At 42.1% G+C, this 288,358-nt stretch overlaps 5 protein-coding genes across 6 annotated transcripts in view; 3 read left to right on the forward strand and 2 right to left on the reverse strand.

Moving 5' to 3' along the window:
- Nucleotides 1–9,394: 9,394 nt before the first annotated feature.
- IGF2R (insulin like growth factor 2 receptor) lies at nt 9,395–100,544 on the forward strand. Its single transcript, XM_065588914.1, has 49 exons — nt 9,395–9,712; nt 10,232–10,714; nt 18,568–18,701; nt 27,503–27,627; nt 29,906–30,004; nt 30,584–30,710; nt 33,249–33,369; nt 37,028–37,142; nt 39,701–39,863; nt 40,061–40,241; nt 41,790–41,893; nt 42,419–42,583; nt 42,961–43,101; nt 43,568–43,714; nt 44,871–45,005; nt 45,571–45,721; nt 46,543–46,720; nt 47,480–47,595; nt 50,970–51,132; nt 53,498–53,677; nt 54,915–55,016; nt 55,949–56,050; nt 56,668–56,845; nt 58,773–58,940; nt 60,749–60,892; nt 62,269–62,447; nt 62,920–63,007; nt 64,579–64,791; nt 65,727–65,857; nt 67,375–67,472; nt 68,688–68,824; nt 71,030–71,220; nt 71,600–71,726; nt 72,288–72,413; nt 75,466–75,728; nt 76,856–77,068; nt 80,648–80,797; nt 84,272–84,433; nt 85,300–85,507; nt 86,003–86,149; nt 86,710–86,944; nt 88,075–88,211; nt 89,165–89,279; nt 91,933–92,079; nt 94,704–94,888; nt 95,916–96,102; nt 97,398–97,550; nt 98,209–98,278; nt 98,799–100,544. Exons 2-49 carry the CDS (start codon nt 10,566–10,568, stop codon nt 99,213–99,215), a joined length of 7,467 nt encoding a protein of 2,488 aa, XP_065444986.1. The 5' UTR covers nt 9,395–9,712; nt 10,232–10,565; the 3' UTR covers nt 99,216–100,544.
- Nucleotides 100,545–101,994: 1,450 nt separating this feature from the next.
- Nucleotides 101,995–128,978, forward strand: LOC101945044 (solute carrier family 22 member 2-like). The gene is made up of 12 exons (XM_008163994.4): nt 101,995–102,255; nt 102,729–103,964; nt 115,161–115,264; nt 116,500–116,654; nt 119,217–119,385; nt 120,453–120,567; nt 121,205–121,311; nt 122,943–123,157; nt 123,656–123,764; nt 125,642–125,754; nt 126,795–126,894; nt 128,862–128,978. The coding sequence occupies exons 2-12, from the start codon at nt 103,548–103,550 to the stop codon at nt 128,950–128,952; spliced, it is 1,695 nt and encodes a 564-aa protein (XP_008162216.3). The 5' UTR covers nt 101,995–102,255; nt 102,729–103,547; the 3' UTR covers nt 128,953–128,978.
- A 3,283-nt stretch (nt 128,979–132,261) lies between these two features.
- SLC22A2 (solute carrier family 22 member 2) lies at nt 132,262–162,146 on the reverse strand. Its single transcript, XM_005305767.4, has 11 exons — nt 161,661–162,146; nt 153,335–153,438; nt 151,034–151,188; nt 149,244–149,412; nt 145,558–145,672; nt 144,889–144,995; nt 144,496–144,710; nt 143,292–143,400; nt 141,180–141,292; nt 139,243–139,342; nt 132,262–135,036 (listed from the first exon to the last, which is right to left on the reverse strand). Exons 1-11 carry the CDS (start codon nt 162,075–162,077, stop codon nt 134,970–134,972), a joined length of 1,671 nt encoding a protein of 556 aa, XP_005305824.2. The 5' UTR covers nt 162,078–162,146; the 3' UTR covers nt 132,262–134,969.
- Nucleotides 162,147–201,630: 39,484 nt separating this feature from the next.
- SLC22A3 (solute carrier family 22 member 3) lies at nt 201,631–243,470 on the forward strand. Of its 2 annotated transcripts, XM_005305719.4 has the most exons (11): nt 201,631–202,320; nt 216,661–216,764; nt 219,108–219,262; nt 223,499–223,667; nt 225,433–225,550; nt 234,695–234,792; nt 234,915–235,129; nt 238,929–239,037; nt 241,120–241,232; nt 242,962–243,061; nt 243,202–243,470. In XM_005305719.4, the coding sequence occupies exons 1-11, from the start codon at nt 201,904–201,906 to the stop codon at nt 243,254–243,256; spliced, it is 1,653 nt and encodes a 550-aa protein (XP_005305776.2). In that variant the 5' UTR covers nt 201,631–201,903; the 3' UTR covers nt 243,257–243,470. The 2 variants fall into 2 exon arrangements, with proteins under 2 accessions (XP_005305776.2, XP_042696968.2); XM_042841034.2 differs by lacking the exons at nt 216,661–216,764; nt 225,433–225,550 and having other exon boundaries at nt 201,768–202,320.
- Nucleotides 243,471–247,909: 4,439 nt separating this feature from the next.
- Nucleotides 247,910–288,358, reverse strand: part of PLG (plasminogen) — a 64,148-nt gene continuing 23,699 nt past the window's right edge. Inside the window, exons 5-19 of the mRNA XM_008163991.4 lie at nt 288,180–288,319; nt 285,828–285,948; nt 283,144–283,262; nt 281,032–281,194; nt 279,897–280,024; nt 278,487–278,652; nt 271,051–271,238; nt 270,114–270,268; nt 267,061–267,154; nt 263,350–263,470; nt 260,462–260,536; nt 256,495–256,635; nt 252,723–252,829; nt 251,100–251,245; nt 247,910–248,397 (exon numbers count right to left, since the gene is read on the reverse strand). Coding sequence (XP_008162213.3) covers nt 248,236–248,397; nt 251,100–251,245; nt 252,723–252,829; nt 256,495–256,635; nt 260,462–260,536; nt 263,350–263,470; nt 267,061–267,154; nt 270,114–270,268; nt 271,051–271,238; nt 278,487–278,652; nt 279,897–280,024; nt 281,032–281,194; nt 283,144–283,262; nt 285,828–285,948; nt 288,180–288,319 — 2,026 coding nt within the window. The 3' untranslated portion in view covers nt 247,910–248,235. The remainder of the gene's footprint in view (nt 248,398–251,099; nt 251,246–252,722; nt 252,830–256,494; nt 256,636–260,461; nt 260,537–263,349; nt 263,471–267,060; nt 267,155–270,113; nt 270,269–271,050; nt 271,239–278,486; nt 278,653–279,896; nt 280,025–281,031; nt 281,195–283,143; nt 283,263–285,827; nt 285,949–288,179; nt 288,320–288,358) is intronic.

Raw genomic sequence — 288,358 nt, forward strand, 5'->3', positions numbered from 1 at the left:
AGAGTTATGTAAATTTTGGATAACTGTGGTCCTCTCCTCCCTAGCCTTTGTTGAGAATAGTCCTCTGTTTTTTTCTGTTCTCAGATGAGGGTGAACCCCTTAATTGTCTACATCACTTACCTGTGTATTGTTGACATAATTGTACTTATTGCTACGTTTTTTCTCTTGCTTGTTGAGTCCTTGCTTATGAACAGTCTGTTGCATCAGTTGTTGCTCTGAGAACAGTATATATGATATCTCTTTTTTGGATACAACATTATATCTTCTAGCAGCCATTATTGTTGAGAAGTGTCTCTCTGTTCTTAACCTGGTCTGGTACTGATGCTACCATCCAAAGTTAGTATTTGTGTCTTTCTGTGGGTTCTTTCATGCCTGATAAATGCAGCAGATTATTTTATCCCTATCGATATGTATGCAAGGAATATCCATTATGTCTCCAAGAGAAAGTGCTTGGCAATGATAATTTCTATATACAGCCTCATTTTCCTAGGGTTCACACTCCTCTTAGTTTGGTCCAACCTGCTTCTTGTTTTTAAGTCCTATCGAAAGTCTTGGAGTGTAGTCATAAGCTTAGTCATCATATTCCGTGTTTTTGCTCTGCCGTTGAGTCACATGTATCTCATATGATATCTGCATCAATCAGTGTTATTGAATGATCTGGTTATATTGTTCTCCACCACCACAGTACTGCCAACCCATTTATTTACTTCTCTGTGGGGAGCAGCAGAAAGAAGAGGTTCAGAGATTCCCATGAGGTACTCAGTAGCCTTCATGGATGGAGGAAGGATAGATCCCAGAGAGAGAGGGAGAATATTTCCAACATGGAGATAGCAGAGGCAACTTGCAAGAAATCAGTTGTGTTTGAGACTAAAGTTCCCAGACTAGTTTATGATAAGGAAATATGTTGGAAGGGATGTGTATTCAGAATATAAACATTCAAAAGCTAATCAAATATATACCAGGGTGAGACAGATCTAGACAGCAAGGGCCTGAGCCAAAGCCTATTGAAGTCAGTGGGCATCTTTCTGTTGAGTTCAGTGAGAGTTGGATCAGGCCCCAGCTGTGCAAGATCCAAGGTTTTAAATGAACATTAAAATAAAGGAAATTGTTTTTATTATAGTACAGATGTCTACCCTTGGGTCTAAGAATAATTCCCTTCACTGTAGGTATCCCCGGGTGAGAGTCTGTGGCCTGTGTTATGCAGAAAGTCAGACTAGGTGATGCATAGATTCCACAGCCAGAAGGGACCAGTCTGATAATCAAATCTGATTTGCTGTATAACACATGCCATAGAACTCCCCCAAAATAATTCCTTTTGAACTAGAGCATATCATAGTGGTCCTTTCTGGCCTTAAATTTACAGAGACTAGTAAAAATCACTCCAATAACAGCAAATGAGCTTTTTTTTCTTATTAAGACCAGATCAAAGGATTGATTGATTCCTATAAAGTGACCATACGAAAGGCTAAGTATTCTCACACAGGTGCCTATGACTCCCAAGGAGGTTATAAAGCTATCTTCTGAGGAGTATAACATTTTCTTTCATATCTAAGATATCTTTAAAATAATTATTTTTCCAGACATCTGATTGTGAGAACAACCTTCCAAAGGTAAGTCACAGCAATAATTACGTTTATAAAATACTGGGAAATATGCAATTAATACATATTTCTAGTATAAAATATTATTTTTATATTGGTAGAACATGAACTTATAAAATGTATATGAATATAATGTAATATCTATTTTGTCAATATATGGCACAGTTTTTTTAAATTAAATTATTATATTTGGATATTACAACATTTTAATTTCTCAAATTTGTTGAAACAATGCAAAAAATTATGGGAGGTGGAAATTACATGAGAAAAAAGGTGGGTGGTTTGGGTGTCATGGAAAGAAAAAGTTAAAATGCCCTCTAATAGTAAACAAACTTGTTATTATTAATCTATTAATGAATACTGAGGGAATATCAGTAACTTCACTGCTGACCACTGCTGAGAATTAGCAAATATATTTAGCAAGAAAGAGTCATTCATTAAATATGTATTTTTAATCAATACCAAGGGATCATGTTTGTGGCCAGCAGTTTGGAGTTATCAAAGGATATAACTTTTTCATCTTAAAGATTTGTTTAATTTAAAATCTTATAGCAGTTCTCTTTAGAAATACCTTAGCACACCACCAGCTAATCTGAAACTGTTAAAGTATAACAGAAAGTATTCAGATAACATGGTACAGAGAAAAATGCCAGCATTTTAAAAATTGTGTCAGAGCTACAAAAAATCTTTCCCCAGAGGAAATAACAATAAAGAAGAAAATGAATACTGGCAATGAAGATAGTTTCAGTCCATTAGCAATTTGTTTATTTTTATACAATAAGCTACATTGTTAGCTCTGCTAAGGATGCCAGGGGGATTTGTGTTACATGGACTTATTGAAGCACTGTGTAAATAACAGATATTATAGTGATGGGCACCCATAAACATGAGAGATATGATTAGACAAGAATGTATTTTCAAGGCACACAGGGTGGTGCAATTGAAGACAAATACTCATGAGTAAAACTGTACAAAAAATGTGGACCTAGACAATTTCCATCCCCCAGAGACTAATAAACAATGGAATACCAATTGCAGGCAAAATACTCTCCTTTTATTTCTGGTATACAGTATGCAGGGGAGAATCCGAAAAATAAAACATACTGTCTTCATAGATTTGATGTAATACTGTCACCTTGTGGCAATACCACGATATCAGATTTGTGCTATGTCTATATAGCTTTGCTTATAGCAGTGGTTCTCAAACTGTGAGTCACGATCTCAAAGTAGGACCCCTGGGGTCGCCAGGGCTGGTGTTAGACTTGCAGGGGCCCGGGGCTGAAGCCTGAGCCCCACCGCCCAGAGCCAAAGCCTGAGTCCTTGGGCTTCAGCCCTGGGTGGCAGGTGGGGTTCAGGTACAGTCACCCCGCCTGGGGCTGAAGGCCTTGGGCTTCGGCTTTGGCCCCACTCCCAGGGTCGTGTAGCAATTTTTGTTGTCAGATAGGGTCGCGGTGCAATTAAGTTTGAGAAACCTTGGTAGGGTACTCCACAAAGGAGCCCTTGATCTTTGAGAAAAGCTAGGCAGTCTTAAATGACGAGTCACAGAATAAGTTACAGACCACAGATGCACCTAATTGGTTTGGGGTTTGTTTTTTGTTTTGTTGTTACTGTTATATTGTGTTATTTTGATTTCTTTTATTTTTACTTGGTCACCAGGAAAACAATTTTCTGAGTAACTGGTAACAACAAATTAATCTGGATTGGTCTTGCTGGGTCCAGTGAGGTTTGTCTGTGTCCAGGGGGGTACACAGGAAGCTAGACGGCTTTGATCTATAGCGTTGACTCTTTACTGTAGCTGGTGCTGGTTGCTTTGGGGAAGGAGTCCTGAGGATATGTCTTATCTAGCCAATCAAATTGAGGAGAGGATTCAGAAAGGATATCAATCTCTCAGATGGGATGAGTAATTCTGATCTGCCTTAGGAGGAGGACAGTGTAGGGGCTAACATGGCATTAATTCCCAGGATACTTGTGCAGCCAGGCTCTGCAGTATAAGCAGTTGTCACAAATTCAGAAGATGGAGAATGTTGGAGATAATTAGAGCTGAATGAAAAGTGGAAAAACGGTTGCAAAAAAGGTAGAAATTTTGAAGTTGTTTCTGTTTTGCAAGGTTCAAAATGGAAAAAAAATATTTTAAAAATTTTTTGTTAAATATTCCCCCCTCAAATTTTTTAATTTTATGTTTTCAATTGTCCCTCTTTCACCCCTTTCTCCCTCCTTTCCCCTCCTTTTGCTGCTGAGTGCAATAAAATGAATGATGGTCAGGTTTTTGTCTTGTCATTCATTTAAAAAAAAATTTCCTTTTGCATCCTTCAGAACGTCTCCAACTTTAGAACAGTTACTGAGTGGCAAATGGAAAAAGTATACTTTAACTCTGCCATGTGGTAACTTTTCACAACATCAACATGTTTGGAAAAGTTGTCTTCTTCTTTCTTCTTCATTTTTTCCAAAGCCCAGAGCGTTTTGAAAAGTTACATGGTAGTTAAAACAAATGAAAAATTAGAAAAGTGAACCTCTTCCCTCAAACCCTAGCATCATTCATTCTATGGGATTCAGTGGCTAAAAGGAATAACACATAGAATGGGGTGAAAGGTGAAACCCTCCCCAAAAAAACTTCCATTGACTTCCAGGGGTCCAAGATTTCACTCAGTAATGCTGTACTCATAGCTGAGAGCCCGTGCTGTCTCACGGATATGGCAGTTGGCCAGGTAATCCACCATCCATGTAGTCTCCCTCATACAACCAAAGGAATGCAAAATTGTGTTACTTCCACTATCACAATGGTCTAGGAGTCTTGGCATGGCATAAATAGATCACATGGGTGTAATGCATAGAGTAAAAATGTCTGAGCTCTTAAAAACTGGACAGTAACAGATCATGAGTCCCAGTGATGACTGATCCTGGTGATATTCTGAACAAAAAGAGCTCCCAGACATGCTTGTAGATGTTTCCATGGCTTCACACTGACTCAACAGACATTTTAGGCTTCAGAATGACCCACAGACAAGTGACAATAATAATCTTATTATATAGAGATTCCTTTTGGTCTCCACACTTTTCTTATTTTGTGGCCCAGTTATACCCAACTCACTATGTTGAAAAGCTGGGTACATTGTGGCAGGTAGTCTTGAAGAGATACCTGGAGAGCTAATTTCTGACAACTCATGCAGAGGAAAGAGGAGAGATTCCTGCAACAGCTGCCACAAAGAACTTGGAGCCTCTTTTGGCTTTGGTGGGCATCAAGAAGAATCATTTCTACGATGACCTAAAGGCTTAGAGAATGGACCTCAGGACATCAATAATACCTAGTACTATCTCCTGGCACAGAATGCAAAACAGCACCCTTGTCAGCAATGTACACAAAGTGCAGTATGTAAGAATTTGTCCTGCATCAGGGCATGGGGTTAAATTCAGCAAATTTAGAAAAAGTTGATTTTACATTAGAGTTTCATTGAGCAATCCCAGCTGGATTTGGAAACGCCATGCTATCCTTGTAAAGGCATTGAGAAGCCTAAACCAAGGCCTGTGAAACAAGGTCATCAGACCCTGTTTGCATTCTTGTACTAATCTTGTTTTAAACTAGTATAAAGTAGACTAAGTGGGCATGACTGGGGAGGTACCCTTATCAGAGGTTTAGCCTTTGAAAAATACCATTACCAGGAGCAATAGAAAAGCAAAGAAGGAGAAGCAAAGTCAAAGGAAAAGTAAAAGTAAGATAAGACTAAAGGGAGAAAGAGACTAGAGAGGGGAGAGTGAGAAAGGAGAGAGTGAGTGAGCAAAAGAAAGTGAGAGATACTGTAACAGTGACAATTGGTAGGTAGAGAGGGTGAGATTCTGTGAACGGTGACAGTGAACAATGGCATATGTGATTTTTAGAGACTAGGAGTGGCCAGAGAGGAATCCTATGAAGAGTTCTGTGCCTTAGAAAGGCTGGAAATAATTATTTTACTATTGTAAACTGTTGAGAAAATTAGTGACTAAGTGTCCTAACCTCACCTGAGAAGAAACTTTCCTGAGCCATGGAGGATTTACAGTAAAAATGCCCCTTGAGACAGAGAGGGGTTTTGCTTCCTGATTTTTGAAAAGCCACAGACCAGATGTAACTGTCATGGGGAACTGAGACATCATTTTGGAAGAAAACACTTAAAAAGCAAACTATACCTGAGAGCGCCTTCACACAAGGACCTATGAAGCATGATGAGCTTGATATTGGCCATAACATCTGAGACCAGACCAGACCTGAGGAAGGACCCCAAAGGACTTGTCATCCATAATCTATGATATCCTGTCTCCTAGGAATCAGCCACAGCCCCAGGTTTTCAAGCCTGAGCCTAAGATGCTAGAGACAGATTAAAATCAAACTTAACCCATGCATGCCATGTCTCAGCTGCTGAAGAGGAAAAGGCGACTATTAGATTAAGTTTATGGAATATTTTTAATGTGTTACCATTTCTGTAGTTTCTGACTTACTGAGAGACAGCTGAAGTGCCAATTTCATGAGAGGTAAATGCTTTAATTATTATTTATACAAATGTATTTATAATGAATTATTCCATTTAATAGGGTGCCCCAAAATGATTTAAGATAGATTTCAATGGGAGTATTGAATGATCCATGTGCTTAAAATTAAGCATATGTGTATTTGTTTGCAGGCTCAGCACCTATATCCATAGGATTCCAGCCAGCTGAAGTCAGTTATACCTTTTAATTTGATTTTAAAGGTATCAGCAATTTCAATGTATATTTAAATACTTATTTATACTATACTTTAAATACTATTTTATAACTACCTTGCTATATTTTAACCTTGATTTGCTGGTAGGCTGATGATGCGCATAACTGCACTGCACATACAGGCACAATTTTTTTGTTTTTCTAGGAAGGGCCAGATCTTGCAAGCTGCTCTTCATGGACTTCTGTGTCTGCCAGGAGCACCACTGAAGTCATTAGGGCGTTGTGCAAGTGCAGGGGTCGGTGTATGTGAAACAGCTTGCAGGATTGGGAACTAGATAAGGATAAACTTCTTAATTCCTTTATCGGAAAACAGCTTTGGGTTTGGCCTTTTCAGATAACATAACCTAATTGAATTGTGATAAATTCCTAGACCCTGAGCCTCCAAAGATTTACACGTGCTTAAAAGTTAACTAAGCGAATAGTCACATTGATTTCAATGGAGCTAGTCACGTGCTTAATGTTAAGCACGTGACTAGCTCCACTGAAGTCAGTTAAGCATATGCATAAGTCTTTTCAGGTACAAGGCCCTACTCAACTTTATAATTTAAATAGTTAAACTGATCATTCAAATTAGAAGTTACAGTATGTCTGTCTGCACTGCTATTAATTCTGGCATGACTATTTGTTTTGGTAAATAAACGAAGAATTTATTGATAGGTGATAACAAGTCTGCACTGCTTTGTTTAGCGTGCGAGATGTGGTAGTAAGAGTGGCTTTTTTATTTTATTTATTTATTTATTTATTTTCTGTTGTGGTGAATTCAGCATAGCAGATGCATAACTTTGCCAAAAATCTTTAAGTAAAACTCAGTATTACCTAATCATTAAAAAATCATGAGTCAGAACCTCCCCATCCCCATGAGATTTATTAAAAATAAAAGGTTCTGGATTTTTTTTTCTCTTCTGAGCCAGTGGGTTCATGTTTCCAATCTTTTCTCCACAACCATGCTGGCTGCAAACTTGTTTAAAAAACAAAACAAACAAACAAACAAAAAACCCCAATCAAACAAACAGACAAAAACACCCAACCAACGAGCTGATATTCCCACATAATCACAAAGCGCCAGAACTGGGGCTTTAACAAAAACACCAAAAATCACAAGACTCACAATAAAATCATGAGAGTTGTTAACCCTGAATCTTATAATAAGAGAAAACTGTCAAGGAAGATAACATTTAAAGTCTGACAGCTTTTAGTATGCCCCTTTAATTTTATCACAGATCCTGACCAGATATACGCAGAATGCTGTTTCATGCCTCAGTTTCTCCCTCCAGTAGTGGGACCAGAGGTGGGTGCCTTTAATCTCCCAATCCTGTCTTCATCAGTTTAGGACTCTGCTCTTGGGCTAGATTGTGATATTCTTTCTCATGTTAAATAGTGCCTCATACCATGAGTAGTACCGGTAGGACTGCTTGTGGAGTAATGCATTATTCAATATGAGCTAGGTTATTATAATCTTGCCCCTTGTTTGGAGTCCCACTGGTCAAAAGGATGCAGGATACTAGGAAGTAGGGTGGGAGGAAAAGAGAAAACACTTTCAGCGATGTGTCTTATACATTTTATATTTCTGTTTGTTTAAATTCCTACTGGAGAGTGCTGATAACTACTGGGCAGAATTTCTTTCCATAAATGCCAGCTGTCACTATTTGGGAGGGATAAGTTTGTTTCCATTTTCTGGCTGTCGCTCCAGAATGCTCTCCATCTAAAGTGTAGTTCAATAGAGTTATAAGGTATGTCCCTATTTTTTTTTCTTGTGTCCCTATTTATAACATATGCCTGGTAGTAACCGATTGTGCAAGTTCAGAGTCTACTGGCTCTGCTGAGATAAACTGAGTGGAGGTGGCAATGGGGGATGTCTCTTCTACTTCCCTATGAGAAAAATGCCACCATGTGCAAGCCTCCACTCCCTCCCAAAGTCTGAAACAAGGTATTGTTTCTACATCATCTTGGCTTTCCTGCTGTAGTAATAATCGTTGCATCTGTCATTTAACCACAGACCTGCTGGCAGGTCTCACCCATATGGGATTAGCTTTCAGTCTCTCCCAGTGCTGAAGAATTTTGCTATGTGTGAATTGTTTTTAATCTTTTTATTTATTTATTTAGGAAGTTTTAACAGGTTTGCAAACTGTTGCCATTTAAATATAAAAGACAAAATGATAATCATGACAACAATGAGGTTTTTGTTTACAGAAACATTATACAGGAATAAATGAGTCATTAAAAATCTCACTTAACATTTTTTAAAAATTTCCATCGTTCAACGTCTCATAGCTGATCTCAATGTGTTTGGTATGTGTATGCATACAGTTTGGGTTGTGTATATGAGGGAATGCACATGTGTTTGTGTATAGATATGATGTGGGTTTGTTGGGGATGTTTGTGAGGGGAGGTGTTCGGGGATTGTGGGATGAGTTTATGTGTAGTTGGTTGTTGGGGTGTTGTAAGTAGCAGATGAGTATGTGGGATGTTTAAAGAACAGAGTGTGAGTAAAGGCAAGGGTGTTATGGTGTGTGCATGTGTGTGAGGGACTGAGTATGTATGTGAGGGGCTGTTGGGGTATATGGGTAGCCTTGTGGTGGCACAATAGGTGAGGTGTGTGTAGGATTGGGAGATGCTGGGTGTGTGTGTGTGTGTGCCTGTGTGGGGACCAAGGGCATGTGATTGGCGGCATGTAGGGCAGTGTAGAGGTTGAGTGTGTTACTGAGGTGTGGGAGCTGAGTGTGAGGTGTTATTAGGGAGTATGGGGGCTGAATGCTCATGTTAGGTGTCACTGGGGTGTTCGAGAGGGCTGAGTGTCTGGGTGAGGTGTCACTGGGGTGCATGGGGAGATGAAGTGTCTGTGGGGTACATGGGGCCTGAGTGCCTGGGTGAAGTGTCAGTGGGGTGTATGGGAGGTGAAGTGTCACTAGGCTGAATGGAGGGCTCAGTGCCTGGGTGAGTTGGGTGCATGGAGGGGGGGCTGAGTGCCCAGGTGAGGTGTCAGTGGTGTGTGTGTGGGGTGAGTGCCTGGGAGAGATGTCAGTGGGGTGCAAGGGTGTGTGTGAATGCCCGGGGGAGGAGTCATTGCAGTGCGGGGGGAGGCGGGTGAGTGTCTGGGGAGGTGTCAGTGGGGTGCGTGCCCGGGGGAGGTGTCAGTTGGGTGTGGGGGGGTGAGTGCCCGGAGGAGGTGTCAGTGTGGTGCGGGGGGGGGGAGGGGGTGAGTGCCCGGAGGTGTCCGAGGGGTGAGTGCCCGGGTTAGGTGTCAGTTGGGTTGGGGGGGGGTGAGTGCCCGGAGGAGGTGTCAGTGGGGTGCGGGGGGGGTGAGTGCCCGGAGGTGTCCGGTGGGTGAGTGCCCGGGGGCGGTGTCAGTGGGGTGTGTGTGGGGGTGACTGTTCGGGGAGGTGTCAGGGGGGTGCGGGGGCTGGTGAGTGCCCGGGGGCGGTGTCAGTGGGGTGTGTGTGGGGGTGACTGTTCGGGGGAGGTGTCAGGGGAGGTGCGGGGGCTGGTGAGTGCCCGGGGGCGGTGTCAGCGGGGTGTGTGGGGGGGTGACTGTTCGGGGGAGGTGTCGGGGGGTGCGGGGGCTGGTGAGTGCCCGGGGGAGGTGTCAGTGGGGTGTGTGGGGGGGTGACTGTTCGGGGGAGGTGTCAGGGGGGTGCGGGGGCTGGTGAGTGCCCGGGGGAGGTGTCAGTGGGGTGTGTGGGGGGTGACTGTTCGGGGGAGGTGTCAGGGGGGTGCGGGGGCTGGTGAGTGCCCGGGGGAGGTGTCAGTGGGGTGTGTGGGGGGGTGACTGTTCGGGGGAGGTGTCAGGGGGGTGCGGGGGCTGGTGAGTGCCCGGGGGAGGTGTCAGTGGGGTGTGTGGGGGGGTGACTGTTCGGGGGAGGTGTCAGGGGGGTGCGGGGGCTGGTGAGTGCCCGGGGGAGGTGTCAGGGGGGTGCGTGCCTGGGGGAGGGGAGGTGTCACTGGGGGAACGTGCCTGGCTGGCCGGGGCTGACGCTCGTCCGGCGGCGTAGGGGTCTGTGAGGGGTCTCGGGGCCGGGGCGGAGTCAGACACAGCCCCCCTCACACCTCCCTTCGCCGGGCACCAGCGCTGCCGCGGCCGAGCCGGGTCCTCACATGACTGGTCACATGACCCGGGAGTCACATGAGCAGGCCGGGGGTGGGGATCACATGACCCCCCCAGTTCCTCTCTACATGTCCCAGGGGCAGCGCCGCCTGCTAGTTCCGGCTCCGCTCTGAGGCCCCCGCGCTGCACCCATGAGACGCGCCGGCCGCGGCCCGGGGTCTGCTCCGCGATGGTTCCCCGCGCCCCGCCTCCCGGCCTGGCTGCTCCTGCTCCTGCTCCTGCTCTCGGGGCTGCGGGGAGGCGGCGAGGCCCAGAGCCTGGACTACGAGCCGCTGTGCAGGTGGGTTCCCTCCGCCGGGGCTGCCGCTGCAGGGAGGGGGCTGGGGGCGGCTGCGGGAAGGGGGCTGCGGGCTGTGGGGCTGCTGCCGCTGCGGGGAGGGGGCTGCGGGCTGGAGCCCCCTGCAAGGCCCGTGGCGTTAAAGGGACAATCTCTGAGGAGATCCTCCGCCCCCCATCCCTCACTGAGCTGCAAACGCCTCTAAAAATGTGGCAGCGGACTGGGGGGCGAACGGGTGCCCGGAGCTGCTGTCTCCCTGCTTGTCAGATGAGGTCCTTGCCTCCCATGCTTGGTTATTTGTGTGCCCCTCCGCCCGTACCATTTGTGGTGTTGTGGCCAAGCTCTTTCTTGTGCAATTGCCTTTTGCTTCCTTAGGGCCAGTCCTCAGGGGTACAGCCTTTATTGCCTTCACCATCTGCCTTGTGTTGTGCCATTAAATAGCCCTGCATTTCAGCTCCGGTGGCTGCATGATGGGGGGCTTGACCCTTATGTGCAGTTTGTGACTTTTCTAGTAGAGTGCTTTGGGATCCTCCCTAATTGGTTTCTAAGAAGATTGCCGCTATGGTATATACCTGTGGAGAAAGAGTGGGTAATGTTTGAGGCTGCAAGGTGCTTGGTCTCCTTTTATTACCCTTTGTTTATGTCGTGCTGAAGTAGGTAAAGGGGGAGGGGGGAGGGAATGCCCAAGTCACTAAATGACTTAGGCGTCTAAGTCCCATTTTCAAAAGTGACTTGAAAATTTCACCCAAATTGTTAGGGTTTGTGTTCTCTCAGAGGAGAACCTTAAATATGAGTAGTTGGCTCTGCTTTTGTGTCAGTGATCCCATTGTGCTTATTAAGTTTGGTTTTGTACTGGTATATTTGATTAGTTTTCCTCCTCCCCATGCCCCTGTTGCCCAATGCCTAGGCCATGGCCTGGCTGCTGCCCTCCTCCCTGGAGGTGACTGCTTTCTACTAGTGTCAAATATATCTAAATTCATTAAGTGTGCTTGGAATGTTTGGGATCAAAGGAACTGTGTTAACATAATATGACTTCTGCATGCATAAATTGTCTCTGAGTCAACTCAAGCAAGTTGTTCCAGTTGCCAATTTCAGTGGGTGTCAGGCTAAACAGTGGTGAGAAAAAATAAAACTTATACTGGCCCTAGCTTAGTGTGTAGCAGCTGTTTGTGAGCTAGCTTTTCCCCCCTCTGGGTTAGAGATCCAGAAGTTGAAATTGATAGGTGTCTTTGAGTCACAAATGCTTTCCAGGTGCCAGGGATGCTGGAACTAGGAGCACTGGGAGTATGGCAGCAACCTCTGATTTGCAGTAGGCTTCCATCATATACAGGGTTTATGGTTTTGTTCAGTGTCTTTCAGCATCCCCACTGTAAACATTATTCCAGTGCCCCTGCCTGATGCTCTGGGTGGGGGTGGAGGGACAATGCGGCTATACACTTTTAGTTGATACAAGGATGAATGTAAAGGCTCGTGCTAACCCAGAGTGTACAGTAGTATTATATTAGTATATTGGCCCTCTCTTCTATGTACTTTCATCACAAATATAGTTTCAATGAACAATGTAGGTAATCGGCTTCTCTGCTAGAAGTTTTGAAGGTTTGTCCTGTTAACATATCTATCATAAAACAGTTGGTCTCAGATATTTCAGAAGAAGACAGATTATATATAAATATATATTTATGTATACAGCTTCTCCTGTTTAAACAAGTTAGAAATACACTTAGAAATCAAAGTAATTTTAGGTGTGAAGGAGGGGTGAGTTAAAATATAGTTCTACTCTGAAAATCAAAACTCTAAAAATGGCACCTTCTTACTCTTAAGCCTGTTTCTGTTGTGTGCTGTCATATTTTATTTTAGTAAGGCAAACAAGTTTACTCCTTTATTTTATTCCTGTAAGTCCTACAGTGCAAACACAGCTAAGAAGGAGCTGTATCCGCCTCCTCCTTGTGCATAGTCACAATGTGACAGTTCAATTGATTTTTGCAGAGTTGGCAGGTAGAAAAAATTCTTCTTGTAAACTGAACACATTTGTTCTGATATTGAGACATAATAAACATGGAACCCACTATTGGAGCTGCTTCTGGAGTAAGTCTTCAGAGCCTTAAAGTGTGATTGTACTCCATCCAGTTTATAAATATTGTTGGCATTTAACTGTTTTAGTATTGACTAATTCTATGGCTTAATATAAGAGTTGCACAAAAAAAATAACTGTAGGAATGAATTAAAATATGTTGTAGATATGAGTCTTTTAAGACGGTCAGCAAGTACACCAACTCTGCACAAGATTACCTACTATGGGCATGTATACAATGGATTTCTCCTTCTCAGGTGATTACTATATCTGTTCAAAAGTGCTATGGGCTTTCTTCTGCTCTAGTCAATAATACATCTTATTAGATTATTTTCTTGCATTACAGTAGTGCCTAGGGTCCTCAATCATAACAGGAGTTTGAGTCACACTAGGTACTGTACAAAGACATAACACAGACAATACCTGCTCCAAAGAGCTTACAGTCTAACTACAAATGTACCTTTTCAAAGCTATATTTCTAGGAGGAATATGGTCCAGGATTGCTTGGCTTTCATGTTATTTCAGCTCTGAATGAATAATTCCGCTACCATCACTCACAAAACAGAACACTCAGAAAATGAATACACCTCATTCTCTTGAAGCACACGTGAACATCTTCATTTGTGTAAGATCTCCAGTAAAAGTTAAATATTTTCTTCAGCATTGGAGGGGTTATCCAGTGCTCCTGTCTTTCCCCATTGGGGATGTAGCTCTATCTGCAGGAGCAGGGTCCAGCTGGCCCTACATGCACCTGGCACCAGTGGAAACAGCAGGGGATCCTAAGAGCCTTTAAAGGGTCTGGGCCCTGCTGCTCCAGCCACTTTCCTGCCTCCTCCCAGTGGGACTTTTGGTCACTTTTCATTTTTCAGATAACTTCTTTCAATTTTTAAAAGGTGAAAGTGAGGCCGTGACTCCTCCCTTAAGTCAATAACCACCACCAGGAACAAGGCCACCTTTGGGCTCTGTCCTTTTATAAGAAAGAAGCCCCTGGCCCCAGCTCTGCTCCTCCAGGCTACTCTGCCATCTGCTGGTGAGGAAACCACATTTCAGCTCTTATTTTTTAGTCTTGTCTGAGTAAGTACTATTCTCTTCCTCACTCTTCTGCACCTCCCTCCCAAATCAGATAAGAGCAACAGGGGTGTCATGACAACCGACAGATTATTTAAAGGAAACTGACGTATGATACCAATGACACTTCCTCTTACTCGGCTCAGCCCTATCTATTATTGTTGTCATTTATTACGGTTTCCACTGGTGTTATGCCATAATGCTTCCAGAGCATCCACCACTATTCCAAGAACACACTGCTTCAGCTCTGCCCATTCCCAGGACTCAGCTAGGTTAGAGCTCCAAAAGATATATTCAACGGACCTGCCTTTCCCATGACATCTTGGAAATCAGACCACCATTCCTCCACTTGGTACATCCCTTGGCAACATCTGCTACTTCTCCTATCACAGTTTGAATTGGGAGGAGCTGTCCAAGGAAACAAAAGCAGAAATAAGAAACCAGATTCTACACATCTGACACCTAAATACTGCACTGGTCCATTACCTAGGCATGGGTCAGAAGCAGGCAACACAAACCATCATGAATTAAAATTGATGCTGATAACAATATATGACCTCCATCAGTGATGCATCACATGAGAGTGCCTGCAGCACAGAGAGTGGCTGGATGATTAAATCTTAATTAAAACTTAAATCTGCATGATTGTCACAAAACTTACCAGTTAAACCATTAAGGCTACTATAATGCAAACAAGTAGAGGAAAGAGAGCCTCTCCATACCTTCAGTTTATCTTGTGTATCTGACTGCACTCTGGATACAGTTCAAATTCTTCCCCAGTTTGTTTGCATCTTTCGCACAGCAACAAGAGGAGAGACAAATCCTTTTTAAGGAAAATTATTGTGAAGTCACAAAATAAACTGGGGACAGATTTAGTATTGAAAACTACTTCTAAGTCATGTCTGCAAAACTATTGAATTTCAAATCGATGTTTCTATACAACAAATACTTTCAGGGCAATTTTGAAAGAAAACTATCCCTCCCTTTCCTTCCCTCCCCCCCGCCCCCCATTGCAAAACAACTTCTTCCTGGACTTTAACTGTTTCTGCACTGTTGTACGTTCTTGCCCCTTTCCACCTTCATATTTTCCCCTCTGCCTTCCTCCTTTCTGATGGACCTTGCCTAGACAAAACAAGTGTGGCTTGATGAAGAGCAAGTGGCTTCTTCTGCAGCAGTAGGATGAGTCAATGTAGTTTTCATACGCTAGCTCAACCAGTATTGTGGTAACATGCAGAGAGGTGTTACTGAGCAGCTGCTCTTGCGTATATTTAAAGTAAACCTCAGGCAAAGATTCACTAAGGTGGAGCAAAAGTTGTAAACCCATTGCAGTGTCACTAGCTTTAGGGGAAAAAAATTAGTAGAATATTAATAGACTGTTGCAGTGTTTCAAATACTTGTAGTTTTGTTTTAAAGTTAGGAAATTCAAAATTGTTGCAGCTTAAATCCGACTCCAACAACCTTAACTCTTTCCTCATAATCTCATCGCCCATGCGCTTCCAATCATAACTCTATACTATTATTCTTTCAGCCTCTTAATCACAGTACACTGTACCATAATTGACATAATAATGTGTGTCAGGTCCACACCCAACACATATGCCACTGACAGAACCAGAGAACGGCCTCCAGTTCACCCTCTTTTGAGGAGGTGCATGCTGGGAATGGGGAAACCTGATGATCTGTTCCTGGCTCTGTCACAACCGTGCCTTGTGACCTTGGGCAAATTCAGATAAATTAGCAGGTTTCTAAAGTGTGCTGAAATATTTAAGTAGGAGGTGCCACATGAATGCAAGATATTATTCTACATATGCAAACCAGACTGATCCAAATCCCATCTCGCTTTGTTAATAACATGCTTCCCTCATATCAGATCCCTTTTTACTGTTGCTTTAACCCTTTTCTGTTTGCAGTGATTGAGCTCCATTCAGCTGCAGGCACTTTAAAATTGGTTCATCCTTGTAATTGGCTTGCATGTATTCTGCTCCATAAGCCAGTGGATGTGTCCTAAGATGTATGTAGCCCCAAGTGAAATGTCAAAGCATAGGGGTGAGGGTTAAGATTTCCTGGCCAAATCAGTAAGTTATATAGGTTTGACATATGACATAGCTGTAGGATTTGTCAAAAGGACATACTTACCATCAATGTTTGTTGAACAAAGTGACTGGCATACAAGAGCAGAGGGTGAGATTGTTTGGGGTACATTAACTGCATTCTTTCCAGTGTGGCTTTTTAAAATTTGACCGTAACTTTGCATTTCCTGCTGTTCAGATTTTTATGCTTCTAGGAAGGCTATGGCTAGATGTAGTGATCAGTTTTTGTTGCTCTTAGGTTTGTATCATAAATACAAATCAATCTCTAAGGTTTTTGTCAGGAATGATTCATCTTTAAGTTTTTTCAATTTAAAGACAACTTTTAAAAGTTTAAAAAAAACCTGATTCTTGTAAACATGATGTTTAACAACTGAATGGGTTCTTCACAAACCATGAAAACAAAACTTCAGTCTTATGATCTTTGCTGTTGACTACATAGACACTTGTGGATTAACTTTACAATTCTTTTTAAAGCTTACTGATGTGGAACTCTTGCAGAATTTTGAGCACATCAAAAAGGAGAGGCTGGTGTGGTTTGGTAGCTAGCAAGGCAATGAATACCACTTGTGATGGGCCTCTACGATTGCATGGGAGTAGATGCGTGTCTGACTTTCCAGTAGTCGTCTGTTACCACTGAGTTGTAGAGAACCAGTAGGTCATGTTATTCAGAGCAAATTCACACAGAATATTAACCAACCAGGTTCCTTCTGCTTTACCAGAACTGGTGACTGGCATTTTCAAGTTTTATTATTAGGTGGCTTACAGCCTAAACTTGAGAAGACAGATCTTGGACTGACTTTCACCTTCTTGTAACCCCACTGGTCCACCTGTTGACATGGCACGGTCTATACCAGGGGTTAGGTTGGTATAACTACATGGCTCGGGGGGGGGGGGGGGGGGATTTTCACACCCCTGAGTGACCTAGATATACTGATGTAAATTTGTAGTGTAGACCTGGCCTATAAAAAGTGCGCTTTCCTCCTACTTAACTCAGGATTAGTGACTTTCTGTCAATGCATGTTACTTGCTGTATGAAAATCTTGACACATGGAATGATTTAATAGACTGATAAGTTAAGTCTTGGCTTAGGATGTCAGTTTCAAATGTAACTTGAAATTAGGTGTGCATGGGTTTTTTTATAAACATATTAAATTTAACTTAGAAATCTGATTTAAATAACCTTTTTAGAAAAAAATCAATCTACACTAGGTGAGACTGACACAATTTTGTAAACACATTTTTGATTTCAATGGAACTGCATTTTCCAATGGAAAACTGTTCTAAGTTTTTTCCAACCAGCTGTAGTCTTTTCTTTTCCTGCCCCCATGGTAACTGAAGGTTAAGTCAATTTCTTCAGGTGAGGTTTTTTTTTTTTTTTTTTTTTAACTTTACTACCTCTTCACTCTTTTACTTAGTCTTGCTCTGGCATTGTCTAACTCCTTTCCCTTCTTCCATTTCTTGTATTTTTACATTAACTTCTATTCTTTGCTGCTTTTGCTTGGAGCTCTTTCTCTCCCTCAATAACTAATTTGTGAAATGTACCTGTGCATATGGGGCTAAAGATTAGACTGTATACAGGAAAAGGGAAATGCCTATGGAGTAGATATTGAATTCCTTTTACCCATCTTCCATTGGTTTGCTAATGACACCAACTTTTCCTACTTGGTGTTTAGTAACTAAAAGGTGATCTACTCTAAGGCTTGGAGGGAAGAAAACAGGTCATGTTTGGAAAGTTGTCTAACACTCTCTTTAAGTTTGCAGATGGCTCTGATGCCTCTACACCAACCTATAACTTTTTTTTCCCAAGCAGCAGCAGAGTGAAGTTAAGAAAACTGGTCAACTTCTTTGCTGCTGCACAGACCCTGTGGGCAGTGGTGAAATTGACACACTGCTTATCAAGTTTATTTGTGTTGCTGCCTCTCGGGAAAGCGAGAACTCAGAGCCTGTCTATATAGCTAGTTAGTATACTGCAAGCTAGATGTAAATCTACAGTGCTTCTCCATGCCATGCCCTAACAGTCTGTGTGGACGCTGCTGTGGTGCACCAAAAATTCCCTAGTAAACTTTGACCTGCTCTTTCAAACAGTAATGCAACCAGGCACTGGAGATCTTCATAGACAAAGCTGATTCAAAAACCAGCCTGAGAGTGGGACAGAGTAGCAGAACTGCTCCTCTTCTCTCTTCCTGGTCCCAGCAGTCAGCCTTCAATGTGGACCAAAAGAGTATCTTTGCGTTCTAGCCGTTTGTGGGTTGGGGAATGGTGGCTTCAAATGATCAAAACTCCTGCCAGCTAGGGATTGGTACAGAAGATGAGGCCCTCAAGCAGAGTCCATGGATTGCACCCTGGTTTCAGTCAGTGGTAAAGTGGCTAAATTTCTTCCCCTGTGTGTGTGTGTGTTTTCCCCCCTCCTCCCGGGCCCATACACCTAAATAACATGAAGGAATTATTATACTGCATCAGAGACAAACTTCAGAATTGGGATTCCAATGTTATGGAGACTGTGGCATTATTTTATGCTTGGCGTTGGTTAGATCTGATATTTCATGGATGGGTTTTTGGGCTTGAGTAAATGGTTGCGAAGGTATGTATTAACTGACAGGCTATTTTTTGTTTTTTTTTTCTTTCAGTTATACATGGGAAGCAATTGATGTAGATAAACATGTGCGTTATAAAATAAATCCCTGCGGTGGCATTGAAGACTGTGACGGATCAAGTGCAGTCTGTGCATATGACCTGAATAAAAAGGTCTATCTGTCAGTAGGTAAGTTAATGTTTTGTTTCTTACCATGTCAACATTCCAAAATATAGAGAACTTTGCTGTTTGCTGTAGCTTCTCTCCAGGTTTCCTAATGTATGTTAGCCACAACAATATTTCTTAAATTACAGAATAAAATTGTAATCTAAGATTTCTACCCCGCCTTCTTTTTCTTATGCTGGTTAACTTTTACCCAGTTTACAAGAGCTTGTAGCTGTTACTCATAGCTTCCAACGTCAGAAAGGATCACGGTCATCATCTAGTCTGACCTCCTGCATGATACAGGTCCTAGAACTTTTCTAAAATTCCTTTTGAACTAGAGCAATATCTTTTTTTTTTTTTTTTAATTTAAATCCAATCTTCGTCTCTTAAAATCCTCCTCTAAACAGGAGTAGTAACAGTATGTATTACACTGTAGTTGTTGGTATATCTACTTATAGCACAATGTACATTGCATACATGCTTGTTGGTTGAAGTGTGGTTTTTATGTAGAAAACTAATGCTTGGATTAGATCAGGGTTTCTCAAAAGGGGTCGCTGCTTGTGTAGGGAAAGCCCCAGGCGGGCCGGGCTGGTTTGTTTACCTGCCCCGTCCACAGGTCCGGCAGATCGCGGCTCCCACTGGCCGCGGATTGCTGCTCCGGGCCAATGGGGGCTGCTGGAAGCAGCGGCCAGTAAGTCCCTCGGCCCGCACCACTTCCAGCAATCCTCATTGGCCCTGAGTAGCGATCCGCAGCCAGCTTCAAATGTCTTTTTCATTGACTTGATGTTAGTGTGGTAAAGGAATTACACAACAAGTTGAACCAATTAAAAATTCCCTTTTAAAGCCTTGTTTGTGATGTAATTCTGAACTATATCTTAAAATATCACTTTATGACTAAGGTAAAAATTTTATAATTCAAGTAATGCAGTTAAAAAAACCCTCCGTATGCAAAATCAAGGTTGCCTAATTAAAAAGCCAAGGAATGCAGAAGCAAAGGTTTCATTGTCAATGCTAACTTGACCAAATTCCACATGGCTAATACTCTTATTCCTCTTTTATTGTGTGGCTTAAGATAATTGTCAAAGGCATGCAATAAAAAAACAGAGGATGTGCAATGTGGTTGAGTAAAGGAACTTGAACTTCTGAATTTCCTGACTACTTGTGACTCTTTAACAGTGTGTTTAAGAAAAATGTCAAGCTAAGTTATTTTGCCTCCACTATGATTTGTTAAAATCAGATGGTGCCTATAAGTGTTCGGAAACAAAATACAGATTTTGTTTCGTTGGGTGTCCGAACCCCACTCCTAGTTGGGTTAAATGGGGCTTAAGTAAAAGGTGTGATTCATCAAGGTGCTTAAGCCATGTGCCTAACTTTAAGCTTGTGAGTAGACCCATTTCAGCAGGAATACTCACATGGTTAAAGTTACGCTTCTGGTTTAAGTACATTGATGAATCAGAGCCAAAATTCTACTACACAAGCTCTGCAAAATGAAAAGCTTTGTATAGTATAGTGTTCATCAAATCACTTGTACGGTGGTCAGTTAGAATAGATACACAGAGGGCTGGTCCACACTAACCCCCCACTTCGAACTAAGATACGCAACTTCAGCTACGTGAATAACGTAGCTGAAGTCGAAGTATCTTAGTTTGAACTTACCGCGGGTTCACACGCGGCAGGCAGGCTCCCCCGTCGACTCCGCGTACTCCTCTCACGGAGCAGGAGTACCGGCATCGACGGCGAGCACTTCCGGGATCGATTGCTTACCGCCGGACCCGGAGGTAAGTATAGACGTACCCAGAAAGAAAGCTTTGAAAGCAAATTGTTCCTTTCAGTTAATCGTTGGCTATTGTCTTTATTGCACAGGCCCAGGACTAGGTCTATCTGTGGATTCTAATTTTAGTAAATCAGTTTTATTTATATTGCATCGTTTTAACTTGACTGTGATCCGACGCTTGCAAAGTATAGGTTAAATATACAATCCTTGAATTTCAAAAAACTTGAAAACCTTATTCTTGGTTTTGTGAGCACCATATGCTTACGCGCTCACCAGTAACACACAAATTAGTTGGAGTAGCATTAGAACAGGGGTTCTCAAACTGGGGGTTGGGACCCCTCGGGGGTCGTGAGGTCATTATATGGGGGGGGGTCGCGAGCTGTCAACCTCCACCCCAAACCCTGCTTGCCTCCAGCATTTATAATGGTGTTTAAATTAAACACACTTCTTAATATATTTATTAGGGGGGTCGCACTCAGAGGCTTGCAATGTGAAAGGGGTCACCAGTAAAAAACAGTTTGAGACCCACTGCATTAGAAGTCTGTAGGCTTTCAGTGAACAAAAAGGAAGAATTCAGCTAAGGCTGAAACTTCATCTTAATCTGGCCTGCTTGACCTGAGTGCTCAAACACGCTCAATGTGTGTGCATTGTTTGAGCACTAGGGCTGTTTGGTGCTAGCCAGGTGCAGTGGGAGGATTGAAGACACAATTTCAGCCTTAATTCTGAACTTCCTTCTCTCTCTCTTTTTAATCTGGTGGGTTTCAAGCGGAATATTAATATTAAACTGGGGTTTCTTCTACAGAACAGAAAAGGAAAAATTTGCAATATCCCATTGTACATGTTTTGTATCAATATGTAGACATGACTAACCTACTACATTGCGCTAAATATATAGTAAAGGGGTACAATTTATCCAAATAACTTAGAGTAGCAGCCTTCCAGGATAGGCACCTAAGTGCATGAGCTCTGCACAGCACAGTTTAATGAGACTCTAATAGGCCTCTATTCCTCTAGAGAAGATGCATATCTGAACCTAGGGAGAAATTTGGGTCATCTTTTGAGTAGATGGGGATTGGGGGGAGTTTGTGTCCACTGATGAGGATCCTGTTCAAGGCATGTATGTGATTGCCTCCCCCACCTCTCTCCAGTTAATTGTGGGTAAAGTTGACAGAGAATTTTGCAGTGTGAGGAAAGGGAAGGTGTATAGGAGGCACATGGAGATGATATAAGCTGATGCGGAGTTGTGCCAAGGTTTTAAGGTGAGGAAAAGCTACTGAGGATTTTTAGCTTTAGATTTTTAAGGATGTTAACTTCTGTATTATGTATAGGCTCTTGGGAAATGGCACACAAGAAGGAAATATGAGACACTGACTCTAGCACAGGATTTCTCAACCTGTGGGTTGAGTCCCAAAATTGGATTGCCAGAATGGTAGCTCCTGTCCCACAGGGCTGGTTGGGTTCCCTGCTCCAGGCACTGTAACCTCTGGGGTCCCAGCGCCACTCAGGTTTGGTCCAGCCGTCCTGATGACTGGAGTCTGGGTAGGCCAAATTTGTGTGAATGGCACTGCAACCTCATGAGCCAGATCACAACTCCACTCCCACAAATTTGGCCCTGCCCCTCTGATTGGCCCAATCAGAGGGGCAGGGCCAAACCTGACAGGTGCTGCAACCCCAGAGATCGCAATGTCCCAAGCGGCGAGCCAAGCCCAGCCAGCCCCACAGCACAGGAGCCGCCACCGTGCGGTGAGTGCCTGGCAGGATCCGACCGAAACAACCTCAGGGCAGGGATGTACCAAGACAGAGTGAGAAGGGCAGCTGCCCAGGGTGTAAAGTATGGGGGCGGCTTGGGGCTGCAGGGCTCGGGAGGGAGTGCCACCTCCACCTCCTGATTCACCTCAGCAGGCCATCCAGCCTGTCGGAATTGGGGGAGTGCAACCAAAAAATCTGCGTGGGGATGTTACCCCCCCCCCCCCGGACACATTACCTCTGGTAGGGGCACAAATATGTTTGCTCACCCCAGCTGCTAAAATGCCTAGTTATGGCTCTGCCCCAGAGCCTCCACCCCTAGACTATTTACTGTGTCACGGCAGGCCTTAAACCGGGGTAGTCCATTATTTTTTTTTGTCAAAATCCAAATGTCTTGGTCAACGGGGGGGATGTTGGGGTCCGTTCAAAAGCATCTGACATTCTGGATTTGGCCCGCGTCTGCCTATTGACTACTCCTGCTGTAAACATTTACAGATGGGTCCTGAGACCAAAAAGGTTGAGGACCACTGCTCTAGCATATAGCTGTCTTCTTGAGAAAATTGGTTTAATCTAGATATTTAGGGCTAGTCTACTCTAGAGTCGCCACAGCAGTGCAGCTGTACCAATGTAGCTGCACCTCTGTAGTGCTGCTAGCGCAGATGCTGCATGCTGACAGGAGAGAGGTCTCTTGTCAGCATCATTGTTCCACCTCCCCAAGTGGCGGTAGCTATGTGGGCAGGAGAGCTTTTCCTGCTGACATAGCGCCATCCACATTGATGCTTAGATTGGTGTAATTTACGTCACGCAGGGTGGTGGCTTTTCCACACCCCGGAGTGACATACATTTTATGCTGAAGTAAGCGCTAGTGTGTACAATCCCATATTCCTGAATTAAAATGAATTTGCATCCAAACCCATTTTGGGATTTAAGTGAAAACAAACATATAAGGAGGTCCTGAAACTTTATCTGACAACTGTTAGCCTGAGAAGTAAGTATAGTAGCCAGGGTAAAGAAATACTGTACTGCCACATCTCACTAGCAAGTCAAAAGAATGAAATATGTATACAACTTTTTCCCTTCAAACTGTATTAGTTTATTTGTCTTGCTACACTATCCTTTCTTCCTGACTTCACTGCAGTCTTTTTCTTACTGTAGATTGTGATGTACCTCATTCTGCATTGTTTTCAGTCCCTTTCCCTTATTTACTATATATTCTGTCCTATCCAATATATTGTCTCAAATGTTTGTTCCCTTGCAACTATCTACACATTACCATCTTCTGACCTTTCCCATCTCTCTCCCGCCATATACCAACTACCTGAACCCCAAATAAGCACATCCATTTCCATTGTAGATAGGTCTTAAAGTTTACCAGACACCTAATAACAGGAGGACTAAACTCAGGCCAGCGGTCCTGCTATTCATGGCAATACCCCGGGGTGAAGCCAGGTGTGCGGAGAGTGTACCAAGGTGCTGTCTCTGGATCCTGCTTAGAAACTCTTGTAGTTTTGACTAGCAGGAGATAAACTTGAAGACCACACCCCCATCCCTTGCTGCTGGAGGAAAGAATTGCCTGTTTTCTGTTCCCTATTTCAGAATCTCTTGGCAGCAGCAAAAGGAGTGATGGTTGGCTTCAATGCTGCAATATAACATTTCTTGTTCTCTGTTTTGAGTCCTCCAGTACCTGTTTCTCTAGCTGTCCAGAGCTTTCCCAAACTGCTGCAGAATGAAACAGACATAAATTGTCAGCATTTTGTTGCGGCATAGCAACAAAACCTGGCAAGACTCTGATTAGTGTTCTGTTTGCAGCATGGGCAAAGTTCTGGGAAGCAACAGTGGTGTTCAGTTGCATGTCTGCAGATATGAGTAGAGCCGGGCATCGGCGTCTGCCTTGAGAAAGTTCTCTTCTCAGTGAGGGTTAGAATGTTTGGGTGTAATTCTGTGCTGCCATGTCCAGCTCGTAGTTTATTGAGGAGTGAGTGCGAAAAGGTGCTTTTTCTGACTTCTGCTGCTTTGCACCATTGTATGTGATAGTACAACATCAGGGCAGTGAAGGAGGAAAAAAAACTAGAAATGGCTCTCAGCCATTGCTGGCACTCAGCCACGAAAGCTTCTTACTGCAGGTGTGAATAGTGTTTTTTTTTTTTAAGCACTGAATAAAAATGTGATTTTTATTATGAAGAAAACCGAGCATTCTCAACACAACTTGACCAAGTTTTCATATGCTCTCCAGCATATCTGTAACACTGCAGAATTGTGTAGAAATTGCGCGTTTCTACAAAACATGTTTATTGTCTTTGATAAAAAGGGTGTTGCCGTGCCTGCCTCATTGTGTAGCACATACTGACTCATCCAGAGCTGGCATTTGTGTGAGAATTCAGACTGTATTTGCAATATGTCAGCTGAGGAAACCACAGCGGTAGTAATAGAAATGATTGTAAAAGTAGAGTTACTTTAAACTGGAGAGACATTCATACCATGCATCCTCGTGTATCCTGTCATTTTATTTTTGTTTGCTTTCCTCTCATGTCAACGTTAACTGTGCATTGTAACCCTGCCTCTAGCGGGTTACAGATGATGATTAATTGAATACTTCTGTAGGTCGCTCCTCACCACAGTATGTGGGTTCTCTGAATAGCTTTTAGGGTGTTAATGTCCTAAAATGTGTCCCTGTAGCTAAATTAGCATACAATTTTAGCTCTTCTTGTAATAGAAGTAAGGAAAAGAGAGGCCCTAAAATAGTGAATGTAATGTATTAGCCGGTAAGTTTCCATTGTGATTCACACCCATTAGTTTCCATCTGTAAGGTTTGTAACCAACGTAGGTTTCCTCTTCAGAGTTGTCAAGTGTGCTGGCTATACAGCTCATCATGATAGAGCTTGCTGGTATCTGCGTCACAAATTCCATCCCAGCTTATCTGCAGGCCTGGACAAAAGGGCAGAGTATCTGCGAGCCTGGTGGTAATGCCTTCCTGCTGACACTGTGATTTGGGGGCGGGGAGGGAAGTAGGGGAGAGCATTGGCAGTGGGCACTGTGTCTCAAATTCTGATGCCTGGCGTTCCTGTAATGTCACGGTTCCCTTTATCAATGTTAACACTCTTTTTTTTCTCTTTCCCCATCTTGTCCAAGTCTTCTACAAATATTCAGAAGTTTCCACTTGCTCCCAAAATACATTCCTATTTGGGTCTCCTCACTTAGCTCTGTTGCTTGCCCACAGGTAGGTCTGGAGTAGGGGAAATATGTTAGGGGAAGCCTAGCTAACTTGAACCACAACCAAGTAGCCTGTTTTTAAAGGTATCAGACTACATTTATATGAGATGGAAAATCATTGACTGGCATGTGTTCAAACATAATCTGTTTTCCTAGTTCCGCCAGGGCCTAGAAGCAGAGGGAAATAGAAAGGGAGGAGGAAGTATCATGCTGGCATTTAAAGAGCACTTGCTCCAGTGTTATAAAATTGTGCCAGGCAGGCTTTGTTTCCTAGCTGTACAAAATTAGTGTTGGATGGGAGCAGGAGGACATGCAGTCAGTGTAGTAGATGTGGATTTTAGTGTAACATTTTATTCTTTTCTTAAAATTAACAGAAATATTAAAATAGGTCTGTACTGGAACATTTGTGTGGACTGAAAACTGGCACTAAGATAATTGAGTAATGATAAACAACTGTGTAGACAGCTAGTGAAGAGGTGTCTAGTGGGGTATGGTGTGTTGGGTCAGGTCTTAATATCATCACTAATCTGGAAGAGGGGGGCAAACAACATAGTGAATAAATCTTTCATACTGGGCTGAGTTGCAAACAGTACTTTGGTTGGAGAAATAATAAAGAAATGTGGACAGAAAATAACAAAGTGAGATGCAGCTTGAGGGAGGAAAACTCATGTTAATAGACTCTGTGAAGAAAATAATCCAAGATGCCCACACTCAGTGGATGGGAGAAACTCTGGAGGCTGTAAGGCTGAAAGAGACCTTGAGGTGGACAACCAGTTAGCTAGGATTACTGAGAGACATGTTTGTATTGGCCCTTTTTGCAGCCACCGAGGCATGGTGTAGAGGGAGAGAGGCCTTTCTGTGTGGCTGTGGTGCATCTGTATGTGGAGCATCACGTTCCGTTCTGAGCACGGCATTGCCATGCTGACATACCCTGGAGGCTGGTTTAAGGACGGCAAATGTGGTCATGTGGGGTAGAGACTGATACGGGGAATGAGCCAAGCTCCCTTAAGCAGCTGCTTAGGGGGAGGAGAAATGTAAATCTTAAAATATTTGAGGGGTGCAAACATCAAAGGAGGAGAGGAATTATTTATTCTGATACAGAAGCATAACTTGAGGTGTTACGGTAAAAATAAGAGGGTGAGTTTAGACTTAATATCAGGAAGTAGCTCCTGATAGTGAGTGAGAGAAAGAGAGAGAGAAAAGATGCTGGAATAGTCTCCCAAGAGGTGTGATGGAAGCTCAGTCACATGAGGTGCTTTAAAATTAGCATCTTGAGCAAAGCTGCATGGACAGATCGACTGGATGATTGATAGATTCCACCCCACACCCCCACCTTCTTATGGTGTCCCCATTCACATTCATTGTAGGCACTTGAGCCTAGCTCTTCAAAGGTATTGTAGTGCCTAACTCCTAAATACCTTTGAGGATCTGAGTCTTGGCTGGTAGTGGGGTGTTAAGTTATACTGATGCAGTGCCTAGAGGTCTCAGGTAAGCCAGGCCTCCCTTGTGTACAGGTGTCTAGCACACAGAGTAAATAACAGTCCCTTCCCCAAAGAACCTACAGTCTAAAACGCAAACAAGGAGATGGTGATAGGGAGAAGGGAGCATGGGTAACAAATAAGATGGTTTAGCACTGGCTAGCTGTAAGTACAATTCTTAGCCAAAAGGTTGTAGCTGTATAACAAAAGATCGCCCCTAATCAAAATGCATACTGCCTTTAAACAAACTGAATACACTGCAGCAATATTGCATTAATAAATACTACTCACAATTGCTCCAGCTGGAAAAACAAGAGGATGAATTTTAGTTTGAAAAGCGTGAGGGTAAAACTTTCAAAAGTGCCTAAGTTGCTCTTGAAAAAGAGATTTAAGTTTATAAATCACTTAAGCACTTTTGATAATTTGTTCCCTGGGTCTGTCTTAATGACTTAATTTATTATTCTTTGTTTTAAAATTGCCATTACATGGGTTTGTATGTTGTCTTGCGTAGTACTTAAGCTTAACAACAACATAGGATATTCATGATGTACAAAGTCTTTTGTTGTTTTTGTTTGTTTAAAGTACTGTATTATTGCAGCTCTTATCTCTTCGTTTAGGTGACTCATCTTTGAAAAGAAGTTCTGAATCACTTCTTGAGTTCAACACTACAAAACCCTGTTCGCAGCAAGGCGCTCAACATGTTGTACAAAGCAACATTAACTTCCTTTGTGGGAAGACTCTGGTTAGTCTGTCATTTTTGTTTCCTTATGTCCTTTGTGTAAGTAACTTCCAGTGATCGGAAGAAGAGCTCTGTGTAAGCTCAAAAGCTTGTCTCTCACCACAGAAGTTGGTCCAATAAAAGATATTGTCTCACCCACCTAGTCTCTTTAACTCCCATTTAGTCAGCATAGCTTGTGATTTTTTTCTAAACTTGCTTTTTGGAGAAATCTGAAATACCCCAGTTTGTGACACTACAGATGTGATTACACCAGTTCTTTGAAACTCCCATGACAACCCATACTCTCCAAGAATGTGTATTGATCTCAGATCGTGGGACATGCAAGCCGTGCGTGATGATGATATTAAATGAACAGCTATCTTGATTCATGTGTTTTGCTAGGTCTAGTCAATGACTTTTTTTCCCCCCCTGGTTCTTTAATGCTTTCAAATGGATTTCAGTATAGTATTTTCACAAATTATGTAATAAAATAAATTTATAAAAGTCAGCAGTATACAGAACACCTGAAAGCTCTTATTTAAGTGTCAGCTTGAGTAAACTGTGGACTTAAAATAGATGTAATAGAACAGTATCAAAGACTGTGACCAACTTCCATTCTTACGAGCTAATATATGGCTTTCAAGCCAGTGTTTAGGTTTGTAAAGTCCTTTTATTTTAATGTAGTGTCTTCTGATAATTGTTAGAAGTCAGAAATAAATATTGCATTGGTCAGAAAACAAACCTAGGCCTCTGACTCATTCCTCTTTTTGGGACAGCTTCATGTAAGTGTTTTTAAAACTTTAGTACAAATGTAAAATTCTAGTTTAAAAGGTTTTAGTTTGATACTTGATGTCTCTAGACTCAAACCTCCCAAACTCTTACTAGCTGAAGCGATCAGAGCTTGGACTTCTGTAAATACTTCTACCTAGGACCCAAACACTTTAGGAAGTGATGCTGTTGGCAATGATAACGTTATTACACACCTTTTTGGAAAGCAGGGTAACTTAGACCATTACGTGAAGTGCCCGTACATCAAAGTTTTTTTTAAAAGTTTCACATGCCCCATGTGACACGATTGAAGAGAGAGGATGCAGATGGAAGCTCAGAGATCCTTTTGCCCTTTCTACATTAGTTTCCCAGTGACAAGAAAATCTTCTACAAACTGTTATTGGTAAACTATAAAAGCCAGTATGGCCAGGGCGTGACTTTGCTAGAACTAGTTAAACAGTTCACATGATTAGGACACCGCCAACTCTTCTCGGTCTTTAACAAAATGATCTCTTATTGGTATTGGCTGGCACAACCTTTTTTAAAAAACGCTTCTTGCCAAGGATGTGTGTATTTACTAGAGTCTGGTTGGGACTAATGTAAACAGGGCATAGAGATCTTTTACCACTTCCTTTCCATCCTTCATCTGGAAATGGAAAGCTTGCTCTGCCTGTGATATTCATAGGTAAATAGATTTAGTTTCCATGGCTGTCCAGCCCTGTCCATGTTAAGCACTCCTTAAAGTACTAGACTGACTTAACAATAAGCTATGGTTCTTGCACTGTTAAACTGATGGTGTGTTTGGGCATGAAAAGCTTGAATCTGAACCAGGCCTATCAAAACTAGTTTTTCCTTTACAGGAGAGATCCCTTGTTGGTATATGGTTGGAGATGAGATTAGTTTCTCTGGCCTTAATTGGTAATTGGCTTGTGGGATAAATGGCAGGCAAAAAATACCTACCTATGGACGCTAAGGTATGGAGTCGTACATTAAAAATGCGTTGTCTTGCTAAAACATAAATCATGGGGACCAGAGACCTGCTTTTCACAATTGCTGAGACCTGTTGTCCCTACTGACTTCAGCTGAAGTTGTGGGCACTCAGCCTTTCTGAAAAGAAAGTCCCTAGTTTTGGCCTGTAAAATGTAGCACAAATTGTACACATTGAAAAATGAGGTATTACTTTTGAGGGCTCATGCATACACTGTGGTATATGTCATATCTGAAAGGACAACTAGGACTTTCCTGTGGGGTGTGTGTGGTGGCTTTTTTTGGCAGTATGCCTCTGTGCTTTCTAACAGCTTTCCTTAGTAATAACTAAACTTGCCATTCATTTACTGGGGCATGTCATCGTTTCTGAGTGCTATCCATGCCATTCTTATTGTCAAGGAAGAATTTGGATGATTGCTTCCTTTTTAAAAAAATCACTTCTGTTTTGTTGGTACTGACTTCTTAAACTCATTTATTTTGGATTTCTTATAATTTTATAGCTATAAACTGAAAGCTAACTATTGATTTCATGATCTTTTTTAAATAGGGAACCCCAGAACTTGTCACCGCAACTGAGTGTGTGCACTATTTTGAATGGAGGACTTCTATTGCTTGCAAAAAAGATTCATTTAAAGCCAAGAAAGAGGTAATATTCATAATCATGCGTGCATAAAGTGACATCACCAATTTTGCACTGTTCAGTTAGAAGGAATGGAATAGTAGGTCAGATAGTACTCTTGGTTTTTTACAGCATACCTTCAGTTATATATTAAGACTGAACAATGGTTTTCTAACAACTTTGGCACAAGTAGCTATTTAAACTTCACAAAAACTTTGTCAACTTTTTTGAAATGAAAATCCACCTTTCAAAACTTATGAATATCCTGTTAAAACAAATTCTTTGTTAATAGCTTAAGTTAACAAAGATGAGAATTTTAAGTAACTCTTCAGCACTTGTGACTTGCTTTCGGCACCTCTGCACAGCAAAACTAGAGTGAAGGGTTTTCTCTGTTGCTTGTGCAGTAGCCAACATTGTCAACGTTTTGCCTTCAGTGGGGAGCCCAGTGTTTTTTATGGAATTATTTTGACTTCTGGGCAAACCTTTCCACTGCTAGATTTTATAAAAATCAGTTCTCTTTGGAAAAAGTATTTCATGTCCTATGATGTCTCTAACTAGTGTGGTATGGCCTTTACATGGAACTAACTAACCTGTTTAACTTTCTAGGTACCATGCTACGTTTTTGATGATTTGAAGAAACATGACTTGAATCCGCTGATCAAGACTTCAGGAGGCTACTTGGTGGATGACTCGGATGACTATTCCTTGTATATCAACGTCTGTAGAGACATAGGTCTGAACCTCTGTGTACACTATATGTGTCTATGTTGTATGAATTGTGGAAGTACTTACTAATGCCGCTAGTAAAGGCTGCCTGGTTTTATTTCCCGTTAAAGCCTGGTTTTAGGAGTTTATAACTCTATTGTTTTAATCCATCTTTGATTTGAAATGTGGCTTTGAAGGCAGCTTCCCTAGAGCAGTCTTCCAGAACTGTTGAGCTATTTAAAGAACATTGTCCTTTTGGATAGCAAAATGGTTGTCTTAAAATAGTACAATGCAATCTGAGGCTCCTCTGCTGAGACTGGCAACAAAGGTGTCAGTTGTAGTTGGTCTCTTGTTGCTGTCATCTGTCCAGTGGGATTCATGTTTCTTATGCTAGAGTTATAACTAGCGATTATAGCTCAATGTGGGCTCCAATTCAGCCAAGCTCTTGACTGTACTTAACTTTAAGCACGAGTAGTCCTATTGGAAATAATGTGCCTAAAGCAGGGGTAGGCAAAGTACAACCCGTGGGCCGGATCTGGCCTGCAGGATTGCCATGCCTGTGGCGCCACGGGCCCTGCGCCACTCCCGGAAGCGGCCGGCACCACGTCCCTGTGGCTCCTGGGGGTGGGGAAGCAGAGGGCTCCATGCGCTGCCCTTGCCTGCAGGGACCGTCCCCCACAGCTCCCATTGGCCGGGAATGGGAAACCACAGCCAACGGGAGCTTCGGGGGAGGTACCCGCAGGCAAGGGCAGCGCACGGAGCCATAACACCCCCCACCCACCCCCGGGCTGCAGGGATGTGGTGCCGGCTGCTTCCGGGAGCACGGGGCCAGGGCAGGCAGGGAGCAGCTCTTAGCCCCACTGTGCGCCGCTGCCACCCCAGAGCCGCTCCAGGTAAGTGGCACTGGGCCGGAGCCTGCACCCTAACCCCCTGCCGCACCCTGCACCCCTTCTGCACCCCAACCCCTTGCCCGAGCCCCCAGCCCTCTTCCTTGAGCTCCCTGCCATACCCCTCCTGCACCCCAACCTCTTGCCCTGAGCTCCTTCCTGCACTCCCTCCCACACCCCAACCTCCTGCCCCAGCCCTACATTCATGGCCCTGCATGCAATTTCCCCACCCAGATGTGGCCCTCGGGCCAAAAAGTTTGCCCACCCCGGCGTAAAGTTTAAATATTTAAGTGCTTTGCTGGTTTGATACTTATTTTGGCCAATTGTGGGGAGAATGGAGACAATATAAGCAGTTGTGACAGCAGAGAAAATTCTTGACAGGCTGAATTTTATACATATTAGGTAACTTTAACAACAAATTAGTTTTTCTACACTGCATCGCTGTTGCATTTTTAACCATATATATTCACTGGTCTTTGTTTCTTCAGTAAGAAGCATGTATGAACTTTGCTCACAGAACAAACTCAGTCTATGATTTTGTTTCAAATCCTATTGGCCTGAAACTTAGTGTTGGAAGTTGCATCTTTATTTAATATCAACAGCACATCAAAACAAAATGGTCTGCAGGTTTCTATAAAATATTGCTAGCCAAAACTCTCAGGATTTGCATTTGTTTTAATAGTGTTGCTTATCACCATGGTATCTGAGTGGTTCTCCCTAGAACAACGTTTCTCAACAGTCTGTGCACTGGCACTGGTCCCTAAGATCTCCCCAACACAGTTTAGGAAGGCAGCAACCTGGTCTCTAATACCAAAAAGGTTGAGAAACACTGACCTAGAACATTCAGTTGAGATTAATGCCTGCAAATTGTCAAATTCCCCATTTCTTTTTATCCCTGCTGTGTAAGGTGAATACCCATACCTGAGTATTGCACACATACTAGGAAGAGCCTTAAAAACCTAGAATAACTCCTCTCCAAAATTCCATATAATTGGACATGTACAAGAGATGCCTTCAAATCTTTGTAAACTTTGGGTTTTTTTAATGTAATACTTGAGGGTTGTATTATTCCTGTTTGTTTCCATCAGTATGCAAAAATCTTTATATGTATGGAAGTTTATATTAGTTGTAGTTATTACTATAGTAGTTGAATCACTTTAGCATGTAGTCTTGACTGGAACTACAGCTAGTGTTCTAACCCCAGTTGCTTTGAAGTAACCTATAAAATAGACTAGGTGAACATACTGTCTAAAATTCCATAATTGGATTTTCTTCACATCTAGAATACTGCTCAGTGGTGGAAAGAAAAAGCTATTAGAATGAGAAATTGAAGTTTCTAGCTTCTAGCTTTTTGTTTTTTGTTTTTAGTTAGATGAAATCTTTTCAGCTAGAAATAGTGGAAGTGTGCATTTTATCTCTTTCATGGCTTCAGCAATCTTTTTTTGCTAATTTTAGCTTGCCAAAAATAAAACCATTTGAGTTCAAACTGCACTTTTGAAAACTTTAGTGCAAGACTTTTAAACCCTCCCTCATACTTATGAGCTGTAAAGGGGTTTAGAATGAAAACTGCTTCAGTCTAATGTAACTAAATTGTACCTAAGCTGGCCCTAGATTATACTTGTTCTTAGCGCTGCAACAAAAAGTTCATTTGGGTGATATATCTGGTATTCTCTTAACAGGAAGCTCAAGTAGCGAAACCAGAAGTTGCCCTGTGGGTAGTGCTGCATGCTTGTTAAGTGGAGGCCATGCTTTTGATGTTGGCAGTCCTCAAGAACAGCTGAAACTGCATGACAAAGACAGGTACTCTTAAATGTCTGAATCTCATGTATATATTTATAAGGGCTCCCTCTTGTGTTTCTGGACAAAACATTGTTCATTATTTGGCTGATATATATACCTGCGTTTCATGGTAATGAGTATTGTATATATTTCAAACATTTAATTACCAAAAGAAAGATAAAATTGGAAGGTGGCATCTGTTTTGTAGACAGGCATGAGGAGACTAGGTTTTTAATCTGTTGTCATTGCCCTAGTGTAAATTTCTAATTTTTTTTTAAACCCCATGGGCACTCTTTTACATATGAAAAGTTCTGGAGGATGAGGCAACTACTGAGGTGTGTGTGGTTTTTTTTTTTTTTTTTTTTTTTAAGAATAAGTTGAAATTATTGGTGTCACTCTCTGGTGGCATGGGATGGTCATTGGACGGGATGCCCCAAACAAAGGACTGAGTTCTAATTCCAGCTGTTCCGGTGACCTGCTGCATACCCCTGGGAAAATCATTTGGCCTCTGTTTCACTTTACTTATCTGTTTAAAAACAAAACTTTATCTCACACGAGTATTACAAGGGTTAGAGTTGAATGCTGCCATTATGCATTTGTGTTAGCTGCCTCTTGGCTTCTGGGTATAGTAGAAGGTGTTGGCTGTGATGCTAAGTTGTCTAGTATCTGCCAATCTGAGACCCCCTTCTCTCCTTGTGTGACACTGCCACAGCTGAATTAGTAGAGACTCTAAGCTTCCTTGGTATTCAATAGAGAGAAGTCCCAGGAAGACGTTCTCCAAGGGGGCCTCTCAACTTTGGAATTAATTGGGTTGGTCTGAAACAGCCCAATTTTGGTGGAGGGGAGAGTCAGATGAGTGTATAGATTTTTATTTGGATGGGGTTGGTATTGATTTTTTTTTTTTTTTTTTTTGTGGCAACACAAGGGATGGCATTTTGTTTTTGAGCACTAGCTTCTTTTATGGCCCCTTTTTGAGCTGATTCTTCTCTTGTTGCCTATGGGGAGCACTATTTACCCATCCATTCTTACAACACTAGCTCCTTGATTGATACCCTGCCAGATGCATGTTGCTAGTGGGACTGCAGAGCAAACTAGGTTACTGTGAATGAAACCAAGGGTTGGGACCCAGATTATATGGAAGCCAGTTAAAATAAGTCAGGTAGTGACATTGATTGGCCTTAATGACTAGCTTGAATAAATTCATTTTGGCTTTGCTGCACAGGATGACAATTCGAAATATTGTTGCCAGAAATATTAACATAGGCCTCTTAGACTGAGAATTAAGAACGTCTGCCTGTACTAGTTTTCCTGTTAACTGGAAAGTTCCTGCCACAAGATTGATATACATGAAATAAAACAGTATTCTCATCTTTCTGATTGCAAGCTTGTGCGTGTTACAAGTACAAATATATCCACATAGCTGAAAGAATATGGTGACCTACAAAAGATTTTAAGCTGGGCTCGTGACCCTTTATGCTTTGTGATGTATACAGAATGGCTAAAAGGTGGCTTTCCCTGCTTTTGTTGGAGGACTTGCTGGGTCTTTGGGATGTTTATTGGCACTTGCACCTTAAATCAAGGGCCTGGGAACAGGGTTGTTGAATTTTTAGTGAAGCCTTCCTCCAAAAGATTATCTAATTAACATCAATGACTTGTTTAAAGACGCACACAATACAGAGTTTTAAACTGACTAAAATCCATTCCTTTCATCCATTCCCTTTCACTGTACTGGCTCTTGTGATTTCACTGTTTCCCTAGTTATTAGTATACTCTAGGCTAGGGAGAATCTACATTTCTAATGTATATATTTAACGCAAACTACATTACAAAAATATTAAGGTTGCAGTTTCAGGAACTTAAAAGTTAGGAAGTGGCGGAATAAGGTTGCCTCTGCAACCTTAATTCAGTCTCCTTATGGATATGTCTTACCATACAGTCTTTAATAACGTGCTCATAGCCTGTCTTTTTCCTTAGGGCCCTTACCTCATTCTTGTATAGGCTGGATCTGCTCAGGAAGTGAATCAGGGTTGTGCAATGAATGAAGCATTTGTAGGACCCCTGCTTCCTTTGTTGCAGACTTTGGAAGGTGTGTAGTGAAATGAGGCAGGGGATTGCAAGAAGATGGTTAAAGTAGTGGAATGCTGCCCTGGAAAACTGGATTCTATCCCTGCCTCTGCCACAGAGTTCCTATGTGATGCTAGGCAAGTCTCTTAAACCAAACTTTTTGCAGGTGGTCACTTACAGTGTGGTGCACACTTTCTGGATGCCTAGCTGGAGACCTTGAAGTCTGATTTGCAGAAGTGCTGAGCGCTCACAGCTGCAGCTAAAGTCAATGGGAGCTGTGCTTTGGGCACAGTACTAAATAATGCTAAGTATTCTGAAAAATCAGGTCCTGGGTGCCCACTTTGAGACTCCTAAAATTAGTGGACACTCTTTTAACTTTTTAATTTCTCAATGCCTCAGCTGTAAATTTGGGATAATAGTCCCTCACCTCACAGGAGCTTTGTGAAGATAAATTTGTGGAACACTTGTTCTATAGTGATAAGCACCTAGAAAAACCCACGAGGAAATGAATAATTTTGTATTCAGAGCATGATTTGAGCAGTGATCAGTAAATAAAATAACCTGGGGCCACACATCAGACAAGGAAGAAAAAAAGGAGTAGCTCCTCATTAAGTGAGCACCATCCATTCTGCGCACTGAATGAAGCAGGGGTTCTCTGGAAAAAATAGTATGTGAATGTGTGATTAAAGACGGTATAATAATGTGTACACAGAAGGGGACAGATGAATTAAGATTGGCCCGCACTAGAGGGGGATGAGACCCACACTTTAAGTGGTTTTCTCGGAGGTTTACTGACAACAGAAGAATGGTGAGACCAGGGAATGTTGGGTTCCATTCCAGCAGACTCAGAAGGGAAGTGAGCTCTAGTGGGCACAGACCCCTCCTGTCACTGTCCTGTCTTCCCCACCCCGACTTCTCATCCCAATCCTACTATCCCCGTCCAGATCCCAGCCTTCCTTACCCTCAACTCCTCACCCAGTCAGCCTTCCCTCTCCACTACTTCCCAGTCTTCTCCTCCCCCGCCCCCCGGACTTTTTGTCCAGTCTGTTTTGCCCCTCCCTGCCTGTCTTCCTCCTTGCACAGTCTCCTCCCCTGTGCCTTTTTATATTTGAGTCTGGCACCTTCCTCCTCCATGCTGCCTGGGCACTTGCAGGGTCACTGGGAGCACCTGACATTTTTCTGTTCTCCGTTCTGGTGCAGACCGAATTGTTAAAATTTGGCAAAGTTATAAGCAACTGAAAATGGGGTGTGCAATGGGAAATGTCAAGCTACTTAAATAAGTAGTGCTGTCAGTTCTACCTGTCGTAGTTTTGGGACAAGGGGGAAAATAAGGCTGAAGATTCTTATTGTAACTAAGCTAAAAAGGCAGAATCTCTTCTCTCTCGCTCACTCCCCCTCCCCCCGCCTTTGTAAGTCCTCTTTTAAAGATAGAATTTAATATTTTTCAAATGCCTCTCCCAGGGTCTCTGGGTAAATTGCAAGTATCCCACTCTTGATATTTGCTAGTTAGCTTTACTGTGTAGTACACTTTGTATTTATTTATAGTTAAAAAAATTTTCTGGCTTCCCATTTGTTGGTTGTTTGATTTTTATTTATTTATTTATTTTATTGTTAGGCTTGTACTGAGTTATGAGAAAACATACAGTGAAGAAGAGAAGCCCATTTTCTGTCTTGGCCATAATCCAGCAGTGACTATTACTTTTGTGTGCCCATCAAAGAGAAGAGGAGAGGTAATTGATCATTTATGCAGTCTAAAAAAGTTTATTCTCAGTTAAATTTTCTGCTTCAGCCTCCACTTTACTGTGAGCAGAAACCTAGTATGTGCTTTTCTGTTGGGGTCATGAAGCTTATTAATGTTTGAGATCCTCAGGTGCAAAGTGTTAATACTCACTACAGTATTAGTGGTTGTGTTTTTTTAATAGAATTAAAAAAAAATTCAGAGTTAAAACAACTGTAACTAGGACTACAAATTAGAGAAAAGGTGGGTGAGCTCCCAGCTCTGTGTAGCTTGAAAGCTTCTCTCTCACCAACAGAATTTGGTCCAATAAAAGATATTACTTCGCCTGTGTTGTCTCTCTAATATCTTGGGACTAATATGGCTACAACAACACTGCAAAAAAATCATAGGAATACAAATGTCTTGAGGCTCTCTTAAAGAATCTCTTCTTACTTTGCATGACAACTGCTCTCTTCTGAATTTCAAATTGTGTTGAGATCCTTAGAGCCTAGCATTGGGGTGGAAATGGATATTCCTCTCTAGAGTAGATCATTATTCCTAGGCAAGAAGTTCTGCTTGCTAATAAGTGCCGTTCTGCAACCTGATTTGTGTGACATGCTTCAAGTCTTTGTTCTGTGTAATTTGGTTCCATTTAAATCTGACCGTTTGTCTTACATCTATTATTGCACCATGCCTTTAGTCCGCAAAATAAGTGTCATGTGCTTTCTTTAAATTATCTCTGATTAATTTTTAAAGCAGAATCATCCTTGTGCGTTAGATGTCCTATCTGACATAATTGAATGTTATGGAAGAACTGAGAACTTTAACTTATCTAGCAACATCCATTTGTTCCAGCTCACATAATGGCATGTGATCTTGGCAGCAAGACACTCTTTTAAAACCAGGCTGAAATTAACATTGCTGACACTTTCTCTGCATAACCTGTCACGTTTACATGTTTTGGACAGATCTTGTTCTAGCCTATTGTCCCTTTCCTGACCTAGATAGCTGTCTACACTTCAGCCAGATTACTCTTTAAAACTGATTTGAATAAAGATTTTTTTCCCCATTCATTTTAAAATACTCTGCATTTACATAGAGGCCATGATACAGGTAGATTTACTAATTCCACCTTTGTCTTCCCAATCTTCCCATGCCTGGCCAGTGTGTTTGTACACTTGAACATTACTTGGGAAGCAAAAATATTAAATAGGAGTACTTGTGGCACCTTAGAGACTAACAAATTTGTTAGTCTCTAAGGTGCCACAAGTACTCCTGTTCTTTTTGCGGATACAGACTAACACGGCTGCTACTCTGAAAAATATTAAATGCAGACTTATGAATGAAAATATTTCTTATAAGCTTTCTTTCCACTAAAGCACATTCAGAATTTAAAGTGGTCTGTTCTAACCACATTTTCCTTCTGATTATTAAGTCATTATAAGGATTTAAGTCTGTCAATTATTGAATTAACGTCATCTTCATCAGGACATACTGATATTCTGATACAGTAAATAAGTTTCCCAGAAGTTTTAACCAGAGGGCAACTTGGGGGGAGGGAGGCAAATTGGGGGGAGGGAGGCAAGAGGCGAGAAGTCTATATAGTAAAAATCATTTACCAAAGTCCTTTTTTGGGGGGTGGGAGGAGGAGAGGGGGTGAATCCGGTGTAACTCAGTGTCTTATTCAGAGAAGTGTCCCCATCCTTTTATTCTTTTGAACTCTTGTCCCCTGTTAACAAGTAGAGAGTAGTGTGAGCATGAGATTTGCAATTATAATTCTGGCTCTGATACAATCTCATGTTGGGCAAGCCATAGTCTATTAGTTGGAATTGCTTTATCCAAAAAAGGGTGTGAGAACTCTGTTTTTCTCCGACACCAGACTCTCAAGGGTGGTAATGATTAGTGCTTCTAAAGTGCTTTGAAGAAGAAAACGGTTATGAAGTGTTTTTTTTTTTTTTTTAAAGCTGTAGATAATGTAGCTAACATTGGTAAAAGACTAAGTCAAATCTTAATAGTGATGATTAATTTGCTATACCATTAATAACCTTTCAAGAGTTTAGTCTTGTGTGGTACCTTTATTTTAGACACAAAAAAGACCAACAATTTGGAATCTAGTGCTTAAGGTATGTACCAAGGATCATTGTTGGGCATCTAAATAGCAACTAGATCGATAATTACCCTAATGTAAGCACTGGATTTGAAAAGATTGGTCACTTTGTTCTTCACCCAAAAAAAAACAAAACTGCACACACATCTTATATAGATTAAATATACAAATCAAGATGACAAACTTGCATAATATGTGGAGTCTTTATTCTTTAATTTCTTCTTTAGTCTTCCTTTTAAAAAAAATTTGCTCTTACATTTCCAAAAGCATGGTCTCACTTTGCTGGAAACTTGACTTTCACATAAATAGATGAGGGGTGGAATGGTGAGAAGGGGTGTTAGGTATACCTATCTTCCATCTGAGGTTTTTGTGTCAAATAAAAAAAACTTTTTTTTTTTTTTTTTAATAGAACGCTTTGGTCTTATTTTTATTTACAACTTTAATCATGTTCATTTCCACATCAGCGCACGGGTCCCAAACTCACTGCCAAGCTCAACTGCCGGTATGAAATTGAATGGGTCACTGATTATGCCTGTCACAGGGATTACTTGGAAAGTAGAAACTGTAGTCTGACCAGTGAACAGCATGATGTCTCCATTGACTTGACACCACTCACTCAACAACCAAGTAAGTTCCTTATTTTTCTTTAACAGAGAACTGGAGCTTGGGATAGCATCCTGTATAGAGTGTTTGGGACTGAAATTCAGTGACACAAATGCTTCTAGTCTTTTATTCCAGTACCTGTTCAGGGTTGTTGCTTTTCTTTGAACCCTTTTAAAGAAAAAGGCTGCCACCTTAATAATTTTCTTTCCCTGTTTCCTTAGGCTATGTCACACCGTACATGGCTAAAGATGAAAAAGAAGAGTATTACTATTACTTAAATATTTGTGGGAAAACCAGTGCCGGCAGCTGCAAGGATGACACTGGATATGTTTCATCTTGCCAAGTAAAGTCTCAGAGTAACCAGGAAAAAGTGGCAGGAAAATTTAAGAACCAAACCCTCAGGTTTGTAAAGGCATCTGAACTACGCCTTCAGATAGGTCACTGAAAGAGAGAAGGGATAAACATATGATAGAAACTCTCTGAGACTTGCATATAGAAACTGTTTTTGTTTTGTAAAAGGTACAGAATACGGTAGGAGGATGAATAATTAAAACAGTCTCTAACAAATCCATTTGGATTTTGTGAGTTAAAAATCATGGTAATGCTTTGGCAGAGCCACGCTTGCAAGCACCATGGTAGCTGTGCAGCACCAGGGGTGCTAAGATGGTCCACAATAGGCGGGAGTACTAAAAAGTACTTATCTCCTGTTGATGTCTAGACTTTCTAGCTGCTGCTCTTGAGTTGCCTTACTGAGTTTTGCTGGTAACATTACATCAGAATCCTGTTGGAGCCAGGCCATATAGAGTAATGAACCTGCTAGGGTTTCTTACTACACCTCTACCCCGATATAACGCTGTCCTCGGGAGCCAAAAAATCTTACCACGTTCTAGGTGAAACCGCATTATATCTAACTTGCTTTGATCTGCCGGAGTGCGCAGCCCCGCCCCCCCGGAGCACTGCTTTACTGCATTATATCTGAATTCGTGTTATATCGGGTCGCGTTATATCAGGGTAGAGGTGTATATTGCATGCTTTTGCCAAGTTAAACATATTGTACTTTCGTCATGTACAATTTGCATTGTTTAGAGTTGCAAACCCATACAGTGAAGCAAGATCTCTACATCAGCATATTCCTTACTGAGGCACCTCTAAGCTAGTCTGGACGCTAGTATTTGCAAAACGGCACTCTTTAGATGATTTGATATATAGTGGGTGCCTCTTAGCCTTGTTGTTCAGAACATACCCTCATAGCATCTTGACTTTTTCTGGGTGGGACACTCTGAGGAATGACTCTCTCCCCATTCAAGAACAGAAATGCAAATTAACTTTTGCCTGAAAATATTTTCATGCCAGCTAGATTAAAAAGTGAAGCTATGTTCTTCCAATAAATGGAATATTGGACACAGAGGAGATCCTAAATGAAAACCATGATAGTCTTAGAAAAATTTAATTTCTAGTAGAAACATCCAAGAAAAACATTCAGATTTTGTTTAGAAAATATGTAATTGATGCAAGATGAAATCCCTGTGCCATGTAGATTGATGAAGAGAAAAGTTAGGGCCTGAGTTTCCACTTATCTGCGCTTCATGTAGTCCTTTATACCTGTGAAAACTGGTTGTAAAACACTACAAATCAGAAAGGTGTAAATGCACAAGGTGCAAAGCTCAAGGTGGCGAATTGGGCCTTAGTGTTTAATCTTAATTGGGAAGGTGCATACAACAGAATTTCTCAATTATGGTTGACAAATCCCAGGGAAAAAGCAATTAGAATATTCTCAATTTGATGGAAAACTCAGTTGCTATGCTGAGTAACAATTTCTTTCCCTGGAAGGAATGAAGCAGTTATCAATTGCATGAATTGGGCCTCCATTAAGTGGGACAAATAACATGGTCATGCCTGGTAGTAATGTTTTTCAAAGGTTAACTTAAAGCATTGGGATTTTTTAATCAGGTACTCTGATGGGGATCTCACGCTAATATACCCAGATGGAGATGCATGCAGCTCTGGCTTTCAACGAATGACTGTCATAAATTTTGAGTGCAATGAGACTGCAGGTGAGCATATGGGTTACAATTACTTTACAGGGCTTTTGTAGCCTCTGTATATGCTTTTGCTATTGAACTAGTGGAACTACTCCCTTGTGTCCAAGAGCCAAGTGGTTATGAGCCAGCATGGTTGTTTCTAATTTCTTATCTGTTGGTTAGGGGTAATTCTCTAGTTTAAGTACTTTGGCATCATAGACTACCTTCTGTTGAGAATAATTGCAATGTTGTTCTTGACTAATATGGTAGATGCTAAAGAAATTTTCGACCAGCTAGAGGGCACTTATCTTTGATTTTATAGCACTAACTTTATTTTTAATGTTCAGTCACCAAAGGGTCTGTTTCTTCATTATTATTTTCATGGTCTGCAGTTAATTCTGTGGCTGATGCTTCAGTACATCTCGCTGCCCTGGAATCACAGCTTTGTAATGTTTCTGCTGTGACGTGGATGCGAAAGGCACAAATGCCATTACCAGAATTCCCCTGTACCCCTTAACTTGAAATCCAATTGTCTTCCTGGCTTTCTAACCCTACAAGGTAATGAAGGAAAAGGGGCCCCAGTATTCACTGGGGAGGTGGACTGCACATATTTCTTCACCTGGGATACTAAATACGCCTGTGTTCAGGAGAAGGAAGATCTCCTTTGCAGAGTTGCTGATAAGAAGAAACGATATGATTTGTCACCTCTGATTCGCAGTTCAGGTACAGCAGCAGAAATAAACAACTGTTTTTCTACAAACTATTTTCAATTTATTGTGAAACCATGTGCTATTTTCTTAATTGCCACTTCTCCATTGTGAGCCTCTTCTTAGCCTCATCTTAGCTTTTTCATAGGTTCTTAATCTTCTCGTTTGTGTGTGTGATATTAGCGTTCAATTTCCTTTTTTATGAAAAAAATCTCTGTAATAAAGAATTGAATGCCTTCTAAAGGAGCAGCCTCTATCAGTCTCCACTCAAGGTCACTTTATTTGTAGCTGTGGTTTTTAAACAGCTGTTCATATTCTGGATGTGTTTGGGATCGTAGGTAGTTAGACAAGACTGTGTGTGTTATATCTAAAATTAAAATCTCTTGTTCCCAGAGTCAGCGCAGAATTGGGAAGCTGTGGACAGCAGTCCTGTCAAAGCAGACAAGAAACACTTTTTCATCAATGTCTGTCATAAAGTACTTCAGAAAGGAGCAGCTGTTGTCTGCTCAGAGGATGCAGCTGTTTGCTCTGTTGGTGAGTGCACAATTTTGAAACAAGTGTGGGTGTGGAATATTGCCTATAATGATAGGCAACACTTTGAGACTGATTTTGTAATATTTCAGAGGGTCACAAAAGATGGGTGTGCATGGGGCTGGAGGAGAAAATGGGGATAAAGTGGTGCCTTGTGCCCAAAAAAAAGGCCTAGGAAAAACAGCATAAACATACTTGGATTTCTAGTTAAAGAGAAATTGTTCTTGGCTAATATTGTACATTTCACTTTGTTTCCAGGCCTTGTGACAATGCTTTAAGGTGTAAAACAGCAAAATTGCCGTAAAATAATCATGCAAAACAGAAATTTCTCAGATCTGGTTTTACCCCCTCCTCCTTGTAATATTTAGATACTGGCTTCAGCTTTTTTCCAGCTCAGGGAAATCACAAAATAGTCATTACTTAAAGTAAGCTTACTTTTTTTCTCTTCTCTCCCTCCTCCTCACCCCAGATAAAAATAACAAGCCTAAAAATCTAGGAACGTTCATGTCTTCTCTCAAAAAAGTTGGAGAGAGGATTCAGCTTACTTATTCGAATGGAGACAGCTGTGGGAATAACAAGATGATCAAAACTGTCATAACCCTTGTGTGCAAGCCAGGTGAGAATGTTGACACCCATTTGTTTTCTAAGCTTTTTATAATGAAAGATAAAAGTGGAAATGGTTTAAAAACCATTAAAGCCCTTTGGCAAAACCTTTTCTAAAATGCAACTTTTAATGAAATTTGGCAACTTCCGCTAGATCTAGTGACAAAACTGCTAAATTGGCAACACTGGATGGAAGACAGATGTGAGGAGGTGGGAGCTGCAGGGGTGGGGAAGGAATCGGATTAACTGTGGGAACGAGGAAGATGCCAAGGGGAACTGGGGTTAAGCAGGGAGGAGGGCAAGGGAGAGAACAAGTGGGCATTGGGGTAGGGAGAGTAGGGGAGACTTTGGGGATGAGGGCAGAGGGATATTGGGGCTAGGGTCATGGTCGGGACTGAGGGCACAGGGATACTGGTTGTCAAGGAAGAATAGGTAACTGGTGGTAGGAGGGCTCCGGGAGTTGTGGTCAGCAGGAGGAGTGGCAGTGGAGGGAGCCCGGACAGCAGGCAAGTGGGCTCCGTGCAGGTTGGCTGAAGGGTCCCTGCTCCCTCAGAGGGGATCTGTGTAGCTCTTCCGGTGGGGAGGTAGCGCTGGGCTTTCTGTATCTGGAGGGGCAGATCTTGGTGTGAGGGGCTCAGGCGGTCTGGAAGGTGCCTAGTGAGAGTCAAAGGAGAGATGGAGGCTGAGCAGGGTCTGAACTCTGGGGTGGGAGGGGTCCTCCTGACCCCAGAAGTTCTAAGGCCCAGGCAGAGGGGTTGCAGAGTGAATGTCCCACCCCCTGCAGTGGTGGCACCCTTTATACACACAGCTTTGACTCTTACTACTTTTCCCTATAACAGACTTGTATCATGTCCATGTATCCTAGATTTAGCAAAGGAGAAATAGGATTACAACTTAAAACAAGTTATGTGGGGGAGAATCTTTAATCCAGTGTTTTTTTTGAAGAGGTGTTGTAAGTCATGGGGATATATTGTCAAAAAAAAGTACCCTTTTTAATTTGCCAGCTTCTGTATTCAATGGGAATAGGGAACTGATAGCTCAGCCATCTGAGGTTTGTCTGTTTCAGGCTATTTGCTACAAAGCTTGGCAGAAGGGGCTTGAAAACCAATAACAATTCAGCTCCATACTGTCCCTCTTTTTTTTGTTTTTGTTTTTTTTTTTAATGCCAGGTGACCTAGAAAGTGCCCCTGTCTTTAACTTGGAGAGTGATGAGTGTTTGTATGTGTTTGAGTGGTATACAGCTGCTGCCTGTGTCCTGTCTAAAACTGAAGGAGACAACTGCAGAGTCTCTGATGCTCAGGCAGGTATGTACCCAACTCCCACAGAGGATGGATTTGAGGGTTTTGTTAGTGGAGAAATCTCAAGCTTATGTGGACTTTCATATTTGACAACCTATTCCACATTTAATCATGTGTTGTTTTAAAATACATAAAATGATTATCTGAGGTATGTATAGTCACTCTTGCATTTGAAGCTTGAGCTACGAAACGAGTCATGTGGAAATGGCTGTTAGGTGCATGACTAGCTATATGCATCTGCAAATGCTCCACTTGCTTTTGCAATCATACATTTAATTTAGCCAGGCATCTTCATTCTTGAAGGTAGTAAAATGTACTTGACAGTTGTGCAAAAGCAATAACAAGAGTTCTTAACAGTATTTAGATTAGATTAGATTAAAAGACCTGTAAAATGTAAAAGCATCTGCTTTAGTCAAATGACACCTGTATTTATCTATTTGGTTTAGAAAATAAAGTATAGTTGTCTTGATGATGGGCCAAGAGCTTTCAGAAAGATGAGAAAAGGAAAAAAATTGAAAACAAATCTGAATATACTGAACAAGTGTGGTGTTTTTCATTTGCTTCTCACTAGGGTTTTCTTTTGACTTGTCACCTTTAACCAAGAAAAGCGGCAGCTATGTCGTTAACACAACCGATTATGATTTCTACATAAATATTTGTAGCAGTGTGCCAGAGGACCGTTGTCAGCCAAAATCAGCAGCAGCATGTCAAGTAGCAAAAAGGCAAGTATCGTCAGTCTCATGTAATCTCTAGTACTTGGTCAGTTGTTGTACATAGTGCATTAGGTGCCTGTCTCTAGATGTGGTCATGCAGTAACTAGCTTGCTGAAGTTAACTATGAAGTCCTGTAATTTTTTCAAACTTACTGGTAAAGGAGCTCTAAGCAATATGTAAAAATGTCTCCTTTCACAGCTCCCACTTGATGGCAGGGGGTGGGGGGAGAGAACCCTTGGAGATTTTAGTTATGAGAGTTATACTTTAATTTCACTTAAAGAGCAGTTCTGTTCTGAAAAGTGATTGTAAAAATAGCATTTTATTGTTCAATAACTGTTTCAATGGACCAAATTCTGTCCTCACTGAAAATGGCTAGGTTGGATAGGTGTGACCGAGGCCAGAATTTGGCTTGTAGAGTGGTTATGTATGTGTTTTTGTGAGAGCCCAGTTATGCTACTAGACTCCAGGTTCAGTTTGCAGGGCTAAAAGTTGGATAAAATCATCCCCCTCTACTTGTAAATGGAGAGGAGTTGCTCTGGAAGCCATAAAGCTACAATAAACCTGGATCCCCTCCTCCCATGTCATATATAGTCACTTTCAAAGAAGAACTTCACTTCAAAGAATAAGAGTATTACTCTCTATATACTAATGGTAATGTGGCTCAGAACTAGCATTTTGAAAACTTGGTTTCCCTCCAAGGCTTCTTAAATTTACATCAGTTATTTACTCTGTGTGGGTGCACACGCCCTAGCTTTTAAGTGGTGTCTTATGAGTTCAGTTAGCATTTGATTTAAATAAATTTTTTTCAAGCTGTGTGTTTGCCTTTTTAGCAAGGATCATACCTGGAGTCTAGGAGAACCCAGTTCCAAACTTTCCTATTACGATGGAATGATTCAGTTGACCTACAAAAATGGTACAACCTACAACAATGAGAAGAAAACACAGCGATCTACCCTTATAACTTTCCTTTGTGATTATGAAGCTGGAATAGGTCAGCCTGAATACCAGGTAAGAACTTCCAAATGACCAAGAGGGCGTGGGCAGAAACCCCTAAATTTCAAGGATCTCAGATTCTCAGCTGCATTGTGTCTGTGTGAAACCTGTGTAAAACAAAGGAGAGTCCAAACTCCCAGCAGCTGCAGCGGGGATTCTGATAAAAGGCATTTTGAATTATTATTGCAGAGCATCTGCCTCTGGTTACAGTCATAACTTCAAGAGCGGCAAAAGCTGTGTTTGGCATTCTGAGCAACAGCAGGGTGTTTGCCCTGATCTGGCTAACTTCCAGCTTGAATAATTACGTTCTGCTTCTGTGCCAAACAACTGTGGTTATTGGAGCCGCACCCATACCTTATATTCTTCTGTAGTTTTCTTTGGATAAAAGTATAGTTGGCCATTGTGCAGCTGAGGAGGCTGCATCCCAGTGACTGAAGCTACATGCAGGAGTAACTTGTTAAAGTGCTGTGGAATCCTGTGGCGTGAAAGATGCTAGATGAATGAAGAGATCAAGTTTTGATAACTGAACTGGGGAAAAATACACAATTGAGAGGATGACAACAGACAGGAGAGCTACAGAAATCAGCAAGCTGTGGATCCCGAATTTTTGCATCCTAAGAGAGCATAGGTTGGCTATTCCCCATGTATAAGGGAACAGGCCCATTTTACCCAAGTTAAAAGGCATATCAGTTCATAATATTCTTAGAAGCCATACTTTTGTGACCTATTCTGCAGTCTGTTTGTGACTGTCTTCCTATGATTCTGGTAACTTAGGTAGAAGACAATTACACATACAACTTTAAATGGTACACTAAATATGCCTGTCCAGAGATGCCATTGGAATGTGTTGTGACTGATCCCAACACCATGGAACAATATGATTTATCAAGGTAAGAGAAAAGTAAATAGATTCATAACTGCAGAACAAAACCTGCATGTAAAAACAAATGTTCTATCTAGCAAAGTCTCACTGTAAATTAATTTGGTGTCTGCTGCATAGACAATGTTGGAAACCAACGATCATTCTTGACAATCTTGACAATCTTGAATTGTAAAGGACTAGCAAAAATGAAGGAAAAAGCATATCCCTTTTTTTAGGAGGTACACTGCTGTGCCTGTCAGAGTTGTAAATTGATTAGTGTCCTGCATTGTTTTGTTTGGCTGGCTTTGATAGCGAAAATGGTTGTGCAATCAGAACCTTAGTATCAGAGGGGTAGCCATGATAGTCTGGATCTGTAAAAAGCAACAGAGTCCTGTGGCTCCTTAGAGACTAACAGATGTATTGGAGCATAAGCTTTCGTGGGTGAATACCCACTGCATCTGACGCATGTAATGGAAATTTCCAGAGGCAAGTATAAATATGCAGGCAAGAATCAGTGTGGAGATAACGAGGTTAATTCCATCAGGGAGGGTGAGGTCCTCTGTTAGCAGTTGAGGTGTGAACACCACCAAGGGAGGCGAAACTGCTTTTGTAGTTGGCTAGCCATTCACAGTCTTTGTTTAATCCTGATCTGATGGTGTCAAATTTGCAGATGAACTGAAGCTCAGCAGTTTCTCTTGGGAGTCTGGTCCTGAAGTTGTTTTGCTGTAAGATGGCTACCTTTACATCTGCTATTGTGTGGCCAGGGAGGTTGAAGTGTTCTCCTACAGGTTTTTGTATATTGCCATTCCTGATATCTGACTTGTGTCCATTTATCCTTTTACGTAGCGACTGTCCAGTTTGGCCAATGTATATAGCAGAGGGGCATTGCTGGCACATGATGGCATATATAACATTGGTGGACGTGCAGGTGAATGAACCAGTGATGTTGTAGCTGATCTGGTTAGGTCCTGTGATGGTGTTGCTGGTGTCGATATGTGGGCAGAGCTGGCATTGAGGTTTGTTGCATGGATTGGTTTCTGAGTTAGAGTTATGGTGCGGTATGTGGTTGCTGGTGAGAATATGTTTAAGGTTGGCAGGTTGTCTGTGGGTGAGGACTGGCCAGCCTCCCACGGTCTGTGAAAATGAGGGATCATTGTCCAGGTTGTAGATCACTGATGATGCGTTGGAGAGGTTTAAGCTGAGGACTATAGGTGACGGCCAGTGGAGTTCTGTTGGTTTCTTTCTTGGGCTTGTCTTGTAGCAGGAGACTTCTTGGTACATGTCTGGCTCTGTTGATTTGTTTCCTTATTTCCTTGTCTGGATATCATAGTTTTGAGAATGCTTGGTGAAAATCTTGTAGGTGTTGGCCTCTGTCTGAGGGGTTGGAGCAGATGCGGTTGTACCTCAGCGCTTGGCTGTAGACGATGGATCGTGTGATGTGTCCGGGGTGGAAGCTGGAGGCATGAAGGTAGGCATAGCGGTCGGTGGGTTTTCAGTATAGGGTGTTGTTAACGTGACCATCACTTATTTGTACTGTGGTGTCTAGGAAGTGGACCTCCCATGTAGATTGGTCCAGGCTGAGGTTGATGGTGGGGTGGAAGCTGTTGAAATCGTGGTGGAATCCTTCCAGAGTCTCCTTCTCATGGGTCCAGATGATGAAGATGTCATCAATGTAGCGTAGGTAGAGAAGGGGCGTGAGTGGACGAAAGCTGAGGAAGCGTTGTTCCAGGTCAGCCATAAAAATGTTGGCATATTGTGGGGCCATGCGGGTGCCCATGGCGGTGCCACTGGTCTGGAGGTATATATTGTCACCAAACTTGAAATAATTGTGCGTGAGGATAAAGTCTCAGAGCTCAGCAACAAGTTGTGTGTGTCATCATCAGGGATACTGTTCCTGACAGCTTGTATTCCATCTGTGTTTGGGATGTTTGTTTAAAGAGCCTCCGCATCCATGGGGCTACGATGGTGTTTTCTGGGAGATCACCAATGCATTGCAGTTTTCTCAGGAAATCAGTGGTGTCACGGAGATAGCTGGGAGTGCTGGTGGCATAGGGTCTGAGCAGAGAGTCCACATATCCGGATAGTCCGTCAGTGAGTGTGCCAATTCCAGAGATGATGGGGCATCCAGGATTTCCAGGTTTGTGGATCTTGGATAGTAGATAGAGCCCCGACCGGGGTTATTCTAAGGGTATGCTGATTTGTTCCTGTGTTAGTGTAGGGAGTGTCCTGAGTAGACGGTACAGTTTCTTAGTATATTCCTCAGTGGGATCTGAGGAAAGTGGCCTGTAGAATTTGGTATTGGAGAGCTGTCTGGCAGCCGCCTTCTGGTAGTCAGACCTGTTCATGATGACAACAGCACCTCTTTTGTCAGCCTCTTTGATGATAATGTCAGGGTTGTTTCTGAGGCTGTGGATGGCATTGCGTTCTGCAAGACTTAAGTTATGAGGCAAGCGATGTTGTGTTGCCATAATTTCTGCCTGTGCACATCGGCGGAAGCATTCTATGTATAGGTCCAAACTGTCATTTCGACCCTCAGGAGGAGTCCATGTGGAGTTTTTTCCTGTGTTGGTGGGAGGGTATCTGTATCAGTGCACTGTTCAGTGTTACCTTGAAAGTATTCTTTGAGTCGGAGGCGGCAAAAGTAGGCTTCCAGATCATCGCAGAACTGTAGCCTGTTCACGTGGGTGCTGGGGCAAAAAGAGTCCCTGAGATAGGACAGACTCTTCTGCTGGGTTAAGTGTGTAGCTGGATAAATTGACAATATTGCTGGGTGAGTTAGGGGTACCACTGTTGTGGCCCCATGTGGCAGGTAGGATTTTAGACAGCTTACAGTCCTTCTTCCTTTGTAAAGAGGTGAAGTGTGTAATGTAGATCTCCTGTCTTATTTTAGTAAAGTCCATTTGTGTGGAGGGTTGGTTATTTATGAAAGTCTCCAGGTTGGAGAGCTCTTTTTTGATGTTTTCCTGTTTGCTGTATAGGATGCTGATCAGGTTGTTCCTCAGTTTCTTTGATAGTGTATTGCATAATCTCTCACTGTGGTCTGTGCAGTATGTAGATAGCAATGGATTTTTCACCTTCAGTCCATTTGGTATGAAATCCGAACTTTGTCTCTTTGTTTTGTAGTCTGCAAACAAACACAGAAAGTGCAGTTAACTTTTAAGAAACATTCTGCAGCCAAACATTTACAACTTTAGTACTTTGTTTACTTCTGATTGTTACAATGATAATAGCAAATAAGGGAGAAGCCTGTATTTGCTGCTTCTGAAATAGCTGTTGCGTGGGTTTTTGAAGAATGGATTTTGCTTGCCTCTTCACAAATTATAATTGCTCTAGTTCTCTCCATTTCTAAGAGGAATGTGTATTGTAATTTAAGAATATAAATATTTCATTTTGGCAATTCAGTTTATCAAAATCCGAAGACAGAGGTGAAAACTGGTATGCCATGGACAACTCTGAACCAAATGAGCGCAGAAAGTATTACATAAATGTCTGCCGCCCTCTGGTTCCTGTTCCAGGGTGTGATCGATATGCTTCAGGCTGTCAGATGAAGTTTGAAAAAGATCATGTGAGTATCACTTCCACCCCAGCACCAAAAGTTAGTGCATCAAATGTTGTATATAGATCAAAGATCATTTTAAGTGCCTTCTGACTGTAGGAGGGTAAAAATAATGGCCTGTGGGTCCATAAGCATTAGCACAATCACTAGCAGGTCTTTCAGTAGAACTCTGATTTGTAGTTTAGTAGCTCTAGTAGTTAAGAGTCAAACTTGCCCTCACAAGTTTGTAATGCCAGATTTACTCAAGAGCAAAATTCTACCTTCCTTTAAACCACACAGTCACCTGAGGCTGGCATACTATAACTGTCTGTCTCCCATTCCTGTCACTCCTCAGTCACTTACCTTTCCTTGTGCACCTTATTGATTTGCAGCCAAAATCTACAATACATATTGTGGGGGTGGATAGCCTTATGCCTTAAACAAAGGGCATACAAGTAGGTCAAGAAACTCTGGCCTCTTTCTTCCTCTTCCCTGGGGGCAGAATCTCAAAATTCCCCCCCATAATCTAAATCTCACAGGCTTTTGTAAGTAGGAGCCTATGAGATTTTGGTCCACTCTTAAACGCTTCAGTTTATTTAACCAAATAATAATAGTAAAAAAAAAAAAAAAAAGGATGGGGAGCCTGGTGCTGGTGTGGAGACAGTGCAGCCAGTGTCACAGACAAGTCTCCTGAGCGTGTGTACCTGCAATCCACCGCAGGAACAAACGGCAACAGCAGGAACATACCAGGAAAAGTGAGGGGAGGTCCCCATCCACAAATTTGTCAATCACCCTCCTGCTTCCTGTTAAACTGTCAAATTTAACAGATTTCTGCTTCACATCTGCATTGTGAAGCAATTAACATGCCACAGAGCTTATACCCACTCTGGTGCAAGTTCTCCTACACAAACTGAGAGCCTCTTAAAATACTTTAACATGCTATTCACTCATCCACATCCTCTGGTCTTATTTTGTACATTACAGTGAACTGTGGTAGAGAAGGGTGTGAGAGTAAAAGCAAACAACAGCCTCTCCCTCTGAGCAGTTTCCTGGTGACCTGGGCTCTGATACTGCTGGTTTGTTTTTTGTGTGTGTTTTTGTTTGTTTCTTTGTTAGCTTTTTCCTGGGTAGACATACCTTAGTCTCTCTGTGCCTCAGTTCCCCACCTGGGAATGGGGAGAACTTCCTAAGTCCCGGGGGTGTAGACAATAAAATCCGTGACTGATTGTGAGGTGCTCAAATCTGATGGTGATGAGGGCAATATAAGTACCTAGATTGAGTGGGGAAAGATTTTGTTTAGCTGTAAATCTGGAAAAATTAATGTTTCAGCAGTGTTTCTCTGCAAGACCCTGTCTATGACTGATGGAGACAGATGGAATTCCTTTTGTGATCTCATGACTTAAAAACTACTTTCTCACAAGAGCTGCATTAGTTCTCTGTAGTTCTAAGAGTAAGAAATGGACACTGTCAGCTAAATCAGTAATCTATCCATTTCCAGAGCCTCACATTTGGATTTGCCTTGGTTTGCAAATGGAAATGAGTTTTTGGTAGTTACTGCCCCCTGATTGGTGGATAATTGTTCCCATCAGTCATCATACACAATTGGCAATCTCTATGCGGTGTGAGTCGGTTAGTAGAAACACCCTTGCTGCTTTGCGTCAAGATGGAGATACAGTAAGGAAACCTGCATCATAATCCATTGTCATCAGCCATTCACTTCCCTGGACATCAGAACTGCAGAGGATTGTTATTGTTGGCCCTGATGTCATATTGCATACCCAAAAATCTACTTTGGCTCTATCCTATGGAAACGTAGTGTGTCACTTGTTGGAAATGCCCTAATGTCCATGACTGCTTGGTCTCTCACAAGAGCAGTACAAACTGCAGAAGCATCAAATGTGAGATGAACGCTTTTACAAACTCTCTCTAAATCAGTGGCACCCAAATTCTGAGTCATGTACAATCCTTCTTAAAAGCTTGTTCAGTCTATTTACTTCACCACATCAAGTTCATGTGTGACAAGTGGTACACGTACCACAGTTTGAGAACCCCCCTGCTCTAAATCTTTTTGCTGAGCTGTAGTTAGCTGACAAACGGAGTGTTGCCTCTAAAGGTTTTGGGTAGCTTCTTCGACACCTTCCTGTAAACCAATATTATAGATAGAATTGATCTTGCTTTGATGGGATAATTTGAGGGATGGGGGAAGGTAGATTTCTTAACCTCTCAGTTGCTGTTTCACAATTAACTGCATCTTTAAGAAAAGGATATTACGGAATGTCACTTTGGCACAGCAAAGAACTCTGGGTATAGCTGAAAAGAGGAAGCTTGATTTTAGTTTGTTTATTTTTGAGAAGCAAGCGCTATTTCATTGACATCCTCTTTTCCTTCATTATAGGGTTCCTTTTCTGAAACCACTTCCATTAGTAACCTGGGGATTGCTAGCAAAGGCCTAGTAATTGAAGGATTTGGTCGAGTCCTCCTAACCTACACAAATGGTTCTGTGTGCATCAATGCTGATGGGAAGAGGACCTCCTATACAACCATAATCCATTTTACCTGCTCCAAGGGCACTCTTGTAAGGATGGAAACGCTTTTAGTAGTCTGCTCATTGTATTAATGTTCTCTGAGGCTTCGTATGGGGTGCAGAAGCAGTGTCCTACTGGAGACCTGTTGAAGACTGAATAGTGATTTTTCCCCCCCCCCTCCCTCCACCAATCACTGTAGTGCTTCAGAGATGTATCTAGAGCTGACTTACAATAAGTCTTGTTTGTTAACCAATTAAAAAAAAAAAAGACTAACAATTGAGAAGTTAATGGTCTGATCTGGAGGCCATATTTAAGACTGGCTCTCATACGACCCTAAAACGCATGAGAATTTACACACTTAACTCTACTGGTCTTAAATTATATATACATATTGCAAGTTCTCTAATGTGACCATAAGGAGAGGATAGATCCAAAATGTGGAAACTTATGTACTTTATAAGGCAACCAGATTTAACAGTTTCACTGTCTCTCTATGCTTTGTCATAAATGTATAACTGTTTCCCATTTGTTTATATCAAAGCTACAATTACCTAACTCCACATAAGCAAGGGAATTCAGATTTAAGGTAGAAAGCCCGGAATAATACTTGTTCTAGGTTTGTTCTTGCTGCACCCTAGGTGTTTGAAATATTGCATGACTCTGAGATCAGTGCATAACATTATCATGCTCAGAATCTTAGTACAAAGAACATATTTGTGTGGATTTTAGCACTTACTCTGCACTGCTTTGCTTTTGTGGGTAAGGTTGGACCTATAACACTCGATCACAGTAAACTTCTGAATATTTCTTATCTGAAATAGTTAAACTAACCCTCTAGTGCTTCATGGCCCTATTTACTCAATATTCCATAACAGTAACTGCTTGCTTACCATAATGGACTATGTGCCAAGTCCTGAAATTTATGAAACACAATTTTAATTGGCTTAGATAAGTGTATAAGTAGGACCTTTTTGTTAATGCAGGTCTTTAATACAATTAACTATTCAGTCTAAGCTGTTTGTTTGGTGTAGGCACCCTACATACTGAAAGTCTTGAACTCTTGGCAGGGGAAAAAGTACCACAAAGTGCATGTGCAGTAACGTTTTTCGTTTTTCTTCTTCTTTCCTTTTGAGCCAGATTCTCAATAAACTGAGAATTTGCCCCTGAACTCTTCTTGGCAATTTGCTATTTTAATAATTAGTAGTTTTGACATAAGATGAAACACAGATGCACTTGAAATTAGTCTTTTTAATTTTATGTTGTTCTCTTTGCAATTTGAATTTTCAGAATAGCAGCCCCAGGTTTATTGATAATCGAGAATGTGTTGTCACCTTTCTGTGGGAAACGGAAGCTGCTTGTCCAGTCACAACAACAAAAGATGAAACTCAGGTGAGAGTGGGGAGGGCTATTTTGTAGCCATTAAAAATTGTTCTTTGTGCTCTGTGCTTCTTGTTGTCCCTTTCCCTCACATTGTCTCCTGCAAAACTAGTTTTAGCAAAGTAGTTTTTAAAATTGATCCAGAGCTACTGAAAGGGGCCAGACTTAGAATACTCAAGAGTGAAGTCCTCTGTTAAGTGATCAATAGAGCAGGTAATCATGAGAAGCAGTAAGGCAATTTTCCCAAATGGCCCTACTAATATACTAGAATGTCGACTTATAAAAACCACTTACTTGCTATGATCATTGAATTGTTTGCTCCCCTACGGAGACCACCAACTGTATTGTATCTGTCTAGGGATTTATGCTCAGCTCATCACAGCTGCATCTGGATTTGTAAATACCTGTAGGGAGATCAGACTGATTTCACACTGGCAATTGAATAACCCTCAGATTTTTATGCACATCCTGGATTGGATCTAAATTAATGGCCATGTTGCAAAACATCTGCATGTCCTTCTATAATTTCATTGATGCGTTCTCTTCTCCCTCATTTAGTTCTCCTTAGTTGACTTTTCAGACTTGCTTTATAGAGCATTATGTTCAGTTGTACCAATATACCAGTGGTGCATGCTTTCTTGGGTAGCTTCACAAACAGTAAACGGGGATCTGTTCTTGCACCGCACTAAAGAATACAAATGTGTTATTGCTACTAGTCAGTCTAAATTAAATCTCAGTAAGCCCTTGCCCAAATTATGTTGTGCCCATCCTGGTCATTAAACATATTTTGTAAAGGTTAAATTTTTTTAAAGCTAAGTATGTAACTTCTCTTTAAAATAAATAAACTTTTTTTATATTTTATTTTATTTATCTATCTGCAGGTCCCTTCTTAAAATAACTAACCTCTTTCTTCCCCTCTCAACCCCACCTACTTTTTTTTTCAGTCCTGCTCTGTAAGAGATCCAAACAGTGGCTTTTTGTTCAACATGCAACCACTATCTTCAGAAAAAGGCTATATAACCAGTGGAATTGGGAAGAAATTTATGGTACTTCTTAATTTTTTATTTATTTATATATATATTTTTAAACGTACAAACTGCAGCTAGCCAAAGCTGTGTTCATGCCTTCTGGTCTTAGTTGGTAAAGTGGAAAGTTTGACTACTGATCCTATACTTTGTGCCAGTATCCTTATGAGTCAGCCAGGCAATGCCCTACTTTGGGAGAGGAGTTGAAGGCAGTTAAAATTTCTTCTCACCAGCCACTGAAGAAACTACTTGAGGAAAGAGTCAAACTGGCAATTGGTACACCTCGAAAGTAACTTTAAAATCATCTTTCTGATGCTGACAAAATTATAACACAAGTGTAGTTTTTGCTGGGTTTCTGGCTTTACTCCATTGTATGCTCCATTGTTTCTTTTGGATGGTGGTGGGGTGGTCAGAAACTGAGAAACTACCCTCTCTGTACTGATGTCAACATACATAAAGGAAGTAAGCAAGAACTAGGGTGAGTGCAGAAATGGGGAATTTAATTATCCTGTATAGATAGCCTCCGCTGCTTCTGGCCCACAGGAGGACTATGTTCTGACGTTGCTTTTATGTGGGAATGATTCTCGACGTTAATTCTTCAGGCAAGTTAACATTTTTCACATTTTAATTTTTTTTAGCTAAATATTTGTGGACCAGCACCAGATTGTGGTGGTGGTGGTCATGGAAAACCAGCTGGTGGATGTGAAGTAGAAGATCTAAAATCAGTGAGGATAGTAGGATTGGACAAAACCCTCTCTCTGTCCCCGGAAGGATTTCTAACTCTTACATATAGAGGCAATTTTGAGGTAAAATCAGGTGAGTTCAAAATCCTGTGGTACAGTTTCGATGAATTGGCGTTTGCTTTAGCTCTATGGTAGTGTTTTCATTCCCAGGCCCTGCTATTTGTGCACAAAATCTATCTGATAAATTCAGTGTTTAAAGCTGACTGAAAAACCCAAATTAATTTCTACAAAAACTTCAAAGGAAATGAGAATTTTTCATTCTGCAGAAAAGCTGAGTTAAGACTCTCAATTTTTTTGTGCAACAAATGTGTCAACATTTTCATAGTTTCTTTAAACCAAATGTTTTGGATTTAAGTTTACTTTCTTCTCAGTGTTTTTAACTTAATAAAAATCTGAAGAAACATCCCCTCCTCTCTGCCCCCTTCCCTCTTTCCCCCTCCTTCTCCCCCCCCCCCCCCCCGCCACACACACTGGAAGAGTGGGAAGGGGGATGGGGAAAACCGAAATGAAATAGTTTCAGTTTAAAACTAAAATCAAGTTATGATCTCTTTGGGCTTTTTTTTTTTTTTTTTTTTTTGCAAAACTGTGGCTGACCTGAATTATCCACAAGTTTTCAATTTGTTTGACAAACAACTTTTCAAACACTATGATCAGTAACTTTTAGCTCTAGGTGGCATACTGTCTTGAATGACTGCTCCTATTTCTTATGAAGACTAACTTTCTGAAGCTGAAACATGCTAAGGAAACTATTCACTTGTATGTCTGAACGTACTCAGTTTCTGGGTTCCGAGCTGGGAGACATGGAGTTTATTGGGAAGGGAATGTGGCTGTTTGAGAAAGGAGCACTGGGCAGGAAGGGTCGATGTACAGTCTTAAAACTAAGCATAATGCTTAAGTGATACTCCATAGATAGGTGAAGATCTGTCACCATGACAGTTGGCAACAAACATTATTGTTGCTGGGTGCCATATAAAATGGACAGCCTGCAATTATGAAGAGTAACTGGAAAGTTGATATCTGACATCATAATGTCAGAAATACTAAGTAAAGTTCAAGCTTCTTGGCACTGCTTCTTAAGGCCCTATGTAACTTAGGTTCTCTCTATTTGTCTGTTTTAGTGTGTCTTCTGTTCTCCTTTCACACCCAACCTACTGCACTCAGCAATGCCAGTATGGAGACTCCATTTGTCCTGTTTTTGCTTGGAAGTTACTCCATTGGAATAGGCCAAAAGAGTGCTGCAGTTTCTGATGCTGTAATTGTTTCCTTAATGTCTGAGCCAAGATCCTTGACTTTGCCTAGAAATCAGAGCTCACTTTTTCATGGATAACCTGTCAGCAACCATGGCAACAATATCTGATGCCTGAATAGTGATGGGGCATGTATATGTATGGACTGCTTTTTTTGTGGTCAGGGGTTCAAGGAGCACAGTTCTCACTGGGCATACACCTCTACCTCGATATAACGCTGTCCTCGGGAGCCAAAAAAATCTTACCGTGTTATAGGTGAAACCGCGTTATATCGAACTTGCTTTGATCCGCCAGAGTGCACAGCCCCGCCCCCTCAGAGCACTGCTTTACCGCGTTATATCAGAATTCGTGTTTTATATCAGGTCGCGTTATATTGGGGTAGAGGTGTACTTGTTTCTGAAATCCGCCTCAGCGGCCCATGATTTGATATGCTTCCTATGACAAGTCTGTTTAAACTGGGGTGTTTTTTGTTTTGTTTTTTACTCTAATTGGCAGTTGAATAATTCTGGCCCAGATCCTCTAAACGCTCCCTGTTTGGGAGTTTTGATTTGTAGTTCTAAACACTGCAGACCACAAGGTAGAATTTTTCTGACCGATTTTTAAGGTTTGCAGTTTGATTTAATGCAACAAATGGATATGTTGAGTTAGTAGAGTGACTGTTATTCTTAGAGTGCTCACTTTTCTTTAATCTGAGATTAGAAAACAAATTTCATTTGCACCCAACAGTAGAACATTTGCTATATCTTCACACAGGAGCATCCGACACTTTTACAGTGACTTTCATCTGCAATGACTCGTACCCTGGAGAACTTAAATTTGTGGATGAAGAAATAAACAGTGCACTGGGCATCCATAATACTTTCTTTGAGTTTCATACAGCCTTAGCCTGTGCCCCTGCTCCAGTAGACTGCCAGGTTACTGGTAAGTACACTGTTACTGTGGGGGTGTTCCATGAAATGCATATCAGGGAGGTGAGGGTAATTGAACGAAAGGTAAAGCTTTCTATGGAGATGGGTGAAAGTTTGAGTTAGGGTCAAAAATGTTTAAGAACTCGTCTTCAGGATAAGCGTCTAGATGAACTTTTCTAACCCTTATCAAAGGGGTAGCCGTGTTAGTCTGGATCTGTAAAAGCAACAGAGTCCTGTGGCACCCTATAGACCAACAGACATAGGAGCATGAGCTTTCGTGGATGAATACCCACTCAGTCAGAAGCGGCTCTCTTCACAACTGTTAATCCCATTAGAAGCCTAAAAATGGAAGGTTCCTCTGTTGCATGCCAGTGGTGTCTCATGTTCCTAGGGTACTAGACTTTCCCTCTTCTTAGACTGCATAGAAGCCTTAGTTTTAGGAGAAAGCTAGGAACTAATTGAGTTTGCAAATAGATGTATATGAAATTTTGACCCTACCAAGCTTGATAGCTGTCTTTTGACAACCACTCTATTTTTTAGTCTGCACTGGAAAGAGTCAGCTGTATGGTCACTTGCATGTGTCTGTATGTCATGCAGCTAGGTCTGAATAATAATATTCGTCACCCCGAACTAGAGGATGTCGACAACCTGTTTGTATTGATGGGGCCATAGTATGGCTCCAAAGACCAGTTGGGGAAGAATGACACTTACTGCACTAACCACAGGGCCATTTGCCTGATTGTGCTGGTTGAACTGCACGTTATTGCTGTAGCTGGCGAGCTGCTTCCCACTATGCAACGTGGTTCTTCTCAAAGTCGTGGACCCCCACCCTTATGGCCTGGCACCATGCAATATGGTCAGTTGCCAGTCTCTCGAAGATTCTGTCTGAAATACTCACTTTGTGCAGACTCTGTTTCAGCTTCTTTTGAAGCATTTCATCCACCCTCCACTTAGTTATCAGAGCTTAATTCAGAAAACAGAATTTGTTTTGATTGATGGGTCTCAGGCATACAACTTACATAACCAGTCCATCAGAGTGTCCATATCAGTTGGATGCAAAGCAAATAACTCTTGATACCAACTGAACCAGCTTTTGACAAGACTTCCATGTTGGATGCTGGACCTGCCATTTGATGCATAGCTGTCATTGTAGGTGTTGCAAATAGAAACTGTCAAGATTTTTAACGTGCTGTTCATAATAGGTCCATGTTTCACACCCGTAGAGCATTAATCCTTATACCCATAGAGCTGTGAGAACAACAGCATTATGCCCTTTGATTTGTCTGTAGACAGATTCTATGTTGCTTCCAGATTCAGTGATAAAAGCGACCACATGCGGCAGTATTAAGTCTATATACTGTTCATTTGGAAGGCTATGCCAAGGGAAAAAATTTGCTTGGGGAGAGAGACAAGCTTTCCAGCTTACACAAAGATGACCTGAAGAAGAGCTCTGTGTAAGCTGGAAAGCTTGTGTGTCTCACCAACAGAAGTTGGTCCACTAAAAGATATTACCTCACACACTTTTGTCTCTCATATGTCCTGGGACCAACATGGCTACAGCAATACTGCATGCAGTTTGGTATAACCGAGCCAGTGTTTTTGGCTGGCCAGCTAGCTTTTCATGAACCTTCTGCAGGGTTCCTATGGATCAGTTTGTGAACTGCTGCCTTAATTAATAAATTCATATTGGTAATGAGACTTAGTATGTATTGAGGAGCCATCTAACCTTGTAACAAGAACATGACAAAGAAGGTCAGGGTTTTTAATATACAATACCATATATATCCCCTCAATTTATTGTACATCCCAAATACATTTCAGACTCAGCTGGCAATGAGTATGATCTAAGTGACTTGAGCAAAGAGGGAGAGCCCTGGATCGCTGTAGATACTTCAAAAGATGCAAAAACAAGAACTTTCTATTTGAATGTTTGCAAGCCTCTACCTTATGTGCCCGGATGCCCTGGTAAGCTGATAGTGGTGCATTAAAATGCTCTCTTCCTAGCTTGTGGTTTATGACTTAACTACTGATTTAAGTAATTTTTATGAAGTAAAGAATTGATATTTATCTCTTTGTTATGTTTATTTTAGGATTGAACCAGTTTCCTGTTAGTACATGCTATAGCAAAGGCGGTAGCCATAAATATATTAAAAAAAACAAAAAAAAAAGCCCCTTCTGTTTATCTTAATGTGGTAAGACAACTTGCTGGAAACACAATCATGAATAAATAAACTTAGCAAGGTGCATTTTCAGTCTACTTTGTTTTGTTAGACAATAAAGTTCTGAATAAAATGTGCTGTCTGTTTCAGATGAACTGGTGACTCTTTTTATATAGTTGATCCCTGACCAGTTCACTCTTTGATATGAGCTGCTGCATTTTTTGACCCACTCCTTTTAAAAAAAAAAAAAAATTACCATATATACTCGATCATAAGCCGGTTCGTTTATAAGCGGACCCCCCCAAGATGGAGAAGTAAAAATGGAAAATTTGTATAACCCGTTGATAAGCCGACCCTATAATTCAGGGGTCAGCAAACTTTGGCTCCCGGGCCATCAGGATAAGCCACTGGTGGGCCGAGATGGTTTGTTTATCTTGAGCGTCCACAGGCACGGAGGTAAACCTAAGTAAACAAAGTGTCCCAGCACGCCAGCTGCTTATCCTGACGGACTGGGACAGCAACTGGTGGGGAATTTTTTTTTGTGGGGGGGGGGGGGAGAGAAGCTGGGAGTCAGGGGAGTAACCCCTGTGACCACCCCCCACATGACCCCACCCCTAGCCAGGGACCCTCACACTCTCCCCATACCATCCCTTCCTACCTTATCTGGGGAGGGCCAGGGGAGGATGTCTCTGGCCTGGCTGGCATGGCCGCAGCCTGCTCCAGCAGGCCAGACCAGGCAGCGCGGCCGCAGAATGTTCCAGCGGGCTGGGCTGGAGAGCGTGGCCGCAGTGTGTTCTGGCACCCAGGCGGCATGGCTACTGCCTGCTCTGGGGGCCAGGGCCAAGCGGCACGGCTGCAGCCTACGAGCCCCGGGCTGCAGCTGCTTCGGAGACTGCAGGGGAGAGCAGCGTGGCAAGAAGTGGAGAGACTCTGGCCCCGCCTCTTCCCTTCTGGCTCTGCTGTCTGGGCTGCCTCTCCTTGCTCCCTCTGTTGGGAGAAGGGGCTGTGTCCCACCTCTCCCTCTCTATACCCGTTCATAAGCCGACCCCCGTCTCTGGTGCTTCCCTTTTTTACTAAAAAAAAATTGGGCCTATGAACAAGTATATATGGTATGTCTACATAAGTGGAGTTTTCTGTAATGAAAATGCAACATGCTTGACATAAAATTTCCTATTCCTGCAGGTGGTGCAATAGGATCTTGTGTGAAATCTGCTGATAAAGGCCAGAACCTTGGTGTTATTCAGATAAGTCCTCAAGCTGCTACTGATGGGTCTCTTAGTATTATTTACTTGAATGGTGACACATGCAAAGATAAACAGCGCTATTCTACACGTATCCTCTTTGAGTGTGATCAAACCCTAGTAAGTGTGTGTGTGTGTATTGATTTTATATAAAATTCAAATCCTAGTAATAGGTCAGTCTTATGGCATGTAACAAAATGTATTTTATTTCTCCATTCCAGAAAAAAAAAACATAATTGGGGCCTCTAAATTTTGCTTACGGTTAGGGTTTTAGCAATGTTTTTCAGTATACTCTAATAACCAGAAAAGGGAAAATAACATTTTCATCGGCTTTTATTGAATAAAGTTTTATGCTGTGCAATACTAGACTCCCCATTATTACTCAATAAAAGTGGCTTTGTTCAGGGACCTGATTCGTAGGATTAAAAGTACTGGCATTAGATGCGAGTCTGCTTGAATTCAATCTCCATGAGTTAGAAATATACTTTGATTTTGTTTGTTTATAAAATGCATTTATCTTCTCCCCTCTCACTGCTTACCCAGAAAGAGAAACCTTAAATATTCGAATAATCCCCATGTGTTTGTATTGTAGGGATCACCTGTGTTTCAGCATGAGGATGGTTGTGAATTTGTGTTTATCTGGAGAACGTTGGCAGCCTGTCCTGTCCACAGAGCAGAAGGTAAAAAAAAGTCTCTAAACTGGAATTAAATATGAAATGTAATCTTATTCCTTACTATTACAACAGTTTTGTACACAATGCTTTTGTGAAAATAGTTATGTAATTGCTCCTTCATACTCAATCTCAGCGCACTAAAGGCTCATCTTGGTTATGAAGAGAGAACTTTTAGTATCTGAAAAATCCACTGACCTGTGATGGTGACAAAGAAACAAGTGGTGTACTTTTATGGTACACTGTGCTTCATGAAAGGCACAAAGTGTAACCCTGGGGTAGGGTGTGGCAGCACAGGTTTCTGACCCAGGCTCGTAAGCTTAGCTGTCATACTAGTGGGGGCTGGGTACATTTTTATTTCAAGCTCTAATGTTAAATGTCCTGGCTTCCAAAGAAGCCGTCTGGTAACTTCTGTGTGCCATTGCGATCCTGAACTCTTAGTTTTTCTCTGTTTTAAATTGCCAGTGATGTATAAGGAAAAATCAGAAGTTTTGTTATAAAAGTACTCTGAACCATTATTATTACTCTTGATAATGCCGTAGGATCAGTACTGCTGCAAAGGCCAATCTCATTAAATTTACCTTTATTTGGGCCCTAGTAAGCTTGGTGGTGTGTGGCGGGAATAGCTCGAAATATACGGTGATGATTGTCAACACACAGGTGTCTTGGTTTGATTAAAATCTGTGTTTAAAAATGTGGCACTAGAACCTTAGCTGGTGTAAATCAGTGTAGTTCCATCCATTGAAGGCAGTGAAGCTACACTGATCTTACACCAGCTTAAGGTTTGGCTCTTCAAGTTGCAGTTTAACTCACAACTACTCTAGTTCTTACATTTAAGTAAAGCTGTGATGTACAGATAAAATATGTAAGTGTACATTGTGCTGTCTGAACATAGGTCTGATCTGCAGTGGCAATTCCTGAGTTGTCTTAGTCCAGTATTGTCACCCGATGCTTAGAGAAAGGTGCAAGAGCTCTGCACTAGGCAGCAGTGGGTTAAGGTGCCCATCCAAAACTGCTCTTCTCCTTGCTATCTCACTACTCATTCTCTATTTGCAGATCATTAATAAATAAAGGTCCTGGACCTGGCACTCCTCCGCTTTTAACCTTTTGGCATGATGAAAGTTGACTATTTAATCCTGCTCTATCCTGCTTCCTAGACAGTTTTTGATCCATGGCCATATTTTGCCTCATGAGTCTATTTTTGAATATTGCTTTAAAACAGTGAATATTATAAGTTTTTATCTAACAATTTTAAGAGGTTATTAAAAATTGTTGAGTTTTTCCTCTTAATTGTCATTAAAAGCTAAATAAGAGTGGATCTCTTAAGAGGCTTCTCATGTGATCAACAGAAATGAGTTGCTTTAACTGAAGTGGCCTTCCAATAAAGTTTGGAGCAAAATTTACTCTAGGGTTCTTAGGAGTGATGGGCAGGAGGCTGCCTAATAAGGACTGTCCTTTGTGCAGGTTTGACTCTGCAGCTGTGAGTATGTATAACTCTCTCGGAGTGTATATTGCAAAGCTTGTGTTTAGCTGTGTTAATTTATTTGCAATTTAAGCCTTCTGTTAACTTTGATTTAAAGGAGAGAACTGTCAAGTGAAAGATCCAAGGTACGGTTTTGTGTATGATCTGAGGCCTCTTTCTGGGATGGAGAAGAAAGTGAGTACAGATGAATATGACTACTATTTCAGAGTCTGTGAGAGAATAACGGAAGACTGCCCTCAGCCGAATCATCAGAGCAATGTGTCATCATGCCAAGTAAAGAAGCAAGACCAGTCTCTTAGAAAAGTAGCAGGTATAGTAGTTGTTGGATTTAGTGAGAGGAGTTGGGAGGGGGTTGCTGTGTCACTCTGGAAGTGAGTGCAGCTTTTCAGTGCTTTGTGCTTTACTGTGCATCTCCCAGAGGTAAAGAACCACTGCCAAGCAGATATAAAGTAGTAAAACATCATTTAAGGAGCAGCTCCTACTTCTGTGTTCCCTAAAATGGCTTCTGTATAACTAGAAGCTGTCCTTACCATCTCTCTTTCTGACTCTAGTCAATGATGCCCCAAATCCAGTTGTCAGCTTTGAATAAGTCCTGTACTGCCACTCAACTGTAGGGTACAGACCTCAGTGAATCAGTAGCTCGGGTTGGGAGCGACTGAGAGCACTGCATCTGCTGGAGCGGCTTTCTATGAATCTTCATTGGCTAATGCACAAGTGTCAATGACCGACTGTGGGGGAGCAGAGTCCCTTCTCTTACTGGAGGCTGTTTTTAATGTGGTGCTTTGAGGGGGGTTAAGGGGCAGATGAGGTGGCTACATCGGCTGGCAAATGGAGAACTGTGGCTTCAGTGAAAATGTCAGGATGATTTCAGAGTAGAGAGAAGAACCTGTGCACATTCTGTCATCTAACTGGCAATGGTGGTAAAGACATTGCAGAAGAGCACACGAGGCCTCCAACTATGGCAGTCTTTCTGCATAGAAATTTTCTTTCACAGCTAAGATTGAGTTATTCGATGTAGCTAAAAAACCTAATATCACCAGAAACCTGTAACTTCTCTGTCGTGATCTGAGACCATATTAGCAGAAATGTATCCTTTTTTAAATTACTGCCCCTTACCTAGTCCTTGTGGCCTGCTGGCAGAAGTATTGACTAGAACTGTGCAAATGTACTGGATTAGCTTTCTGTAGTTGGATTCAAGTAGTAATTTGCTTCTATTTCAGCTGTTTTTTCTATCTAATTTAAAAGGTTTGTATACTGAGAAGCTGACCTTTGAAAATGGATTAATAAAAATCAACTATACCAGTGGAGAGAGATGCCACAAAATATATGAACGCTCAACTGCCATATTTTTTTACTGTGATCATCACACTCTGGAGGTTAGTCTATCTTTTGTACACTGAGAAAAGTCTTCGGGAGCTGCAGAAAAAATAGTTTCTGAAATTCTCCTCATGAGTTACCATACTCAGAGGGCTGGGGAGACGAGTATAAGGAAAACTATGCATCTTGTTGTTAAAGGAGGATTACATGTTTCTTGAAATACCTCTCACTGCTTCCTTCCCCCGCCCCCGCCCCCGCCCCGACTGAGTTAAATTATTTTGTTCTCCTCCTTAGTTTTGGGATAATGTAGCTAGATAGAAAATGCATCAGCAACTAAATGAAGGGCACCCTGATGTGGCATCTGGATGTCTGCCTGGCATGATGTGGGGACCTCAGGGAAATCTCCAGCACCATTCCTCTTACTGGAGAATTACTATGACTACAGTAGCTGAATCATGAGCCCTGAACTGGCTTTTAAAGGAGACTGGGAAAAGATCTTTCCTTATTTGAATAATTTGATTTTTTTGAAAGTGTAAAACGCATGGCGTGAGGATGAGTAGCTTGTCCTACAGAAGAACAGGGCATTCTTTTTATTCTTTTGTTACACGTTAAGCGAGATTATATTTTTTTATAACAAACATACCTTATAAGTGAATTATTAGAATTCTGGGAAATGTGTTCCTCTTGATCATGCTAATCTTGCCCCCACAGACAGTGGTAGATTCCACCTTTTTAAGGCTGCCTGACGTTTAGTAAGAGTGTGCTTGAAACCAAGTTGAAACAAATGCTTCCAGAAGAGCTGCATTGCAGAGCATGAATGACTTCCTGGAATGCACTCGCCTGAGGATTAAGCCTCTTAGTTTGGAAGAAATATATTGCTGCAGTGCCATGTTCCTAAAAGCCCCAACTTTCCAAAGCCAGGACTGCTTTATTTTTTTATGGCCATGTTGCCACTTCCAGTTCTGCCATCCCCGAATGAACCAAATCTGTCCACTCATAAATGCAATTAATTTACATCTTCACAGGGCTGTTTCTGTAGCCCTCAATATCACCTTGAAGGTGCAGGTGGCCCTCCTCCTCCTGATCCCTCTGCTCCTTTTTCCCTAGCCCATACTCTGAAAGGACCAGTGGCTATGGGGTTGCTCTGCTTGCCTACTCCCATTTTGGAGGGAACTGGGCAGAAGCTAGCAGTTCTATCCACTCCGATCCCTCTATTTTTCCCTTTTCCTTCCTGGTTAAAGAAACAGTGGCCCTTACACTGCTCTGCTGCTACTCCTCCCTCCCTACAATCCTCTAGAAGAGCCAGTGGTTCTTGACCCTTTCCTGTGGGTAACATTTTTACATGCCCTTGATGAATGGCTTTTTTCTGAGCTCTAGTCATGTATACACAACTTTAGGACTAGTAACATGTGAAGGTATCCTCTGCATTCAGCTGTATAATGTTAGATCTCTGATTGGTGTCTTGTCTAACTGCACTAATGTTTGAAAGCCAAATGAAGTAGGGGAAATTTTTGTTCACCGCTATATTTAGAGATGTGAAATATAAACTTCTCTGGTTCTATTTTTTTTTTTTCAGCCAGTGTTTCTAAAAGAAACTCCTGATTGCACCTACCTGTTTGAATGGCACACCCAATATGCCTGTCCAGCCTTCCGATCTATAGAATGCTCCTACAAGTAAGCTGTGCTTCCCTCTGACCTAAACTGGTGGTGATGTGCTGGTGGTGACATGTGCCCATTCAGGAGCCATTGTATTCAGCATGAACGGCTATGATCACAGCCATTATTTTCTCTCGTTGATAAAGTGATCCAGTGTGAATTTGCGATGGGTTAAATTGTAACGCGTATCACCAATGCACAAGTGCAAATGTAATTCTTGGGGATGGGGGAAAACAAACTTAAGCTTATGAACTAATTTTGTATATAGGAATAGACTGTTTTTGGGAAGTAGGGGGAGGTTTTACAGTTTAGTGCCAGAACAGACATTGTTAGACTGGGTGGGGGAGGGAGCAGAAAGAGGCCAGAGATAAAATGAAGCTGTTGGTGTTGGGTTTTTGAACCATTGAAAAGGAGGGGTATGTATGATGGAAACTGGAACCTAATGTTTGAGTTTGCTGTCTGTGTGTGTTGAAATATAGTTAACCACCAGCGCGTGCTCTCTCTGACCCTCATAGAAGCAAGATGACTTGTGAGGCTTTCCCAGTAAAACATTTTTGAATAGTTCTCTAGGCCATAGTTTCACAGAGATATTAAGGCCAGAAGAGACCAGAATTCAGACTAAAGGATCTAATTAATGTATATCAGGATTCATGAAGTTCCATCCAGATACACCTAGAGTAAGCCCAGAGACTTGAATTAGACTAAAGCATTTAATCCTCAGAAGACTAAATTGCGTGCCACAGGCAGGGAACAGGGGAGACTGAGGTCCCCAAGGGCCAGAGGTCTCTGCAGTGTCAGGGAATTGATGAGGTGAGAGAGACCCAGCTGGTCCTAGCACGTTAACCACACCCTGTGCTTCTGAGGAAGGGAGGGAAAAAATCCCTAGTGCCCCAGCCCATCTGACCTGGGGGGATAACTCCTTCCTGACCCCAAATCTGGCAATCACTGTGCTTTGAGTAAGACATGCCAGCTAGGGACCTAGATAGAGGATTCTCTGTAATATCTCATAGTATTGGTCCACCCTATCTAATGGTTGGTCTTGGCAAACCTAAGGGGTGTGAGACCTGGCTGGGATGCTGCTAATAGAAACCTACTGTTGATGCAGGATATCCAGACGCTTCCTGCATGTAGCATTTCCCCCTGAATCAGTGCAGAATTGTTGATCCAGCGTGGTGGTCTGCTTTTGGAGGTGGCTTTGATTCATCTAAATGTAAAACTGTTTGTTTAATGCAGAGACAACAAAGGAAATTCATTTGATCTTTCACCTCTGACACGGCATAGAGAAAACTGGGAAGCTATTCCAATGTCTGGCTCAACACAAAAATACTATATTAATGTCTGCCAGTCCTTAGTGCTACATGCAGGGGCAGGTAAGAGCAAGAGAAATACATATTTAAATGCCATTGGTAGTTATGGGATGAAAATAGGAAGAGAGACAGCCTTGTCTCCTCTCCACACCGTGCCAACAGCAAAGCAAAAGATCACCAGGCGCAGAGTAGACACAGGCACAGCTGTGGCTTGTGGGCAGCAGAGCGAAGGCCAAGGCTTAGGGTCAGTTTCATCATAACCAATGGTGGAGTTCCTTAGCAGCTCTTTTCTTTACCCCCACCCCTCCACAGCCTCAGCCTTGCTTCATTACTCTCTAGCTCTTCCCCCTTTATTCTAAATTGGCCATAGATCTTGGGGGTGGGCGAGATGGCACAGAAGAGCATCACTGGAGGAGGGTGACCTTTTGAGGAGGTTGCTTCTCTCTAGCCCCACCGAGCTGATCCTAGATTCTTGGCCAGGTGTCTAGGGCAGGGGTCGGCAACCTTTTAGAAGAGGTCTGACGAGTCTTCATTTATTCACTTTAATTTAAGGTTTTGCGTGCCGGTAATACAATTTTTAATGTTTTTTAGAAGGTCTCTGTCTAAAAGTCTATATGTTATATAACTATTTTTGTATTGTAAAATGAACAAGGTTTTCAAAATGTTTAAGAAGCTTCATTTGAAATTAAATTAAAACGTTGATCTTACGCTGCCGGCCCGCTGCTCGTCTGGGGTTCTATTCACCTAAGCCGGCAGCGGGCTGAGCAGGGCCTGCTTCCGGGACCCAGGCTGGCAAGGGTCTGGCAGCCAGAACCCCAGACTGGTAGCGGACTGTGCGGGGCTCAGCCCGCTGCCGCTCAGGGGTTCCATCTGCCGGCTCCTGCCAACCGGGATCCCGGCTGCCGGATCCGCTCAGCCCGCTGCCGGTCTGGGGTCCTAGCCCTGCCCACATATAGTGGGTACCTACCTTCTCCCTGGCTTTGGCTCATTCTCTTCTCCCCCCCTCCCCCTGCACTGAGCTGAGGGTGGGAGTGCACTGAGCATAGGGCTGGGGGTGAAAGAGCAGGTTGGGGTGTATGGTCCGGCCAGGAGCTAGAATGAGGGAAGGGGCTCAGGGTTGGGGTAGGAGGTTTGGGTGTGGAGCACTTACCTGGGCAGCTCCCATTTGGTGCGAGGGGTGCAGGTAGGAATGTGGGGGGGGCGTGCAGGAGCTCCCATTTGGTGCTCAGGGTAGGGGTGGGTATGTGGGGGGCGCAAGAGTCAGGATGTGGGGGGGTGCATGGGGGCGGGGGGGCTGGGTATGTATGGGGGTGCTAGAGTCAGGGCTGGGGTTGTGGGGGGGTGAAGGAGTCAAGCAGAGGGCTGAGTATGTGTGAGGGGGTACAGGGCTCAGGGCAGGGACCTAGGGGGTGTGCAGGGCTCAGGGCAGGGGTCTGAGGGGTGTGTGGGGCACAGGGCTCAAGGCAGAGGGCTGGGTGTGTGTGAGGGGGGGGCTCAGGGGATGGGTCTGGGGGGTGTGCAGGGCTCAGGGCAGAGGGCTGAGTGTGTGTTTGGGGGGGTCAGGGCAGGGTGCTGGAGGCGATATGCCTCCATTCTACCCCCCCTTCCCCAAGGTCCTGCTTCCGCTTCTACTCTGCCTCCGACCTGCTCCTTCCTGACCCCCCCCCTCGCAAGGGCCATCAGCTGATCGGCCTCAAGGAGGGAGGGACAGAGAGCCGGAGGAGGGGCAGGAACCCAGCACACTGCTGGAAGAGGTAGGAGAGCCGGCAGGACCCAGCTTCTGCCCCCTGTCCCTTGCCCCTGCCGGGGGGGCAGACGAGCAGTCTGGGCAGGATTTTTAATGGCACGCTTTTGGCACGCGTGCCATACGTTGCCGACCCCTGGTCTAGGGGCAGGTATTCTGGCAGCTGAGCTGTGCAGTAGCAAACCTCCCTTCTAGCAGCTACAGCTGTGGCTGGTTCCTCCTGCTGCTGCATGACCGTGTGAGTGGGAGGTGAAGCTGTATAAAGGAAGCAAAGTGTCCCAAGTGACTAAGTGTCCAAAATTAACATAATCAGTTCTTTTCGAGACTGAGGTCAACCATTTAAAGTGATGGTCAAGCTAAGCATTTCTTTTAAAGTGGTGTTGGTGAGTAGCATAGCACTTTGCCGCTAGTGTACATGTGGAAGAATCCCTTGTTTCGTAAACATGCATCCTAAAGTGTTGGGACAGCTGGTGATGGAGTCACAGAGAGCAAACGTCACATTTCTGCATTTGTCTCTTATCTAGGGTCTTGTCCGTCAGATGCGGCTGCCTGCTTAGTGGATGGTTCCAAATATATAAATCTAGGTGAGGTTGCTGATGGACCACGATGGGAAAATGGCATTTCTATTCTAAAGTACGTAAATGGGGAGCCATGTCCGGACAAAATTCGCAACAGGACAACAATATTACGCCTCAAGTGTGATGAAAGCAGAGTTGTAAGTATGGTACTGCCAGTAGGGTTTTATCTTGCTGTGACGTATCCACTTTTCCGTGAAGGAAAAATATTCACCACTATTTTGGGGTGGGGCAAAAACCCTTTTGGTGCAATTGGATTGGAACTAGCTGTGGGAGCTAAGTAAGGAGTTGAGCTCCTGATCTGAGACTCCTAGAATTTGAGAGACTGACCAGAAAGGTCTTTCATGTCTAATATGCCTGCTAGTGCAGAGTTATTCTCTCTAGTACATAGTCCAACATTTTCTCTAGCTTTCAGATATACCCAGCAGTGGAGTTTCCATTACTTGCTGTCACATTTAAATGTTTGCTGTACTTTTGAAGATACTTTGATTTTTCTCTCTCAAATCTTCTGTGTTTCAGGAGTCTAAACCAGAATTAGTAACTGCTATTGAAGAATGTGAATATACTTTCTTATGGTTCACTGCTGCTGCATGTCCTCTGAAAAGAAATGTGCAAAATGACTGCAGAGTAACCAACCCTGCTACAGGTTAGGGACACATGACAACTTTATGCACATGGCATCAATGTGTTCCAGATGTGTTAGAGGAGTTGGAAACCGTATTGCATTTGTACTCTGATAGCTGTAATTGCCAGTAACAATGAATGAGGAGAATTGGAGGTCCCTGAACCCTGGTCGGCTTGCCCTCGTTCTGCCAGATGTGGCGTGAGAACTCTCAAGTGCTGGGAGATGAGGGTTGTTGTCACTAACCTTCTCCAGAGGGGAACTGTTTTGAGGCGGGCTGGAGAAATATTGTGTAAAGGAACTACTCTCTCAGCCTCTTGGAGATGCTTGGTCTATCATGAATGCTACTGGCAGACCCTGAACAGATTGTTGCCTCAGAAAATTCCAGCATTGGATTCCTCTTAAGTAACTTAAAAGGCAAATAATTGTCAAAACTGGTTGGTGCCTATCGGGCATCCTGTGGAGTCGGGGGAGTGCTGGGCTATGATTCTTAAGCATCTCTTTAAAAAGCCATTGTTTGTTTGACTCTATTTTATTTATTTTGATTCTGCAAAAGGAATAAATTCTTCCTTGTTTTCCCTGCAGGCCATCTCTTTGACCTGAATTCTTTAAAGAGAGAGTCTGGCTACACTATCTATGACATCAAGAGAAGAAGAAGGCTTCAGTTGAATGTTTGTAATGAAGCTAAAAGCCCATGTGGTAGTGGGGTTGGTAAGTTTGTTTTGTTTGCTTTTTTCTGAATTTGCCTTCTGTGCTTGTAAATAGTATGCGACATCACTAACAGTAGATCAGTCAGTGAAACTCTCTGCCTAAAGAAAAACCTATTTTTCCTCACAGTATTAAACACCAAAACATACAAGTGGGGAAGAGATAATGGAATATAATGCACTGATACGTGAGGAGATAGAGGTAGCCTGGTTGGGACTCACTGGTGCAAAATACTTTAAAATCATAAGAAATGTAACATGTTAGGAATGGAGTTAGAAATGGACAACATTTGCCTTGGAGAAGTGAGTGTTATTCCGGAGTCCCTGTTTGAACAGAAGCCCTTCTCTCTGGACCATGGAGACAGGCCCGTAGATCTGGCTGCAAGCAGGGAATAGGACTAGTCCTTTGTTGAATTCTCCAGAATTCTCAGCCTCTGGACATGTGCAGGCAGTATGCTATGGGTCTCTGCTTTTGGGCAAGACTTGGGAATTCGCACTAAGCACTCTGTCTAAAAAAAAACAAAAAACAAAACACTTGGCACTTGGAATAAAAATCAGGGTAAGATATGGTTCCCAGAAGATGGAAATCTGTTTCTTTTTAAGAAAACTAAACTTTCCCTCATCCCTATCACTTATAAACAGCTGATTGCAAAACTGACCAAAAATACTGCAAATAACAAGCAGCAGAAACTCCATTAAACTGTTCTAAGTTGTGGAGTGACATGTGACAGTTTATTCAGCCAAACTATTTAAGGAGCAGCTGTGACTCCTTCATTTCAATTCAGTGAGACTTTATTGACACGATAAGTTATACAAGTGCTGCCAAACTGTAAGAAAGAGACCCCTTAGATATGTATTGTGACCCTTCTTCCAACAACCTCAAACTGCACTCAAATTTAAGGAAATAAATGTGAGTTCAGACCTGTATGTTAGGAACCCAGTTACAAGGCATAGTGGCTATCATTAGACTGAAGAGCACTTCTGCTAGTGCATTTAGTTATGCCTGGGGGAATTCTGTGTCAAAAATTTAAAAATTCTGCGCACAATATTTTCAAATTCTACAAAATTCAACATACTTTTTGTCAAAATAACACAATATAATCACACCAGTTTCAATTATTTTTGTTCATTTATTTCAACATACCTGTCAGCAAGTATGTCTGTAACAATACAGATGACAAAAATTCAGGAAATAGATTCCTTACTAGACATATTACTACAGAACTCTGAGTAATAATTGATTTATCCTACAATACAGAACCGTATTTCCTGCACCCCTCAGAAGCAGTGCAAAGGCTTGGGGGCCTCAGGGGTAACGGAGGAGCTGAGGGAGAGTGGAAGTAAATTGCTGGGAAGGCGCCTGGGTGTGAATTTAGAGGGTTGTTTGGTATGGGGAAAGGTATGGAACAGTTTTTTGAGAGGGACGGGGAGGATTGTTAGGGAGCTTCCCCCATGCAGACTCTGGCTGGCCCCCTAGACTCTCCCATTCAGTCAGGCACATCTGCCCCTGTCCCCTTGTGTCTGTGCCCTCACCCAGCTGCTCCACCTCTCCCCCATCACCATGTGTCTCTGCACCTCTCTCCCCCCGTGGCCCTGTGCCTCCACTCCCATTCAGCCTCTGCCCCAGTCTGTCCTCCCCCACTAGCCCTTATGAGCCCCTGTCTGACACTCCCCCCTCCAGCACTCCACAGACCCTGTCTCCTGACCTGGCCTGACAAGTGCTGGGAAGGCAGCTTTCTCTACCCTTGCTGCTGGGAGCTGCAACTGTTGCCACAGTACCCTCTGGTGGGGAAAATTCGGGACTGCTTCAACATTTTGACAGAAGCTTTTTTTTGCATGAAAAAATAGAAATCTGCAGGGTTCATTAAATATGCGCACACGCAGTAGTGCAGAATTCCCTCAGGAGTAATTTAGTGCGTTTAGTATAAATGTAGTCTACACTAGGTACTAATCCCATCCCTAAATCAGACTTCCAGTGGTGACCTATTAAGAGGATGTTTAATAAATCTTTATGTAGCAGATTAATCTGGTCTAGAAGACTGACAGTGTTCTTCTCCCATATTAAGTGTCACCTACAGTAGTAGGTAAGGCGTTATCTGCCATGTAGTAAAACGGAACCTACTAACAGGCCTTGGAAGCCCATGGCAGGCAACATTTAAGATTTAGTGTAGAAACACTTGCACTGTTAATGCAACGAAGCTGTGGGATTCTAGCTGGGGCGAAGGAATTAGAACTCTCCTCTCCCAAACAATCTTTAGTCGATGACACACAAACCGCTCTTTTAGAATCGAAAAGAGAGCCAACGCTGATGGTCCACACTTCACTGATCCATTTATGGCTAAGTATCACAGCGTGTCTGGTATGATGTGCTCTGCTACTCTGTGTGGCCCCATATTCTGATCCATAGTGGCTGCAGTAGTACCTCTGTCAGAGTTCTTGCAGTCTACCAGATAAATGTGTAATTCCACAAAGGACAACAGTTAACACCATCACTTACTTCAAATGTTGTCTGCCTGTAACTGCTTTGAGTAATTTATAGTGATCGCTCTAATATAAAGAGATATTAATATCCAAAGGGCTTAACACCCATCAAATGGGCAAGTAACCTACCTTATTTCATCTTAGACAAAAAGTCTGTTTCTAGTTTTTCAGTGGCTAATGTTCTTTGCACCCTTATAATTTAAAAGAAGCAAATGGCTAGTTCTGAATGGAGATGAGGAATGGGTGGCCGGGACTAGGAGTAGCTATACTAAAACTTTGCCTGTTACCTTTCATCTTGACTGAATGTTCTACAGCCACCACTCCCTTTTTATGCTTGTAAAATGTTGATATTTAATCATAGTGGTGCAAGTAGTAGATACCATATTGAGAGGTGTTTATTTTTTTTTTTAATTGTTTAGGGGAAAAGTAATAATTCAAAATGCTTTTAGTCCTAGTTTAAGACCACCATAGGATTTAAGGAACAATTGTAATCTACCATACAATTACACAGTACAATCAGATTATTCATTTTCTTTCCTAGCCAATAACTTTTGTCCCCATTTTACTTGATTTAGGTGCCTGCATCATTGGTGATCAGAAGCCAATTAGTGCTGGAAGGCTGAGCAAAATGTTGATTTATGAGGATCAGCTGTTGAAGCTTGTCTACTCAGGGGGAGATCCCTGTCCTGCAAACGCTGAATTGAAACACACAAGCTATTTTAGCTTTGTGTGCAAGTCTGATGCTGGAGCTAGTAGCCAACCTGTGCTTTTGTCCTTTGATGAGCAGACATGCACCCATTACTTTTCTTGGCATACTACTTTAGCCTGTGAGGAGGAGGTAAGAGAATCAACAAGCCTCTCTTTCTGAAACAGAAACCACAGACACAGTACAATGGAAAAAACATTCTGTTTCTTGTTAGCGTCGTTCTGGTGTGGCAAAAGTGTTGTTCTTTAAATTCTACATTTCAAGGGAAAGGTCTCATCTTGTATAGTACCCTAACTTATAAAGAAATTCATAGCAGAAGTGTCTTTTTTTTTTTTTTTTTTTTTTTTTTTTTAGCAGTGAGTATAATTTGTTACAGTAAAAAGTGCAAGTCTGCTACCAGTTAATACTTGTAACCAAAGGATTTCTAGTTTCGGTACTTATTGACCAATCTGAGAGTACTCTTAAAAAGAACAGAAAAGGCATTTTCAGATGTTCACCTCTGAGTTAATGTGACACGCTTTGATAGCTTGTAAGATAACTCATTTCACTATTGAGTATCTTTGTCTTGAAAGATATGCCATAACTGAAATAGAAAATATTGGCCTGATGCAGGAATTTCATGGTGAGGCTCTGTGGCCTGTTACGCAGATCAGGTTAGATGATCATAATGGTCCCTTCTGGCATTAGAAGTCTGACATATTTTGCAATTGCTTTTTTCCTAGCTACCATTCAAAAACCCAAAACTTTCATATGATTTATGAGAAATGTAGACACTTTCAGATTCTCTTGGTGCCAGAAAGTATAAACATGATGAGAACAAGTGTACTTGATTGTACAGTCGGGGAAAAAAAATTACTGGATTGTAATTAAATGGCTTAAATGCTGTACTTGAAGTGTACTCCCATGACTGATTTCGAGATTGCTACTGAGTTTGCTGACCCTTTGAGACATTTTTATGGCTATCTACACTAAGAAATTACACACCAATGCTTCATTTCTCTCTTCCTTAGTGGCGAACCTGGGCCCTAAATCATAAACATTAAATAAGAAAATCCCATTTCCTCTATCAAATATAAATTATGTAGATTACCGTCAGTAGCTAAGCAAAGAGCAACAAATGCAGTTTTACTTAAAGGCTCTCCAAATTGAATTTGAAATTTAATCCCACTTGAAATTCCCTCTCTGGCCAGAGGGAGAAAGGGAAGTATCATTGCATAATAGACAGTTCCCATAAAGGCATCACATTTGTTTTTTAACAGGTGAAGTGCTCAGTGCTGAATGGAAGCTCAGTTATTGACCTCTCCCCTCTGATCCATCGAACTGGTTATTATGAGGCATTTGATGATGATGATTTAACTGACGTCACTCCAGATTTCTATATTAACATCTGTGAGCCTCTGAATCCAATCCCAGATGTCAACTGCCCACCTGGAGCGGCTGTCTGCATGGTTCCTGTTACTGGATCCCCCATAGTAAGTACCGTGTAACTATCAGCACTGAAATATTTTGAGATCCTGTAACTCTGACAACTCCTTCTTTGAATAACACCTCTTACCCCAATGAAACTGGTCTGATTACACTGGTCTACAATTTTTGAGAAGTCATCTGCTTCAGAGATAAAATGTGCTATTTATTATGTATTTTGATGTGCTGAATTCAAATATGACAATTAAAACAACTGATTGGCTACTGTTTCTAAGATATTTAAGTTTTTACATTTTATGTCTATGTATATTGTGTAGATAGTAGAGTTTTAATCATAAATTGTAAACCTAGGTCTTCATGTGTTTATGGTTGCTTTACATGATATTTCACCTGTCCTGTTTATGTAACACTTTAAAAATCAGCAAAAGGGTTATATAAATAAAATGTATTATGAAACAAAAGGCAAACTATTCTGTACATAGTTTGGTCCTATTCAGTGTCTACTCGGCGCTTCTTGACTTGTCTCTTGTATTCATTAAATGGAGCATCTCTTGTCACAGGCCAGCAATAGTCTGCAAGCATTGATGGGCTCCATTTGCCCTGATAGCGTTTCTCCATTGTTGCAATGTCCTGGTGAAATCGCTCGCCGTGCTCGTCGCTCACTGCTCCGCAGTTTGGTGGGAAAAAAATCTAGATGAGTGTGCAAAAAATGTATCTTTAGTGACATGTTGCAACCAAGGCTTTTGTATGCCTTGAGGAGGTTTTCCACCAACAACCTGTAGTTGTCTGCCTTGTTCTTTCCGAGAAAATTTATTGCCACTAACTGGAAGGCTTTCCATGCCGTCTTTTCCTTGCCACGCAGTGCATGGTCAAATGCATCATCTCGAAGAAGTTCACGAATCTGAGGACCAACAAAGACACCTTCCTTTATCTTAGCTTCACTTAACCTTGGAAATTTTCCACGCAGGTACTTGAAAGCTGCTTGTGTTTTGTCAATGGCCTTGACAAAGTTCTTCATCAGACCCAGCTTGATGTGTAAGGGTGGTAACAAAATCTTCCTTGATTCAACAAGTGGTGGATGCTGAACACCTTTTCCTCCCAGGCTCCAATGACTGTCGGAGTGGCCAATCTTTCTTGATGTAGTGGGAATCTCTTGCACGACTATCCCATTCGCAGAGAAAACAGCAGTACTTTGTGTATCCCGTCTGCAGACCAAGCAAGAGAGCAACAACCTTCAAATCGCCACAAAGCTGCCACGGATGTTGGTCATAGTTTATGCACCTTAAAAGTTGTTTCATGTTGTCATAGGTTTCCTTCATATGGACTGCATGACCAACTGGAATTGATGGCAAAACATTGCCATTATGCAGTAAAACAGCTTTAAGACTCGTCTTTGATGAATCAATGAACAGTCTCCACTCATCTGGATCGTGAACGATGTTGAGGGCTGCCATCACACGATCGATGTTGTTGCAGGCTACAAGATCACCTTCCATGAAGAAGAATGGGACAAGATCCTTTTGACGGTCACGGAACATGGAAACCCTAACATCACCTGCCAGGAGATTCCACTGCTGTAGTCTGGAGCCCAACAGCTCTGCCTTACTCTTGGGTAGTTCCAAATCCCTGACAAGGTCATTCAGTTCACCTTGTGTTACGAGGTGTGGTTCAGAGGAGGAGGATGGGAGAAAATGTGGGTCCTGTGACATTGATGGTTCAGAACCAGAAGTTTCATCCTCTTCCTCTTCCTCGTCTGACTCAAGTGAGAATGATTCTGGTGCATGAGGAACCGGCAGCCCTTCTCTGGGGGGTACTGGGAGTATAGCTGATAGAATGTTTGGATAATGCACAGTCCACTTTTTCTTCTTTGACACACTTTTCCCAACTGGAGGCACCATGCAGAAGTAACAATTGTTGATATGATCTGTTGGCTCTCTCCAAATCATTGGCGAAGATTTGTTGCACAAGTGTTGCAGCATATGTGTGGGGCCCACCTCTTGTCCTGATCTCCAGTTTTGCAGCCAAAATAAAGGTGATAGGCTTTCTTAACCATAGTGGTTATGCTGCGCTTTTGTGATGCAAAAGTCACTTCAGCACAAACATAGCAGAAGTTATCTGCACTGTTCACACAAGTACGAGGCATCTCTGCTCACTTTGGCTAAACAGAAATGTGTCCCTTTGCAAAATCAAACACTGACAAATAAGAGAGCAGGACACCATGATTTCTAGAGCTGATCTAGGGCAATTTGTTCAGCAGAGTGATGTAAGCTTCGTTATGATTGCATCATCCATGACTTCTAGGAATAACATGATGCAATTCATATCATGTATGACGCAATACCAGCTTCAGATTGCATCATTCATTGTTTTGCCTAAAAAGCAAGTACTGTCCAAACCCAGTCATAGATTTATTCATAGATCCAGTCAAAGATGTATTTTTTAGTCATTTCTGGTTTAAATTGAGATCCCTTTCCTTTATAACTCACTTATCCTCCGCCATTCCCAAGTCAAGGGTTGTATATACTGACCCAATAGCATATCTTGAAAACTAGAGCCAATCAACAATTTTAAGCATCATTTTCGTTCTCAGTGACTCAGAATTAGTAAAGTTTGACTACATTTATTTCAGAAGCATTTTGGCTGTAGAGCAGTGTTATGAGTTTTGGGGGGAAAAGTTGATTAAAACTACATCTGTAAAATCCTGCCCCATCACACCATTTGTCACTTCTCTCCAAACTGTGTCCACGTCTTACATCACCATGGCTATCCTCTGAGGTGGAAAGATCCACTGGCATTGCAGACTTCTGTCTCCTGTGATATATACTGGCAGCTCTCACTGGGATAGACCCAAAACATTAGCCAAACATGTCTCATTCATGGTTTATATTTAGCAGTACCTACTAGGTGTTTGGATTGGTGAGCAGAAAGCTTTTAAGTAGTTACCTGTATATGGAGAAAAGATGATAGCCATAAAATTAATACAGTGTCCTAAATATGTATGTGTCCCAGTGTGTAGTGAAATGTAATTACAGGTGAATTATCTCCAAAACCTTATGTGAACACTTGATTACCAGATATCATGGTTTGCAAAGCAATAGTTGAAGGTGAAATCGGATTTGAAGGTGATGGTAACTCACCACCATAAGGAAGGTTGCTAGGGATGTTGACGTTTTCTCTTGCTGAAGATTAACTTACTGATTCTTGATGCGCATTTTTGCAAAGGCTGTGAGCAAGTGAAACTAGTATTTTAAATGACAACATTTCTTTATACTTGACTTTGGATGCTTCCATGTTGGCTAATAAGAAACCCGTTTGTTACTTGAAAACAGCACTCTTTCTTGGACTAATGACACATCTTGCACACAAGATGTGAATTTTTGTTGGTTTATTATGTGCTGTTTTTTCAAGCTTACCCATCATTTATCATAGTGAGTGGTCATCTTCTATTTTAAGATCTAATCAGAGTACATCCAAGGAGAGCAGTTGTTATAGGGCATGATTTTCAGAGGTGTTCAGTACCTCTGTTCTCACTTAAGCCAAGTAGCTGCATCTTCCATTGACGTATCTGAAAACTGGGGCTGTAGTATTTAATATGCCATTATTAATCAATGTTTTTGCTCGTTTAGGATATTGGTCGCATCACTGAACCTCCAAAAATAAATCCTGCAGTAAATGAAGTTTATATCACTTTTAACAGTACAACCCCTTGTGAAGCAGACAAAATGTACAGCTACAACTCTCTTATTGTATTCCATTGTAAAAGAGGAACAAGTCTGGTAAGAAACTTTTTTTTAAACATTTTACAGTGAAAATACAGATGTGTGTAGTGTAGAAAAAGGAACAATACGAAGTGTATTGAAAAATGGGAAGTAACCAATGTGATAGTGTAAACTTTGCTCGTCCATAGTGAATTTCTATTTTTAAACTGCAACCAAACCTAGTAAGGAAAAAATTGAGTAGTTCATGGGAAGACAGCAAGCATGTTTTGCTTCAGAAGAGTGTTTCCATTTTATGGCCTGAAAGAGAATTAGTCCTTTGTTCAGTTATTTTAAGATGTGTAATTTGCCTGCCTGCCTAAAAATATGTAAGTTGCAAGCTATCTGAGACTTTGCTGAGTTAATTAGTTTAGTGGTAGCTTATTGTTAACATTAAACTTCCTCTTAATACTGTCACTGATCAGCCTTAGCCCTGTACCAAAAGGAAGGAGTAGAATTCTTTTGCCTCGTGGAGGAAAACATTAGAATTTATTTGAATGTTTCCTTCGTACACTGTGTGCCATTTTCCCCAATTTAAAGACCAAAGATATCTTGTTACGAAATGTTAAAGCTGACTGGTTAAGCACTCAAGACAGGAAATGTAATAAATCTTAAATGTTCTTCTAATGTAGGTGTTTGGTTACATTTAAAAATACACATTTTATATAAATACCAGGGCTGTCAATCACGCGAGTTAACTGCAATTAACTCAAAAAAATTAATCGCGATTAATCGCACTTAGAACAATAGAATACCAATTTGAAATTTAGTAAATATTTTTGCATGTCTTTCTACATTTTCAATATTGATTTGAATTATAACACAGAATACAAAGTGCACAGTGCTCACTTTATATAATTATATTTGATTGCAAATATATGCACTGTAAAAATGATAAACAAAAGAAATAGTAATTTTCAATTCACCTCATACAAGTACTGAAGTGGAATCTCTTTATCGTGAAAGTGTAACTTACAAATGCAGATTTTATTTTTTTTGTTACATAACTGCACTCCAAAACAAAAGTGTAAACTTTAGACCCTACAAGTCCACTCAGTCCTACTTCTTCTGCCAGTCACTAAGACAAACAAGTTTGTTTACATTCACAGGAATTACTGCTGCCTGCTTCTTATTTACAATGTCACCTGAAAGTGAGAACAGGCGTTTGCATGGCACTTTTGTAGCCGGTGTTGCAAGGTGTTTTACATGCCAGATATGCTAAACATTTGTATGACCCTTCATGCTTCAGCCACCATTCCAGAGGACATGCTTCCATGATGTATTATTTTTTTAACAAGCATCATCAGCAATTAAATTTGTGACTGTACTCCTTGTGGGGGGAATTATGTCTCTTGCTCTGTTTTACCCGCATTCTGCATATATTTCATGTTTATAGCAGTCTCGGATGATGACCCAGCATGTTTGTTTTAAGAACTTTCACAGCAGATTTGACAAAATGCAAAGAAGGTACCAATGTGAGATTTCTAAAAATAGCTACAGCACTCGACCCAAGGTTTAAGAATCTGAAGTGCCATCCAAAATCTGAGAGGGATGAGATGTGGAGCATGCTTTCAAAAGTCTTTAAAAGAGCAACGCAAACCACCAAAAAAGAAAATCAACCTTCTGCTGGTGTCCTCTGACTCGGATAATGAAAAGAACATGAATCAGTCTGCACTGCTTTGGATCATTCTCAAGCAGAACCCATCAGCATGGAAGCTTGTCCTCTGGAATGGTGGATGAAGCATGAAGGGACATATGAATCTTTAGTGCATCTGACACGTCAATATCTTGTGACACCAGCTACAACAGTGCCATGCGAATGCCTGTTCTCACTTTCTGGTGACATTGTAAACAAGAAGCAGGCAGCATTACCTCCTGCAAATTATAACCAACCTTGTTTGTCTGGGTGATTGGCTGGCCAAGAAGTAGGACTGAATGGACTTGTAGGCTCTAAAGTTTTACATTTGTTTTATTTTTGAATGCAGGTTTTTTAACATAATTCTACATTTGTAAGTTCAACTTTCATGATAGATAGTGCACTACAGTACTTGTATGAGGTGAATTGAAAAATTCTGTTTTTTACAGTGCAAATATTTGTAACCAAAAATGAATATAAAGTGAGCACTGTACACTTTGTATTCTGTGTTGTAATTGAAATTAATATGTTTGAAAATGTAGTAAACATTCAAAAATCATTTAAAATAAATGGTATTCAATTGTTTAACAGCGCGATTAATCGCAGTTAATTTTTTTAATCGCTTGACAGCACTAATAAAGACTAAAGCTGGTCAGAAAAACATTGACGGAGATATTTTTCTGTCAAAATGCTTTTTTGAAACGTTCTCCAAAATTTTGTTTAGGAGCAAAAGTGAAAAGTTCCAAAAATGTCAAAATGAGACATTTCAGCATTATCAGAACACTTCAATTTTTTGTTTTGAAACTACTTTCTCTTACATTATATTAATAAATAGTTTATTAGAATATAAAACAAATTATGGCAATTAGAAAACAAGAGGAAGTGGTAAAAATCAAACTCAAACAACAAGTGGGAATATGTGTACCTTGGACTAGTATTGAAAAATCGGAATTGTGAAGATGCCATAAAATAATCAGACTTGCCACTACAGTGTTCAGAAAACTCTAGCCTTGCAGATCTTGCAAAAACATTTCAATAAATACAAAAATCAGTGTACATGAGAACTATCATGCTGATACTGCTGTAGAGGTCGAAATGCTGGAGTATGAAGAAAGCTGATGAAAGATTTTGACTGCAGAAATGAACTGGCTGACGGAAATTCTGAGAGGTTCAAGGGAGTGGAAAACAAATAAATGATTAGGGCAAGAAATAACGCTGTTACAGACAAGTCAAGAAAAAAAACTACGATGATTTGGACGCAAGTCAAAAATAGACCCGGAAAGGATGCAATGCACGGCTATCCTCACTAGAGTGCAAGGAACCAAGAAGGCGCTGGATAGATACAGTGAAGAATGGTATAGAACAGAAAGGTTCTGAACAAAGTTGTGAAGCTAGTACACGACAGAGTGGTGGAAAGACTTCATTCAGCCTATTGTTGCTGTTGAGGTGACAGGTAGGAATTGAAGAATATAAAACAAAAGTCAAAGTCTAAACAAAACTTAAACTTAAAATAACCCACCCTGAATCTTCCTTTGGAGAATTTTGTGATTTTCCATTTTTGTTCTGATATGAAACGAAGCCAAAATTTGGAATCTCAAAATACTTTGCAAAACAGCATTTCTGTCTTCCACACAGCTCTAGAAAGACATGAAAATGGGTGATATGATGGAATAATTTGTTGCTAGTGACTGGCATCTTACCATTTTGTACTGGTTAGAGTCCTGAGCCAAGGAGTTAGTAAAAACAACCCTGCCATCAGGAGTCTCCTTTTTACCTCTTCCCCCCCAATCCCCTGATCTCTAGAAATAATCAAACCCACACAGAGTTCATTGTAATGCTTTTGCTGTGTTTTGTAACAGGGCAAGCCAAAGATGACACGAAAATCTGACTGCAGTTTTGTGTTTGAGTGGGGCACTCCTCTAGTGTGTCCCGACAAAGTGAACATGCTGGGCTGCTCTGTGACTGATGAGCAGTTAAACTACACTTTTAACTTGTCCAGCCTTTCTAGAAGCTCGTATAAGGTAATGTTAACACAGTGTTGGGGCTATTATTGTTCTCAGTAGTGGGGGAATAGCATGCGTTGAAACCAAAGCAGTAAATATTCATTTGAATAAGCCATGTGAGCTGAGGAAATCAAGGTGAAGAGGCATGTGCATTACTTTTTTGTGCCATCTCCAAGAGCCACTTCTATTAAGTTGTGTTGCTGTTCCAGACTGCAGCCCTATGGTGGAGACAAAACGACATACTGGTAGCTCTAGTCCTTCTCTCATAAAATGCTTATACTAGACTTGCAACATTCTACTCCATGTCTGGAGTATTTTTTCCCCCCAGTGAGGAAGCATTGTTAACTTTTCTGTTATTAGGCATTGTAATATTAAAAAAAGGATGAATGGATGCTTGTGCACAAGCCAATCAATTTTCATAAAAGCTCCTGGGTGCTACAGTAATATTTATTGAGTTTTGCAAGACTGACCTATTAATATGGTTCAGTACGATAAAACTTTAAATTGTAGGGTATATTTCTTCCCTATGGTCTTAAATGATTTTCTGTAAAATAATGTCCAATCCCTGTCATCTAAACTTTTTACAAGACTTCAAGTACACCTCTACCTCGAAATAACGCTGTCCTCGGGAGCCAAAAAATCTTACCGTGTTATAGGTGAAACCGCGTTATATCGAACTTGCTTTGATCCACCGGAGTGCACAGCCCCGCTCCCACGGAGCACTGCGTTACCGCGTTATATCCGAATTCGTGTTATATCGGGTCACGTTATATCGGGGTAGAGGTATATATAAAGGACTTGGGTAATTCTCATAGAGTATTGACTGTTGGCTATAGAGTGTTTTATCTTTGAGACATATGATTCCCTTTTGGATGCCTCTACAGGTATCTTCTGGATCCAACAGTTACCATATTGGGGTGTGTGCTGAAGTAGCAGATGTGCCCCAGGGAAAATGCATAGATGGGGCAGTGTGCCTGGTCTCTGAAAACAGTGCTGCTTCATTTGGAATCATACAAGGAATGAAAATGGATTACAGGCATCAGGATGAAACTGTCATTCTGCAGTATACCGGGGGTGATCGGTGCCCTCCAGGTGAGATCCTGTAACTAGCTATAGGTAACTTACATAAAAAATGGTCTGGTCCCATTAGGACACAGAGCAGCCGAAAAACTGCCAGGAAAAAAACAGTTTAGCAATAGGAAGATGTAATCCTGGCTCTTGTATAATTAATCACTTTAAAAACATAATGTTGATTTATATTTATGATCTATTGCTGACCTCTGCAAAGAAGTTATTTACCTATGCTCAATACAGCCTTTGCTACATATGTCAGTTTGAAGTGGCTCAATGAAGGCCCTAGCTGTTTGCCCAGAAAATTAAACTGTGTATCTCTTTGCAATGTCCTCTTTGATTGCATTTAGACTTGATGTTTCTGTATTTGTTCCTGAATGCTGGGGTGATGGATTTTTTTGAAAAGTACAGAGAGTAATATATAAGAGAACTATAAACTGCTTTTGATTTATTGCCTGTCATTACACGTGGTAACTACAGAGCATGTGTCTCAAGGGGTATCACCTCCATTTACAGTGACTGAAAAAGGTGAGCTTTGCGTATTCCCCTTCAAATACAATGGCAAGAGCTATGAGGATTGTATTGTGGACAAAGGAAAACCGCGATGGTGTGCCACCACTAATGACTATGACAAAGATGGAAAACGGGGATTTTGTGGAAATGGTTAGTAAGAACTTCATTTACCAGAGATATGAAATGATGCACATGTCCATTGGGCCTGATTCTCAGTTAAACCAAGGCTCTTTTTACATGGCTCGTGCACTATAAGGATGATAGTGTGTGGTTTTCCCTCCCTCCCCCTCCAGTACTGCTGTTGTGTGGGTAAAAGTCCTTTCTGAGGAGAAACTGTAACATGAGCAAACAGTATGCAATTTAAAAAAAAACACCCTAATGTCATAAAATGGTGAAAACTATTTTACCTAATAAAAGTTGATTTTCCCATTAAGCTGGAGATAAAGTTTAAAAAAAAAAAGAGTAGAATTTAATCAGCCTAATGTACTAAAGTAATGGTACGTCAAAGTCATTGTGTTCTGCCTATTACGTGAATCTAACTAATATAGGTGGGCTAGAAACAAAAGCTGATATTTCTTTAATGAGAAGCTATGCTTGATTCAGAACAGTTCTCCACTACTGTCTAGAGTCATAATTATTACGCTGCATGGTCCACATGTACATTACAACCCCTCAGTTTTTTTTCTCTTCATTAATGTATCTCCACATAGCAACTGGGAATCGAGAAGCTACCATTATTTTCAAGTGCGATGACAATGCTGGGAACGGGAACCCTCAGCTCCTGAGCGAGACACTTGGCTGTGCTGTGACCTTTGAATGGAAAACACAGTTTGTTTGTCCTCCAAAGAAAATGGAGTGCAAGTTCATCCAAAAGCACAAAACCTACGATTTAAGAGTGCTCTCCTCACTGACAGGATCGTGGCTCTTTAACCATAATGGGATCGCGTGAGTGTTCTCCTCCCCCCACCCCCGGATGATTTTAATCCTTTTTACACAGCAGTTTGTGCATCAATGGATTGAGATTGAGTTACATGGTGGGTGTATGGAGGGGTGTATGATGGTTTTTCAGTATTTGATAGTCCACATTTGGTAGTGGGTTTGACTTATAGCTTTTCTCCAAATTGCAGCCTTTCATAAAGTTCAGTGAAGTCACAAGTGTGCATTTTAGCATTTGAAAGCTGTAATGAAAGGAGCCTGCTCATCCAACTAACTGGGGAAAGTCATTCTTCGCAAATGGGTCCCTGTGCACAGGGTGGATTAAAAGTGATGGCATTTTAAAATAAAATATAGCATCAGAGAATATTCACTTTAACTCATTAAAGGGGATATCTTTATCTTAATCGGTTTATCTTTTTGAGGTCAAATCAAGCGTATGGCCTGCACTAAATAGATCTGCTGCTCTCAGTGTGACAGTGGAGTGAATGCTGGTGTTTACTTTTCCAACTTGAGTTGAGACACTTGGAACTTTGTTTTTCTTTTCCATTCTATGAATAAAGTAAAAGTGGAGAGGATGAGATGTTCTAGTTCTAAAAAGTTGAAAAGCATTGTTATCAGAAACAATGTATTTGATTAACTACAATTAATACTTTCTTTGTTTAATAAATCAATTAATTTTTAATGCAAAACACATCTTTTATAAACGTGTGACTTTGTATCCAGCACTTTTAAGGTACTGTTTTTTAACTAACAATTTCATAATGCTGTCTCTCTGCGTTTTTAATTGAACTCCAATTTTCTTCCAAATATAGCTTGACATGAGTAAAAAATTGATCTAGTAAATTAATGTTGGGGAACAGTGAATGACACATGCACACAAATCTTAAAATAAGAATCAGATCAGTTGATTTGTAAATGCAATCAAAAAATCTGAAGTTTGACTCATTCTGTGTTTGCCCACACACATTCAGATAGCTCTTATGGTAATGAGGCATGTCAAAATAACCACTGAGTTCTCATGTAAACTAAGCAACAATCAACATTTCTGAATACAGAATATTTCATGATGCTTAATCCTTTCCTTGTTCCTGTTCATTCAGCATAACTATTTTTTTTTCTTTTCTCTTCTCCTATGATAGGTATTACATGAATCTGTGTCAGAGAGTAAACAATGGACCCACAGGCTGCCCTGAAAGAGCCGCTATTTGCAGCAAAAGTCGAAATGGGGCTGTTCGGGTTCTGGGAGTTGTACATACACAGAAGCTGAATGTGACAGGTTCAGTAATCCTTTTGAATCTTTATTTCAATAGACAGCTGCAAAATCAGTATTTTTATAGGGAGGATCTAGTGGTCATGCTGAAACACTCTTGCATAAAGGCTTCAGTAAATACATCTGTTGCATGTTAATTAAGCTTTTCATCTTAAATGGCAGTAATAGTTTATTAATGACACATGCTTTTAAAAACTCTTCCAAAATTCCATCTAAAACAGAGTAACATTTAGGTTGTGATAGTGGCCAAAAAAAGTAAAATTAGTTATAACTGAGCTTCTCTGAGGCCATTTTTAGGAAAAATGCAAACTTTGCTATCAAGAACCCAGCACTGGGACATGTCCAGGTATTCTACTCACTTTAATAGAATGTTTGAACTTGTTGCTTTTTTTAAACAAGGATTCTTGTTTAAAATCCTAGTTAAAGGAAACTAGATAGTGACAGTTTTAGAAAATGCAAGAAAAATTATTCTGCTGCAATGCTTTGGTTTTAAAGAAGAATCTTTCTTCTTGTCTTCCAAAAGTGCACCTGCAGCTAACTTTTAAATCTCTTGTGTTTTTAAAGATTGGAAAGAAATCTAACCAATAGGGGAAAAAATTCATGCACGTATACTCAGTGCCTTACTTGCAAAAATGGATTTTTCATTCGTTTGACAATGTGTGGGCTGTATTAAAATTGTAAAATGGAACTAGCTAGGCAAATTATCCATAACCTTAAAGGACAGAACACATTTGTAACTGAAGTGTTTCTTTTGGGAGGCCTGGGGGAAACTGTGTGGTAAGGATGGTTGGAATGATGTAACAAGATGTAATTTGACCTCTGGGCCCATCAAAACATTGGGATTCGGTATTTAGCTTAATCTAAAATGGCAGCAGTATTTTATAACCACAGTCACAAGCCAAGTTATTTAAAGGATTACAGAACACAAAGAACTGAGTCTCTCAATGATTGTTTTTCAGATGATAAAGTCCTTGTTAGTTACTCAGGTGGATTTGAATGTAGAAAAAACAAGAAAGCAACAACTATTATAGAACTGAAATGTGCAAAAACAGTTGGTGAGCCCAGGCTACATAGGTGAGTAATAAGACTTCTGACTATATTAACCAGACCTTCTTGGTTCAGTCAACCAGAAAGATAGAGGGGTTGTGGAAACTGTTTTGGTTTTTGTGCATTTAGTACTGCATCCTTACAGCAGAACAAATTCTTGGCTTAAGAACTTAGAACGTTAGGTGCTATAGCAGAGCAAAGTTTTCATCCAAGAATCTCTGTACTTTAGGAACATAGTCTCCCTCACTTTTGTGAGGTTGGTACTATGCCCATTTTATGGAGGGGGTAAGACCCAGATTTTTACAGGTATTACTTCACTCAGTGTTTCAATGCCTATGTCTCATTTTCAAAAGTGACTTAGGGCTTGTCTATACTTACCGCGCTGGTTCGGCGGCAGGCAATCGAACTTCTGGGTTCAATTTATCGCGTCTTGTCTGGACGCGATAAATCGAACTCAGAAGTGCTCCCCGTCGACTCCGGTAATCCTGCTCGCCGCGAGGAGTACGCGGAGTCGACGGGGGAGCCTGCCTGCCGGGCGTGGACCGCGGTAAGTTCGAAGTAAGGTACGTCTACTTCAGCTACGTTATTCACGTAGCTGAAGTTGCGTACCTTACTTCGATTTGGGGGTTTAGTGTAGACCAAGCCTTAGTGTTGACAATGTATAATTGAGGTGGAACAGTGCATAGACACCTTAAAGATCTGGGCCTAGGTTATTTGACCAAGGTAATACAGTGAGTCGATGGTAGTGCTGGGGATCGGAGCCATAGGTTCTAACTTGCAGTTTCTGCTCAGACCTCAACAGTTAGTTACTATTAAATAAAAAAAAATTGAACAAAATAGATTTCCAAACTTCATTTAGGTGCCAAGTTTTGGAAATTTTGCCAGTTAAATCAATTTTCAGCCCAATTACCCAACCTCTCTCCCAAGCTGTAACTATACATTTTCTATTCTGCTTGAAAAGATTAGTTGGCATCCCTCTGATTGTTCTGATCCTCCACATTGTTCTCTGGCATTAGAACCTTGTGGAGAGCCAAAACAATGGTCACAAGTGAGGATGCCAGAAGAAAAAATGCTAGCAGTGGGACAAACAGCTGCCTGCTGTACTCGCATGTTCTTAAAAGTAAATGCAGAAAGTTCTGAATAAATGTGCACTTTGTGTAGGTTACCATACGTCTGGTTTTTCCTGGACATGTCCGGCTTTTCGGCAATCAAACCCCCGTCTGGGGGGAATTGCCAAAAAGCCGAACATGTCCGGGAAAATGCCAGCCGGGCACTTCCCCTCCCTCGGCTGCTCTGTTCCTCTCCTGACTCTTCGGCTGTTTAAGAGCTGAGCGTTACGGGCTTTGGGCAGCCCCCATGCCTCCAGACTCTGCGCCGCCGGAGCCCGGGAGGGGAAGTGCCCGGCTGGGGGTGCAGGGTCCGGAGGCATAGGGGCTGCATGGGGGTGGGAAATGGGTGGGGCCAGGGCCCGTGGAGGGTCCTCTATTTGTTTAATATGGTAACCCTAACTTTGTGCTGCTTGTCAGCTATCTGTAAATTACAAGTAAAGGAACTGGATGGCTGCCCTGGAATAGCAAATGTATAGCCTGCTTCCTCTGCCGCCCCCCCCACCCCCCCCGAAAGCCATTTAAAAATCGCACAGACTTCAGTGTGTGTAATTACACAGAACACATTCTCAATCTGTGTTTACCAGATTGGAGGCTTTTGGATGCCTTCCACTTCTTCATTTTCATAAACCGCAATTCTATTCAGTATTTATTTTAGATTGTGTGGGCTAAAATCTTGGCATTTCCTTCAAACTGATAAAGATGTGAAAGCATAGCTGGAAAGAATCAGTTGTTGTTGAGGTGGGTGTAGCTACAGTATATCCATTCTCTAGATTTATCAAATTATATCAGTTTCAAGTTTTTTCTAGCTATCGATTGTCATTACCAAAGAGGTTTTGGAGAGAGTGTGTTGCCTAACTGCGGGTTTCTTTAATCTGTGTTACTTTAACTTTAAAATGTGTTTTGTGTGTGCAATGGTAAAAGCTGACACAACTCTATGTATAAAAGTTCTCATTTAATGAGAGCCATAATCTCTGAACACCTCCCCTGAGCACTGAATATGTTTGGAGCCAAACTTTATGGCTCAGTTCTGTCTGGGAATGAAATGTCCCCCTGTAGCAATAGGAAAACTGAGCACAAGAGCCAGGGACTGGCACTTGACCAGCCATGTTTGTTGTCCAAGATCAGTGAAATGCAAAATGTAAACCTTCCAAAGCAAACCAGACTGTTGATTAGTTTTACCTTTTCTTTAAATCTCAAATGCAGCATGTGCCATTGGGAACTTTAAGCAGCTGTTTTTCTGAATTTTTTTTTTTAATTTATTTATATTTATTTATTTATTTACTTTTACATTTGTGGTTTCAGAAATTACCTGTTATTGGACTTCTGAATCCATTGACATAGGAAGCAGTTCAGTAAGGCTGGTAGAACAGTGATCTTGATCTAGGTCATCAGTTTATGCAAGAAATACGCACAGATATTAAGCTTCTACCTGCTGAACCAATAGGTTACACCATGTTGAAAGTCATGAGTATCTTTCCCTCCTTCTTTCCCCCAGTCAGTTATATTCTTTTCAGACTAGCAAGCACGTCACTCAAATATGACTTGTTACTGCTTTCCTATGTATTTGGTAGGATTGATGAAGAAAGCTGTACATACTATATCACATGGGGAACTCGAGCAGCTTGTGCTGTGAAGCAGCAAGAAGTGGAGATAGTGAATGGGATGGTTATTAATCCTACAACTGGGAAAAATTTCAGCCTGGGTGACATTTATTACAAGTAAGTAAAAACATGTTCCTATAGTGTGCTGAATTTGGCTACTAAAACCGTACCACTTTGACGGCTATGGGCTGTCTTAGATGTGCCTAGCTTTGGAGCACACATGCTAATGAACTTTCTGTAACTCACCAGCTGTGTGCAAACTACTGACTCTGGGCCTGATTCTGGAACGTGCTGAGTGCTTTCTCTTCCTGTTGAAGTCAATCGGGGTTGAGGATGTTCTGAGGATGCTCTCATTACCAAGGAGGTGCTGCTTCCGTTGTATAAGGCGCTAGTGAGACCACATTTGGAGTACTGTGTGCAGTTCTGGTCTCCCATGTTTAAAAAAGATGAACTCAAACTGGAACGGGTACAGAGAAGGGCCACTAGAATGATCAGAGGAATGGAAAACCTATCGTATGAAAGGAGACTGGAGGAGCTGGGGTTGTTTAGTCTGTCCAAACGAAGGCTGAGGGGGGATATGATTGCTCTCTTTAAATATATCAGAGGAATAAATACTAGGGAGGGAGAGGAATTATTCCAGCTCAGTACTAATGTGGACACGAGAACGAATGGATATAAACTGGCTGTGGGGAAGTTTAGGCTTGAAATAAGACTAAGGTTTCTGACCGTCAGAGGGGTGAAATATTGGAACAGCCTTCCGTGGGAAACGGTGGGGGCGAAGGACCTGTCTGGTTTCAAGATTAAGTTAGATAAGTTTATGGAGGGAATGGTTTAATGGAAAAACATGATATTAGCCAAAGGAATACCGTGCCATGGCAGGTAAATAGTATAATGGCTAACGAGGGTCAGGCTGGAGACTCTTGCCTACATGCTCTGGGTTCTATTGATCACCATATTTGGGGTCGGGAAGGAATTTTCCTCCAGGGTAGATTGGCTGAGGCCCTGGAGGTTTTTCGCCTTCCTCCGCAGCATGGGGCAGGGATCGCTAGCAGGAGGGTTCTCTGCCAATTGAAGTCACTAAGCCAGGATTTGGGGACTTCAACAGCAGAGTCAAGGGAAAGGGTAGGGACGGCTTTGTGGCCTGCAACATGCAGGGGGTCAGACCAGATGATCATAATGGTCCCTTCTGACCTTAAAGTCTATGAGTCTCTGAGTGTATCTCGATGCATTCAGCACCCCTCAGGGTCAGGCCCTTTTTTAAAACCAGATATCGAGAGTTCATCTAGTGTGTGCAAAACTCTCTCTCAAGATGATCGAGACAACAACCTTCTGATCTTGCCCAGTGTTTGTTCCCTCAGCCACTGTGTCATAGACTCTTACTACACCATTATGGTGACTTTGGGTTTTATGTAGCACCTTTTTTGTACTCCAGTAATGATACATTCACAGCTTCCCAGGCCAGAAAAGATCATTCTGCTGATGATAGTCTGACCTCCTGCAGAATACAGGCCATAGAACTTCCCCAAAATAATTCCTAGAGTGGATCTTTTAGAAAGACATCCAAAGACCTCCAAACTTGCCAGTAAGGGAGAATTGCTTGCAAGTTCTGAGGTAAGAAGTTTTGTGGCCATGGTGCAAAGCTTTAACCATGGAGAGGCATAACACTGAGTTACTGGTTGAAATGGGAAACCTTAAAAGCAACAGGAGGCTCAGGAAAGGGAGGAATGTTAGACCTCAAGACTGACTCTAGTGTGTGTGTGTGTGTGTGTGTGTGTGTGTGTGTGTGTGTGTGTGTACGTACGTATGTACACAGTAAAACTACAGAAGCAACTGCTTAGAGCAGGGTTACAACATGCTCAAAAAAGGCAATGAAGTAAACAATGCAGGGTGTGTGGCATGGAGATATAACCTCATAGTTCAAGGGTGTGTTGGGAAAGCAAGACAGTGAAGAAGCATTGCTTCTCCGAGTCACGGACCAGCAACATGCACTAAAGAGAGCAGGAATTGTATAGCCATGCAAAAGCACTGGTACATCTATTCACATGGCAGCCCTGCCATGTTCAGTTTATTCTACTGCCTAATGTCATTGAATAAGGCAGGGTGGGGAACAGATAGGTAGGAAATAGTTGTTTATTCCAAAACAGACTTGGAAAGGTAACTGGGCGTGGGCTTGATCAAAAATCAATCTCGAGACAGGAGAGGAGTACTGGAACAAACATCTTTTTTTTTTTTTAACCCTCAAAACTTGGACTCTCTCCAGTAATGTCAATAGATACAATTATAAAATTTACGCATTACAAGTGGTTGGTAGCCATTACTCTTGGACATGCTGGATTGGTGTCAGCAGTGCCAGGATATTGCCACAGTTACTGATCAGGCAGAATGCATGATTTTATGACTAACACTTCAGCCCAGCCCAATTATGCTCCTAAATCCATAGTTAGGCCTCAAAATAAGTGGGCTGATCACGCATAAATCCCACTGAAGCCAATGGCAGCTGCAGGTGTTAAGTATCTTTTGATACTTACCTTTTGGTGCCTACATGTGGATTTGGGAGCTAACTTGTAGGTACCAAGGATTGAACTTTTTTTCCCCCATATCTGTCCTTTCTGACCGTAGAATATAAGAAACGTGCTTGGAAATCTGCTAAAATCAGGTTGCTGCTGATGTTGCAATATTTGTTCTTGCCCATAATTATGAGAGAAATTTGGACTTTACTACAAAGTTGCTTTTGTTTTCAGATTATACCAAGCATCTGGTGATATACGGACAAATGGTGACAAATACGTGTATGAAATCCAACTTTCTGCTATAACAGGCTCTGTGCACCCACAGTGCTCTGGAGCCAGCGTATGCCAGATTAAAACTACTAGTACCTACGTTAGGAAAGTTGGCTCTTCCAATAAAGCTAAATATTATGTTCAAGGTAAGTCCTCACTGACTAGAATTGTCTACACTTGGAACTTTTCTGTGAGTTACTTCTTAGAATGTGAGACTTCTGCTTTCACTATCGTTTGTATTAGTATATTCCTGGTAAGACTGCTGGAATTGATCTTCCTGGCTACAATCTTTCCACTCTTACTTGTCAGTTTGAATGCTGGAGTGGCATAACGGAGACAGAAATGACTGATTTTCCTTATAGGAAAAAGATATTGGTGGAGTGATGGGGAAAACAAGACCCTTCTCTTCTTCTCCCCATCCCCATTTGCATGTATGCTCTATAAGTAATAGATTATACTGTCTGTGATCCCAGAAAAGTGTTTAATAAAGCTCAGGCGGGCTCTTCAGCGTAAAACATTGCATACAAAACTTAGTGTTAGTTATGGCAGGACCCTTCACATCTCCTGCAGATACAAAACTTGCCTGAATAGTATTAAAGTGAATGTCTCTCTCCTGGCTACAAGACCTCCTCTTCTATTAGTCAATACTGCCAAACAGGCCATGACACACAGGACAAAATACCAAGACACAGACTCTCTGTTTTCTTGGAGACGGTTATTGGTATCACTGCTTATTAAATCTCTCTCTTTACATTGTGTATTGCTTTCCCAAAACCTCGAATAGCAGATGGCACTCAGTGAATGTCATTGGTGCAAACTGTTTCATGTTCTCCAGAATTCAGAAAAACGTTATCAAACTGCATATTGGATTTAATATTTGTTGATGAGTTTTTGTGAAAAGTAGGCAAAATATTAGTAATTCTAGAAGAGCTCTGTAATAAATATATAAATATTATTCCTGCCTGATCGCCCAAGTGTAACACTTTTTTAAAGGGATGCTGTGAGTAATCGTAACCTAAACATTGCAGGAGTAAATTTAGACAGACGTTCTGAAGTAACATGCTTTCTCTTGCTCTCTCCTCAGTAAAAATGTAGCACATTTAATAGACCATTTGTAAGGACCTAGTGCCTGTGCAATGTTTTATGAAATCTTTTCACTTTTCTTCTTTGTAGACGATGACTTGGATGTTGTGTTTTCATCTGATTCAGCCTGTGGTAAAGATAAATCAAAATTCGCCTCCTCAACGATTTTATTCCACTGCAATTTACAGGCAAAAGAAGGCATCCCTGAATTCCTTCACGAGACAGCAGACTGCCAATATTTGTTTACCTGGTACACGTCTGCAGTCTGTCCATTAGAGTAAGTAACTTCTTTATTCTCCCAAAGTAACATGCAGTTCTTGTTAGCAGTTTATCTACTAGAAGGTTATTTTGCCTTCCAGCATTATCTATGGTAGTTGTGGCAAGAAAAGACATCTAAGAATCTAGTAAAAGGAGCATCTAATGCTTATGAGAGGAGTGAGTGGATACAATTTCAAGGCTTAATAAATGGAGGAACAGTGATTCCACTTGCCAGTTAAATGATCATCTTGTACTAAGATTATTTTAGGTCTAGATTGTTTGTTTGTTTAATATTTGCATTCAAACAAATTGAAAAGAAGAGACCTCAATTAAAATATACTTCTCCCCATTCACTCAGTTTGTTTCCATCCAACAACTGCTTCTCTGGTTACTGAGAGGAGTAGCTTAAGGCATATCTCCCATTAACAAACTGTCTTTCCTTTTTTTTTAATTATTAAAGTTAAGAGAGCTCTCCATAGTCGTTTATTCAGTGTGTGGAAATGACTAGCTAGGTTTCTTCCACACTGCAAATGGTTGTCACCTTTACCTGCCCACTTCTTTATGCCAGAACTTTCTCTGCTGGAGTGGACAATATTTATTTGTATTGTGCTAGTGCCTAGGAATCCCAATCACAGACCAGGGCCCACTTATGCTGAATATTGTACAAACACAACAAAAAGATGGTCCCTGCCTCAAAGAGCTTACGACCTAAGTATAAGACAGGACCCAACAAGTGGATATAGACAGATGGGAGAGCACAAGGTAACAATAAGACAATACTGATTGGCACAATAGGTCGTGGTCTCAAAGGTAAGATGTGTAGCTGCATCTGGGTGCTATGTTACAGCTTGTTGAAAGACAAATTATGTTCACCTGCTATAACTTGCTATGGTGCAGGGTTGGGGTGCTGTGGATTCATAGCTAGATCCTACAGTGGTTTTGAGTTCAGCTTTTTTATTCTTTAAATATTTAAACTGTTGCTGTGAATTCTACTTGTTAATAACTACGTACAATAAATCTGTAATGTTTACAGAACTGTCCTTTTAAACAATAATTCTGTATTTGGTTGCAGACTCAAATGATCCTCTTCCTATTTCTTTGGTTTAGAATAAACTAGATCACTTGTGTATTTAAATTGAAATGCACTAAACCTTCTCCCTTTGAAGCAGCTTCTATATAACAGTCCGACAAGAGCTGGCGTTACATCTCTTACTGAATTTGTTTGATCCACTGTTTCTAATCAATGTTCCCTCAGACTGTTATACACAACCAGACAGAGTGTCCTCTTAACCATGTCTCCTATGCTGCCTACAGAAGTTCTGAGAGCCAGGGCCAATCTGACCAGGGAGTGCAAATTTTCAAAGGCCTTTCGGGAAGAAGCCAAGCTGTTGGGGCTGTGCTGAGTGTCCTCCTGGTGGTTCTCACAGCGTGTCTGTTGATCTTGTTGCTTTACAAAAAAGAGAGGAGGTAAGATAGGGGAGGCTAATGGGAAAATGTTTCCTTGTGGTGTTTAAGGTGATTTCAGTTAAAGGGATGGTGTCTACTTGAAATCTAGTCAGTTTCTCAGAATGTGTTTTTAAGTTGATGGTATCTCTAAGCGTAACTCAAGAGTTTCCCCTGGTTCAACTTGACCCAATAGATACAGCAGAGAACAAATACATGAGTTAATGCTATCATAATTAACAGTATGTTCAGCACTGCAGAGTAAATGTAGTTTGCTCTTCCCCCCGGTGAATGTTCTGCTAGCAATTTTGTTACAGATTTGAGAAGACAGAGGAGTTCCAGAACATTTATTGGTGATGAGGTAGAGAGGGAGTGGTCTGATTGACTACCTCCAGATACTAGAATTGAGTCATCAGTGCTAGCAATTAGAATAGTCTTGGACCAAATCTTTCTCTTATATACCAGTGTAACCCATTCAATTAATGGACTTGGAAAGGTGTATATGAGAAGAGTATTGGATCTCTTCTCTTGACTGGAAACTGAGCAGATTTCGCACAGACTGGCAGAAGAGAGTGAAAATTAAGGGTTTTGGTATTGCTGATCACTGTTTTTTCTCCAGAAGGATAAATAGGGATCTAATACTGTAAGATGAACATTATTTTTTTTCATTTTTTTGTTTTAGAGAAACTGTGATACACAAGATAACCAACTGCTGCAGAAGAACATCAAATGTTTCCTATAAATATACAAAGGTAATTGTACTACTTATAGTTGTGATGACCTCTGAGGGTCTGTTTTTTAAATGATTTTCCAAACTAGTACTATAGCTGCTTCTATTCACAATTACTTTAAATGAATTTAAACTTACTCTTTTTGACTATCGGCGAGCTGGTTGGCTGGCTGAGACTAAATCTGAAAGTAGATGGAGGGAAAGAACAGAACAGTTTCTGTCCTCACAGATGGGAGGATAGGAGAATGAAGAGGATTAAGGGAAATGCTGTGGAGTGATCAACAAATAGGAGGCAAACTGGGAAAGCACAGAGCCAGAATAATGTGGAATAGTGCTCAGAATGTAAAAGGCAGCATAGAGAGATCAAAGTATTAGTGCACTAACACCGTATTTTGTGCTATCTGCTTATCAGTGGAAAATGGTAAATCAAAGTGCGGGATGGGGCTGTTAGTGGTTCTCAGGTGATGGATTTCAGGAGACCATAAAGGGTGCTTGTGAGAGCCTATCCAATATTCAGTAACTTTACCATCTTCATACTGTAGATAAACACTGAAGAAGAAGCTAATGAGAATGAAACTGAGTGGCTTATGGAGGAAATTGCAGCACCAAATCAGAGATCAGGAAAAGGAGGACAAGAAAATGGTCACATCACTACCACATCTGTTAAATCAGAAGCCTTGACATCTCTCCGGGTGGATGACCTGGACAGTGAGGATGAAGTTCTAACTGTCCCAGATGTGAGGATTCATTCAACTAGAGGGGTGCAATCCAGAGGCTCAGACCAGAACAGGCACCAGCAAAAGAAGCCATTTAGCCTGGGAAGTGATGCCAAGACCAACTTGCTGAATGGAGGAAAGGAAAGAAAAACAAAACCTAACCCAGGCCAACAGAAGACACAGAATTCTACGAATACCCTATCGTTTCACGATGATAGTGATGAGGACTTGTTGAATGTTTAAATAGCCCCTCTTGTGCCTAATTAAATAAATATAGATATATAGATATATATATATAGTGGGACAACAAAACACTTCCAACCAAATATGAAGACTTTAGCCTGAGATTTCTTCTGGATTTCGCCTTTGACAAGAAAACATTCAAAAGGGAAGAAAAAAAGGATCAATCCTGGTTGTTTACAATGATCTGTTCAGTAATGACTGGACTTCCAGCATCCAGTTGGCTGAGTTATGTTGGTTCTCTCTCTCTCTCTCTCTCTCTCTCTCTCTCTCTCTCTCTCTCCCCCTCTGTCTCTAGCCAGGATTTTCTCTTTTTAAACCTTCAGCACAGGCACGACATGTTACAAAATCATTTCAAAGGACAGGATTAAATCCGAATTGTGCCCCTGTCACTTGAGATTCAAGATATTTGACTACTAGCATTTTAACTCTCTCCTTGTATTTATTGACTCTCACTACTCAGGTTTGCTGAATAATAGCAACATGTTCTTCCTGCCGGCAGGGTATTATTCTATAGATTCACACATCATATGAGAAGGAAAAGAAGTGTAACTTTTTGTTTGGGATGGGTTTGATGTAAATGTTGGAACTGGTCTAATTTATCCTGTAAATTTGAATACTCCATTCTAATTTAAACAGTTAATTGATTTAAAACCATTTACTGAAAGGTACAACTCTGTTAGCTTTAGTCTGAAATGGTGGTTGTTCTTTGCATGATATTTTTGGTACTGGTCACATGACATATTTCATCAGTATTTGCTTAAACAGCTGACAAGCACCCAAAGCTTTCCCTTGAGTGCAGACGGGACTAGAATTTGTGCATGCTCAGACATAACTGGATTGTTCAAGGTCGTGGGTGCAGAATTCCTAGAATGCCATATTCACAATCCTGTCATTTCTGTCATCTTAAAAAGCCCAAGACCTAGAGAAGCCTTAATTTGCAAAACAGGTATTGTTTTTGGTACTAATTGCATAAAATATGGTGGGCCCACGTCTTTCAGTAGTATCTCAGATCCAGGTCGTCTTATATCCTGAGGCCAATGGTCACTGAATTACAATGTTGCCAGAACTTAATGGAGGTGATATCAATCTTCCTGTAGCAGTCTGCTCCTCTCAATGTTTTCTGAATTATCTATGGGCGATAATACAGTTTCATATACGTGTACAGGTACTTGTTGGTCAGAATTTTTGAGACTCTTTCTTGTACCTTTTTGGTTGGCTTATTTGGTTTCAACACTGGTTTCTTCATTTTATAAAACAGTTTCCATTTTGAATCAAATTTAGTGTAATATAAACTATTCAGCAATTTCAATAAAAGATAAATTAAATGGACATTCCAAACGATTCTCATATGTATTAAAATAAGTGCTGAAATTTTTCTTGCTTACAGTTTTGTTTAAAAAAGTGTGTTTGACAACCTGAAAGTCACTTTCCAGATTTCCTGCTGGAAACAGTTAATATTTCTGATTGCAAAGCTAAAGATGAAACTTAAGATGTCTCACTACAGACATCTGAATTTATAAGCAGATTTTTCAGACTGGGGGTTCTCTCCTAGATTCTGTATAGATAACTGTGCGTAACCAATAAAACCATAATATAGGTGTATTCTATAAAGCTGTGTTAAATATAAGGAAGTGTCACATTCCAAACCTGAACGACACTTTTATATCTAGAAAGAAAATTGGTGTAAGGCCAATTCTTGGGAGGAAATAGATTCTGGAAATAAGATGCACGTTTCTAACAGCAAGGGTAGTTGGTCTATTGGAACATTTTACCAAGGGATACGGTGGATTCTCCATTATTCAGTCATCAAGACTGGATATTTCTAAAAGATGTATTCTCTAGTTCCACCACATGTTGTTGGGCTGGACTGCATGAACTACTGGATGGCCTGTTATGCAGGAAGTCAGACTAAATCCATTTTAATGATTCCATCTGACCGTAATCTACTAATCAGAGTTTACCTGTGAATATTAAGTGAGTCCTATTTAAAGCTGCATAAGTAAATAGGCCCTCACATCTCTGAGCTGTAAATTCTAGAAATACACTGTTAAACACATAGCTAAAGCAGAGTTAAGGGTTTGGTTTAAATGACTAATCCAGAAGCTGCTGCGCCTCCCTGCACAGTTCCTAAACTGTGCAGTGGATTGGTCTTCGATCTTGTGTGTCACTTCAAAAACCGCCTTTTGGAGAAGTGGAGTTAAAGAACAGAGAGCCTCTTTTTTTTTTTTTTTTTTTTTTTTTCTGGATTGATTGAGCATTTCGGTTTGTTTTAGGATTTTACACTGACGCCTGTCACCTTAGTTTGGGTGCCTTCCGTGTAAAATCAACGGTGCACTTCATGCAGTCTCTTCTCCCTTTTGGGGGTGAAAACTCTAGCTGGGATAGAGGGGATTGGGTGTGGGTTTGGTTTTTTCCCTCAAAGAATAGACTTAAAACGCTGCAGCTCAGCGTTTTCCACAATTCTGATCCATGTGGTCTGTTCCCCTCCTGTCTGCAGTTTTAGAGGCAATTGAAAGCTGTTGCATAGCCTCACCCTCTTGTTCAGCTTGCTCCCAGATCGTATGTCTCTACGGCAACAGTCAAGCACGGTTCACTTTGCTCCTGACTCATCTTTGCCAGCCTTTTATTTTTGTGTGTTTTGGGGCAGTAGCAAGCAGCTCTCCTTTATTCCTCCTCTCCTGGATCTGGTAAAGAGCAGTGGGGTGGTCTCAGCTACCTGGAGCCAATGCTGCAGCTCCTCCCTGTGAGACTCCACTGACCCCTGCAGGCATGGCAGAGCAACTTCACAAATACCGAGCTAAATCCAAGCAGTGTTCTGTCTGTGGGGCTGCTTTTACAGGCTCTTCAGAGGCTGAATGTGCCCTGCTCAGTCTGCCAACCATTGCACTGCTAGGGCATGGGTCTCTGAGTTGGACAGGCATGTTCAGTGTCCCATTGCCCCCAAGAAGTTGTGACTCCAACACAGAAAAGCCTGATCAGGAGATCCCAAAGCCGATTGGGGAGAGACTCCACAAATAGAGAACTTCATCCAGCTCCAGGGGTTAGTCCTAGGGCAGAACAGGATTAGGAAGACCATATCTCTAAGGCATCTCAGGGCCCCACAAAGTCCTAAAATGGGTCCCCAGTTCCCTGGGGAGAGAGGCAGGGCTTATATCAAGCTCTTTCCTGGTTTGAATCAAGGAGTTCCAGCAATGAGCCCTGGGTAGGGGGACCACCCTGAGGGCGACCTAGCCAGAGGGCTCAAGCTCTGCATCAAGCAAGCTGCAAAAGACCACCCCTGACAACAGCTGAGCAGCAATGCCCCAAAAAGAGAGAAGCTGGAGCGGGGCAGGGGAATAGGGACAAAAAACCTCAGACCTCTTTGTCTTATGACTCAAAACAACTCTTCTACTGAGGAAGGGGAGCTCTCAGCTTTAGGCTTTGAGAAGTACATGGGGGGGGGGGGGGAATGCTACAAAGGTTTTTCCTGAAATCTTTAAAGCCTTGTGCAAAAAAGTTGTATCCACAATCCAGATCCACCCTGAGCAGGTGCTGGAGGACAAGTCCAAAGGCAAATACCTGTCTTCTAAATCCTCACCTGCGACAGCAATCCCCCTGCACCCATCCAGTGAGGAAGTGGTGAGAGAAGAATGGGGAAACCCCGGATGAGGGTAAATGCACGAACAGGCATCCGTCTACACACCTTTTTACAGCATATATTTCTACCCCACTACAAAGCTCAGCTTCAAAGGTGGGAGCTGTTTTTTCCTTGAAAGCATTTCTCTATTGAACCATATTTTAACTATCCCCTGCAAAGCCTGTTCAGGACAGGCACTGTTCAAGAGTCTGCTGCCTAGCAATGGCAACCCTAAATTTTTCATTCTCTCACCCATGCTAATAAATGTATTTAGTTAGAAATATTGTTGAGTACCCTACCTAAATCAAGGTAATAAGGTACAAGCTAGGGAAGGAAACCTTTCAAAGTACCTTAGTAAGGATTTGGGTAATTAATGAAAAATAAATGACCTTTTTATTAGCCCTGTTAATTTTTTGTGAGCAAACAACTTGCCCCTTTACCCCACTTCTTGCCCACCCCAAGAAGAATCTATTCTAGGGGAATTGGTGGGGGTCAAATAGCAATTCCCCATGGTTCACGGGTGAGTCTAGGCTTGATTTCAAATTTAACTTAAAAAATAAAGCTAGCAATACACAGCTTAATAATTTATAAAGTAGCTTTGACTTTTGGTCAAATGTTTTATTGCTACTTAAGCAGCTTTGCTGCCAACAAAGTACATAGCAGTGTTGGGAAGAGAAACCAGGTTAGTTACTATAAGTGAATTGCAATACGCAAAAATGCCAACTTTGGATGACATTCTAGAGCATATTGGGGAATTTGACTTGTTCCAGAAACAAGTCTTTTTTGTCTTATGCTTCGTGTCTGCTGCCTTCACCCCTATTTACGTGGGTGTCGTCTTCCTGGGGTTCACTCCTGAACACCACTGTCTCAGTCCTGGAGTTGCTGAGTTGAGCAGCCGATGTGGCTGGAGTCTAGAAGAGGAGCTGAATTACACCGTTCCAGAGCAGGGGAGACACGGGGAGTCGTTCTCTAGTCAATGCAGGAGATACGACGTGGACTGGAACACAACTGGCCTCAGCTGCATAAACCCCTTAGAAAACTTCACCGGTTATGGCAACAGGAGCAGTATCCCTCTTACCCCCTGTCAAGATGGCTGGGTTTACGATTCTTCAGGATCATCCATCGTGACTGAGGTAAAAATGAATTTTCCTCTTCCTCCCCATCCCCCAGGTTACCAACTAGTTGAGGGCAGACAAAAGTTAAATTTAACAGAAGTGCTTTCATTAAAGAGGAGACATAATGGAATATATTGACTACCATGGTCTGTTTGTTTGTATAACCTGTATTTCATTTTCTGTTCTGAAGTGCTGTACGGAATTGTTTGCGCTGTTGATACGCTCTTGCGTTCAACCAGGGAGCTACCTCCACTTACACAAAGATCCATTTACCTATTTGTGAAGTTGAGCTCGATCTTATGCAAAGCTTTAATTGCATGAGCACTCCCATGCAAGAGTGCGTACATGCATCTCAAACTTGATATGGAAACCAAGAGTACCACATAAGATGTCACGTGTGCAATGAGTTCCACACAAGTGGATTCCTACACCCACATGCTGCTCACTGTAGGATGCTCACTGACATGTGTCTGACAAAGTGGGTATTCACCCACGAAAGCTTATGCTCCAATAAGTCTGTTAGTGTATAAGGTGCCACAGGACTCTTTTGTTGCTTTTTACTGTAGGATCGTGGCCTAAATCTTATAGCTTCTGAGGGAAAAAAATTTAAGATCTAGCCTTGACAAATGTGAAACACCTTTTAAGTTCATTAGGTTGGATCAAAGATAAGATTAAATGACTACATATAGGAAAAAGACAATGCACAATCTTGCTAAAAGAGACACCATTTATTAGTCAACCAAATTGGAAATAAATCACAGAAAAGAATCCATGGATTTCCAGTATGCTGAAAATGTAGGCAAATATTGTAAAATAACCACTACTTCCAAGAGATATTTTAAAAATTGAACACCATTTGTAATATCCCAGCTGTTAAAGCTAACTTCACAGAAGTAGTAGTAGGGGAAAAACCTGTATAAACAGGATTAAACCAAGAAGTTTGACTAAACTAAGCTAAAATATTTTGTACAATTGCAAGAGCCAATATAAGTGTTTGACACCCTCATAAAAGCTGAAGATTGTTGAAACTAGATTTACCCACCATGAAGGGCAATGTAAGAAAAATCACAGGATAATTGATCTCTCTTAAAAACACACATAGGCACTTCTTCGATGGAAATGTGGTCTCTAATGTAATTGGGATCTAATCTGTTTGTGGCTTTTAAGATCAGGGCCAAGGCTTTGAACTGGCAGCAGAAGCAGTTTGGGAGTCTGAGATAAATGAAAGGGGGCGGGGAGGGGAGTAGCTCCCTTTTATGGACACCCAACCAGCCAGTTAATTATAAAATCCCTCTTAGTTGTTCTCTACTTGCTTTACCTGTAAAGGGTTAAAAAGTTTCCCTGCATGGGTAAAAAGAAGGGAGTGGACCTGGCACATGAAATTGCAAGCCCATTAGCAAGAATTTTTAATGAATCTGTAAACTTAGGGGTTGTACCGTATGACTAGAGAATTGCTAACGTAGTTCCTATTTTTAAGGAGGGGGTGGGGAGTGGGAAGTGATACAGGCCTGTAGTTACCTGGTAGTTTGACATCTGTAGTATGCAAGGTCTTGGAAAAATTTTTGAAGGAGAAAGTAGTTAAGGACATTGAGGTCAATGGTAATTGGGACAAAATACAACATGGTTTTGCAAAGGTAGATTGTGCCAAACCAACCTGATCTCCTTCTTTGAGAAGGTAACAGATTTTTTTAGACAAAGGAAACGCAGTGGATCTAATTTACCTCATTAATTTATTTCAGTAAGGCATTTGATATGGTTTCACATGGGGAATTATTAGTTAAATTGGAGAAGATGGGGATCAGTATGAAAACTGAAAGCTGGATAAGACACTGGTTAAAGGGGAGACTACAACCGATCATACTGAAAGGTGAACTGTCAGGCTGGAGGGAGGTTACTAGTGGAGTTCCTCAGGGATCGGTTTTGGAACCAATCTTATTTAATCTTTTTATTACTGACCTTGGCACAAAATGTGGGAATGTGCTAATAAAGTTTGCGGATGACACAAAGCTGGGAGGTATTGCCAATACAGAGGACCAGGATATCATACAGGAAGATCTGGATGACCTTGTAAACTTTAGTAATAGGATGAAATTTAATAGTGAAAAGTGCAAGGTCATGCATTTAGAGATTAATAACAAGAATTATTGTTATAAGCTGGAGACTCACCAGTTGGAAGTAACAGAGGAGGAAAAGGACCTCGAAATATTGGCTGATCACAGGATGACTGTGAGCTGCCAATGTGATATGGCTGTGAAAAAAACTAATGTGGTCTTGGGATGCATCAGGCGAGGTATTTCCAGTAAAGATAAGGAGGTGTTAGTACTGTTATATAAGGTACTGGTGACACCTCATCTGGAATACTGTGTGCAGTTCTGGTCTCCCATGTTTAAGAAGGATGAATTTAAACTGGAACAGGTACAGAGAAGGGTTACTACGATGATCGGAGGAATGGAAAACCTGTGTTGTGAAAGGAGACTCAAAGAGCGTGGCTTGTTTAGCCTAACCAAAAGAAGGCTGAGGGGAGATATGATTGCTCTCTATAAATATATCAGAGGGACAAATACCAGGGAGGGAGAGGAATTATTTAAGTTCAGTACTAATGTGGACACAAGAACAAATGGATAGAAACTGGTCATCAGGAAGTTTAGACTTGAAATTAGGCGAAGGTTTCTAACCATCAGGGGGTGAAGTTCTGGGACAGCCTTCCAAGGGGAGCAGTGGGGGCAAAAGCCATATCTGGCTTCAAGACTAAACTTGATAAGTTTATGGAGGGGATGGTATGATGGGATAGCCTAATTTTGGCAATTACTTGATCTTTGACTATTAGCGGTAAATATGCCCAATGGCCTGTGATGGGATGTTAGATGGGGTGGGATCTGAGTTACTACAGAGAATTCTTTCCTGGGTGTCTGGCTGGTGAGTCTTGCCCACATGCTCAGGGTTTAGCTGATCGCCATCTTTGGGGTCAGGAAGGAATTTTCCTTTAGGGCAGATTGGCAGAGGCCCTGGGTTTTTTTTGCCTTCCTCTGCAACGTGGGGCATGGGTCACTTGCTGGAGGATTCTCTGCACCTTGAAATCTTTAAACCATGATTCGAGGACTTCAGTAGCTCAGACATAGGTTAGGGGTTTGATACAGGAGTGGGTGGGTGAGATTCTGTGGCCTGCGTTGTGCAGGAGGTCAGACTAGACTATCATAATGGTCCCTTCTGACCTTAAAGTCTATGACTCTAAGCGGTCACCTGGCCAAAAGAGCCAATGGAAAGGCTCGAACTTTTTAAAATTGGGGGGAAAAAACTTCCCCGTTGTCAGTCTGTGGTGGTTCTCCAGGAGAGAAGGGACAGAGTAGCTATGCTGTAAAAGCTTGGGTCAGGTATGAAAAATCATCAAATCATACCTAGAAACTACTCATTTAAAACCCCCAATACGTAAGTAGATGGGGGAACTGTCAATGAAGACGCTATTAGGTTTATCTTTGTTTATTTCTTTATGACTTGTGGACTCCTCTGTGCTAACCCCAAATGCTTTTGTTTTGCTTGTAATCTTTAAGATGGACTTCAAGAAGGTTATTCTTGATGTTTAATTTTTATAAGAGGGGTTTTTAAATTTAGCAATAACCTGAGTTTTTAAATGTATTTTTTGTTTGTTTTTAATAAAATTTACCTTTTTTAAGAACAGGATTGGATTTTGTCCTAACAGGTTTGTGCACATATTTAATTAGCTGGTGGCAACAGCTGTTTTCCTTTGTTTTCTTTCTCAGCTCTTCACCCGGGGGTGAAAGGGCTTGAGGGTACCCCACAGGAAGGAATTCCCAAGTGCACCTTCCTGGTCTCTCAAAGGGGTTTTTGCATTGGGTGGTGGCAGCATCTACACATCCAAGGACAGAGAAAAGCTGTAACCTTGGGAGGTTAATACCAGCCTGGAGTGGCCAGTATTAATTTTTAGAATCCTTGCAGGCCCCCACCTTCTGCACTCGAAGTGCCAGAGTGGGGAATCAGCCTTGACAGAGTCAGTGGCGGGACTGGCGCACATGTTTAGGTGCTATGAGCACATTAAACTGTGGAGGACGCAGGCAGCTGAATTTGGCCTGTGCATTGTTTCCCTGTTCAACATCATATACAGTGATGGCATTTATAGGCGACAAATGGATGGATCATTGTGGCCAGGTACTTGTCCGAGAGAGAGGGGGTGGAGTGTCCTTGTGAACTGGAAGTGGAAGAAGGCTTTGTTTGTCTCTGATGCTATCTGGTCATATCCACACATCGATAAGTCAAATGGAACCCCAAGGCTTTGTGCTACTTTGACCATTGGGTGGGTTAGAGACAAGGCCTTGGATGGTGGTTCTGGGTATTTCATCATTCCAAGTAGAAACACTTTGGTCTTGCCCAGGCTGAGTTTGAGGCAGCTGCCCTTTATCCCAGGAGCTGATCTCATAGGCATTTTGACCTCTTGGTAGTGTGGTATTGTTCGTGTCAGTAGAAAATGACAGTGGAGCGTTATTGGCATATTGTTAGGGCTCCATGGCCATCTCTCCAAGTGGTCTCATGTAGAAAGGGAAATTGTGGAGTCCCAGGGGGAGGGCCCTTGAGGAAGAGGAATAGTTACCCATCACCACTCTGAGCTGTGCTGGAGGGGAATAATTGAAGCTATTGTAATGCTGTGCCATCTATTCCCATTACATCAGGTAGGCCTGTGAACATGTAATCACTGCTGTTAGGGAAATGTCCTACTTTGCTGAAATTGAAGAGGTGGTACTTTAGAATCTTTGTAACTGCAGACAATATGCCCTCCTTCACTCCTTGTATGGCAATCTGATCTATGTGAGTGGGCTCCCGTGCCTCTGACTGCAGTGGGACTCTGCGCAGGGATCAGATGGTGGGATGAGGGCACATTGCTACAAAGACAAACGTCACCTGTTGAAGTGCAGTTGATAAGAATGAACGAACTAAAAGAAATAGAAGGATTTACTGCCTGGATTAGACTAATGATTGAGCTACTTGAGGAGGAGAATTGGATTTAGTGGGATAAAATGTTTTTAAAATACAATTTTTGTAGCAACAAAACACATGAGCCATAAGGGGGGGAAAACTAAGTTGTTGTTGTTGTTCATTTTTATTGGAAACTTCCTTCCTTTTAGATATTCAGAAAATCTCCACATCTTAATTGTGGATACTTTTTGATTTCTGACACTAATTTTCCTGTGCTTAAAGGAGTTATCTTCATATGAATACACACACTTTTGTGTAAAGTTTTCTTCAGATTCCAGTTAATTGACAACAATTTTGTAAGTTTACTGAAGAAAAACATCATTTCCATTTTCTACTTGTAAAATTGTTCTGAAACCTTGTTCATTAAAGGTTTTGGTTCATGGTAGTTGCCAGCAAAAACAACTCTAGTCACTTATTACAACCAAGACAAACTTTAACTGCTGTACAATACGTCAGTTCAGCTTGGACATTGGAACTGCTTTTAATTTGACAAAAACTAGCATCTTGATCCAGATCGCTGTTTCCTATGAGACATTCACCCCTTGCACTGAGGACAGGCAGAATCAGCTTCATCTTAACATTTCACCCACAATCCAGCACTTCTCGTAGTCTCTGACCCTCTTCTTCCCTTGTCTTTCTCATTAGCATCCTGGTGCCATCCTGTTTTTCTTTCCACCACCCCTTTCTCTCTCCTTCCTGCTTTTGCTGCTCCCTCATTTCCAGGTTCAGGGTTTCAGTGTGGCTAGGGCTGCACAGGGCTCCTCATGCTGTCTTTTTCCATGATGCTTCCCTCAGAAGTGACCATCTGTACGCTCCTCCTCTAGAGCAGGCACCAACCAGCGCAATTGCTGCTGATGATTTTAGTGAGTAATAGTGCTGTTGTACATTCCCATTGACTGGGTGCCAGGCCCAGGGACCCATGGCCAGCCACACTGCCCTGGTGGTTCTCCACATTCCTGTTCCTGGCAGCAAACTCAAGGGCCAATATAGAAGCAGTTCCTAGAGGGGATTCTTTATTTAAGGCCCTGCACACATAGATGCAACTGTGTTTTAGTAACCAGTTCGTGCCATTCTCATCTGACAACAAACATGGCTGAGTTGTATCCACACAACTCTTGGCACAACATAACCACATGCCAGACAAGGTAGTGTATCCACACTGTCTAACCGTGTTCACATTGGTGCATTCTGGGAAAACCTGGCTAGCTTTCCCATAGCACCTCTGCAGGAGATTGAGCACCCAGAGAATCTATAGATAGAGCAGCAGCATGTTGGGGCTGGTCTGACCAACCACACAGGGTATGTCTACACTGCAAATAAAAACCTGCAGCTGTCCCATGCCAGCTGGCTCAGGCTGTGAGGCTGTTTAATTACAGTGTAGACCACCTGTGCTTGGACTGCAGCCTGAGCTCTGGGACTTCCAACTTTGCAGGGTCCGAAAGCCCAGGCTCCAGGCTGAGCCCAGAAGTCTACCCTGCAGTTAAACAGCTTTGCAGCCCAAGCACCAGGAGCCCGAGTCAGCTGGCACGGGCCTGCCGCAGGCAGATTAGACCTACTCACGGAGCTGGAAAGAAAGAGGGCCAGCCAAAGCAGTTACACGTGCATGGCCATGAGGATGCTATCTCCACAGCAAAATAATAGGAAGACAATCACGTGCCAGTCTAGACCTATCTCAAGGGTGAAACAGGGCAACTGCCACAGTTTCTAACCATGTTCACTACACTGTGTGTAGACACACACCATGTTACGCTAAGAGGTTACACGCTTGTTAAAAGTTGTCGACAAGGTCTAAAACGGGAAATTGGTGCTTAATGCCCTATAACAGTTCAGTTATAAAATGTGTGGAGGCTAAACATCTGAAGGCCAGTGTATCTGAAATAACTAGGGCTGTCGATTAATTGCAGTTAACTCACGCAATTAAAAAAAAAATGAATCACTATTATAAAAATTAATTGTGATTAATCGTGGTTTTAATCGCACTGTTAAACAATAGAATACCAATTGAAATTTATTAAATATTTTGGACATTTTCTGCATTTTCATATATACTGTATTCTGTTATAATTGAAATCAGTGTATATTATTTTTTATTATAAATATTTGCACTGTAAAAATGATAAACAAAAGAAATAGTATTTTTCAATTCACCTCATACAAGTACTGTAGTGCAATCTTTGTCATTAAAGTGCAACTTACAAATGTAGTTTTTTTGTTTTGTTACATAACTGCACTCAAAACTAAAACAATGTAAAACTTCAGAGCCTACAAGTACACTCAGTCCTACTTCTTGTTCAGCCAATCACTAAGACAAACAAGTTTGTGTACATTTACAGGAGATACTGCTGCCCTCTTCTTATTTACAATGTCACCAGAAAGTGAGAGCAGGCAATTGCATGGCACTTTTGTAGACGGCACTACAAGGTATTTACGTGCCAGATATGCTAAACATTCATATGTCCCTTCATGCTTTGGCCACCATTCCAGAGGACATGTTTCCATGCTGATGACGCTCATTTAAAAAAAAAAGTGTTAATTTAAATTTGTGACTGAACTCCTTGAGGGAGAATTGTATGTTCCCTACTCTATTTTACCCACGTTCTGCCATATATTTCAGGTTATAGCAGTCTCGGATGATGACCCAGCACATGTTGTTGTTCATTTTAAGAACACTTTCACTGCAGATTTCACAAAACACAAAAGATACCAATATGAGATTTCTAAAAATAGCTACAGCACTCGACCCAAGATTTAAGAATCTGAAGTGCCTTCCAAAATTTGAGAGGGATGAGGTGTGGAACATGCTTGCAGATGTCTTAAAAGAGCAACACTCTGATGCGGAAACTACAGAACTCGAACCACCAAAAAAGAAAACCAACCTTCTCCTGGTGGCATCTGACTCCGATGATGAAAACGAACATGCATCGGTCTGCTTTGCTTTGGATGGTTATCGAGCAGAACCCATCATCAGCATGGGTGCATGTCCCCTGGAATGGTGGTTGAAACATGAAGGGACATATGAATCTTTACCGCATCTGGCACGTAAATAGCTTGGGACGCCGGCTACAACAGTGCCATGAGAATGCCTGTTCTCACTTTAAGGTGACATTGTAAAAAAAAAAGAAGCGGGCAGCATTATCTCCTGCAAATGTAAACAAATTTGTTTGTCTGAGCGATTGGCTGAACAAGAAGTAGAACTGAGTAGATTTGGCTCTAAAATTTTACATTGTTTTATTTTTGAATGCAGGTTTTTTTGGACATAATTCTACATTTGTAAATTCAACTTTCATGATAAAGAGATTGCACTACAGTACTTGTATTAGGTGAATTGAAAAATGCTATTTTTTTTTTTACAGTGCAAATACTTGTAATACAAATAAATACAAAGTGAGCACTGTACACTTTATTCTGTGTTGTAATTGAAATCAATATATTTGAAAATGTAGAAAACATCTACAATATTTAAATAAATGGTATTCTTTTGTTTAACAATGCGATTAATTGTGATTATTTTTTAATCCCGCAATTAATCGCCATTAATGTTTTTAATCACTTGACAGCCTTAGAAATAACTGGTGCATATTGGGCAATATTATGTGCTTTGTGGAAATACCCCATTCATAGATATACGCTAAGTGATAAAAGTTGTACTATGAGGTATCATTGTTAATTTTTAGTGAGGTAAGAAAATTGTCTTAAGGGACCTTGTCAGATTAAATTTAGCCCAAAACATCTTGTTTTTTTTTTAAAGCATCTAAAATAAAAGCTTTCCATTATTTTATTTAAGAAAGTGGCTCTAAGGATAAATCTTTGTATTGAGATGGATGCGAGTATCCAAATGGCAGGAGGGAATATTGGTGAGGGAATGACCCATATTAAGCCTCTTAGCATGCCTAGTGTGAAGTCAACAGGCGTTGCAGGTGTTTGGCTTTTCTGAAAATCAAACCACTTATTTAGGTGTCTAAATGTGTGTGTGAAGTTCAACAGTCAATTCTGAACATTTTGCCCCAAATGTGCCTTGTGTTGAAGAGCTCTGTACACACAGACGGGTTCTCTCTGTTACCTCACTTTCCCTTATGAATAATAATTTCTCAGCATTTTACCTTTCTATTTACTATCATTTGCAACAGACTTTTTGTTAACTTGTAATTATTTGTATTGTCGCTATAGCAGCAGCTGAAGGACAAAGGAAAAACGTAAGTTCAGTGAGCCAAGGTTTACAAAAGTGACTGTTGATCCTGGGTGTCTCAATGACCCCTTTCAAGGTCAAAGTAGGTGCTCACAACTGTTTGAAAATTGGGCTCTTCTGAGGCATCTCAAGTTGGGACTCAAAAACTGAGACGCCACAATCAATCCCTTTTGGAAATCTTGGCCAAACTAGGAACACTCTTTTACTTGCATTAAATTTGTTAAAGATCTTGCACAGAATAGCTTTTGGGAGCCTGTCAAAACATTTCTATAACAGTGTAAATCTGCATTATAAAAGGTTTCTACAGATAGAACTATAGTCCTTACTTTTAGACTTTTTTTTGAAGTAAAGAAAAATTCAGTTAAAAATCCTGTACTTCTTGTCAATCATTATTATAGGTCTGTTAGACTTTGCTTCCAGATTACTTATGTATCTGTTAGGCATTGGGAGCAGTCAGGTGCCTCAATGTTATTGCAGAGTCAGTTCTCTTGCATCACATAGGAGTTCTGCTGTCAATTTTAAAGTGAAGTGAGGTCCCGGGGAAGGTGTGCTGTCAAATGTTGTTTTATTCCATTGGAATCGCCTCTACTGGCAAGAACTAGATTAATTGCCTCCTGCAGCGCTGAGTCCAACACTTGTTCATAGATGGAGAAACAGACAAACATTTTGTTTAAAAACCTGCTTTGCTGCCAATAGTAACTTTCTTCCCTTAAACATTTCTTATATTTTAAATATTGTTGAAAAGAACAGTAGGTTCTCAGCAACTGGCCTGCTGCCAATCGGACTGGGAGAGCCTCCCTGCTGTGGAGTCAGAATGGGCACCTCAATCTGAAGTTTTGTTTAGAGGGTTTGGATAAGGATCCCTATTGCTGTCCACAACTTCCAGCGTGGTTGCAACTATGGGCCTCCAACAAGGGCCCTAGCTCCTTCCTTTCAGCCCTCGCTTGGCTGTCCAGCAATGGGCCTGGAAAAAAGTCACAATGTAAAGGTAACAAAGGGGGAGCACCAGGCTTTGTCCTATGCTAATCCCTATAACCAGAAATACAACAGCACAGGAGTAAACACATCTTGGTGTGTGGATTAAAAATACATAGCTTTGATTAACCTAACCCCAGCAAGAAGGAAAGGGATATACAGCCAGATATACATCCTTTAACCGTGCGTGTCCCCCTCCCCCCCCAACATAACCAATATTTCTTTATGAAACGTTTTCTAAAACTATGCACAAAACCCAAGAATGAGTAGCCCATATCTAACGGTTGATTCTGGGTAGCACTTGGATAGGGACAATCCTGCTTTGGCTCTCCAAAGCCCCCCCAGTGTCTTGAAGACTCTGTGTTCAGGCCCAGCAAGCTCTGAGGACCTCTCTTCTTGGGCTTCTTACAGCAAATTCAAACTATTCCTGCTCAGCGTGCATAGTATTTTAAGGCAGCTGCTCTCAAACTGTGGCCCAGCGGAGGTCACGTGGTGTTTGCTGCTTTTTATAGGCATTTAGAATCTTCATTGCAAAGAAAATTCTACACACCGTTAGAGCAGCCATGGCTACTGATCTATAGGCGGAGAAAAAGCAGGAATCGCGGCTGGGACCATAGCTGCCAGCCCCCCAGTGGAAGCTGCCAAAGGGACCAGAGTTGCCTGCATGTCTATGTCCAAGGATGTTCAAGTCCATAGTGATTAACTATGATTATACAGTGCCTAGCACAAAAGAGTCCTAATCCTGGTTGGGGCTTTTGGGTGATACTCTAATACTGAGCAACAGGTGTGGTTCTCCCCCCTCCCCTCCATATCTCCCTAGTCATATAAGATTAGATGCATGGGAAATAGGGGTGATATCAGCACACCTATCCAGGGGCCTGGTCTTGTGTTCCTATGCCTCTAACCACTTCTGGGACTTTGAGAAGCTTAAAATGCAGGATCAACCCTGGAATAGAACGTTGTTTTAATAAGGCTAAAGTGGTAGTTGTTGGTATCAACCAGTTTCTAGTTTTAAGGAGTGGATATATTCACTGAGTGTCCCTTCTAACTGTGACGTGCCTCTTCAGTTTAACCTGGTGTGTGAGGACTCCTGGAAGGTGGATCTCTTTCAGTCCTGTGTGAATGCTGGCTTTTTTTTTGGATCGGTATACGTCGGCTACATAGCAGACAGGTATGTGCGGGATATTAAAACATAGCCGATATCCCTAATCAATGTTTAGCAGTTAAAAATAAACAAATGTAGAGGCAAATACATCTGACTAACAGCATGCTCGTGCGCCTTTCAATGAATGAACACTCCGAAGTCTCTCAGTCTTAGAAAAACATATCAAAGACTCTGGGTTTTTGTAGCTGCAGATCTTTCCTATCCCACAAGTTTCCTCCCTGCAGTGCTCATGTGCTCCTCAGTATATTTTACAGTGATAACGTGCAAAAAACCCAGACACCCTATATGAACATATTGATTGTTAACAAAAGCCAGGAAACTCTGAGTTGGAGTTGTCATTCTGTCTTTCTGCGGTATGAATTGCAATTTTGATATGAAAACATCCTGTTTCCTTTTGTTAAAGGTTTGCTTATCAAGTAATAATACAGTTGGAGATTGCCAAATAGATACACTATCAATGCAAATATGAGAGATGAGTGATTTTCATAACCGCAGCACTGTGTTCAGAACTAGGGTATGAAGTCATTGTAAAGTCCCATTGAGATTAAGGATATACCACTGGCTCTGGGCACAGGAAGGGCATGTTGTGTTATAAACCATTAGAACCATTTTTCCAGTCACTGGAAAAAGATGTGCCCACATTCCTAACAATGTATTCCCCTCCACCCATCCCTCCACTCCCCCTCCAAATTGCTTTGCATTGCAAGCTCTGCAGGCCTCATTATGTAAGTTCTCTACATGTGAAACTTCGATTCGTATCAATGGAAGATCTGAACATGCATGGTTTGAGGATTGTGCTCTTTGTATGTAAATTAGTTACTCCTAATCCCCTCATTACATAGGCACTTCAAAAGAAACTGTAGAGTAATTATATTCATCTACAGGTATCTTTCCTCCCGACTGTAATTCCAAAAATAGACAGGAAGGGATACCTTTATCATTTATATTTATTAATATGGGCCTATTGCTCACCTATCATTTGGGATACTTGGTTTCATCCAAACTCCTCAAAAGCATTTATGGAATTACAAAGCAATGGAGAAGTTAACCCAAATGATAGGTGAGCACTAGGCCCCCATTAACACCATATAAATGTAGTTCTATAATATTAATGTGGGTCTATCCTTCCAATTGATAAATGTTTGGATTTCCTAATGCTACATGAAGTTTTTAACAGTTTACTTTGGTGTGTGTCTGTATTTTGATCTTGTACTTGTATTTGTAATTCTTTTCCCATGCAGATTTGGCCGTAAACTTTGCCTTATAGTGACAATCCTTGTAAGTTCCGCCTCTGGAGTTCTTGTGGCCTTTGCACCAAGCTACCTTTGGATGATGATCTTTCGCTTCCTACAAGGACTGGTCAGCAAGGGCAGCTGGGCAGCAGGCTACATCCTGAGTAAGACTGGTGCTTTCCCTGGGAGTAATATTGGTAATGGGAGATGAAGGGAAAACTAGCAATTCATTGGACTAAAAGTGAACTGGGAAGCAGAAAAGGGCCCTTTGCTGCTTTTTGAAAGTATATATAAGGGATTGTTTCCCCCCTGCTTATTAGCTTACATTAGAGAGATCAGTTTCTTTCTTCCCTCAGATCCCGATGTCTTTGGAAGATCAGAATAGTGATGTCAAATGAGGCTGTTACCTGAGATGCAGTTCCCATTCCCCAGTACGCAAGAGAGGGAAGTGTGCAGCAGCTTGGTGTGACATCACTATTTAGGCTCCAGTGCGCTCTCAACAGAGTGAAAGGAGGAGGTGATAGAGGACTTTGAGGAAACAAACAACTTTGAGGAATCTTTATACCTAAAGGAGCAGTAAATGGCAAGCCCAGGTTTACATCTTAAACAATAACTCAAGTACAGTATATACCTACCAAGAAAAAGGCAGAAGTTGTTTTGGTGCTCTTTGATAGTGCACACTCATTTGAATGGAAAATATATCGGAGGGTGGGAAGGCAATAGAGAGGTCACATGAGGAGCCAGATTAACCCATCGCTGGGTCCTAGGCAAACATACACTTCTGGGCCCCAACTTCTAATGTGAATCACAGCAAACTGTGGTACGGTACACTCACCAAGCCAGGCTGGCCATGCTGTGGATCTGCTGGACCGGCTGCTTGTCCTGCTGTTGCTTGTGGCACTACTCACCAGGACAGGGGTGGATGGGCCAAACCTGAGCAGTGCTGCAACCCCATGCACCAGGTTGCAATGCCACCCACTCAAATGAGTGGGCAGGTCTACATTAGAAGAGCTACATTGGCGCAGCTGCATCAGTAGCGCATCTGGGGAAGATGCTGTATTCCGACAGGAGAGCGTTCTCCAGGCGGCATAATTACTCCACCTCTGTGAGAGGCAGAAGCTGTGTCAGTGGGAGAGTGTCTCCTGCCAACATAGCGCCAGTGTAGACAGCGCTTAGGTCGATCTAACTTGCGTTGCTCAGGGGGGTATCTTTCTTACACTTCTGAGCAGAGCCGGCTCTAACTTTTTTGCTGCCCCAAGCAAAAAAAAAAAAAATAGTGCCGCCGCGCCGTAACACCCCCCCCATGAGTGCCGCCCTGCCCCCCCACGAGCGTTGTGCCGCCGGAAGCCCTGCACCCCCACGAGCGTTGTGCTGCCGGAAGCCCTGCCCCCCCACGAGCACCGCCTGGCAGAAACAAAAACAAACAAACAAAAAAAACAATCCTCCAGCGCTGCCCTGCCAAACCAAAAGAAAAAAAAAAAACCCGAGCGCCGTGCAGCCCCAAGCATGTGCTTGGTCGGCTGGTGCCTGGAGCCGGCCCTGCTCCTGAGTGACATAAGTTAGATTGAATTTAGCGGTAGTGTAGAGCTGCCCAGTGAATTTTTTTCAGTTTGTGCAAAAATCTGCATTGGTTTAAAAAAAAAAAACCCATCACTTCCTCCCCTAATTTGGGCTCTGGGCATATGCCTCGTTTGCCTATGTGTTAATCCAGCCCTGCTCAAATAGTGATGGTGTCACTCTGATTATATCACTCTACACTGATCCAGCATTAGTTTGTTTGTTTACATGGTCTGTTAAATATAGTTTGCTGTTGCCCAAGGTGCTAAAGGTGCCATTAGGGATCCCTTAAGTGGTGCAGAATTTAGGTTTTGTTTTTAAAATATAAGCTTTTCTCCTTTATGGTTGCAAAGAAAATCTTCCAAATGCTACATGGCTTAGCATGGTCTGTCTTCCTGAATCTGTAAAGTGGACAGTTTTTAAACAATAGCTCTGAGTGGTGTGAACTGCCTCATTCACATCAGTGGAGTGTTAACTCTGAAGGTGACAAAAACTGAAATGCCAACCTTTTAAACTATTATACTGCTAAACATTGTAGCAGAAACATCGAGCTATTGTAGTTATCCAGAAGTTTGAGATGAAGAAAACCTAATGTATCAACCAGTCCATTCTGTGCATATATAAATTTTCATTCTAGTGATTTGAGTATTAAATCCACTATTGGAACAGCTGCCTCCACCACTTCACATCAATCAAACAATGAACGATTATTACCTCCTTGCACAATATGATCCTTCAGTTCTACATTATGGAAACTTTATTTAGGATAGTGTTGTATAGTACAGTAAAAGATTTCATATGTAAATTTTGGTGATCATGTTTCACTTAAGCGTGGAATGCCATAACAGAGAATAAGATTTAAGCACAGTACAGTCAGGAAGAACATAATTACTGACCTCAATGATCTAATAAAATTTAATAAGCAAATTAAGCTTGGTCTACAAGTATCAAAGGATTTGTATTAAGATTTTATGCAAAAATCTAGTATTAAGGAATGTTCTTCAGGGAATTGGTATTTGCCTCCAGACTCCCTAAAAAGAATCTACGCCTCCTGAAATGCTTGAAACCCCTTGTTTCTGGAGTAGGGTTTCTTGGTTCTTCTATCTCTAAAATGATCCATCAGTTTTCCTTCTGTTTTTGAACAGTCACTTGTATTATATACATTTCAGTCACAGAAATTGTTGGCCCAAGCCATAGGAAGACCGTGGGAATTCTCTATCAAGTGGCCTTTACAGTTGGACTTCTGCTGCTCGATGGTGTTGCTTATGCTATTCCTCACTGGAGATGGTTGCAGCTTACTGTTACTCTACCATGCTTCCTCCTCTTGCTCTATTACTGGTAAGCACTTTCATATACTGCAACAGAAGATTTAAAATTATATTTCCCTTCACCCAAGAGAGATGGTCAAGAGCTGTAGGAGAATGTCGTATTCTGTTTGGATGCACATGACTCTGGTTAATGCAAACAGCAGATCTACACCAACAAAGAGTAGAAATAGTCTCCTTTAATGTTCAATCCTTGGTTGTATTATAGCATGCACATCTTGTCTACTGTATTCTTAGGAATCAAACTTCTGTTATGTTATGCTGTTAGTGGATTATGTTTTAAAAGAAAATTGGATGTAAAGTAATTTGACACAAGGAATTGAATTTTATATATGCATCAATTGAACATTTGTTTAAAGGGAAATGTATTAAATAATTTAGGGCCATAATTTGACTGACATCCCCTTGAAATGGTGGTTAATTAGTGGTGATTGTCCAATGGCGAAGTATTTTTATTTAAAGTGGCTTGCTGCACAGAATTTTTTTAAAATTATACTATATTTTTTGGCACAACCAAAAGTAATAGGTTCCTCCTTTAGTAGATCATTTTGCTGTATTGTTTAAAAGAATTAACTTGTATCATTTTGGTTTCACTTTTTTTCTTTTTATGAGCACTTGGGTTGTGAAGAGTTGTCTGCCCGGACTGGGGATTAGGGGGGATAAAGTTTTGTTTTCTTCCTTTATCTATTTTTGTGAGTTTTATTTGACATGAGTAAATGGAGTGAAAGTTCCAGTGCTTTTAGAGGGTTGTGTGTCTGTTGTCTGTCTAGCTGGAAAATGGCTCCTCATGAGGAGTCATCAGATGGGTAAATTGATTGGGCGAGTGCTATGCATGTTCTTATTGCAAGGTTTTCTTATTATTTATTGTTTTATCATGAGTGTGTTCATCTCCAGTAAAACTGAGCTACTGCCAAGGCTGCTCCTCCAACTTCATCTTGCAGCACGGCAAACTGTTCTTTTCTTGAAAAGCTGAAAGTAGTGTCACTGTGTTCAACAGAAGTACTGTCTCCGTAGCCTGGGTTCAGTGTGGATGCACCATTTTGTTTTCTGTATGGCAGTGTCTGCTTGCTTGAATTACAGGTGTGTGCCCGAGTCTCCAAGGTGGCTGATATCTCAGAAGCAAAATGACAAGGCCATGAAGATTTTGGACTATATTGCCAAAAAGAATGGGAAAAAGCTGCCTGCCCATTTTCAGGTGAGCTTGAGGTTTTATGCTTGTAGGTGAACATTATAAAAGTTTTTTGTATAATGCTTTCCACCTGAGGAGTTCTACATGCTGGTAAATATCAAAGTTAACCTCAGTCCCAGCTGGATAGCTATCATTCCCCATTGTACATATGAGGAAGCTGGTGCAAGGAGAGATTCAGACGCTTGCTCCATGTCATGCAGGAGGTTTGAAATAAGGCGAGGAATATACCCCAGGTGTCAGTGCTGTGCCAAGGTTCTTGTGTATTCCAGAGCTAAAACATTTTGCATTGCAATGCTGCTGATTCATGACCTGTTCAGCTAAGACTAAAGAAAAAGGAAACTTTAGAATCCTGGAGAAATTACTTAGGAAACACCAGATCAAATAGTTAAGGAGCGACTAAAACTGTTGAAGTGAAGTTAAAGAATTCCCTCATTATCATTGTGATCCTTCTCCTCCGTATCCCATGCAATAATCACAATGGAATGGTGCATTTCCCAGGAAGCTTTTATGTATTGTATTAAGTAACATATCTAATATATGACTACAGTATGTCACGAGCCCCTCCCTTCCTGTTTGCTTTAACATGATAAATTTCTGTCACCCAGTTTAGCCCTTAATTAACAATGCACTGGTTCTTCTGTAGAATATTAACCTTGAAGAAGAAGGTGGGGAAAATCTGAGAGCTTCATTTATGGACCTTGTCAGGACACCTCAGATGCGGAAACACACATTCATTTTGATGTATAACTGGTAAAAAGTCTTAAGACAACTTTAATTTTTTTTTATTACAAAGCATTAAAGTTCCAGTTTTGTCTTAACCACATTTCCTGCACTCAGATCTCAGTTTTTTCATGCTCCAGACTTTCTTCCTCCTTTGTCTTCCTGTACTGCTGGGGAGGTTTCTCGGTTACTCTCAATCCTGTCAGGGGAGATCACTGGAATAGTACGAGCTAGCGTTCTTAACTGTGGTTTTAGTTTAGCTCCATTGCTATGATGACCTCATGTGTCTGGTCACCAATGGATGAATTATGGGGCCACATGAGGACTTCTCTACATACAGAGAAGTTACACTTGTTCCCCACTCCATCAGTTTAAGAGCACGTTATGTCTATGTAGACAAGTGCTTCAGTCAACTGTAATGAGGCAAAAACTGGTATCAATTACCCCCAAATTGGATAGGGGTAAGAACTGGGGTAGCCTAAATTGGTGCAGGCTCAACCAGTTGGGTAACTGTTGGCTGCAACGCATTAGCACAACTGGCTTAATGTCAGATCTGATAGTTGCGCTCTATGCCCCCAGTGTGACCCCCACAGTATCTGCCGTACCCAGAGATGTCTCCCTATCCCAGGCCTGACTTTAGCAGGTCCCGCATCTGAGGACTGAGGTTCACTGGCTGAAGGAGCCATCTCACCTGAATCAATGTAAAGCAGCCATGGTGTGGACACATTCAATTGATGGTGGAACTATTGATGTGAAGAAATCGACTTGCAATACTGATTTCTCTAGTATAGACAAAGCCAAAGTGACTCCATCGGCTTTGCCTGAAGCCCATAGTCACCAATCAGCTTCTAGGAATCTCTGTAGATCTGCTGGTGCTGATCCCTAAGCATAGACAAATCTGTGTTGCCATGACAGAATTTCCTAGTCTTAGAGCTTGTTTATGTGGTGTGACACTAAGTGCACCAGCTTTCCATGCAGTAACTCGCCATGTGGACAAGCTCTTAGCATCTTCCTTATATAAAACACTTGTAGGTAAATTTATCTTTTGAGGCAAGATGAGAATGTTAATACAAGCATTTGACCAGGAGAGCTTTTCTACCTTCTGAACTCACTCCCTAGATGCCTGGTCAATTTTTCCCTCAACTAAGAGCTCTTTTCAACCATCCGAGCTGTTAAGAGGAGTTATTTAGAAAACGCATTGCTCGTCCAACTGCCCATCTGAGTCTCCATTATGTCTGATGGTGAGGATGCAGAGGGCAGAATGGGCACTTGACAAAGGACTATTCCTTCAGTGATCATAAGCCCATAATTGTAACTCAGAGCTAGAAGTATGAGTAGTCTGAAAGCTTTTTTTAGCCTTAGTCTATGATACCATTAATATTTCCTACCCGATTTATATTCAATGCTTAGTTCCTGACCTACCGCATTATTTTATGGGCTGTAAACTCTACCTCTAGTTTCTGCTTTCCTGCATTAATCTCTACTGTTCTTCACTCAGGCTCTCAGGCTTTCGTCTACACTGTTGAGTAAATTAGAGCTGAAGTTGGTTTCATTGACCTAATTGTGGTTCAGAAGGTTTGTTTATATGCGTTCCAAGAAGAAACGGGGCTCTGTTCTTTGACTAAATCTCTTAAGAAGAATGGGCTCTGTTCTCTGCCTAGGTTGGCCAGCTCTCTTCTGTACCAGGGGCTCATCATGCACATGGCAATGGCTGGTGGGAACATGTATCTGGATTTCTTCTATTCTGCCCTTGTTGAATTTCCAGCTGCCTTCATTATCATTCTCACAATCAATCGCATTGGCCGTCGCTATCCCTGGGCTGTGGCAACTCTGGTGGCAGGGGCTGCCTGTCTCATTATGGCTTTAATCCCTGAGGGTGAGTTGTCAGAGGTTTCAGTAGTTTACCTTCTCAGTGTTACCTCTTGGGGACCTCATTAATCTGTCTCGCTATAGTCTAGGTCTGAAAGTTTGCAAAAGCATGTCTGTGATTGTAGCCTGTGACCCTGACAGGTGCTGGAGACTTTCCTTGCACCCAGGGTTCCCACCCCTCAGAAATGAGATGGAGTAAATGAAAGTCTACATTTTTGCAGACATCAGAATTAATAGGAAATATCTTGGGGAAATAGGGTACTGTACATAACTTTGCAAATCACATTTAACAATAAACCCACGTGGTGCTGATTGTTTTAATCTGCTGCTTTATGCAATTAAACAATAGCAGTTCCTTTAAACTAATACAGTTCAAGTAATACAGGATTATTGGTTTCCACTAAAAATAACATTGTTTCATTAGATAACCCCTGCCCACCCAATCACCGTTGGCCCAAAAAACCTCCAGAAAACATTGTAAGTGAAATAACTGTTTCCTTTGCAGATATTCACTGGCTAAAAGTGACTGTAGGTTGCATTGGGAGAATGGGAATTACAATGTCTATCGAAATGGTTTGCTTTGTAAACACTGAACTGTACCCAACATTTTTGAGGTGAGTGCGTTGTCTGGGGCCAGCATGATGTGAAAGGCAGCTATTGAAACTGACGGATATGTTGTATTTTATATTGACTTAACGATTAGTACAGAAATGCTCCAGAATTATAGACCTATTGATATCTAAAGAACATTATGCAAATTGATCACTTAGAAAATTGAATAAAAGACAAGTTAATGCAGGAACAGAATATTCCTATACAACTTCTCCCTATATTGTACTGCAAATGGAACGTGCAGAGCTGGATTAAAGCAAGATTCTTGTCCTTCAAATCCAGAGGTCGAAAGGGGCTAGAGACAATAATGAATCGATGAGAAATGGAGAGTCTATCGGGGGTCTGGGAGAGCAGGAAGATAGAAGTAGCATAAAAGAGTGTATCTGAGGAGGGGAGCAGAATTGAGGAGGACTGGGAAGAATCTGGGCTGGTTGACGTTTTGGAAGCCCCAATGTGTTGGTGGATTGGGGTACCTTTTGGTCTTAAAGGGAAGTGATGAATTCTCCATCCCTTGAAGTCTTCAAATCAAGACTGGATGTATTTCTGGAGATATTCTTTAGCCAAACACAAGTTACAGGGCTCAACACAGCAGTAACTGGATGAAATTTAAGAGCCAGTGATCTAATGGTACTCATTAGCCTTAAAATCTATGCAACTATTAATCTACCCCAAATGCTGGCTTTGTATAGCAGTTTTATAAGAGGATTTTAGGTACATGCATTCATCACTTTAAAAAAAAAAAAAAAAAAAGACCCTGAAAGAATCTAAATTTAGCCCATATTATCTAGAAACTGCTAGATTCCCATACACTCATTTGAAACCTGTATAAAGATCATTCTGCCGATAAGCTCTACTTAGAAAGCTACTGAAGGCTTTTTTTCTCTTTTTATTATGGACATATACATTAGGTGGACCTTTGAACATCTCCCTACATTGACAGTTATTTAAAATAATGTAGCTACTATTTTCAAAGTTCTGTTCTATCTGATGGGAGGTTCTAATCCGACACTCTGAGCCTGATTCTCTACTACCTTGAAGTTTATTATTCATCGTGTTTATCACAGTAGTGCTTAAGGGCCAGTCAAGAGTAGAGCCCCAGTGTGCTAGGCACTCTACAAACACAGGTCCCTGCCCTGAAAAGTTTACGATCTAAACAGAGAGGATAGAAACTGTGGGTGGGAGGGGTAACTTCATGATATTTTTATGTTGGGCGGGATCAGCTAAATGGGAAAGGAAGGGCGGGGGAGGGAGGGCAGAACAGATCGGAAGAAAGTAAGGAGGGGCAGGTGTGGAGTGAAACTGAGACACAGACAGTGAGGGATGGGGAGGGTTGGTGTAGACAGCCAATCAGCACAAGGCAGAGAGCCCACACGAAACTGTAGAAAGTTCTCTGAATCTCAGGGAATCAGTTACTCACACTTATGCAAAATAGGAGTAAACCTTCCCATGGCTATTTGGTAGGGTTATAATCTCATGCTACACAGGTGTGAATGACTTCATGAGGAGCAAGGCAGGAGAGAATCAGGACTTGTGATTCTATTTTGGTATTTTATTATGGTTAGGCTGTTGAGACCGCAGCCTATCGTGCTGACCAATAGTCTCATTGTTTCCTTGTACTCCCCCCATTTGTTGTCTCGTGTCTAATGCTTAGATTGTAAACTCTTTGGGGCAGGGACATTTGTTCTGTTTGTACAGTGGCTAGTGCAATGGAGTCCAGGTTCATGCCTGGGCTTTGAGGCACTGCAGTAATGCAAATAGTTAATCATCACAATTTTATGGCAGGATGTATTCTGTCCCAGCTCAGTGTTTTGATCAACTCTGCTCCAGCTACAGAACTTTTTCAGACCAATATAATGCAATTGTTTTGCTGTTAAATCAGGAACCTTGGTGTAATGGTCTGCTCTTCCTTGTGTGACGTTGGTGGGATACTAGCCCCATTCATTGTCTACAGGCTGGCAGAGATCTGGCATGAGCTGCCACTTATAGTTTTTGGTAAGTATTTTCTTACCTTCTTGTGTATTAACCATGCCTCAATTGTCATGACAAACAAATCTGAGAAACTGATTTCAAATCTAGGAGAGAAAATATTTTTTCCCTTCACAAAACCTTCAACTCATAATAAACTAATAGTTCACTTCTGAGTTGTGTATGTAGTCAGAGTCCGCTTCCATATTATATTTATGGTTTCTTACGTGCCTTTTTTAAAAAAAGCTGCAAACTAGCAAATGTTGCTTGACAAGTCGAAGAGGATTGTGAAATTCACTAAAATTCGGATCACATTTCAGTTTGTTGACAATATTCATTTGAGTCATTTTCTTACTTCTGTGGTTTGGTCTCTGTCTTGAGACAAGATGTTGTAATTTCAAATGGTGCCTGTCGAGTATATTTTATGGATTATTAAGGATGTTGCAGACTTCAGTCTTGTCAATATTTCTCTTTTTTTGGCTAGACAACCATGTAATCATCTTTAAAAAAGGCTATAGACTAGTAAGTAGCCTTCTTCAAAACAGGCTGAAATTTCCTGGAGATTAGTCAATCTAAACTTTAGGCCAGATACTGCAAAATTCCAGTTTTAGGACTAGTGCATTATTGTGAGAAGACTATCTTTAAAGGCAATACATTATTTTTAATAAAGAGCATATTTATATTATTTATAAGGGACTTCATAATACATACATTTTAGATTGGGGCTTATGAAAGTTGGTAACCAGGAACTTAATGAGTGAGAGAGGAACTGTAACTTTGAAAATCTTGTTCTCATGGTGACAGGGAAATCCAGTACATTTCATCTCGTGTAAACATACCGACTGCCATTTGTCAAACATGCCTTTCCAACCTGATAGATACCATTACAGTATGTAGCTTATAATTAAAATTTGGCCCTTTATTGTTGTACGTTAAAAAAACAAAATCTCTTCTACAAACTTTGCTGAATTAAAATAACAATTACATTTGATGCCATCTGGCTGCAATAATATCCTATGATGTGTGTGGGTTCTAACTTGGTCTTCTTGTGTGTGTTTAATTTGAAGCTGTGGTTGGTTTAATTGCTGGTGGATTGGTGTTGTTGCTGCCTGAAACCAAAGGGAAAACGTTGCCTGAGACTATTGACGATGTAGAAAACTTGCATAGGTGAGTCAGGAGGCACATTCAGATTGTTCGAGCTGTTCATATTTTGAAAAAGAAAAGACTAACAGAAAAAGCTACAGTGTAAATGTACATCCAGTGGCTGTCATTGAAATTATCGTGGCATTTGTGGCGTAGTTACTGCAGTATACTTCTGAGTTCTAGGTATATGAATGCTATGTAGATGGTGGCAAAGCTCATTTTGCCTTTAGAAGGTAACTGTAGTTGTATAATGGTGACCACTGTATTCCTGGTGTTCAATGGCCTTATGAAAAATGTTCAATTTTGACATCTCCAGCAGGTGCAGCCATCCTGTCCCTCCTCCCAACACACCATAAAATCATGTGAAATTGTTATTTTTTTTGGACTTTTATTCTAATGGTGATTTTTCTTAGGACTGAGAAGAAAAACAGCTAGATAGAATATTGTGTTTAAAAAAACAAAACAAAAAAACCTCCATGCTGCTAATGATAATTTCTTATTAAAGCTTATAACAAATAGTTCTACCCATATTTAATGTTTATAAATACTGTAAATATTAAAATAGTGTGATCTATCTACACGTGACTGATGGCAAGATTGTGACCTGGAATTTGCATTATGTACCTTCTCACTCCCTTGCAATGGCTACACCGATCATGGGTAGCAGAACAGGAAGGAGAGCAGCCTCTATGGGGCTGTTGCATCCCAACCTGGTGCAAGTGGACGGGATGGAGTAGGGAGTAGGAGCCAGGGCTCTAGCCCTCGAATTTGCTGACTAGCATAGTTATGCTGGCATGCCAGGGGAAGGATGTTGTGCCAGGTATGGGTCTGGCACAGGGTATAGTGTGGGAAATGGGTAGGCAGGTTGTAACGCTGATCGTTTTACTCAAAACCTTTTCCTGCCCAGAGCTATTTTTGGGTTGGCTGACTACCTTCTCTGCCTCCAGAGCACAGCTTGTTAATTTAGGAACCTTCCGCCTTCAGTTTGTTGCACTGGGAAAACTCTACTTGCCAGGAATCTGAGAACAACAAACATGGGCCATTAGTTGGACTTTGGATAGTAACATCAGCCTCTCAAACTCATTGCATGACTGAGCAAATGCTGTTTGGGCGGGTCGGGGGAGATTTTTCCGCCCCCTCCCGCCCCCCGAATAGAAAAAGATGAGTCCTTGTTATCAGCCACTGAGTGCAGTGATGTCAGGCAGCAATGTTTGTTGAGAGGGATAGCAAATGTCAGGAGGAATAGACAGCTCGTTTTCACAACGTCAGACGTGAGTGACCAGAAGTGCATATGAGGTTAGATGACCATTGAACCCATGATGACATCTTAAGAATCAAATTAAATTTACTATATAAGGCACCTATATGAAGTAACAAATAGTATGTGGTAAAACTAATATCTGCAGTTTAGCCTATAAGCCTATGCAATGCACATGTTATTGCTGAATGTGTCTCTTCATATAGGCAAAGTACCTTAGCAAATTACCTAAGCATATGCCTAATGTTAAGTACATGAGTAGTCACATTGCAATCGATGGGGCTACACACAGTCTAAAAGTTAGGTTTATGCTTGTGTACCTTAGATAAAGCATTAAGTCAACAGTTGGTAGTATGTGCTTGATCATATAACAAGAACAAAAAAATTGCAGGATATTCATCTCAAGTGAATTACAAACTGTGATGTTGAAGTTGAAAATTTTACCCAACAGCCAATATGCTAATTCAAGCATCTAAGTGATTTAGGAGCATAAGACCCATTTTCAAAAGTGCCTTAGGCACTTAAGAGCCAAATTCCAATTAGTCTTTTACTCCAAACTGCCTAAATCACTTTTGAAAATGAGACTAAAACGCTTCTGAAAATGTTACCATTTTATTTAGCAGGTCACTAGTGTTCTATGTTCCTGGTTATTCTTTGTTTCTGGGTATTGCATGCTCTTTTCTCACTTCATCATTGTCCTGATTCCCTTTTTGTTTTTGCTTCATCTTTGCAGGCAAGAAAACCCTAGGGAGAAAATTATCTACCTCCACGTGCAAACACAGGAAGTTGCACACTCCAAATGTGATCGGTCTTTGACACAATAATACAAAAAGAGTTTTTAAATAACACACACCGTAGAACCTTGCTTCCTTTTATGCATCTCTGATCCCTGGTTCCACATACTTAAGGGTTTTTTCTGCTTCATTGTCCAAAAGGCACATCAAGTTACCAAGTACCTTCTTCCCTCTTACCATGTTGTAGTGTATTTACATTTCAGAACAGTAGTTTTGAAACTTTTGGTTGCCCGTCACCGTAGACAACACACGTATCTGTTCAGATACTTGCACTGCCATCATCCCTGTAGTATCTGAGTACTTATTAATACAGAGCTTACTTCAGGGTATGGCTACACTGCAATGAAACCCCAGGGTTAGTAGAACTTGAGTCAACTGACCCATGTTAGAGAACTCTGGACTTGAAAGTCTACACTGGTTAATTATTAATCCTACATTAAGATTTTTCTGGGGTTGAACCTGGGCTCTGGCATCCACACTGCAGCACACTGACCCAAGTCAAACCAACCATATCCCAAAGTCCCTAGTGCCCTCCTGAAATGTGGCCACTCTAGCCCTTTGACTGTGATGCACTGTGGGCAAACTTTACTGCCCACCCTGCATGCTACAGACAGTTTGAACAGCTCACCAACGCAACCTGCCGAGCAGTCATTTTGATCTTTGTGCAGCCAGCTACTGGAGACAGCAAGATGGAGGAGGTGCCTTTTAACAAGCTTCTCCTTTTGCCTTCGCTCCTGTGTCAGGAAAGGGGCAGAGCTTTCATGAGGTGCTGGTGGATATTTCAGTGGTGTTTTCTGACCCACCAAAGGTACCTGATGGATGATGGGTTTCATGATGGAGCAGGAGGAGGCAGAGAAAGAAGAGTACCCTGGCTTGGCAGACCTGGGGTGGCAAATGCTCCTCAGTATAATCCGCATATTTGTTGACGCCCCCTATGTATACTGGTGCTTCTGGCACAGCCTGGTGGGATCATATCATTATGCAGACCGGGAATGACCAGCAGTGGGTCTGGCTTGCTCCTACCCTCCAGTGTAGATGAGGGCACTCTTGCTGGTCCAGAAGCAGGTTGCTATAACCATCTGGAAGCTGGCTACCCCAGACTGCTACAGGTCTGTTGCCAATCAGTTTGGTGTTGGAAAGATGACCGTGAGTAAAGTGCCTCAGGAACCACCACCACCAATCAGGTGTGTGATTTGCCCCAAGGTAGTCGGAACTAAAGATAATCCTGAGGGAATTGCTGGCTTTGAGAGAATGGAGGTTCCTAACTGCACTGAGGCCATTGACTAACCACTATCCAAGACCCCCACGACCCCCAGCCCACAACTCCAGTCAAGTTTAGATTTCTGGTTTCAACTCTCAGTACATCCCTTTGGAAGCCCCATTCATTTCCTCTTCCCATTCTAGTCTCCCTGTTGGTCACTCCTTATTCATAGTGTGTCCTTCTCATTCCATCTGCACAGCAACCGCCTTCTCCATAAGACTGATGGTCACTAGAAGTGAACCATTCAGATACCTCTCCAGAGTGCCCCATCGTCACAGTGTCTGTCTTAGATTCCGAGCACTTTAGGGCAGGGATGGTTTTCATTCTGAATCTTGTAGAGAGCGAAGCACACTACTGGCACTAAACAATTAACAACAATCCAGGTGAGAAGAGCTTGCAGCTGAGCCTGAAGATTCCTGCTAAACTTCTGGGCCTGGTGGAATTTGTGGTGTAACCTTGTCCCAGAGGAGTTGGCAATTGATGAAGTACAATGAGCTTGTTCTTGGTTTAGATTTGACTGAACTGCAATTAATTTTGAGATGTGTTATGAGTCCACCTAGGAGAGACCATGCCACCAACCTAACAAACCTGGTAACCCAGAAGTTTTCTAGTTTATTAATTTATCTAATGAGCACATGTAGAAAAGCTGTGTGCGGCAAACAAAATGGAAAAGACACGCAATGAGAACAGTTGAGTCTGAGAGGAATAAATCACTGAGTGCGAAGACCAAATGTAAAAATTCCTTCCAGGATTTGAATGTCTATAAATACAGCTGTGTTGTAATAAAAGCTGCATAGTACAGGTTCAGCATACTTAACTTCTTGGGGGTCACCTAGCAGTTCTAAGGATATTTACTTCCAGTGACAATTTCATGTGTGAAGGCAAAAGCATTTCCTGTAGTTCTGTGCTCGCACCCACCCAAATAATACATCTCCCCTTGGAATGTGGAAAGTCAGTATCTGTAATTGTATGCAATACAAAACCTGTCCCAGTTACAAGTGGCTTTATGTGCAGCGTTGCTTTCCTGGTACCCAGCAAGCCTTTCCAGTCCAGGCTGGATTGTGATAAAATGACAGCTCTCATTAAGAATTCAATGGGTTTCTTTTGTGGCATTTTGGAATTGACTTAAACCATCTGAAATTCCCCGTTAAGTGAACAATGAATTCAACGCCCTCTTCTTTAGTTGCACTTGGAACTAGGATCCTGTTGCAGATATGCTGATTGCATTGGTGCTTTGAGCAGAACCAGGCCAGCAGTATGCAGAACAATGAAGTGTGTATGTCAGGGTATATAGTGGTGTTGTAGCCATGTTGGTTCCAGGATATTAGAGACACAAGGTGAGTGAGGTAATATCTTTGATTGGACCAACTTCTGTTGGTGAGAGGGAAGCTTTCGAACCACACAAAGCTCTGAGAGACCCAAAGAAGAGCTGTGTGTAAGCTTGAAAGCTTCTCTCTCTCACCAACAGAAGTTGGACCAATCAAAGATATTACCTCACTCACCTTGTCTTTCCATGTCCTGGTATCACAGCCAATCCATTGGCTAAAGTCAGCAGGAAGACATCTTGTAATTACTGGTGTCTTCAGGATATCAGCAGTTAATGGAAATGAAGAAAGACTTTTCATAGCCCCCTATCTAGTCAAAACCACTACATAAGGACAGTGTCTGAGAGGGAGATAAAAGTCCTCATGTTTCTGGGCATAAGCAGTCTCTAATAAATAGGAGTTAAGAAGAAACTGCTTTTGTAGGCCAGTTATTCCATAACGGCTACTCCAAGGTTTCTCCCACTTCCCTTTGCAACATCTGGTGCCAGCCAATATCAGCGAGAGGCTATTGGACTAGATGGATCACCACCTGATCCAGTCTTGCAATTCCTGTCGATTATAAGTAGTTTAAAAATTGGAGTGACTATTTCATGTATTGCATGCCCCTTAGTTTATATACATTACAAGGTGTCTGATGTTTTTCAGCCAGGAAAAGGAATTTTAATGACCCTTTATGGATGAGAGATTCCATTTGTAGAGGGGGAGTTTAACAGTGTTTAATAACAGCTCTTCTAATTTCACTTGGTCAGACTGTTTTGCTAAATATAAGAGTTTAATAATCCTTTTAAAGCCTCTCACCTCCAACATGTTTATAATATTTTGAAAGGAGTATGTTCAAAGGGCTGGGAGATAGGCCTGGAATGTGAGAAGGAATGGGGGTAATCAGAAGCCCTAAACTGCAGAAGAAAGTAATGTGGAGTAGGATAATATTGGAGTGAACAGTGAATGTGGGTAGACCTGTGTAGAGGAAAGTGGAGATGGGCAAAGAAGAGAGCAGAATAAATGTGTGCTGCCTCATTCAGCGCTTCCAGCCTCCAGTTACAAGCCCATTTTTTGTTGTTGTTGTTCAGCTAGACTAACTGAAAACTAGATGCACGCAGGAAGCATTTGAATCTGTACTGGTACATTTCTTCATGCTGAATATTGTGAGTTGAAGCAGCCCTTCAACCATACTAGGAAGGCAATGGCTAAAATCCAGGTATCTTCCCCCCCCCACCCCCAATATCTGAATCCTGCACTTTTGTCATTGCCAATCCCAGGATCTGGGGAAACTGGGTGCAAGAGCAAGAAGGAGGATGTTTGAATCTCTAACCTCCTTCCCAGGTGCTGGCTCTGGTGTGAATTCTTCTCTGGGTCTCCTAGCACTGGGGGGCAGCAGAGGCCAGGCTTCTTCAGTTCCCCTCCTAAAGGAGGAGGCAGAACAATTTGTCTCCAAGTAGCAGCCGTGTTAGTCTGTATCCGCAAAAAGAACAGGAGCACCTGAAGAAGAGAGCTGTAGCCCACGAAAGATTATGCTGAAATAAATTTGTTAGTCTCTAAGGTGCCACAAGTACTCCTGTTCAATTTGTCTCTGTTGTCCTCTGGGTAACGTGGGGAATGAAGAAGTGCTAGACACCTTCCCTTGGTCTCTTCTAGAAGCAGGGAATAAGCCAATTCCAGACGCATCTGGATTCCCACTCCTGACCTAACGCAAGGTGAAATCCTGGTGTAATGCAGCATGGCTGTAAGGCTGTGTGATTGCATCTGAGGGCCAGCCCCTACAAAGAGTCCAAGAACTCTACCGCTGCAGAGAGCTGATGATTATTCTGGAGCTAAATGCTGGAGACATTTGTCTAGTGATGATGTATGTGGATATGAACTCACTGTGGCAGGAGAAGCGGGGTTTGATTGGCGGGTGTGGCACGGATGATAGTCTTAAAAACAGTTATCTCCCATGCAGACAGGGATGCCCTGTTACAACATGGGGACTCTTCAGGTCTAGCAGCAGTTATGTTACTAAGTGAACACTAGCAGCATGTATACTCCAGTCCTATGGCAGGTACCAGTGCAAACGTTAGATGGCTTCTAAAGACTCTCCTTGCCTTTATTTAAACTTTCTATTTGTTTTCTACAGGGGATGTTTTAAATTCTTTTTTAACATGGATGTGCTGGGCAGGGGCCTCATTTGCTCAAACTTTTTTGATGATGAAATATTTCTCTAATAGCTCTTTTCCTGAAGAACAGTAAGTTCCCGCCCATAGTGTGGGTGAAGAACAATGCTGGGTTTTTTGTTTTGTTTTTTTTTGGTCTGAGTCACACATCCCTTCCTTCGGGCGCAAATTGTGGCTCGGAGTTGGGAGCGATCAGAAGGGAAACACAAAGCCACAGATTAAATCACATGATCAGAACCATGTACAGAAGGAGAGCAATACTTGGCTTTACAGTATCAGGGTGTATGAGGGATCCTTCAGGCTCAGAAGCCCTACTGTCATTATTTTCCAACTAGAGGTCTTTTGTGGCCCATCTCTCTCCTCGTCCTGATCTCACAGCTCCCCTGTGGTACCTATAGTGCAGGATTATGTGCAACAGTAATATTAGGAAAGTAATGAAGCTAGATGAGCATGAACTTTCTTTAATGCAATGGGAGTGGCTTCTTGGTACCATCCACCCATTCCCATTTGGTGTCTGTCTCCTCTCCTGAACCAGACGCCTTTACATTGGTCAGTAACGACTCGCCAGTTGTACTGCAGCCTGTCCTCTGCTCTGTTCTCTCCACTTCTCACTTTGGCTCGGTGTATTCCTGTTTGCCCTCCAATTTTTGTATTCTCTGCATAGTTGATCCTGGTGAGATTTCTATCCAATAAAGGCTTGAAGATACCATGCAGGACTCGGAGAGCTACAGACGAACACGGCTGTTACTCTGAAACCTGTTCTATTTTTGTAATAGTTGGCCTACAAATAGCCTCTGGAAACCCTAAGGCCATGTCTACACTAGGGCCCTTACCGCAGTACTGTTGCAGCTGCACTGCTGTAAGATCACTCATGTAGCCGCTCTATGCCGATGGGAGAGAGCTTTCCCGCTGCCATAATACAGCCACCTCTATGAGCAGCAGTAGCTATGGCAGTAGGAGATTGCCCGCTGCCACTTATTCTGGTGAAATGTATGTCGTTTGGGGGAGGGCTATGTTTTTTCACACCTCTGAGCAACATACATTTTGCCAGTGTAAGTGGTAGTGTAGCCATGGTCTAAGTGTTCTGGACTGAGCTAGAGCTAGTAGCAATGATCAGTGGTCGAAGGCAGATGTGTGTCACAGATGCAACTCTGAGGAGGATAACCAGTGGTCTGTTGTCCTAAGGATGTGTAGCAAGTATTAGAGCAGAATAAAGAAATGATGACAATAGGTGGTTTATATCATATAAATGTTCTGTCCTCAGTCTATTGTGTCATCAAAGGCAGCCTCTGGGAGAAGCAGCTCTTTAACTTAATTAGGTGCAACTTCTGTTGTTAAAACATGCAGGTAAATCACTTCTTTTTTGCGCTTTCTTTGTCTGTGGAAACAAAACAGAAAAGGCAATTGGAAGGAATAAGAAAAGAACAGGTGCTACCCCAAGGAACAAAAAGAATGACCAGCTAAAAAGATGTGTATCTTCTACTTTGATTAAATTAAACAGAAAAACTAGTTTGTGATTGGCAAATAAAAAAAACCGAATCTTTTAATTCTTTTCCAGACACAAACAGAGGAACTAACCTGCAGAAGAATCAGATTGCTCTAAGGCCCCTTTGCATTCTCTATTTCATAGCAAAATACTGGTCTTTTTTTATAAGGAACAACCAAGTGCTAATCATTTAAAGGACTGTTAGTTTGCACCAAGTTGTAAAGAATGTATTCAAACTACCCAACTAGGCTAGTACATCTTTTTCCACACTCCGCTGTGACTGCTTTGGAGTACGCATTGTATGCAATTAAATATGGATTGGCGGAGAAAACTGTTTTAACAATGATTTGTGATACAAGCCAACAAAATGCAGGAATGCCAACTGAGGACTGACATGCAGCACAAATGCCAGAGTTATCAATAGTGTGTTGGCCTTTACTTTCTGATTTTCCTCCATTTTGCTGGTGTTACCACTAAACTTTTGTTTAATTTAAGCAGTATTTTGTGTTTGAGAGAAGAAATTCCCTAGGACGTTTTTATAAAGCATAGATTTTTATCTAGAGTTCTGTCTGAGGAAAAAATGTTAGTAGAACTGAATTTTTGTCTTGTCTGTTATATGGCACAAAGTTTTAACAAGGTGATTTAACACTGGAACAAGCAGCCGAAGGTTGTGGTGGATTCTCCATCTCTTGAGGTCTTCAAGACTAGATGCCTTTTCTGGAAGATCTGCTTTAGCCAAACACAAGTTACTGGGCTCAGTACAGAAGTAATTGGATGAAATTCCATGGCCTCTGATATACAGGGCCTCAGACTTGATGATCTAATGGTCCCTTCTTGTCTTAACATTTATGAAAAATAATCATGATAAAAAGTAGCTCTAGCTACTGAGAAACTATTAACTTTGTTTTCACATATATAGCCACACACACACACACACAGAGTTAAAAGAGCATTCAGGTTGCAAAGTTAATCACTCAACATTTAGGAAATGCCAGGCTTAAATTTGCCTGTGGCACCTTAATTTGGTCCCTTGTGCCTATGCATTATGAGATTCTTTAATTACATGATCACATACTAATTTGTTTAGAGACATTGTTATCCTTTATGTGGACAATCACTAGAAGGTGAGGAGTCACACACGTTGCCAGAGGTTTCACAGATATTTGCTGAGAGCGAAGGAAGGGTGAGACTTGGGAATCTTGGGTTCCATTCTAGCCTCTGGAAGGCAGACTTTTCTGCCAATTCCTCCCTCCCTCCCTCCCTCCCCATGTGATCCCTTCAGCCTCCTATGCTCTAGCCTGTCCCATGCCAGTCCAATATGTTTCCCACCCTTGACTCCTTGCGCCAGTTCCATTCTCTTCACCTAGCTAATCTGAGTTTACATTCTTTAGGCTTCTCATCCAAGTTCCAGTCTGTGTGCCCAGTACATCCTAGTTTCACCTCTCCTGACCCCCTCCTTGCCCAGCCAATCCCAGTTTCCCCACCCAACTTCTAAACCAATATGCCTCTCTACCCCATACTGGCTCCAATAGCCCTCCACATATTCCCTATCCACACTGACTCCCACTCCCTATTTCCCTACTCTTGGGCTCCTTGTCTAATCTCGTGTCCTTCCCCTGATTCCTTGTCCCAGTCTCTTTGCCCAGCCAGGCCCAGGTTTCCTCTGACTCCTCAACAGGTCTCTCTCCTGACCACCTTCTCCTCAGTCCTAGTTGCCCTACCCAGCCAGTCTGTCTTCCACCCATTTCCTGGCTCTGTCCCTCTAGACTCCCCTTCCAGCCCCTGTCTCCTTGCTCAGCCAGTCTCTCCTGCCAGGGTTCCTTGTCCTAATCTACAGCCCCTGCTTTTGTTCCATCTGAATCTGTTTTTGTCTGGCTTTTGTCCCCTCTGCATTTGAATCAGACACCTTCTTGAGCAGTGGGTCACTGAGAGCACAGGAAAGTCAGGTTCCTTACTCTCAGTTCAGGTGCTTGGGCCTGGCATAGCCCACAGCAACTCAGAGCTGCAAGTGCAGGGGAAGTCCTGCTCGGCCCCAGGCTGGAGCATGCCCAGTGCAAACCAAATCTTTGGGGCATTTACTTGAGCGTCTCGAGAGCATGTGCAAACTGCAGTTCTTCAGACTTATATTTTGGCCAAATTTGGGTCAATTTTCCCTAGAATAGCACAAGATCTGTCCCTGACACAAAGGCCTCCACTACCAAATTCCTTGCTCCAAAGCATGGGGATGATAGAGAGGGCACAAGAATTTTTTATCATGGGCAAAATAATGTTTCCCCCTAGCTTCGTTCTTGGAAATGGCTGAATCATTTCTCCCCAAAATTCTGCCTGAGGCATGGAAAATTTCAGTCCGTACTGTTAAAATTTGACCAAGTTAAAACCAACTAAAACTAGGGTCTGGAAACCCCAATACTAGGCAGCGCTAACCTGCCCGGTTTCCCATTTCAGAGATGTGCTGATGTTGCCATTTAATCATCACGGCATATGAATAGCTTCTTAGAGGGTCAAATTCACCACTATCCCCTTGTTCTTTTTCCTTATTCTCTTCTTTTCCCAGCAGCCACAGCCGTGCCTAAACTGAAGTGTATTACACCACGTTCTCAGCTGATGTCAATGGAGCTATGCCAGTTTACAGCAGCTGAGAAACTGGCCTGTAGGGTTTAAAAAGAGAGCGCATGCACGTGTGCTGGGTGCATACCACACTGTATTTATTTGCTCACATTGGCTTCAGCCCTGCTTGTTCTTTGTTTAAGGGGAGCTGTCCGTGAGCATTTGAGCAACTATTTTATTTGCACAAATGCATCTAAAAAGGGGAAAACACATTGTAAACCTGCTCTACTACAGGTATGACACATTTTAAGTTGGTATCCATTAGTATTCTGACTGGAAAGGATATGCCCAGCAGTGTCTCAGCTATATACAATATCATTGGGACAGTTTTCCCAAAACTCCTTGCCTTGCATGAGGGCAATTAAATAAGCCAAACAAGAACCTGACTTTACCTTGCACAGCTATGCCCTCAGCTTGAGTGTAGTTTCCCTGTCACTGAAGAAACTGAGATGTAAACTCTGAACCCAGCCAATGTATCTTACAATAGCCTAGTTTTTTTTTTCTAGGAATGCTGCCTTTGCATCTTTTATGTAACTTTTTTTCCTGTTGGTAGAAAAGGTGAATCAGCTCCAAGAACTCACTGCCAAGGCTCTTTCCTCCTACAAAGACCCTGCACTGAATTAAGCTGTGGGTTCAAAAGTCGCCTCTAGCTCTTTGCTGTTCCCTTTTATCCGTGACAGCTGCTCTTGCTGTGACAGCGAAGACTTCATTCCACATACCTACAGCCGAAAGTTTGCTGCCTCTCCGTATGTAATGCACGTCCCTGTACTGAACAGCCAACATCAAGGTCACAGCTTTTCAAATTCCACGTAAAACAAACTTCCTTTCAGCTATATACTTGTGTACAGCTTGATTAGATCGTGCAGTATAGCCGTGATACTGCTATCCAAAGGCCAGCTCACGACCTCTATTATTTGTTCTTGGATTCCTGGTAGGCAGGAAGTACTGTAGTGCTTTGCGATTGCAGCAACAAACATTCTGAAACTAACACGCTGCTCGGTAGAGAGGAGGGGATGGCAACTCAAAATGATCTGAACCATAAATTGGACCATTGGGGAAAACAAAAACAGATGCCAATATTTTGTAGTTGTGAAATACTGTATTACTGTGACTCCGGCTGTGGGTTTGGTATGACATGTTACATTTAACACACACACTAGCCAAACAACTACGAATTTACTGGAATACTTAGGAAGAAGGATTCCACTCTCTTCACATTTTGTTAAAACAAGTCCAAGAATAGCAATGACATTTAGAGCCTGGATTAAATAAAATGGTATAATTTAAAATCTGCTGTCCTGCCACCCCAGTAGAAAAACTGTGCATAGTCTTTTCAGGTATTACACTGTGACTTTAGTTTTCTGCGTTTCTGGGGCTGCAAAGTAGACCGACAACAGATCCTTCCAGGGATGTACAATAAAATGGTGTTCTGAGGGAGATTTTGTTAATAAGGTTTGACACAAATTTCTCTTAGGCTGCATGGTACTGTACCTGTGCATGTTTTCAGCATCTTCTATGGTCTCAGGCAAAGTTTTCCCTTTGGTCTCAGGTAGGAGCAGCACCAGTCCACCATCAATTAAACCAACCACAGCTTGGAACAAAGATCACGCAAAAGGGTTAAATTTTATACAAAATACATAGTGAGCATGACATGGTTTAATATTCATTTGCAGCAATGATTATGAATTTGAGGCAAAGCTGCCTCTGCTGAATGAATAAGTTGTTCTATTTTTTCAGTAGGCACTGCTCTTCTTACTGAAGCCCTTCTCAGATGAGAAGAGAGAGGCTGGGCCACTCTCTCAGATATGGATTAGCCCGTGTACCGCTCAGAGGGCACAAAGGAGCCAGATTCTGGCTCCAACAGGCAAACTGAGACTTCCCCTGGTGAGAGGACGCTCCTGTGCCACCAGCTGCCTCTTCCCCACTTGTTGGCAGAGGATGAGAACTTGGAAAGGGAAGGGGTGGCACTCTGCTACATCAATCCTCCAGTGGGGTCTGACCCCTTCAGGACCATATGCCAGTGGTGAAGGCCTAACCTAACTTAGCTGGTGTATCTAACATTGCAATCATCTCAAACAAAATTCCAACACTGAGCCCACAGTGAAAGAACATTAAGTGATTCAGGGCATTTCTAAGCCATGGCATTTAGTGAATCTTTCTATCATGAGAACAATAGGGCAAAATATGGTGTATCTCCTAGTGCACAATATTATCTACTAGGAAAGTCCTCTTACACAATTAATGAATGAGGAGATTTCACTCCAACTCCATCCCTTTGCCTGGGCAATCTGTTCCCTCCGTCCCACAACCACCCATCCTAAATCCTTCAAACCACCCACTTTCCATGAAGTGTTGCAGAGTCTCATCCGTTGCTGCAGACACTATCTGTTAAATGTTCCATGAGCTGGATACACCTCCAACATTGTTGCTTGGGTACTAGGGAAATATAGTGATTTCCGCAGCTGTATCTAGGGGATAACTGTATCTAGTCCTTTGGAGAATCCTCACTGGTTGCTGGGGGGAGTAGGCCATGGTGAGTTGGCTGTTTCCCTTGTCCAAGGACTCATGGAAGCAACTGGCCAGTATTCCTGGACAGCCCAGTAGGCCGAAAGGTAAGGAAGCCTGGTCGAATGCTTAGGATGCTAACTTGGGACTTGGGAGACCAAGATTCAATTCCTTGCTCTGCCACAGACTTTCTACCTTGCATAAATCACTTGGGGAAGTGTCCCCTTCTGTCTATACTTTTAAAAGGATGTTGTTAAACTGGAGTGGGTTCTAAAAAGCGCTACGAGAGTGATTTGAGGTCTGGAAACATCTGTCCTCCTGAGCTACACTGAATAAATTCAGCTCCTTTTAGTCTAATGGAAAAGGTTAAGAGGAGACTTACTAGCTTATGGTCTCTAAGTACCTACATGGGGAAGAGATTTCTGATGGTAGTGTGCTCTTTATCAATCAAAAGCATGCCATGATCCAATGGATGGAAGCTGAAGCTAGACAAATTCAGACTAGAAATAAGTTTAAAAAAATGTTATGTTGAGGGCAATTAACCATGGGAACAATTTACCTAGGACATGGTAAATACAGAAACAAGGTGGGTGAGATAATATTGTTTGTTGGACAACTTCTGTGGGTGAGAGAGAGAAACTTTTGAGCTTACACGGAGCTCTTCTTCAGGTCTGCGAAACTAACTCAGCGTCACTGCTATATAAAAGGTTGAACAGATTGTGCATCTGTAACTCTGAGTACGTTTCCCAGACCTGAAGAAGAGCTCTGTGTAAGCTTGAAAGCTTGTCTCTCTCACCAACAGAAGTTGGTCTAATAAAAGATATCATCTCACCCAGCTTGTCTCTTTAATATGCTAGGACCAACATGGCTACAACACCACTGCATATAGTAAAAACAGTCACTCTACAATACAGAACTCTTACCAAAAACTACAAGTGGCAGCTCATGCCAGATCTCTGCCAGTCTGTAGACAATGAATGGAGTTATGATCCCACCAATATCACACATGGAAGAGCAGACAAGTACTCCCAGGTTCCTAGAAAATATATGTACATGAAATGTTCCCCCATTATTAATTTGTTTAAAAAGAATTCTGCAGCTATTCACTTAAACATTTTTAGCAATGCATACAGAAGAGTAGGCAAGTTATTCCTGTTAACAATACTAGGAGGGATGTGTCTAATCTGTTGCATATTGCAATGGACATGTCCCTAGCAGGATATAATGAGAATATAGTAGGTACTAGAGGGATGTCCAGAAGAACCTAGGAATTGGTTTGTGCACTAGGCATTGGTCTGAAACATGATCTTATTTAACATCTTCATTAATGATCTGGGAAGAGGGGATAAATATCTTGTTAATGAAATTCACAGATAATATAAATTGGGAAGAGTTGCAAACATTGGTGAGGAGATAAAAATAATAAAAAAGAACTTTAAAAAGTCCACTTCTGACTGGGCTAATAATAACCAAGAATAATAGGATGCATTTAATTAAAAAAAAAGGATGAAATGTCAGGCAAATCTTCCAGTGAGATGTACTAGAACAGTGGTCTCCAACGTGGGGTGTGCACACGAGGATCCTTTGGGTGCACGGCAGGAGGAGCACCGCCGGAGCAGCGCCGCTTCCGCCCTCCCCCCCCTTCGGCAGTTCGGCCAGGAGTCTGAGTGGCCCTTTTTTTGTTTGTTGCTTCAACAGTTCGGCCGAGAGCAGGGGGTGTGGGCTCAAAAATTTTTTACTGATGGGGTGCGCGATCAAAAAAGTTTGGAGAGCACTGCAGTAGGGGAAGCTGCTGGCCATGTAGTGCCCGAACAAAGTGCTTTTGTATTTTACAAAATACACCTAAAAATAAATTTCAAACAATGTGAACAGCAACCCAGGTAACCTGCAACTAGCATGTCGTGGTGCCATAAGAGACCCAGGTTCTGTTCTCTGCCCTCGCCTCCTCCTCCTCCCTCAGCTTACACTACTTGGATGACAGAGCCACAGACTAAAGGTGGCAGGTTGCTGAACTGTATGTTACAAATCATTTCGACGCCTCCTCTGGCCTCATCCTTTTCCCCTTCCCTCCAAAAAAAACCTGATTAAATGAAGGTATTATACAATGAAGAACAGAAAACCTACAGGACATTTTGGTCCATCTCTTTGCCAATACAGGATTATTCCTTATAGTGCTTTGCTTTATCCAGCCTAGATTTATATCTCCAAAACGATGGGGCTTCCATTGCACCACCTAAGGAACACTTGCATTTTCTAGTACAGTGGTCTCCAAACTGTTTTGATCGCGCACCCCATCAGTAAAAAATTTTTGAGCACGCACCCCCTGCTCCCGGCCGAACTGTCAAAGCCAAAAAAAAAAAAAAGCGCCGCTCAGACTCCCGGCCGAACTGCCAAAGGGGTGGGGGGAAGTGGCGGTGTTCTGCCGGCGCTCCTCCTGCCACGCACCCTGAAGGATCCTCTTGCGCACCCCCTGGGGTGCATGCACCCCACTTTGGAGACCACTGCCCTACTGTAGCAATAGCCTCCAGCCAGCCTCCGTTGGCAATCCCCAGGCCCCAATCATTCTCTCGCGGCTTGCTTCCACTAGATCTCTGATGCTGCAGCATCAGCTTCTGGGGGCAGCCTTTCAGCATCACCACAGCTACAGGTCTGAATCAGTCTTAGAATCAGCCAGCGCCAAGAGTGTTCACTGTCCCTGGCTGAGATGCTAAATATCCATCTATAGAGTGATTATTCTCAAATCCAATCCTCTGTTTTGTGGTATCTGAAACAACTTTTGCAGTGAATGTTCTGCATCAAGCTCTGCTCCATTGGGCCATGCAATGTATTTGGATAGGTTAAAGGTGGCCCACCGTACTGTTTAATTTTTAATTAAACTTCTGTCATTTGACAGACATGCTGTTCTGTTTTTTTTTCTAATGTGCAGTCCGTGGCTCTAACATGTTTCTGTGATACCCTTGAATCAGTAAATAGAGACACTTCACACTCTTAGCCATTAAGTTTTATACTGGATTAACAGAAGACGATGCACCCACCTGAGAAATGTTGGGTACAATTCTGCATTTACTAGGCAAACCATTTCATAGCACATGGTAATTCCCATTCTGCCCAAGCAAGCTGCAGTAATTTTTAACCAATAGATATCTGGAAGGAAGTCACATGTTAGTGTTACAAAGGTGGCTGGTTTCTTCTGATCATGTCATAAAAGAGTGTGAAAAATTGCATTTAGTAAATACCATATAGCACAGGAACCCCACAGGAGGGAGCTACGAATGGGTTCTCCTTTCACCCCCATATCAGTTTGCAATACTAATACTTCAGAGCTTTTTAAGCATTTTAGATTTGTCAGTGTGCTGTACAATGATAAAGTAACTGACCCCACAACACTCCTGGGAGGTAGGGTAAGCAGTGATCTTAGTTTCCCTATTTGTAAAACAAAAGCAGCAAAGATAAAGTTTCAGAGGGTCCTGTGGCACCTTTAAGACTAACAGATGTATTGGAGCATAAGCTTTCGTGGGTGAATACCCGCTTGCCCAAGGGCCACATACACACAGAACTAAGATTAGAACTCAGGATTTCCTAGCTCTAGCCACAAATGTAATTGATTAGACTACATCACCTCCTTGTATAAACCAGGAAGTGTCTGATCACTGTTTTAAAATGGGTTTGTTCGGTCAGCTGAGCTCAGTTTTTGGGCTGTATGTAAAAGTTTGGGGAAGATATATTATGTATTAAATCTTAAGTGACTGGTGCACCTAAGACTATACATACAAAAGAGCATATTAAAACTTGTAAGATCCTGGTATCTGTCACTGGGATTGTCCATCAGGTTAGGTGTGTACCAGTTCTTTGTGTGTGTGCAAATACAAACTTTGGGGTGTGCAAAGACATGTCTGGCCAAAACAATGTGCTTGTGAACTTGCATGTGCAAATTTACAGGCTGAGTGGATGCCATTTGGGAAATTTAGCCCATTATGTGCCCCATTTTTCAGCACTTGCATTATAAAAAGCTCTTAGAGAAGGGGAAAATGATTGGTAATTTTTATCTTCACCGATGTTTGCAGAAAAATACCTATAATTTGTTCCCATTGAATTGCAACACTGATGTGGATTATAATAGCAAAAGTGGTCTTTTCAGTTCTCCAGAATATACACACACACACTCTCTCTCTCTCTCTCTCTCTCTCTCTCTCTCAGGGGTGACAGTGACACAGACTAACGAAAGCTTGAGTAACTCACTGTCTGGGATGAAAGCTGTAATAAGGCAAGCAGCCCCTGCCACCAGATTTGCTGCAGCCCAGGGATAGCGACGGCCAATGCGATCAATTGTGAGTATGAGTATGAGGGCGGCTGGAAATTCAACCAGTGCAGAATAGAAGAAATCCAGATAAATGTTTCCACCAGCAATCCCCATGTGCATGATGAGCCCCTGGTACAGAACAGAGCTTGTGAACCTAGGCAGAGAGCAGAGCCCAATTGAAGCCAAGTTTGCAAAGGGATAGATTAGTCAAAGAATTAAGATTCACTGCCAGTCAAGGGCCATATGGGGAAAACAGAGACAAAGTAACTATGTGGAAGGTGATGGGGGGTGGTCTAATGCTTTGAAATGAAAACTGTGTTACCCTCCCTTACCAAGTGTACATCAAAATGAGTGTATGCTTCCTTATCTGAGGTGTTCTGACCAAGTCTAGAAATGAAGGGCTCAGCTTTTCCCCATCTTCCTCTTCAGGGTTGAGACTCTAGGAAAGAACCAGAGGGACATTAAGGAAGAGTTTAGGGGGTGAGAGTCTGGGGAGTTTGGCCTTGTTTATTTTCATTGGATCAACATAAGCATAATCGTTTCTGGAATTTTTCATTTACCAATTAAGAGTCTGTCTGCAAAGTAACCAAAAACTAAGGGGAAGTGTGGACACTTAAACAGCCCACCCTTTCCCCCAGCTGTCTGTCTGTACCAAAGCAACCTCATTAAATGAAGCCACATTTCTTTTTAAAAACAATAAATGAATAAATGATACTTTGGAATTTTCAGTCAGATGTGATCTGGTTGGTTGAATACTGCTTGATACTTCATAAGAGGAAGAACTCATTTTGGCTATTGGAATATTTATAGGAGTCTCCATTCATATAAGTGTGTTGTTTTAATATCCAAGGCTTTCACAAAAGAAAACCACTCAACTCCACTTTGCAGATTTGCAGCACTTTGGCTTGTCAGTTTGCTCCCTGTTCTGGATTCAGAGCAATCCTAAATATATAGCACTGTTTGCTTGTAATTACACATCCAGGAAAAAAATACATGATCACCTGTAAAGAGGGAGGCACCTTTTTCCCATTTCCCTTGGCAATATGGTTAATAATTTTCATGGCTTTGTCATTTTTCTGTTGAGCGATCAGCCACCTTGGTGACTCTGGCAGACACCTGCAACACAAGCAACCAGGCACAGGTATGTGGAAACAAAATATATGTCACTGTAACACTGTGTATTCAAACTAAATTGAGTTTCCGTTGATAGGACATTAAGGGGTACAGAACACCCATAACTCCAGCTGAAGCCATGGGGGGTTGAGGATGATTAGCTACTCGCAGGTTCATCATTTCATCATTTCCAAGGCTGCAAGAGATCATTGTGATCATCTACTCTGTCCTCTTGTTAACACAGGCCAGAGAACTCCCCCCAAATAATTCCTAGAGCACATCTTTTAGAAAAATGTTCAATCTTGATTTAAAAATTGCTAGTGATGGAGAATCCCCTACAATCCTTGGTAAAGTGTTCCCGTGATTAATTATCTCACTGTTAAAAAAAATTGCATCTCTTTTTCAGTCTGAATTTGTCTAGTTTTTAACTTCCTGCCATTGGATCTATGTAGATTGAAGAGCCTATTGTTAAATATTTGTTCCCCACATAGGTACTTATAAACTGTGATCGTCACTCCTTAACAAAGAGAAGGCTAAGCTAAACAGATAGACTCAAGGAGCTCAATCAGTATAAAGCAGGTTTTCTGAACCTTTAATCTTTCTCATGGCTCTTCTCTGAACCCTCTCCAATTTATCAACATTCTTGCAGATTGTGGACATCAGAACTAGACACATATTCCATCAGTGGTCAGACCAATGCCAAATATGGAGGTAAAATAAACTTTCTATTCTTACTTGAGCCTCCTGTTTATGATGACATCGTTTGGCTTTTAGAAAAAAACCGTTTGCTATATTTTGAAATAATGTAACAAAATTCTGTCCATAAATAAGAGAAGGTGTTGACATTTTTCTAGATTGTGAAATTCTGATGAAACTTTTTGCTGAAATTCTGACAAAATAGTCAACAAAAATGTTTGCAGATTTGTTGTATTTATTGTTTGCCATTTTAAACCAATAGAATCATAAAAATATTGGGCTGGAAGGGACCTCAGCAGGTCATCTAATGAAACCTGAACTGAGGCAGGACCAAGTGTACCTACACCATCCTAGACAGGTGCATGTCTGATCTGTTCTTAAAAACCTCCAGTGATGAGGATTCAACAACCTCCATTGGAAGTCTATTCCAGTGCTTAACTACCCTTATAGTTAGAAAGTTTTTCCTAATATCTGACCTAAATCTCCCTTGCTGCAGATTAAACCCATTACTTCTTGCCCTACCTTCAGTGGACATGGGCAACAACTGATTACCGTCCTCCTTATAACATATTTGTTTAAGAACTGGTTGGACAAACCCATTTCAGGGATGGTCTAGGTCAGGGGTTCTCAAACTTGGGGTTGGGACCCCTCAGGGGTTCGTGAGGTTATTACATAGGGGGTTGCGAGCTGTCAACTGCCACCCCAAATCCCACTTTTCCTCCAGCATTTATAATGGTGTTAAACACATTTTTATATATTTTTAATTTATAAGGGGGGTCTCACTCAGAGGCTTGCTCTGTGAAAGGGGTCACCAGTGCAAAAGTTTGAGAACCACTGGTCTAGGTTTACTTGATTCTACCCCAGCAAAAGGGGCTGGACTTGATGACCCCTAGAGATCCCTTCCAGTCCTACATTTCTATGATTCGCTTTGACGAATGCTATCAGATTACCTCCCCCCCGTCAGTCTTCTTTTCTCAAGACTAAACATGACCAGTTTTTTAATCTTTTCTCATAGGTTAGGTTTTCTAAACCTTTTCTCATTTTTGTAGCTCTACTCTGTACTCTCCCGAGTTTATCCACATCTTTCCTAAAGTTTGGCCCAAAACTGGACACAGTACTCCACTGAGGCCTCACCAGTGCTGCACGGAGCGGGACAATTACCTCTCATGTCTTATATATGACACTCCTGTTAATAACTCCCCAAAATTGTATTTGCCCTTTTCTCATCTGCATCACATTGTTGACACATATTCAATTTGTGATCCACTATAATCCCCAGATTCTTTCAGTACCACTACTGCAAAGCCAGTGATTCCCCATTTTGTATTTGTGCATTTGATTTCCCCCTCCTAAGTGGAGTACTTCTCACTTGCCTTTACTGAATTTCGTCTTGTTGATTTCAGACAAATTCTTCAATTTATTACGGTTGTCTTGAATTCTAATCCTGTCCTTCAAAATGATAGCACCCTCTCCCAGCTTAATGTCATCTGCCAATTTTATAAGTATACTCTCCACTCCATTATCCAAGTCATGAATGAAAATATTGAATAGTACTAATAAATATGCTCTTAAACTAAATGAGTAACTTTTGAAAAGTTACAAATCACCTTCCTCACCTTTCCCACGGCTTAAGGACACCCATGTTTCAAATGTTAAATCTCACAGCTAGAGACGAGGCTAGAGAAACACTCTAGAACTCTGTGCATGGGGTAATAGTGGGTGGTGGGGAGTTCAAGCCCAAATGTGCTATTGAATTTTGCAGCTGGCCCCTCGCTCTCTATTGGATCAAACTGAAGCCTCCAGATTCGAAAAAACCCAAGTTTGGAAGGAGTGGGACGACATGCAAAATTCAGACCTGGGTTTGAATCCCACCCCCAACTCTAAATAAGGCTAGAATAGTGACCTAGTGGCTAATGTTTTATTATTGCCATTCTGGGGCTGAATGTACAGAGGAGGCGTGGAGATTCAGCACCCTTGCTATGGATGATAGAATGGAATAAAGTGTCTTACATTGTTAGGTAACAACCTCTTTACTTATTAACAAGATTGAGTGCTAGATTGATCATAACACTGCATTCATGATATAGTAGCTTTTTTGTGCAGAATATTCTAAAATTTCAGGTTAGCTGTCTAATCAGGTGAGAAGTAGAGCTAATGGAAAAATGGAATTTCCATCCCCTGGGAACCTCCAATATCTCAACATTTCTTTTCATCCTGAATCAGGAAGAAAAGTCAAAATATCAAAACTTTTTGCAGAACAAGTTCCAAAAAATTTCAATTCAGAAAAGTTGGGACACTTTGTTTTGGGTCAGGTTGACATTAGTGTGTGTGTCTGCCTTAGCCACTGGGATGCCTTATGTGAGTTGTTCTGGGTCCTTCATGCCCCCATTATCTCCTATAGGGCATGCACCCTGGTTGAACTACATCTGCTATGATGGAAGGTGGTCTTTTCCTGTGATTGATTCTTATGGGACTCCCATGACATACTGCAATGGCTCAGCATCAGAGAGAGACTGCCATGAACCATGGGAGATATAGTCCAGTTGGAGAAGCATGGCCCATGGGAGAACCTGGGCATGAGAGACCTGAAACTACAAATCCTATGACTCAGCGCAGTGGCTTTGGTAAGTTAGTCAACCTGACATGAAACAGAAGGGTTTCATTTAGATTTTTCTAATGGAAAGTTCTGCAGAAATCGATCCTTTCCTGTGGAAAATTTTAATCCTGGTGAAACCCCATTTTTGAATGGTAAAATGTTGCAGCTGAAACTTTTTGACTAGCCCTAACAGTAAACTAAAAATGTCAAAAGGAGCTCAAACTGTAAACTAAAATCTCCATTTTGTATTTTTGCTCTTAGGTGAAATATAAATATGCTTACCAGTAATAGAGCAAGAAGAAGAAGTTTGGCAGCGTAACAGTGAGCTGCAGCCATCTCCAGTGAGGAATCATATAAGCAATAGCAGAGAGTACAAGGAGTCCAACAGTAAAGGCTACTTGGTAAACAATTCCTACTATCCTTCTATAGCTTAAGCCAACAAATTCTGTGACTAAAAGGATAACACAAAGCAAGGTAGAAAATAATCAGTGATAAATCAATTTAGAGATTGGAGAACCTAGATCCCCTAATTTAAAACCATTACAATTTTTATAGATTCTAGAATTTATGACCTTGTAAAACTTCTGTCCTATCTAGAAGCCTTAACAGCCCTTTAAACTGAGTTCTCTTCAATGATGTAGAGTAACTATTAAAAATCAAATTCTACAAATTCGTCATGTTTCATGAATACATAGACTTTTTGAAAAGTTTGGATGTTACTAAACCACAGTAAATTTCTGACAGTGATTTTGATATCTAAATATTTACTTTTTAAAATGAAGACCGCTAAGTGGAAAATGGCAGCAGATGCGGCGGGGCGCGCGGGGGTGGGGGGGGGTTGAGAGGGGACAGGGGAGGAGGTAGAGAACTTATAATTGATGTTTCTTGAGAATGTTGTGTATGTAGTTTAATAGAAAAGTATAAAACATTGTTGATGTATGGTTATGTGAACTTGTATTAGAAGCTGTTCAGTATCATTACTGTGTGCATATTTAATTTTTAGATTTATTTTTTTCAGAAAGGGCTTAGTGGTATGTTCTCATTTTGAGATTACAGATTAAAGAAGAGTATTTATTGTGTGTCAGAGTTAAGGGTGTTGGGTTGTGACGAAATATGCATTTCTTTGTACTTGGTGTGAATAACAGGTGAAATCCCGTCCTCACTGAAGTGAAGGGGAGTTTTGCCATTGACGTCAGTAGGGCCAGGATTTCACCCATTAAGAAGTTATGTGGACAAGGGATGTGTTTACCTATTTGTTCCTTGCATTTAAGTGCTTTGGTTTTCTAAATGTAAAAAGGAAGCATAATATTGTCAGGTGGTAACCTTACCTTGTCTGGAAATAAGGTTTTTTATAAGGTCTCAAGTCATGGAACCACAAAAAGTCTGGGGAACAAAAACTTCAATTTGGACATGACACTACTCACTACCTTTTGAGGCCAGCCGCACTCAGTCTGTCGGCTATGTGTACACTGCAGCTGGGAGAGTGCCTCCTAGCCCGGATAGACAGACGTGCTTGAGCTAGCGTGTTAAAAATAGTAGTGTGGACATTATGACATGTCCAGTGAAGCAGGCGAGGCACCTAAATAGAAGCCCACCCAACCCCTTCAGTCCGTACTTAGGTGACTAGCCCTGGCTCTTCCTGGGCTCACTCCCAGCTGTAGGCATACCCTTAAAATTTAACCTGCCTTTGACAGCATTTCCAATTAATCCATGTCCCTTTATGGGTATTTATTTGAACATATGCTTGTTAATGTGGGAAGGCACAGTATTTTCCAAAACGGTCTTATTCCAATATGTGTAGGCTTCTCAAAGACTTAGGGAAGAATGGCAATTTTTTAGATCTAACCCCCCCGATATTGTCTCATATGAAAAGAAAATGTGATTTTGACATAAATCTTGGTTTAGAGCATAAAATGCAGGTTTTTCAATGAATAAAATGAGCTTCATTTTTCCGTGTGTTACCCAGTGAGCTAATAATTCCTTACATTCAGCTGTATTAGAACAAATCTGTTCAGCTCTACTTCTACACCCAGGGCTTTATTCCCAGAAGTGGAAATTGCAATCGGTCTTACTCAGGATGTAGCCTGTTAACCAGCCCCCCTTGCTGACCAGTCCTTGTATGAAACGATAGATCAGCATCCACGTGTAGCTTGGTGCAAAGGCCATGAGAACTCCAGAAATGGAATTGACAAGGATTGTAATTAACAGGCATAATTTACGACCAAACCTGCAGAGAAACAAATGTATCTGTGATCATTATGTGCATTACATCCTGCAAAACATAACTGAAGAGCAAATTTTCACGTGGCTGAGTAATGCTGGTTGCAAAGCAATACTTTTTGAATTCATTCTATTGAAAGATCTGTTATTTTCTTCTCCCAAGTTTTGTTCAGAGCAATTTCTCATGTACATATTAACGTTGTACTGTAACACCTGGAGTCCTCATCTAAAGAGAGAATTGCTGATAGACCCATCCATTCATTTTGCTAGGGAAAGAATACTGAGAAATGCTTGTCTGGCCTGTTCCTGTAGCACCCACAACATTTTGGTTAATTTCCCACTCATTTTCTAGGGTACCCCCTCCTGTGCCCATATACGTGCATAATAATCGAGAGGGGAGAAAGCCAAGCCACTGTTGTGCATTTTTAGATATTCTCAAAGTCCAAGTTGTGTGACGTATAGCAGACAGCAGCTATAGGTCCCTGGGTTGCACAGAGGAAGCAAGAATTTTGCAGAAGTGATGGCTCTTTTCTGGGGCACATGTTGAATTGAGGATTTTAAAAGGAGGAAAGTACGTGCTGCAATCATTGTTTAACTCCACTGGCTTCACAGCTGGTCTCAGCTGGGTGAGCAAATGCCAGGCAGCCAGTTGTGACATCCTAATTCTGGGGCTGGTTTGTCTGCCGGGGCCAGGCGCTGTTCTAGTTTGCACTGGCTGGCTATGGCCTCCAACGGTCCAGCTGTCAATTGGCATAGCCAGAGCACAGAATGCTACATCCATGCTTCCCCTCGCCCACAACTTGCCCTCTACACTGAGAGCTGCAACAAGGGGAGTTTCACAGAGGAGCCAGCTATTCCAGCTCTTTTCCTGCTGGGAATCCCCAGCAGGCATAGAGTCTCTGTCCTTATATTTCCTTTACCCACATGATTTTCTCCCTGCTTTTAATGAAGGCAGGAATTGCTTTCTGGTTCCCTCCACCAAGATTTTCCCTTTACAATGATCTTCGTGAGTTCTTACAGACTCCTTTCACCCATATGTTTGCACGTTTTCTTACCATGAACACTTCTTGACCTGGCTAATGGGCTCTGGAAACATCCTGTGGTGGCTGTCTGATTTGCGCTATATTGATCTGTAGTTCTTCTTCTATGCTACAGTAGTTTCTCCATTGACCTATTCAATTACCCTAATTTTTGCCTCATTCCAGTCATCCTTCCTCAGCTATAGTGCTCAGAAATTTCATATTAGGCCTGCAGTTGTCTCTCCATTGGTATCATAATGGCTCCACTGATATTCAAAAGCAAATGTTTCCGAAAGAAACAGGTTTATTACAATGCTGGAAAGACATTTTGGTTTGGTTTAATGGAGAACTATTTATTTAGTTATTTGATTTATAAAAATGCACCATCAGTCAAAACTCTGCATCCCAGTACAATAAATGTACACTAACAAAAATAGCAGAGTGACAAATGACAGCCAAAGTAAATTTCTTCTTTCCCCTCAATAACATCAGCAGCTCAAGGCACTCAGGTGCCCCCTTCATCAAATCCCACGTAAGCCGGTCATTTGAACTATGTCCTAAGGGTCAGCCAAGAGGGCTTTGCAAAGCCAACAGGAAATTCTAGACTCAATGTCCATCTCCTAAGAATGCCCTATGGGCCTTCAGCGTTCCAGATCTGAACTGTAGGGGCAAGTTAGGAGTACTATAGCTGATGTCAAACACTGCATAAGAGGAGAGGTGGTCTTTATGGTAGCCAGGGTACAAAACTTATAAGACTTTATAGATCAAAATGAGCACCTTGGATTTTGCCCAGAAACCAGCTGAGTCTATGAATAGGTCTAATATACTCCTTTGAACTAACACCTCTAAGAAGTCTTATTTTGCACTAACTGAAGCTTCTAAATGGTAGTTGCAGCGATCCACCCTTTCTTCTGTTCCTGTCTTCTGGGATATGACATTTTTGTGGATCCACTGATCAGAGCCATATATTTTAGGAAATAAGATATTTTAGCCACCAGGAACTACTCCATTCTAAGTGACTGAGTGATATTTTGAATTAGTTTTTCAGTAGGTTCATTTGTCCCTTCAATCATACGTGTTGTTTAAAAATATGGATGTTAAATACCCGAAGTGAATGTCTCATCCCACACGTACCTGTCTGCTATGTAGCCAATGCTTATGGAGCCAATAAAAAATCCAACGTTCACACAAGACTGAAAGAGATCCAGCTTCCAGGAGTCCTCACACACCAGGTTAAACTGCAGAGGCACATCAGTGTTAGAACAGGGAAAACAGACACTCCATAACATTAGACATGGCCCAGCCATTTTGAGATATGATGAACCCACCACACACACAAAAAAAAAAAGAATTAGGAAACTTTTCCAGAAATGAAATGACCTAGTTCTTTTAACCATCATAGCTGAAATACATTTTGTCCAATTTGCCTCAGTTTTCAGAAAAATACTATCCTTGTTAAGGATCAGGGCCCAGGCATGGACATTGGCATACTGGAGATGAATGCATGGCTGAGCAGACCGTGTCAACAGGAGGGCTTGGCATCTGACACCCTTGGCATCCTTTGGAGGTTGTTCCAGGAAGGAGGTGTGCTGGGGAGAGACGAACTTCACTTCACCAAGAAGGGGAAGAGCATCTTTGCAAACTTTCTCACCAACCTAGTGAGGAGAGCTTTAAACTGGGTTTAAAGGGGATAGATGACAAAGGCCTACAGGTAAGCATAAAAAAAGTGACCTTAACAGAGGGCTAGAGGTTTGGGAGGACAAAGTTAATATAGGGTCATGAGAGAAATCAGTGGGGAAAATCTGCTTGAAATCTTAGATATCTATACACAAATGCAAGGAACATGGGGAATACATAGGACGAACTGGAAATATTAGTACATAAGCTAAATTATGACAACTGGCATCACAGAGGCTTGATGGGATAAACCTTGTGACAGGAATATTGGTCTTGTAGAGTGCTATAGCTTGTTCCGGAAATTCTGGCAGGAAAAAAGGGAGGAGGTGTTGCATTATACATCAAGAATATATATACTTGTTTTGAGGTCCAGAAGGAGGTGAGAGGCCGGACCAGTTGAAAATCTCTGGGTAGGGATAAAAAGAGAAAAAATAGGGGTGATGTCATGGTAGGGGTCTACTAGAGACCACCATATCAGGAAAAGGAGGTGGATGAGGCATGTCTAGGAGAAAACAGAAATATCCAAAACAGAAGAGCTGGTAGTAATGGGGGACCTTAACTACACAGATATCTATTGGAAAAGTAATATTGCAAAATGCAAAATTTCTAAGAAGTTCTTGAAATGTATTGGGGACAACTTTCTGTTTCAGAAAGCTGAGGATATAACCAGTGGGACAGCCATTTTATATTTGATTCTGACCAACTGGGAGGAATTGGTGGAAATCTGAAGGTGGAAGGTGACCGTGAAATTATAGATTTCAGGATTCTAAGACAGGAAGGAGTGAGAACAGCTGAGTCTAACAAACTCAGAGAACTGGTAGGTAAGGTCCCATGGAAAGAAAAGCTAAGGGATAAAGTCCGTCAGGAGAGATGGCAGTTTCTCAAAGAGACAATATCAAAGGCACAACTGCAGTGTGATCTATCCTGATGCAAAGGAAAGATTGGAATAATAGTAAGAGGCTAATATGGCTCCAGCAGGAGCTCTTTAATGACCTGAAAATCAAAAAGGAATCTTACAAAAAGTGGAAACGTGGATGAATTTCTAAGGAGAAGTACAAAAGAACAGTACAAATGTGTTGGGACAAAGCCAGAAGAGGCTAAAGCAAAAAAATCCGTTACTCCTAGCCAGGGACATAAAAGGCAATAAGAAAGAGGTTCTTTAAATACATTATGAGTAAGAGAAAGGCAAAGGAAAGTGTAGATGCTCTACTTAGTGGGAAAGGAGCATAATAACTGATGACATCAAGAAAGCTGAGGTGTTTAATGCCTATTTTGCTTCAGTCTTCTCTAAAAAAGGCTAATGGTGACCAGATACTCAGCACAATTAATATTAATTATGTGGGGATGGAGTGCAAGCCAAAATAGGGAAAGAACAGGTTAAAGAGTGTTTAGGTAAGTTAGATATATTCAAGTCAGCAGGTCCTGATGGAAATTCATCCTAGGGTACTTCCGGAACTAGCTGAAGCAATATCAGAACTGTTAGCAATTATCTTTGAGAACTCCAGGAGGCTGGGTGAGGTCCCAGAGGACTGGAGAAGGAACAAAGAGGACCTGGGGAATTATAGACCAGTCATCCAAATTTCGGTACCTGGAAAGATACCAGAACAAATTATTAAACAATCAATTTGTAAGCGCCGAGAGGATAATAGGGTTATAAGGAATAGTCAGAATGGGTTTGTTCAGAACAAAGCATGTCAAACCAACCTAATTTCTTTCCTTGACAGAGTTACTGGATTGGTGGATGGGGGAAAGCAGTAGATGTGATATATCTTGATTTTAGTAAGGCTTTAGACCGCCCCACATGACATTCTCATAAGCAAACTAGGGAAATGTGGTCTAGATGAAATTATTGTAAGGTCAGTGCACAACTGGTTGAAAGACCATATTTAAAGAGTAGTTCTCAATGGTTTGCTATCAAACTGGGAAGGTGTATCTAGTGGGGTCCAGTATAGGGGGTCAGTCCTGGGTCCAGTACTATTCAAAATTTTCATTAATGACTTAGATAATGGAAGAGTACACTTATAAAATTTGCAGATGACATCAAGTTGGGAGAGGTAGCAAGTACTTTGGAGGACAGGATTAGAATTCAAAACAACCTTGACAAATTATAAATTGGTCAGAAATCAACAAGATGAAATTCAATAAAGAAAATGCAGTGTACTTCACTTAAGAAGGAGAACTCAAGTGCACAAGTACAAAATAGGAAATAACTGGCTAGGGGGTAATACTGAAGAAAAAGATCTCTGGGTTATAGTGGATCACAAATTAAATACGAGTCAACAATGTGATGCAGTTGTGAAAAAGGCTAATATGTTTTGGGGGTGTATTAAGAGGAGTGTTTCATGTTCGACACCGGAGGTGTTTGTCCTGCTCTACTTGGCACTGGTGAGGCCTCAGCTGGAGTACTGTGTCCAATTCTGTGTGCCACACTTTAGGGAAGATGTGGATAAATTGGAAAGAGTACAGAGGAGAGCTACAAAAATGATAAAAGGTTTAGAAAACCTGAACTATGAGGAAAAAGTTAAAAAAATTGGTCATGTTTAGTCTTGAGAAAAGAAAACTGAGAGGCAGAAGGACATGAGTCTTCAAATTTGTTACTGGTGGTTATAAAGAAGACTCTCAATTGTTCTCTGTATCCACTGAAGGTAAGACAGGAAGTAATGCACTTAATCTGCAGAAAGGGAGATTTAGGTTAGATATTAGGAAAAACTTTCTAACTATAAGCGCAGTTAAGATCTGCAATAGGCTTCCAAAGGAGATAGTGGAATTCCCATCACTGAAGGTTTTTAAGAACAGATTAGACAAACCTCTCTTAGGGTGGTCTAGGTTCACTTGGTCCTGCCTTACCACAGTGGGCTGGACTTGATGACTTCTCAAGGTCCCATCCAGCCCTACATTTCTATGTTTTCTATTATTTCTCCGAATATCACATAATTACTTCCTGGGGTGAGGGTTCAGGGGGAAAGAGGAGGGAATTTTAAGAAAATTAATCCTCCTGTAATTTTGGATAAATTTGGAAAAAAAAACGTCTGAATCTCTATCAGTTTATCTTGCTAAACCTCTAGACTTTGTGGTTTGTTCATCACAACTTATCTAGCAACGGAAACTGTGTGATGCTGCAGAGATTTTACTCAGCTTCATTCTCATCTATATGTAGTGACTCTGCATGGAGGAAGTGTCCATCCATTCTGCCTTGGAGTTAGGCATTTATGGCTTTGATTTAGGAGTACATTACACTTTCTGGCTGCAGCCATATAATCTGTGGTATCACCCTGATGCCTTTCATTAGTTTTAGATTGTTTTATAGGGCTAGGCAGCACCATGGGGGTTTGCACGGATGCTGGGAGGGTTGCCCAATGCAGTTTTCAGCAGCAGGTAAAGATATTTTCAGACTCTGAGCTCCTGAACTGAGCTTTACCCCGGCAGCTGTGAAGTGAGTAATGTCTGTGAGGGCATCCATGGGCCACTGGCTATGGCTTCATATTTGTTGCTTAATAGAGTGGTTAGGTGTGATACAATGGGCCCTGCCAGAGCGAAGCAGAGCAACCTGCTCTCCAACTCCTGGCACAAAGCCCAGTGGCAGAGTTTACTTCACTTTTATTCACAGCAAACATGTACTCTGTAACTTCGCTGGGACTCACCCTATGTTTCTGTTGCTCAGTATGTCTACACAGCACTCAGCCTCCCAGACCGGATCAACTGACTTGGGCTAGCGGGGCTCAAGCTAGTGCCCTAAAAATAGCTGTGTGTAGACAGAGCTTTTAAGTTGTGGCCCAAGCTGGTCTCTCATTAGTGGTCTCTCTAGGCTGAGGGGCTGTCTCCAGCCTTGACCAATGCCAGAAGCTTCAAAGGAAAGTGAAAACTCTGAATGTTTAATACTGTATTACGGGCACAGTTTTACTCTCATTGAAGTCAATGGCAAAACAGGGAAAGGACCAGGTATTAGGTGCGGGAATGTCCTTATTTTCTGCTCCCCATCCTTAGAACACTTAGTCCATATAATTTTATCCTAGCTAATGTAAGAGCAGATATTGTTCTTGCCCGTGTCTAACCTTTTCTTACATTCCTATGGTCTTTGCCTCAGTAACATCCTATAGCCATGAGTTCCACAGATTCCCCTTTACCCCATATTTAACTCATTTCCTTTTATTTATATGTGTTGGTGTTTAATTCAATAGTATTTTCTCATATTCTCATTTAAGAGAAGGGATAAAGCATGCACTAAGACTTCTTACCATTCCCCACTGCTTTATAGTATCCATCACATCTGCTTTTTCTCATCTCCCTTCCAAATTAAATCATTGTAATCTCTTTAGCCTCTCCCCCTGTGACATACACCCTCCCCACATGCTCCTAATCATTTCTCTGGATCTTTGCCTCATTCAAGGGAGGATTACCTAAAGGGAATGCAGCATCAACGCAGATCAAGCTGTATCTCACTGTATATACTGGCATTATAATAGTGTATGGACTATTCTTAGTCTCCTTCTTGATACTACTTGATGTCTGATTGGCTTTCTGGAGTTCACAGCACAAATTCAGCTCTCAGCATATGCCTTCAATGTATTTGTCTACATTAATAGTAACCATATCAAGCTCTTATGTAGCATTTTTCATCAGTAGATCTTGAAGTGCTTTACACAGGAGATAAAGTATCCTCCTCCATCTTATAGCTGGGAAAACTGAGGTATTGTGAGGGGAAAGTGACTTGTCCACTGTCACACGACAGGCCAGTGGCTGAGCTGGGAATAGAACCCAGATCTACTGATCCCAGTCCAGTGTTCTACCCACTGGGCAATACTGCCTTCTACTACATTAAAGCCTACATCATATTATAGAGCGATTTCAACTAATCACACTCTAGCACTGTGTATAAACAGGGCTAACAGGACACAATCAGGTTAAAAATAATATTTAAACAAAATTCCTTTCTTACCAACATAACACCTCACAAAGGATTTTAAAATATTAAACTTATTTTTCAACGCTCATGCTATTGGTTTATTTTTGCATTTCTCTCCATCAGTTTCACTTTTATTTCTTGTCAATTTCACTTTCAGGTTCTCATACACTAGCAAAATATTGTGGTTTCTCCTAGCTGGCAAACATTTCAGGAGAATATTTGTTTGTTCACCTATGTAATATCGAAAATCAGATTAATTTATAACTAGAATATGGCCAGAGAAGAAGTCAAAGTAATAATGAGAATACCTTTGACTGTTCTCATTAACATCTTTTCTAAGTCATGGAACCTTGACACTATTATAGCAAAAGGTTCTGATTCATTGCCACCATTCACAAGAGAGTGTGACGCTGCACCCCATATTCTTCACAAAAATATTGTTATAATATGAATATGGCATAACGAAGATGTTTTATGCAAGATGGGTAATGTGAAGTATCATTGGAAAGGTTATGATCTACTGAATGTGTTTATCCAATTTGTATGCATGTACCATTTCTGTATATGAAGTTAGGAATATTGACTATGTAACCATTACAACTGTGTGTTTACTTGGGGGAACGCCCACCAGACAGTAAGCAATTAGCCTGGATGGGTCGTTAAGAAGGACAATAGAATTTTGAAGATACTAATCTCCCACCTTCCTGAGAAGCCTCCTGGGATGCTGCTTTGACACTACAAGGTCATGTGATCATGTCACCTGGTACTGGGTCCCACCTTGAGCTGGTATTTTTCCACTGAAAGGGGATGGGATAGGAAACAAAAGATTCCTACCATATGTAAATTCTATTTAAGGCTGGGGAGGGAGGTAATCAGGGCTCTTCTCCACTGCCTCCCCACCCAAGAAGGAAGACTGCTGAAAACACCTGAAGAAACAAAGGAACTAAGCTGGGGGAGACAGGGGCTGAATCCAGGCAAGAAAGGACAGCCTGTAAAAGGAATCCCAGAAGATTAAAGCTGCAAGCAATGCAGTTTACCATCAAGAATCTCTGCAACCTCCTTGAAACAACATATAAGGTGAGAAATTATTATTTGTGGCCAGTATTCCTTAGTGTATTAAGCTTAGTTGGGTGTTTTGTTTTATTTGCTCAATAATCTGGTTTGATCTGTTTGCTGTTCCTTATAAACACTTAAAATTTACCCTTTGTAGTTAATAAATTTGTTTCTTGTTTATTCCAAAATCCAGTTTATGTAATTTTATAACTGGGAGGTGGGGGTGGGCAAAAGCTGTGCATAACTTCCTCCACATTGAGGAGTGGGTGATTTTCATGAGCTTATTTCTATATAGATCTCTATACAGCGCAAGACAATATAGTTTTGGGTTTACACTCCAGAGGATGTATCCACAGGAGCACTGGGCAATCCCCTAGCTGAGTCTCCCACAGAGAGCTGATCACAGACTCTGTGTGATTCTACAGCTAGGTATGTCCCTACCTGTGTGTGTGCTGGAAGGGGGCTTGAGAGCCTGCCCAGGCTGGTGGGACAGGTGGGCTCAGTGGGACCCCAGCACATCAGGTGGCACCCTTGAAAGGGGGGTCCAACCCGTCACAGGCAGCATGGCTGGTGAAAGGGTTTCCTTGCATTTGATGAACATTCCATGCCTCTCTCTGGTTACTACTAAACCATCTTTTCCAGTGATTACTTTTATCTCTGGTTTGTAGAAACTTCTGAAGAACATTTTTGTTGCCTTTGGAATATACTAGATTGCAGCAAATGGCCAGTACGGTAGGTTAAAAATTTTTCCTGGAGGAGGATACCCCTGGATTCACCTTAAAAGGTCTTCACGGCTCCTTCCCCCTTACAACTTGCTCACTTTGGAAACTGCTCACGCTACATGATCACTTACAGGTTGTATTCTCATCTTGAAGAATGTAGCAGGGGAGGCATCTATGTTAACTAGAGCCAGTTGAATTACCCATTGCAAATTAGTTATGTGACAAATGTAGCCTTTTTCTCTGTTTGCAGATCGTTTTTACCTTATCCCCATTATCTATTACTGTATTTGTTATATGTAAATATTTTCCAATTTGACCAAACTTCCAATTTTGTCTTCACTGTGTCTTTGACTTTATTTATTATTCATGTGCAAGATCAGTCAGCTAGGTCATGTGTAAAGCCCTTCATTTTCAACTTTTATTTTGTTTAAAATGTCCTGGGAATTTATTAGTGTTGGAAAAAATGGGTGAATATTGGTGCAAAAAATTAGCTTTGCAGTTTTCTGAGTAAATATTGTGGGTAAACATCACTCTTTCCCCCTGTTTATTAAAAAAAAACTTAAAAAACCCATCTTTGTTCTGAAATGTAGTCAGACACAGTTTTTTGTTTTCATCTATTTTAGCATGAAAAGTAGTTCACTAACTTGTATTTGCTTTAAATGCTGCTAACTTTTCACGCTATCTGTAAAGCAGGCCCGTGCATGGATGACTGAAACATTTAAACAAGAGAATAGCAAATGATGAAATGTGCATAATCATTTGTATGGAAATTAATGAAACTTTCAGGATTTGTGAACATTTTTATGAATAAACTTCCAGTCTTCTGACTACTCCTGAAAAACTAGTAATATGACCCTGCAAATAATAGCACAGTGTACTTACTATTTTTCCCCACAAATATATTCATAGATCACTTTTTGTACTCTTCAACTAGATTTAGTGTTAGCATTGTTACTGGGAATTATACTCAATCTATGCACAGGCTGAGGTGAGACTATTAGTTGGCATATGTGTTTCCTCCTTCAGAAAATTATTATTTGGGATTTTTTCAGTTTGCAAATACCTGGGTAACCATGGGCTGTTGCTGCTTGTTTAAGTTTCTTACCTCAGTCACGATGGATGATGCTGAAGAATCGTAAACCCAGCCATCCTGACAGGGGGTAAGAGGGATACTGCTCCTGTTGCCATAACCGGTGAAGTTTTCTAAGGGATTTGTGCAGCTGAGGCCAGTTGTGTTCCAGTTCATGTTGTATCTCCTGCACTGACTAGAGAAAGACTCCCCGTGTCTCCCCTGCTCTGGAACGGTGTAATTCAGCTCCTCTTCTAGACTCCAGCCACATCGGCTGCTCAACTCAGCAACTCCAGGACTGAGACAGTGGTGTTCGGGAGTGAACCCCAAGAAGACGACACCCACGTAAATAGGGGTGAAGGAGGCAGACAGCAGGCATACGACAAAAAAGGCTCGCTTCTGGAACAAGTCAAATTCCCCAATATGCTCTAGAATGTCATCTAAGGTTGGCATTTTTGCATATGGCAACTCACTTAAAATAAGTAACCAGGCTGCTCTTCACAGCATTGCTCTGCATTTAGTTGGAAGCAGAGCTGTTTAAATAACTGCAGGATACTTGACCAAAAGTCAAATAGTTAATTTACCTTGTAAATTGACAAACCATGCGTTGCAATCTTTATTTCTCAAGCGTTGTTTCAAATCAAGCTTTGATTCTTATGTGACGCAAACTCTGCTGTTGGTTATTAGCTTGTTTTTTGTGTTACGGGCTTGGAAGATTATGCTTGGTGTTTTACATAGCATCTGTTGATTTGTTAGTCTATGATATAGGCTAGACAATTATTCCTCTGGTGGAGTCTCCTTCCTTGGAGGTTTTTAAGGCCCGGCTTGACAAAGCCCTGGCTGGGATGATTTAGCTGGGAATTGGTCCTGCTTTGAGCAGGGGGTTGGACTAGATGACCTCTTGAGGTCCCTTCCAACTCTGATATTCTATGATTCTATGATTCTATGATTCTATGATTCTCTGTTATCTGAGTCCATAAGCATTATAAATGCACATTGTGTTCTTCATTGTTCATAGGGGCCTGAGATTTTTATACCCTCAAGTATAACAGATTCTAAGCCCTATATACTACGCTGGCAGTGTATACGGAACACATTTCCAGATTTTTAAAGGTATTTAGCCAGCTAAAGATACATATAGATGCCTAGTGGGGTTTTCCAAAGCACCTAGGTACCTAACCATTGGGAGTGTTGTGCCTAGGTGCTTTGGAAAATCCCACTAGGCACCTATCTGCAGCTTTAGGTGGCTAAATATCTTCACAAATCTGGCCCAATGGCACCAGGGAAGCTTCCTCAGAGCCTCCAGTACAGGGTGTGCTGACGGTAGGAGAGATGGCAGGGGAATGGCCACAGAATAAAGTAGCTATTCTGGACTGCAGAGCAGCCAATAGGGGCCAAAGGTCCATAAATTAGAGCAACACCTCTAGCTGTTCTAACGTATGCTGAGGGCTGTACTAATCTCCAGAGCGAACAGAATTTGGGGCATGTAATGTTGGCCTTAAAACCTCCTTTTCCTCCCCTTCCTCCTGGGCTGTGCTTTGTTTCCTTCACCTCCTGGGAGGCTTAGCTCAGAGACTAGCCCTAAACCATGTTCTACTCATGTGTATACATTCTGTTTATGTCATGTAACCTGATTATACAATGCTAAAATCCGGGCTTATGCTAAAGCTATAAAGAAATCTCAATCTTCCCTTCAGTCTCTTCTGTCTTTTGAGATCATTCATGTTGTGCTCCTGTTCTATGCTGAGATTCTAAGGCCAGAAGGGACCATTGTGATGATCTAGTCTGACCTCCTGAATAGCACAGGCCATCGAACTTCCCCAAAATAATTCCTAGCGCAGATCTTTTAGAAAAGCATCCAGTCTTGATTTAAAAATGGTCAGTGCTGGAGTATCCACCACGACCCTTGGTAAATTGTTTCAATCATTAATTACTCTCATTGTTAAAAATGTATCCCTTATTTCAAGTCTGAATTTGTTTAGGTTCAGATTCCACCCATTGGGTCATCTTACACCTTTCTCCGCTAGATTGAAGAGTCTATTAAATATTTGTTCCCCATGTAGATACTTATAATTGCAATCAAGTCACCCCTTAACCTTCCCTTTGTTAAGCTAAGTAGATTGAGCTTCTTGAGACTATCACTATAAACCATGTTTTCTAATCCTGTAATCGTTCGCCATTCTTGGACACTACTCGGCAAGTCACAAATATGGGCACTATTTTGACATTAACAATTTCTATATGGCATAATAAAAGATCAGATTTTTTCCTATTCACAGGGAGCTTTTAAACTATGGGTAGCCCAGACTATTGCATGTCAAAGTCAGGAGATGAGAACCTGTAAGAGAGTGAGAGATGACCTTAAGTGCTATACGCATGCACTTTGCAGTAACTGTATCCACCAGCAAACATCCTTTTAAGTTTACACCTGTTACACACTTATTTATATTTAAAGCCAATACTAAAACAAACCAAAATAAATACAAGGGCAGGTGCATAAATGCATCTTGGAAATGCACTCTGTCCTCCTTTTCTCCCCTGGGTATGTCCCAGCATGACCCCATGCCAGGAACTGCAAGTGGGGGAGCAATATAGGGCTGTTCCACTGCCCCTATGCCACAGGAGAATAATCCCTGTGCCAGATGTATCCCCTAGGGGTAGATTAGCAGGGTTTGTGGTCCCTATATGCTGGCAGACTGGCCCACAAGGAAGCCCAGCATCTGGGCCTAAAAGATTAAACAGGAAGAGTTGGAGTCATCTGAAGGTCAGTTTGTTGAACACCTAGCCCTAGACTCAAAAGCATGCGTTAGAGGTGGAAAATGCTGTCACTTTAATCATTATAAAGCTGCATTGCATTAGCTCTTGCTTAGTTCTCCTGGAAGCCATGGTTCCCATCCACACCTGGGAGTAGTCTGTTACAAAGCCCTTCTGTTTCTGGTCTGGCTGTCCCCCCTGTGTGTTCTGGCCCAGTCTGATCAGGCTCCCATCCGCCAGGTCAGTTCTGTCTCCTTGTAGTGTAACTTGTACTTCAGCTGGGTTTTTTCAGTTCAGTCATTGACCCATAGCTCTAGCCTGTCCTCCCCTAGTGCAGAGCAAGGTCTGTGTTCCCTCTGATGCTTACTGAGGGGATATAAGGAGAAGGTGAAAGAATCAGGAATACCCGTTTGAATGGAGAGTTACTATATCTCTTACCAGAAGACTATATTGCCCTGCTGCAGTAGGTTAATTAAAGCAGTTGTCTATTGAGACACTTTTACTGTGTATAATCAGTAATCTCTTTAGTTTATAGAAAGTAATCTATTATCACGCCTGCTATGAAATATATCAACACTCCAAAAGCTGAGTTAAGTGTTCCTGTACACTGAACTCCTGGAGCCTCTGATACATGTTTATAGTCTTTTTAAGGGATCTTCATTTAATACTTAAATGAAGTTAAAACTAACCATCTGCTCTAGAAAATTGATTGTAGTTCACAATACAGATCCAAGCCAATAATAATATAATAATGTTTTGTATTTAAACAGTGGCACTTTTTATCCATAGATCTCAAAGTGTTTTCTAAAAGTGGGTGAATATAGTGCTCCTCATTTTCCAAGACAGGGAATCTGAGTAAAAAAGAGCTTAAGTGACTTGTCCAAAGTGTCACAGATGGGAATAGAAACCAGGGGCTAGATTCACAAAAGGACTTACACACCTAACTGTCCCAGGACAAGGCATGAATTGGGGGCAGATAGGCATTCCTCTGCCTAACTTGCTTAGGGGGCCTGATCTGGTAAGCATGCTGAGAGCTTACCTACTGAATTGGGCCCCTCTAAACAAGCTGATACAAAATGGCCAGGTAAGGTGGGGAGAGGGACCTCCCTTATAACTTTTAGGCCAGTAGTTATTAGGGCACTCACCTGGGAAGTGGTAAATCTCTTGCTTAAGTCCCCATTCCACCTGGGGGGAGGGAGAGGAAAGGGATCTGAACAAGGATCTCTCACCTCTCACATGAGTGCACTAACCACTGGGCTATGGCATATTCTGATCTGGGGGCTCTCTCAGTCTCTCCAGTCAGAGCTGTTCCATTGTGACTAATTGGAAAAAGTCATTGGGCCAGAGAGCAAGCGAGCATGAGACTGGCGCTGTAGCCTGGTGGTTAGCACAATCTTGTGGGAGACCCAGGGTCCAGTCCCCTGGTTCCAATGACTTTTTAAATTATTTATCCACAGTGGAGCAGCTTCAGCAAGAGAGAATGAGGGAGCCCCACATCAGAATATCCTGTAGCCCTATGACTAGTGCACTCACCTTGAAGGTGGAAGAGCCCTGTTCAACTCCCTTCTCCCCCTCAGGTGAAGAGGGGAGTTGAGCCAGATGTCTCCCACATCTCAGGTGAATACCCTGAGCACTGGGCTAAGAGTTTGAAGAGAGCGTGTCATCACTGTCCTCTTGCCCCCTGGGCTTCTTGCTAAAACAGCATAGATGCCTAACACCTAGAGAGGGTTTGCAGCTGAGAATCCCAAACAGAGATGGGCGCCTCTCTGCAGCCTGGACCTAGGTGCTAGCTCTGAGAAGGGGGCAGGATTTAGCACACACCCCTTTGCTTGGCATCTCCCTGCCTAGTGTGCTGGCTTTTGTGGATCCCATTTGCAGGCTCCTGTCTCTCCCCATTCATTGCATAGGAGCCGAGCTCAGGCTTTGTTAAACCCAGTGATTTTCCACAAGCCTAAAAGTGAGGTGTAGGGATGCTCAGAGTTGTGACACCTACATTTCTTTGTGAATCTAGCCCTTGATCTCCTCACATTGAGTCCCATGCCAGAACTTGCTTGATAGACACCACAACGCTGTGGTTCCTCTAGTAACGTAGTTCTTCAATCAGATAGGTTAGTAATTATTTTGGTCTGACACTGTTCCATATGCCAGGTTTCAGAGTTGCAGCCGTGTTAGTCTGTATCCGCAAAAAGAACAGAAGTACTTGTGGTACCTTAGAGACTAACAAATTTATTTGAGCATAAGCTTTTGTGGGCTACAGCCCACTTCATCCAATGCATAGAATGGAACAGTGAGAATATATACATACAGAGAACGTGAAAAGTTGGAAGTTGCCATACCAACTCTAAGAGGCTAATTAATTAAGATGAGCTATTATCAACAGGAGGCTGAAAGGTGGCAATTTTGCAACAGAAAAGCTTCAAAAACAGACTCCAACGAGAAACTGCTGAACTTGAATTAATATGCAAACTAGATACCATTAACTCTGGCTTGAATAGAGACTGGGAGTGGCTGGGTCATTACACAAATTGAATCTATTTCCCCATGTTAAGTATCCTCACACCTTCTTGTCAAACTGTCTGAAATGGGCCATCTTGATTATCACTAAAAAACATTTTTTTCTCCTGTTGATAATAGCTCATCTTCCACCTTTTCATGTTCTCTGTATGTTCATGTTCTCTATATGTGTATATATATTTATCTTCTCACTGTATGTTCCATTCTATGCATCGGATGAAGTGGGCTGTAGCCCACGAAAGCTTACACTCAAATACATTTGTTAGTCTCTAAGGTGCCATAAGTACTCCCGTTCTTTTTGTTCCATATGCATAAACCCTACTTTATCTTCATGTTTTCAAGAATAACGCTACTGCTGATATCAATAACTGAGAGTTCTGGGAACAGGGTGGTTGGTTAAGACCTCATCCCACTCGTACAATGCCACTTAAATCCCCATTGGATCTTAGCATGACTGAAGGTGAACTCGGCCTTCAAAGAATGACAATACGCAGAGTTTTCCATTCGCCGATCTCTGAAGAAGTTGTTCAGGTTCAGAAGTTGCCTTTTTATAAATTTGTTCTTTTACTGTCCACTCAATATTTATTTACAGCATTTTATAGCAGAAAAAAGAGTAAATTTTGCAGTTATGAAAATTTAATTAATAGAATGTGACCTAAGAGAGTGAACAGTAACTCTGTAGGAGATTTTTTTCCCTCCTGCAAAATAAAAATAAAATAGTTATTTTAAACTGAAGATGCACCGGAACCAAAACCCCTGGATCTGTGCAGCTTGAGCTTATCTTGGTATTAAATAATAAATATACTATGGCTTTGTGCCATCTAAAAATTGTAATGCATAATTATAACAAGTTCTCCAGTACTGTAAAAATCAGAGTACACTGTCACTGCTGTGAAGATCTTACAGTTAAAACATGACAGACCTATAGTTGACTGGAATATACTGGGAAGCCCAGAGGAGGGAATAATTGGGACTTTACAAAAATATAGCTTTTATGATTGACTAATAAACATTTCTATGTACCTTTAACTGTATATTTATGAATATGTATTGTAATTAGTGTGTGATATTGTACGGGGAAAAAACCCAAATGGGATATTAGAAGGAAGGGAAATTGGATCTGATCTGACGAAGGATTGGTAGCATCCAAATGTTTGTATATCAGTTATTATCAAGGAGTGTTGATAATTAATTGTTGTGGGAAGAAGATAGAAAAAGAGATCAGCTATAATCAACTGTTATTTTGTAGTGCCAACAGTGTCCTAGGTGCTTCACAGAAAATACACAGAAGATATATCCCAGGCCAATCCTGCAACTTCATGTGCATGGGCAGACTACTATACCTGTTCCAAAGCCCATTAACGTCAATGGAAATCTGCGTGGGAGCAGCAGGTCGCCCACCCAGGAGTAGTTACAGGACTGGGCCCTAGAAGATTGATTTGATAGGCAAGTGAGACTATAATGAATAGCAGGACGTTGAGGGGCAAGGTAGGCAATGGGGTGAAGTTATGTTACATGGGTCCTCAGTTTAGGCACTTCTACACCTTGATAGTTCAAATGTATGTATTTATTTTTGACACAAGGGTAAAGATGCTCTTCTTGCATAGATGATGCTGCAGACGCAGGGCATTTATGTATGTTTTGAAAGAGAAGAGGGTAGAGGATTGTTAAACAGATTCCAGGCAGACTAAGAACAAGGGGCCACATGGAAGAAGGCACAGAAATATTAATGAGAAGAAAAGCCACGAGGGATATCAAGGCTGACATAACTGGTACAGCACAGAGGACTGGTGAGGGGAATGCAAAAAGACACTCTGGCCCTGATTCAGCAATGCACTTAAGCAAGTGCTACTTAAGTCCATCCCTTTTCAGCAACACTTGTAAGCACACTGTGACATACCAGGGGCAAAAGCCAGACTAGTATGTCACCCCTGCCCTGTAAGCTTTACAATGCCTTGCTGCTATAGCAACCTGGACTGCTCACAAACTGCCTCCAGGATGTAAGTCACTCCCAGCTATGTCTGTGTGTGCTTCAGCCAGACAGCCGCACCTTGGCTTTAGCCAGCCTCGCTTATACTGCAGGGTGACTCCAACACACCTCCAGTCCCAGATCGTCCCTCAGAAATGTATGTTCTGTACTGCCCAGCCTTTTTCTGGACAGTACAAATATATTAAATCCATTATTCCTTTAAGGGAATAATATGGCATCTTATTATTTTAAATAGAGAATCCAGACATTCCAATTTAAATATACTGGATTAGCTAAAACAGTAAAACAAGTATTAACTAGAAAGAGGTTTTAAGTGAGTATAATTGGTGAGACATAAAAGTCAGAAATGATTACAAGAAAAAAACATAAAACACTACTTGTGCCTAATTTAATGAACTGTATTAGATTCAGAGCAAAGTTTTCTTGCTGTATGCTTTCAGCAGTCATACTGACCAAACTCTTTAGGTCAGGTCCCTGGCCCCAGAGTCCAACAGCTACGTCCTTTATCTTTTCAGGTGCAGAGAATGCGATCAGCAGGGAGAGAGAGGAGGATGTTTTGGGGTGTCTGCCCCTTCTTTTTGTAGTCCTGTCCCACTTTTGAGAAGCATTTCCAGCTGGGAGCAAGGCAACAAGCAGTGTGTGTGGAAGGGAACTCCACGCTGTTTCTTTGCTAAGATGTAGATTTTTGCCCCAGCCCCCTTTCCTGCCAAAGAATGGCCATTTAGCAGGTAATTGTCCATCAGCTGTGTTTACACCTGGCTGAGGCATAAGCTTGCCTTTTGGTTTGGCCAGTCCCCGGATTTATCTGGAAAACATACTTTTAGTCATGAGCTCATTATGTTTATAACTTCACATATAATGCTGTTATGTGCATTTTGCCATGCTATTATTGATCAACAAATTATGAGTTTTTAAGTGATACTTCACAAGGCATATCCTGTACAAACATTATTACATTAGTGTGCAGGGTGTGAACACCAGGCTATATTCTGTCACAACATGCTTAACATTGAGCATGTGCATAAATTATATTAAAGTCGGTGGGATTTAATCACATGTTTAAAGTTAATCACATGTTTAAACACTTTGCTAAATAAGGATGGATTGGTGAATCAGGGTCTCTGTCAGAGATGTTAGGGGCAAGCGTAGATTCCCCAGAGCCATATAAAAGGTTATTTAAACATTATGGCACTTGAGGATAATGAGAGAGAATTCATGTTGAATGTCTTTACTCAGATGATTCATACAAGTTCTTTTGGCTTCTAGGGTAAGAATCATTTTTGCACTTCTGTAGAAGTAGCAAAGTACCCAATTCTTTTTATTTTTTCATAAATCTTAACTTGTTTTTATTTGGCAGGTGGAGATAGTTTTGTTTAGCTAGCTGATAAGCAGTAGCCCATCGTTTTTTCCTAAATAAAAGATATTGTGAAGCAGGTAAAATCTGGCCTTGTGAGTAGTAAATAGTAACGAATCCCTATGGCAAATTCAGAGAAAATCTGTCCTCCCTCCAAGTTTCTGGTGTGGTTTTTCAGGACTCAAGAATCTGAAGAAACCGATTCAGTATGTTCCATTCATTTTTATTGTTGGGCAAGTTAGTAGCAATAGTGCACCTGCTGCAACAGAGAAGCAATCAGATGACCCACCTTCACTAAATTGACGTTCAAGGATTTTTTGGCAAAAATGATCTGTGAAGAGGTCGGGGGGACCTGAGCTCTCATGATTTAACTGCCTTTTATACGCCTGGTTCAACTCTCATTAAAGTCCAGGGAAGACTTGCATGGATTTCAAAGGGATTTGGGTCAGGTCCTATTTCTTTTTGTTGTCACAGTAACTTTGTCCTTGGTCCTTGACACTCAGTGAAGTACACAGCTGTCTGCTGGGCCTTAGGGCCTGCTCTATTTCCCATTGAAGTCAATGGGAGTTTTTCCAGTAACTTCAAGGGTAGTATGATCAAGCCCCTTGCAACACACTAAGCAAAAACATCTGTGAACTTTTTGTGTAGTTTTGCCAATGCAGCTCAGATTCTGTATACATTTGCCAAGATGAATTGCTTGCTGGTACCTAAATCCAATTAGAATTTCTCTCTGCAATTAGCTTAATTGGAAAGCTAGCAGCCAAATTTTTTGCTTTCAGTTGAGGGTTTGTTTTGAAAAGGTAATAAATATCAGGCGGATGGGAAGGAACAAACTTTCAATGCTACCTTTGAACATCTCTCTGTACTTGTTTTCGTTTGCTCCTTCGTAGCATTATCTTTTCTTTTCAGTGGTTTGTTCTGTGTTTTTCCCACTCATCAACTGTCTTCCAACCTTTATTTACCCTCAGCAGTTTGTGTGGGTAGCACTGCCAATACAAGAAGTGCAATGCCAAAGTGTGAGGGTTTGTGTTAATAAAATACATTTTAATGATGCTTAAAAATAACATATTTACTCTGCATAACCATCTGAGTGGTGAGATTTGCTCTTTCAAGGGGGACTTGTGTATTGAAGTGACCTTGAAATGAAAAAGAGTTGTATTTTGTCAGTGTTTTTCAACATTCTCTTTACTATTATTATATCAGATATATGTGCTGTAAGGAGGGCTTTCTTCACAGTGCATAGTGAAACCATAGAGTCCGAGCCTACAAACTTATATTCCTATGAAAAGTATCCATTGACCCTAATGGAGCTACTTGGGTGAATAAGGAATATTCATCTGGGATAGGGCTTGCAGGCCTGGGACCATAATCCTGCATTCATGTCTTTCACCACCAAAAGACTGTCATAAAGCCAACTGAAACTGCAAGGGGAGAGAGAGATTGAGGATAATCTCAGCAAGGACCTTGGGGTTAACACCCCAGCTCTTATAAGAGCTGCCACGGGAATTTAAATATCAAGTGAGCAGTACATTAATTTTTGATGGCTGGTACAGTTACAGCATGATAGTTCAGGGAATGATGAAACAAGAGGGAAAAGATGGGCTTTACATTTTTAAACAAAAATACTATTGCCGTGGTAATTTTGGTCCAGGTCCTGCAAACCCCTTACTCACACATGTAGTCCTTACTCCCTTTAATCCCATTGACTTCAATGGGACTACTCAGGTGAGTAATCAGGATTCTGCCTTTAATTTTCAATGTCAATGAGAACAATTCTGAGAATGTGAATAAAGTGAGTAGATTAGATTTTGTTCTGATACATTTGTACATTCCCTCCCCACCCCATTTTAAAAAGGCATGGTGGGTCAAAGATTTTTTCCCTTGCAAAAGCCTATGGATGAGCATGCATGAAAACTTTTCAATAATCCGTTTCTGCCGCACGGAAGGCAGACATATCGGGGTGGCATATGACTCAAAAGATAATGGCAAACATGTTCTGTCTGGGACATCCTCTGTTGTTATATGACCCATTGTGACCTATTTTATTTCAGAACTGGTGAGAAGAAATTCCATGAAGTGTAAAAGGAGAGAATGTAGTGTTCCCAGTGCCTCGCTGTAGAGCTTTTTTTTGCCTCTTTGAACTAGTCTCTTTGCAGTCTGAGTTTTTGAAATGGAAGAGTCAGAGGTAAGCCTGGCTGATTGTAAGAGCATGAGTGGGAGGAACAAGGCCTTTGTGCTTTGTACTGGTAATATACCAATATAGAGCTGGCTAGTGAGAGTCCATTCTCAAGGTGAGAGTGAACAGAAGGGAGTCTGAGCTGTGAGGCATAGGCAGTTAGTACTTCATGGACTAAAGTAAGGGCAGTTCATGACATTAAATAAATAAATGACTAAAACAGCTTAGTTCTTAAGTTACAGATAAAAATAAAACCTAGCACAGGTGAGAATCTAGTCACAAGGGAAAAGACCAGTTTAAATATAGAGCCCGGCAATAGACGACTCAGTGAGGGGGCTGTCTATTCTACTGCAGAGACTTCAAGAGGAATGAATATCTACCTGCCTTGTGCCCAAATAGTGCATGTACAGGGGTGGGCGAGTGGGTGCCACCTTCTGGGGTTAACAAATCAACTCTTTCTTTTCACTGCCGTTGATGGGGGGCAGCAAAAACATTTTCTGACCTGGGTGACAAAACATCTAGTGCTCGCCCTGCCTATGCCTTTATCTGGTGCAAGTAGCTTGTGACCCTTTGAGCCTAACTACAGCATACTGGGGCCAAAGTTGCAGAACCAGTGGCATGGGATATTTTTTTACAGATACAGCACAAGGGGGCATTATACACAGGGCCCACCTCAGAAATGGCTGCTCTGATTCTCCTATTACACATAACACACAGGAGAGATTAAGGACAAGGAGCAAGTTCTCTTGCAGGCCAGGGGATCCTGCCCACCTGTAATCGGTGACAGTCAGAACCAGAGGCTGCCAGACCTATGTGGAAAGACCCTGCTTTACTGAGTGGAACTAGGTACTGAGAAAACCTGCTGCTCCCCTCAGCTGCCATCAACCATGCCTTGCTTTGCAGGGATGTATATTTTGCCAGAAGCTGGTGGCTGTAGAACCACCTTCCCCGAAGCCTAAGAGTTCAAGTCAATAGAGAATCAATTTCAACTGATAGTGAGGAAATTATTCTCATGATGGGAGTGGACCAGCATCTTTGAATACTTTAGCTGGGCTCAGGGGCTTTCAGAACAGGGAAGGAGGTGGCACCAGGAATGCTGAGCCCGATCATCATTAACAACTCAGCATTTGTCAACACTTACCAGACAGTATGAGAGTATTTCCCCCCATGCTTAGAATTGGAGAGATCTAGTTGGCGAATACTGAAATTCTAATGGCTCCTTCTCTAACATTTACAGCTCCTGGTAGCTGATGGCGGTTCTCAGACAGCAAAGGCTTATATTTTGGAATACAAAATCATGAGCTCTAATCCTGGTAATACATCTTCTATATGCAGTTTAGCAGCTGAGTAGGGTGTCTGGAATGTGTGTCCATGCATCTTTATAATTTCTCATGCCATACTTTTGAATCTCTTGACTTGTTGATTTGAGTCATAACCTTAATGCTATTTTAATGTATTTTTGTGTTTATAACCTACAAGGTTTGTTATAACAAGTATTTGTATAAGTCCTGTTGTTTTTTCTACAATAATTATATTTTAAGCCTGGTTTCATGAGAACCAAACTTTATTGGAATCTAGACACACAGGAGGAATAACAAAGAGAGGAAACATCTGGTGAGAGGGATATCAAGTGGGAGAAAACATCTGTTGCACTGAGTTTGGACAGGGTCGATACAGCTAGATTCATGTAAAAGTCCAGCTAGGGTCCCCTCCCTGCACCATTATCTAGTCAGATCTACTTTATTATGTTTCAGATAACAGAGTGTGCAGTCCTGAACAATTTGTCAACTGAACAATTTGACAATAATGCTGTGCTCAAATCTAAACAAACCTGTCCCTCACAATGCAGAGAAAATATTATTCTTTCCCAGAACCCTAAACTCTGATCTTATCAAGAATGTAAAGTAACAATTGTGTGTGTTCCCAGATAATTTCAAGGGATAAAAATTAAGATAAATTTGAATAGACCATTCTTAGGAGCTGATATAAAGTGCAAAGAAATCTTGTCAGATGATAGTCAGCAAAGTAAAATTTCTTTTAAACTTCCCTCTTTTCTTTGATTTGCTTTTGCTTTTGGTTTTCAGGTACAGCAAAGAACTATCTGATCAGCTATTTCCTTCACAGAAGATGGGGAAATAATGCTTTAAATTAAAAGAGAAAATAATGACCCCCAGATCTACCCAATAAACCAGCCAGATAGCAAAACAAACATGCTCACAGATATTGAAGTAGAAGGCTGTGTAAAAAAGTTGTAGAAGAGAGAAAATTTCCCATTCCAGGCCTTTTGTTAGTCTCTGTGGCCTTGGCTACACTTACCCGCTAGTTCGACGGCTGGAAATCGAACTTCTGGGTTCGACTTATCGCGTCTAGTCTGGACGCGATAAGTCGAACCCGGAAGTGCTCACCGTCGACTGCGGTACTCCAGCTCGGCGAGAGGAGTACCGCGGAGTCGACGGGGGAGCCTGCCTGCCGAGTGTGGACCAAGGTAAGTTCTAACTAAGGTACTTCGACTTCAGCTACGTTATTCACGTAGCTGAAGTTGCGTACCTTAGTTCGAATTAGGGGGGTAGTGTAGACCAAGCCTGTAACTCTTAAGTTTCTTTTCTACACACAGACTCAGTGCTTACAAGAGGGGAAGTATTGCCTCTTGGAGATGCCTAGGGGGTGGTGTGTAATTTTCCTAGGTTACTGAGTGGGGGCTTGAACCAGTTCTGTGTTGTATTGTTAAAAAGAAACCCTAGATATTGAACCCAGCCCTTGTCACTGCAGTGTTCACCTGCCAGAAGGGTTACATCTTTATAAAGGCCCAAACCAAAACCCTGGATCTTAAATGCCTTGGGTTTGTAAATTGAGTTTCCACTGGATTCTATCCAAAAAGCATAAATCCTTCCTTGCACCCAAACCACAGCCCTGGGCCAAGTTTCTGGTCGATAATGAAACGCAAAACCAGGCAATATTAATTTGTTGCAAAAGACACATATTCTGCATATAACTAAGTTATGGAATATATGGACCTCAAGGTGCTAATATAACCCTGTCACTGTTCAACATTACATGGTTCGGGATTTGGTATACAGAGACTTCAGCCTGCTTAGTACCATGACAAACACATCATTCAAATCTTTTTAACCTTTCATTAAAGATACAGAAAAACAGTTAAAGCATTTGAAATATAAAGTAGTAAGGAAGTCTTTCATTTTAACAGCCTTGTTCCCTTTCTTTTTAACTAGAGGAAGATTTTAGAAGGACCCTCCACCTCATCTGACAGTCTTTTAGATGGTAATACAGATCAGTGGGTTCCCCAGGAATTGAAATTGGGGGTGTGTGTGTGTTCGAATTTACAGGGTGTGTGTGTCAGGGCTGATGAGGGGTGAGACTGTGAGGGTGAAGGTGGGCTGTATGGCACCATAGTAAAAACTGAAAAATGTTTCATGACCATTTTATTAGATTTAACTCATGTTTTAAAATCATCACACAAATTAAAATTGGCTACTCAAGCCTTCTATGAAGCACTATGTCTACATCCTTCTTGGTTTCTTGTTATAATTTTGCACAACTCTGTTAATGAACTTCTTGAATGCAATGCATTCATCTTTGGTGGCTTCTCTTGTGTCTGGTACTTTCATTCTTTCAGTTGATATGCTTATTAGTTCATTCACATGATCAGGCAGAAGGCGACTTCTTTCAGAACACAAAATTCTATTCAATGATGAAAAAGAACGCTCAACTGTAGCTGTTGTGACTGGGAGTAGCAAGAGATGAATTCCTACTTCTTTCATCCCAGGGAACAGAACAAAGATCGGGTCGAGCCACTAGTAATGATAAAAAAGAAGTTGAAGTCAAATCTTCATTAATTCGTCGTATGATGTTCCACTCTGTGTTCAAATTCTCTATTCTGTCCTAATCACATGGCAGCCCCATTGCTGGTAGTGCCTCACTCCACTCAACTGTTGGTGTTTTATGGGACAGGCATCTGTAAAACCTACGTAGAGGTTGAGTAGAATCTAGAAGTCACTGTTGTAGATTTTAAAGAATCAAGTCTGTGTACTTTTTCAGTTGTCTTAACAAACACTTCTTGTCTTCTTCACTTAAGGATTCAATATAAATGCCTTCATTAGCCAACTTCTGGACTGAAGGCTTTGCTTCTTCCAGTACTTTTTCAATGGATAGATCTCTGATTGATCCAAATGTAGCTTCTATTGCTGGACAAAGAGCTACTACTGTTGTAGCAGATGCCTGGATGGCATTGTTTAATGACCCAAGTGGTTTCAACAGTAGACTTACAAGAGAGAGAATGGCAATAATCTTCTCTGAACGTAGTAGCAAAAGTAATCCACCAGCCTCACTACTTAGATCCATCCCATCTTGGTAGATACTTTCCAAAGCCAGTAATAACGGCTGGAGTAATTTTAAGACAACAGCCAAGGATCACTCATGAGAAAGCCAGTGGGTTTTCCCAGGTTGGACTAATTTGAACGTCAGTCCGAGTATATCTTCTATGTTTTCCAAGATATTCAGTCTTTTTGGACTCTTGCTGAAAAAAGAATATAACGAAGACATTCAATTTATAGCTTTTTTAATGTCTTTTAAGATTCTGCAGCTCGTATTAGTGCTAGTTGGAGTAGATGGCCTCTGCAGTGTGTATTGGAAAGATTGGGGTTACACTTTTCTCTGAGAAAAACTTGTACTCCACCATGTCTTCCAGAGAAGTTTGCAGCTCCATCAAATGCACAAGCAGCCATCTGTTTGGGGTCCAATTGACAAGCATTTAACTCTTCTAAGATGTGGGTTGTCACAGATGCAGCCGATGTGTCTTCTATAACTTGAAAATCTAGAAATGCATCTACTGGCCGACCCTGACATCAAGATAACGTACACAATGACTTAATACTTAATGCCCATTTGCATCGGTGCATTTATCAGCCATGTATGCAAATTTTTTGCATGTGGTGAGAGAGTTCTTCACTTTTTCAACTGTTGAATCTTTCACTGTTGCGCATTGCATGCTTCTAGCCAGTCAGTTGAGTTTCTTGCAGAAAGATAGTGAGCATTTGCTGGTCTTGTTCGGAACCAGTGATCAATTTCAGGATGAACAAGTGACAATGCACTTAACATTGGCCTCCAGTTTGTAGTGTGTGGTGTCTCTTGCTTAAATAGAAAGTAGGATGCCACAGCTATGTTTGTTTGCATAAACTGTGTTGTCTCCAGCATTCTTAACAGCCTCATTAAATACTTCTAAAATTGGCTTTGAAAGTGGGCTTTATAAGGCTTTCTGCATGTTGATACACTCCAGAGGCCTGGTGTTTTGCAGCCTTTTCACGTAGTTTGTCAGCATTGGCTTTGCTGATCGGTTTGACAAACCAAACTCCTCCACTTTTACCAGTTATAGCATTGGGAAAATTTCCTTCTTCGTAAGATTTTTTGCAAGAGGTGCACCAGTAGCCATCTTTTGTAACTTCAATAAATGGGAACACTTTGACTGACAAACATCGGGAACTGCCTTTAGGTTTTGGAGACACTGTTTCTTCAGTAGGTAGCTGTATTTGTGCTTCGGGCTGGTTGGATGTAGATGTACCACTTGAACCTTCAGATGACATGTTGATATATTCTTGGTTCTTGATATGTTCTTCACCTTGATTAGTTTTTGAGGCCTTTGAGTGGAAAAATTATTGTATTGTTTTTTGTCTTTTCATTTTCATTTTGACCTGCAACATTTAAAAGAGATATGAATAAAGTAAATGTTTTGTTAGGATAATGCAAATTTAACATAAGGATAATGCAAGTTACACCAAAACACATAATAGGTCTATATTTCTAAAAAAATATAATTTAAAAAAATTTATTTAATTTAAATTGACTTTTGAAAAGTAAGCCCTCGTGGGATAAGAGGGAAGTCCTCTCAGGGATCAGTAACTGGTTAAAAGATGGGAAACAAAGGGTAGGAATAAATTATCAGTTTTCAGAATGGAGAGAGATAAATAGTGGTATCCCTGAGGGGTCGGTACTGGGACCATTACTGTTCAACATATTCATAAATGATCTGGAAAAATGGGTAAACAGTGAGGTGGCAAAATTTGCAGATGATACAAAACTATTCAAGATAGTTAAGTCCCAGGCAGACTGTGAAGAGTTACAAAGGGATCTCACAAAACTGGGTGACTGGGCAACAAAATGGCAGATGAAATTCAATGTTGATAAATGCAAAGTAATGCACATTGGAAAACAATCTCAACTATACATACAAAATGATTGAGTCTGAATTAGCTGTTAACACTCAAGAAAGAGATCTTGGAGTCATTGTGGATAGTTCTCTGAAAACATCCACTCAATGTGCAGCGGCAGTCAAAAAAGCAAACAGAATGTTGGGAATCATTAAGAAAGGGATAGATAATAAGACAGAAAATATCATATGGCCTCTATGTAAATCCATGGTATGTGCACACCTTGAATACTGTGTGCAGATCTGGTCACCCCATCCCCAAAAAGAAATATTGGAATTGGAAAAGGTACAGAGATGGGCAACTAAAATGATTAGTGGTATGAAACAGGAGGAGAGATTAAAATGACTGGGAATTTTCAGCTTAGAAAAGAGACGACTGAGGGGGGATATGATAGAGGTCTATAAAATCTTGACTGGTGTGAAGAAAGTGAATAAGGAAATGTTATTTAATCCTTCACATAACACAAGAACTAGCAGTCACCCAATGAAATTAATAGGCAACAGGTTTTAAAAAAACAAAAGGAAGCACTTTTTCACACAACATAAGTCAACCCGGGGAACTTTTTACCAGGGGATGCTGTGAAGACCAAAACTATAACAGGATTGAAAAAAGAACTAGATAATTTCCTGGAGAATAGGTCCATCAGTGACTATTAGCCAGGATGGGGAGGGATGCAACACCATGCTCTGAGTGTCCCTAGCCTATTTGCCAGAAGCTGGGAATGGGCGACAGGGGATGGATCACTTGATGATTCCCTGTTCTGTTCATTCCCTCTGAAGCACCTGGCCTTGACCACTTTTGGAAGACAGGATCCTGAGCTATATGGACCATTGGTCTGACCCAGTATGACCATTCTTATGTAAAAATGAATTATACTAATAAAAATGTTCAGTACAGAAACTCCCCAACATAATGACCTCTCAAGATAGCAACGATGTGAGATAACAACCTTGGCAAATAATGCATTTTAAAAATCTTGGCCTACTAGGAAACATATTTATATAAGTTTCCATTCCCAGTCACAAATCTAGCATTCTGGAGCAAAGTCACTAAAATATAGTCCAACAAACAAATGTTTATTTAACATGCCCCTCACTTTTCCCTCCACCGTATCCCACTCACCGCTGTTGTCCTTGGTCAGTGGAGGAGACTCAGAGTTCAGAGGTGCTTTCACGTGAGTACACCTCCCAGGTGGGGGGCAAGAAGGCACCTTGCTCGTTCCTCCAGCTGCTCATTGTTCGCTTTGGCCACTGTGTTTGTTGTGCCACCATTCACTCCACCACTCTGTTGCCAATGGCCCTGTGCAGTCACCTTCTGCTGCCACCTGCCACTGTGACCTCTGCGAGTTGGTCTTTTGAGGTTCCACCCAGCTCTGTGATTTCAGCTGAGCTCTTGGGGGGAGAGGGGGAACCTCGCTGTTAGTGCATGCTGGGCCGTCTCTTCCACAGAAACACTGTCCCACAGCAGGTCTAAGCACTTAGACCTGATTATCAGTGATTTCAGCTGAGTGGTCACTTAGAACAAAAGACTATCTATGGAGCCTAATCAGCTGTGTCTTTAAACAGTGGAGAGGGACAGGTCCCCACCATCTCTCTTGATGCCCTCAATCACCACAGGCTAAGTACAGTTCTACTGCCCTTTACTCCTACAATAAGAACAACATTTTGTCCCCCATTCCCCCCGCATTCAAGTGATTTGTAACCCAACCCCAACCAAAATCTATCACTTGGGCAACACAGCTCTGTTTCCTGGATACCTAGGTAGATTAGGTGTGAATGTAAATACAATCTGGTCCTGAAGCCTTTCCCTCCAGCCCCAGCTCATCACTAGCTGTCAGGGAGAGCTCATTTAGACTTCGCTTACAAATCATCATTTGAAATTATTAGGTTGGCCAACATCATCGAAATGAATGCACTGACACTGTCATAAAAAACAACAGCTGTATAAGGAAACTGGTCTATGTTCATACTTTTCAAATCTATTATACTTTTTCAGATACACGTATTTTATCATACACTGTATATGCTTTCAAAGTGTGTATTAATGTTTCAATTTCAATTCAAATTTCCAAACAGTCACTAAATTGGCATGTAACTAGTTCACAAAACTGGGGGGGGGGGAGGTTGGGAAAATTCAGGGGGGGTGTAGGGAAATCACTGTTACAGATGGTCATTACCCCCCTTTTGGGGGCAAAGAGAAGTAGTTAGCTGAGCTAGGCTGGAATTCTCATTGTTGCTCCAGTTAAAGTTTGGTCCCATTTCCTAAGAGAAAAAACAAGACACAAACATGCAAGAGGGGAAAGAAGAGATCAAAGACAGAAAATGCAGCTTCTGTCTCTGAGGAGACAAGATCCTCCGCTGCAGGGTGAGTTGCTCTGCAACTCTTTCTCCCGTCTCTGCTCCCCATCCCTGGGGTCAGCATCTGTCCTGCTTTAGGTCTTGGGAATGTTGGGAGGTGTACTGTTGGAGAAACACAGACATAAGAACGGCCTTACTGGGTCAGACCAAAGGTCCGTCTAGCCCAGTATCCTGTCTTCCGACAGTGGCCAGTGCCAGGTGCCCCAGAGGGAATGACCAGAACAGGTTATCATCAAGTGATCCATTCCCTGTCATCCATTCCCAGCTTCCGGCAAACAGAGGCTAAGGACACCATTGATGGACCTATCCTCCATAAATTTATCTATTTCTTTTTTGAACCCTGTTATAATCTTGGCCTTCACAACATCCTCTGGCAAAGAGTTCCACAGGTTGACTGTGTGTATTAATCTCTCCTCATAAGGCAGCCGTTCCATACCCCTAATCATTTTCGTTACCCTTTTCTAAACCTTTTCTAAGTCCAATATATGGGATGACCACATCTGCACGCAGTATTCAAGATGTGGGTGTACCATGGATTTACATAGAGGCAATATGATACTTTCTGTCTTATTATCTATCCCCTTCTTAATGATTCCCAACATTATGTTCGCCTTTTTGACTGCCGCTGCACATTGAGTGGATGTTTTCAGAGAACTATCCACAATGACTCCAAGATCTCTTTCTTGAGTGGTAAGGCCAATGAAGGTATTAGGGATACTAGCACCACTACAGAGGGGCATTCAGGATGGGGGATTACCGTATCCGAGGTAGAAACAAAACTTGAACGCCTTAATGGGGCTAAGTCGGGAGGACCGGACGATCTACATCCGAGAATATTGAAGGAATTGGCGCGGGAAATAGCAGGCCCGTTAGCGATAATATTTAATGAATCTGTAAACTCGGGGGTGGTCCCGTTAGACTGGAGAATAGCTAATGTGGTTCCTATTTTCAAGAAAGGGAAAAAAAGTGATCCAGGTAACTACAGGCCTGTTAGTTTAACATCTGTAGTGTGCAAGGTATTAGAGAAAATTCTGAAAGAGAAACTAGTTGAGGACCTGGAGGGTAGTGGCAATTGCGATAAATTACAACATGGTTTTACGAAGGGCAGATCGTGCCAAACGAATCTGATCTCCTTCTTTGAGAAAGTAACGGATTTATTAGATAAGGGAAATGCGGTGGACCTAATATACCTGGATTTCAGTAAAGCGTTTGATACTGTACCCCATGAGGAATTATTAGTTAAACTGAAAAACATGGGGATCGATATGAAAATCCAGAGGTGGATAAGGAATTGGTTAATGGGGAGAATGCAGCGGGTTGTATTAAAGGGTGAACTGTCAGGTTGGAGGGAGGTTACTAGTGGAGTGCCTCAAGGTTCGGTTTTGGGACCCATTTTATTTAATCTATTTATAACTGACCTCGGAACCGATTGCAGGAGTGGGCTGATAAAATTTGCGGATGATACGAAGGTGGGAGGCGTTGTAAATTCGGAGGAGGATAGGGATATCCTGCAGGGAGACTTGAATGAGCTTGTGAATTGGAGTATCAGAAATAAGATGAAATTTAATAGTGAAAAGTGTAAGGTGATGCATTTGGGGATGACTAATAACAATTTTAGTTACAAGATGGGGACGCATTGGTTAGAAGTAACGGAAGAGGAGAAGGACCTAGGGGTTCTTGTAGACCGCAGGATGACTATGAGTCGACAATGTGACGTGGCAGTGAAAAAAGCCAATGCTGTCTTGGGATGCATTAGGCGAGGTATATCTAGTAGGGATAAGGAGGTCCTGCTTCCGTTGTACAAGGCGCTGGTGAGACCTCATTTGGAGTACTGTGTGCAGTTCTGGTCTCCGATGTTTAAAAAAGATGAACTCAAACTGGAACGGGTGCAGAGAAGGGCCACTAGGATGATCAGAGGAATGGAAAAGCTGTCGTACGAAAGGAGACTAGAGGAGCTTGGGTTGTTTAGTCTGACAAAGCGAAGGCTGAGAGGGGATATGATTGCTATCTTTAAATATATTAGAGGGATTAATACAAGGGAGGGAGAAGAATTATTCCAGCTTAGTACTAACGTGGATACCAGAACGAATGGATACAAACTGGCCGTGGGGAAGTTCAGACTTGAAATTAGACGAAGGTTTCTAACCGTTAGAGGGGTGAAATATTGGAACGGCCTACCGAGGGAAACGGTGGGGGCGACGGACCTGTCTGGTTTTAAGATAAAGTTAGATAAGTTTATGGAGGGAATGGTTTAATGGTAAAACATAGTAGTCAAGGAAAGCCAAGCAATGGTGGGTAAATAGTATAATGGCTAACGGGGTCGGGCTGGAGACTCTTGCCTATATGCTCGGGGTCTTACTGATCGCCACATTTGGGGTCGGGAAGGAATTTTCCTCCAGGGCAGATTGGCTGAGCCTCTGGAGGTTTTTCGCCTTCCTCCGCAGCATGGGGCAGGGATCTCTAGCAGGAGGGTCTCTGCCGATGGAAGTCACTAAAAACAGGATTGGGGACTTCAACAGCAGAGTCCAGGGAAGGGGTAGGGACGGTTTTATGGCCTGCAGCATGCAGGGGGTCAGACCAGATGATCATAATGGTCCCTTCTGACCTTAAAGTCTATGAGTCTATGAGCTAATTTAGACCCCATCATTTTATATATATATAATTGGGATTACGTTATACAATGTGCATTACTTTGCATTTATCAACATTGAATTTCATCTGTCATTTTGTTGCCCAGTCACTCAGTTTTAAGAGATCCTTTTGTAGCTCTTCGCAGTCTGCCTGGGACTTAACTATCTTGAGTAGTTTTGTATCATCTACAAATTTGCCACCTCACAGTTTACCCCTTTTTCCAGATCATGTTTGAATATGTTGAATAGGACTGGGCCCAGTACAGTCCCCTGGGGGACACCACTGTTTACCTCTCTCCATTCTGAAAACCGACCATTTATTCCTACCCTTTGTTTCCTATCTTTAACCACTTACCAATCCATGAGAGAACCTTCCCTCTTATCCCATGACTGCTTATTTTGCTTAAGAGCCTTTGGTGAGGGACCTTGTCAAAGGCTTTCTGAAAATCTAAATACACTATATCCACTGGATCCCCATTGTCCACATGCTTGTTGACCTCCTCAAAGAATTCTAGTAGATTGGTGAGGCATGATTTCCCTTTACAAAAACCATGTTGACTATTCCCCAACAAATTATGTTCATTTGTGTGTCTCACAATTTTGTTCTTTACTATAGATTCAACCAGTTTGCCTGATACTGAAGTCAGGCTTATCGTCCTCTAATTGCCAGGGTCACCTCTGGAGTCTTTTTAAAAATTGGCATCACATTATCTATCCTCCAGTCATTTGGTACAGAAGCTGATTTAAATGATAGGTTACAAACTACAGTTAGTAGTTCTGCAATTTCATATTTGAGTTCCTTCAGAACTCTTGGGTGAATACCATCTGGTCCTGGTGACTTATTACTGTTTAGTTTATCAATTTGTTCCAAAACCTCCTCTAATGACACCTCAATCTGGGACAGTTCCTCAGATTTGTCACCTAAAAAGAATGGCGCAGGTTTGGGAATCTCCCTCACATCCTCAACCACGAAGACCGATGCAAAGAATTCATTTAGTTTCTCCACAAGGGCCCTATCATCCTTGAGTGCTCCTTTAGCATCTTGATCGTCCCATGGCCCCACTGGTTGTTTAGCAGGTTTCCTGCTTCTGATGTATTTAAAAAATTTTTTGCTATTACTTTTTGAGTCTTTGGCTAGCTGTTCTTCAAATTCTTTTTTGGTCTTCCTAATTATATTTTTACACTTCATTTGCCAGAGTTTATGCTCCTTTTTATTTTCCTCATTAGGAATTAACTTCCACTTTTTAAAGGATGCCTTTTTGCCTCTTGCTGCTTCTTTTACTTTGTTGTTTAGCCACGGTGGCTCTTTTTTTGGTTTTCTTACTATGTTTATGTGGCGTATACATTTAAGTTGAGCCTCTATTATGGTATCTTTAAAAAGTTTCCATGCAGCTAGCAGGGATTTTACTTTTGGTGCTGTACCTTTTCATTTCTGCTTAACTAACCTCATTTTTGTGTAGTTCCCCTTTCTGAAATTAAATGCTACCGTGTTGGACTACTGTGGTGTTTTCCCTGCCACAGGGATGTTAAATTTAATTATATTATGGTCACTATTACCAAGCGGACCAGCTATATTCACCTTTTGGACCTGATCCTGTGCTCCACTCAGGACTACATCAAGAATTGCCTCTCCTTTTGTGGGTTCCAGGATTAGCTGCTCCAAGAAGCAGTCATTTAAGGTATCATGAAACTTTATCTCTGCATCCCGTCCTAAGGTGCCTTGTACCCAGTCAATATGGGGATAGTTGAAATCCCCCATTATTATTGAGTTTTTAATTTTAATAGCCTCTCTAATCTCCCTGAGCATTTCACAGTCACTATCACCATCCTCATCAGGTGGTCTGTATCCCTATATCCCTACTGCTATATTCTTATTATTCAAACATGGAATTACTATCCATAGAGATTCTATGGTACAGTTTGGTTCATTTAAGATTTTTACTTCATTTGATTCTATGCTTTCTTTCACATATAGTCCCACTCCCCCACCAGCAGGACCTGTTCTGTCCCTCCGATATATTTTGTACCCTGGTATTACTGTGTCCCATTGATTATCCTCATTCCACCAAGTTTCTGTGATGCCTATTATATCAATATCCTCATTTAATACAAGGCACTCTAGTTCACCCATCTTTTTATTTAGCATTGGTATATAAGCACTTTAAAAACTCGCCACTTTTTAGCTATCTGCCATTACATGATATAATTGAATGGGACTTTTTTTTCTTTTGACTGTTTCTCATCAGATCCAACTTGTATTTTATCATCTTCTACCCTCTCCTTATTAGGACATAGAGAATCTCCATTTATAGATCCTCCCCTAAGGGATGTCCGAACCATGTGCTCCTCCACACCTGTTGGCTTTTCCCAGCCCTTAGTTTAAAAACTGCTCTACGACCTTTTTAATTTTAAGCGCCAGCAGTCTGGTTCCATTTTGGTTTAGGTAGAGCCCATCCTTCCTGTATAGGCTCCCACTTTCCCAAAAGTTTCCCTAGTCCCTAATAAATCTAAACCCCTTCTCCCTACACTATCGTCTCATCCTGTAGCATTTAGGCTCCAATTGCTTTCCATGTGTCCCTTCTGAAACCTTGCCTGGAGAATCCCTTTCCTGGACACTCTGCTCCTCCACCACTACCTCCACTCAATGTTCAGAGGCAAGAAGAGTATGAAGTCAGGGACATCCTGGACTCCAAGCGAGTTTAAGACAAACTCTATTATCTGGTGGTCTGGGAGGACTATGGACTGAAAGAGTGACCTTGAGAACCGGTAGAAAACTTCCATGCTCTAGAACTCATATATACCTTCCATCAGAAATAGTCCCTGAAACCTGGTCACATGGCCCTTAGGAGGCACCTTTGAAGCGGGGAGAGGAAACTACTGTCAGGAACCTAGCCTGAAGCACAGCCAGTCCCCTGGCAACCTAATGAACAGATAGAAGCTGTCTGACTGAGCCACTGATTGGCTAAAGGAGACAGCAGCTATACTTACACTCAGCAGCAGCAGCAGTAGTCCAGGAGCTCAATATATTCCTACACCACAGCTGTGCTCGGTCCTCTCCCTGCCTTCGCTGTCTCTAGCCTTTCTCCAGCCCCAGCCTGTACCTACTCTCCAGCCCCCAACTTCTTCCTGACTTCTGACTCCTGGCTCAGACCTTCGGCTCTGCCTTCTGACTGTGTCTCTGGTTAAGCCTTCAGCTCAGGTTTTAGTTTCTGACTCTCTGCTACACCTTCTGACTGCGACTCCAGTTAACCCTCTGGCTCTGGCTTTGGTTTCTGACGCCTGGCTACAATCTTTGACTTAACTCTTGGACCTCCCTGTCTGAATTCAACTCTAACTTGTAGGCTGGACTCTTGCTCCAGCCACTAGGTCAGGCTGCCCATGACTCTGTTGCCGACAGAGACAAAGTTAATGCATTCACAAATTGGCCATCACATTCATGTACAGATTATGGGATGCTGTGAATTAGCACTGATACCTGTTTACTAGTGCAGAGGGCAATATAATAGTTTTAAAGTTACTGACTGCTCAGACTTGAACAGGAATCATCTAGCATTTTAGTTGACTAGATATCCTCATTTCCCTTTCCAGCTTCTCATTCAGATCAGGTCCCAACCTGTGCATTTAGCTTCCAGAGTTACTGCCTAGTGCCCACAGAACCTTCTATTTCAGTCCAACATGGTTAACAGTTAATTTGAGAAAATGCCACAAACATAATTCAGAAGCATATGATCATGAGCAAAACACCCACCCCCAAGCACATTGGGCAATGTCCTTTGCCTCAAGTTCTCAACTTGTGATGAGAAAATCCAACAAACAGAAATTCCTTTAAACAAAAGTCACTTCCTCCCTGCTCCCTTCACTGCACCCCAATCACAGTTGCTGTCCTTGGTCAGCAAAGACCCAGAGTTCAGAGGCGCTTTCACATGAGTTCACCATCCACTTTGAGGGTGAGAGGGATGCCTCAGCTGCCACTTGTCTATCCGCTCCCTCCACTATTGGCACTGCTCCATCAGGTGCTCACTCCAACACTGCCTTCTCTACTGCAACCTCTGGGTTGTCTTGAAGTCCCACCACTTAACGCAGCTCTCCGTGATTTCAGCTGTTTAGTAAGGGAGCCTCAGGCTGGGCAGTCTCTTTCACCAGAGACACTGTCCTGTATCAGACCTAATGCTTAGGCCTGGTTATCAGTGATTTCGGCTTTAGCGGGCCACAACAAAAAACTCTCAACTGAGTGTTACCCAGATCTGTCATGATGCATTGGAGGGAGGGTCAAATGGTGTCTAGAACTATTGGGCAGAGCCTACACCACTAGATAGAAACACCTGTCCCCCCCCCCCCCCCGCCCTCATCTCCACTGGCCTTTGGCACCCCAGCCTTCTGCTTAGCGAAAGCAGTTCAGAGCATGCCAAGCACAGTTCTACTCCCCTTGGTTCACACAACAAAAATAACAACACTTTGTTAATGGGCACAGGGGTAATAAAGTGACTTGCAATCCAACACTGGCTAAAGTGATCATTTGGGCAAGGCAGTTCCATCATGCAGTGCACCTAGGTAGAGTGGGTGTGTCTATGCAAATAAAGTCAGTTCCTGGTGCCTTCTCCTCCAGTTCATCACTAGATGTCAGGCGAGAGCTCATTGAGACCTTGCTTACATCAATTTGCTGTGTCTCCATGAAAAAGGCAGTATGATTTTACACATATTTTGATCTGAGAATTTTGGGGATGTGGGATATATTTTGCTATAGGAACTATATTAAGATCTTTGACAGGGTGAAACTTGACTGGATGTGCACAGCTAGGATGAAGGGGAAGGTCTAGGTTGGATATTAGGAAACACTATTTCACTAGGAGGGTGGTGAAGCACTGGAATGGGTTACTTAGGGAGGTGGTGGAATCTCCATTCTTAGAGGTTTTTAAGGTCTGGCTTGACAAAACCTTGGCTGGGATGTTTAGCTGGTGTTGGTCCTGCTTTGAGCAGGGGGTTGGTCTGGATGACCTCCTGAGGTCTCTTCCAACTGTAATATTCTATGACTCTCTGATTCTATGAATAATTCTGTTAGTTCACATCTTGCAAATCATGCTGATTGTCACTATTGTGGTTTCTCCTTTGACTCATGCCCACTGTTCTGCCTACTGTAGCTGTTTCCTTTTTGGCCTCAATAATACTAGGAACTAGCTTCTGGCAATAAACTGTGTATTCAAGGTTGCCTTGTAACATGTTCGCTTCTGCCTGAATGAGTAAACAAACCTCAGGTCTCTAGAGTAGGCACGTTTAAAAGAAAGCCCTTAGGATTCTGTTATTCCAGGACATTAGGGGCGTGAACTCCAAATGGAATATAAGAGATAATACATGAAAAAAAATCTGTTGAACACGCACACACTTCCTTAATATGTCTCTATGAATTCCCCCCATTCAGATTAATTCAACACTCTTTTGTCCCATGTTCTTTTCGTTGCTAAATGAGACTTTTTGAAATATTCTTTTTCATTTCTATGTATTTAGTAGAGCTGGTTGAAATTTTCCAAATTTTGATTTTACAATAAATAAAATTTCAACAGCATTTCAAAGCTGGATTAAAAAAAGGCTGAAAATTGTCAAAAAAAAAAAAAAAAAGTGCCCATCTTTCAACCAGCTCTAGAATTTAGCACTCATGAAAGGTGCCAAATTGAGAGTGGTGATGACTGAGGGCTCTCTCTTTAGCTACAGAATACCTATAGCACAGATTGCAGCAAGTACATGCTTGCTCATCCTCTCTTGATAGATCTGGCAACTAGTGCCAGTTTTGCTGGTGGTTTGTGTGTAGTGGACACCTGCTTACTAGGAACTGGATTGAGATCACTAAACAACCATCAGATGTGGTCGCTACCAATCATCAGATTAAACCTAGTGATTTATAGGTGAACAATTCCAAATTCCTGAGCCATCCATCCTTGCTCTAAAAACTAACCTTATTCTTTATGAAGTAATATTGATAATTTACCTGGACAATGGTTCAACATGCCAGAAAACAAACATAGTGAAGAGAGAACACAATACTGTAGATTCTTTCTAGACTTTGCTTCAGATCTTGGCACTGTATAGAGTATCACGACTCTCAGCTACAGCAGTCTGACTGCAAGCTTCTAACATAAGAATGGCCATACTGGGTCAGACCAACGGTCCATCTAGCCCAGTATCCTGTCTATCGACAGTGGCCAATGCCAGGTGATTCAGAGGGAATGAACAGAACAGGTAAACATCAAGTGATCCATCCCCTGTGGCCCATTCCCAGCTCCTGGCAAACAAAGGCTAGAAACACCATCCCTGCCCATCCTGGCTAATAGCCATTGATGGACCTATCCTCCATGAACTTACCTAGTTCTTTTTTGAACCCTGTGATAGTCTTGGCCTTCAAACATCCTCTGGCAAGGAGTTCCACAGTTTGACTTCCTTTTGTTTGTTTTAAACCTGCTGCCTATTCATTGGTAGGCCTCATTATGTAGATCACAAGGTCAGTCCTCCCTGGATTGAAGGCTTTTTGGACTAGGGGAGTAATAGAGGAAGAATTTCTCAATATTGTGCACAATATTTTTTAAAAGTATGGGTTTTTCCAGCAGAAAGTGGATTGAAAGGGTCATCCTAAGAGGAGACAAATTAAGGCAGATCAGGGTAAATTGAGAATGTGTCATGGTGTGATGGGCCTTGTGGGGTAAGGGGAAACCAAGGAACAAACCTCCTCTGATATAGAAGTATACAGAAGAGGGTCAACTGGGAAGTTTACAGGCTTTAAGAAGATTAAACTAAATATTTAATGGATTAAATATTAATAACCCAGTGTCACAATGCAAATGCATAGGGTTTTGGTGGCTTCCACAAGAGAAAAGGTAATGTAGTGTAGTGACTGTTTGGAACAAATTGCTCATGTTAACATTAGAGTTTAAAGAAAGAGAGCGATTCTGTCCTTTGCACCATTCACATTTGTTGTGGGCTGTTCCTTTCCTGACTCATCAGAATGTGGGTTACCAGCAATATTTTCTAAGTTATATTTTCAATAAATAAATAAATTAAATAAATGAAATAAAAATCTGTAAAGAAGTATTAGATTTACAGGGCTACATTGTATCTTTAAGCTATGACCTATGTCGGGGAGAGGATTACCATGCAATGATGAGCAACAGCTGTGCAGCAGTGGGAGCCTGACAGACAGAATTCTTTTGGGGGGGAACTTGGGAGCACACACCAAGAGCTCTGACACCTGTGCATCCCCACTGCTGGGGCTGGGCAGGCCAGCATAGCCTTGACCACAAACCCCATTGAGAAGTGTGACAAGGCCAGCAGTTCTGGACTCCAGCAGTCCTTCAATATGCAGAGCACAGGGGTGTTGATTGTGCCTAGTCCTGGTGCAGGGGCACAAAGAAGGGGAAATTCTTTGTTCCATCTACCTTTTTGTGTACTCGGGACCAGTCACAATCCGGCTCACAATAGGAGAAGCTCTGGGGATAGTTATTTGAAGGGTTAGACTGGTGCCAACATTAATGTGTAGTGCTAGTGCTCATGCAGAAGTTATACAATAACTACGGTATGTTGGCATTTATTAAATGAGCAAAAATGAATGCATTTTTCTTTTCTTCAATCATCCTTTAATTAAAATAAAGCATGAACTAATCCCCCCAATGCCCCTTTAATAGGCATCATCTTTGAGAAAGGGAGATGGCTCATTCTTCCAGGAGGCTGACTGTGAGTCTAGTATCTACTTGGTCTCAGAGAGTGGTCCACTCCATTTCTAAATCTAAGCTTGGGGATTTAAATATATGGACCTTAAAACAAAAGACACGTGGGACCAGTTCTTCCTTTCCAGGGGTGTGGATGGAAAGAAAAGTTGGTGGACCGGTGGGAAAGGCACAGAAAGTGAAGTGCCATCTCTGAGGCATTGTCCTGAGCTTCCCATGACCTTGCAGAAATACCCCAGCATTGCAGAGATTGTGCTCCATGGGGATTTGTGGGATCAGCCATTCTCCATGGCACCAATCCCTATCTGACCCCATAATCCACATGGATCAGGCAGCATTAATTCCCAGGAAGTCTCCACCATGGATGCTACTGCACAGCTGCAAAGACTTAGCCAGTGACTCCACAACTCCTCCCAGTCCCATGCTGCCAGGGGAAATTGGCGCCTGACTAACAGTGCATGGAAGGGCAGTCCCTTGACGTGGTGCTTTTTGATTCCAGGCATCTAGGGGTTTCCTTCTCCACTGATTATCAGGATCCACCATGTAGGAAGCTGCACTCCCTCCCTTTGTTGAGCATCTCCTAACCTCTCCCACCTCACATGGCAAATGCCAGGAAGCCAACCACTTCACTTCACAGAGTGTTCTGGTTTCTAAGCTCTCTTTCCATTAGCTTCTCTGTCAAGAGGAGATCTAGCCTGTAGCTGCTAAAGAACAAAAACACTGAAAATGCACCAACAATATAGGATTGTCCCCTGTGGTATATTTGTTTTGGCCCAGTTAGTTTCAAATGACATTAGGATTTCCATGTATTCACTAGTGTGATTATTTCACAATACATTAGACTCGAATGGTAGGACATTTAAATAAATATTCAGCATACATTGTCCTTTGTTCAGTTTCATCCAGTTGTTCATAATCTCACTCTCTTGCAGCAATTTAAGCAGTTCTTTTCCCTCCTTGGATTTTACATGCTCCAAATACTTATAGATGGATAATTCTTCTGGCCCCCATCTCCACCACCCTTTCATGTTTAATCTACGTGCACAGATTTAGATCTTTGAATTTTTTGGTAAAATCAGTCATATTTTTAAGGAAAAAAATTCCACCCAGATAAACAGGTTGATGAGAAACAAAGCTAATTAGATGGTTGGTTCATGAACAGATAACATGGACAACTAGCAGAATGACCTGGTGGAAGTGAATAGGTCTCCACACATATTAATAAGTCATGCTATTCAAGAAAGGGGTGAGTAGCTGAGAGGTTAAAAAAAAATCTCTAGATTAGTACAATGTGATTGGAGCAAAGAACACAATGTAATGACAGAGAGAAAAGACAAAAACAAGGTTTGCTATAAATAGAGCTTCCAAAAACCAGAGTATGGAGATAAAGACTGACTAATTCCCATCTATCCAGTATGATCTGGACTTTGCTGTTGTACTAAAAATCCCTCAGGTTTCTGCGGTTGTACTAAGATTGTTCCATCTCTCTGTCTCTGTGCCAGGTTATGTATAGCCATTTCTTTATTCTTTTCCAGTTACCATTCTGTGGGTTCTTTTTGGAACACCAGAAACAGGACTTTGCTGAGACCAAATTTCTGTTGATTTGTACACATACATATATACAGTGTGGCATTTCCACCAGTTTGAAATTGATTAGCTAGGTCTCATTACATCCGGATTCTTAAGGCTATTTTAGACACCACATTTTATTTATTGAAACATTCTCTTTCCTTCCTTTAGTTCAGATCTTTAGCACAGAAGGAAGCTATTTGTTGTTAGTAGGACAGTGGTGATACGAGTGAATCATATTGTTATCTGTGTGTGACTGATGTATGAAATTCTGTGATTTTTGCCATTTTTGTTCCATTAATTATTGCAATCTCCAGAAATTTCAAGATGTCTCAAAACTAGAAATCAGGTAATATCTAGAGAGAGCCCATAGAGGAGGCTTGATGGGAATATTAAATAACTCAATAGGCACCACATAAGTAATAAAATGGTACAGTATTAAATGGAAAAGACGTACTAGACATTCTGCAAATATGTTTACAATGTGTTAAGCTCTAAATAGTTAGGGAAACAAACAACTACAGATGAGTAAGCTTCAAAAGTTTCCACTCTGATATGGTTTAGATATGTTTTGTGATTGCAACATTGGGCTAGAATCTTTCACCCATATCCTCTCTCATGATACTTTGTCACTTTTGCTTCCAATCCAATGGAATTGAGGCATGCAAGTACAAGTGCAGAAATAGAAAAATCAATCAACAAAAATGCTAACCAAACTTTTCAAGCCTCATGGGGGATAGGGCAGGTGTTGATTCACATCTGGCTGAGGAAGTTGCTATTCTTGTTTTATGGAAACTGGTTAACCTCTTCCTAGGAACAAACCTAGTCATGCAATTATGTGCAATGTTCTAGAATATACGATTGCATCTTGATTTCCCAACTCCAGTTGATCAAAACTCCTGGTTAGCCAATGCTCAGATCATGTGCCCTTGGTTTGCTGCTCAGCTGTCTGAAGAGGAAGGTAGGGAGCAGGGCTGCCTCTTATTTGGTTTCCTCAAAGCTGATAGGTTAAAGGGGAGAGTTTAGAGAGGAGCTCAAAAGACCTGTCCTCTTCTCCTCTTCCTGCTCCTCTTCAGTCACTGGCCTTGGGGAATCTAGGGGCTTGTCTTCACTACCCACGTGAATCGGCGGGTAGAAATCAATCTCTCGGGGATCGAATTATCGCGTCTCGTCGTGACGCGACAATCGATCCCCGAATCGACGCGCGTACTCCACCAGCCCAGGTAGGAGTAAGCACCGTCAACAGGGGAGCCGCGGCGGTCGATTTGCTACCGTCCTTACAGCGGGGTAAGTCGGCTCAGATATGTCGAATTCAGCTACGCTATTCGCGTAGCTGAATTTGCGTATCTTAAATTGATCCCTCCCCACTGTAGACCTAGCCTAGCAAGCTCAAGCAATTCCTGTTCCTGTGTCAGCTAGCTGGCTCCCATGTTTGACCAAAACCCTGATTAGCTATAGCTTTCAGGTGTCCCTAAAACTCTGGGGTAAGCAAAGTTCTACACCAATTGAGTTAAGTAAAAATGACAGTGGGAGCAGGAGGAAAGTGGCACTGACAGTCTGTGCCTACGACCACCCACCGGCCACGGGCAGTAAATTAGCTGGAGGAGCAGTATCTCAACCCTAGCCCTGAGATGGGAGAGGGATTCCACCCCACACCTCATGCATTTCACCTGCATCAAGCCCAGATTATAGGGTTTTATCTAGGGGAAGCAAATTTTATCCCACGGGACGTGGTTACTGTTCTCTTCTTTTTCTGTCCTCTAGGTTCTGCTTCTTTACCCCCTTCTTTTTCTTCTCTGCTGCTCTACTCCTGCTTTCTCCTCTCCTCCTTCCATAACTGTTCCTCTCCTGTTTTCAGCCACTGTCCTAGCAATGAGCACAGATCTCCCCCATCCTTGTACTCAGAGGTTCCTAGTATTCACATTTATTTATGTCTGTACTTGGAAACAGGGGGATAAAAATAGCCTAATGGCCGTGGAAAAGTTATAGAGGAAAATATAGTGCAGTGTGGTGCTTTTTCTTGTGGCCAAAAGGTGGAAACCCTGAGGATGGAAAGGAACATTTCCCATGTCTCAGAGTTAGCTACAATTTGTTAGATTGACCCTGAGACATGGGAAATATGCGATTCCATTGAGTGGTGTTGCCACCTTTTGGAAAGGAGAGAAAAAGGCAGGAAGAAAAATGGAGCGAAATCAAAGGAAAAAATGAAAGTGGAAGATGGAAGGAAGAAGAAAAATTAACAAAAAAGTAGAGAAAGCAGGAAACAGAACATGGTACTTGCCAGACTGGGTCAGAAGGAGGCCCATCGAGGCCATTATCCTGTCTCTGAGACTGGCCAGACCAGGTGCTTCAGGGGAAGGTGTAAGAAATCCTGCAATAGGCAGATGTGGGATAATCTGTATCTGTACACCTCATCCTCACCCCTAATAGTTAGATACTGGTTTAACGCTGATGCATGAGGTTTTATATCTTTTCAAAACTGTTTTGTTGGTATTAACAATCGTAACTCCGCATACTTTCATTAGCTTGGTAAATGTCTAATATCCCTAGGATCAGCATCAAGGTGAGTGCAACATGCTGCAGTCATGTTCCTGTGCTTTAAAATATTTTGGTGGCAGCAAGAGAAACTGAGAGGAGAACCAAATAATCATAAATGATATTTTAACGTGACACTTTTAATGCAGAAAATGTGGACTAGTATTATTATTATTATTTATATAGTATTGAAAGTGAGTTCAGTGCTTAACAGGCCTATAGGAAACAAGGGGCCTGAAACTTGTCGTATCATTTAAACATGGGCAAAGTGCTGCAAGTCAGAATTCTCCATTTGTTTACATCAGTAGTAGATCTCTGGCAGAGGTATAAATAGCAACCCAGAGTACAGAGCAATGGAGCCTCAGGCCCATAGGTTTTGGTCAGGAGGAATTTACAATCTAAATGATAATTTTATTTATTCAGGGCAGATAGTTTCACAATATAAATGATTATACAGATTGGGTGATGCCCGTAGGCTTCTGGGAACTGAACAATGCAACCTTACCTCGTCCCTGTGCTAGGCTGTACTGTACAGACAATTGTTATCTTGCTGGGATGTAGCAATGGGGCTGAAACTAGTCCAGGATACAAGAAGAATGGTTGTAAATCTAAATCAATCATCTGTGTTATCAGCTGCACAGTGGCATGAGATGGCACACAGTGTATTTGATCTTTGCATGAAATGCTCCCACAGACAGTTTGCTGGAACAATATAGTTTTCATCCTGTCTCTTAACTGGCTGTGACATTTGGGTTCCTAAAGAGAGTTCCCAACATTGCAATACTCATGTTTGTAATTAATTAATTTGTAATTCTGAATATACCCCCTTCCATCACTGCTGCTGTCACTGTTCCTCCCCTCCTACTGCTGCCATACCTCTCCTTCCCCTCACCCTTTAGTTTACCTTCCCCGCGTCTTCAGTTATTCTCTCTCTTCGTTTATGCCTCAGCCCATTTTTTATCTGTTTGTCTCTCTCTCATCTCTCACCTCCTCTACTTCCTTCCAGATATCAAAGAGCATCACTTTGTGCTGTGTGCGTGCAATTAATTTCCCCAAATACTGGTTTGACTCAGGACTGGCACCGGCCCTAAGACAATTTCAGAGAGCTGGAAAACGTACGGTAACTATAAATGGCCATGATTTTCTGGTTCTGGGAAGTGTTCTGTTTAGACATATTAGGCAAATAAGTTTTCCAGGGACACTAGATATGGCCTGAATTAGCCTTCCAGTTCTGGATACAGTCCAAAACCTCGAACAAATCCCAAATGAAAATGAGTTTTGAGGTCTCACAAGCACAACACAACAGCATCCCAGGCCTGAATTAGAAGGGGCGGGTTCAGTGTTGAACTGGGAAAGCAGAGTTGTGCCAGGGAGCTTGCCCAGTGCCTGCCGTTGCTATGGCTATGTCTACACTTGGAGCTGGGGGCGATGCCCAGTTCACGTAGACATGTGCACGTGAGCTAGCGCACTAAAAATAGTAGTGTGTAGCCATGGTAGCATGGGCAGCAGCAAGCAGCAGCATGGAGTAGCTGCTCTGAGTACAACCTGCCTGGAGCCCATGGGCACATACATGGGGCAGTTAGCTGCTGACACTGCCCAGGCCACCGCTGCTATGCTATTGTTTTTAGTGCACTAGCTCTAGGAGAGCTAGTGTGAGTATATCCAGGCAAGTTGGGACTCACACCCCTAGCTCCAAATGCAGCTGTAGCCTTTGATTCATTCTAGCCAGTGCTTTTCTTCCCCCACTTTCACCTAAACAAAAATAACACACATGTTTCTGGTTGTAAATTGGAGCTGTTCAGAGCTGTAAATGATATTTCAGAGCTTCGTTTCTTCACCCCTTTTTTAGAAGTTCTGAGCACCAGCGGCGGGAAAGGATTATCATCCCTGGGTTTAGAAAGTGGCCCAAACCAAAACCCTGGATCTGTACACCTCCCAAACTTTGCATCTAGGTATGAACTTTGCAGCTGAGCATCTCTCGGGTTTATTTGATGGGAAAGGAAACCATGGCACACCTGGATTGAGCTGTTTGAATTAGTCAGTCAGTGGCAGAGCTAGGAATAAAAGCCAGTGATCCTGATTTCCAGTCCTGTCCTTAAACCACTGGCAGACCTTATATTTACTTTTTGGCTGTGTCTTTAGAGAGGGGCTCTTTGACTACGTGTGTCTCCATTACTATATGAAGCTAGTTCAGGTGGCCTTATTTTCCCCTCTGGCTGCATCCCTGTCCCCTTCCTTTACTTGGCACAGCGAGCATTTCCCTTTTTCTCTGGACCAGTTAGATCAGCTTTGTACTTTATACAGTGATGAATGTTCCAGCAGCAAATACACTCCTCAACACCAGCATTACTAGCCAATACATTCTTCCAAAACAATCTCCCAGAAATCAAATGTCAATTTGAAGCTTTGATATCCAAACTAACATTGGAGTTCCAGGAAAACCTGAGGTAATCTAAGAATCACTTGTTCTAGAATAATATTAATGCACACTGCCTGCATCTGTAATTTGCTTATTTTAAATTCCTTTATCAACACTCAATACCCAGTGGTGTAAGCAAGTATTAATACACCATTTTTAGATGGTTAAATAGTAGTTTAGAGAGATAGAGGATAGTGCATCCTCACTGAAACTTGTTAAGAACACCTGCAGGTTTGCCCTATGTCCACACTACCACTAAACCTTTTCAGCACAGTGTCCTCCAGGTTCTTACCCAACAGTTCATGGCAGTGCATTCTGGGAGATTGCACTAGGGCACTAAAATGATGAAGGCTGGAAGAACTGATGTTCCAATTTGGAGCACTTTCATTTGTGGACGAGAAGTGTTTCACAATTGTTTGAGGGGAAACAAATGTCACTTTGCATGGTAAATTTCTCTGGTATAGACAAGACCATAGTGAGTGATTAATAGGACAGACCCATGAGTTTTGACTCCCAGGCCTGTACCCCAACCACTAGACTGCATTTTCTCCCTTTGCTCTCACCACATAGCTCCAATTCAAGAAGGTTTTTTGAGTTAATGGGCTGGATCCGTAGCTACCTCCACTGACCAATTAAAAGTTGGCAAATTAAAACTGATCAAAGGAAATATTTTTTCAGACAACACGTGATTAGACTAGAGACCCAAACTCATTGCAACATGAAGTCATCGAAGTCAAAAACTTAACCTTGTCCCTTTTTGATTCTTGCTAACGAGAATAGCCAGAGTTGTCATAGTTGATGGGAACAAAGGTTTTAGAAGGTGTTGTGTCTTGTGCTCTCAATACAACATATGCAATATAAAGGAACCATATAGGCAAGGTGAGGTCCAAATAGCCATGTTTACTAATCATATATAACCTGTACCATCTGGCTACACACACACACTGCTGCTCTGGCAGAGTTCTGGTGGAATATAGAGGACAGTGAGGGCCACTAGTGGGCTCACAAACTATTTAAAGGGATGTCAAGTATCAGAGGGGTAGTCATGTTGGTCTGAATCTGTAAAAAGCAACAGAAGGTCCTGTGGCACCTTTAAGACTAACAGAAGTATTGGAAGCATAAGCTTTCGTGGGTAAGAACCTCACTTCTTCAGATGCAAGTCAGATGACCCTCTGTTGCTATTTAAAGGGATGTTACCCTATTCCTGTACACTACAGAAGGGATATTAAACCTCATGCTTCAGGCCTTAAGCCAGTCTCTAACAAAGATCAGAAGGAAATATAATGTCTGCAGGAAATTACCCCACATCTAACTACTGTGAGATGCTTACACCCTCCTCTGAAGTGTCTGGTGCTGCCCATTGTCAGAGACAGGACACTGGACTAGATGGACTGTTGGTCTGATCCAGTATGGCAATTCTTTTGGTCTTATGTTCCTAATTCCAGTGAATTTCACCAGCTGAAGATCTGCCCCAATATGTCTAATTTCCAGGTGTCCCCTTTATCTGCAGTATTATTGTAATATAAATTAAGCCTATTTGTCTCATATGGTAATTTGACCTGTTGGTGCTGCTGTTCCCATTGAAAATTATTATTCTTGGTTATTATGATCCGAGATAAAATGGCTATTAATTTCACAGCACAAAGCCTCATCTTAGAAAATAGACTGCTGGCCATCCCTCTGTACAGGAGTGAGGCAAACTCCCTTTACTGGTGTGTCTAGTGTAGGGCTGGGTGAAATTTTTCAGTTGAAACTTTTTCCCAGAGAAGTTTCAGATTCAGAGATATCAAAACATACTGCAAATTCATGTCAATGTCACCTAAAAAATCCCAAAATGGAAATGTTTTGTTTTGATATTTTCCAAATGGAATCTTTTGATATCCTGTTTCCAAATTTCCTTTAATTTTATTTTTAAAAAATGGTTAAGAACAAACATGATTGGGTGAAAAGAAATGTTTCATTCAACCCCAAGGAATTTTTTTGACTCTCTTATTTGCTGTAAATGTTTCTGTTTGACCCAAAATGATTTATTGTTCAAAACTGCTGGCAACTGAAAAAGCTGTTACACGCCCAGCTGTTGTTTAGTGCAGTTACAGAGTCTGCCTATGTTTCTTGGTTTTATCATCTGACTTTTGGCTTGACCAGGACAACTGGGGGACTCAAGTGATGATATCTCAAAATTATGAGTTGGGAACTGTGTTCACATGGATGGGAACTGAGCTTGCCAACCGAACACAAGCACTGTTCTGTAACAACTTCCAGATACAGTGTCTAGCTGCTAAAAGGGATGAAGGTTAGAAGGAATGTTTGTCTTTTAGATTTCTCAGTTTTTTTTTTAATCTTACAGTTGGTGGGGCTTTGCTAAACTAAGTCTTTTCATTTCATATTTGAGTGGTCATATTTTAAATGCAGATTTTATCACAAAGGAGTGAAACTATAAGAGGCTTGGAATTTAGGTTGAATTCAGCTAAGCATGGCCCTCGGAGCCACTGATTATCCTGAGAAAAGTTCTCCTCCCCGATCATTGAGATTTTCAGGGATAAGCCCTCTTTCTTTTGGACTCTTTAGTTTTATTGGCTTCACAGATAACTCTGGTGGCAAAAACAAAACAAAACAAAACAAACCACCCACTTTTGTCTGCAACTGGCCAGAAGACTGCACTGCACCACACCACATCAGACACAGACCTGCCCACAGTGAGCCATGCATTCATGACCTCCCAGTTTCATTATTTTGCAGCTCATTATATCTAGGACTGAAACCACACAGCCTGTAAGAACTCGACCTGATACAAAAGCTCATCTGTTTAGCAACACAAATCATCATGAGCACATCACCTCAGATCTGTGCTCCCTCCCTGGGCACCATTTCAAGTTGTCTGTCCTGATATTCAAAGCCCTTCATGGGATTGGACCTAGCTACCTGAAAGTTTGCTTCTATCTCCGCAACCATAACATTCCATCAATGACAACTATGACCAGTAAGAGACAGGTAATTGCAGGAGACGGAACTGCCCTGGGAACTGGACCTTGACTTATTCCTGTAAAGAGATAAGAGTGGCCACAAATCTCATCACTTTCAGCATTTTAAATGCAAACCCCATTCTTTCTGTGGCTTAGATTGCCCTCTGGAACTGCCACCCACCCCCAGCCCACCTTGATCTCTGGCCCCCACAAGTCCCTGGCCCCCAAGCAAACTTATCAATTAACTAAATGTATAGCTCCTCTGGGAAAGGAGAGAGCAGGGGACACTCAGATACTAAGATGAATGAGGCCATATAAAAACCTACATAAATAGGTCAAAGCAGAGATAGACCTATTTTTAAAAGAAACTCCGACATTTTGGGCGTACACTACCTGACAACCTTTCTTTAATTATAACCTAGAAAGGAAGAAGCAGTTCCAATAAAAGCTGCACAGATGGTTCAGTAGCACTTTGGACGAGTACTAGAACATTGCTGCAGAAATAACTCCTGCGGCTGAAGGGGAGACTTCATAGCTTTTTATGAACATTTCTGTCACTGCCACCCAGAATGCTGACAACATCGCTCATTGCTACTTTTGCAGCAGCTTCCTCTCGGTTATGTTTTTATTTAACACTCTGCATTTTTCTGGGACCCCTTTGTAAGGACAACAGCAGTACACCATTGCCTGCAGAGCTGGTATTTACTGCACGCCTGTCCCTAAAGAGTTAATTGTTTTTATTACATAATCTGTTTAACATTCTGGATAGATAGGAAACTCACGCCCCTTCTCTCTTACCGTATGTTTACCCACTTTATATTGCTCTCCTAAACTGCTGTGTGTAAGCCTCATGCCTCTTGACATACTGTAACACTTTGGGTGGGTCGGTGGAACTTTGCTCTGTTCCAAAGCTGCTTATGCTACTGTGATTGTGCGTGTGTGTGTGTGTGTGTGTGTGTGTGGGGAGAGGGAGAGAGACAGTCCATACAGCTACGGCTACAGGAAGCACCAGCACTAGTTACAAAGTTTGAAAGCTGTTGACTCTGCCATCTCTTTGATCCCTCCGAATTGAAAACCTACTGCACACAATGCCGTCTTTTGATGAGGTTTTAAAAGAAGCTGGGGAATTTGGAAGGTTCCAAAAGAGGGTCTTTTTCCTCCTTTGCCAGACAGGCATAACTTTTTCTTTTCTATTTGTTGGAGTGGTATTTCTTGGGCACACACCAGAGTACTATTGGTGCAGGATCCCTGGTGCAGCTGAATTAAGTGAGAGATGTGGATGGACCCTTGAAGAGGAACAAAACTATACTGTGCCAGCTCTGAACCTGGTGAACAGATTTTCTGGTGGCCAGTGTGAGAGGTTTGACATAGAGTGGAATAACACCTCTGTGAGCTGTGCCAACCCACTGTCCCGCTTTACTAACAGCAGCTTGGGCAACGTGCCGATTACTTCATGCCAGGATGGCTGGGTATATAAACAACCCCACTCAACGATCGTCAGTGAGGTAAGGGAAATCAAAATTTTCCAATCAGTGTTTTCATTGTCAGAGCAGGATTGTAAAATAAAAATTGATTGCTATAGAAATACATATGGAGTATAGATGTTTTTGATGAAAACTTTATTTTTGTCCCATTAAAGTTTCTCTGAAATTTACAAATGAATCAGGATATTGAGTATTCTCAAGCAGCAATACCAGAGTGAGTATTGACTCTCTGGAGCAGATGAACTCAAATGGGGATGCTGCTTTCTTGCTGCTGTAATGCTGGACTAAAATAAACAAAGAGTAATGTCATTGCAACTGAGGCATTAGAGTGGTCATTTAAGGGCAGGTCCTTGGCTGGTATAAATTAATGTTGTTCAATTGACTGCTGCTGATTTATACCAGCTCATGATCTGACCAGTTATATAGACATTATATAAATTATTTGAGTAAGCATGTAGACTTACTAGTAATAAATAATTAGTATCTAACCACTTCTGTGTGTCCTAAGCCTCGATAAGAAAATAGAATTACATTGGTTGTCATTAAAAATTCATATTTTGCCAACAGTTACCACACTCTGGTATCTGAAATGCCAGTTATTTCCAGTAGAATGGAAAACTGCAGTTGCTCCGTTACTCCTTTTGTGGTAAGTGTTGGCAAATACAGTTATTCTTTATTGGGCTGCAAAAGGACAACCAATAAGTTGTGCTAGGAGATCTTGATTATAGACATGTAGTCGGTGCAGTACAATGTGACTCTAATCCATAGACTCAGCACTAAAGATGTATGTGTATGTAAATAACTGTGATAACTGTAGTGCTTTGAAACACCATAACTAAAATACATTTAAATAAATTAGGTATGTAATCTTCATGAAGTGTTGTATACTGTATCAAAACCACCACATGATTTGACTGCTGTGCCCATGGTCCTACAATCTTCCCATTATTATTTATTTGTATGTGATGACCAGGACCCAGGCAGTCAGATCTAGTGGTTGGAGCAGGAGTCAGGGGAGGTCGGGTACCAGGAGGTCAGATCCAGGATAGACCAGAGGGCAAACCAAGAGTCAAGTGTCAGGAGGCAGGCCAAGTCAGATACCGGGAGGTCAGAGTCCCAGATAGGCCAGAGGACAAAAGCGAGAGTCAGGTGTCAGAAAGCAAACTAACTCAGGTACTGTGAGGTCAGAGCCCGTGACAGGTCAGAGGGAAAACCGAGAATTAGGAGGCAGGCAGGATCAGAAACTGGAGTCTAGGGTCTCTCACAAGCAGGGTCTGGAGCAGAGACAGGCAGGCAGGCTATGTTGTTGCTCAGACAGCTCCCTTTCATGGCTTCCTGGTTTATATACTGTATAAGCCAATCGGGGGGCTTTCTGAAGCTGTCCCTCCAGTCCTGGTGGTTGGTACTTCCTGCCAAGCCCAGTCTCACAGGGTCTTCCCATGGGAGTCCAGCCTAAGCCTCCTGTGGCAATGTGGAGACATCAGCAGCCCTAAGCCCCCACAGTTCCATCCCTGCAGGTTCTCACATTATATTACTATAGTGCCACGGTGCCCCAGTCCTGGATCAGGACCCCCTTGTGCTAGGTGCTGTACAAAGAGACAGTCCCTAAACAAAGAGTTTATAGTCTCATCCACCTTCCCTCAGCCCGTCCTGTCATCAGTTGTTCTACTTTGTCTCTTCTTAGGTTATGACATCTTCAGGGCAGGAAACTTTCCTTATACACATTCCGTAAAGTGCCTAGAACATTGTATGCCCTGAATAAATGTTAAATAAGAGCAAATGAGTGGCTGGAGATTGGTAAATGGATACAGAGCATCCACCTTCAGGTCATAGAATCAAAGCTGGTTCAGGTTAGAAATAACTGAAAATCAGGATAAGCTGATGAGTGCGAGCTGTCTGAAATGTGTCAGTGTCATAACTTACTCCCTGGCAGATAAGAATCCAGACCTCAAAAAACATTAATCACAGTCTTCACTGAGTAGGTTTGTTTGCTGTCTCAGCAATGGATTGAATGGGCAAGGAAAATTAAATAAGTTCAGATTCATAGGAGTGGCTATTCCAGGTGAGGACTGAACCTCACTGGCAGGGGAAACTTGCACTGCTGCCTATGTCATACTTGTCCGGGAGATGTACAGAGAAATTCAGCCTCCAGGGCTTTCAGTCCAGAATCTTTCATGAACAGTATCATTTAACTGACACTATTTTTAAAATGAAAATTAGAGGTGTGTGTGTGTGTGGGGGGGGGGAGATTACTTTTTTGTCCATGTTTTTTCAGCTGTTGACCCTGATGACTGCTGAAAGTGGGTGAGCAAAACAGCAATGAAAAGGTTCACTCCCAGTCCATTTACAGCTGCAGTAGGTAAAAGATTATTCTGTATCTGATGCAACCACTATGATTTTGCATCAGCAGCAAGAAAAAATCCCTCTCTGCTCACTAGCTAATGCACAGAGAAAATGAAAGTGTGGGTCGTCAAAGCAAGTAGTGAGAGCTGAAGTTCAAAGTTCCATTGGCAAACATCTCCAGGCTGTACCACATTCACCTGTGTGTTCAGCAGCACGCATGTAAGTGAAAAGCAGGGCTACAGGGAAAAGGAAGGTGACCAATGGAATGGTGAATGGGAACCTTACGGAAATGCTCCAGGTGCACGTGAACAAGCTCCTGAAAACCAGTCAAATAAGAAGCGTGGTTTTGATTTTCACCACCATTGCCTGCCAAATCCTCTACCAAAAATAATAAGAAGGAGGAGGTTGGATGGCCCAGATAAGGTGGCGGGGAGGGAAGGCCACTGGACAAGAGTGCTCTTACTGACTAATGAGGAGATTTTCAAAGGCATGAAGGCTGTTAGGCATCCAACTCCCATTGGACATGACTGGAAGTTGGGCACCTAATTGTTCTTTATGCCTTTGAAAATCTACCCCCTAAGCCTCTGAATATTCTTCTGTAAAATAACAGGCCCTTGTACAATGCCTAAAGACAAGGACATAAGAATAGTAATAGGCTAGAGAGCATCTCCTTCTTTCCCAGGTGACCATATGGTGTGTGTATATATATATATATATAGATAGTGTGTGTGTATGGATGTATATATAGATAGATAGTATGGTATATACCAAGTAGCAGCATTCACAGGACTCTTTTCAGACTTCAAAGGCCTGATCCAAAGAGTTCTGGGAACAGTAGAAAGACTCCCATTGACTTCACTGGGCTGTGGATCAGGGCTCAAGACTCCAGTCCCTGTAGCTTGGATCTGGCTCCAACATACCTAATTATCAGCTTTACTCATTTACCAAGCAGTGACAAAGCAGGCAATTCACAACGTAAACATGTTAAATATAACACACTTAGAAAGGGAAGACCAAGTTAACCCTAAGTTAGGACTTCCATAAAATTTAGATGAGAAATCAAGTTAGACATAGTAGTGTCCTATCTAATTGACCATTGAAACAGCTACCCCTTTTCTAATGTGCCTGCTCTTTCTAAACCCTCTATTTTTATATAGATGAACGGTTCTTTTTGTATTTTGTTTAAATATGTGTTATTTCATATCTGATTAAGTTTACCGAGAACATGACAGGGAGACTAAATCAAAAGGATGATTTAGCATAGTAATCCGAAAAGCAGATGTTCGTGGAAGGGAGAGACTTGAAAAGCAGCAATGCTGAAAGAAATTTGCAGAGGTTATATTAGACAACAAATTAGGCACAAGTTTGCAATGTGATTCAGTAGCTCAAAGACAAGCAAACACGGGCTGCTATGCAAAGATGTCTCCCCACAGAACAGGGGTGTAACAATTCCACTCTATCCGGTTCTTATGCAATCACACCTGAAATGCTGCATTCAGTTCTGAGCACCTTATAACCAGAGAGATAAATATGATCAGAGGACTGGAGGGATTGATTTGTGAGGAATTATTAAATTAATTAAATATGCAGGGTGGGTTTCTCATCTTTGTTCTGATCCCTTCACACTGCTATGGTGGTGCAAAAGGGTCTGGATCTCTCCTTGGGAAACACTTGAATATGGTGTCAGTTTCTATTATTTTATGTCTAGTTAATTTGTTAAACTGTTTCAAAATAGTTCCACAGGCAGCTTCAGTTACAGTAACCACTAAGTAAAAGTAATTGTTTGGTTTGATGGGAAATCCAGAGCTGGCACATGAGCAGCACCTGAAGTGCCTGATGCCTATTCCATTGTAGCTGGATTAATTAAATTACACCCTAGGGTAGATTTCAGAGTAGCAGCCGTGTTAGTCTGTACCCGCAAAAAGAACAGGAGTACGTGTGATACCTTAGAGACTAACAAATTTATTTGACCATAAGCTTTTGTGGGCTACAGCCCACTTCATCAGATGCATAGAATGGAACATACAGCAAGAAGATATTTATACATACAGAGAACATGAAAAGGTGGGAGTAGCCATACCAACTGTAAGAGGCCAATCAATTGAGATGAGCTATCATCAGCAGGAGAGAGAAAAAAACAAAACAAAAAAACAACAACCTTTGAAGTGATAATCGAGATGACCCACAGAAGGTGTGAGGATATTTTAACATGGGGAAATAGATTCAATTAGTGTAATGACCCAACCATTCCCAGTCTCTGTTCAAACCTAAGTTAAGTGTATCTAATTTGCATATTAATTCAAGTTCAGCAGTCTCTCGTTGGAGTCTGTTTTTGAACATTTTTTGTTGCAAAATTGCCACCTTCAAGTCTGTCACTGGAATCACTAAAAGTCACTTCCACAAATGGGTGGTGCAGGCTGAAAAGAGGATATGACTAGAGCTGCTAGAGGGTGCAGTGATTCAGCAGTTCCGTACAGTGGACCAGAAATCAGAAAGAAAAAAAAAGTTGAGCCTAGATCATTTCCACCAACTACTGATAGAATGTTGCAAAGGGTGGGTAATTTTATCCAAACATTTTTGACAATGATGACGCCTAGTGGCATGTTAATGGATTACAGACAAATCTACAGATTCAGATGCCAGCAGAGACAGTAATCTACAGATTCATCAATTGCTAATAGCAAAACTGGTGTGTTCCAGACTTAATAGCAGCCTTTATTGGCACACGTTTAGCATAATGAACTGATTCCAATGTAGCCTCTCAGCAACACTTTCTTATGACGAAAGTTATGTAATTTTGAGACTTGGCAACAATTCATTGCCCAAGTGGGAGGTCTGAGAAGGACAAATCATCACTAGAACACATTATCCTACTACACTTGTTGCCATTAAATCATCATGCTCTGATACTTGGCAGCTGTCTCAAAAAACCCAGACAATATTTTCAAAGGAATCTGTAACCAGTTCAGCAATGTTTACCTTACAACTTTTACAGTGTCTTAAAGCAGTGAATAACATGACAGTCAAAGCTTTGGTGGAGAGAAAACAGCTGTTCCTTTTTCTATACTACTCCAGAAGAATTAATTCAACACTACAGAAAAGCCCCAAAGCCTACACTTACCTTGATTAGTACGTCTGGGTTAATACAAGAAATCAGTGCTACTCTTTCATATTATCATGTAGGGTTTGAGGGGTAGTGAGAGGGTGGCGGGAGCAGACAGGGGGACTGATTTAGTGCCAAGAGATGGGTTCACTACAAAGTTCTCAGTAAAGTTTCCCCATATAAAAATGATTGTGCTTCAGGTAGGGCATATCTTCACAGCCCCATTTATTTCAGTGAAGCTGCACCAATTTACACTGGATGAGAAGCTGGGACATCGACCTCAAATGCTTGATAACTGCTATTTTTTTCTATGTTTGCCAGGGCCGGCTCTAGGATTTTTGCCGCCCCAAGCAAAAACAATTTTGGCTGCCCCCCGCCCCGTTTTTTTCTTATCCCACCCCCGGCCCCGCCTCAACTCCGCCCCTTCCCCAAATCCCCAGCCCTGCCTCCTCCCCCCAGGCTCTCAAGCCTAGGAGGGAGGGAGGGAGAGGGAGAAGCAGCGCGTGCGCGGCAGCCACTCGTGGTCTCCCCCTCCCTCCCGGGCTCTCAAACCTGGGAGGGAGGGGGAGCAGCGGCGCGCAAATCAGCTGTTTCGCGCGCCGCAGCCGCTCGGGATCTCCCCCTCCCTCCCGGGTTTGAGAGCCTGGGAGGGAGGACGAGCAGCAGCGTGCAAGCGGCAGCAGCGGTGGTGAGTTAGGGTGGCTGGGGCACATTTTTAGGGGCGGCATGGCCTGCGCCAGAATGCCGCCCCTAAAAATGTGCCGCCCCAAGCACCAGCTTGTTTTGTTGGTGCCTAGAGCCGGCCCTGATGTTTGCACAGGGTTGGGATGAGTTTACAAATCTCTCCTTTATTTTGCCAGTCTGGAGGCAGCAGTGGTAATAAGAAAGGGAAAAGTTGTTGTTTTTTTTAAAAAGGAGGAGGCCAATTTCACATTAGAAAGCTTGGTATCATTCTGGGTGGTCCAGCCAGCAGATCTACAAGTGATTCAAGCTGGACCTTGAAGTCATGTATGAAAATTCAGGCAAAAAAAACTCCAAAATCAAAACCAAACAAACCTCACTACTCAGGTTCTTGTGACACAGCAACTTAAGAGTGAAATCTGACCCTCCGTTTTTTTGTCATTATTGAGTTCCACCGGTGTGCTCACCTCTGAACAAGGTAGAGATGAAAATCTGCCCTGAGGAGGTCTCTTAGCACATCTTGTTTTGATAAAACCAAGAGAAAGGGCTGTTTATCTACCCCCTCCCCCCCGAGCTGAATCAGCTTGAAGTTTGATTTCAGTGAAGAGCTGGTGAAAAATGCTTTGGAGAATGAGAGAATCTATACACCCCCAAAGCAAGTACAGACTGGGTAGCAGCAGTCTGACCTGCCCCAGATTGGCCTAGCAATGTACTTTTGTCCTCCCCTGGAGGCACCACCTGCAGGACTGAGAGGATATTAATACTGCCAAGTAGGATGCCAGTTTTGCTGGTGGTTTTTTCAAATGGACACTTGTTCAGCCAGAACTGGGCTGAGACCTTCGATTCATTGTAGACAGACAGAGAAAAACACCTAGTACTGGTCAATTAATGAATAATAGTTGTAAATCAAATATTTACTTATCTCACCTGTCTCTTGTGAAGATTAGTTGTGACTGACTGTATAGTGCTTTCAGATCCTCAGGCCAAAGGTGCTATGCTTCCAAGTCCTCTGATGAATTATTATCAGGTAAGGCAATGCAGGGTTGAATCTGGGAAGTCAGGGAAAGGTATACACGGTGCTGAAGGACTAAGGTATGAGCTTTCCAGCATCCTGCTCAGTACTGGAACAGAAGCCTGTCCTTAGTTGTATCACAGAGACCGGGGTGGGTGGGGGAGGGGGAGCAATCCAAAGCTTATTGAAGTCATGGAAAGACTCCGTCGATTTCAGTAGCCTTTGGCTCAGGTCCCAAATCACTTGCACCTCTATACAGAAAAGTGAGGTGCTGCTGAATACCTGTAACTCCCATTGTCTTCAGTCCTTGAACTACACAGAAAAACATTGTGGAGTACTTGCTATCCCTTAACTGAATCTGAGTGTCAGTCCAAAACAAAAAATATCTGTCCTCTGACAGACATACTGTGAGGGGAGACACTGTAATAACCATTTTGTTTTCCAGGTATTAGTCATGACCTTGACCTTCTCAGTGCTCATTTCAGACCCATCCTCCTCCTTTGTTTAAAGGTTATTTCAGCTGTGAAATCCTTAGGCATATTGGGGATTTCCTTCCCTCTCTCTGGAGAGATAAATAATTTAATACCCTTTTCCTGGCTAAGTAAAATAGGCAAAGTAAACTAAAATGGTCCCAAATAACTGCACCACAGTTAAAAAAAATTCATTGGAATTTGGTCTGAATGTCTAGGCGTTCAGTGGGTGGTGAGAGCATTTAGCACCTTCCAGGCATCTGGCTCCTCACCAGGGGATACTTTCATCCCCTACAATCCGGCAGCTCCAAAGGAGTTGGTGGGGGAAGTAATGACATCAGCTTTCCCCTCTTCCATTCCTTTATTTAGTGCAGCTGAGAGTCGTGGCACTGTCCTGAAGTAGGTGGTTTCTTCTCTCTTAAGCTCCTATCTCGACTGCTCACAGTGACTGGTCTCTGCACATGTCACTGGAGGTGAGAGCAGTGGAGTTCAGATTGGTACTGGTTATGAATTCATATACCAGGCCCTTTCTAGCCATCATATTAAATTGAGGAAGAATATAGTTCAAGCATATAGTGTGGTAATGTGCATTTTGTTATGTACTGTATGGAAACTGTTAGCAAATGAAGTGTGTAGCCCACAGGCAAATTGTCAGTGCAGCCCTCAGTGTTGTAAAATGTGGACATCCCAGCCTTAAGCAGTGCATTACTGTGTGTGTACAAGTGCAGTCGGAGGTTTTCTGACACATACATCAATGGATGCTGAGGAGCTGAGCCTGAAATTAAAACCTACCTACTTAACTAACTTCCTCCAGATGTTAGGTCTTCCCTTTGAATTAGACTTAGAATAGAGGGGCAAAGTTCTGGTCTGGACCTGAACTTGTCCAAATTTTGGGGAGAAAGGGAGCACAGTGGCTGAGAGATAGAAAGGCAAATCCTCAAAATTAGATGTGAATCTAGATCCAAACTTGCCCAGTGTTCATGACATGCTCAGACCTAAGGTTTTTGGTTTAGACCACCCCTAGTGTGACCTCTCAGATATCTTTTATAGTTTATTTTCAGCAGACGCACTATACAGCTCTGATTTCACAGGGTTGCCAAGTTGGAAAGGTTAATAAGAAACAATGAAAGATGACGCAAGACACATGAGGCCCAGGCAGAAAGGGCTCTGGATTTTTGGATTCTCTACATTACTGACCCTGGATACCAAGCAGAAGATTGAGAGGGAGGCTTGTGACCCCTCCATTCTGAAGCCTGTATTTTCTTTTCCCATGCTCAAAGAGCAAAGCATTCCTTTCAATACACATGAGCCCAATTTGTGAACAGTTATTCACACAAATAATTTTAGTGACTTTCTTGGGACTACATACGTAAGTAACTGCTTTCCGGTGTTAGCAATGGGTTCAGTCTGGACCTTAGCTCTTTATAGCTACAGAACAGATACAGCCTGGTACACTTCTGCACATTTCTGCATGTGATCACTGCTAGGACTGAGAGGGTGGTTAGGGCTCCATTCATAGAATCATAGAAGTGTAGGACTGGAAAAGACCTCAGTAGGTCATCTAGTCCAGTCCCCAACACTCAAGGCAGAACTAAGTAAGACCATTCCTGACAGGTTTTTGTCTAACCTGTTCTTAAAAACCTCCAATGACAAAGATACCACAATCTCCCTACGCAATTTGTTCCAGTGCTTATCTATCCTGACAGAAAGTTTTTTCTAATGTCCAACCTAAACCTCCCTTGCTGCAATTTAAGCCCATAGCTTCTTGTCCTTTTCTCAGAGGTTAAGAAGAACAATTTTTCACCCTCCGCCTTGTAACACCTTTTATGTACTTGAAAACTGTTATCATGTCCCCTCTCAGTCTTCTCTTCTCCAGACTAAACAAACCCAATTTTTTCCAATCTTTCCTCATAGGTCATGTTTTCTAGACATTTACATTACATTACCTTAAACCTTTACATTCACATTACACCCATGCCTTTTTGTTGAGGCTGCCAACCAGGGTGCTAGTTGCAGTGAATTTTCTGAAATGGGGTTGATTCTCTTTTAAGAACTAGACTGAAATCACCAATTCTTTTCATCCAGGCCACCAAACAGCTTTCAGATGGTGGTAATTTTCAGACATTACCAGGGGAGAAAGTAACTTAAAAGTCTTACCGGTGCGGGGTCTCAGGTGGAAGGGGTGGGGCCTTGGGTGAAAGGGGCAGGGCTGGGGGGGGGACAGCCTTCCACAGCCAGCCCTTCAGTGCTCCCTGGCCCACACCGCCCTGGGCTCCGGCTGCTGCAGTGGTGGCAGCGGCGGTGGCCAGGAGCCCCGGGCCCTTTTAAATCTCTGGGCCCCAGGGCAGCTGCCTCTTTTGCCCCCCCCACAGCTGCCCGGGGGTGGTGGAGGGGCAGTGACATTAAAGCGCTGCCGCAGCAGCCCTTTAACGTCAACTGTGTACAGGCCGGTACTGGTGGCCACTTCTTACCAGTATGCCATACTGGCCTGTACCAGCCCACTTTCACCTCTGGATACTACCAAACCAAGCCAAGGGTGGTCTGGGAGTGACGGGCTGTAGAACTCAAACAATCCTTTACGCTATAGATACTTCTATGTTAAAGGTTAACTCTGTCAATGAAAAGGATGAAGAAGACCTCTGTGGAAGCTCGAAAGCTTGTCTCTCTCACCGATAGAAATCGGTCCCAGTGGTGCTGGAACAATTTGTATAGTGGGGCTGCTGAGAGCCATTGGACCAAACTGCAAACCCAGTATGTGATGGAAACCACTTAGAGCCAGGGGTGCGGCAACCCCTGTTCCCCTAGTTCCAGCACCTATGGTTGGTTCAATATCAGATATTACCTCACCCACCTTGTTTTTCTTATATCCTGGTACTAACGCGTCTGTAACAACACTGTTTATATAAAGAGCATTTAAGTGGAACTGCACAGACAAAAAATAACAAAAAACGGAGCCAAGAATTCTTAGCTATGGCAAGAATATTTAAATATATGGACCCGAGCAAAACTTAGGATTGACTTATAAGGTATCAGTTAATTTACTTAAGCATTTTATACTTTAAATCCTTTTGAAAGTACTCACAGTGCCTTACTGTTATCCATTGTCTCTTGTTTCATGGAAAACACAAGTGATTTAAAGTATTTGACTGATATTTTAAGGCAACAGTTTATTTCAACTGTCAGCTGCAAATGTATATTGAGGTACAAGGGTATTGTAAAGGAAGCATATTTTCCCTTATCTCTTTGGTACACTCTCTCCCCCCGGCCCTTCATGTCAGGTTGTTCACTTCCTCTCTGTTTATCTTAAATGTGGATTAACTTATTTCAAAAATAAGTATATACTTTTAAAAGGATCGAGCATATTAACTTTCCAAGGCAAGGAGCCCATCTATCTCTACAGACCAATCCTTCAAGCTGTTCCATGAAGGAAGTCAACGGAGCTCCATGCAGGCGTGCAGGGGTCCACTAGCACAGGTGCAGGGGTCCACTAGCACAGAACAGCTTGCAGTACTGGGGCCTATGTTTGTAAAGCATCTAACACAGGAGGGCTTTGGTCGTGACTGGGGCCTCTCTAAGTATTATCAGAATATTAATAATAATGGGTCAGATTTTTCCAAAAAACCCAAGGGACTGTTGACTTTCACTGCAACTTATGACCCTAAGTTACTTATGATGTGCTTTTGGAAAACCCACACAATGTCTTTAATACCAAAAGGCACCACAAGACAATGGCCTCCATACTGCTAAAGCATGGGACTGAAAGGGTGTCTTTGGAGCTTAGGTGTGTGGAGGCTCTGCAATGAGAAAAAATTTGCCCTAGCAGAATAGGCTTGAAAAGTATGGTTCACATTTTCAATGAGGTCTCCACATCTACATTTGTAATTCTGTCCATGCCAATGATTCATGAGTCAAAACAGGATATTTAGACATCGGTGGGCTCAAATTTATAGGCTATGGACCTGGTTCTCATCTCAACTATGTAGATTTTGTGCCAGTGTAATTCCATTGACTTCAGTGGCCACTGTTCCTTATTTACAGCCAAGTGAATGAGATTGGAATCCAACCCTGGGTTTCAAAAGTGGCACTACAAACGCATATATGTGAAAGGTGAATTTGCTTTGATTTGAAGTGTTTCAGGTATCCTTGTTTCTCCTGGGAGAGTTGAGACACGGGCAAAAAGCCTGATGCCACTTTCAGTGTTAGAAAAATGAGGTCCTGAACGCTGAATTCGGACGGTGGAATTAAAGGAAGTGATTTAAATTCATTAGTTTTAAAATGTATTTATTTGTAACTTAAGTTTGCCTGTAAATTCTGTTAAGGATTTGAGATCAAAAACATTTTCCTTTTATGATGTGTTTATTTTTAAAGTATTTCATTTTAAATCCTTTTCATTCTGTGCTCACAACAATCCATTATTAGCTCTGATGAGACAGTAACTTTTTTACCTTTTCTGCCTATTTTACTTCTTTGATTGCAGGGCTTGTGGACAGAAGTCTTCTGTCAGGACTCTCTGCTTTAAGAGCAAGCAAGGTTGTCAAATCCTAAATAGGCCTTCGTTGCGTTGGTCTCCTGGTGAGGGGCTCTTTACTGCGGTCCAACACTGAGCTCCTTTGTTCATTTGCTAGCTTGGTCTCTCTCTTTAAGACCTTGACCTTACATGGTGCTGAGCAACCTTAATTCTCATTAAACAACTTTAAGTTTCGGGGACTATTGGTCCAGATTCTTCCGGCAGTTGTTTCCAATATATCTCCAGAAGAGTGTACCACAGAGGGTGACTGCGCCCTGACTCCATCTCACCCCTCTGGCTGGTTATGCTCCAAGATATCAGGTAGAGATCCATTTCCCAGTGACTGGTAGAGTGACTTCCATAGGCTCTGGTGGAGAGAGGAAAGAGGCTTACTGGTGCCATCCTTGCTTTTCTTCCACCTAGTCCTCTTTGCCAATTTTTTCACTCCATTATTCCATTCCATGTTTTACTCTACAGCAGATCAGCTGGCTCCATATTTTCTACTCGATTAGCTAGTTTTAAAGACCAAATAGGCTGCGTTTGCCTGTTTGGGTGGTTTCAAACGTTCCTCCTGAAATCTCTCACCAGTGACAATGTCACAGGCATATACAAGTATTTTTAAAGTCACTTTTAGAAATGGCCATGTTCTTGAAAAAACTTTATGTAGTGGGATGTTATGGAAATATTTCATGAAGTTCTGTCCTTTCTGTCCTGCTGTTGTACTTGTTTAAGAAACAAGGAGGTAGGAGTACTCGTCAAAGAGTAAATGTGCGACCACAGGTTCACACTTTGGAGTTTGTGAAAATTTCATAGCAGTTATTGTTTCTGAGACATGAGAACAAGTTTTGTTCCTGGAAGAACCTAATGATTCTATACATTCTGGCCAAGATTTATAACAAGTTTTATAACAAGTTCACTTTTGAACACCACTCGGCATTCAAAAAGGATGAGCTGAGCTCCCAAAAGTCAAGAGCTTGACTTCAAAATTATCAGCTTTTTTAAAATAATAAATGTTTGTGTCCTTATTATTGTTCTGGATTTTGAACCTTAGGGTTGACGTAGTCAAACTTTTCTCCACCACCATAAGGGCTAGAAACTCACTTTTAAAAAAGAAAGTTAAGATTCTCAATTAATCACAGGATTCCAGGAACTGTGGCTTTAAGAAAATACAAATATTATGAGACTCGCAATAAATCACAAGAGTTGGCAAAACTGAGTTAGGGTCCTAAGTCCATTTATAAAGAATTGAAGGGTCTGAGAAAGCTACAGCAAGAAAAGCATTTTCAACCTGTCAGAAATTGGTTTGACATTTGTTTTCTGCACCCTCACAGGTCAAGTAGCTCTACTTTTGCCTAGGAGGCACTAAGAAAAAAATTAACACATCTGGAGATGTTAGTATTTTCCCTGGCTATAGCTCTGCATTTACTCTGAGCTAAACACAGATGCAGCATTTCATTGCCAGCAGATGTGAAACTATTATACTCAATCTGTATAACAACAAACCAATTCAATTGTCTCCCCTTTTGAGGACATTTGGTGTACAAAACCTGAAACACAGCAGCCTTTTGGTAAGGAGGACCCATTTTCTGTTTTACTGTAGCTCCAGTGATCTGGATTCACTAGTGCGGGCATTTCTCTGTGCCATCTGGGCCTGCCATTGAACAAGTTCACAATAAATGGGAAGGATGGCAAGATGGATGACTCTTAATCTGAGACCAATCAGTAAGAAACTGCATTTGCTCAGAGATCCTCTGGGAGGAGAGAATCCATGGAGGACACTTGATTGACATATCTCCACACACTGACTATACCACAAGTTAAGCAAAGGTGTCAACCATGTCAAGAGCTGCTAATAAGTCTAATAAGGTGATCATGGATATCTTACCCTGGTCTACCACTGTGAGGAGATAATCAACCAGCAATAGCAACACAGTCTCTGTGCTAGATCTGGAACCAGACTGCTAGGGATACAGGAAGTCTATGGAATCCAAGGGTTATTGGAGCAGCTTGCATTATCATCTTCTTAATACATTTCTATTAAAAAGGGATGTTTGAGATGGGATGGTAATGGCTGAGGTGGTAAAAAACAAAAGCTTGAAAGTGGTTTCTCAAACACTTAGTGATCAGGTTTTGCTCAGGCATTTTTTTGTCCTGGAGCAATACAATTGCTAAAATGTTTTGCTTTGAGGGAAAATATTCCATCTCGGTGGGGGAATCTTAATATATCTCTTGCTTGTTCCCACAGTATAACCTTGTGTGTGCCAATGCCTGGATGCTAGATCTAACACAAGCTGTTCTCAATCTGGGGTTTCTGACAGGAGCATTCACTCTAGGCTATGCTGCAGACAGGTACAGTATGTGTGTTTAATGCAAGTCTACCCTTACAGAGGCAGAAACATCTTGCACTATAATCACCGTATGCAACCATTCCAAGTTTGGAGGTTCAGTTCAATTCCAATAAGCAGGACCCAGCTCACATAAACTTAACTTCCTGAGTCTGTAAAATTGGTCTGGAAACTTCATGAGATTTCTAGTACTTCCTGGTCCTGTTAGGACTTAAAATAGCATGAAAAGTGCCCTTCTTGTGGTATTTCATAATTTCTGTTCACATCTGGACTCAGGAAAGTACAGAGGAACATAGAAATGAAAAGCAAGCAGTCACAGAGAGTTTCGGGGTTGGCAATTTCTGAGTGGGGCATAAGGCCATTGATGAAGAAAACAGCTCCTTTGAAAGAGGAAGAAGAAACTCAGTGCTACAACCCTCTCAGTTCACACATACCCATATGTTGACCACCAAGGTCATGGTTACAGTTGGTCTTCAACATTTTTAGAGCTGACTGAATACTGCAAAAATGTGTGGGAGAAATCCAGTCCTGTAAACAGGGCCAACGCCAGAGCTAAGCACTACTTAAGTCCAACTCCCTTCAAAATAGGAGGAGGAAGCCTTATTTTAAGGAATTAAGTCAGAATTAAATGGTGTGCAGTCCTCATACCAGCCCAAAGTACAGGGGTGAATTTCACTGTAGATGAATATTTCTTTGATATGAAAAATATATTAACCTTTGCTGTTTTGTGCTCCTTTTTGATTTGCTATCCAAGAATATCCTAGTAGGTGATTTTATTAGGCAGAGCACACAGAGAAAATTCTCAGTTAAAGCATTTACTGCATAAACTCCTAAACAAAAGCATAAACTCCTAAACAAAAGCATTTACAATAAAAATCTCATTGTACTGAGAATTATGGTCATCCAGTAGGGGACAAACCTACCATGTGACCTATGTGTCCAATCACAAGCAAACAGTACAACTTTTGCATACTGAAGTCACACAACAAAGTTCTCAAATATGGTAGAGAGCAAGGATCACTTGCAAACATTCGTAAGTGAATAATTTTTTTAAAAGAATCAACTGAAGAAAAAAAATTGTTATCTTTACACAGACAATTGGCAAACAGAAAGAGGAGGAGAGAGAGAGTGAGCTGATAAATCATTGTTTGAAAGTATTTGCTTAGCTGTATTCAAAATAAAGGGATTTAAAGCAAGGTTAACATTGGATGAAGACAACATTTCAGGGCAGCAACTATAAACTAGTTACCTCATGATCAAATCAGAGAGAATCATGATGCTCATAAAGTGCTTTGACAGTCTTGGGTGAAATGATAATAGAAATAATTTATATTATTATAGAATTACACCTTACCCACAACCTTTGGCTCTGTAATTGTCTCTTTTACCACAAAGTTCAAAGGGTTTTACCTAGAGCTGATAGAAAAATGCCAATTATTTTTCTTAGGATTTTTTTAAAGTCATTTTGGTCAAAATTTCTTATTAGTTTTGTTTGTGTCCTCTCCCCAACCACAACAACAACTCCTCCCGCACTCAAAAACAAACCTGAAAAAAATTAAAAAATTGCTTTAGTTAAAAAAATAAATTCTTTTTGTTTTTTGGGGTTTGTGTGTGGGGGGAGGGGTGTTGGTTGGTTGGCTTTTGGCCAATAAAAAAAACCACAGAAAATTTTGAGCAAAAAGAACATTTTTATTTTGGTCAAAAATATTTTTATTAAAAAATTAACTTTTTAAAAAACTAACTCTAGTTTGGGCCTGTAGTTAGGTTTTGCTTGTCCATTAATATTGTTGGGATAAAATGTTTAAAATTCAATACTAATGAATACAAAATTAAAATACTAGAAGATAGACATTATAAGCTCTAAACAGAATATTTATGCTGCTGTTTCATTTGGCATTCTAGTAAAGGGTAAGACATTTCCTACACAGGGTGTGACTGTACTTAAAATAAGCAGTTTAAGGGAATAATCATACACATGTTGAAGTTAATAGCAAAAGTCCAATTTATTTCAATAGGAGCATTCTAATTTCTATAATTTAAGTGCACCATGCAAAATTAGAAACTGTTTTCCAAAAACTGGGCCTAAATGTTTTCAATCTCTGCTTTAAAAGTGGAGACAGAGAGGCTGAGATTAGTATCCAGGAGGAGAGAGTTCCACTTCCTAGGAGCCAGTACAACAAAGACTCAGCCACCATTGTAAGGCCTAGTGATGGGAAACCTTACAAGATTGATAGCATCAAGACAAGACTTAGTTTATGGCTGGAGTTGAAACCTTCTCCTAAGTCAAGAAGGAAAATGTTAGTCATCTTTCAACATTCTTCCCCCCCCCCCCTTTTTTTTTTGGCAGATATGGCAGAATCCGTATTTACCTCTACTCCTGCCTTGGGGTAGGGTTATGTGGCCTCGTTGTGGCATTTGCACCAAATTTTTCCACATTTTTGGTCTTTCGTTTCCTACAAGGTGTATTTGGAAAGGGAACCTGGATGACAGCATATGTTATTGGTAAGAAATGTACTTTTCCCCTTTTTTTGGGTGGGGAGATTGAGGGAATGGATGTTGGTGGACAGGCTACCTGAATGTGAAGGCAGGTGAGAACTGCAGAGTTGTTCACCAATGATCTTAGGTGAAAGGAGCCAATGGAGATAGATCATCACGGGAACATAACATAACCCTGATACAAATAGCCCTCCCTAAGCCCCTCTAATAACCCTGGTATCTGTCTGCTCAAAATCAGCCACCAAGCAATCCACCTCAGTGCTCCATCCCGGAGAAACTTTTCCCCCTTAGCTTCACAAATGTTATGCAGAGCACAGCAGGCTGCTATGACCATGGGAATATTTTCCTCATTGAGGTCTAACCTGCCAAAAAGGCGGAACCAGTGACCCTTTAATCTACCAAATGCACATTCAATGGACATTCTGCACCTGCTGAGCCTGTTGTTGAAGCATTCCTTGCTGCTGTCAAGGTTTCCGGTGTAAGGCTTCATAAGCCACGGGAGTAAGGGGCAGGCAGGGTCTCCCGGGATCACTGTTGGCATTTCCACATCCCCTCTTGGAATATTTTGGTGTGAAAAGAAAGTCCCTCTATACGGGCCAGTGTTCCTGAAGATGTGTGCACCTTCCCTGATAACCCCACAATTATGTCAGTGAAACAACCCCAGTGATCCAACAGCAGCTGCAATACCACAGAGCAGTATCTCTTTCTGTTGATGTAATCTGTTGCAAGATGGTCTGGGGCCAAAAGTGGGATAGGCGTGCCATCTATTGCCCCACCGCAGTTAGGGAATCCCATTGCTGCAAAGCCATCTATTATTTCCCATACATTGAGTCATAGTCCTTCGGCGCAGGAGGCAATTAATGGCCTTGTACACTTGCATAATCACAACCCCTATGGTGGACTTCCTAACTCCAAACTGATTTGTGACTGACCAATAGCAGTCGAAGTTGCCAGCTTCCACACAGCGATTGCTACTTGCTTTTTCACCATGTGGGCAGCTCTCATTTTGGTGTTCTTGCACTACTGAGCAGGGGCAAGTTCCACACACAGTTCCAGGAAGGTGGCTTTGCACATCCGAAAGTTCTGCAGCCACTGCTTGTTATCCCAGAGCTGCATAATGATGCGATCCCACCACTCAGTGCTTGTTTCCCAAACCCAATAGCGATGCTCCACTGTGTGCAGCTCCTTTGTGAATTCTAACATCAATCTTGAATTGTTTCTTTCCATGGCACACAGCAGGACAGGCACCGTGGATTCATTTTCAGATTTGCAGGTCATGAAATACTGCAGGATCAGCTGTGTTGTGTTCATAACAAGACTGGAGAGCAGTGTAGGATTCATGCTATCAGGAAGAGATGGCAGGCACACAGTTTACAGGGGCAGTTGAAAAGTAATTGGAAACTCATGGAATGATGGGATGGAGAAAACTGCATCATGGGATGGTGAGCCTGCCCCCATGATGTACTGTGATCCATTCCCAGAACTCTGAGCGGCAGAAGGTGATGAAAAGAACAGGAGTACTTGTGGCACCTTAGAGACTAACACATTTATTTGAGCATAAGCTTTTGTGGGCTAAAACCCACTTCATTGGATCCATAGAATGGAACACTCAGAAAGAAGATATTTATACATACAGAGAACATGAAAAGGTGGGAGTAGCCATACCAACTGTAAGAGGCCTATCAATTGAGATGAGCTATCATCAGCAGGAGAGAGAAAAAAAACCTTTGAAGTTGCACAGTGGGATAGCGACCCATGGTGCACTTCTTTCTCTGTTGATGCTGGAGCACCAACTGTGGATGCACTCCGCAACACAAGGAGCTTTGTGTGAACATGCACAAGTGATGTAATTACAGCGGTTTATGAGCGTCAACATAACTTGAGTTGACTTAACTCTGTAGTGTAGATATAGCCTTAAAATGCAAAGTCCCTTTTTCAAAAGTGACGTAGGTATTTAACAGTCTAAGGGCTTGTCTACACTGCAGCTGCACCTCTGTAGTGCTTCAGTGTAGACACTACCTACGCAGATGGGAGAGGTTCTCCCATCTGCGTAAGTAATCCACCTCCCTGAGAGGTGGTAGCTAGGTCAATGGAAAAATTCTTCCATAGATGTCTTAGGTGGCTTATCTATGCCACTTAATGGTGTTGATTTTTCCCTGAATGATGTAGTTATGCTGACCTAATTTTCTAGTATTGACCATGCCTCGGTCAGTGTGATTTATTTATCCCTTTGCTTTACCAGTAGGTACGTTTAAGGCTGATCAGTGGCCTAAATTACTATGCCTCATATATCGATCTATAGGGAACATATACTTTATTGCAAAACATTGACTTCAGTACACTTGGAGGTTGGTTCCTGTAATGTTCTGGAGATATACCCTTCAGATTATTGACACGGTATTTTGGAACAATCCAAGAAGAGGCTGCCCCCAAAGAATCTTAGATTTTACACTGAACCCAGTTTTTACTGGGAAAAGATTTTGGTAGTTCAATGTATACAGATCGAGTCTCTGAGCCTTGATGTTAAGGAGCTCTCAGGCACCAGTGATACAAATTCCTCTGCATCTGCGCAGGGTCAACCTCCCCACAATCAAGTTCAAAAAAAGAGCAAAAGTAATTAACTTAATTCTTAAGTACCAACTTTATAAACTCTTATAGTGATAAAGAAACACAATAATAATAGCTTATTTTCTATTACATAACAGGGCTACTTCATAATCCACATATATTATTTTCAGAGTTAGACATAAATAGAAACAAAAAAACAAACAAATTAAATCTAACAGGTTAGTCCCCACAAACTCCCAGTGAGAAGTAACTCAGAGTTCCAAACGTTGAGGTTGGAGTTCTCTTCAGTCTCAGTTACAGTCTTTGCTCATGAACTCAAAACAGTCTGCTGAGTCAAAAGCACTGCAACAATATATTCCCACCTCTTGCTTGCAGAAATCTCCAATTGAAGCCCACAAAGACTTTCTCCTTCTCTGCTGAACTGTAGAATGACTGAATCAGCTAGTCACCCAATTAGCCAACCAATCAGTATTAAGTACACCTCTACCTCGATATAACGCTGTCCTCAGGAGCCAAAAAATCTTACTGCGTTATAGGTGAAACCGCATTATATTGAACTTGCTTTGATCCACCGGGGTGCGCAGCCCCCCCTCCCCCCCCGAGCGCTGCTTTAACGCGTTATATCTGAATTCGTTATATCGGGTCACATTATATCGAGGTAGCAGTGTATATAAATGAAAAACCCTGTTACAATAAAAATACAAAACCAAGAAGAGCCAAATACAGATGACTCTTTCTCTAGCATCACATTTAACTAAGAAGAGCGATTGTGACCCATACTGGTTAACAGGTTTCAGAGTAGCAGCCGTGTTAGTCTGTATCCGCAAAAAGAACAGGAGTACTTGTGGCACCTTAGAGACTAACAAATTTATTAGAGCATAAGCTTTCGTGGACTACAGCCCACTTCTTCGGATGCATATAGAGTGGAATAAATATTGAGGAGATATATATACACACATACAGAGAGCATGATTTATTCCACTCTATATGCATCCGCAGAAGTGGGCTGTAGTCCACGAAAGCTTATGCTCGAATAAATTTGTTAGTCTCTAAGGTGCCACAAGTACTCCTGTTCTTTTTGCGCATACTGGTTAAGACAATTTAACTAAAACAGTTTGGCTAAAAATCAAATAACAGTCCAGGTATACAATTCAAATGAAAGAAGATAGTCATAGAAAAAGGAAATGGGAGGGGGGAAATTAATGCTGCCAGTGTGGCCTGTGTTGGAGAGTTCACCATAACACTAGCCTGCTACAGAATGCTTCACAAGCCAGCCTGCTCCTGCACTTGAGCTTCTCCCAACCCATGTAGGTTGTGTGTCTTTTTATAAAGCAGCTGCCCTAACTATTTGCCCTCATTGGAGTCTGAGTCCAGCTACAGGGAGCCTATTGAGCATGACCAAAAGTACAGCACCCAATTCCAGAAACTTCTGGATATGGAATGCTAACTGTGCATTGGCCTAACAACAGTGATCCAGACAACTCATTCCTCCCCTTTTCTCCTCTCTAATAGCTCTTTATTAGGCACATGGGTTACACATAATTTTTAGAAAAAGGGCACCTTCAGTTGTAATCCAAGGTAGAACCCCCTGCATAACCGTGAGCCAACATTGCAAATGTAATGTTTTTAATTTGAATAGGGTTTATTTCTGTTTGTTTTTTTCCCTCTCTTCAGTGACAGAAATAGTTGGCTCAGATCAGCGAAGGATTGTTGGAATTGTGATACAGATGTTCTTCACCCTTGGAATAATGATTCTTCCTGGGATTGCTTACCTGATTCCCACGTGGCAGGGGATTCAGCTGGCCATAACACTCCCCAATTTTCTTTTCCTGCTGTATTACTGGTAACGTTGTGTTCATTTGATCTCTGTAGGTTCATGCTTTGTATTCAGATCTAGATCGGAGAATTCTTAAAAAGAGGGTTTCCCTGAACTTTCCAGAAATTACTGTTGGATGCATTTCAGATTAAGACCTGGTTACAAAATATGAAGTGAAAAAAACAACTTTGTGGCCTGATAAAATGCCTTTCTGATTAGTCAAACTATACAAGACCCATAGTCTGACATTTTCTAATAGGTTTTACAGGTCTGGAATCCACCAAAAATGTCCCTCACAATATGCCTATATTTTCATGGGTGGACTTCTGTTACCACTGGGTCTATCCTCCAAAGTTCCCTGATTGCCTTGTAGAGGTCTCATAGGCCTGGATTCCAAATTAAACTTCTTTGGAGGATCTCATATACATGTTTTTGAAAGTTTAATTATATTTATTTGTGACTGAATACTGTCCCAGTAGTGCCAGGAAACACTGGAGGGGAACAAGAACCTCACAGAGATGTTAACTAACTTGTATGTTTGGCTTGACCACTAGCAATATTTCATTTGAATGGAGTGGGAAAGGCCCAGGGTTGAACAGGAATGGAGAGTGAACTACCTTACCTTCTCTCTTGTAGGAGTTGTCCTCCAAGTCAAGGTTGAAGTACTTTAGTTAGGGCAGTGTGGGGAAGTATGCACTACTGCTGAATCAGCTGCTCGTACGCATCATTCTCTTCCCAGCTGTGTGCCTCAACCCTGACCTGAAGGGAACTACATCTCTGGGTAAAAAGGTAATTCATTCTCCATGTCATTCACTCCTTTTCCTCTCTGAGACTGTCAGCAAAGTGCCACTTAGTGCAAACCCTGGTGGCGAGTTTTAATAAAACTTTGTGCTTATAGAGTTACAGTGATTTTCATCTAAAACTCTCAAAGCACTTTACAAAGGTGAGTAACTATTCTCCTTTGCAGTTGGAGAAACTGAGGCAGTAAGTGATTTGTCGAAGTTCTCACAACAAGCTAGTGACAGAGCTGGGACTAAATCCAAAATCTACAATCACCCAATCCCATGCTTAACTGTCTCCTAAGAACTAGAGAGACAAGCAGTGCTTAATTTGTACCAGGGCTTGCCAGGGCTGAGCTCCAGCACCTCTAGGCTCTGCAGTTCATAGCCCTGGTACCTCTGGGCTTGCCTCATCAGTTTTGAAAGTAAAAAAATTGCTTGAGCCCCAAGCAATTCTCTCACCAAGAGAAGTTGTTCCAATAAAAGATATTACTTCACCCACCTGTGTCTCTAATATCCTGGGACCAACACAGATACTACTGCAGGGCAATGCTAATAACTAGGCCAGGTCAACAACTCCTTTCACCTAGGCCGTCAATCAACCATTTGATCTGAGCTAGATTAGGTCCTCCAATGTAAAGGCAAAAAGTTACATGTCCTGTCACCAATTCCCTATGTCACTCAGCTTCTGGGCCTTAGGAAACTTTCAGGAAAGTTGAGCAAAACCTAACAACTATTTGAATAAAAAAGATAAAGATAAATGGCTGAATGTTGCCTGTGACCTATAAACATTCTACTAGTTCTCAAGCTGTAGTCCATGGACCTTCCTGGTTGATCATGGCATGAAGTATTTTGAGAGTCAAGCTGAAAGTTGCCTGGGGAGCTGGGTAGAATTTCTATCTTGTTGAGAGGCTGAAGAATCACTGCATTAGGTGTTAATGCAGGTGATGATTCCCATGGTTTTCTTAAGACACAATTAAGCAAAATCCTTGCCTCCCTCTGTGCTTTTACAGGGCAGTTCCTGAATCGCCACGCTGGCTACTGACACGCAAAAAAGGAGACAAGGCATTAAACATTATGCACACCATTGCCAAGCACAATGGAAAATATCTCTCGCCACATTACTCTGAGGTACTTACCATATATTTGCTCCAGTTTTGTTTGATCTTTAACCAGTGTCCTTTCAATTCTGCTAGAATATATTCTGTTTGATTTAGAAGAATTTTACAGTACAACATCATGAACAAATTGTCTGGCTCACTTTTTTTTTCTCTTGAGAAGGAAGAAATAGGTTTACTGAAAGGACACGGGTTGAAATTGGAACATTTCCAAGAAGTCATAAGAGATGGGAATGCTGAGTGACTGATGTAAAATTTCCACTAAACATCCCAGATCTTAAAGAACTATACTAGACATCTTAAATCACTAGGGGCCATTGTCTTTCATAATGGCTTATACTCAGACAGTGCAGTGGTCTGTCTGCTGACATACCCCATGTGGAGGATGTGTCCATTAGTCTCATTGTGGAGCTGATATTTATCTCCGTCCTAAAAAATAAAGGTTGAACAAGGGAGTGGGTTCTAAGTACTTAGTGGCGGGGGGGAGGGAGGGAGCTGGTTAATAAGATTCCCTAACAAAGTTGTTTCTCATTTTGTTTTTTTGGTCATATTTCTTTTAATGATGTTTTTCTTGGTCAGCCCTAATTACAGACCTTGTGCTTCAGAGCAAAGGAGTGGGAACAACGTGGCAAAGGGGCCTTAAATTACGTTGCAGAGTGGAGATTGTGTCTTTCTACGTATTTGTAGAAAGCCTAGCATGAGGATACCCTGATCTTGATTTGCGTCTTTGATTGCTACTGTAATGCTATATTATTAAACATAGTGAGCACTGCATAATAGCGCCTCCATGCCAATTCTGCTTGCTAAGGGCTGCACCAAATTTTAGAGGGCATACCGATTGTAGGGGGAGGAGAAAGTAGTAAGGCATGGGAATATTATTCAAGCATACTACAGTTTTAAGTGGGCAGTATCAGCACTACTGTGCAATGACACCGCTGTTCATGCTCCTCTCCTAGTCCATCATATATGGATAGCTGCAAGAAAGCTTGTGCTTCTCCTTGCAGCATGAACTTACACACTGAATCTGCACATGGTTTGCCAGTACTCCTGGACCATCATTTGAGGGAATGAGGGTCCAGGAGACCTGGCAAATCACATGGAGGCATCAGGGTTTTTGGGAGCTGCTGCTGCTTCCTCTGGCTGGTCCACTGGATCCCAAACCCCCACTGCCCAAAGGGAGTATCTAACAGGAGCACTGAATTGAAACCCACAGATTTGCCCTCCTCCCAAGAGTTTCTCCAAAGGAGGGAAGGGATGGCCAAAATTTAAACTAGGGGAAGCAGAATCTGTATTGACTATGAGTTCACTATTTGCAAAAGGGAGGATACCTGATGGAATCAGAATTCCCTTGTGGCCCGAGATGGAGGTGAAAGGAGTGATGTGGTTAAGTATACATTGTCATAGTGTTATGGCATTACATATGGCCATGGACTATATCTCATCGCACTGAATGGTTTCAAAAGTCTACTTTTTTAAGCTTTGGACATGTAGACAAATGGCCTACCAGCAACAGTCAGTTAAGAGATCTGTAGGCATTGTCTACAAGCTAGGCTTGGAACTTAAATGTCAGACTTCAGAACTCCACAGGTTCGCCTTAGAAGATGTGTTTTAAATCATTAGCTTCACTGGAGAAAATCCCTAGTGGACTGCAGTCTATCCACCACTGACCATATTAAGATTTTTTTAAAGGAATGATTAATTTGTTACTGGTAAATACAAAATGTTTATGGGAAGTATTCACTCAACATAACAAGTTTCACAATAACTCCCAAATGGGTTTGAGGACAGATTTTATCTATGATTCATGGGTTTGAAGTAACAAAACTGCCTCTCTCTCTTTTCACTGGGTAGGGAGGTTTGCTGTCAATGACTTTTTTGTGCAGCTTGAACACTAACTGTTGTGCTTTCTAACATGGTCAGGCAGCTGAGAATATCTTCCTTGTGGGTATGCTGCAGCCTGTACCTCAGGAACCCAGAGTGACTCCAGGGATATAAAGTTTAAACTAGAATCATCTTTAAAAGTTACATAACAAGATGGTTCTTACAGACTCTGAGCATGCAGACCTGAGTTTGTCTGCATATCAGAGACTCATTACCCTGGGAGGCCTTCTGGTGATTACACATGACTAAAGCTACATTTTAGTCATGAAAGGTTTCAGAGTAGCAGCCGTGTTAGTCTGTATCCGCAAAAAGAAGAACAGGAGGACTTGTGGCACCTTAGAGACTAACAAATTTATTAGAGCATAAGCTTTCGTGGACTATAGCCCACTTCTTCGGATGCATCCGAAGAAGTGGGCTATAGTCCACGAAAGCTTATGCTCTAATAAATTTGTTAGTCTCTAAGGTGCCACAAGTCCTCCTGTTCTTCATTTTAGTCATGGGTATTTTTATTAATAGTCATGGACAGGTCACGGGCAGTAAACAAAAATGCATGGCCCGTGACCAGTCCATGACTTGTACTATCTACCCCTGACTAAATCTTGGGGAGGGAGCTGGCCCAGAGGTGCCACAGGTGCTCGGATGGGGACGGCCCGGGGGGCACCGTGGATGCTTGGGCGCGGGCAGCCCCAGGGGACGCCATGGGTGCTGGGGGCCGGGGTTAAAGCGGGGGAGCTGCGGCGCTTGTACTCACCCGGCGGCGGTCCGGGTCTTCAGTGGCATTTTGGCAGTGGGGGGCCCTTCAGTCTCTCCGCGTCTTCGGCAGCACTGAAGGACCCACCGCCGAAATGCCGCCGAAGACCCGGAGCGACTGAAGGGCCCCCTGCCGCTGAAATGCTGCCGAAGACCTGGACCGCCACCGGGCCGGGGCCCCTGCAGGGCCCGGGGTCTGGGGCAAATTGCCCCACTTGCCCCCCCGTCTGGGCAGCCCTGGCTGGGGGCGTGGCCCCAGGGAGTGCCAAGGGTGTTGGGGGCGGGGGGGGGGGGGTCTGGGAAGCAGGAACATCCCTCAGCTACTAGGTGGAGGCACGGCCACGCTGCCTCCTCCCTGAACGCTGGGATGTCGCCACTTTTGAGGAGCCCCCTGAGGTAAGTGCCGCCCAGAGCCCTCACCCCCTCCCACACCCCAAACCCCAGCCCTGAGCTCCCTCCCACACCCAAACCCCTGCTGCTGCTGGGGGAAGGGAGCGGTGGCCCGAGACTGCCTCAGCACCGGCTGGTGTGGCAGGCCCAGGGGGTGTCCGAGCTGCTCAGGCAGCCCCTGGGCCAGCCGCATCTGCCGCTGAAGAAGTCAGGAGGTCATGGAAAGTCACAGAATTTGTGATCTCCATGACAGCCTTACACATGCTAATTTGAAAGAGACTGTGCCACAATATACTACGTTGACCCTGATTTTCATAGAGCTCTTCTTCAGCTTGATGTAAGCTCGAAATCTTGTCTCTCTCACCAACAGAAGTTAGTCCAATAAAAGATATTTCCTCAACTTGGATAGAAGACTAGGCATTTATCCCTTCAAGTTATTGTTCTTCCTCCACAAAAGTGGACAGCTTTGCCCAAATCTGCATGATTTTATTTTCACTGTAATTCAAAGAAATTTTTTCTTAGTCACAAGTCACACCCAGCGTCACTTACTCATGGTTGCTCCTATGATAAATATAGCGCTCATAAAAACTGCATATTCCATTGCAAAAAAAAAAACCTGTGAGAAAAAGCATAGAAATTAATGTGTGTAAATATTCCATTACCCTTGTAATTCATACATTCAGTTAATGAAAATTTTGAAATATAAGAGTTCACCTGACATATTTCATGAACAAGCTAAACTTTGACCTGCCTGACACCCTTACAAACTATTTTAACACACACATATCTCATTAGTTATATGTTTTATAGATATTCATATATTAGCATGGATGGATATGTTGAAATATTCGTACACATTTCCCTAAATAGTCAGTTCCATGCTTTTTAATGCATAGTTTTGTGTAATTGTCATAATGTTCTTGTTATGGAGTTTCTGTGAGCATTATATTAATCACAGGAGCAATCTTACATTAATGACATTTTTTTGTGTGGGAATAGGCAACATATTGGACCACTCATTTACGTGGCCAACAGAATATAATTAGAGGACCGGATGGCTGTAGATAAGTGAAGCAGTATGATGGACAAGGTTTTGATTACCAGTGAAAGGCTACGCCAGAAATTAGTTAAACCATTTCCATTATGTAGGCCAAGATGATGTCAGTCTCGCCCTCAGCCCAAGCGATTGAGTGGGGTAAACTAGCCAGATTGGAATAGCATCTTCTGCAATTACAGGCGTGCAAACTGAAACAGTTAAGAGAGAAATGAAGTGGAAAGACACATGAGTGAGATAGAAGTGAGTAAAACTGTTTGTGTTCTCAGATTAATCTCTCCTTTCCACACTTCACTATTTTAAAAACCTGGACCTTAGAATATAGAGACATGTATCTTTTTCCCATCAAGCTTATTAAGATCTCAGCTGACATTCTTAAGAAATAGTCACAGTCATAACCCCAGTTCACAGCTGCAACTGCTTAATCTTGATTAATATCTGAGCTGCACTTTGGATCTGTTCCTGGGACCCTTTTGCTATACAACTTCTGTCATTCCTGGTGCTATGCCCGGGAGACAGTGATGTTTCAGGAAGTGCATTAATAGGGGGTCAAGTACATTTCTCATTTTTACTCACACCAGAATTCTCTTCCAGATAATTATCTCCAGCTTTATAAAGCCATTAGTGTGTGGACAGAAAGAGAGAGAGAGAGAGAATCCACCATGACATGGACGGACTTTGGCTAAGATTAGATGCCCAGAAAATCAAATCACAGCCTTTCTTGGCACTCAGATACCATGTTGATGAATAGAGGTGATCGGAGGACACTTCTATTTCACTGCAACTTTCAAGGTTCTGAAAAGTTGGTTTTGTTCCACACTGGAACAAGACAAAAGCCTTTCGAATGTTTTCTCAAAAACATAATTGTTTGAAAGCTGAGCTTTTGATTGAGAGAGACAGAGAATGAGTGTGCGTGAGAGAGAGAGGGGTTTGTACCCTGCTCTGCCTGATTCAGAGTGATCTGAGAATGAAAAACCTCTACTCTGAATCAGACAGAGCGGGGCTTTGAACCTGAGTGTCCCACATCTCAGACCAGTGCCTAACCATCAAGACAGAGTCTCACTCGCTCTCTCTCTCTCTTTCTCGGCTCCCTTCCCTCAGACCCCAAAACCTTCCTGATTAAATATTCATTGAAACCAATATGTCTCTGCATAACACTTCTGCTTTGATGCTATATTTTCCGACTAGGTCTAGTAATGAGTGTGATGCGAAGACAGATGAGCATTGTTTTGTTCAGTATTTGTATTACAGCATTGTGATAGTAGGGGACTGGTCATAATTTATTAAATGTTGTTTCCAGTGTAACCCCCATTCTCAGTTGTGCATAATTTCCCCCAAATTTCATTTTTTCAAGCTGAAATGTTTCACGGTTGGTCTCTGCCCAAGGGTGAATGTTTTGTGAACATTTGTGCAAAATCACTTCATCCATTTTTAAGTGACACGAGAGAGGACCAAATTATTTTCCCATTATAGAAAAATATCTTGTCTTTTTAAAAAAAGATCTCTTGCATTAAAATGGCTGGGATAGATGTGGATATTATCCTCTCTGAGGAGAAATAACTTGGAGTATTCTAGTGAAAACTGATGTTGATTAGACAGAGATGTAAGCCTTGGAAAATCACACTCTGAACATGCACAGAAGATTTAGTTCATGTTGTTAAGGTCCTGATTCTGCAAAGACTTACACATATTCTTAATTTTATATGTTGTGACTGTAATTCAGCACTGCACTTAAAGTGTTTGCTTAAGTCCCACTGACTTCAATAGCTTGTTAGAGCTTATCTTCACAAGGGGGATAAGTCAACCTAAGTTATTCACGTAGCTGGAGTCAACGTAGCTTAGGTCGATTTACCCCAGTGTTTTCAGTGCACTGTGTCAATGGGAGACACTCTCCGGTCGACTTCCCTTACTTGTCCCGGAGAGCTGGAGTACTGGGACCCACCGAAGAGCACTCTGCCATTGATTTAGCGGGTCTTCACTAGCCCCACTAAATTGATCCCTGCGACATTGATTGCAGCAGCATCTATCTCCCCGTAGTGAAGACTAGGCTTGGTGCTATGCTGAATAGGCATGAGCTGCTGAATTGGAGACTATCACAGTGCATAAAGTTTGCCTGCTCAGCACCGAAGCTTGTGAAGTGCACAACTTTTACTGGAATTTTTAAAACCATTGTAGAAACAATGAGATAAGAATTGATGAAGTACATCATTTTATACAAAATCTCTTTGCTCTTCCCAGGGTTAGGATAAAACATGTATTTGGGTACTAAGGGTGAAATTCTGATTGCACTGAAGTCAATGAGAAAACTCTCATTGACTTCAGTGAGGCCAAGATTTAACCTTAAAAGAGTTGAGGTTTTTTGCAATGATTTTAATGTCCTTTTCCCCCAGCTCATAAACCATACTCAAACATTATTTCCAACTAGTATTAGTGGCACTTGAGACAGACAGGACATTGTGTTAAGACTGCTTGATTTATCTTTGCATGGGAAAATGAATACCATATTTGCACAAGGTTCACATACTGGTCACTGCCAACATGTTCTTATAAACAAAATTAAGGCAGCTTTATCACCTTCATGAGTGTGAGCATAACAAATGCCAACAAACAGTGGATTCTGATCTGGAATGTAAATGAATGCCTGACAAACAAATTGTAGGATTAAAAAAATGGAACTGGCATGTAAAGAGCAGAAGCAACTTTGAGAAAACGTCTAACTGCGTTACAGAAAACAAAGTAGCTGTAAAGATGGGACAAGGGTTCCTAGCAATGATGAGAGGGAATGGAAGAGAACCCAGGGCAAACTGGTGGTTCATTAACACTTCCAGTGTTCTGGGACACTCTTTTTGCTAAAGGAGGTGTTAAAAGTCCATTCTGAGGCTGTTTATCTCCCTGAAAAGTTTAGGTTATATCTTATGATATGAGGAATAAATACAAAATAAAATTAATGTGTACAGCCTTGGCTGAACTAGAATCAGATCACTGGGCAATGCTGTTTGACCTAGTTTACTGTTCTCCTCACCAATCAGCATGGTCTCTGTCTCTACATTCTCTTTGGCCCTATTCTTCCTCCACAACACAAAGTAATTTCCATTGACTTCACAGAACAGATGGTAGAAAGTGGTGGGGGATCCTTCTTTCTCTTTCCACAATCACATCTTTTTTTTATGGGTTTCAGAGTAGCAGCCTTGTTAGTCTGTATCCGCAAAAAGAACAGGAGTACTGGTGGTACCTTAGAGACTAACAAATTTATTTGAGCATAAGCTTTCGTGGGCTACAGCCCACTTCATCCGATGCATAGAATGGAACAGTGAGAAGATATATATACATACAGAGAACATGAAAAAGTGGAAGTAGCCATACCAACTGTAAGAGGCTAATTAATTAAGATTAGCTATTATCAGCAGGAGAAAAAAAAACGTTTGTAGTGATAATCAAGATGGCCCATTTTAGACAGTTGACAAGAAAGTGTGAGGATACTTAACATGGGGGAACAGATTCAATATGTGTAATGACCCAGCCACTCCCAGTCTCTATTCAAACCCAAGTTAATGGTGTCTAGTTTGCATATTAATTCAAGCTCAGCAGTTTCTCATTGGAGTCTGGTTTTGAAGCTTTTCTGTTGCAAAATTGCCACCTTTAAATCTGTTACTGAGTGACCAAAGAGGCTGAAGTGTTCACCTACTGGTTTTTGAATGTTATGATTCCTGATGTCAGATTTGTGTCCATTTATTATTTTGCATAGAGACTGTCTGGTTTGGCCAATGTACATGCCAGAGGGGCATTGCTGGCACATGATGGCATATATCACATTGGTAGATGTGCAGGTGAAGATGTAGATGTCAGGGTCTGAGATTTTCAAAGCAACAAAGGGGATTTAGCCACACCTCTTCCACTGACTATGTGGGACTAAATCCCTTGCACTTCTTTAAAAATCTCAATCGAGACTCCTGGATTCTACTCCTGATTCTGTTGCTGATTTGTTTTATTACCTTGGCTAAGGGCTTGTCTACATGAAGATCACAGCAAGCTTGGGTGTGAATCTGGCCTGCGGTGAGTCTGACTGTTCATGTGCCCCCTACTGATGCACATTAACAGTTCGTGAGAGAGCTTTGATCTAGTCCTCCTTGAACTGGGAGTAGCTCAAAGTGCATTAGCGAACTGTTAACATGCATCCGCAGAGTGCACACAGACAGTTAAACTGCAGGCTGCTAGCCTGGGATAGATTCACACCCCAGTTTGCCACGGTCTAATTGTTTGTATAGACAGGCCCTAAGTCATGTGTGCTTTCTCATCCTCATTTTACCTACTTGTAAAATGGAGAAAACGATACTTTCCTCCTCGTCTCAGAGGAGGGTGGCTTAATTGATATTTCTAAATAATTTGTAGATATTTTTAAGGAAAAGGCCTAAATCAGCAAAATGCTTGTGCACATTCTTAACTATAAGCACATTCTGAAGGCCCATTGACTTCTGCTTCATTTAAATGTTTTGGGGAGGGCAGACATTAATCTTTCTCTGTTTGGGGCCTTTCCATCCTGGCCTCACTTCTTGACAGTGTCCTCCTCCCTACTTTTCCTCCTGCTGCTCAGCGGTAGGATCAAAAACACTCCCAAGGCCATTGTTGTTTACTCTCTCCATCTCTTACTCCTCTGCAGACCCACCCCTTTGTTCTGACCATTACCCATTACAATTTCATGGGCTGGCGATGGGGAATGAACTCACAATCGAGTGCCTTCTCTGAGTCACCCATAAAGTTCAATTCTGCTCTGAAAAGCAGCTGTAAAAATGGCATTGCAAAGTGCCTGGTTCATTGCCTCCCAGGGACCTCTGAGTCCACTTCTCCATTTACAAGTAAAAATAAGGTTTTTTTTCTCCTGAAACTCAATAGGAGCTGGAAATCAAGCTGTTTTTTTTTTTCTTCTGGCATATGTATTGTCCTTACAAAAGATTAAGGAGCTGGAAATTAGTCTGCAGTTGTATTACATTTTGAGCCCTCTTCCATAGCTGTTGTACTAGCTCAGCTGTGGTGGCCTGTGTTCCTGCCTATGATCTGCTGATGCCAATGTTTGCTTTTCTTTAGATCACAGTTACAGATGAAGAGGTTAGTAATCCATCATTTCTCGATCTGGTTAGAACTCCCCATATGAGAAAATACACATTGATTCTAATGTATGCCTGGTAAGTCCCAATTTTACTGTGTTTTGAGCATCATATTTTGTCGGTATTGTGATTCTCTCAAACTTGAAATTCGAGTCAGCTGCTTACAATCATTTGTGTTTGTCTCAATGTTTTTTGTTTAGGTTTACAAGTGCCCTGGTTTACCAAGGGCTTGTCATGCGCCTAGGAATTATAGGAGGAAACCTCTACCTAACCTTTTTCATCTCCGGAGCTGTGGAATTGCCTGCAGCTCTCTTGATTTTACTGACAATCGATCGAATTGGCCGACGCCTTCCATTTGCCATAAGCAACGTAGTGGCGGGAGTGGCATGCTTAATTACTGCATTCTTACCAGAAGGTAACTCTTTCCTTAGCTTCCCAAGATCATTGATTTATCTCACAGACTCATAGACTTTAAGGTGAGAAGGGACCATCATGATCATCTAGTCTGACTTCCTGCACATTGCAGGCCACAGAACCTCACCCACCTACTCCTGTAATATACCTCTAACCTCTGACTGAGTTACTGAAGTCCTAAAATCATGATTTAAAGACTTCAGGTTACAGAACATCCACTATTTACTCTGTGAAGTTCTTAGAGTAGAGAGGTGAAAGCCACACAAAGATTTCGAAGCGGTGGACGAAGATAAAAAGTGTGTTGTGGTACAGTTAGCAAATGATAATGCGAACTACAGAACAAAAATATGAGGAAGGGGGAAATACACTCATTCCCTGGCTGGGAAGATATTTATCATACAGATATGGAGCTAGGAAATTGGTAGTTTGGGGAAATTTCCCATCTCCAAATAAATGAGTGTCTGAGAAAAGAAACAAACCTATTTAAATGATATATTTCCTGCTGGTCAGTCTTAGCAGATCTTGAGTCAGATTCTCAGCTCTAGTAACAGTAACAGGCCATTCCATTGGCCTAGGCTTGCCAGAGCACAGTGTGTGCTGTCCGTTCCTCGTTTCATCCATCCTATCCCTGGCCTGGGGCAGGGGCCAGAAGCAGGCGGCACAGAGCCAGCTATCCTGGCTCGACACCCCCCTGGGTTTCTCTTACGCAAAGGGAATCACTGGCTGGTAATTCAAAGGGGACAGACCAGAGGTAGAGGATCTGGCTCCCCTTTTAGTAATTCTTGGTCCTGCTTCAAGGACTACCAGGGTGACTGTGGGGTGTGATTCAGCACTGCTGACGAGGGATTCTTTTCTATAAACTGATATCTCTCCACTTTGTGGTTACAGTGAACTGTATATCCCAAGGAAAGCATTCATAAGTGCTGCACACTAAAGGCAGATAGAGAACAGAGATCCTTACCCTGACTGTGAAATCCCTGCTCTTTGCTTCAGAGTAGTTTAGATTGGAGCTACATAGGATGTTGAATGACCATTAGAAAGGATCACCCCTCCCTAAGGATGTCATCAGCAGAATGAAGCCAGTGTTGTGAATACTAATTAGCCTTAGCAGTGTCAGCCCCAGAAATTATATCACAAGGCAACAGTTAGCAGGCAGATATCCCAAGAGAAGAGCTGTAAAATGGAGCCTATGAAAATGGGTGGGTTTGGAAGCACAATAAAAGATCCTTCACAGAAACACATTCCTCAGTGGGTCCAGTTTTACCACAATTAGATTTGTTTTTAAAGTTTATTCAAAAGTTACTTTAAGACAACGCCACACGTTTAAGCAGCTCAGTTATTTCAATAAATCCAGCCGCAATGGCAAGTGTCTGAGCATCAGGAGATCTGAGTTTTGTTCCTGGCTCTGCCACTGGCTTCCTTTATGACCTTGGGTAAGTCACATCACCTGGTTTGTAAAGCAGTTTGAAATGATACTTACCCTCCTCTGCAGAACACTTTGGATGGAAAGTATGGTGTCAGTGATGGGCATTATTATGCATCAGGCATTTTTATTATTGCCTAAAAGTGAGTAGCTTGTAATGTGTCATGGTAATCTACAGGGCAATCATGCAACCGGACATCCCAGTACCATGGTTCCAGTCATTACAATCCTTCTGTTAAAGCAACTGAACAGTCATTCAATTTAATAGGAAAAAATATTTTATTTAAATTTGTCCTATGAAAGCAGCTGTCCCAGTTATCCTCCTCCCATTTAAATGGCTTCAACTCATTTAATGAATTTGATCCAGGATGTCAAGTATCAGAGGGGTAGCCATGTTAGTCTGGATCTGTAAAAAGCGACAAAGAGTCCTGTGGCACCTCATAGACTAACAGACATATTGGAGCATAAGTTTTCGTGGGTGAATACCCACTTCATCAGATGTAGTGGAAGCTTATGCTCCAATACGTCTGTTAGTCTACAAGGTGCCACAGGACTCTTTGTCGCTTTTTATTGATCCAGGATGAAATTTTGCACCATTTCTGTCCTCAAATGTCACCTTTGTGTGTGTCTGATTTCTCTGAATTTGCTACCAGGAGAAAGTCACTATTTTCACATGCACACGCACACATGCTCACACACACAAACAGATTTTGGGGATTAAATACGTTTTTCCACCTACAAAAAAATTTGTTTTTGCAAAAAATTCAAGACAAAAAGAAAATAGGTGCATTTCTCTTTTTCATGAAATAGTGTTATTAAAGTCTTTAATGGAAAAGATCCTATACCATTAAATGGGGATGAAATCTACAGAGACCTCTGAACATTTGATAGGGTTTTCTAGAAATTACTCTTAAAATCTTATCAGATTTCAAAGACGATATCCCTTCTAGAGTTTTTTGAGCCATCCTATAGAATTCCATAGCAGGCATTTAATTTTCTGTTATAAAATCTGGTGAAAAAAACTATAGAAAAATTGTCATTTTTTATTAAATTCTAGAGGAATTTTCTATGAGGCCAAGGGACATTTTTCCCCAGATCTACTTGGAAGTCAGTCTGACTCAGCTCAAATTATAATTTGATTTAGAAAAATGTTGCAGGGGGAAAATGTCACACCTGGATAATGACCAGCAGCCTGCCTGAAGCAAAGGATTGCACAATCTGGGTATGATCATGGGAGCTTGGCAACAACATTTACCACTCATTATCCTGCACCTGGCATTATGCAACACGTCTTTGTTGAGTCACTGGGTTGGAACTGATTTCTGAGTCTTCAAACTGGCCTGGGTGACACAACAAAGCATGAGTAGCCAAAACTTGAACACCCATAGATGCCAGCACACATTGATATCTGGCAGTAATGCCCTTTTGGTTCTACTCTTCCTTGAACCTGATCCAGAGTCCCTCTGATGTAACTCTTCCTGACAGGGCTTGGAGGGTAGTTCTGAGAAAGATATAAGCACCGGAAAACAGGAATTGGCAGACTGGATCAGACCCAATGTCCATCTAGTCCATTAGCCTGTCTCTGACTGACCAACACCAGATGCCTTAGGGGAAAGTGTCAAAACTCCGTGGTAGGCAGATTGGGGTTATCTGCCTCCACCTCGGGTCTCATCCAGCTCCCTGTTAGAGATGGCTTAAACCCAATATCCCTTCCAAATCTGTTGTTAGCATTAACGATGATTAACAATCATAACTCTGGATAGTCTTATTAGCCATGGAAATGTCCAGACTCTTTGTGAATCTCGGCTTCAGTGACTTCCTGTTGCAATGTCTTCCCCAGTCTAATTATGCGTTGTGTGACAAGTATTTCCCTTGATCAGTTTTCAGTTACATCCAGAACAGCCAGAAATTGCTCACTAACGCGTAGGTTCTCGTGTTCTGAGCACACCCACCAGAGTGGGCTCTGCTGGCAAGGTAGGCAGGGGAACACCTCGCTTGAGAATCCTCCTGGAGCTGTGGCATGAAAGAGAGCTCCATTGCCTGTGCGGCGGCATCAGGATTTAGGCAGCTTTGCGTATGCCCACCCAGCAGAAATTTAGGCACCTCCAGGTGTAGGCACAGGCTGAGCGGTGGCATCATGAAAGTCAGTGGTGCCTAAATGTTGGATTAGGTGCCTAAATCCCTTTGTGAATCTAGCCCTGATGTTTGCTTCTGCTCACTTACACCGATATAAATCAGTAGTAACGCCAGTGAACTCAGCTGAGTTACACCAGTGTGAAACCCATGTAAGGGAGTGTGGAATGAGCCCCATGATTTCCAGCTGACATGGTAAAACACATTTAATCAACCTTGCTTTTTGACTTTACCTTGTTAACAGATATCCCGTGGTTGAAAACCTCAGTAGCCACTCTGGGAAGACTGGGAATCACCATGGCTTTTGAAATTGTGTATCTTGTGAACAGTGAATTGTATCCTACAACATTAAGGTAACTGCAGTTGTTTCATGCACAGCTGAAATCCACATTAAACTGAAGGAAGTTGCCTTCGGTAGCATTAAACACATTTGCATAGTAAATGGCATTATAGTGTAACCGTGCCAGTGTTCAAGCTTAATTTGGCAGTACCTCTATGAAAGACATTCTTCTTATGCATTTTAAGTGCAAAACTGAAGTCCACCTTAAATAAGGAGGTGTGACTAGTGTCACCATAATTAAAGACGTTCTATTTAATTTGACAATGCAGTGTTATAGTGTCCCATGGGAGACAAATTTACAGAGGAGGCAACTTAATCAAAGACCTGTAAAGGAAACACAGTTCTCAGAAGAATGTATTTTCTATCCAACAAGCCAAAACTTGTATAGCAATGCAGCTAACCCTGTCTAAATTGATACCTATTAAAGAAATAAGCTAATTGTGATAGGATTTACCTCTAGAATGCCCCCTTTTGAGAGAGTGGGCAGGGGTACCTCCCTTTGTTCCCAGTACCTTCCTTCAGCTACAGGGATGGTTACCGAGTCAGTGTCTTTCTAGCTACAAGTAGCAGGGGATTAGTTCAGCACTCCCCCAACAGGGAGTCCAAACAAAAAGGGCAAAGGATACCAGTCTTTCAACCCCAAAGCAGTCCAGGTCCACCTGGCATGCTTTGCAAGGCAAATAGGTCAGTATTCTTTGAGTTAGGGCTGGATTTCTGTAACCCCTTTGCAGTCCAAGGGGCCCAGGCTGAGCATTCTGGGCTGAAAGAAAGGAAAATAATTTAGAGGTTCCTCTACTTATCCAGAGGATCTAGGCAACAGAGGATCTTCAGCAGCCTTTCTAATCAGCATTCACTATTCTGCGGATTTAAGGGGTTGGCACTCTAGCTCTGGATTTGACTTTACTCTCTTAAGGAACCGCCCTTTTTCAGAGGCAGCATGCTCCAGGTAGGACTTGATTGTACCCAAAGGGGCTTGTTAACCCCTCCTGGCTGGGATGGGCACTTGCCCCACCACCATAATCAAATAAACTTTGAGTGTCCCTAAAGATAAAATGTAGTAGAAAATGTACCCAATAAGAAAAGAGACCTGTTCAACTAACCTATTATCTGTGCATCAAACCAATTATATATAAAACATTCCTACTGTCAAGACACTTGATTTACTGAGTAACTAGATAACCTGGTAATTGTTACCCTTAGTCTTCCATTCCTCAGCTTCTTTTTGTCGGTTTCTGACTCTCACTTGTGTCATGTTGAAATTAGACCGGAAGATCTTTGGTATATTGCTACAGTCTTAATAACTTTTGAAGATAAAATAAGAAAGTGAATGGCTATGCAATATATCTGGATTTTAGTAAAGCATTTAATACAGTGTTTCACAAACTCTTTCAACATTAAATTGAACTTGGCTTGGGTCTGAGCATTTTAAAGATGGGAAAACAGGCACAGAGAATTTAAATGAAGTTGCGCCAGGTTATCCAGGAAGACTGTGACAAAACTGATTATAGAATCCCAATCAACCAAGAGTATGTCTACATTGCAAATGGAGGTGTGACTGTAGCATGTGTAGATACGCCTGAGCTGGCTTTAACATAGTTAGCACAAGTAGCAATAGCGGTGAAGCCATGGCAGCTTAGGCTTCAGCATGGGCTGTACAAGCCCACCAGGGACCCTGGGTATTCACTTGGGCAGCTACCCACACTAAAGTCCATGCTGTAGCTAAAGCAAAAGGATCGTGTCAATAGTACTTCATCTTAGAAACTGGTTAGTTTAAAGGTCTGAATGCAGGAAGGCTTTGTGTGCAGTGATTTAGTATTAGTGTTCCACAGAGGTACAACTTCTGAAATCCCATTAGGGAAGATGACTGGGTATTTCGCAATCTGATGTACCAGTGGCAGAATCTGGCCCTTAACATTGTTGGAATTCTTTTAAAATTTCCCACCAGTTCCCGCTATGTTCAATATATTATTTTTCAGTAACCCTCTGTTTTCTCATGAGTTCACTGTTTATGAGATAACTTTGGGCCTAACACATACATCTCCTAGGTTACATTGTCTTAATCCCTCTAAAATGAATATATTTTTTTTTTTTGCAGAAACTTTGGTGTTTCCCTGTGTTCGAGCTTGTGTGACCTAGGAGGTATCATAGCCCCATTTCTTCTCTTCCGGTTAGCAGCCATCTGGATGGAGCTACCTCTAATCATCTTTAGTAAGAAATCGTTTAAAATGCAACCTTGGATAGACTATTTCTTTTGCAAACGGACTGTTCAGTGCATAAGAAACATACTTTACTTACAGTACTGCAGGCTGGGAAAGTGCTGCTTTATTCAGCTCCATAACAAACACAGTAGGGAAAACACACACTAAATAAACAGGAAATAAAGGAAGGGTGGAAGCATGGCTCCCATACACAATACTGTGATAATCCAGTTAATCCCTTGATGACCACTTTATTACAATTTGTTTTTAATCTGCTTCCTAACACAGCTTCTTTTCTTGGGAAGAGTTTTATTGCATGACCTATCTTCCCCCCTAATCCATCATCTCCATCCTCATTGGCCAGCACAGATGATCTAAGTGCAAAGGGGAGCTGTGCTGCATCCTTTCAATGATAATGGTTACATCAGCTTGCGCACCCACACACATGGAGTTCCAGGAGGCATTCTGGCTGAGTCCCACTGCATTTGTATCCCTCCTAAATTCTAAGCCCTGACTCCCATGGGGAAGACCCCTCAAAAGCCATTAAAAATTTGTTTACTTTTCAAAACAGAGCCCTTGCAGCAATGGGTTTCTAACATTTTCTGGATAGTTTTCATATGTGACTACCTTTCATCAGGCCAAATAAACAAAGGACCACATTCTCTGCTGTTGGAAGTTAGTATAGCCCTATCGAAGTCAACAGAGCAGATCTGGCCAAAAGGAGATAACCTGGGTTATCTCCCACTTAAGGTCCTGCTTTGCGAGAACATGGGAATTGCCATACTGTTTCAGAACAGTGGTCTGTGTAGTCCAGTATCCTGTTACCAACAGGGGTCAGTATCAGGTGCTTCAAAGTTAGGTGCAAGAAACCCTACAGCTGGATAATCTGGTCACATGGAATTTTCCTGCTGACTTCCAGGTTGGTTTACTCCCTAGTGCATGAGGATTTATAACCCTTCCAAAAAAACCCTTGTTTAATTTGTTAGCGTATATTGTTCTAACTCTGGATATTCTTGTTATTCATATATATATATATATATATATAATCTTTTTTTCCCCCATGAGCTTTTGGCCTCAGTGGTGTCTTATGACAATGCGTTCCACAGGCTAATTGTGTGAGCAAAGTATTTCCTTTTGGTAGGAAATCCTGAGTCTGAAGACTAAATCATGTTTTTCTGAAGAGAAACATGATGAGGAAAGAGTAGAAGGGACGGAACATAGAAAAAGAAAGAGAAGTGGATAAAGAGGATTTGAAATACAAAGTAAAAAAGAGAGAAGAAATTTTTTTTTCAAATTAATATTGCTCCAACCGTAGCAGTATCCAGATGTTCCAGTTTACACCTTTGTAGTCAAAATTTCTGCTGCACTCTGAAGACCTGATCCTCAACAACATTGTGTAACTGGGTGTAAAATTATCATCTGTATTTTCATCAGGCCCAGGAGCCCCAGTCATTGACCAAGACCCCACTGTGCTAGGTGCTGTACAAAAAAAAGTCCCTGCCCCCAAAGACTTTACAATCAGCGTGGTAACATTTCACATCTACTTTCCAAAATGTAAATGACCAGATGAGAATCAAGGCAGGGGAGAAATGGGCCTTCAGCTTTTACTTAGTGGTTTAGGAGCAACTTCAGGTCTTTCTACCCTTTTCTTATTTTGTGCCACAAAAGTGTCCTGAGAATAAAAAAAATGGCAAACCAATTTTGGTTCTTGTTTTCTTTTTCTTCAATGCTTGTCATAGGTATACTTGCAGTCATTTGTGGGATCTTAGTGCTGTTTTTACCTGAGACAAAGGGAATTTCCTTACCAGAGACAGTGGAGGATGTGGAACAGCTTTCCAGGTACTGTCTTTCCTTCAATATTACATTGGTGTGATTTTCTGAGCAAGGGGCAGGGAATTGTACATTTTTACTGAAAATAAATTGGGCAGTGCTACAGCTTAGAAATATAACTCTTCTCTTTTCTCCCTCTGTTACTTCAGTCTCCAAAGTAAAAGTGGCAGGAAAAAGAAGCATCAAGATACCGCCTATATATGATCTTTCTCTAAAAGCACTGAGCAAAACATCCCTGTTCTCACACCGGGAATTTGGTTTCCTCCTGATAACTGCTTTAAAGTCCTCTGGATTGAGCTGTGTCACAAAAGACACCTCCAAGTACTTCTTTTAGGAATGAAGATGTTCTAAATAAGCGTTGTATTTTTATATAGCTACAGAATAAATACATATTTTCTGAGTCCATTGTTTCCAGGAAGGGAGCGTTGTGTGGTTCTTGTTAGAGAATACCCACTTCAATCAGCTGCTTTGCCTGGCCCAGTAAGCTCTTACTTATTTGTATATGTTTGGGTCATTTGTTCATCCTTGATATTACAATAATTTGGGGAAATTGTGGTTTAAAATTGTGATGGTTTGGGATGGGGGAAGCAGAATTGGAGTAGTTTTGTGCCCCACCGAGCGATAAAGCCTCTGAAAAATCAGAAAAGCAAACGAGGAATTGCTTAGGGAACCAGGGAACTGATGACATTCAGGCTGGAGAGAGTGGGAGCCTCATTTCTAATGTGTAGGTGTCAACAGGATATTCTTAATGTTTGGGACGGATTGGTATTGCAGAGTTGGTGAAGGGACTATAGGATAGAGTTTCTAAATTTAGCATGCACCACATTGTGGTTGAACAATGAATGCTCCAAACTGACCATTTCAAAAGCCTGGCATGGAGGAGCAATTATTTGTAAGATGGGGTTTCAAGAAACCATAGGGGGAAATAACCAATATACAAGGTGCTTCCTTCATTACTGCAACTTGGTGAGCTATATACAGTACATCAACACTTCCTAACTCTTCCCAGCCCATTCCACCCAACTGCCATGTCTGCTTAAAGAAAACAGGAACCATGCTAGCAATAAAATACATGCATGCTTGGAACAGGCAACAGAAGGAGAGACCATGGGACGCAGAAGACCAGCAGAACTACTTTTCAGTAAGAATTTCTCCTGACACGTAGTCAAATAACAGTAAGACATTTGGCAAAACTCCCTACAGACTAAAAGGAATGGAGCCAAATGTGCACCTCTGTTAAACTATCTGGTTAGATGGTTTGTAATGCCAAATTAGAACACATTGTATTTTGATGCTGTCCCTGAGAGACAATTGTTCTTAAGCTACTAAGAGATGCCAGGATTACCTGAACAAATAGACATTCTCCTAAATGGATAGTGGACTTATTTTAACCTTTCTTGTTTATTTAATGTTTTTCTCGAGTCTTAAAGTACCTCAATATAAGAGCTCTCTCAGCTCTGCAGTGGTGTCTGTGGTTTGCAGAGGAATCCGTGGGTAATTTTAATTATATTGGTTATAGGCAGAATTGCTTGACGTTTTCTGTGGCAGAGGGAAGTTTGTGTTGTATTGGTCAACTGCCTGCAGTTGCACTTTGTTATTGCTTGATATGTGATTGAGAACTTAAGGCATGAGAACTTATTTTTCAGGCCTTTCTAATTGTACACCTCTACCCCGATGTAACACGAATTCGGATATAACGCGGTAAAGCAGGGCTCTGGGGGGGCTGCGCACTCCGGTGGATCAAAGCAAGTTCGATGTAATGTGGTTTCACCTATAACACGGTAAGATTTTGGCTCCCGAGCACAGCGTTATATCGGGGTAGAGGTGTACTTTGCTCAGAGTGGCATTCTGTATTGTCCAGAATAAAATGTAGACAATGTATGTCAGTATTTAAAATAACTGAATGCCTGCATACTCCCTGTGAGGAATTTAAGGTCTTTTTAAGCTTACAATTTTATGTGTGTGGATCAGAGAGACAAGGTGGGGGAGGTAATATCTTTGATTGGACCAACTTCTGTTGGTGAGAGAGACAAGCTTCTGAACTACACAGAGCTCTACTTCAGGTCTGGGAAACTAACTTAAAATGTTGCTGCTAAATAAGTCAGGCATGTATCTGTCGATGCCTTCGGACTCTTTAATATGATACTATTTTAATAATAACCTGGGTTATATTTTCAGGTTAAGTATGTATACTATACAGGAAAGAGGAAACTTGTGCTAATGTTCACTGATAAGCAGACGGAGAAGTAAAATCTCAGTCCCTGTGAGAGTTCCTCCATATTAATTGTAGCACATTAGACAGTGATCTGTTATAATACCCAGAAATGCCAAAATCCCTTTGGTGACCTTAATTAGGTTCCATTCTCTTTGTTTTACACAGTCTTTTGGCTTGTTTTATTAATATTTTGGTAGAAGGAGAGGGATGAGATGGTGGAGGTAAATTGGGGTCTAAAGTGTGGCACCCCCCCCCCACACAGTGGGAAATAGGGCTTATATGTATATGGACCAATAATTATGCTGCTTATAAAAATAATTCTTTTAATTGCAAAGTCACATCTGCTTTTAAGTCTAAATGTCAATGAGTTAATCATTTCTGAGCCTTATGGGAGAGTCCTACAAATTTCTCTAGCAGGGATATAATTTTCTATTAAAGTCTATAGGTGAATGTTAAAAATTCTATCAAGAGGAGATCACCCTCTAGGATTCATCCCTATTAATTTTTACAGGACTTTTCTATGAGAAGAAAAAAGGGAACATTTTATCAGTCTTCTAGGCAGTACTTCCAATGTTTGCTCCGACACTTTCTCAACATTTTTGAGCCAGCAGAAGGAATAAGTGAAGACATGGTATACCCAACCAAATTGAGCACCGGTTAAGGAATGATTCAAGAAACACATTTAGGGCCTGCTTCAGAGAGGTGCTGGGTGCCCTCAATACTCATTGCAGTCAGCAAGAGGCAAGGGGCTCTAATACCCTTAGGACTGCACAGTTAAGATGTGATTTCATTTATCATGGAGTTTCTTACATATCATCTTTTAGTGCCTTTATATCAAGTGTGATCTGTTTAAAAGTCAAAGGGTGAATTTTCCAACTGTCAGTACAGCATACACAACATGGGCTATGGAAATCAAGGAATGGATTCTGACTGCCACTATCACTAGGAATAAAGATTTTGTCATCAGAATTTAGCAGACAGGGCTGCTGAATAGGAGGCACAATAGAAATCAAGTCATTCTTCCATGCTTGTATTGACTCTGTGAGGGGTTAACAGGAGCAAACATTTGGTTTTGTTAAAGTAAGCAGACTTGACTTAAAAAAAAAAAAAAAAACCCCACAGGAAGCAGATTTTCTGGATCAAAAAGTCCTGAAGTGAGGGGTCTCCTGTAAAACTCACAGATGAAGAGTGTGATGATGACAGTTTTATGTAATGGCCGAGATGGGTGGCTATTTCAGTCAAGCCCAGCGTGATCATTATGAAGCCCATTGTGGAAATTATTTCCAGGGATAGGGCTGGAAGGTGAAGTACTGGGTCTACTGACAGTAGTAGCCAGACAGTATGATGGTCTTCATATGGGCGGCACGTCAGACCTTGTCACAAGAACAATCACATTTCTGACATGGTCTGGGAGGCAGAGATGTCTATGGAATGAACTATTGAAGAATCAAGGTCAAATTCATATCACAAATTAAATGTAAAAATCGTACTGTGGGAGCAGAAAGTCTTTCTAAAATGTTTATGAGGTTTGGTAGTTTATTATGATATGGATGGAACAAAGAACAGATGACTGGCATCCGAAAATGTATAACAATCTCTGTGGCGGGTAGGCACTCAATATTATTTTTCTCTTTTTCCTTCCCTCTGTTGGATTTCATGAGGAAAGCTGTTCTTGTAGCACCATGAGGTATTAGCTGTGGCTTAATGTGTGATGCTTTATGGACAGAACTCTCATTAGCAATAATCACACAAGGGTGTAAATCCTTCTCTATCAGGAAGAGAAAATATACAACTAAAGCTTGTATAGTGAGGCAAGACTGGTACTGAGGCTCTTATGCCATTTTATTATGTGCCATTATGGGCTGTCATTCACTGCTGTAAAGACTTGCATCACTAGCTGCTTCTGTCTTCACCACGGACTAGTTGGAGTGGAAGGTCTACTTGCTATTCAGCATCTTATGTTCCACACCCCATTCATATCTTTGTGCTGATACAGAAGTGTCCATAACAATAAAAACGGCATTTACAAAAAAATGAGTTTCTCCTCTCTCCTGCCAGATGTATAGAACACCATGTATAAGCTGACATACACACGGGGCAGCTGAAATACAAGGGGTCTCCTCTGTCTTCCCTACCACCTGGCTGCTATGAGGGTAGGTAGTCTCCCCTTTCTCTTGACCCCCCCCCACAGAAGGGATGAATTTTCCCCATTTTCTGGCTCACAGATAGTGTATGGTGAGGGTATTTCTCCTTCTCCCTGCTGCACCCTTCTGGCTTTTGGTGAGAGTGAAAGAGAATTCCAGTGGCTTTTTTCTTTCTTCCCCTCCCTGGGTAGAGGGTGGAGGACAGCAAAGCCTCCCTAGCACCTGCTTTCTGACATGTACAGGGCAGAGGGTAGGGAGCATCAGACAGCGAATGTATCATACTCTTGAACTCTATTAGAGCCACTTGCTGTCGCCCTGAAGAACCACATGCAGTCCAAGATCCATAGCTAGAGGACCACTGCTTTATACCACTCAGTTGGGTGCAACTAGTGTCCTGTTAGAGGCTAGGAAAAGTAAACTATTGTCACTAGTTACTGCAGTTCAAGAGTAGTTCTATTAATATCCTGAGAGCACAAAAACAGAAGGGAAAGTAAACACTTTGTGAACAAGTTATTTATTTTATTGCTCTGGTACCATATCAAGGATTAAAGTATTTGGGTCCAGTTATGGAAAAGAGGGAATAGGATATTTTTTCAACAAGTACCTCACAAACGTGTGTTCATTGTAGAATATAAAACACACCAAAGGAGGCTAACAGTCAGTTTGGTTTCTTGGCAATGACTGTTAATTTACAGTAACTTACAATAGATGACAATATTTATTTCAGATTCTTGTAAATAATTTTGATTTTAACACTATATTTGGAATCCCACGTCTCTACTTTGTGCATTGCCTTCCAGGAGGGATCAGTGAATCCCCAGGCCTTAGCCGGTACGCATTACCCTCTCAATCCAACCAACAAACCTAGAAACTCGGGCATAAACACCAGGCTTCATGGCCTCTGCACAGCCCAGACCCCAAGAGGTGACGCCATGAACGAAGAATTTTTCTTGCTCAATACATATTAGGGGTCCTCCACTGTCACCCTACAAAGAAGAAGAAAGAGGGTTGCTACCTTACTGAGAGCACAATATGCAAACAGTAACATGCGGGTCAGAGGCACAGAAGGGGAAATATCTCCACAGCCAAGTATGTGGTCATAAGAAAACACTTCAGCTGGGTCCAGGGAGCGATGCTTTCCCTGCCTGCATGTTGGTTTTTTTTGCAGTGGTGCCAATTAAGAGACCTGGTTGGGTGTGAATGTCCTCTGTGTGGCCCCAAGGTTTTTGGTCAAAGTTCCATACGCCGTAAAGATTGTTACCTCGTCACTTTTAAGCAGCAGTCTTATAGTAAATCATGGCTGTTGCACCACTTCAGCTGAGTGGGTGTAATGCCACTGGAATTTGGCCAAGCCACCACTCCGTCCGGATGGAGGGGTGGCCAGGCCAAATGGTGTTGCGACCTGGTGCATAGGGAGTCTATTCCTGTGCAGGGGAGTCCACGGAGAATTCAACTCCTGGCAGCACCAGCTCATGTAAGAGAGGGGAGACTAGTGGTACAAGTAGAATTCATTTCCTACTGGTATGCTGCACCAGCTAAAGGGGGGAAGGGGCATTTGACTCCTCAATTGACCCTACCCTGCCCCCAGCCTGGGCCCCATGCTCTCCCCCTCCGCTCCCCTCCCCATGATCCATTGAGGGGGGGCTCTGTCCTCCTCCCGCTGTGCTGGAGACTTCTCCGGAACCACACCAGTGAAAGGAGCAGAATGTGGGGCTGCCCAGCGGTCCCACATCAGCAGCTCCTCTGGGACGGCTGTACCATCCCCAACCCCGCCCCCAGCCTTTCCACGCAGCTGTGTCTCCTGAGTCCTGTCCGGGGTCTGTACAGCAGCCCCGCCGGAGAACAGAGCTGCGGGGGTGAGGCTAAGGGCAACAGAGCTGCGCCGGAGGAGCTGCCGGTGTGGGCTTCTGCTCCTTTCGCCGCTGCGGTTCCTGGGAGAGTCCTGAACTGTAGGGCTCTCCTGGGAACTGCAGTGGTGAAAGGAGCAGACTGTCGGGCGGCCCCACACCAGCAACTCCTTCGGTGCAGCTATACCGCCCTGAGCCCCACCTCCAGCCCTGTCCTCCGGCAGGGCTACTGTACAGACCCCAGGCAGGAGACGCAGGGACACAGCTCTGTGGAAGTGCTGGGGGCGATACAGCTGCACTGGAGGAGCTGCTGGCGTGGGGCTGCCCCACATTCTGCTCCTCCTATGTCTTTCCAGTACGGCGTACTGGCTATAAATAGCGTACTGGTATGGCATACTGGACCATCCTGCCCTACTTGCACTGCTGGGGGAGACTCCCCAGCTGAGGGTGACCTGGGGTCCCTGCTGGGAAGAGGCATGAGCAGGCACCAGAACAGGTCTCTGCGGGGGGTGGGCAGGGACTGGAATTCACACACACACCCCTGAAATATCTGAATTGACAATATTGCTTTTCTGTAAAGCTGCATCTTATCGACAGTACTCGAGACAGCCAGTCATGAAACATATTTGTAGAATCATAGAATGATGTCAAGGGGCATTTGACTGCACAGTTAACCCTGTTCTTCCGCCATTGAGTTCCTCTCTCTCCCACCCCCACTTCCTTCCTTCAGAACATCCCATCAGTTCTCCTCCGACTCGCCCGCTGAAGCTTTGGCTCTTCAAGTGAGGTGGCACTACTACTGTTGCTACCAATGCCTGTGAGAGAGCTGACTCCTCTTCCTTCTTACTCCCAATTCCTCCTACACAGTGATACCCACACACACCAAGTGGGAGCTGGGGGAGAAGCAGAGGGCAGTGAGTGTAGTAAATAAACTGGTCAGGGAAGAGAAAGGAACCTTAGCAGCTACCCTCTCACTAACCCAGCTGGCAAAGAGAGCATCTCCTCTGAGTGAGTGGGGGGATCAAAGGGTTTAAAAAAAACTTTTGGCAGCTGGCTGGAAAAGCAGGAGGCAGCACTGGAAAGCTAGGGCGCAAGAGAACAGATCTGAGCTTCTGTCCAAATTCTAGACATTCAGTAGCTTCTTCACACCCTATGTCCCACCTGGTCACAAATTTACTGCCTGTAAATATCAGAACCTTGATTCAAGTGCATATGCCCATTGGGTGACAGGCACATCACGGAGATTTCTGCATGCTCAGGAAATACCATTAACATTGCTGGTCCAGGAGGCCTACTCAGGCAGGTTCATATTTACTTTCAGCCGCCTTTACCAAGGAGTCCCAGCTTTTCAATGAGGAAAGCTCCCAGCTTGATCCCTTTATTCAGATAGGTTAAGGAGCATTTCTAAAGTCCTTTCACATATTCAAGGAAATCAGAAAACTGGAAACACTTCAATCCTAATCCTTTGGACTGAAAAAAAAAAAGCCTTTCTACACTTATGAACATTCACCACTAACACGCTTTCCCCTAACAAGAGAAGTGTCTAAGGAATACAGCATGGAATACATACACACAGGGTCAACTGTAGATTTTCACACCTACTCACTGCTTGGGATGAGGGGGACAATCTAGCTATGAATTATCTCCAGCTCTGGTTGTACCAATGGAAGAAGGAGCGAGGGAGAACTAGATTCTGTATGTATTTTCAGCTCTTCACTTCAAGAGGGTATTGCACCATGAGTTGCTGAGGCTAATACTGTGCCCCTAAAGGACAGAGCCCAAAGTGTCATTTGTCTTGTTTATGCTTAAAGCCAGTTTTGATGTCACCAGTCTTTTCTTACCTGGCAGCTGTCAGTACCACCATCAATATTCCCAGCACAGAGCTCATGGTTTCTAACTCTTCCATTCAGAAATTCGGGGCGATTGCACACTTTATTCTCTATCACAGGGAAGCCAGTTTCTTTAAGTTTACCTTCTCCACCCGTACCTTTGTGAGTAAACAACAAAATAAGAATAAATTGCACAGATAAATGAACTCCAGAGCAGAGGCAGTATGATCCCCTGGATAGGGTGTTGGCCTGGGAATCAGGAAACCTGGCTTCTGTTCCTGGCTCTGCCACTGACTCACTGTGGGCCTGATCCAAAGCCCGTTGAAGTCAATGGGAGTCTTTGCCCAAGTCACTTAACTTCTCTGAGCCTCATTTTCCCCCATCTATAAAATGGAGACAATACTGATTATTTTCCTTTGTAAAGTGCTTTGAAATCAATAAATAAAAAGCAGCAGTCGATACTCTGTTAGTATTGACACAGATTGTTTAGTACTGATAGGATTTCATTAAGGTGAAATAGCAGCACGGCTGATTCAGCAAAAAAGATGAAGAAATTAGCTTGGATTTATTTTAAATCTAGCTCAAGTCTGTAAACCTCAGAGTGGGAAAATCTGTAATGGTCAAAACACTGGAAGCCAATGTGATGTTGGGATATGACATTTCAAATATGCATCTACCCACCTGCAAGATGCCACAGACCCCCCTGAGGCCAAAGAAACCCACAGTTGTGAGCAGGAGTCTGACAGACCGTTTGCTTGAAACATCATAAAGACATAGGTCCCAACCACTGTGGAGACTGGGAATGCTGAGTACAGACGCGCCTCGCATCTTGAAGAAGATGGGTTTTTAAGAGGCGGGTTTTAAAGTGAGAGTGGTGGTCTGGCAAACAGGTATGTGAAGGACATTTCTTATGTAGGGGTGAAGATGGAAAAGTGTGCACTGATGGGAGTGGGAATCAAATGGGAGTATTGTCATTATTATGAACCATGTGTACTGGCTAAGGACCAACCAAGAATAGGCCCCAATGTGCTAGGCACTGTACATGCACAAAGTAGCTGATCGTCCCGGAACAGCTTGCGGCCTAAGCAGACAGGACAGACACAGGATGGGGGAATGGCATCACAGGTATAACTGAGGGGATAAAGAGGTTGGAATAGGAGGCAACGTTCTAGTCAGGCAGGGCCATGTGGCAGATTTTGAAAGTGTGGACAAGAAGCCGCCTTCTGAGTAAGGATTGGAGTCTTTGTGAGAAAGTCATTCAAGAGAATGACCTAAGTCAACATCATGCAGTTTAGAGTAGGGGCAAGGCTAGAAAAAATTCCCTCCTGATTGTGCAGAAACCCAAGCTGGGGCAACAGACAGGAGGATAAAGAGGGAAAGAGTTGACAGATTTAGGTCTGATTCTCCTCTCACTTTATACTGCTTTTATAAAGGTGTACTCCATCGATTTCAATGGAGCACTCCTGAATTGTGAGAATCAAACTCAGAGAGAGAGGGAGATGGAAAGAATGCCATTGCTAAATGATATTTGCTGTATGGTAAATACTGATGTATATTGATTTGTTTTTTCGAGCACAGAGGGTGCACACATTTGGGGTTTGCATTGATCTTTCAACTGCACTGAATGTGCCTCACCTTGTGTTTCTCCCCAGCCAGTCACATAGCATTCTGCTCTGTTTCCTAACATCACATTTTCTGAAGGCAAACAAGCTGGGATCACTTCATTGTTGATTACTGCAGGACTGAAACAAAACAAAATGAAAACCAAATCCACAGACGCATAGCTTTAGCTGGTTTGTCCCTGATACCATTTACATTCTGAGGCTCTGGAGGGAGACTTGGTGCACAATGGGCTTGGTTTTCAGAAGTGCTGAGCACTGATCCCCAAATGAAGTCAAGGAGTATAGCCCTACAAGTCTTGCAGTAGAACATTTTTTTTAAGTGAGGTGTTCTCTCAGGCCCCAAACAGCTTTCTTCTTCGGACCCTCCCACAGTGTGGTGCATGTACGGGCAAGGGGAGAAGTGACGAGCAGTTGGAGAGACTTGGCAGATCCTTCTGGAGGGGAAGAAATAAAATTAAATAAATCAGAGAATTTGCCAAGCCACAGCGTGACAGATCTGATTTCAGAGGTGCCTGCTTGGATGTCTAAGCAGGATCCTGGACAGGGCTTCAGGCAAATGCAAATATACACAGGCATTTTCAGTGTATACCACAAGAGATGCCTGACTATTATTGTATCGGGGCCCAAATGCTCAGCCCATCATTAAGTACTCAGATGGGCTGGGCACTGGGTAGTTCCACCAGAGGAAGAAATCCTCCCACCCAGGCCAAGGAGCAGCTATGGAGCGGAGGCACCCCATGGCCATTACTGCAGCCCTATCTCTCCCCTTCCTCAAGATGGGAGACGATGATAGGAGCCACAAGGCAGAAGATGCTCCAGCCCTACCCCTATTTCTGTTCCACTTCCACCCACCCCTCCTCTGTGGTGCTGCCACTTAGCAGAATTCCAGCCTGTGGGGAGTCAGGAAGGCACCCTCTTTTGCAATCCCCCAAATTTGTCTCCTCCCTTCCCAAAATTGTGTAACAGAATCACACTGTTTCTGTTGGCAGGGGGCCCTCCACATGCTTAGATGACAGAGCAGGGTCTGTCACATGCCTAAACATAACCATCTTGAGTCTTAACTGCCCACATGCTAGCAATGCAACTGGACTGCTCGGGATTCAACCAAGATTCAGATGCTGGATGCTTGGGGATCTGATTCTTTCCTTGCACCTTGTGCAATCATTGACACCTGTGTGACATGGGCATAACACCCGTCTCTTTCATCTTGGAGAGAATATCTTCTGCAGCAGAAAACAAGAAATTCATTTCTTTTTCAAGATCCACAAAACCTAGCAGGTCTCAGGCCATTTTCCATGCATTGACAAAGAGTCAGGTTTAAATAGGATTGCTTTAGGATCCATATGAAACTCTTCTGACTAACTCAGGGGCCTTGCTCATACTTCAAATTGTGGCTTGCGTAGGTTGAAAAGGGAACAGAGATTTTTCAGGATCAGACCATACCTCTGACTTCTCTCCAAGTTTTGACTCTTGATTTTAGATGTTCTAAGAAAATCTCTATTAGGCAGTAGCGGATTTAGGGTTAGTGGGGCCCTGTGCTCAGCTTCATTTTTGAGGCCCTTCCTTGGGACCCAGCCAAGAAAAAGAACATTCTCTCTTATCTCCTGCCCCCCCACCCCCGTTTGTCAATCTTTTTTTCTTCCTCCTCCTCCTATAAATAATAGGAAGTAAATGAAAATAAAGTGAGGTACCTTGTTTTTGTAATCTAACATTTTTCCACAGACCACTTGAAAATCACTGAGGGTCTCGGCGGACCACGTAATGATCTTTCCAAATATTGTTTGTACCGTTAACTAACTATTGTAAAGCACTTTGGATTAGAGCGCTTTATAAAAAAACATAAAAAAACCCTTTGGGTGAAGGGTCTGGCCAGGATTTAGGGTGCAGGAGCAGGCTGGGGTTGGGGTGCAGGGTCTGGCCAGGAGTTAGGTGCAGGAGGGGCTCAGGGCTGGGGCAGGAGGTTGGGGTGTGGAGCGCTTACCTGGGGCAGCTCCCTTTTGGTGCGAGTGGTGCAGGTGGGGATTGGGGGGGGTGCAGGAGTCAGGGTGGGCAGGGGGCTGAGTGTGTGTGAGAGGGGTGCAGGAGTCAGGGCTGGGAGTGTGTAAGGGGGGTGCAGGAGTCAGGGATGGCAGGGGCTTAGGGTGTGGAGGGGCAGGAGTGTGGGGGGGTTGCAGGAGTCAGGAGGGCAGGGGGATGGGAGTGTCTGAGGGGCTGCAGGAGTCAGGGAAGGCAGGTGGCTGGGGGCACGTGAGGGGCTGCAGGAGTCAGGGCTGGGAGTGCAGGGTCTGGGAGGGAGTTAGGGTGCAGGAGGGGCTCAGGGCTGGGGCAGGAGGTTGGGGTGTGGAGCACTTACCTGGGGCAGCTCCCATTTGGTGTGAGGGTGCAGGTGGGGATGTGAGAGGGGTGCAGGAGTCAGGGCAAGGTAGGGTTACCATACGTCCGGATTTCCCCGGACATGTCCGGCTTTTTGGGACTCAAATCCCCGTCCGGGGGGAAATCCCAAAAAGCCGAACATGTCTGGGAAAATCCGGTGCCGCTGGGCCGGGGGCTGGCCCGGGGCCGGTGGTGCCGGGCGGCCAGGGGGTGCGCCGGGCTGCCGGGGGCCGGCGGTGCCGGGCAGCCGGGGGGGGCGCCGGGCGGCCGGGGGCCGGCTGTGCCGGGCGGCCGGGGGGTGCGCCGGGCCGCCGGGGGCCGGCGGTGCCGGGCGGGCCGGGGGTGCTCGGCCAGGGGCCCGGGGGCCAGCAGTGCTGGGCGGGCCGGGGGTGCTCGGGCCCGGGGCCGGCACCCCAGGGCCCGAGCCAACCCAGGCTGGAGCCGCCGGGGGGGCCAGCCTGGGCCGCGCCTCCTCCCCCCACACCCCCCTTACCTGCTTCAGGCTTCCCGCGAATCAAATGTTCGCGGGAAGCAGGGGAGGGGGCGGAGACTTTGGGGAGGGGGCGGAGTTGGGGAGGGGGCATGGGCGGGGCTGGGCTGGGGCCCCGTGGAGTGTCCTCCATTTGGAGGCACAAAATATGGTAACCCTAGGGCAAGGAGCATTATTAAACCTCTTGGGATCCTTTTGGAATGTGTTTGACATGTAAGTGTAATTTTGATTTATTTAATACAGGAATGCAACTTGAAAAATTCTGCCTGCCATATTCCTTTAAAATCTCTTTAGTCAAACCACGTAATTTAACTATGTTTCATCTTGAGAAAAGAAGCTTGATGGGGGACCTATAACAGTCTTCAAATATGTTAAAGGCTGTTATAAAGAGGACAGTGATCAGTTGTTCTCCATGTCCACGGAAGATAGGACAAGAAGTATAATGGGCTTAATCTGCAGCAAGGGAGATTGAGGTAAGATATTAAGAAAAACTTTCTAACTATAAGGGTAGTTAAGCTCTGGAATGGGCTTCCAAGGGATGCTGTGGAAATCCCATCATTGAAGAACAGATTAGACAAACACCTGTCAGGATGGTCTAGGTTTACTTGGTCCTGCCTCAGCACAGGAGGCTGGAGTAGATGATGTCTCCAGGTCTCTTCCCGTCCAACATTTCTATGATGGAAACTGGTCTGTTCTGTAGTATTTTCAGTATGCTTATCTGTCATTAATATGTATTCTGCATAGATGTAAACACATTTTTGAAGCTTGTAAGAAATGCTTAGAAATGACTTTATACACTTAGTGGTATGGGTAGCCTACTGTCACTTCCACCCCATGTATTTGTCAAATCTAAATCCAGACAAGGACACTCATGACTTCGGCCTAAAGGGCTTTAGGGGGAAAGCCTTGGCTGAAACGATACCTGCGCATCTTCAGCAAGGCAATGTCTGCTCCACCAGGTTCCTTGAATATTCTCTCAACATCTCGGATTTGCACAGACGCCTCATCTGCCTTTTCAGTGTGTAGTCCAAGGAAGATTCTATATGAAGAAGGTCTTGATGACCTGTAAGAGGTGATTTCATATGGTGAGGTTCTATACAGATAATCAGAGCTTTCACCCCTGCTGAGTGGGGAGCAAGTCCTGGAGAACTGTAGTTGATAGGGAGCTGGGACATACTGATGATTTTTGCAAAAATCTAAACATTAGTTATTTTTTAAAATGTTTAGCTCTTATAGTTATGAAGAAATCCAGAGTCTATAAAGTGATGTCATGTTTTCTTCCTGAATCTGCAGATATACTGCTCCAGTGGCTCTGCTGCTGCTCAGAACTTTCCCAAGTAGCAATAGTGGACATGTGATCAATTTCACAGCTGCTACTCAAAATCCTATGAGGGAAGGTGCATCATGGGTACTGTGAAAATGACAATGTTTGACCAAGATACAAGCAGCAACAGAGGCAGGTAGCAGAGCTATTTACTGGGGAGGAAGACCCGAAACAAGATGTAGACATATGCTCTCCCCCTCTGCCCCAGCAACCAAGAGACTGGGAAAAGGGTAGAAGAGTGTTGACACAAACCCTCCTGATGCAGCAGCAGCCGGACAGGGGATTGATAGAGTGGTGGAGAGCCCATCTGTCTTTGCAACACCCAGAAAAGTGGGGGAGGGCAGAATGGTGCCATGGTTAGAATGAGGTGCTAGGAATAGGATGGGGGTAGAGGAAGGAGGAACTCTGGGAACTCTATCAGCAACTAGAGGAAGGTAGGCATGGGAGGGGTGGATGGGGTGCACAGATTACTACAGTGATGGGTGTGGTGTTCAAGAGCCTACATAAACAAGGGAGCATCACTTTTATCAGGCATCGACCTACCAGACACTGATATGAAGGATAGCTCCTTCAGTAAGTTCAGGAGATAGCACCCTGATATTAATCACAGCATCCTTCCTTTTAGCTGAAGCCAGGGTGGTGGGAGGGGGTAGGCTTCTCATCGGGGTGTTTTCACTGTTATTCCCACTAAATCTTTCATATTGAGCTAAAGCCAGTGGTAGGTAGAGTCCTCTAGCTAGTAGAAAATTTGTCACACTCCACATCCCAGAATACTAAAGGAACTGCCACATGAAATCTCAAGCCCAACAGCAAGGATTTTTAACGTATCTGTAAAATCAGGGGCCATACCCTATGACTGGAGAATTGCTAATATAGTTCCTATTTTTAAGAAAGGGAAAAAAGTGATCCAGGAAACTACAGGCTCATTAGTTTGACCTCAATTGTACTCATGGTCTTGGAAAATTTTTGAAAGGGAAAATAGTTAAGGACATAGATGTAAAGGGTAATTGGGATAAAGTATAACATGGTTTTACAAAAGGTAGAGCTCTTTCTTTGAGAAGATAACTGATTTTTTTAGACAAAGGAAAAGCCCTAGATCTAATCTACTTGGATTTCAGTAAGGCACTTGATATACTTCAACATGGGAAATTATTAGTTAAACTGGGGAAGATGGAGATTAATATGAGAATTGAAAGGTAGATAAGGAGCTGGCTAAAGGGGAGACTACAATGGGTCATACTGAAAGGTGAACTCCAGGCTGGAGGGAGGTTACTAGTGGAATTCTTCAGGGATCAGTCTTGGGACCAATCTTAGTTAACATTTTCATTCATTACCTTGGCACAAAAAGTGGGGATGTGCTAATGAAATTTGCACATGACACAAAGTTGGGAGGTATTACTAATACAGAGGAGGACCAGAATATTATACAAGAAGATCTGGGGGACCTTATAAACTGGAGTAATAGAAATGGGATGAAATTTAATAGTGCAAAGTGCAAGGTCATGCATTTAGGGACTAACAACAAGAATTTTTGCTATAAGCTTATTAGTTGAAGCGATAGAGGAGGAGAAAGATCTAGGTGTATTTGTCGATTACAGGATGATTATGAGCCGCCACTGTAATGCAGCCATGAAAAAGGCTAATGCAATCCTAGGGTGCATCAGGCGAGATAGGGGAAGTGCTATTGCCATTATACAATACACTGGTGGGACCCCATCTGTAATACTGTGTTCAGTTCTGGTCTCCCATGGTTAAGAAAGATTAATTCAAACTGGAACAGTGAAGAGAAGGGCTACTAAGATGATTAGAGGACTGGAAACCTTTCCTTACAAAAGAAGACTCAAGGAGCATGGCTTGTTTAGCCTAACCAAACAAAGGCTGGGGGAGATATGATGGCTCTCTATAAATACATCAGAGGGACAAACACCAAGGAGGGAGAGGAGTTATTTAAGTTAAGTGCCAGTGCTGACACAAAAACAAATGGCTATAAACTGGCCATCAACAAGTTTAGGCTTGAAATCAGAAGAAGGTTTCTAACCATCAGAGGAATGAAGGTCTGGAACAGCTTTCCAAGGGAAGCAATGGGGGCGCAAAACCTAACCAGCTTCAAGACTGAGCTTGATAAGTTGATGGAGGGGATGTATGATGAGACTGCCTACAATGGCATGTGGCCCATCTGTGACTGCTAGTAGCAAAAATCCCCAATGGCCAGAGCTGGGGCACTAGATGGGGAGGACTTGGAGTTATTACTGAGAATTCTTTCCCAAGGGTTTGGCCAGTGGGTTTTGCTGACATGCTCAGGGTTCAACCTATCGCTATATTTGGGGATGGGAAGGAATTTTCCTGCAAGTCAGATTGACAGAGATTCTGGGGGGTTTTCGCCTTCCGCTGCACCATGGGGCACAGGTAGGGTGACCAGATGTCCCGATTTTATAGGGACAGTCCTGATATTTGGGGCTTTTTCTTATATAGGCACCTATTATCCCCCACCCCAATCCCGATTTTTCACACTTGCTGTCTGGTCTCCCTAGTCACAGGCCACTTGCTGGTTTAAACTTGAGTAAATGGGGGATTCTCTGTAACTTGAAGTCTTTAAACCATGATTTGAGGACTTCAGTAACTCAGGCAGAGGTTCAGGGTCTATTACAGGAGAAGGTGGGTAAGGTTCTGTGGCCTGCAATGTGCAGGAGGTTAGCTTAGATTATCACAATGGTCCCTTCTGGCCTTTAGGTCTATGAGTCTATGTAATCATATTTTTGGCCATCTCTTTGTATCAGAATCTGAAAAACAAAGCAGTTCTGGTCTCACCTGGGATTTTTCATCTATAAATGTCATCTACGTGACAGTTTGAATGCAACAATAAAACTGCAAATATTGTAACTCTTATAGCTACAGCAACCATGAAGTCAGATGACTAGATACTCTGTTTTGGATGCAGAGTTTTGCTTATTAAGGTCTCTTCAAGTATTCCACTAACATTTATTATGACACGAAGCTTTCTTTTCAGCCATCAGTGTGTCAGCTTCACATAGCTCAGTGACTCCTCAAGATAGTAAGTTGCTCTCTTGAGATATCTGAGCATCTCTCGTTTATTACACATGCACAAAATCAGGGCCTGACTGTGCTGCCCTTACAGATCTGAACAGGTACATTATTCAGTAAGGATCCTCACTGTTACCCTATCTCTTTCTCTCTGCTCTAACTTGAATGAACTGAGCTTGGGGATGAGAAGTAACAGAGCAGTTAACCACTGTAAGAGCCATCATGTAGGTGCAGCATTGGCTGGTTAAGAACATAAGAATGGCCCTAGTGGGTCAGACCAAAGGTCCACCTAGCCCAGTATCCTGTCTTCCAACAGTGGACAGTTCCAGGTGCCCCAGAGGGAATGAACAGAACAGGTAATCATCTAGTGATCTATCCCCTGTCGCTCATTCCCAGCTTCTGGCAAAAACCAGCTTCTGGTTCAGACAGATCAAAGAAACACCTTGCCAGGCACATTTTTTCCCCTTTGATATTCCTCTCCAGTTGTAGGAAATAGCTGCAGCTGGCTACAACAGACACTTACCGCTCTAAGCAGTGTTTGGCGGTAAGAACCCACTGTGGGGCTATCAGAGTGCCACCACAAAAGTGCATGTTGAAACTGGAATAGAAAGGAAAGGCATGAGATTAGTTTGAGAATGTGAAGTTAATTCTCCACTATCACAGCAATGCACAGTGAGGACTACTAGTAAACTATCAACTTTGCTTATTCAGGAGCTTTTAGGATTCCCAGATTTTATTCTACAGATCATGAGAAAGTAAATACTGATTTTCATCAAGAGCTGAGGTTTGGTTGGCTCCAAACATGAGAAAAGATAGTTGACACCTATCTTGAATTTTGAAAGATTGTCCCAATTTCAATAGGAGTGTTCTGTGTTCAGAAGTATAATCAATATTATGACATATATTAACTAGGGCTATCAAGCGATTAAAAAAATTAATCGCTATTAATCGTGTGATTAAAGATTAATTGCACGATTAATCGCATTGTTAAATAATAATGGAATACCATTTATTTAAATATTTTTGGATGTTTTCTATATTTTCAAATATATTCATTTCAATTACAACACAGAATACAAAGTGTATAGTGCTCACTTTACATTTATTTTTATTACAAATATTTGCACTGTAAAAAACAAAAGAAATAGTATTGTTCAATTCACCTCATACAAGTATTGTAGTGCAATCTCTATCATAAAAGTTGAACTTGCAAATGTAGAATTATGTACAAAAAAACTGCATTGAAAAATAAAACAATGTAAAGCTTTAGAGCCTACAAGTCCACTCAGTCCTACTTCAGCCAATCGCTCAGACAAACAAACTTGGTTACAATTTACAGGAGATAATGCTGCCTGCTTCTAGTTTACAGTGTCACCTGAAAGTGAGAACCGGCATTTGCATGGCACTCTTGTAGCAGGCGTTGCAAGATATTTACGTGCCAGATGTGCTAAAGATTCATATGTCCCTTCATCTTCAACCACCATTCCATAGGACATGCGTCCATACTGATGATAGGTTCTGCTCGATAACGATCCAAAGCAGAGCAGACTGATGCATGTTCATTTTCATCATCTAAGTCAGATGTCATCAGTAGAAGGTTGATATTCATTTTTGGTGGTTCAGGTTCTGTAGTTTCTGCATCTGAGTGTTGCTCTTTGAAGACTTCTGAAAGCATGCTCCACACCTCGTCCCTCTCAGATTTTGGACAGCATTTCTGATTCTTAAATCTTGGGTCGAGTGCTGTAGCTATTTTTAGAAATCTCACACTGGTGTCTTCTTTGCGTTTTGTCAAATCTGTTGTGAAAGTGTTCTTAAAACAAACATATGCTGGGTCATCATCCGAGACTGCTATAACATGAAATATATGCAGAATACGGGTAAAACAGAGCCGGAGACATACAATTCTCCCCCAAGGAGTTCAGTCACAAATGTAATTAACGCATTATTTTTTAACGAGCATCATCAGCATGGAAGCATGTCCTCTGGAATGGAGGCTGAAGCATGAAGGGGCATACAAATGTTTAGCATATCTGGCACGTAAATACCTTGTAGTGCCGTCTACAAAAGTGCCATGCAAATGCCTGCTCTCACTTTCTGGTGACACTGTAAATAAGAAGCAGGCAGCGGTATCTCCTGTAAATGTAAACAGACTTGTTTGTCTTAGCGATTAGCTGAACAAGAAGTAGGACTGAGTGGACTTGTAGGCTCTAAAGCTTTACATAGTTTTGTTTTTGACAGCAGTTATGTAACAAAAAAAATCTACATTTGCAAGTTGCACTTTCATGATAAAGAGATTGCACTATAGTACTTGTATGAGGTGAATTGAAAAATGCTGTTTCTTTTACCATTTTTACAGTGCAAATATTTGTAATAAAAATAATAATATAAAGTGAGCACTGTACACTTTGTATTTTGTGTTGTAATAGAAATCAATATATTTGAAAATGTAGAAACATCTGAAAATATTTAATACATTTCAATTGGTATTCTATTGTTTAACAGTGTGATTAATCGTGATTAATTCTTTTAATCGCGATTAATTTTTTCTGAGTTAATCGCATGAGTTAACTGCGATTAATTGACAGCCCTAATCTTAACCATTTGGTTTGTGGTGTCCTACTGGACAAATTGCAAAAGCTTGCAACCCTGCATAGCTGTGAGTAGGTGACTTGACCTATAGCAGTGATAGGCATATATCACGGATGCCAAAGTATACAATTTTCATTGTCTCAAGGACAATATTTTTTATGGTGACCAGCAGATTTTTGTGGACATTTTCATCGGATCTTTTCTTAGCACTGCTAGATCTGTATAACCAACCACAACCAACATGACACTGAAAATGTTAGATCATGGAGATTATGGTTTTGATGCAGCTCTGATCAAAGTCAATGGAAATATTGTCATTGGCTCCAATGGAAACAGGACTGGATCCTGTATAAGCAGGGATGACAGAAAACCATCTCTACAAATTTTAAATTGCTGGCTCCACCCCTGGGTCTAAATCCTGATGGCAGGATACAAATAACTCCCGTTGCGTCCAATGGGAATTATTTGTTTCTCATGTCAGTAAAATTAAAGCACATTTTGGAATAGTGGCTCAAATCTGCCCTATGTAAATGTTTAGGATGAAATAGGAGGGGTTCTAGTTAACTAAATTATATTGACTAGCTCGGGACACTCTTGTCAAGAGGAAAAAAGGTTGTGCAATATATTTTGTTTAAAAGATTTATTTTAGAGGCATTTCAGTTTGGAGGCATTTTTAGGGAGAGATCAAGACTAATCTCCAGAAGGCGTCAGCTCCACATACAGAAACATGAAGAGTTAAGTCCTTTCTGTAAAGTTGTTACTAAGGTGTCCCCAGGTAGTGAGGTGCTTTGTAAGTTGTAATGCAATGTGGAATAGTTATACCTTGTCCTGAGACTGATTTGCCAGGGCCAAGAGTGTGGATTTGAAACACACCCGCCCACAATCCTTGTAGGGCACAGCTTTGGAGCAGTCTTGGCTTTTCCACACTCATATTTGGGAGGAGCTAAAGAATGAAATGAAGTCAACCTGAAGAATTTTAAAGCAACTGTTATACCATCCACAATATATTTAAATAAACGGAGAGAGGAAGGCTATTTTATCTTTACACCTTCTCTAGCTTGTCACTCTTTATGAAGTGATTACACAGCAAAAACATTGTTAGGTTATTCTTTCCTGGAACAGTTAATTATGTCTGTGACCAAAATATTGCTTTCAAGATGACAACACATTGATTTACATGGCAAAGAGTTTACAGATGTATCATTTGGCTATCAACAAGTCAGAAACAAAATAGGGCTAAAATTACAATAAGGGGGAAAGAAAAAAAAGAAAACACATTCCCCAAATTGCCTCAGTAAGTATCCTTCCATCTCTGACCGAGTACAGCAACCCTAAAAGCCATAACTTCTGACTGCATTTAAACTAATCTGTAGCAATGGTAAATGAAGTTCAGTCACTGTCTCTGTGTTCCCTGCCAATGGATAAGCTTTCAGAGCTGTCCCTCTTTAAAAGTGTTAGGGAAATCCAGGGCCATCCTCTCCACCGGGGTCTGAGCCAGGGCATAATGGTGGGCAGCTTACGGCTGCCTCCCTGGATCACCTGCTACCAGCACCCTCTCTTCTCACAGGGTAAAGTAAAGAACTGAAAATAAAAATAAAGTTTCTGCCCTTCACAATTTCACCAGTCCTTTCTTTGGAGGAATGGTCAGGCCACAGTAGCTCACTGGGGAGTGCAGTTTACTTCCACTGTCTTCCTGCCACTTAGCTACTCTCTCTAACCTCCTCCTCCAGCCTTTGGAGGTGGGGTGGGGTGGGGTGAGGGTGCCTGGGCCCAGAACAGCTCTTTAACCCCTTCTTCTCTAGTGTGGAGTTTGTATACCCCAACAGTGACCCACCACAGTAAAGCCAGTGGGGTTGGTTTACAGGTGTGGTGTGTGTATCTTGCAGAATCCCTTACTCTGCTTACCTGCTCTGTTCTGGGGTTTGGTCAGGGATACTCACCAAAGGACAAGCATCATGTGTCCATCTTACAAGAACACAGAGTGGAGAAATGATATACATTCTTTGGGCAGGGATTGTCTCTTTGTTTTATGCTTGTACAGTGCTGAACACAGTGGGCTGTGGCCTCTAGATGCTACCGTAGTACAACAACACATAATTAATTAGCTGACAGGCAATCCAGCTCCCAGCCATAGGCTGTATTTTCAAGCCCTTTTGTGTGCACGTTAGGTACAGCGTAAGCACATATTTGCATATACATTAATTTAATTTTTTTAAGGTTTCCTCTAGTTTGGTTATTTTTAGGGAGAGATCTCTCAAAACCACCTTTTATTAGTTACCGTTTCAAACAAGTTGTTTTGGGAAAATGTCTGTGGACCATGTAATATTTGCCATTACAAGCAAACCAGAGTGCTAATGTTTTTCTGAACTTTCAAAATCCTATTCCAGAGAGCTCAAAAGTTGGAGCTACATCTTGACTTCCATATGCAGTGAGACCTTCTATTTAATTCAGTGGGTCCCAGGGTTTTGATTTGCACACAGTGTCTTGGATATGAATTATTAACCCTTGCAAAATAAATAAATAAAATCTTTAGAAAGCATGTAGTGGGGATAGTCTCATTTCAGGTCACTGTTGTTGTGGTTATTTATTTGTATTGCAGTATGGCCTACCGGCCACTACCTCATTGTGCTAGGCACTGTACATACATAACAAAATGCCAGCCCCTACCACAAATAGCTTACAATGTAACTGTAAGACAAAAGACAACAGGTGGATACAACAAACATGTGGGGGTGGAGAGCACAAGGTAAGAGTGAGATGATTATGCAAGCAGCAGTCACAGCCCACCGCTGCCTGCGTTTTGTCAGATGCGTGCCTGCAGCTCCTGGTCATGTGTCCCAGAAGCTAGAATACGAGCCTTGCTCTTTAAATTCAATAAAAAGCGTGGAGTAAAACATGCGCTCTTCAACGCTTTCCCTTTCTTGACCCCCAAATGCCTTTCAAGTAAAAAAATTAAGGGGCTTTGCTCTTAAATATTTAGGGCCAGATGCACTCCCCAGCCACCATGAAGGGCATTTTGCCAGGGAAGGGCAGATGTAGTTTTATGTCTAGGGCTACATCTACACTACAGGGAGGAGTCGATTTAAGATACACAAATTCAGCTACGTGAATAGCGTAGCTGAATTCGACGTATCGCAGCCGACTTACCCCGCTGTAAGGACGGCGGCAAAATCGACCTCTGCGGCTTCCTGTCAACAGCGCTTACTCCCACCTCCGCTGGTGGAGTAAGAGCGTCGATTCGGGGATCGATTGTCGCGTCCCAACGGGACGCGATAAATCGATCCCCGAGAGGTCGATTTCTACCCGCCGATTCAGGCGGGTAGTGTAGACCTAGCCTAGGACTGCACCCCTCCAGCAGAGGATCCCAGGGAGATGCACTAAATAAGAGTATCTCTAGGTCAGCCTGGCTCAGCCTTCTCCTTGCTTGTGCCAGTTGACAGAATAGCAGTGAAAGCAACCTGCAGATTTAGGGCCTGATCCAAAACCCACTGAAGCCAATGGGAAGACTCCCATTCAAGTCAATAGGCTTTGGATCAGGCCCATACTCTGGGGTGGGGTTTAGTTACAACTGCGAATAAGAACCTCTGTGTAGAGTTTGCCCAAGATGTTTTAAGAGTGACTAGTGATGTGGGGTGCTTCAGTTTTTGGATGACTACCTCCAGCAATGACAAACAGCATATTCTGTAGAGATCGGACAATCTTGTCGCGATTACGCACCCAGGGCCGGTGCAACCAGTAGGCGAACTAGGCGGCCGCCTAGGGCGCCTAGTGGTTGAGGGCACCTAAAAGCCCGCTCAGGCGAGGAGGTGGAGTGGAGGTGAGCTGGGGCGGGGGGGGGCACGGGGAGGGCCGCCCACAGTAATGGGAGGCGCACAGGGGAACCGCTCTCTGCCTCAGATCACCTCCACTCTGCCTCCTCCGCTGAGCACACAGCCCCCGCTCTAATTCTCCTCCAATCGGTGCTGCAAGCCTGGGAGGGGATGAGAATTAGAGCAGCGCCGGCTAGCACAGCGGAGGAGGCGGAGCGGAGGTGAGCTGGAGTGGGCTCCCGGGGTGGGGTTAGCTGCCGCAGGCGGGGCAGCGGGCGGGGTTAGCTGCTGTGGAGAGGGGGTTCCCTGGGCGGGGTTAGCTGCAGGGAGGGGTAGCTGCTGCGGGGGGGGGGGGCAGCGGGCTGGGTTAGCTGCCGCGGGGCGGGGCTCCTCTGGTGGGAGGGGTGGGTGGGCGTGGTTAGCTGCTGCGGGGGCGACGGGTGGGGTTAGCTGAATAGGGGGTGGCACAAGGTGGAAGTTTCGCCTAGGGCGCGAAACTTCCTTGCACTAGCCCTGTAGGCACCACTTTCTTATCTAAACTTTAGCTGATCATTACCAGCAGATGCTGTTGTCAGTTACATGGAGTTATAATTTGAAATAAAAAGCTATTGTTAAAGCCTGTCTTTTCCACTCAGATTGAAAAATAAAATTACCCATCGCAAGTGTCATAAAACATTTTCAAAAGTGTAAATGGGGGAGACAAGACTCTTTAAAGAATAATTACGGCACTTGGTGATTTCACAGTATTCCCAGGCTTTCCTCGGGTCTGTCGTATAGCACCAAGGACCATTAATATCTCCGTCAGGATTCCTGCAATACTGTAATAAATACAGAAATGAACAAAGAAACAGTAAAGCCCGGAATATTAAGAAGGGAATTAAAAAGTTATTGATTTATGCTTTTATAATAAATAAAAGTTTTATAATAAAACTAAATGTTGGATTTTTCCCCCCAGACACTATTTCACTGTTTTGTCGATAATCAATTATTCTCATTGCAATAAAATCCTTTGTTTTCTTTTTCTCAAAACTGTTAGATGAATTTAGTGAAATGTCATGAAAGTAAAACTGATACAACTTTCTTCAGCCAGGCAAGCCACAAATAGCAGAGCCAGCCTGAAACTCCAATTGCGCCTATGGACTCAAGGGTACAACAAACATAAGATGGGACTTTCCTACAGTGCACAGTGTTGGCCTAACTCTGTTACCTCTGAAGTCGATCAGAGTGGTTAAGCCAATGCTAAGCACATTTCCAAATCCCACTTTGTTTTTAAGATCTTGAGGAGATGGCAAAGAGCATCTGTTTTGAGGTTTGCAAAAGACTCCGTATGTCATGGGGCCAGGCAGGTACAGTGGAAGCTTCTCTTACATAGCTTGCCAATGCACATCAATCCCAACCTGCATATCAATGCTTAAATACCGCAGTGCTAAGAAATGTCTAAATGTTTCCTCTCCTCTCCACCATTTGTGTCAGTTGTGAGCCTGAGAAGGCTGCCAAATCTGCTGAATTCTCTTGTGGGTTTTTTTGTGAATAAACATACCCAATATCATTAGCATATGTTTTTACACAGGCTTTTTCCTGAGTTAATACTTAGGAGGGAGGGAATTGCTCTGGATGTGGGGTGGGAGCTAGAGTCTTTTCTATTGGGAAGGTGCTATGGTGTAAGATGTAATTGATTTTATCTGCACTCAGAATTTTATCTCAAAGCATTTGTAAAAAGAACTGTCAAACAGGCTCTCGCCCCAAATTCAGCCTAGGGCATTAACCAGTTATGCCACCTAGCCACAGCTTAGGGGCATATCCATCTCCCTGGACTCAATCTGAAATTCTGGGCCAGGTGCTTGGGATTTGTGCAGGTGGTAGGAAGGGGAATGAATCTTTCTCCAAATACCAAGGAATGACCATAGCATAGCCCGTGTGATTCCCTCTCTGAGGAATACACATTTCATATCAAATTAGTGAATTATGTTTGGATGCATCCATTAACCTTTCCCAAAATCAACCCCCACCCAAATGCAATGGATAGTTCTGATAAATATGCCCTAATTTCAGTACATGAAAGAAAAGCACTTCTGCTGTAGATTACAAACATAACAAAAACAAACACCGGGGCAAAAGTGTACTCATGCAAGTAGACTTGACTGGTACTTGCAGATCCATTAATATCAAGGGGACTATCAAAGCTGCCAAGATTTGGGTTTCTCCAGGTGCAGCATTTCTTATGGATGAATGAGAGTGCAGAATTCCAACTCTAAAAGTTCAGAAATCAGGAGAATTCTTTTTAAAGCTACTGTTGTCAGTGTTTCTTTTGAGTTCTGAACTTCCCCTGGGGTGTGTGGCAGTTAGAGTGTTGCCAGCTCCCCCACAGGGGCTGTCCATAAATTACATAACACATTAGGGGATGGGTTGGTCCTCAATTGTGCATGTTTGTTTGGTTGGTTGGTGTTCCAAGAGGTGTTGAAAAAAAATCACCAAACAGCATGTTATGTAATTTATAGGCAGCCCCAAACGTTCAAAGCACAGTGAGCTGGCCCAGATGCAGGAGCTCTCGCTGGCTGGAATCTCTACACCATCAAGCAGCTTCTTCCCAGACCCCAACATTCTAACTCTCTATCCCACCAACCCAGCAATTACTTAGACACCTCCTAATCCCCACATCAGTTTTGCTGCCATACAGCTCCATATCTGCCCAAAACCCAATAAATTATGCACCCCAGCCCCCCACATCTCCCCCTCACCTCTCAGAGCACCTCTGCTCCTCCTGCAGCTCCACAGGTTCTTCATCCCCCCTTCCCATATGAGGTGTTGGAGGATGCAGAGGGGAAGGGGGAGGGAGACGGCAGACAGACCCATTGCTCCCAGAACGGGAGGAAGAGGAGGGAGCAGAACCATCCTGAGCTCTGCTGGGCTTTTTCTGCTCCCTCCTCCTGTGAAAATGGTGTCAGCAGCTCCCTTTACCCGCTCGGTTTACCTCAAAACCAATGGGGAGGGAGAGCGCAGCCTGCTGCAGTCCTGCTCCACCCCAGGAGGCAGGGAAGTGGGGCAGGCAGCTGATCAGAGGGAGTTTATCCCCCCGTAGGGTTTGGGGACTGGAATTTCTCACATCATTGGGAGTCAGGCTCCAGCGGAGGCCAAAACCACATTACTGAGGATGAAATGGAGGGAACAGGCAATGCTAAGAGTGCCCCCCGTGCCCCACACACACCCTGCCGCAAGCCATGGCAGGGGTAGGATATGGAACCACACAAAACTCGGCAGCTGTTGGGTGCAGGGGGGAGTGTCAGGGTAGCTAGAGGGGCGCTGGGGTAGGAGGGTAGTTGTGGGGTGGCTGTGTCCTGGGATGGGTCATAGATGCTGTCTAGAGGGGTGTTTGAGGAGTGTGCTGTGGCTGGAGAAGCCTGAAACCAGTCTTGTGTCCTCCCCTTCTGTCCCGGCTGCTTCTGCTACCACAAACTGCTCCTTCCAGCAGGGGAGGCTACCTGCAGATCTGTTCACTTGAATAAGAGTTTTTACATGATCAGGTTCTTAGTTTGTCCTGAGAAAAGTAAATTAAAGTAAGAAGCAACAGAGGGTCCTGTGGCACCTTTAAGACTAACAGAAGTCTTCTGTTAGTCTTAAAGGTGCCACAGGACTCTCTGTTGCTTTTTACAGATTCAGACTAACACGGTTACCCCTCTGATACTAAAGTAAGAAGAGTTCTTCAGTGTTCCACAAACACGTCAGAGCAGAAAGAGTGACTGCTCAACAGCAGGAAGCATTGTCAGAACCGCTGCTTACGTTTTTCTCCAGCCCTGCCCGTGGATGAGTCACTGGCGTGAAATAATCATGGCTGTGAGGTTTCTGCGAACTCCATTCTTGACAAGTCTTGCCACTTGCAGTGGTTGCTCTTGTGCCACGATAGTCCATACCGTTGCCAACTACACAGTCTGTAACTAGGAGAGAAAACAAGAGGGTGATTTTTTGCTGTGTATCACTTGACCAAATTCAGAGGTTGTGTGCTCTTGGTACTTACATGCCCTGTGGTGTAGCAGAAAAAGAAACTAGCAGGATGGTATAAGAAAGTATGAGATAGCATAGGCTAGGATATTGCTGGAGATGGACAAAATACTGATAATGAAAATGTTGTTTGTTTTTTGTCAAAATGTGTGTTGGGAATTCACAAAATGTGTGAATTTAGAGCAATTTTATGAAATTCCAATTTTATTTCATAATGTCAGGCCAAATATCTTCTACAATCGGATTAGGAAAACACAATTGAAAAAGCTCCCATTACACCAAGTTCCTTGCTTGGTTTGTGTCACTGGGGCACTCTCAGCAGAACCGCAGGTTTCAGAGTTAATCATTAATGAAGATGAATGGGGCAGTTCACACTTCTCTGAGCTATAGTTTCAGGCTCTCTGAAAACGTATGCAGATATCATGCATCACTTACACTGGGGCCACATCTTGAAGCCTTTCCTGGCAGTCCTGAGTGTTAGAATATTTTTTAAAGGAAAGGTTAGATACAGATGACCTCACATAATTCTAGGAGTCGGCCTCAGGGATATGTCTGAAGCACTAATGCGTACGGGCTTAATGGCGCAAGTTGTTAAGGGTTGGCTTCAATGGGACTGCTCACATGCTTAAAATTAAGTACCTACTCAAGCATTTTGATGGATGGAAGCCATATTAAATGTTATAGGACTTTGACATAATGATAATATTTTTCTGGTTACCTGTTTGGGTGGCTGTCGTTGTACGAAGGGTTGATATCATAGTTGGCTGAGGTAGCTTTGGTAAAGTCACTTGTGTATGGTCACACCGCTTCAGATTGCAGTATTCCCATCTCACAGTGGGATCAATGGTGTAACACCACGGGGCTCTATCACCATCTGGGTTTCTGCAATAGTTCTGCCTCAAGTCCCTACAAATGTAAATACAGTGTGTTCTTATTCATGCTAAGGCACTGAAAGAGTTTATGGGAACCTCCTACAAAAACAAGGTATGCATGTAGGCACTAAAGAAATTGTATATTGTGATAGAGCAGGACCGGGGAGCAGTAGGAGAGTGGTAGAAGGTAAATATATAAACCCTAGGCTAATTAAGGCGTGGTTCTCTGTAGACTAGGGAGGGTTGCTACAGGTTAATTGGAGCACCTGTAGTCAATTAAGGCCCTGTCAGAAACCTAATAAACCCCCTTGCTTCAGGCAGTCATGGGGTGTGAGGAAGGAGAGAGGACTGGAATTTGGAGGTGTGTTGTTGAGACTTGAAAGACCAGAGAACTGGAGGAAGGGAGACCCTGCCTCAGCAAGACAGGGAGACTCCCTCCCCCAGCGTCAAGAACTGAGGGTAACCCTACCCAAGGGGGAAGAGGGTAAGAAACCTGCAGGGGTTGAGAGGGGCTGGGTCTCAGAGTGAGGAGCAAACCCAGACCCCTCCCCTTCTTCCCTCCTCTATCACCTTCCCAGGCCACTTAACAGGACCCTTGGTGCCCCAAGAGCAGGGGCAAAGGGTGGTATCTTAGCCCCTGCCAAGAAAAGCGCAGGACACCCCCTCCCCCACATACCAACATTGGCCATTTTGTCACAATATATTTATTTAACATATATAGCAGAAATTCTATTGCCATCATGTGAAAAGAAAACATCCTTTATGGCTATTATATCAGCAGAGGGCTGAAGTTCATATTGACATCATAACTGGTAACATGATCCTCTTTTATGCCTGAGGAAACATAAAACAATATTGGCAGAATTTTAGCCAAAAGCTATGCCAATATCATGATTTGCTGAATAATGACTGGTGTCATAATATTATTTTTTAAAAAGACAAATGTATACAATAGTAGAAAAATATGCAATTATTAAGGCCCTACTTAACTGGCGATATTGTGAAAATTGTGGATTCCACAGTATTAGGCTTCCACCGCAATTTTAACAGCAGGAGCCCCACCATGCGTGGAGCTGACAACAGGCACCATGGCTGCCGCAGCCCGCTCTGCGCCCTGAGTCCCCTGCTCTCCGCTTTGGGTGGCTGACAGTGGAAAATCATGGAAAAGAAATAATGGACTTTATTACCACAAATAATAAGGTCCATTATTAGTTTTCTGCAATTTTCCATGGCTTGCCTGCAACTCCGCCACAATTTTTTGACAATCATCCTGCAAATCAAGTAGGGCCTTAGCAACTATGTATTAATAAATATTCAAACAGATCCAGAACTTTTGGTCAGGGCCAGCTCTAGGCACCAGCAAAACAAAATGTGCCCCGGCCGCCCTAGCTCACCTCCGCTGCTGCTGCCACAGCGCGCGAAACAGCTGATTCACGCGCCGCTGCTCTCCCTCCCTCCCAGGCTTGAGAGCGACGCGTGAATCAGCTGTTTCGTGCGCCACGGTGGCTCAGGGTCTCCCCCTCCCTCCCAGGCTCTCAAACCTGGGAGGGAGGGGGAGATCCCGAGCGGCCGTTTCGCGCGCCGCTGCTCCCCCTCCCTCCCAGCTTGGGAGCCTGGGAGGGAGGGGGAGAAGTGGCGCCCGCTCCGCGGCCACTCGGAATCTCCCCCTCCCTCCCAGGCTCTCAAACCTGGGAGGGAGGGGGAGATCCCGAGCGACTGTTTCGCGCGCCGCTGCTCCCCCTCCCTTCCAGACTTGAGAGCCTGGGAGGGAGGGGGAGAAGCGGCACCCGTGCCGCGGCCACTCGGAGTCTCCCCCTCCCTCCCTCCCTCCTAGGCTTGAGAGCCTGGGGGGAGGAGGCAGGGCTGGGGATTTGGGGAAGGGGCGGAGTTGAGGCGGGGCTGGGGGTGGGGTAATTAAATAAGGGGGAGGCAAAATTGTTTTTGCTTTGGGCGGCAAAAATCCTAGAGCCGGCCCTGCTTTTGGTGGGGGGGGGAAAGGAGGGTTGCCTTTTAGAAATCAAAATGAAGGATTTTTTTAAATTAAAATGAAGAAAATACCAGGTTCTTCCCTCAAAGTTCTTATGGTCTAAGGCCCAGCAAACACTTTTGCATGGGAATAACTTTGTGTAAGAATAGTCCCACTGAATTTATTGGGACAACTCCCATGCATAAGCGTTTGTAATGTTGGGGCATAAAATAGAGACACTTAAAAGAACATGAAGGAGGACGAAATGGATATGGAAAAGAGGGATGAGGGTTAGATAAAAACAATGTGGGTCATATAATATGTAGTTTGCTAGTCATATAAATACTGGTATATTAATCAGAGACTGAGATGCAGCAAGAGAAGAGAAGCCAGGAGTGGCGCCAGGGTTTTTGCTGGGGTCTTCGGCGGTGGGGTTCCTTCCGCTCCGCGTCTTCGGGGCACTTTGGCGGCGGGTCTCGGAGCAAGTGAAGGACCCTCCGCCGAATTTCCGCCGAAGATCCGGAGCGGAAGGAACCCCGCCGCCGAATTTCCGCTGAGGGCAGCAAAATGCCACCCCCCAAATCCTGCCACCCTAGGCGACCGCCTAGGGTCGCCTAGTGGAAACACCAGCCCTGGGAGAAGCAGATAGCACAGGAATGGAGGACACTGCGGAAAGTAAGGCCACAGAAGTGGATATTGAGTAGGTATTTAAAAGTGGAGAAGAGAGATGTGTGGCACACAGAAAAAAAGGATGTATTTCCAGGCACAGGTAGCAGCATGAAAAATGGCACCAGAGGCCAGACTTGGAGGAGGAGAAGGCAAAAGGAGCAACCAGTTGGTCAAAGTGCAGATGACAAGATGGGGTGGAATAGATGAGATGACACGTAAGCAGGGTTTCAACTAGGAGTTAGGTTGAAAGAGACAGGAACTCCATGAAAGGACTTGAGAAGACAGTAACATGTTAGAGAGCTGTGACAGGATGATTATTTAAGCTTCTTTATTTTGGACAGACTAAAGAAGGCAGAAGTGAGTGTTAAGAAGCCCAGTGAGTAGCTATTTACATTGATCTCACCACCCTTCATTCTAATTTATCAATCCAAGATGGGTTTCCTAGTTATTTATTTACTATGCATAACACAGACCAGCATATTTTAGATGCCTATACACAAATGCAAGGAGTATGGGGAATAAACAGAATAACTGAAGTGTTAGTACATAAAGTAAATTATGACTTAACTAGCAACAGAGATTTTGTGGCCCAAGTCTCATGACTGGAATATTTGTACAGAGGGGTATAGCTTGTTCAAGAAGAGAAGCCAAAATAAAAAGGGAGGAGGGGTTGCATTATACATCCATAATCAGGGCCGGCGCTTCCATTTAGGCGACCGGCGCCAGGATTTGGGGGGGGAGGTGGCATTTTGCCACCCTCGGCAGCAATTCAGCAGTGGGTGGTCCTTCCGCGCTCCAGGTCTTGGGCGGCAATTTTGCGGCGGGTCCTTCACTCACTCCAGAACCCGCCGCCGAAGTACCCCAAAGACTGGGAGCGCGGAAGGACCCCCCCGCCGCAGAATTGCTGGTGACGATCGGGAGCGCGGAAGGACCCCCACCTAGGGCGCCAAAAACCCTGGTGCCGCTCCTGTCCATAATATATACACTTGTTCTGAGATCCAGATGGAAGTAAGAGCCAGACCAGTGGCAAGTCTCTGGGTAAAGATAAAAAGGGAAAAATAAGGGTGATGATGTCATGGTAGGGGTCTACTACAGTCCACTGAATCAGGAAGAGGAGGAGGAGGAGGAGGAGGCATTTCTAGAACAAACAACAGAATTTCCAAAACACAAGAACTGGTAGTAATGGGGGACTTTAATTACCCAGGCATCTATTGGAAAAGTAATATGGCAGAATACTAAATTTTCAGTAAGTTCTTGGAATGTATCAGGGACAACCTTTTATTTCAGAAAGTGGAGGAAGTAACCATGGGAACAGCCATTTTAGATTTGATTCTGACCAACAGGGAGGAATCGATAGTGAATCTGAAGGCAATTTGGGTGAAATTGACCATGAAGCGATAGATCTCATGATTATAAGGAAGGGAAAGAGTGAGAGAAGCCGAATAAGAACAATGGACTTTAAAAAAAGCAAACTTTAGCAAACTTAAAGAACTGGTAGGTAATGTCCCAGGGAAGAAAATCTAAAGGAAAAAGGAGTTCAGGAGAGCTGGCAGTTTCTCAAGAAGCCAATATTAAAGGCAAAACTGCAAACTATACTGATGAAAAAGAAAGTTAGGAAGAATAGCAAGAGGCCAATTACCTGAAAAATCAAAAAGGAATCCTAGAAAAGATGGAAAAATGATCAAATTTCTAAGGAGGAGTACAAAGAATGGCGTAAGCATGTACGGACAAAAATCAGAAAGGCTACGGCACCAAATGAGTTATATCTAGCAAGGGACATAAAAGGCAATAAGAGGTTCTCTAAATACATTAGGAACAGGAGAAAGATGAAGGAAAGTGTAGGTCCACTACCTAGTGGGAAAGAAAAGCTAATAAGTGATGACATCGAGAAAGCTGAAGTATTTAATGCCTATTTTGCTTCAGTCTTCACTAAAAAGATTAATGGTGGCCTGCTACACAACACTATTAATATTAACAACAAGGAGCAAGCCAAAATCAGGAAAGAACAGTCTAAAGACTATTTAGATAAGTTAGATGTATTCAAGTCAGCAAGGCCTGATGAAATTCATTCTAGTGTACTTCAAGAACTAGCTGAAGCAATCTTGGAACTATTAGCAATTATCTTTGAGGACTCCTGGCGGATGTGTGAGGTCCCTGAGGATTGGAGAGAGGAAAACATAGTACCTATTTTTGAAAAGGGGAACAAAGAGGACATAGGATATTATAGATAAGTCAGCCTAACTTTGATACCTAGAAAGATACTGTAAAAAATTATTAAACAATCAGTTTGTCAGCATCTAGCAGGTAATAGGGTTATAAAGAACAGTCAGCATGGATTTGTCAAGAACAAATCAGGTCGAACCAAACTAATTACCTTCCTTGATGGGGTTATTGACCTAGCGGGGTGTGTGTGTGTGTGTGTGTGTGTGTGTGGAGAAGCAGTAGATGTGATATATGATTTTAATAAGTCTTTTGACACAGTCCCATAGGACATTCTCATAAGCAAATTAGGGAAATGAGGTCTAAATAAAATTATTATTAGATGGGTGCACAACTGGTTGAGAGACCTTACTCAATGAGTAGGTTTGCTACTCAATGGTTTGCTATTAAACTGGGAGAGCGTATCTAAGGGGTCCTACAGGGATCAGTCCTGGGTCTGGTACTACACAATATTTTCATTAATGACTTGGATAATGGAGTGGAGAATATGCTTATAAAATCTGCAGATGACGCTAAATTGGGAAGGTTTTACAAGCACTTTGAAGGACAGGATTAGAATTCAAAATGACCTTGACAAATTAGAGAATTTGTCTGAAATCAACAAGATGAAATTCAATAAAAACAAGTGCAAAGTACTTAATTTAGGAAGGAAAAATGCACAACTACAAAATGGGGAAGAACTGGCTAGGTGGTAGTACTGCTGAAAAGATTTGGGGGTGATAGTGGATCACAAATTGAATATGAGATGACAATATGCTGTAGTTGTAAAAAAGGCTAATATAATATATAACTTCCCAGTGGTTAATATATAACTACTCTCTGTTCCCAGAGAGTAGTTATCAGTGGTTCATATTCAAGTTGGAAGGGCATATCAAGTGGAGGTCCCACAGGAATCAGTTCTGTTCAATATCTTTATCAATGATTTAGATAATGGCATAGAGAGTACTACACTTATCACATTTGTGGACAATACCAAGCTGGGAGGGGTTGCAAGTGCTTTGGAGGATAAGATTAAAATTCAAAATGATCTGGACAAACTGGAGAAATGATCTGAAGCAAATAGGATGACATTCAATAAGGACAAATGCAGTGTACTCCACTTAGGAAGGAACAATCAGTTGCATACATACGAAATAGGAAATGACTGCCTAGGAAGGAGTACTTCGAAAAGGGATCTGGGGGCCATAGTGGATCACAAGCTAAATATGAGTCAACAGTGTAACACTGTTGCAAAAATAAAGCAAACATCATTCTGGGATGTATTAGCAGGAGTATTATAAGCAAGACACAATAAGTAACTGTTCTGCTCTACTCCACATTGATTAGACCTCAATTGGAGTAGTGTGTCCAGTTCTGGGCGCCACATTTCAGGAAAGATGTGGACAAATTGGAGAAAGTCCAGAGAAGAGCAACAAAAATGATAAAAGGTCTAGAAAACATGACCTATGAGGAAAGATTGAAAAAACTGGGTTTGTTTAGTCTGGAGATAAGGAGACTGAGAGGGGACATGATAATAGTTTTCAAGTACATAAAAGGCTGTTGCAAGGAAGAGGGTGATAAATTGTTCTTCTTAACTGCTGAGGATAGCACAAGAAGCAATGGGCTTAAATTGTAGCAAGGGAGGTTGAACATTAGGAAAAACTTCTTAACTGTCAGGGTAGTTAAACACTGTATATAATATTCCCAACCCCCATCTCCTAATTATGACTACAGCAGTCACAAAATACATAAAACTTAGCAATATGAAATACTATACATATTCCTGACCAGTATGTATTGCAACATTATTTGTGTCCATATAATTAATTTCCATTTTCTTAGATTCTCCCATACACTGTGTTCTGGAGCAGGTTTAAAGGCAACTGTCATATTCTCAAATACATAACACAGTGCATATTTCTATGACTTACAGTGTGGTTCTGATGGCAGAATTTGGCCATAAGTCTGATTCTTGGAATATTTATGACAACTCTTAATTTCTTGAAGAGCAATTTTAAAAGACACTATATTTACATTTAGCCCAGAATTTAAATGTCGTGAAAACAAGCTTTTTTAAAATCTTAGCCCAATATAAATGTTTCAGTGTTTTAAAAAATAATAATGAAAGATGTTATTGTAAATGAAATGCATCCTCTTCCAGTGTTTGAAACCACTGCAGTATTAAGCTCCTGAAAGTGAAGCTGGCTTAGCTGATTTTCATTGTCCAAGTGGGAGAAACTAAAACAATTAAACAAAGAGCTAAAACAGCAACAACTGAATTGGATTTTAAAATTCTCTCTCTCAAGGCACTCTTAGTAAATTGGTAAAGAAATTTGTTTGCAGTGTGAATTTTAACTTGACAGTGTCCCTTTAAGTGGATGGCACAATTAATAGATTTCTGGACAATTCCTACACTGATTTTTGTGATAGTGGTTGAAGTAAACCTACGCATTTGGATATGCTGCTGGGGTTTTTGTGTGTTTGTGCGGAGACATTGATCTCCATGCTTGGCACTTCTTTCCTGAGATAGTCAACGAAGTTGTGCCTCGGTAAGACAGGCCAGTGTCTTGAAAGCAATCCTCAATGACTGGATCCTGTTGAATCACAGGTGCATCTGTAATGAACAATAAAAAACAGTGCTTTAAAAGTGAATTTTACTTTGATAAATGAGCACAGAAAAACCAAACCAAACAAATAAAAGCAATAAACAAACAAGTCAGAATGGTTAGCCTGCCTGTCACAGATACCTTCTTATGACAAGATCTCATTCAGAAGAGGCATTTCTGAGGGTGTATGGAAGCTTTTAATGGGTTACCTTCATGAGTCAGATGCTGTTCCTTAGATGCAATCTCAATTTCAATGTTGTGTTGTGTTAGGCATACTTGGATTAGAGAATCACAAAGTTCAGAATGTGGATCCAAAATTGTGGTTTTATATCAGATGTATTGCTAGTGGTGGATTGACCTTGCATCGGGATGATTTCCCTTTTTTTGTACTGAAGGAGTTTGGGGTTGTTAGTTAGGATATGTAAACAAGTGGAAGTGTTTGGTTGGATTTTTCAGGGGTTGGAGTTTGGAGGCTGAAGTTTTCTCTTACATTATTGCAGCTTCTATTGATTTGTTATCGATGGACACACATCTGGTGTATGTAAACATACTTGATGGTGCCAAGCAATTTGGGTAACTGGGATCTTGTACTTGTAGTATTTGTAGGGCTGGCTGACATTTTTGAGCCAAAAATTCTCACCAAAATATGGAGTTTTGTCCAAAACAATAACATTTCTCTGTTAAAAATTATTTTAACCATTTTTTAAAACAATTGAAATGAGAAATTTTGAAACAAAAGGAAAATTTTCATTTCAGTTTTCAAAAATGGAATATTTATTGCATTTTTAATTACCATGTTTTTCTGCTTTATCTCCATTTTTTTCTTTCCTTGCCATTGAATGCAATCGATTAATGCTTTCTAGGGTTTTGTTTTTCATATTTTTCCTGTTTTTTACTTTTTCCACACTTTTAAAATCTTCTCTGATCTTAGAAAAGATACTAAGTTCAAAAGGAAAAAGGAAACTCTGTAAGCTCACTGCTTGGTAACTTTTCCAAAGCCGAGGCAGTCAGCAGAACAATATGATCTAAAATCTTTCTTCCTCACACTGCACTTTCCCACCAGACTTAAATCCTACCCTCAACAGGTTCAACCTTCCACTAATGTTCAGATGTGGTCTGCAGAGTGTTCAGATCAACAAATTAATAATAATATGAATAAACAATGATTTATTTGCAATTGGTACAAAAAAAGAATGACTGACTCCCACGATTCTTTCAACCTCCATATCACAGGTGCATCCACTCTCCTTACCAGTTTTTATTGTTGTTTCATCACAGCTGGGTATGTTACAGTATTCCCATCGTTTTGAGCTTTTGGTGGTATAACACCATGGCTTGATCTCACCGTCAGGGTTTCTACAGTAGTTTTCTTCTAAAGCCCTGAAGCAAAAGCACTATGTGAAAATTAGCTTCTCATGGAAATCTGATAATGGCCAAGAACAAGGGGGTGGGGAATGTTTCCTCACTTGTTTACGATTGTATTTATTGGTGAGTCACTACTGCAGCAAAATGTTGCTCAGTAATTACATTTATCTGCAATAAGGCAAATTACTGCAATGCATTATTGTTGTGAGTCTGGTCAGCATTCTAGGTAAGAGAGGTCCACATGCTAAGAATATGAGCAGCTTTTCTGATGCTTATGTAACCCCAGGTGACTATTACAGGTTCCCTTCTATGTTGATCCACAGAGGATATGAGTTGTTACAAACCCTCGTTTTACAGTCTGGACTCTTCAGCTCAAACTGTAGCAGCTCATGCTTTTAGCTCTGGAGGTCCCTGGTATGTTGGCCAAGATAGCAGTAATCACATTGAACTGGAGATTTAAAGCATGTGCTGCTACAGATGGCGCTTAAGAACCAAGGCTCTATAACTGGAGGCTGTAACAACTCATATCCTCTGCGGATCAGCACAGAGGAGAATCTGTAACACACATTCACCAGTGGATCACACTTGTACTTCCTTCACTTGTGACAGGACACCAAGAGTAGTGCAGATAAAGCATGTTATGGAACAGTATCATCACTGGGAAAAATAACTTTTCTAACACTCTTATTCTACATGGAAGCACCTGGGTATGGAACACAGTAAAGGATAGATGTGAGTGGGGAAAGGAAGAATAGGAAGAGCATGAATGCCAGAGAGGAAGATTCAAGTACATGAGAATGAGAGATGAAGAGGAGGAACACAGGAAAAATCAGAGAGCAGGATCAAGTGAAGAAATTAAAGAAGAATAATGAGAGAGCTGAAATAATATGGAGAAAGGAGAACTTAGCAATATAGTTGGAGAAAAATTGTGCCAACCTTAATATTATGTCTACATCATCATGAAATAACTATGTTCCTTGGTACTTCCAACAGGCACCAAATAATGAAGAGGTTTTACATACTTGCAGGGATAGTTCTCTGGAGTCCGGGCATGTTTGTGGGGAAACTGAGCACTCCAATGTTGACAAGTGTTTCCTGACACAGTGACACCTATCTTGCCTCGATAATCATCTCCGTTTCCTGAAAGGCACTGACGTCCTGGGCCAGAAACTGGTGGTGGTGAAGCTATACCAGAAAAGGAAATGAATATAAACAGTGCCTTCAAGATACGTAAGCTTAACTTTGCATAATGTGGAACATGCACGTTTTTGTTTCTATACTGGTGAGGTTTCCGAAGGCTATGGCAAGACATAAGCCAAAGCACAGAGAAAACATCCAGATACTCCTCCTTGACTCTTCTCACTTAGATTTTAAGTTGCCATAAAATTTTCAAAATTTCCAAACAGTGAATTCTATTCTATGCCGAACCCTCTGAAGCATCTGGTGACAACATGATCACATTTAAGCCATCCATCCTTTCCTCCACCCTAGCTATCTCACTACAATGGTGGTGAGAAAAATGAGCTGAGGGAGGACGGCTAAGTGAGTCTGAGAGGTAGGATGGAAGAGCAGAGATTGCCAGGACAGGAGGTAGTGAGGATGAGGCCCTGTGAGATATTATAAAGAGAAGCATCACAGCAGGGAATGGGGCCTTTGGAGCTAAAACAGAAATCTGAAGGGGAAGATCTAATGGGAAGAGCGAGTCTTGGAACAAGGAGCCTGAGATGGTCTAGCAGCAGAAGGAGAATGCTGAAGAAAGGAAGATCGTTAGAACTACTCAGACACCTGCCTTTCTTAATGCTTATTGCAAAAGTACCTACTAGCCACAGCCCACAAGTATTCCAAGGACAACCAGAGCACCAGGTACCTCAGAAAGGCATAAAGGAGATACCATTGGGTTGTGAGTCCACATTTATTTGGTCTTTTTAATTTCAAGATGAAAATGAACATGCATTTTGACTGTACATATAATTTCCTGATGGAGAATAAAAGGTCAACATGTTCCATAAAACTAGTTAAAATTCTAAACTCAGTATCAGTTATCTTACAGTTTCTCAACCCATTTCTTACTTTAGAGAAACCTGTCAAATATTCACCCTCCATCAATAAATAGGTGTTTTAATTGATCCCTATCCAGCAAATATGTGATTCTTCATAAAGCAGTGAGAAAAGCAAATACTTGAGAAGACTAGGACTGGTGATATAAATATAAGCCTGATCCTCAAAGTGCAATTCTGGTATAAAAATGGCATTGTGGTGCACCATATTTATTGTCTTTGTGATTTGCATGTCAAATGTGCTCAGTTTAATGGATTTTTTTAACTGCTAGCCCTGAGCTTAGAGGTTTTGTCTTCACTAAGAAAAAAAGATGTGTTCTTAACTCGAGTTAGCTAACATAGGATAAAATCCTAGTGATGACAACACAGTTTGGCTTGTTAACTCATGTGAAAACTACAAGGTAAATCCTAGGCTTCCCCACAGTTTCCTTGACCTGCAAACTCTTGTGAAAACTACATACACCTCTACCCCGATATAACACGAAATCGGATATAACACGGTAAAGCAGTGCTTTGGGGGAGCGGGGCTGCGCACTCCGGAGGATCAAAGCAAGTTCAATATAACGCAGTTTCACCTATAACACGGTAAGATTTTTTGGCTCCCGAGGACAGCATTATATCGGGGTAGAGGTGTACTTCCTTGACTTCACTAGTATTTTACTTTCTGTTAGTTAACCTGAGTTTTAAAAAAAACTACCTTTTTTCCCTAGTGAAGATGCATCCTGAGAGTCAATCTGAGTTATTTCCCTCTAGTGCTATCATCAGTAATAACAATTCTGCAGGGCAAATTTGAGTTTCAGAGATAACTGTGCAAATTATGTACTCAATAAAACCTATGCAGCCCTATCACTCTCAATGCACTTACACAGGTTTAAATGATTGGAACTTAGTAAATGGTTCTATTAATGATGCACCTTCCCTGGTACAGAAGGCTCTTCTTGGGATATTTGTTGATGGATTCCACCCTCCATCCTCACCCCCAACTTTTCCCTACATTTTGGTTCTAGCTTCTACCTGTTGCAACTGCCTGTAGTGGTAGCTAACTTGGGTTCCACAATCTCCATAAGTAACACTTACTGCAACGTGGAATGTTACAAAATTCCCAGCGTTTCGTGGGGTTGGTAGTGAAACACCAGGGCCGAGGCTCACCATCAGGATTACGGCAGTAATTCAGCCTCAGATTCTTCTCTGGAAAGCTGAAAATTAGAAGTTTGAATTAAGAATCTAATTCACTAACGGCTGATGGTATGAATTGCCCCTCCTGTGGCACAATGAGCTTTTTGGGCATTCAGATACTGGGCTAAGGAGTGAGATATAAATTACATAGGAAAAACTATATTAAAAGAACAGTAAAGTTGCAAAGTCGACACTCAAAGTTAGGAAATGCCAGAATTAAGGTTACCTGTGCAACCTCCATTTGGGCCCCTTGTTCATATGCACTATGGTAGTTCTGCCTAACATCATGCAGCAAGTCTATGGCAGACCAGCAATAAGAGTCCCAGTCCAGTGTCCTACCCATAAGAGAACACCCTTTCTCTTCTTGCAACCCACAGCCTCATTCATTGTCCATTCTGTGCACTGGATGAGACAGGGGTCTTGTACAGCAACTGGCATGTGATCATTTAATTAAATACTGTACCATGATGCATGCTTTGTTTGTCCTGTTTCCTAAGTAGCTTGCCTTTATGCAATGTATCATACTACAAAACTTTAAAAATCTGAATACATTTGCTGTAAATTGAAATTGCCCACATGCTCCACTGTGTTGTTCCCCGCTCTCAGTGACCTATGTCTAGTTTTCCATTTTCCTTTTCCCCTCAACATTTTGGACAAGTTGGTTTGATTAGCTCTTCCTGATTGCACATGTGTAGGAGAAGGTGCAGGATGCTTGCCTCCCAGCCGACTGCTCAGGGTCTAGACATAATCACCATCTCTCTATTCCCTGAACACAAACACCTTTCAAGGTCAGAAGAGACAGTGATGGTGAAGGAGGTTGGGGTGAAGAGAACTGGTTTAGCATGAGGAAGGGAAGAAGATAAAGGAGAGAGAAAGAAATGAAGCATTTGCCCCAGGAGATCAAACCTTTGCTCTGTCTAGTCCTGTAGCAACCTCAGTTCTTCAGAGGAAGGGAATCCCAAAACCACCACCTATGATGACCTTGCCACCCAGCCAATGTGTTCAATGCTGTGACATTAGGGGAGATATTCCTTCCTGGCAGGTCATCTTAAAGCTGTGAAGCATACAAATCTGTTTCTCTGGTTTCCATTTTTTTAAGATCTCATAGCAGAAAACTTTCATAATACCTCATCTTTCTTCTGATATTCTGTAGGCTTGTCTGTTTCAGTATGTGTTGATTAGAGACTGTCTTTAACAAAAGGGGGAGGGTTATTTTAAAATGTTACTGTCTTTCAGATTCAACCTCTTACTTGTTCATTCTGATTCATAAGACAAGAATGAAGGGCCACCTGAGGAGGTTTGATGTCACCAGCTGTTATGTTCTATACATTAACTGAGAGTGGGGAGCACTAAAAAGATCTTAAACCTTTCAGATAAATATGGCCAAGCATTCAAGTTTTGCAAGGTGGTTATTATGGGTTTTATGACTGGTAGTATGGTCTAGTTGATAAGGCACTTGTTTGAGAGTTGAGACCCGGGTTCTACTTCTGCTCTGCTACTGAGCTGTTATATAACCTTGGGCAAGCCACTTAGGACCTGATAGTTAGAGGTACTCAGCCCAGGGCCAACTCCAGGCACCAGCCGAGCAAGTTGGTGCTTGGGGTGGCAGATTGTTCGAGGCGGCATTTCGCCCAATCCTAGGGCAGCACGGCCGCTTTTTTTTTTTTTTTTTTGGGGTGATGTTCCGCTCCGGCCACCCTGTAGGGGGTGGCAGCACGGAGGACGGGAGCACCCTGCAGCAAGCCCGGCAGGGCAGTCCACATCCTTCCCAGCCGACTGGAGTGGCATGGAGCCTCCCAGCAGGCGGCACAGTGGTCGGGGCCGCGTGATAGCGCCCCGCTGAAGCCCTGACCGCCCCCCTTCTCTCTCTCCCCCCGCTCCCTCAGAGAGACAGGCAGTGAGGGCACAATAAAACAATGAGACATTTAAAAAAACTGTGTCTCAGTTTTCCCATCCGTAAAATGAGGACTATGATGCTTAGCAATGTAAAGGAATTTGAAATCTACAGATGAAAAGTTGTATGTACGTGTTAGGTATTATTATTATTAATTATTATCAGAACCAAACCTCAGAGCCTTCTGAGGTTCTTCTGTCACTACCATTTTCCCTAGCTTGAATTTCAGATAACTTGGAGTTGCCTCCAAAGAAACAGAAAGAAAAGAGAAAGGATTGATGATTTACCTTCTTCCATTGCACTGAGAGGTAGCAGATCAGCCTTTTTGTTGCCCTGGACCGAAACAGAACTTTTTGACTCCCCAACCCTCTCTTTTTAAGGGAAGGATGTTAAAAACATAGCTCCCTCACACATGAACACTCCCAAATGCTGCCTATGGTATTAGTATGGCAAACAAGCAAAACATCAAGCACATGCAAAAGTGCATTGGCTCAAATAGCCAAGGGAGAGGTTGGCCACCAAAAAAAATCATCAACAAAAAACATGATCAAGTATTATCAAAATGAAAATGGAAAATTACTATGAAAAACAATCTATCTTTTTTTCCTCCTGGCTCCAGACCCCAGGGGCTATTTCCCTGGTCTTGGGTCCATCTAGCTGATCAGTTATTTCATTACTGGTTGTGACTTACTTTGAAGGGATGTACCCATGAGAGTGAGGCTGTTGAGAATCCCAGTGCTGGCACTCAATCCCAGACTCTGTTTGGGAAATTTTGCCTTGGTAGTTTTCGCCACTGCAATGCATGCACGCTTCTGTATGGACAAGCAGGAGTGAAAACAAAGAAACGGGGAAACATCAAGAATAGCATTGGTCCAGAAACTTTCCCTTTGGACATGCCATCAGCTCAAGAGACCAATCAGAAGGCAAAACTAGAGTGAAGAACTATTCTAAAATGGCAAGGTTCTTTCTACTGGTGGGTGACTTCACCTACTTAATTACATTTATTTTATTTGGCTTATTTGTTACACTATAGTGTATCTTTTAAAATAAAAACAATGAAAACAACAATTAAAAAACTATGATATGACAAGAAGATTTCTAAGGCGCTTTTAGGTTGTATATATTACTGGAGAAGCTTCCTTTGCAAAGTAGCTTCCTTTAAAGAGTAATGACTTGGATAATGAAGACACAAGTTCCATGGCATGTAATATGATGACATTAAATAGCTAACATTCTCCCACTATTCCCAACAATTGGACCATGGTGAGACCAACCCTCTGGATTGATGTTCATTTAGTTTCCTGAACATAATCCATTAAGTTTCATAGATTCGACTTTGAAATCAGAAGGGACCATCAAGATCATCTAGTCTGACCACCTGCCCATTGCAGGTCACAGAACCTCATCCACCCACTGCTGTAATAGACCCCTAACCTCCAGCTGAGTTACTGAAGTCCTCAAATCATGGTTTAAAGACTTCAAGTTACAGAGAATCCACCATTTACTCTAGTTTAAACCTGCAAGTGACTTGTGCCCCATGCGGCAGAGGAAGTCCTACCTGGGTTCAGTAGAATGGTCTGTGTGAGTTATAGAAGGAAAATAAAGGAAGAGCCATACGTTTAGAATAGGGGAGTTGAACCAAGATTAATCTCTTGATGCACTGAGCAAAGGAACCCTAGAAGTTCCTGGTGCTTATGCTCATCAACTGAATCAAATTTTATGTAAATGCAAGATTTTCAGGGCTGACCCATGCCACATATCTGCATGCAATACTCCCACTAATGTCAATAGACGTTGCCTGCATGACTATGATCGTCAGGTCAATCTTTCTTTTTTTTTTTTTAAATAAGCCATTTTCTAGTTAGAGCAGATCAAAAAGTATCTAAAACCAACCAAAACTTGTGATTCCTCTATATCTATTAAATATTTATACAATTTAAGCCATTCAGGGAGACGTAGGGTGACTAGATGTCCCGTTTTATAGGGACAGTCCCGATTTTGGGGTCTTTTTCTTATATAGGCACCTATTACCCCCCACCCCCTGTCCTGATTTTTCACATGTGCTGTCTGGTCACCCTAGGGAGACGTCCTTTTTGTTGAGAACTTTTATGCTAAGTCCCAGCTGGATCTGAATTAAAAGCACAAATGGACCTGAAGCACAAAACTGAGATCTGTATCTGCTTTTTTAACTCCCTCAAATAGGAGTTTGTTCAGATCCAGATTTTTGGATCAGGCTTGTCTCTAATTATGAGTCCTTTCATACCATACAATGATCTGGCAAGGAGCTGTTATAATGGAAATGTTAACCGACTCTAAAGTGGGATGCTGAAACAAAACCATTGGGAAATGGCAAAAACCGTATTTTTTAGTTTTGAAAGTTTCCAGACAGAATTATGGCATTTTACTAAGCAAGATAACATCCAAAAACAAGGTCATACACAAACAAGGCCCTGAGTCAGTAAGGTACTTAAGCACATGCCTGATCTTAAGTAAATGAGGGAACCTATTGATATCAATAGGACTATTAACATGCTTAAAGTTAGGTATGTGCTTAAGTGCCTTGCTGAATTAAGGCCAATGGTACTAGCCATATTAACTACCATAAAAATGGGCCACGTCCTCAGATTTGATGTCCTTAGATATATTATGGAAGGATCAGTCTGATGATTAAAAATAGGATGTGATAATAATGCAGTACAATAATATTAACCAAGAAAAGATGTCCTCCCCAGTCACTGTCAAAGGGATATGTCCTCTGGAACACATGTACTTGTATGTTGACCTTAGGGAACTGTTCCATTACTACTGGGGCTATCCAAAAGAACAATAAGGGGCCTGATCCTGAAAGTCACTTGAGTAAAAACTACTCACCTGAGGAAGTTTTTTGCAGCTTCTGGATTAAAGTTTGCTGGCATAGTCTCAAACAAAGAGATAATGGGGTCAAGGAGCTAACATTTCCATACTTTGAAAAAAAGCACTTGCACAATTTAACATACTTAGAGATATTGTGATGTAAAAAGATCTTTGGTGTGTGTATCCTGACCTTCACATTCTTGGATGTTACAGTAATCATATCTGGTATCAGGATCTGTTGTGTAACACCAGGGTCCTTTTTCATCCCCATCAGGATTTCTGCAGTAGTTTGCCTCTAGTCCTGCAGAGGGGGTGTTGTCAGGTGTATAGCTGAAATAAAATAAAAATATCATTACAGCAAAAGTGAAA

Source organism: Chrysemys picta, chromosome 3 (genome assembly GCF_011386835.1).
Source record: "Chrysemys picta bellii isolate R12L10 chromosome 3, ASM1138683v2, whole genome shotgun sequence".
Taxonomy (NCBI): Eukaryota; Metazoa; Chordata; order Testudines; family Emydidae; genus Chrysemys; species Chrysemys picta.

Bases quoted from the DNA above. Each gene is read 5' to 3' on its own strand.
- IGF2R (XM_065588914.1), top strand. From the start codon at position 10,566: ATGAGACGCGCCGGCCGCGGCCCGGGGTCTGCTCCGCGATGGTTCCCC. The intron at 43,715-44,870 runs GTGAGAATGTTG...TTTTAATGCCAG, and splicing joins AACCCTTGTGTGCAAGCCAG to GTGACCTAGAAAGTGCCCCT. The intron at 94,889-95,915 runs GTAAGTCCTCAC...TCTTCTTTGTAG, and splicing joins AGCTAAATATTATGTTCAAG to ACGATGACTTGGATGTTGTG.
- SLC22A2 (XM_005305767.4), bottom strand. From the start codon at position 162,077: ATGCCAACCTTAGATGACATTCTAGAGCATATTGGGGAATTTGACTTG. The intron at 143,401-144,495 runs GTGAGTTACTCA...ACTTCCTTCCAG, and splicing joins TACAGCTTTCATCCCAGACA to ATATCTATTGGTTAAAAATT. The intron at 139,343-141,179 runs GTAAGAGTTCTG...CTTTGTTCCAAG, and splicing joins GCTGCCACTTGTAGTTTTTG to CTGTGGTTGGTTTAATTGAT.
- LOC101945044 (XM_008163994.4), top strand. From the start codon at position 103,548: ATGCCAACTTTGGATGACATTCTAGAGCATATTGGGGAATTTGACTTG. The intron at 103,965-115,160 runs GTAAAAATGAAT...GTGCCTCTTCAG, and splicing joins GATCATCCATCGTGACTGAG to TTTAACCTGGTGTGTGAGGA. The intron at 115,265-116,499 runs GTATGTGCGGGA...TTTCCCATGCAG, and splicing joins GTCGGCTACATAGCAGACAG to ATTTGGCCGTAAACTTTGCC.
- SLC22A3 (XM_005305719.4), top strand. From the start codon at position 201,904: ATGCCGTCTTTTGATGAGGTTTTAAAAGAAGCTGGGGAATTTGGAAGG. The intron at 202,321-216,660 runs GTAAGGGAAATC...TTGTTCCCACAG, and splicing joins ACTCAACGATCGTCAGTGAG to TATAACCTTGTGTGTGCCAA. The intron at 219,263-223,498 runs GTAAGAAATGTA...CCCTCTCTTCAG, and splicing joins GATGACAGCATATGTTATTG to TGACAGAAATAGTTGGCTCA.